Source organism: Mastigoproctus giganteus, chromosome 5 (assembly GCF_048544385.1).
Source record: "Mastigoproctus giganteus isolate SK-2022 chromosome 5, ASM4854438v1, whole genome shotgun sequence".
NCBI lineage: Eukaryota > Metazoa > Arthropoda > Arachnida > Uropygi > Thelyphonidae > Mastigoproctus > Mastigoproctus giganteus.
In genome coordinates this window covers 106,003,533-106,268,087 of record NC_143579.1, presented here as the reverse complement: position 1 = coordinate 106,268,087, position 264,555 = coordinate 106,003,533, and the positions used below count along the sequence as shown (strand labels likewise).

The window sequence follows — 264,555 nt, the reverse complement described above, 5'->3', positions numbered from 1 at the left end:
ACTAAGTTAGCAGATCTCACACAGAACTGAAGGGTCTGAATTTTAATCCTCCTGAAACAAGGGATATTGCCTGTGAATGTACACATGGTACGCACGTTATACGACGATCGGTAAAACCACCATGCGCATTACTCCACTATATGTTTGGCTGTATCTGTATTTGAATTCGGTCTTATAATTTAAGTAATTAGCAAATTTGTAATTATGACTATAATAATCATATTTTTAAAGGTATAAAGCTTGTAATTTGTTTAATGCAGCGATAAATTCATTACTGAAAGATAACCTTTTGTTATCATGAGATGATAACATCTCGTGATAATAAAAATAAGTAACGATCAGAGAAAAGGAGACGCGTAAATTTCATTAATTACTCTGCAAAACAGTCAATTAAAAATGCGCAAAACAAGGAAAACAACGCAAATACTAATTCCTATAGGAAATATCACTTCCCCTTGCAACGGAGTGCTATTGAATTCTAAATTTTCTAGTCTGAATTATTAAGATACATAACATGCAATTATTTACACCAACAGCGAGACGTCGACTATCCAACTTGGTTAAAATCAAATTAGTTTGGACAGTGCACGTCTCACAGAGAAATATAATTAATCAGCTTTTGAGAAATGGTTAATGCTGACAGGTGGGTAGATGAAAAGCGAATCAAGGGAATTTGTCGAAATTTCTGATTTTTTTTAAGTTTCACGTAGATGATAATGGTAGCTAAGTAATTTGATAATTAGAGTAATTATTAGATAAATTAAAAATTTATTGGCAGCCATTTTAACAGTATCTAACATAATGTGAATCTTGGTGGTATTTATACAAAAATTTGGGCAAATTATGCACCGTAACAAAATTACTTTCATCTACTGTTATTAACAACTGTATCTAGTTTAAAAAAAAATCAGAACAAATGCATCTCCCCGTGTGCCACTCCTACATACCTTCCTCATAATCTCTACATGGGGAGGACATAAGTTCTTAATTAGAACTACAGGAAATGCCATAATCCGTGTACAACAGGGGTTCTCAACCTTTGCGATAACCCCTACGACTCTCTAAAATGATAAACGAATCTGCGTGATCCCGCCCCACAGATAAAACGAATGAATTCGTTTGGGTTTGACAAGAAATAAATATACAGTTACTTTTAATAATTAAATTTTAATCTATATTTGACCAGCATCTAACGTAACCTGAGGCAAAATTTTAAAAAAATTGCAACACCCCTCTACGTTGCTCACCATCCCTCAGGGGATCGACTGACCTACAGTTTCAGAACCTTCGGTTGTACAGCATTTAACGTGCAAATAAGCTTTAAATTCGGATAAAACATACGCCAAAGTTACGCGTTTACCTACCTGTAACCGATTGTTCGATTCTATCAGAGCTCTTCCAGATCCGTTGGATTATCTTCATTACATTATCCGATCTTGGAACGAGCAGCATCCGAAGATTACGCAGGGGCGAGGGTGCATAAGTACACATGTTCTGAGTGACCGGGATTCAAGACTGTGACTGCTAAATACAGTGCTGTTTCTCGCATTCTCTGTATCTTGTGAACTGCTCTGACCGTGTGGTCGTTCCGAAGTATAAACAGAAAATTTATTTATTTATTATTCTACCTAGGCACCACAACAAGTTTAAACAATTATTACACCAGTGGACAAGAGCAAAGATAGCAGCTTCGAAAAAATTGTGATCAATTGGCCACACCTGTACATTTATAGGCCCTAATTGGGGGAATTAAAATAATTAAATCTAATTTCATACTAACTTTAGTGTCACAAGTAAGGGATGACCAATAATACCTTCACGAGTACCATATAAGCACACCAATATTGACATCATTTTCTTCATTAATTTTTTCCCTATCTCTTTTTCTTTTCCCTTCATATTTATTTCGTTCTCTGCATAAATTAATTTCAAACAAATGTTGGTGTAAAATTACTTTTAAAATATCGAAGTTACTTTTTTCTAACGTTAGAAATTTTTGGGAACTTGTTACTTAGTGCCAGAGAATTCTTCCTCTGGGATTCTACACGGGGAGGGCATCACAATTTCTGAAATTGTGATGCCCTCCCCGTTATAACCTATAACCTAAAACGATGCCACCTTAAAAATTTTCTGTTTATTCAGAAATGGCTGTGTATTATGATGCTAAGCACTTTATATACATAGTCTAAATTTGTTCGCAGCTTGAGGCTCTAGCCCTAAATGCGCCTTTCTGAAATTTTAATTAAAACTAAAGGAAATAACGATAATCTCTGTACGGCATTCAAAATACAAAAAATCTTGAAATTCATTTTAAAAATGGCACCTAAATTACGCGTTTACGCACCTGTAACTGATTTGCTTCGATTCTATCAGAGCTCTTCCAGTCAACCACATAAGAAAACTCGATCGATAAAACTGTCTTTAACTCGTCAATTTGCTGTCCCTGAACGAGCTTAGTAGGCACGTGAGCAGTAACTCAGCTCTTACGTGAATTCCACTGTTTTTAGAACGCAGATGCCCTTCGGACTGTCACACCTGGGGGAGTGGTCATTCTATAAACTTTCAGTGTACTAGCGCCGCCTCGAGACCTCTATGGAAGTGAGACCGGCGACTTAGCAGTGGGTGGGTGCAACGATTGAAAAATCTGATGTTGGGAATTACGCCCGTTGGTTTATATTTGTTATTTCATTAGAAAGGGCATTGCGTTTCAATTTTTTGGATGTTAATAATGATGGCAAAAAAGAAATGAAACGAATTTTAGAAAAATTAGTTGATATATGGCAGAACAGATGGAATAATAGTTCTACTGGCGTTACACTAGGATGTACATACTTGATGTCAGGTTTCAGTTTAAAAACAAAAAACGTAGTTGGTTTTTCCCTAGTATGTCACTGTCATATTTGCTTACTGGACATGGATCCCTAAATGCTAAACTTTACTATTTTGGGTTAAAACCTGATTCTTTTGTTTATGTAAAGCCGTTGAGACTTGGCAACACGTGTTGTACTACTGCCCATTGTATGTGGACTGTAGAAATAAACTTTCATTAATTATATCTAATTTGCATAGTGGTAATGAGGCAGACTATCTGGCGCAAAGTGCGCATTATCAAGCTCTGTATGAATTTGCAAGAGCAGTTTTCGCAATTAAGAAAAGGCTATCTCTGTGGATGGTAATAAGATTATTGGCACCCACCAGTCTTCCACCACTGCTGTTGGGTGTGAGATAGTACATAAGGTACTAACAGTTTTAGTTGATTTACTCGGCTCCATGTGTCAGGGACGGATACCAAGCATTGGTATGTGTACACAATGACCAAAATGAATTTGGTAGAGATACACTAATTGTCTCGGTGCCACCGTGCGTCAGGAATACACATACACGTTGACTTATATCAGCTTGAATCCTGTTGAATATCCTCTTGACATATCAGTCATTTTTTTTTTTTTAAGAACATGCATGCGGAAATTTTGGAGAATATCAACATATTGTTTTGCAATAATAGCACTGGTTTGTGCCAGTATTTTTTGATTTTTTTTTCTTCATATAATCACACACTCAAGCAAAGACAGAACGGATCTAAAATCACGGAAAGCCATAACGGATAGCTGCACACTGTTACTCAGGAAATAACCTAACTTTTATACTATGGTAATCAAGATCTCAATAATTTACTGCAGTACACTAGGACCCCGGTAGCCTAGTTAGCAAGAGCGCTAGGCTGTACTGAGTGGAGTGTGGGGGTCGAGACCAGCTGTCGGTAGACGTGTATTTCCTCCTCAGTATCTTGAGTTGGTCAGACTCAAGGCCAGGTGCTATTAGCAAGTCAAATCCAGTGATCCTGAATAGAAATGCATTCGAAATAAAAACTACAGTACACTAAAATCTCAATATTTCAAAATGATGGCGTAATCAAAAACAGCCGCCGAGCTGGACAAGTATTTTACAACTCACTTTCCTGCTGATCACATTAGTGCGAAGAGGAAATAGTGAAACGAAGTCGAACTGTTTTAAAATAAGTGAACATACGATATTAGAAAAATGTCTATCTGAAAATTTACTAAGGCTGAGAGCGTGTAAGGTAACGGGAGGCGGATGGTGCAAATCCAATTATTCTGTACTGGTAGTGACTAGCAACTAATACTCTTGGTGGGAGGGCGGATTTAATTTTAGTAATGTTAGGGAGATAGAAGTTCATGACAAATTCTTGTCATGAACTTCGGCATCTTAAGCTTTTGCTAACTCTTTTATAGTGATAATTGTTATTATTATTATTTATAAATTTGTATGGAAAACCGTTTTATGTGATGATTTATTACTTGTCAAGAAATTTAATTTTCTTAACAAGTTCATATATTGTAAACAAATTTTTGATGAATAAATTGTGTTGTGTTGTATTGTATTATTATTATTCATCCAAGATAGATGGAGTTTCCACCTCGTGACGGTTACTGCTACCAAGTGCACATGGTGGTTGTTATATCCGACTATTACTGTTGAACGAGGAACTCTCAGACTATCCTACAGGTGTTCATGATTGGACTTTCTGGAGTTCCTTGTAGGTGTTCTCTGGGAGCCATATTACTGCCAGGCTCTTGTGTAGGGTGTTTGGCATCATCGAGATGGTCGTTACTTGTTCCATATGCCACATTTCTTTGTCTTCCTGTCTTAGGTCTGTGTACTTTCTGATCATTTCCAATTATGGTTTTCTGGAGGTTGCTGGTGTTCAGCATCGCTATTTCGATGAGGTAGGTAGCCTTTTCTTTTCCTTATGGGGTATGTCTGGTGTATCCTGCAGGATCAGCTTGTCCGATATTATGGCACGATCCCAGTATAGTTTGTGAATAGAGATCTCCAGTACTGCCTAGGATTCGTAGTTGCAATATGGTACTCTTTCTTTGATCAACTGGTAGTTTTGCACTAGCTTCTGATATTATCCTGGCGACCTGGTCGTGTCTGTGAGTGTACTCCATCTGGGTGATAGCTCTGCATATCGCGGTGATGTGCTAGATTGTTTCTGGTGTCAGGTAGCATCGTCGACATGTGTCATCTGTCACTCCGGGGTCTTTGGCAATGTATTTCCTGTAGTTCCTAGTGTTGATTACCTTGTCTTGAATGAAGCACGAATCCCTCGGTCTTGGGGAAGAGTTTGGTATTCGTGAGGCATGCGTTGGAAGCCTTCTTATCTACGTATTCTTGATACAGGTCATCGTAGCGTCTGCCGTGAAGAATCTTCTTCGACTGGGGGGGGGGGTCACCTTATCAAGGATGAATGTTGTGTGCCGTTTGCCTATCTTTCTTATGGCTTGGTAAATTGGTGCTGTTTTTTTCCTGGAAGTAATCACGCACTATATATTTAACCAACACATTTACATAATTTACATATTGGTAACACATTTGCTTGACATTAATAAAAATTTAGGAGTTGGTGTGAAGTTCATTTTAACTTTGTCATCCGTATAAATGTGCTCATTTAGTAGTTTCTTGAGCCGGTTTAGTAAATTGCCATTTTTGATATTTACAGGGAGGTTTTTTCAGGTTTTTTGCTGCTCTGTACTTTATGTTTTTCTGTCTGATGCCATTTCTAAAAGCGAAATCTTTAGGTCTGCTTGCTTCCTTAAGTTGTAGGCTATTTCTTCTTTTGTTGTGAAAAAGGATCCGAAAAGAGGAGAGAAGTCTGTTGTTTTTAAAGCACACAGGCAAAGACAGCGTCAGCATTGCGCAGCAGTTTGTATATGTTGAGGGGTACCACTTCCTTGAAATGATTGGAAATTACAGATGTATTTTTAGCAACCTCAAAGAGCACATGGGGCTTTATCTTTGAGTCATTAGAATTTTGCAAGCAGAGAGAGAGAGAGAGAGAGAGAAAGGGCGGTCATTATCCCTTTCTATAAAAATGGTGCAACCACACATGAAATAATGTATCCAGGTTTGAAAGCCGCATCTAAAGAAAAATATAAAACTTCCGGAGAAGGTGCAAACAAGAGTGACTAGACTGATGAAGAGCGATAAGCATTATCCCTGCAAGGCGCCTCTTAGAAGATGTGATCTGTCAAGCTTAGCAACTAATACTCTTGGTGGGAGGGCGGATTTAATTTTGGTGCACAAGATCATAAAAGGGATTGGTAAAATGATTGAGAGAAGAATATTCTCACTTGTGAGACATGACCCAGAGAGCACAAATAATAGTAAACTTGCTCTTATGATGTTTACCTTCGGGCATTGTGTTTGGAACGTTGGTTTAAGTTGCCTGAAAAAGTGAAGAATTTAGCAAAATTCAGAGAAGAACTGGATAGGCACTTCTTGGCTATGGCAATAATATGACAGATTTTTTTGGTTTTTTTTAGCGGATACAGAATAAGTTTCCTTCTTTGCGTCATTATGTTAATACTGTCTGTTAATAGGAAAGCTCATTAAAATAGATAACAAATATGGAATAAAAGTTATTGCAATTAAAATAAATTACTCGAACGAGTTGCATTTTTTAAACAAATCCACGTTGTTCGTTTAAGCCATTTTTGAATCGCTCGCAATTTTTCGCAACAAACGCTCCACTTCGTGACGCTATTTTAAGGTTTTCTTTGATGCACTGGTACCATTCATTAAACCAAGGCATATATCAACTTATGAACAATGTCCTCGTCTTATCATTTCCTTCTCTTCTCCCTCTCTCTCCGAAATCTTTTCTTTTTCATTTTTATTAGTTCAATTGGTTCGAAATCACGTGCCCTTTCCTCATGGTATTTCTCAAGAACAGCACTTCTTAAATTATTCTTGCTTTTACTGCTGTGAAAAGCTCTTCACACATTTCATCATTCAGACATATCTAACTTTTCCCAAGGAATAACAGTACCGACTTGGAATATGGTTACCAATTACTGAACCAGCCGCTAGAGTGAGGTATTTACGCCTGGCAAAATCGTGAGTAATAGCTCTAAACTTATAGATCGATATCCCTAGGGACATATGAAAGAGACTGTCAATATGATTATTCCAAAACAAAATTATGGTACAAATTAAGGCATTAGATAAATTAGCATTGCTTCTAAACGTGCCCTCGTGCGTAGTACAGTTGGTAGAATCGCCGTCCTCCCCACACCACGTGGAAAAGACCTAACTCCGAGTCCCATCGTTCATGTGAGGAATTTTATAGGCCTTTTTCACAACGTGGCTCAGTTAGTCGGTCTCATGCGAGGACTGCATGGTTTTTCTCCCTAAAACTCAGGTTTTCCGTCCAGCAAACAGAAAATCAACCACAGAACACACCCAATTTACAGACAGTATACACGGAGCAATATGGCCTTAGCCTTTGATACTCTTAAAACCTACAATAACAACAGCAATGGACGAAATGAACTCATAAATAGTAGTGCAAGTCTGTGGACACCAACAATTCAAGAGTCCTAACATCAGACTTTAGTATTATCAGTTGGTCAAAATGGTATCATGTGGAGATATGTGGCATGTTCCTTACGTATGGTGGCTCCTGAACGTTAATTCAGCTCTACTTGTACACTGTGACAATACAGAACTTCGTAAAACGGCCAGAAATGGGTGTAGTGCTATGTTTGTTCAGTTTATTGTCTTGATTATTTGATCCTGGGGGTCAAAATTTACTGTATGGTGCTTACCCATGCATCTTTGAGACATTGAGTGAAGAGCTAGCCTAACTCCACCGACTGGTTCGCAATGATTGGATGATCTATTCCCGATTTAAAGCCAGCCGCAAAGGGAGGAAAATCGTTTCCTGATTTTAAACCAGCGCCAAGGTGGGGGGGAATAGTTACGGGGTTTCCTCCTTTGGCGCTGGTTTAAAATCGGGGAACAAAGTTGAGAACAGAAATAGATCGTCAAATCATTGCAAACCAGTGGCTGGAGCTAGGACAGCTCTTCACTCCTAAGTCTGCGCGGTAGCACAGTGGTGTCATCGTCCTCCCCACACCGGGTGGTAAATGCTCGGGTTCGAATCCTGTCGATGACGCAAGGAACTTTAGTGGGCTTTTTCACTCCGTGGCTGAGCTAGTCGATCTCAGACATAGATAGAAAGGTTTTTCCCCCAGAAACTGGGGTTTTTTCGTCCAGCAAAACAGGCAAATCGACCAGAGAACACACACAATTTACAGACACAAATACGGGTTCATGTAATCAATTACGGCTAACCCTAATATAATATTTTTTTTCTTCACTCCTAGTCGCAAAGATCCATTGGTAAGCACCGTAAAGTAAATGTTAACCTATTCTGGCCACTGCTATCAGGAAAGCAACTTCCTAGTATCCCTCTACGCCACGAGGAGACGGGCCATGACCCTACACACGTACCCTCCTCAATGGACTAAATCCGCTCCCATGAGTAGCAGTGCAAGTCCTATCCGTGCTATCAATTCCTTACCATAATAAAATCCGTCAATACCAAAAGAGAACGATATTCCGGTAGAGCCATGCTCAAAAATTTGAGCACGTATACAACTAGGAAAGTCCAGTACATAGTCAACATAGATTAAGTTTATATAAACTAGTCCTTATAAAGTTTTATTCACAAGTCAAATATAAATTATTATTCTAAAGTCCTGAAAAACACAAGTTATAAAAAGCATCAGGGGCACAAACACAATCAGGAGAGATAGGCTGTATAGAATGTATATCACACAAGGTGATCAGTTCCATTCTTCATGTATGTGTATGCCATTAAGGAAACGTGTAGAGAGGTTTGCTGAACTTGAGGTTCTCCTTCTGGAAAAACCCAACTGTTTAAAACATTGCAATTGTTGAAAAGTTATCGTTATTGTCCAAAAAACTGGTTTCTCGGCCAAGAGCTAAGGCGCCTTTAACATTAAAAAGTTGTTATCAAAGATAGTTATAATTTATGCAGCAATAAAGAATATAGATATAGAGAACCATTTTGAAGTAGATTTATTTAAAATTTTACATTGGGTATAAATGACTTAGTTGTAAGGCTATCTGGTTTGCCATCTACTAATTGGTATTTAAGTTAATCCTTGCCCTCCAAGCTTAGGGTCCAAATGGTATCAATGCAAAGAAAAGATTAATTAAGATGAGTCCGGTTCCCATGATGCGTGTGTAATGCGTTAATTCAAAATCCGATATGGTGCAGATACCATATGTGCAAAGAGTTTGCGGGGAACTTACATTAAGAGCATTGGACATTCAACAGCTAAAGCTTCGTGTATTAGCAAATTGTGACTTCATTTTAATTTTACCAGAATTTGAGCAGAATCAATGGAGAGGAAAGAAAAGGTTCAGTGCTGGAATAATTAGTATGTAATCTGACTGTGGTAATATGCTTCGGTGTTTGAAGTTGCAGTTGATCTATATTTTACATTAGTGATGCCCATATAACAAGCATCACAACTTAATTGACACTGGATTAAATAGACTATTTAATAATCATTAGTTTCTTTAATATTGTATCCAAAGGAATCTGTAATTATTAAACTATGAACGAAGATTATTATACGGGGAAAAATTATAATTATGTTTGTGCCAGAAAAAGCATGTTTAAGGCAGCGGCTAATAGGCTGTGACACCAAGACCGCAAGACCACTTTAATAGTCTTGCGGTGTTTTAATAAAAGATTACTTCGATGTAGGAGTGGGTATCAAACTTGTTTTTAATTTCTAATACAGTGTTGTCAATCAACACTGAAACAGATATTTCCTCTTAGAGAAGATATTAAATACCGTGATTCAGCTTCTAAATCAACTGCTTTAAAAGCGTTTATATCATTGTAAACTTGTATATGTAATACAGATGTTTTCTTTTTTGTGCTGTATGACAAAGGGTGGAGAAATTTACCTGTATGTGTGGTTTTCTGTAAATCTGTTTTAAGCTGATTATTAGATTAAAAATATTAAGATTTGAGAAGTTTATGTTGTTAATTGTAACGTATATTTTAATCGGTTATGAACTGATTTCATTTGTGAAAAGCTGTTTCACAAATGAAAAAGCCAAAAATAAAGTGTCAAGTGCTCTTTTCGAGAAAATAACCCTCAGGAAAGGCACGTTATTCTGAACCAACTGAACTAATAAAAATGAAAAATAAAAGAATTCAGAAAAAAAAGGAAATGATAAGAGAGGAAAACTGTACTCTTCATAAGTTGATATACGTCTTGGAGTAATGAATAGCGCCAGTGCATTAATGGAAATCTTAAAATAGAATCATTAAGTGGAGCGTTTTTTTTCGAGAAACTTCAAAAAGACTGAAATAACGCATATTTGTTTAAAATATGCAGTCCGTTTGATTGACTTCTTTCAAGTGCAATAAAATTTACTCCATACTGGTACTCGTTATAGTGAACTTTGCTGGCTATTAAATCTCATTATTAGTATTAGTATAAAAGTAGTATAATAATGCAAGGAAGCAAACTTATTCTTCATCTGCCAAAAAAAAAAGTGCCTAATCCAGTTCTTAACTGAATTTTGCCAAACTCTTCTCCTCTTCGGCCACCCTTTTTAGGCAAATTATTCCAACGTTCGACAACACACTATTTGAAAGTAAAATCTCATAACATCAAGTCTACTGTTACTCTCTAAGTTTTTAAATTTTTATTCCCTCTGGCTCTTGTCTCACACACACTAGTGAGAATATTCCCCCCTCATTCATTTTACTAATTCCTCTAAGCTCTTATACACCCTAAAAAGTCCCCCCCCCCCACGAGCTGTTTAGTTGCAAAGCTCAGCAGACCACATCTTAAACTTTCTGAAAGATCCCCAAGCCTTTCTCATTCTGAACATCCTTTAATTCAAATCTTCCTCATCTCCAACCCTTTCTCATCCTGAACATTCTTTAATTCCTCTCCGCCTAATCTATAAATTATTATTTTGTTTCTGTTCCCCAGGCGCATTTCATTTCATTTGTAAGCTGCCATTTGCCAGACCATACTGCAGTCGGTTCAAATCGTTTTCAAGTAGCATGGCATCTTATGCAGTGTACCATACCAACCAAATTTACAATTCTGGCATCACTTGCATCATGAAAACAAAACTCCTCTTACTAATGTTTCTTACACACCATTTGGATCAACTAATGACAGGTACAAAATTCCAATGTTAGGTCTCTTGGTTCCTTTACGCTCTCGTGTGTTTAAATAATTCTAATTTATTTTCACTCTGACGAATCGTCGGGAGAAAGGTGCACTTTTTACGGGGGGGGGGGGATTCGGAGTTTAAATTCTTTTAGTTCCTAAATGCACTTGGAATTTTTTTTTATGTCAATGTCCAACACATTAACTCATATAGTTAGGAGATAATTTTGGTAAACATTCTAAGAAGCGATGCTAATTTATGGAACATCATAAATTCTTCGAGACAAACAACCGTGCTGTAAAATTGCTTAGCTGCCAATTAAGTTTCTTGACCTATTTCTAAGAAGAAGGGGGTCGCAAAAGCATAGATAAGCCTCGAAAAGAGATGAGACAGTTATTACGGTACACAAAACGTCGTGAGCCACTGATCAAGTGTGCCGAAAAGTGGCTCATATCTAAGAAAACGAGCAGGTAGCACAAGAACTGTTGTTGGCAATCGACGCTCCAGGATACCACAGGCTGATCAGCATCGTACAGCCGGATAACTAGTACGCACTTACTAAATAAGTTCTCGGTGCAACTTAGAGCTATATAGACACTGTACAAATGCATAATTCATCACATTTGTCCAATTAAGACAAGCAGCAGCAGAAGAAGACGAAGAGACATGTTGTTAGCGCTACATGTAACCGAAAAAAACCTACAGTACGTCAAGGGGAAAAATTTTCAAACAAATATTAGATGAAGTTGAAAGGCACACCGTGACAGAAGAAGGGTGTATAGAAAACAACATGAATGGCAAATGATGCAAGAAAGCAAACTAATACAGCATTAGACAAAAAAAAATATATACCCTCCAAGAATTTGTCCAGTTCTTCTTTGAATTTATTCAACCCATCCACCTCAACAGACGGAAGCCTGCTCCAACGACCAACCACCCGCTGGCCAAAGGCAAACCCGTAACCATGAAACCGTTTCTGTTTGATACGCAAGAATTTTTCAGCCATCCTGCGCATTGTGTAAATTTGGGAGCAGTGAAGTATGGATGTACCGAGGGGGTGGGAGTTCAACCCTAGCAGAATTTTATTCACACAAACCAAACCTTTCTTACGAACTTTCCTTCTACATTAGAAACATAAAATATGTTTCGGATGCAGAAGGAAAGTCGTGAGAAATATTATTTTAGAAACCATTCGAGGGCTACAGAAGTAGACCAGACTCCCAAATGCACTTTTGATTTTCTATCGTTACTCAAAACGTACACGCATAGCTAGGTATGACGATGGGCGCTATGAGTAATGCTGAATATATTGAGTTTACAAGGGGAAGGGGACATAAAACAATTAAATTCTTTAAAAAATACTTTAATTGCTTTATATTTTATTGCTTTATTTAATTTTAAAAAAAGATTAAAAAAACCGTTTCCCTAAAAAAATTATCTATTGAATTCAAACCAAACTGAAAAACATTCACAACAGACGACTCTTCAAAGTGAAAAAGTCATGACATTCCTAGAAAGATATAATTTGCAATAATTCTCGAAATATATTATTCTTAAGAATTATTCAAAACGATAATTAAAAGTAATACTTGAAACACATTGTAATTGGTTTTACTGTTGTGTATGAAATAAAATAATCCGTAATTCAATTAAGCATAGTTAAAGCAAGGTTTCAGGGATTTTTCAAGATCTGCTGGAGCTCCTGGTAAAATAAATACATGGACTGCGTTAGGGTTACTAAGCGTAACAGTTGCAGGTATACTTGTATGTACATTAATGCTAGAAGCACAATAAATAAATTCGATGACGTAATGAATAAGTCATGAAATGCAGACATCGTAGGTATATCAGATACAGTGTCACTCAGACAAAAAGGATGTTCTACATCTATATTCACACATGAGGATTTTTGTAAGGATAGACCAAAGTGTAAGGATAGACTCACTTTTGGCTATCCTTAAAGCTGAATGACTTTGTGATAACTGAGAGGAAAGTAAAGAAGAAATTATTGAAATTAAATGTAAAATAGGCACCTGGGGTGGATGAGATCTATACAGCTATATTAAAGGAGGCAGCAAAAGGTGAGCAAACCATTAGCCGATTATGATGGATTTCCTGAATTTAGGGGAGATCCCTGTGGACTGGAGATATGTGAATGTATCCCCAGCTCAAAAACGGGCATCAAAGTGACACATGAGTAATCATAAACCTGTTAGCTTGACTTTTGTTCCAGGAAAAATAATGGAGTCGCTGGTCAAATAAATAATGCAGGACATCTAGATAGGAATGCAGTTATAATGCATTCACATCATGAATTTGTTAAAGGGTGATCTTGCCTGATCAATCTTATGGATACTATGATACAGTAACATATCAGATACTTGGATTTCAGAAAAGCTTTTAATACTGTTGCAGACAAAGACTGCAGAAGAAATTGGAGCAGTGTGGTATTAAAGACAATTTACGGCTATGGATAAAGGGATGGTTAGTTGGGAGGAGACAGAAAGTGGTTATTAATGGATACAGCTCTCCATGGACTAATGCTGTTAGTAGGTTCCCCCAGGATTTGGCGTTGGGCCCATTGTTGTTATATATATATATTTATTAATGATATTGATGAAGACCTATCAGGCTTAATGTCTAATTGTGCAGATGCTAAGAAGGTTGGCAGGGTAGTTAACCACAGTAATTAGGGTATGCAACTGGAAAAAGACCTAGTCAAATTAGGCATATGGGCTTAAAAGTGTCAATTGAAGTTTAATATTGACAAATGCAAGATACTTCATATGGGTAGCAGTATCCAGATACGTACCAACTGTGTGGCACCATATTTAGGGCAATGGAGAATTAAAAAGTCCTGGAGGTACTTGTGCAGTCAGGAATGCAAACAGGCAAAATGAGCAGTGCAAACAGGCTGCCAGGACAACCATGTCCTGGCAGCCTGTTATATTACTGACAAATCCATGTATGGTTTTGTCAGTAATATACAGGAACTTTGCTAGCAGGGATAAGTAGATGATTATCCCATTGTATAAGGCAATAATAATTAGGCTACATTTGAGTACTGCATACAGGTCTGGAAGTCTCTTAGGAAGACCATGGATCTGTTGGAACGGGTACAGAGAAGAACAGCAAAGCTTGTGAGGGGAGCAAAAGGGTACTCTTACCAGGAAATACTTCATTTTTGCAAATTCAGCGTCTGCAGACTAGATTAGCACCTGCAAAGTGATCTGATTGAGGTTTTAAGGCTTTGAATGGATTGAGCTCACTGCTGATGGGATTCTTCCTCTTGCTCAGACTACACACACATGAGGGGACTTAAATTCAAATGAGAAAGGATGGTTGCAGGATAGATGTGTAGACGTTTGACATCAGCCAGAGGGTGGTTGATTGTTGGAATTGGGTAGTTTGAAGAAATTCAAGGAAAAACTATATAAACTGTTAAAGGGAACGGCAGGTGAAATGGGAACTATTGGCTTATTTTTGGCTGATGCTGTATAAACTTTCTTTCTTGCATTTGCTACTACTACTAAAACAACTTTCAAAAGTTAGCTGCTGTAAAATATTCAAACTGTTTCCTAGTTGGATGAACATGATTGATCAGCTCAAGCAGCCAAAGTTTTGAAAATTTGCCCAACAAATGACACGATTCTTGGCTGTATTGTTTAATTACAGAACAGAAGACAACGTTAGTTGGCATTGAGAAACTAATCAAATAATTTCATAACTTTGTTGCCGTCGATGCCATCACTTTTCTGGCAGGAGCAGATTTGTAAACTGCCATCTTCCTCTGCCATAGTTATTCTCTGCTAAACTGCTGAAGTCTCACGTCACTTCGGTTACGTTTCCCATTACAGTTGACGTCGGTCATGTAAAAGATATAATTATTATTGCCGATGTGATACTTCCCTCGTTGCTCGTTCCTATAAGCAATTCTGTTTGCTGCGGCGTCTACAACACAGTTGCGTCCTCTTGCTTTACAGAAAGCACTATACCAGAAATGAACGCATTTGGCAGTGCACAATGGATTAACAGCACATATTTATTTATCTAAACTGTATAACTGGACATTAATTGAGCTGCTTCTTTATCCTTTACTTTCGAGTCGGGAAACCATTTCACTACTCCATCAGTAATCTTTAAAGTTACCACTAGTGGGTAATTAGCCAAGGTTTTAAAACGGTGATGAAGTAGCAGTGAGCATACCATTAGGATTTTATTTCTGAAGCTAAAGTACAAAGTGTTAGAAAATTCTTGCTGAAAATTTGGCAATTTTTTATATTTCTTCGAATAGTTTTTTACGGTTTTTTATTTGTTTTTGTTTTCAGGCATAAAAGACAAAACGGAATGCGTCAGAAGCACACACATTCAGTATATAATTCTTTGTGAATGTAAAAAAGAAAATAACACAGCCGAGACTATCGAAAACAGTCAAGAAATTAATGGTGACAAAGTTCTAAATGCACCTTATGGTCTATGCACGCCCCCTTTACTGGATTTGTTTGATTCACTGCTTAGAAATCGTAAACTACACTGCTCGACAAAATTAACAGAACACGTAGAAAAACGTGGTGTAACTCGTGCAGCTTGCGATGAAGTCAGACAAAACTGGTATGGCGATGCACCATAGAATAACGATGAAATGAGGAGACAGCGAGAAACTTCGGACAGCTATACGGTGCGTTTGTAGGGGTTGTATTAGAATCACCCAAAAGGACGCTTCTTAATTAGACCGGGGTTCGAGCCCGTCACCACCAAATACGGAGGATGCGGAAAGGTCAGGGAATTACCACCGCATATCGCGGAGCAATATGGCCTTAGTTGCTAATGCTCCTAAAAACCAGATAACAACAACAACAAACCCAAAAGGTCACATTACAGAAGTCTATTGAAGATGCGAGTAAATATGGTCACATGATATCACTACGGCGTATGACCCCATCCAAAGGCTAAACAGGCCAGACAGCCGTTATAAGGGCGTCAATAAGATTCTGTGGCAACAAATCCCATTGTTCCATCAGTTCAGACTTTAGCGCACCAAGTAACCGAAGAGTTGGCTGTTGGCGTGCAATGCGACGCCAAGCGTTCCACACAAGTTAGATCTGATTTAAGTCCGCTGATTGTGCTGGCCATGGCAGTCGTTGGATACCTTCAGTTTCAAGATACTGCTCCACTACTTGAGCTCTTTGTGCAGTGGCGTTCTCGTGAATGAAAATAAAATCTTGGCCCAACTGCATCCCTAAAAAGTCGCACATAGGATTCGAGGATCTGTTCTCGGTAACTCTTTGGCGTTACGGTGCCCCTATCAAATCATGAAGAGGAGTGCGGCCGTTGATCATTATTCTGCCCCACACAATAAAACCGCCTCCACCGTAAGTTTTCCTTTCTCTGATGTTGGAGGGATTGTACCGCGTTCCTCGTTGTTTCCAGATGAAATAACTTCTAGAATCTGTTTGTAGACTAAAACGGAACTCATCAGAGAAGAGAACTATACCCATTTGTCAGGATTCTGAGTCACATATTCATGGCACCACTTAAATTGAGCCTTCTTAACACAGTCCGATTGTAATGTTTTCACCTGTGGCCCAGCAACCTCAAGAGTCAGTTGATACAGGACATCGTAGGGTTCCGTCTTGCTGTTAGAGTCAGATAGCGTCTGTTCTGGTTGCCGTAGCTCTCAGGCGACCTTCGCCAGCTCTTCTTGTAATGGTTCCTGTCTTCTGAAAACTCAATTCAAAATATATATTAGGCCACCCGTAATTTCCTACATATACCCGTATATGTATTATGTCTGTAAATTGCGTGTGTTTCCTTGTCGATTTGCCTGTTTTGCTGGACGAAAAAACCCGGTTTCTGGGGGAAAGAAACCTTGCTATCTACGCCTCAGACCGACTAACTCAGCCACAGAGTGAAAAAAGTCCATTAAAGTTCCTCGCGTCATAGACGGGATTCGAACCCGAGCCTTTACCACCCGGTGTGGGGAGGACAGTGACGATACCACTGTGCTACCGGGCAGATCGTCTTCTGAAACTGCTTCCATAGTTCCGAGACGACACTGAGTAACATATTAAGCCAACGTGCCATCTCCGCCTGCGACTGCCGTTCTTCAAGTTGCCCGCCATCTAAACGACGGTTCCCTGCCATTCTGATTACTGGAGATGTAATCATACAAGCCAAAAAAGGGGAAAGAAGTGATTTGGTCGCAACCCGTATTTTTATAGTTATGAATAATTTGCATAATGTGCGGCTCTGTAAGGTGGTAGATCGATTTCTATTGGATACTCGGATTTTGTATGCCAGGATGCATATTATATCAAATATTCACCTTCAGTGACACTCTTCACAACAAAATATTAATGAAAAACATTTTGTGCTGTCAATTTTGTCGAGTAGTGCATGTAATAATTGGCAGTATTTCATCCACTCCTTTTACTGTTTTGCAAGGTGTTACACAACTGACAATGATGAACTGCAATCTTGTTTGATTCCCTCTCACTCCGGCTCAATAAAAACAATTTGTTTCTAAACCAATTAAAATGTAAATTATGTTGCTTTCGATCGAATCGTGCAATTAGACCCTCGGTCTCTAGCGATTATTATTTTGGAAACTTTCTAATTACCATTACTGACATATTCAAGGACTTAGATATTTTATTCTGATATGACCTTCATCCCACTTGACATATCGATAACATGACATCTCAGACTTCCAAATTTCTCGACTTAATTAAGCATTCTGCCTCGCTTTTTAAGAGTAACAAAGTAGAGAAGAAACAAACAATTCTCTACTCCCCACTTTCGATTAAAGTAATATGATTTGATCCACACAACCGGAATATCTTTCTCCCAGACTTAATTCTTATGCTTTGTGAATGGGCTTGCCTTTTACTATCGAAACTATGGAGCTCTTTGTCATCGCTTCGGAAAATAATTTCCGAATCTTGTAATTTGATCACCAACTGCATTATAAAGTGTATGGACCCAATTACTTTTGGTCGAACAAAAGAGAAACAGTAATATATTCTATAATATGTTAATATAACATATTCTTTAATTCTAACGTTGTTGCTGTTATTTACAGCAAGCGTAAACTTTGTAAATTCCAGTCATTAAAAGCACTGACGTAGCCGAATGGTCGGGAGCAAGAGTGCATAGCACGCGTTCCTTGAGTAGACCGGCGTTCAAGCTCGTGACTACTAAATACGATAATATTTGTATTGACGATTTATTGTAAATTCTGGTTGTCGTGCCGCAGTATAAACGAGAACATTTAATTTTCCCGGTCATTAACCATGAGGAGTGTGATGGCTTGCCTGCATTATTTTATGTTTATTTAAACATGTTAGGAAACTGTGAGCATCGAACTTCAGATCTTTACGAAACAACACGCTATCCTTCCTACCTTGGAGTCCGTCTGAAGTCCCTCCAAAAACTGTTCCACATAACATGCTCGAATCCTTCACGAACTCTGGCCAACTGTGAACAGATATGTGTGGAAAAGGCCTAACCGGACAATAATTTTCCATCAAGCCCACCTCCCAACATGACGTGAGTCGTCTACATACAAATGATGTACTTCAACTCCACATGAATGATGCTCAAGAACCTGCACTGTAGAGAAAATCCTTGAGCACTTTCCTGCGGAAATGAACATCATTCGTGCCGAAGTTCCCTCATACATATGTATTTGAATAAACTTTTTTTTTCATTCTGCCCTACTTAATAGAAGAAATTTGTTTTATAAAGATGGGATTCATTTGAACAGAGGAGGTACAAGAGTTTTGCTAGTCTCATTGAAGAAGCCTTAAAGGTTCAGAGAAACTGCTCATTCGAGAGAGGATGGGTAAGGTGCCATTGGAATGGCGCAGGTTTGTAACATATGCTAAAATCACACTTGAACCCTTCCCTGTGCGTATTTGTATGAGACCTGCAATTACTTTACCCACAGAAAGAAACATTGAAAAAAGTTCAAAAACCACCAGCAGTCACATAACACTGATAAATTCGTGTTTGAGCAACTATAATGGATGCTTCACGCTTGTAAAAGCTAAAACATAAAATTTGTCTATATAGTAATTCCAGGAATATTGTAAATAAATTAAACGAATTTGAGCATTTTATTAGGTAAATTAATGCTGATGGAGAGAGGACTAACGGAGAAATGGTACCACCCACAAACAGGGGATAAAGAATTTAATTATGGTATTCAAGAGAGATAGGGAGAGTCGAAGGGGGAGTTAGAAATCTTGAATTAATTTTTTTTTTTTATCAAAGGCTCTCTGATAGCGATCAGACTATACCCAGAGTCATGTCAAGTTAAAATGGATTGAGTCTAGTGCAAGATGACATGCTATAGAGGGAACATGATGGTCGCGGTATGTTACAAACCAAACGATCCTGAGGAGTAGGACAAAAACTCTACAGACAACTTTAATGGACAACCAAGTGTGATTGACTTATGATGGACTACCTCTTATAGACTGGAAATCATAGATGGGCAATATATCATGGAGAAACAGATTTTTGAGCAATTTGGACGATCGTTATTTATTCGAACATGTCAGAGAATGTAAAAGAACTCTAACTCAGTTATCACCAAGGGTCCAAACTGCATTCAAAATTTCACAGTGCAGGAACCAGTAGTGTGGAATTACCAATTTCATAAAATGGATAGTGTTCAAAAAGAATTCTGTGATCAAGGGAGAGGGAAGATTTCAGTTTCAAAAGATGGGGGAATGTCAGTTTCAAGAGAGGGAGAAATATAATGGATTGAAATACTTCTTGGGTTCTATTAACTGGAGAGACAACTACAAGCTGTTGGATACGAGTTCATTATGGGACGTATTCAAGGATTTATCCTGAAAATTTCGGCTACCAAGTGCAGAAATTTTCCAAAGAAAGATGCCCAAGTGGATGAACAGAGAGATAAAGGGTTTAACTAGCTAAAGAAAATAGCACGGAACAGTAACAAACTGTCGCAAGATACTGATTTATATGAATATTATAAGCGTATGTGTAAAGAAATCACTGATAAGATAAGACAGGGGAAGAATACAAAAAGCAAGAGAGTGAATCATAGATCGCTTATTTGTTAAAACTAGAAAATTTATAGAAAGTCCAGCAGAAGTGATACACGAGATGAATATAGATAATTTTTAACAATGTTTACAGTTGAAAGACAATTGAAATCACAAGGGAACAGTGAAAAGGTGGTATACGGCTGTAAATTAAGTAATATATCAATTTCGAAGAAGAGTATAATGGAGAACATTACTGAAGCTGGGGAAATCTCTCCAGGAGTGGACAATATAGATTCTGTGAGTACATCATTCCGTTGTCGATGTTATTACAATCATCATTTGTGTATAAAGGAGGCTAATTTCTCTCAATACACAAAGTTTGTGCAATAAACGTGATGGGCAAATACAGACCAGTGAGTTTGACCTCGATGGTGAAAAAGATCATGGAGTCTGTGGTTGAGGATACAATGCAAGACCACCTCGATAAGAATGGTATCTTTAATGGATCACAGCATGCATTCGTGAGGGAAAAGTGTTGTCTGACCAATCTAGTTAATTATTTTTACGAAGTCATAAAACAGTTGAATCCAAGAAACAATTTTGACATTATTTACCATGGTTTCCGTAAAGCTTTTTATAAGGTTTCCGTATTATATAAAGTTCCCATATTACATAAACTGGAGAAAATTGGGATTAATGGCAAGATCCTTTGCTGGGTCAAGGGCTGGCTAAAAGATAAGAGACAGAACAATCATAAATGGACATACCTCATTACGAACCAGTGTAACAAATCGAGTCCCTGAGAGATTTCACTTGCTGCACTAGTCCACCCTGACGTATCTCCCTTTATATCAGTATTGGGGCAACTTCTGTTTCTTATCTTCCATAATGGCATTGATATAGGGGAAGTTTTCACAGTTTACTGATGATTTAATGGCAGGAATGATTAACAACAAGAACTAGGACATTTTTCTTCAAAATGACTTAGATCGGTTAAACAAACGGTCTGAAAAATGCAAATGAAGTTAATGCTCTTAAATCTAAGGTTTTGCATCTAGGAAACAGAAATCCAGGAGTTACTTACAAACTAGGGGAGTGGAGTTAAAAGTGATCTAGAGTGAAGAGGATATTGGCGATGGCTTACAATTCAGTCGGACATGAAATTTTCCACGCAGTATAAACAGGCTGCTAGAATGCACATGGTGTCTTGTCTATGATATATAGGACCTTCGCAAATATGGAAAAGGATGTCATCACTTTGTATAGCAATAGTGAGACCGTGTTTAGAATATTGTCTGGAGGCCAGACTTGAAGAAAAATATAGAACTTCTATAAAAGGCTCAAAAGGTAACCAGATAAGGGGTGGTAATCGATGTCCATATGATGAACGGCTTAGAAAGTACACATTGCTAAACTTGGCAACTAGACATATTTGAAGGGGAGATACAATAATAGCAGTACGTGTACAGATAAGTTCCTGAAGAGAGTCAGTAAAACGAACAAAAGAGATACATTCTCACTGGCAAAAGAGAGAAAAACCAAAGGACACAAATAAAAAAATTTGGGCAGTAACAGAAGGCTGGATCTCATGAAGTTTGCTTTGTGAAATCGATCAGCGTTTATAGATCATTGCGTGATTGTGCTGTATTTTGTAAAGAAAACTGAAATGAATTGCTTGCAACAGTGGTTAAAGTTGAAAGTTTGGTAACGTTCTAAACAGAATTGGACAGGCACTTTTTTGGTGACGAGGAAGGTATGAATGATAGCTTTTTTTTTTTTTTTTTGCACATATAGAAAAAGCCCACTTCCTTGCATCATTTAGTTATTATAATACTAATGCTACTAAGTGATCATTATTTATTATTATTGCCATTACTAAATATTATTATCAGTAATTTATTATAAAAATATTCTTACTGCTATATAGGACTCGCCCTCTCGATGTACTTATAATTCTGGCGTCTCTCTATCACATCCTGCCATCTCGGTCTACGCTTCTACTTGATGTAAATAAATAAAAAGAAAACTTGAAAGAAGACCTGACACCATCCTCACGCATTTTCCAAAAACATTTGTACAGGGATTCTTCCCTTATCCCTGGTAGTTTAGATCGCAAAACGTTGAATTTCTTCAACGCTCCTTCTCCAAACTTTAAGGTCCTAGATATTTTTTTCCTTCTGGGATAACAATATAATTCATTCCGTTCGGTAAATATATGCTAAAATGCAAAATCTAACCACTCATTCTCAAACATTCCGTATTTTTTCAATTTGTTAAAATGTGTGATGTACTGTAATATTCTTCTATTCTAACGCTGAAAGTACCGCAAATAATAAATACACACCATGCTCAGGTAGGTTTTGTAAATAGTTATTTTGCTTCTTTTTTATTTCATTTTACGAGTGAGGCTTTTTAATTCGCGGAACAGCTTTTACAATTTACAAAAACTTTTTCTCAAATATTTCTCTATTCGTGTTGTGTCTTTATCCGAAACTATTTCTAGTTTGACTGAAGAGAGAGAGGGAGAATGTGAGAAAGAGAAAAAAATAATAATAATAAACAAGCTATAAAGATAATTCTTTCTGCGGTCATTTTGAAATTCACTATACATTTTACTATATTTCTTTCAAATATCCCGAAAATTGAACAGATCCCGTTCCAGGAAGAAGTAATGTCACCATATGTAAATAAAGTGAGCCTTTTGTAAATCTCGGCAGAAAGAGACTTTCATATTTGGCTGAATATGCTATTTTGCATCCCTTCAGGATGTTCAGTGTTTGGGAGAGAAACTGCTCTACGAGACTGTGTCCCCCTCATTTCAATTCGCCTTTTCACATTGGGTTTTATTTTTCTCAATACCAGCGGATTGTGGCAGAAAAGTGGACAGTTGAAATGAAAAATGAGAATCAAAACGGTACCTTCCGGCGATTGGACCAATACGATAAGAAAGGTGAAGGCAGTAAGACAAATTCTTTTTCTTTTTTCCGTTTTGGCTTAAGCAGAAAAAGCTTAGCTTCTTTGCTTCTTTAACCTTTACGAGCTTTACATCCTCGTATTAATACAATGTATTATGGTAATACAGTACTAATGTTATGCTACAATTCGAGAAAAGTTTTAAATTCTATTTTATAATTACCTCTGTATTTCGGTGTTGTGAAAAGTTTCCTTAACTTTATTTTCGCATTTTACCTTCGTTATACATTACTAACATTCGCAGCGGAACCACTGACAAAACAGGTTTTTTTCTTTTTTTCATTAGTGAGGTAGTTCTGCATTATTAATAATCTGAAAAACAATTGACAAAGCTCAAAGTTTGCTAAAGTTACGTAACGTGGTAAAGTAACTTTTGTTCATGGCTTGTTATTACCGCTCGGGGCTGATAGTCTTTTACCATCAGAGAGATAATCTTTGTACACTCAGTCCTCGGATTATTCTGCATAATTTAAGAATTCAGGCGCACGCAAACCCTTAAAACAAAAAACTGCGTTTCGTAACTTCAAAAGTCCAGGAGTTCATTACAAATGCTCTCATTATAGTTTAATAACATAAAAACCAGTTATAAACCTATTATAGTAATGGATAAAATAAGCAATGAGATCTTAGAATATTTCTTCAAAAATCTGCAAAGTGAAATTTAAATTTTAGCTTTCATAAATAATAAGTAACATCCAAATAAAATATTGAAAAGAAGAACACACATTTGCTGTTGCCGATACGCCATTTTGACTGATATAATTTAGTGACATCGGTGGTGAAAACTGAAGGGAACTTTATATGCAGAAACTATGTAAATACTGTACTTGAATGTCAAAATACATCTATTCATTTCTTAAAATATTCTTTCCAAAACTATGCTATTTGAATCTTCTAAATAGTAAACACAAAAACAGTAGTATTCAGCGTCGCTATTCAATGACCTTGATTCGTTCTCTATCAACAGGACAGAAGGCGCCTATATGAAATGATTAACTCGCTTTACAAAGTTATGTATCATCACAGCAGGCGTAGATAGCAAAGTTTTTCCCCCCAGAAATTGGGTTTTTTTTGCGTTGAGCAAAACAGGCAAATCGACCAGAAAACACACGCAATTTACAGTCATAATACATATATGGGTATATGTAAGAAATTACGGGTGGCCCTAATATAATAATTTGAATTTGAATTTTGTGTCATCACAATGCACAACGGCGGAATTAAACTAATATTTAGGTGCTGCCACGTAAGACACAACACATATTTATATGTTCGTCCCAAAACCAGATCAGTTGCTTTTGGGTGAGGACAAGGCTCTTCCCTCGGAAAGTCGGATTTTTTGTCCAGTCACAGGCAAACTGTAGAACACACAATCGTACGGAAAAAATAGCGATTTTGGAGTTGCAAAATGGGCCCAATTGTAATCTAGGTATATCCCCCACCATCACCAGATCCATCCATTTAAATTTTGCGTAATAGTTGATAAAATTGTAGATTACAAAATAAGCGTGCATTCTACCTACAAGATGTTGCTCTTAGAACATGGAAAAGCCATTATATCGAAGAACATTTGAGTGGTGAATACATAGTTTGCCTTTTATGTAGATCTCCATAAATATAGTGAGGAAATAATGAAGATAAATGATCATTTGATATGTCGTCCTTTTGATCAAAGGAATAAAAAAGGAATGGATAGAAGCAATAGAAATGGAAATCGATAAATTTCCTTGTCGAATACAAGGAAATCTATCCATTCAGAATTTGTAATACTTCTTAAGAATATTGTAAATTGAAAATAATCTTTTTTTTTCGGAATTATATTTTGCACTTAATAGACTCAGAGAAATAGTTATGTGAACAGCGCCTTTGGAAAAACTTGCAGTCTGCCGACTTACGAATGAGCGGCTGCAGGGAACTCAGTCCATAATACGATTATATTCGTATAAACTGTAAAGGCTTTGCTTTTTGGTGCAGTAATTCTCGTTCACTTTTATGGAAAGAAAAACGAAATTTGCAACCTTTAAAAATATGTCGCTTTGCGCTTCCTTGTTCAGTACTGCTTTATTGTCTTTTTGCGGTATATTTATAAGTCAGAACTTCTCGCTCTCTGATTTAAATGATTCGTTTTGTTTTCTTTTGCCAAAGCTCATTATAAGCATTCGTGGAGTTCTCCTCTCCTCATATTATATTTCACAGGAAAATGTGATAATAAACGCGAAACAAACAGGCTTGTCGTACCGAATTATCCGCTTTAGACTCATGGAGGCAAGATTTTTATTTTCTGACAGTTTTGAATTAACGGAATGCCTAATGAGAGACGTTGAAAAACATAGGTTTCCAAAACTGCGTATAAACAGTTACTTTTTTATAATTATATTTCACAGATTTACACGCAATATTTGTCCTGTATACTTCATTACCACTATGCAATACAACGTATAATTTAGTTGGCGCAATTATTTGAAGCCTTCTTCACTTTGGTGTCCGTGTGGAATCAACGTCCTTACGGATCAATTTTAGTCTTCTAAAAACGTAAAAATCCGAAATTAGCTGCATATAGCAGTATAAAATATGAAAACAGAAACATTTCTGTTTGCATATTTTTGTACCTTACCACTTCTGAAATAGAGATTTCCAATCATCAACCTACCTAATCCCTAACCTTCTCATACTATACAATAATCGTGATACAAGAGACGTTAGGTATCAATTTCATGCTGTAATAAGATAATAAAAGGCTGAGGAAATTTCTTTATAAATGAAATTTTAAATCGACGGTTCTTAAAATTTTATCAGCTTAATCATTTCTGAAAATTTCAAGCACTCTTAAATTAGCTCGCTTTATGCCCATCCTCCACTGACTGTCCAAAGCGACATCGAGACCCAGTACCTCTGAGCGGACAAGGATGGCGGCATAGCTCCGTAGTACGTAAAACCAACAGTCACTTAGTCGTAAATTCCATTAAAATGCCAGACTTGTTCATTACAAACTTCTTTTAGCTTCTTTTGGACTACTCATTTTCGAATGAGTAGTCCAATTCACCTCTCCATTCTTCTTTGAGAAAGCACGCGAATACTTTAAAAGTACTTCATATCCTGAACTTTCTTGTCATCTATCACCCGATGTGACTTTTATTAGTGAGCATTCCCACCCAGAACAAAAGTCGAAGGCAGCAATATTCTCTGAACGGCATATAAACAGTGTTAGAGAAGAATGCAGTTGTTTGTTTCAGTCCATCACGGCTCTACTATTTTAGAGAATTCATTGCCTGACTTCTGGCATGGCTAGGTAACTTAGGAAGACAAATGACATGTTCATAACTCCGCCAAGTAGGCACTAGTACGACCAGCAAACTTGGTTATTGCTCATTTACTAGTAGCTGGATAGAACCGAAAAGCCGACTACAAGCAACCTTGAGTCCAGGAAATTAGGAAGAAAAAATCAGAACAAATAAAAATAAAACAATTAAATAAATATAAGTTAGCAGAGAGGGAGAAGTTCAACTTCGGATTAGAAAGAGAGATTGTCATTTTTGTTGAAAAATCGATAAACTGCCATTTCTTCATTTGATCTATTTTCACCAGACATTTTCGTGGAGTTTTCAACTATTGATATATTGGAATCGCGAAGAAAAAATTCAAACAGAAAGTACTATTTATTGGACATCTGGTTAACCGTTTTTATATTTAGTTTTAAGAATGTTCAGAGATAAAGCAGTTAGTTTTTCTGATGTGACAATCACGAAGCCACAAGGTTACTAAGATTTCGAAACTGTTTTGAGAAAATTATGTCTATAAGCGGTTCGATGAATAGACTTTGAATATTGGACTAGGGAGAACTGATCTGAAAGGATAGAGCAGAAATTACAAGGCGGGTGACTGTATCATCATTGTCTTAAACATTATGGAAAAAACTAACGAAATTATTTAATTTTAAAATGATTAAAAATAAACTTTTCTATTTGAAATTAATGAAATGATTCAGGTGTGCAACTAACTTGGACACAGCAAAATTTTCTCTTTCATTTACACAAAATTGAATGTAGAGAAAATAAAACAAATGCAAATGTATCTGTAAAATGCAATCTAGCTAATCCATTAGAGATATTGCTTCTATTGGAACATGCAGCAGCCTGAAAAGCAAGGTGTCGAGGATTTCACGTGCTGCTATAGGTCATCATAGAACAAGTAAATACATGGGCTGTGTTAAGGTAACTAAGAGCACATGTACACTTGCATTTATACTAATGATAGGAGCATAGTAAAAAATTTAAAGAACTGAGTGAGTCATTAAATGCAGACATTGTGTGAATATCGGAGACGTGGTGTCACTTGTGTCATTCAGACACAAGTGATGCTGAATTTGAATATGGGGAGTGCAATGTGTACAGAGAAGATATAGTGTATAGTGTTGATTGTTAAGCGGCACCGGGAGTCCCCGAAAACTTCGCATTTGTATACTCTATGGCGCAGTACAAACTCTGTAAAGGCCAGAGATAATGTGAGTTTTAGGTTGCTTTGCTTAGTGTAGTGTTGGGTTGTGTTGGTCTGGCCAAGAAAAGGTAGACAAAACAGGAGGAGGAGAGAGTAGTTATGCTCTTAGAGAAGCATATTAAATGTAAGGCAGTGCCTCGCCTACATTGGACCTAGGTAGCCATTTCAAAGTTGAGTCAGTTTGGTGTGATATAAGCACTAGGAAAACGAAAACGAGAGTAGAAATGTGTTATTTGTCTAATGACTATGATGAGTACAACAAACAACTATGGAGAGAAATTGAATGGGTCAGTAAATCAGAATGTCTTGTAATGGGGAATTTTAGTTTTCCAGATATTGACTGGAAATTGTGGGTCGGTCACTCACACACTAGCAAGAATTTTGTGGATTAACTGGATGACTGTTTTCTACAGCAACATGTTACAGAGGCAACAAGAGGAAGCAGTACTCTTTGATCTGGTTATCAGCAGTGATTCTTCATGTAACATAAATATTCAGGTAAAATACCTGAATATCACTGGGTGGCAGTGATCACAGTGTACTGACGTGGATTTACCTAAAGACATAATTACTGTCAAGGGTAAAGGGAAAGGCTTTTTCTTTCTTAAGAGTGATTACAGTGGTCTCAAACAGTTTTTAAAAATTCTATGCAGTGGCTCGATCTGACGATGTTACCATCAGCAAATTTTAAATGTGAAGCATTCAAGGAAGTAGAGTAATCATAGAAGTTACTAGGCTTTCGCACCAACCAAAAATTACTCTTCAAGGTTTCCACCTACAAGGATGCCAGACGAACTAATGAGATTAGTGGCAGAGAAAAAAATGCATTGGATTATTATAAATTGGCAGCGGACATAGAAACCTACAGTAAGTACAAACTAGTCCGAAGTCAAGTTACTAGAAGAGTTAGGCAAGCTAAGACAGATTATGAGAAGTCTTTAGCTGTGAAGAAAAAAATAAAGTGGCATAGAATTTTGCTTATGTTAACATTAGAAGAAAAGGGATAACCCACTCTGGCCCATTAGATATGAATTGTAAAACTACTGATGATCCTGCTAAGGTTGCTGACAAAATGAATAGGTATTCCACATCTACATACACAGATGAGGAATTCTTTAGGAAAGGGGATGCCAGAAGTTTATCAAACTCTAACAGGTAGCAGAATTAATTTGTGATAACTGAGAGGAACGGGAAGAGGAACGAAATTCTTGAAACTAAACATATTAAAACCGCCTGGGGTGGACAGAATCTACCTAGTTATATTAAGAGAGGCAGCAAAGGGGTTAAGGAAACCAGTAGCCATAATTATGAGAGCATTTCTAGATTCAGAGGTCCCTCTGGACTGCAGATGTAGTCCAGATTCCCAATTCGCAAAGGAGGATCAAAAGACATGACATCCGTAATTACAAACCTATTAGTTTAACTACTGTTCCAAGGAAAATAATGGAGTCACTGGTTAAAAAATAATACAGGACCATCTAGGCAGGAATGCAATTATACTGCAGTCAAAGCATGGATTTGTTACGGGGCGATCTTGTCTGACCAATCTGATTGGAACAAAGGAATACTTTGCAAAAAAAAAACAATTCATATCCTATACTTTGATTTCAGGGAAGCTTTTGATACTCTTTCACATAAAAAACGTCTGTATAAATTGGGAGCAGTGTTGACATTAAGGGAAAGTTACTGCTATGGATAAAGGGATGGTTGAGTGGGAGAAGACAAAGAGTAGTTATTAATGGGCACTGCTCTTCGTGGACTAATATTATTAGTAGAGTCCCCAGGATTCAATGATGGCCCATTGTTGTTTTCCATATTTATTAATAATATTAATGAAGGCATATCAGGCTTAAGTCTAAGTTTACAGATGATAGAAGGTTGGCAGGGTAGTTAATCACAGTACTCAGGATAGGCTACTACAATAAGATCCAGACAAATTAGGCAAATGGATTCATAATTTAGAAAGGATGGTTGCAGGACAGATGTGCGTAAGTTTCTTTCAGCCAGTGAGTGGGAGTCTGTGAAATCAGTAGTGTGAATAACTTCAAGGAAGAACTAGACAAATTATTGAAGTGGGTGGATGATGTGGAAAGTTTTCTTTTTTTTTGTTTGCTGATACTTTATAAGATTGTTTTCTTGCATTATTTGCCACTACTAATATGAATGGCCTGTTTTATGGGTCAGTTTCCTGATCCATTAAGCAGAAATCCTTAACTTTTAAAACATATTCATTTTAGTGAAACATATACTAAAAGAGCATAATTCAGTTGCTAATTTGATATTATGGAACTAAGTATTCAGAGAATATTTTGAAATGAGCATTTAGTTTACAACGCTTCCTAATATCCTCTTTGTGAAATCACAATTTTTGAATAACACTTCATTATGATTTTTTCATCCGTATAGTGAATGTGCGCCGTCGTGGGGTAGCACAGTTGGAAGGATCACGGTCCTCCCTACACCGGGCAGAAAAGAGCTGAGTTGGAATCCCGTCGATGACGGAAGGAATTTTTATGGGTGTTTTTCATAATATGGCTGAGTTAGTTCTCAGGCGAGGGTAGCATGGTTTTTTCGGAAACTCGGGTTTTTCGTCCAGCAAACAGAAAATCAACATCAGAACATACGCGCAATTTACAAACAATATACATAGAGTAACATGGCCATAGTTGCCGATGCTCCTAAAACCCAATAACAACAACTGAATGTACAACGAAACATTTATCTTTTCTTCCTGTCCCTTGAAGGAAAATTGTTTTGAGTACTCTACACTTCTTGTTAATAACTGGCTCGTTGTATGGATATAAACACATAAAGCTGTTGACCGGGTCTAACTAGCAATGTCTGAACTAATCCAGTATCGAGCACCGTAGTAATTGCCAGCAGGATACACATTCGCTATCTCATTAAGAGCAACGAAAAGAAAACCTATATTTTGTTCAGTTTGTAAGGAAGGAAGAGAGACCCAACAGTTGAGAAATGGAAGTGAATGTTTCGCTAGGTAAACTTAAATCTATCCGAACTAAATCGATTCAAAGTATTTAGTGAGCTATTAAAGAAAAATTGGTAACAGAATATAAATATCAGAAACCACAGCAAAAGTCAACACTTATCAGAGAAAATCTGTACTAGGAAAGGGAAAGACTCTTGAGTTTTCAAACTTTTTCTGAGGAGAGAAGTGGGGGGGGATGAAGCAGGTTCACGCTTACGGCAAATCAAAACCAAAAGAATAGTCATTGCAAATCCATCAAGACTGGCTAGTTCGGATAAAGATTTAGCGAATGTTTTAGAATCATTAAACAAAGCCTTAACTGGTGATGGTAAAAAATCCTGATGAATGAATAATGTGAATCTAATTAATGAGATGGAATTCCGATTTAAAAAAAAAAAACGTTTTAACAAATGACGCTGTAAATGAAAAGTCCCTCTTGGCCAGTGTGAATTTCGGCTCCGCTTTGGACATACCAACAATCGGAAAAAGTTTTGAGTGATAAACTGAACTCACGTCTAAATTCAAGGAAGAGATAAAGTTTCCTAACGATGCCAGTACCGAGGCGCTTCCGTAGCCAGGTGGGCAGGAGCGGCAGTGCGCAGTACACGCTTCTTGATTAGACCGGCGTTCGAGCCCGTCACCACCAAATACGGAGGATGCGGAAAGGTCAGGGAGGGAATGACCACCGCATATTCCCGGAGCAATATGGCCTTAGTTGTTAATGCTCCTAAAAACCAAATAACAACAACCAATACCGAATTGTTAAAATTAACCACAGAACTGGATTATGTCTCTGACAAAAAAAAAGATTGATTTGTCTCTATACAGATAATAAGTTTGAATGTGGGTGATCTTCTCATAGTGAGATTGAACGTCTTTAGGAGGTGCGTACGAAACTTCAAAATGTTGAAATTTCCTGGTCTTCCAAACTGAATTGAACTTTGGGATTGAGCAAAACTTCATTTTATGACCCATCAGACATATAAAAAACAAATGCTCATATCGAAATGGAACTAATTCAAATTGTTATGGAACTAATAGTTTGAAATGAAATACGTTTTCATTTTTATTAATCATAATCATAAAAGTCATCTCTACCCAAAACTAAGAAGCCAAATAGAACGCGTCTGTCATTTGCCATAACTGATTGCTATCATCTGTTGTTGTTGTTGTTGTTTTTAGGAGCATTAGCAACTAAGGCCATATTGCTCCGGGATATGCGGTGGTCATTCCCTGACCTTTCCGCATCCTCCGTATTTGGTGGTGACGGGCTCGAACCCCGGTCTAATCAAGAAGCGTGTGCTACGCACTGCTGCTCCTTCCCACCTGGCTACGGAGGCGCCTGCTATCATCTGATAATACAAGTCTCACGAGAAGTTTCTCAAACTTAAGAACTGAGCACAGCTTCCGTTTCGAAATCCACTGGATCTAATATAAAACGATATTAAATTTAAGGTGTGCTTTCTTTTCTTTTATTCGATTTTTAGTTTAAGTTTATTTTTAATAATGGAATGCTTTTTTAAAAATTTATTTTATTCGAATAAAATTTGAATTAGTTCCATTTCGGCTAAAAAAATATACAAAATGAGGGCTCAAAATCGATTATCCGAACTAATTGGCGAACCTTCAATTAGTTTCGGATAATTATCATTCAAATATACAACTAATGACAAGACACAAAAGCAAAATCTCACCTCCATTTCCTACATGAAACAGTTAGTAAACAGGTACATACGTCTGCTTGATTGAAAAAGTTTATAAAGTTTGAATATCCCTAAACGAACTCGTAGAATCGTTTATTTTACAACACAACATTTCGAACAGATCATGGCAGAAATGCAGTAAAAAACAAAATAGCGAGCTAGCAGCACTCTATGAAACAGATTTGTTTACAGACCGCAACATTTATGTTGTTGTTTGTTTTAGGCGCATCGACCTTAGGCCATGTTGCACTATTGTTGTTATGTCTGAACAAGTGTGTTCACGGCCGATTTGCAAATTGTGCGGGATAAAAATCCCAGAATAACTCACCGAGAAACCTTACACCGTCCACCTGAGATCGGCTAACCACAACCCAGATTAAAGAGGCCATTTGAAATTCTATCGGTCTGTGACGGAATTGAGTTCCATCAATGTAAAGGTCATCGATTATTATATATATTGGTATCGTTTGTAAATATATTCACATTTATAGCTAATATTCAATAATTATTGCTGTGTCGGTACTTTCATTGTTTCTTCTTTATTTTCTTCATAAGCAGTAAATATGCAATTTTTTTTTGCACTATAAAATGTCCATAGTAAGTGAAAGTTCAGTTAAAGTGATATCATTTGCACGGTAAATACTTCCCAGAACAACAATGTAGAGGATCATTTTAAACATTGTAATTTTTTTAAATAAGAATTAACAGTCGAAATTTTTGCTGGAATGTACAGATCGAACACAATAGAAATGTAATTTTGTCATTTTTCAAGGTAATTGTATACTATTACTAGAGAAATATTTCCCTATTGCGTATTAATCTCTAAATAATCAAAGGGCGTGGCAGCGCCCCTACAGCAGTGCGTAGCACACGCTTCTTGATTAGACCGGGGTTCGAGCCCGTGACCACCAAATGTGGAGGATGATGAAAGGTCAGGGAATGACCACCGCATATCCCCGGAGCAATATGGCCTTAGTTGCTAATGCTCCTAAAAACCAAATAACAACAACAACAGCAGCGCACCTAGACAAGTTATTAACAAGCTGCCTGCACCTCGAACCAACAATACCTGTTTTCACACCTCTTATCTCTGAATGTGAAAAAGCCAGAAGATTAAAATCCTTGATTTCTGAAAGAATTTACCCTTGAGACGAAATACACCAAATTTTACTTCTCTGGGATGAACCACTCTTTCCATAGAGCCACAAAGGTGGTAGTTTTTGCTACCTGACTGACTCTCAATCATCAAAATTGTAACATATTTCTCATTAAGCAAAGGTTTGCTTTCACCCCTGTTACACAGCCACCGACTAGAAGGGTGTACCGAAAGGCAAAATAACAATTATTCACAATGCTTACAATAAATATTCAGAGAATGATTTACAAAATTTTACAAAAATAGTGATTAGACATTAATTTTATGTTTCTTGATTTTGATCAAGATTTGAATAGGCTGTTATTATATGTTGTTAAAATTCATGCTATACAGTATTCCATCTTCTGTCTTCTAATCCAAGGAATTGAGGTTGGGCAAAGATGAAAAAATACCAATTTTCCTTCGGGATGCTCAAGTTAGCTGTGGTAAGTTAGCTGAAATAAGCTGTGGGCTTCAGATCGGCTCTTCACTCTATATTGCTTACTCTGACAGTATTTCGCTGGATCAGTCTTCAGTGAATTGAATAGGTTTACTGTATTTCTTGGGAAAAAAATTCTTTAGGCAGGAGAGGTTGTATAGCACAGAAAGTAATGGAAGATATCGGCTGCCATGACTGTGTCCGGCACGTGAGGTAGCGTGAGACCTCGAAGTCTTGGGACATCAGTCACTCCGGTAAGCATTTGAGAAATTGAGAGGACGTTGTTCGATGCTATGCGAAGTCGCCAGGAGATGATATTTTGGTTGATATACATATAATACTACCTTGAAGATGGTGAATGGATTGCCGATTACCCTATTCATCCGTCTCATTATCCAGTACTCGATTGCGAGGAATCTGTTTATATACGGCAGCGGGGCAGAAGACTAGACTGGAGACGCATAAAGTGCAATTGATTCTACATCCGATAGGAGCAGGCCTGTCAGCTCCTATCGGTTGTATTTATTTTTGGATTTATCGGATAGATTTATTTACAAGCAACGTTATACAGTTCTGTTCGAAACACACCTAAGGTAATAATAATAACTCGAGTGAAATGTGATTCTTTTTACAGTGGTCAGTGAGTATTAAGTTTGTTTGTTTTTTAATTCTTAATTATCTCTTATTATTTTCTAACACAGTAATTTTTTTATATACATATTCTTAAATATTTCTTATTATTTTCTAATATAGTATCTCAGAAATTTGATGAGCCAAACAGTTGCTGTTTACTGATACTAGATGTCGCAACTATCCATATAGCAAAGTCAGCGCTAAATCGAGGCAAGAAAATCGATTGCTTTGTGATCAACCAACACCGGGATTTACTGCAAGCAGCCATCTCCTCCTCCGTCGAATAAACCTGTGAAGGAGAGTCGATCTTGCTCTCTCGTCTGTTTATTTGGCGTATATACCTGGGAGAGAATAGATACAACCTGACGCAATGGTAAGTCGAACATCAGGTTTCGTTGTAGTGTTCTATTCCAATATCACAAGTACTAAAGTAATTTTAATAGCCAGTTTCCATTTTCATCATCGCTCGGTGTATTGTGCATTGGGATGACAGGATAAAAGCAGGTTATCTCCGTTTTGTGCATTAGTAGCCCGAAATTTGTCAGTAATCGCATATTAAAGTTCGTAAGATTTCGGCACACACATATACTGTAGCATGTTGATGCTCATATATACAATAGATTAATAATGGAGAAAGAAAATTTGCAAATCTGCATCTGCAAGCTTATCGAGCTTGCAATTATTTATATGTCAAGAAAATGAAATGCTTTTATTCAGAGTTATTTATATGTCAAAAGATAAGGTGTTTTAATTTGCGATTCTAAGCCTTTAAATTTTAATTTCTGATTCCGTTAGATTATTATGTTTGAAAATAACGTAAATAAATAAATTAATTATTGTTTACTGGAGTAAAAATACAGTGGATGTTGTCCTAATTGCCCGTCAGCCAAATGTAATAACAACTGAAGAATATATATCGGTGTTTTGTGGCCAACGCTAACTAGTAATTGCCTCAGAATAGATAATTAATTCAATACATTCAGGGAATGTTCTAAAATACCTTGAATTAAACCAGAAGTAAACGTTACGAATCGTTAAAAAAAATAACGTTAAGCAAACAATTGCAAATATAAACATTGTATGTATTAGCATGTAAACAACTGTAAGTTCGACTAGCTTGAATTTAACCTATACAGATTACATAATCAATATTAAAAACAGCAAAATAAATAAATCATGCAGTAATCAGGACCCACCTAACTCTTTGCCACCCTCCGTATTGCAGACCTGTTATACAGTTTGCCAATGTAACAAGCCCATGCTTTAAAAAAAAAAGAAGAAAAAGAGAAGCAAGCTTCTAGAAGCTAACAAAAACCCAAATAAGAGATAAAATTGAAACTGTAAATGCTTTGTGGCTGGCGTCAGTTACAAAGCATTTATACTCGTATGTTCCAGTTAAATTACTTCATAAAGGACCCCGCTTCAAAAATTTACTAGAAATCCCAATGAAAATACTGTTCCAACAAACAGTTAGTGCCAACTGCAGTGTAAAATACAATTTGTAAATGAAACCATTTTTAGTAAGCACCAATGATATTAAGTTAGGGCTACAGCTTCAATTTGTATCTTGATCACGAAGAATAAGACCACAATAAGCAAACACACGAATTCTCCGATCCCAGAATCGTTCCTTTTTATAACGAACTCAAAAGCTAATTCGTTTATTGGGGTGAATAGCTTAGCCCCGTCGTGATTAAACTTTGAACTAACGTTTGTTGTTGTTGTTGTTTTGTTTTTATTGATTAAAGAAATTCTACATAATATAGTGATTACAATGAAAAAACTGTTTTTAATATAACCTACAGTTTCGAGTTATTAATTTTTAAAAGTGGAAAATGACTTTATAACAGACTTGTATATTTATTCAGAAAAATTAACAGCGTGCTGGTCTACCTTTGACCACAGAAACTTCAATGCGTCCTGAAAGACTTGCTGTTAATGTCTTATATAGTATTGTGTTCAATTCTTTTAAAGCATTCCATAAAATTTCTACAATGTAGGAACAGAATTGTCCAGAACATCAAGGTAGGAAGCATCAGATTACGCACATTGCGACCAGCATACCTAGTCTATATTAACTGTCCCTGACTATAGCATTTCCTCCTTCCAACTTCATAGTTGAGACAACACGCCCAACTAGCAAGCGTTTTACAGGAGTTCTCCATACCTGAATAGGTCCATCAGACAGAAAGAAGCATATCGTAACTCATTGTTCCAGACGACCAATTTCCGCTAGTTCCACAATCATCGTGGGCATTTTTTTTTTTTGTTTGTTTGTTATCAGAATGGCAGCTTGTGTATTGCAGCTCTTCAATGAAAATTAATGGCATGCAGATCTTTAATAGTTGTGGAAACACATACAGGTTTGCTTGTGGCGGCTCCAAATTCAGGTTCTCTAGGGGCCTGAAGGTGTGAAGATAACCAGTCGTCTTAAGGCGCCGGTTACTTCGTCTATTTCGATTGTTTGGGAGTTTCCGATTGTCGATTTGGAAATGTTTAATTCCTGAACAGAATCGCGTAGAGACATTTTTCCCACATGATGACATCTCGCAGTCATTCTCCTCTGAAATTGTTTTCTATCCATGTGCTCATCATTCAGCGTATACACGTCTGAAATGAATTCCAAGCTAACTGGAGACCACTTTTATAGGAATTATTTGCATATTTCATAGCCACATCAGCGGAATGCTCCTAAATTTTGAAAGGATAGTGTATATGCCAGTGTTATACGAGTATATATATATATAACCATACAAATAAATTAGAAAGAGAGTTAAAAATAAAAAATAAAATGCCAGCAGTATGGCAAGACAAGAGCGAAAATTTTTGCTCTTGTTACCCCTCTCTTCCCTCCCTGTTTGGTTTGATTCTTAAGTTTAATTTCGACTATTTTCGCTCTTGTCTTGCCATACTGCTGGCATTTTATTTTTTACTCTCATTCTAATTTATTTGTATGGTTATATTTTAAGCATCATGTAGAGGAATATGCTTTTTGCTGCCTTTGATGTTTGCTGTACCTTTTTATTTTATTTTTATCATGAAAGATTCAGTTTCCAACTATTTTAAACGTTATTCAAATATATATATATATAAAGAGTAGAGTAAGGATTTTTGGCCAAACGTTTTTAACATAACTGATATAGATCTGTCGCAGACAGCATTGGACGACCCGATTGTTGCTAATGGTCACCAGGTTACAAACCCTTCTCGCAAAGACAACTTTGTATGGTCCTCTATTCTCCTGTCTAGTTGGGAATCACTTCAGTATGTCAAGTTAAATACAGTAGTCGCAAAAGCCATGTACTGTTATTGACACTACAGAAACAGTTGAACCAATAAACTAAGCTAAAAAAAAAAAAAAAACTCAACTATTATATTAAGGTCACCTGGAAATTAACTTTCTACTACCCATGTATACTGTGTCTGCAAACTGTGTGTGTTTTCTGGTCGATCTGTCTGCTTTGCTGGACGAAAAACCCCAGTTTCTCGGTAAAAAAAAACATTGCTATCTACGCTTGAGAATAACCAACTCAGCCACGGAGTGAAAAAAGCCCATAGAAGTTCCTCGCGTCATCGACGGGATTCGAATCCGGCCCTTTTCTGCCAGTGTGAGGAGGACAGCGACGACACCACTGTGCTACGTGCGCAGACCCAATAGCAAGTGGTGCTTAGTTCAGCACAAAAAAAAAACAAAAAAACATTATAATAATAACAATTATAGGCAGGTGGTACGCGGGCCTAAACCAGGAGATCGAAGAAATGTGGCATATCCAACAAGTAACTACCATCCCAACCATCGTGTCAACCTCCGGTATGATATTATGCCAAAGACCCTGCATAACAGTCTAGCAGCAATAGACTTCCAAGAGAACACACACAAGGAACCCAGAAAGTCGCAATCCTGAACATCTGTAGTCAGAAGTGTCAGAGATAGTCAGAGACTTCCTCATCGAAAAGTAACACCAGACATAACAGCCACCCTGTGCACTTGGTACCAGTACCCGTCACGGGGTATAACCCCTCCCCTTCAGGGAGAAATAATATAACAACAAATAATAACAATAATAATTACCGTATCACAAGTACGAGCCCCAGGCTATACTAGGGACCTTTACTATACTGGGACCATGCCATAATGATGGAGAAGATGATCCGGCACAAAGACCAGGCATAACCCTCATCGACAAGAAGGAAATGGCTACCTACCTGATCGGCATAGCGGTGCCCAACACCAGCAACCTCCAGAAAAAATACCAGGAAAAGATCAGGATGTCAAAGATACGTGACATATGTAACAAGTAATGACCATGCCGATGATTTTCACCACCGGCATGGTGCCAAAGAGCCTCCATAAGAACCTAGCAACAATAGGCCTCCCAGCGAACACTTACATGGAACTCCAGAAAGCTCCAATCCTGAACACCTATCGGATAGTAAGAGAGTTTCTCGACCAACAGTAACAATAATAATAGTAATCAGACACAACCAATCACCCATGCACTGGTACCAGAACCTAGCAACAATAGGTCGTCCAGAGAACTTACATGGAACTCCAGAAAGCCTCAATCCTGAACACCTATAAGATAGTAAGAGAGTTTCTCGACCAACAGTAACAATAATAATAGTTATCGGACACAACCAGTCACCCATGCATTTGGTGCTAGTACCCATCATCGGGAGGAAAAAAATGTCATAAAAGGTGAAAGGTTTTATAATAATAATAAATATATTGTAAATCTGTGATAAACTAAATGAACTGCCAGTGTAAGAAGATTTAGATGATTCCCATAATTTTGAAGAAATTTTAATATGTTCTTATTTATATTTAATATGTTTTTATATACATTTCGTATGGTTTGTTTTATTATATTTAGTATGTTTTATTTAATATGTTCTATTTATATTCTAAGTAATTGACACCTTAATGAATGTACTTATCACACCCTTCTAAAAATTTTTTCTGAAAAAGTCAGCGAAGGTTTCCAAAGAGATGATGTTCAGTTCGGTGGTTACGTTTTTCTGTCTTCAACATCCTGAAATCTTTCCCCTTTGAGGGAAGTTTTCACTCTGGGAAAGAGGAAGAAGTCCACTGGCGCAAGATTAGCATCTGCGCAGGTAGCACAATGGTATCGTCTTGTTTTTTTTTTTTTTTTTTTTGCCTTTGGTAGTTATTGGCGCATCGGCTTCTGTGGCCATATTGCACCTCCCAAGGTTTTTGCAGTACTTTGATCCAAGCCCGAGGCGGGAATCGAACCCGCGACCTTTGGGTTGCCAGGCAGGCACTTTACCCACCAGGCTAGCAATGGTATCGTCACCGTCCTCCCCACACCGAGGGGAAAAGGCCCGGACTCGAATCCCGTCGATGACGCGAGGAGCTTTAATGGGCTTTTTCGCTCCGTGGCTGAGTTAGTCGGTCTCAGGTGTAGATAGCAAGGTTTTGTTTCCCAGAAACTGGGGTTTTTCGTCCAGCAAAACAAGCAAATCGACCAGAGAACACGCGCAATTTACAAACATAATACATACACGGGTATATGTAAGAAATTACGGATGGCCCTAATATAATAATTTGATTGATTTTTTTTTTTTTTTTTTTGGTGCTAGATTAGCAGAGTACGGTGGATGGTTTTACTATAGAATGCCACGTTTCGTCAGAAATGTCTTCACAACTGCAGAATGGTCGAGGCATTGTCATACAGCAAAAACCAGCTACCTCTCGAAATTGTGGCCTCACCCAGGAAATGCGCTTCAATAGTATTTTAATCTCTTGTACGTAGAACGCAGCATTAACTGTCTTCTCTTAAAGTACAAATTCCTTGTGAATCACACCGTTTGTCGACTAACACGATCGGCATCGTCTTGATCCAGGACTCCTATAAACGAAACGTTTTGGGCCATGCTAATTATTTCGAAGTCCACTACATGCTCTCGTGCTTCGTTTCTGAGTCGTACTGAGACACTCAACACTCATCTCCAGTAACAAAACAGTCGAGGAAATTAGGACAAGTCTGAATGAACTATTCGCATGATGACACTCTTCGTTGCTCCTGCTCATCCATTAGGCTATGCAGCACAAATTTTGTACAGACTTCCTTTTCCCTACATCTTCAAGCAGAATTTGACGACTGGTTCTCCTTGTTCATATCCAATCATCAGGCCATCATTTTGAGAGTCAAAAGTTGATCTCTTGCCACAATTTCCCGAACTTTGCAACTCTATTCTCAGTCGAGAGGTTGACGGTTGTTGTTGTAGCGTTTTAGGAGCATCAGCGACTAAAGCTATATTGTTCCGTGTATACTGTCTGTAAATTGCATATGTTCTGTGGTCGATTTTCTGTTTGCTGTACGAAAAACCAGAGTTTCCGGGAGAAAACCATGCTGCCCTCGCCTGAGACCGACTAACTCGGCCACGTGGTGAAAAAGTCCCATAAAAATTCCTCCCATCGTCGACGGGACTCTAACTCAGGTCTTTTCCACCCCGTGTGGGGAGGACGTTTATTCTACCAACTGTGCTACCCACGAGGGCAGAGGTTGACGGACGCCCATTTTTGAGTAATTGCAACCATCCTTACATCCATCTTTGAATGGTTTATACCATTCCAACACACTGGGACAACTTAACGTTTTATCGTCATAATCAGTTTTCATAAATTTCTGTCATAGATTTTCCCAGTTTAAAACAAAATTTGATATTCGTTCGTTGCTCCATTGCAAAATCGTGACACGAAACGCTACTAACGAAATTGGTTGTTTCTTACAACCTGTCAGCCTACTGGACAATCTCTGTACCACCATTTGTTGGAGGAAGTTTGAACTAAAACACACCACTTCCTTTTATTTTCAAACTCATCAAACTTTACTGCAACAGCACTAGTCCAGGAACTTTATTGCCGTATATACATAATCTATTTACAATCATTAATTCCCCTATCATCAAACGGCTCATGTCGCTCCCTTTCCAAAATTTTTCGAAGATCCTGGTGGCGGATACAATTGTACATAATATGCTCGGAATTTTCAATTGCTCCATCAGTAAAATTTGCAGCCTGAATAATTCCTAAAGTACACAGTCTTTTTCGCAATCCATCTCTAGTAACCACCATAGTGCCATACAGCCTTAAATCTCTTATCCTAGATAGCACTCCAACATCAGGTATAAAACTATAGGTGCTTGGCCCAACTCAGACCTGCTCCAAAGTGCTAAATGAAACCGCTTTCTTTTATGTTTTAAGTTCTTCTTTCCATAGATTTTATTATTTTTTTTCGGACAACCCTCACTCCATAAATCTCCAACGCCTCTCATTGTGCTTATTTGCAAACTCTAACGTTTTCTCTATTATTATCAAATACACTCAGTGATCACTGAATTATGAATACCTACCTAATACCGTGTTGCCCACCGTTCGCACGGATAACAGTTGCTATTCGTCTAGGTATTGCCTGCACTAGATGTCTGAAGACATCTAGTGCAGGCAATACCTAGAGATCAGCAGTCATGCTGCCGCTACCTGCAAGGCTTTCCACCGTGTAGGAATAGATGACGGTTGCGTCTCCATACGCCCCACTTCCCCTTACAAAACATACCACAGGTGTTCAATTGGATTGAGGTTAAAAATTTAAAAATAAATTTTCTGTTTATACTCCGGGACGACCAAAAACGGCCAGAGGAGTTTACAAGATACACAGAATACAAGAAACAGCACCGTATTCAGCAGTCACGGGCTTGAACCCCGGTCACTCAAGGCACGTGTACTTATGCACCCGCGCGCCTGACAACTAGGCTAGTTGGGAGGTCTGTTGTGTCCTGGCATTTGGCCGTGGGGCCCCTAGTTAGGACTCCATGTTACTGCACACACAACTGGGAAGTAGTCCGTTATTACGACGATAATCAGAGGTGAGGAGAGGGTGCCTCTTGGGTCATCTGTTGTGGAAGTCCATATGCCCGAGTGTGCAGCGCTTCGTCATTTGGGACATTGTTCTTGCATTCCCCGTATTGTACTGCAATTTCAGCTGTCACACAGTGACCTGCCGTCGAACCCGCAGAACGCACTGCACCCTTCGCCCACCACGAACATCTACTTTGCGTAATCCTTTACAGTTCTGTCGGCGGGAGGTTGTGTGACCCGTTCGACACCATTCTTTGTACACCACCACATTGGGTCATGAACAACCGACAAGACGTGCCGTTTGCGACATGAAAGCACCCGACGCATGAGCTCTCACATTCATACCCTTTTGAAACTCCGTGATATCTTTACTATGTACCATAGCTGCTACTTTATTACTTTTAGTTAAAAATAGTAAAGATATCACCAGATGCAAATTACCACTGCTGTAGCGTACTAAGTTGGTTGGCTTTTTATACTGCGAGCTATGCGGCGTAGTCCATTACAGACGAGGTGGTCACAATTCAGTGATCACTGAGTGTATACAGGTGTCCTGCAACAAACTTGCATGGCATCATTGGAGACCGTGCTGTAGGACGGTCTCCTGCTATTCTTCGAGGGACTCGTGCCTACACGCAAGAGTCACTCCAAGCAAGGCAAATCTCTGTGCACAGATTAGACATTTCTTCACCATCACATTCTGTATCCTAAAACTCCATGCACTACGTGAATATAAACGGCCACTTGTAAATGAGATCCAAAGATATACAGTATAGTACCTTTAATTTTCCACTGTACTAATACAATCTTTCTTATCTTAGAATATACCGTTTTCACCTTCTCTCTTATGTACTAAAGCTCGGAATCATGGAATAGGGAGCCATCAGAAAGTTACAATAGCCTTTAAAATCGGGCCGTTATTGATAGCATGTTGACAAGATATTATGTTGAAACCCTTCTAAGATCAGTACTTCTTCCCCTTCTACGCTCTATCTCAAACGCTTTGGAGGAAAGACGCCTGCCCACATACGGCGCTCATATTCCGACACTGCCGAAGTGATGGGAGTACGTAGTCACTGTTGTAATATGTTCGAATATAAAATTTTATCTTCCCCTCTAAAATGAACGCGTGGGCCAAAGCCGACTTTGCATTACTCTTAAGGCTGCACTGCATCCTGTAATTAGCTTATCGAACAATAATCGACTGTAATTTCCAAAGTGAGCAGAGCTTTCATTTTAAAAACTTCATTCTAGTTTTATAAGCCATGCCCAGTTACTGTGAAGTAACTGGGCATGGCTTATAAAATTGACACATTTTCTTTCGGAGACCATTTCATTTAATTTATGAAATACTCGGTAAAATATTCCATTTCCCAGATTTATATTTCTTTTAAGTGATCCTTTTCCTATTCTTCCAGTACGGCTTCGTAAACTATGCTTTGGAGCTTCTTGTACTTCGAAACTTTGGAGATGAAACCTGGGAAAAGATTAAGTGAGTATAAGATTTGTAGTTATAACATCCTTTTATCTTAAAGACTTCATTTATTTTGATAGGTCTACATTAAAGATTTTTCTAAAATGTTTCTAATGTGAATTCTAAACACGTCTGCTTTCCATGTGACAAAGGAGAGACAAATAATGAGTTACACTTTCCATTATTATTGCAATCCAGGAATTCCCACAAAGTTACCAGACTTGCATTTGAAAACTAACAAATCTAAATTACGTATTCGAAATGGCCACAGTCAGCATTCATGCGTAATCTACAATGTGGCAAAAACGGGAAGTGCATACTTATATGGAAATTATTCTACATGCGTCAACATCTGTCAGTTCCTCAATACGTAGTGTAAACGCCCTTGATGGTAGCATTGGTTATAATCACCGTCCACCAGCGCCAGGACCAAGTTATTTCGGCCTCCTGGGCAGAGAGATTTTTTGGCGCCCATTTATTAAGAATATATATATTTTTTTTTTCCCTCACTATTCTGCTGTTTTTGGCGCCCCTTAAAGAACTGCGCCTCCCGGCAAGGATCCTGCTAGCCCGTAATCCGGCACTAGCAGGATCCTGCTAGCCCGGTCCACCTCACGCCGGCCAGAAAAGAACTGAGTTCGAATCCCGTCAGTAACACGATTAGTTGATCTTAAGCGAGGGTTGCATGCTCATGCTCTCTCTCTCTCACTCTTCCAGCAAGCAGCAAATCGACCAAAAAATGCATGCAGTTTCAGAGACAAATATATATTTTCGCCTCATACCCTCAGTTACTTTGGTGCTTAACACGCACTTAACCTAACATCGTGTAGAAAAAAAAATTTTTAAATCTAATATATCCGCATTTTTAACTCCATAAAATCTAAATTTCAAAGTATTTTATTTTCTTCTCATCTTTGTTTTTACGTTCATTACATGAATAGAAATTTCAATCATTCGTCTATTAGGAAAATAATAGAAAGACAGAGGGAAGTGAACAGTATTTCTTTTACAACTGCGATATGTGGTGGGCAAATAGAAAGTGTGTCTGTGATTAACTTGTCAACTAAGGATGTCCACTTTGTTATATTTAATCTACAAGAGGAACTGTGGTTTCCAGAATACAGAATGCATCAAAAATAGACAAAATATGCAATAAAATGTACGAAAATATGCATGAAAATGCACCAAAATACTAATTGTTGTAATGACATTTTTTCATTTATTAATAGTTTATCACAATTAATTAAATTAAAATTTCTTTGTATTTAATAATTAAAAGTAACAAAATCTTTAATGAAAGGTTTCAGAATAACGATCATTTTGCAACTCACGTGGACTCTCATATGTCTCCAAGGATAGTTGAAATTTCTAACTGAACTTTCTCTACCTCTTTAATTTCACTGCTCCCCATGTTTCAAGCTCTGTTATAGAATCACGCAATCAAGCAAAATGAGTCTCAATGAACAGCAATACATACATATATACACAGTAGTGCTCAAAAAATTGTATCACTTGCAAAATTCACCGAATTTCTGTGAAACATATATGATATATTATGTATATATTACATATATATATGCAAAACAAATATGATATATATGTGGCGATAGTAGTAGTAGCAATGGAGGCAATGATGCAGGAAAGCAAGCGTAGTAGAATCAGCCAAAAAAAAAAAAACAATTTAGCACATCCATTCCATATATGATATCGATATATCATATATGTTTTGTATTGCATCATCCATCTGTAGCAAACTCTCTTAGATGATGTTACTTGCCATACGTGATTGCATCATCCTAGGGGACAGTATAAATACAGTGCAAATGCCACGAGCCCATTATTCTGCGCTATTGCAATGGCTACGTTTCCTCAATTAACACCACGTAGGAAAGTGTTGCTGCTGCGTTGAATGCATGAAATAACTAAAAGGATTCACTTTAATCAGTCAACAGCGGCACTTTATTACGAAAAATATCAGAAACTGGCAGTCTAAACAGAAAGAAAGGAAGTGCACGTCCACGAATATCTTCTGCAGCGTAGGACAGATTTCTGGGCCGTCTGTGCATGCTAAACAGAAGCTCCTCATTGACACAGTTCAAAACAGCATGGGAGGAGGATACAGGTGTAATGTCAAATACTGCTACTGTATGCAGACGTCTTTTCTCGTTGGGATCAGAGCACGTTGCCTAAGAAAAAAGCCACTTTTGACTCAAAAAATGAAAGCCCGGCAGCTAAAGTGGGAAAAAGAACATGCCAGTTGGTCTGAGGATCAATGGAAATGGGTTATTTTCTGTGATGAATAAAAATTCAAGTTGCATGGTTCGAACTGCCAGCAGACCGTTAGACGAAGGTGTGGAAAAGAATTTCATCCTGAGGTCTCCAAAGGAAATATTCTCAAATGATATGGGGCTGTATTTCACATAAATTAGTTGGTCGTCTTGAGTTTGTGAAGGGTACAGTGAATGCTGAGGTATAAAAGAACATTCTCGAGACAAAATTACTTCCCACAAGTAAAAATCACTATGGAGGCATTGCTAATTGCATTGTTCAGGACAACTTTGCTCCATGTCATAGAGCCAAAACTGCAAGTACAACTTCATAAAATTATCAAAAGTTTTATATTTATGAAACGTCGCACCATTGCTTAAATAAATATAATTTATTTCGCTGTCTTTACTGTCCGCTGGTGCAAATAATGTTGAAGGAGAAACCAATTCGTATAATAACATGGCCGAGGAACAGTCCAGACCTCAATCCAATTGAAAACTTTTGGAACAAAATGGGCGTTTCAGTAATGCAAAAGAACATTACTGAAACACCCATAAAAAACACTTAGAGAGATGCAGGAGATATTAACCCGTTGGTACCATAAGACTTCCCAGGAATATTCAGAACCTTACCCAGTCGATGGCACGACAATGTGCAGCATTTTCATAGCATCAAAGCAAGGGGTTGGCCAATGAAATAGTAGTGTGCATTCTGTTGTGTTTTTTTGGTTATATAACTGCCTGTCACCCTAGTATGCGCAAAGTAATGAAAGAAATCACTGCTTTCATAGAATTTTTATTAACATATGAACCATAAGGAACATGCTGTTATTTTGGAATAAAGTACTTATTTTTTTAATTTTTTTTTATTAAATCTGTTTATTTCATTGTATATTTAATATTATATAATATTACCCATAAGCATTGGTGTATTCGGGCCGGAACGGCGTTCCGGCCCGAATACACCAATTAATAGATTTCTTTAAAAACAAAAATATAAATTTCGCACGTTTCTTACTAAAGTACAATGTGTTAAGAGATCCAAAGAATGAGATATACTGTGATGCGTGCGAACGCTGCATTTTGATTCGCCATAAGCTCAACGCTAGAACTGGTTGTTCTATGAACCGTGAGTCTCAAATCTGATTCAGTTACTGTACAGTCGATGTGGCGTTATCATATAATCTTCTGGAGAACGCGCGTCCCGGTACTATTTTTTTTTTTTTTTTTACAACGAGCGTTCCGGTACTATTTTTTTTTTTTTTTAGCAATAACACCTCTGCCCATAAGGCATAAAAGTAATTTTTTTTGCAATTAATAGTTTCATGTATATATTTACTCATGTTCTTTCAACGAAAAACTCGAGTTTCCGGGAGAAAAAAATCATGCTACTTGAGATCGACTAACTCAGCCACGTTGTGAAAAGGGCGCATAAAAATTTTCTCCCATCATCGACGGGACTCGAACTCAGATCTTTTCCACCCGATATGGGCTCTACCAGCTGTGCTACCGTGAGGCTTGGGGATGGCTGTGTACTGAAGTCAATGAAAGGGATGCAATTTCTGTCTCCGAAGAATGTGCGCCAAAAACGTGTGGGAAACTCTTGGAACTGCTGCTCTACGAGTTTTCGGGATAGCTTGTCGGATACTGGTCTCTGGATCTCCTTGCACTACTTGAAGAATTTCGTTTTCAGCTTCTTGATGGTAGGGCTGCGGTTGCTTTGGCAGTTTGCAGTTCGACGAAATGTACCGCTTTCCCTCAAACTTATCACGACGGCCACATGTGTTCCACAATCTGACAACATTCCATTAAGAAATGTTTAATGGTATAATCATATCACTTCATGTGAATTACCTACAGCTCAAATTTTCATATTCAGTATTATAAAATGAAGTCACTATCGTGAAATAAACACTGTCACTAAAATAATTCCAGAAAACAACTAATGCACGATGCAGAGGAATCTGTTTGGAGGAACGTGTGATTTCGTTTGCTGGGGTAAGAATGCGTTGGAAATCAGTTGGCTCGTTTTGGTTGATTTTCAAATGGTTCTGAAGGGAGGTTGAGTCACGCCTCCTAAAAACAAACGTTTTTTTGTCCTTTTCCAGGAAATAATAAACAATGGAAGCAATCAGATACCATAATGCAGTGGTTTTTGACCTTTTTTTAATAACGGTACTCCCTAAGTAATTTATTTTATTTTGCGGCATCCCTACTCAATTTTCTGCCTGTTAGGTCCGATTCTCTCTCTGTATACTAATATTACTATGTCTAATATGAAAAAAAAAAAAATGTTATATGATAGTTATTACAATAATATAATTATAAACAAAATTACAATTCATAATACAAATTATATATATATATATATATATCCGACAATTCAAAAAAAAAAACATAAGCCAGTAGTATGGCAAAAAATGTAGAGCGAAAAATTAACATAAAATAACGTAAAAATAAACAAACAGGAAGGGGGAAGTAAAGGTAAGATATAAACAGTAGCCGATAGTACCCTATATAATTTAGCACTTTAATTCCAATTAATAAAACCGATATAAAATTTAAAATAATGCCAATTATAATATGATTTAGCGGTACCCCCCCCCCCCACCCAGAAGGTACCAGTTCCGAAAAACGTGAAATATCACCAAAAAAGGGTTAAAAGAACTACTGAAAGAAAAACAAAATATCAAAATAATAGACTGACCAATATGCCCCATATCGACAGAGGACCATGAGGCCAATAATGGTCATGGAATCGCTGCATTTCAATCGCTATACAAATCATCGCAAAGGCGAAAAGACCGAAGAACCAAACCACCCATTCCTCCCCCGATCGATCCACCAATGCAGAGGATCTGCACGGCGGTGGTCCTTATGCAACGAGAAATAATTTATAGAACAGACAGCACTCAAGATCAGAGCCACACCACTGACATAATGTAAGCTTAGCCAGCTTATATAAAAGAAAAGAAAGGGAATAGATGGCGGCACAGTGCTGCTTATTTAGCATATCAACCCACTACTACCACTGATTTATATTTAAATAATGGCTTAAAAGTTTATCATAAAATAAGAAAATAAATACGGTATTAAGCTATCATTAGAGGCAGAAAAATGCACCTCCTCCATTTTGCCATACTACTGGCTTATGTTTTATGTTGTTTTATTTTGAATTATCGGATATATCTGGGCTTCATGTGGAGGAGGTGCATTTTGCTGCCTCTAATGATAGCTTAATATTTATTTATTTATTTTCTTATTTTATGTTAAACTTTTAAGCCATTATTTAAATATATATATATATATATATATAATAATTTTCTTCTTTATATAGAGGTACTAAGTAAACATCAATTATACATCACCACAAAATTATAAAGATACCGTACACCTTTTTATAATGAAATAAATATATAAATTTTTAAAAAATATAAGTTTAAGTAACTTAAACCCAAATTGCGTGGCACCCCTGGAATGTTGTTGCGGCAACCCGGTTGAAAACCACTGCCATAATGTCTACTAAACCTTTGTTATATTATTATACATTCTTCTTCAGTGGAAGCAGAGAAATGAATATGTGATCTTATTATATATTCTCCTTCAGTGGAAGCACAGAAATGGATATGACGGTTGTGAAATCTGTATATATGAGTACAGTATATGCAGATTGGTGTGCATCATGATAAAAATATAAGAATCTTTTCTTGTCTACAAGTAATTATTAAAGAATAGCAAAATCACCACAACATACTATAAAAAGGAAATGACAGTAGTATTCGGTACAATATGAAGAAATATCTGAAACTGGTTTTGTTCATAGCATTGTAGTTTATTACCAATTATGAGCATAGTACTGTACACTACATTAAATGTCTTAGGTGATAATCGATACTTCTGTGATTTATTTCATTGTGATTCATTCCAGACACGAGGCTGAGATAGAAATGGAAGGCCAATTCTTGGTAAGGTTAATTTATGATGATGAAATTACCTATAATATTGTTGGAGCTGCCGAAAAGGTGTTGCGTAAGTACTTTTCTTGTTTGTTTGTTTTTTCTCCCAAAATTCACCTTAAACTAAACGTGGTATAATCAAATGATGATTTACTAAATTTTTATTATACTGTTAAAGAAATCGTTGCCAACTGCAATAAGCAGTGTTGAAGAGTCTTGGGCTTAAATATGGTGCAACCGTTGCCGCGAACAAATTAGGAAACCCTAATTTGTTATATATATATATATCCTTAGTAAAGGGGCGCCGAAAAATCTTTCTGCCCGTGGAGTGAAAGTACCTTAGTTCGGCCCTGAGCTGTTTAATATTCCCTTATGGATACATCTGCTACGTCATCGAATTTTCAGTGCCAAGTCAGGCCACGTTGATCTGCATGTAGTATTTGAAATCGTCCTCATTTTTGAGCGTTAGTATATATGCATAAAGTGCCTATTGTCTTCATCGTATCCGTACGTCTGTCTTCATGTAATAACTCGACTCCCAGTGGGGGGATTTTTATGAAATTTTATATCTGATTCGATTAAAACGATTTGTCAAGACATCCAAATTTTAGTAATATAAATCCAACAGATATCCGATAATTATTATTCATTTATTTTTTTTTTTTTTTAACAGTATAAACCAGAGCTATGATACTCGATACGTTCTACGTTGATTTCAATATTTGTAGAATAAGAGAAATTTACCTCAATATGATACGTAGAACTTTTCTGTATGCTACTCTCCAGAAATTAAAACGAATGTAACATTAACGGAAAATGATTACAGTAAAAAATAATAAATTGAAAATAATTTTAAAAATTTAAAAAATAAATTGAACACAATTAAAAAATTAATTTAAAATTTTAATTAAAAAATTAAAAGAAGTTTAACGCAAATTTGGAAAAATAATACAATTTGGGATTAAAAAAAACTACGATACAGTATTTAATAACCTTAATATCGAAGATCTATCTCTCAACGATTGGGCGTATATATTTGACGCCTTTTTTACTCCGTATTACATAGTGTGGACGTTTAGACGATATTCTTGTTATTACTGATGGTAGTACTATTCAAGACATTTTACATTCGTGTAATAATATTCATCCTAGACTCAATTCTACACTCAAAAGGGAAAATACACATACATTACTAAGTCATTAAATTTTCTAAATTTCACGCTTACTCGGGACGCGAATAAAATCCAATTTAACAGCTGTCGTAAACCCACAAACACCGGGATGCTTCTGCATTATAACTGCTATCACCCATTCACCTACAAAAAGTCTATCTTTAATCAACTTTTCAATGCCTATAAATATTCAACGACGGAATCTGCTTTAGACTCAGAAATACAGATATTAACCAACAAGTCTTAAACAGGGATTATCCCTTGCTACAATAAACCGAATTAGGGTACAAGCTAAGGATAGGATACAAAACACCACACCAACCAACAATAGTAACATGAAAAAATATTTTATTTCTATCCCATACGTTGAATAGTGGCACACACAGCTTAACAGATTGTTTAAAGATACCGAATTTAAGATTGTGGCCAGACCAATACGGAAATTATACGCTATACTGAACAATCGCTGTCCTTTCATCTTTCGAAACCCAAATAAATGACCTGATATACAACATTTCTTGCGGCGATTGCAACTCGTCTTATCAAGGATCGACGCGATTTCCTCTGAATTTTAGAGTTAAACAGCACGGGTTCTCAGTTAGTGCTTCTCATTCAGCAGGGTAAGAATTAGCTTTTCATTCCGTTAATGAAACACACACGTTTTTATTCAACGAGGACAAAATACTTATTGTCTATAATTATACGAGACTATTAATTGTAGAAACCGTCGAAATAAAATTACGTGAGAATTCTATTAACATTCGCCGTCCATATCTAATCTCCGATTCGCGGTCTTTTATGTGCATGCGCGAAGACAAATAATCTATTTAAGATTCATGCTTACACATACTCAATAATTTCCATTCTTGTGATCACGACATACGGTCGAAAAGCTGTCAGCTTCAGGAAGGAAAGTCTTTTTCAAAATTTCCGTTAAACTTCTTTTAATTAATATTTTTAATTATTTTCAATTTATTTTTTTTTACTATAATCATTTTGCGTTAATGTTATATTCGTTTTAATTTCTGGTGAGTAGCATACGGAAGTGTTCTACGTATCATATTGAGGTAAATTTTTCTTATTCTTCTACAAATTATTTTTGTAACATAGTTTATCAATATGCCGTTCATCATAGCAGAAACATTGGATATTATGTTTATTGAAGGAATGAATGGACAATATGATGGACGTGCAGAAACGAAATTTTCTCGGTTCGCGCATAAAAGTCGATCAAGGAAGAAATACGTAAATGCATTACGAAAGCATTAACAGAATACTACTGCTGTTTCATTTATTAAATCACAGCTTCTGATATAAACGTTTCATTTTGCACACTGTTGATTACAACACATTAAAAAACGCGGAGCGAATATTAAATTGTGCAGTGAAGTAAACAGGTACGTTTATAAATTATTAGTTAATCAGTTAATTGTTTTGTTTTCTTTGCACTTCCATTAATCACAAAGAAAAAAAAATTCAATTATTATAAGTAATAAAAATCTAACATGCGTGAAATGATATGCATACATTAACTGACTTGTGTATGTATTTAATGGCCATTAATTCCATCTTTATAATATATGTAACAAAAAACAAAAAAAATGTATTGCTTTAAGTTTAAGCATTTCAAATGAAAGACTGCAGTTCTTTATTTCCTATTCATTTTTTTTTTATATTCATTATGATTATTATTATTAATAATACTATATTATTATATTATTTATTTATTTTTTTATTATTATTTTTTTTATTTTTTTTTCAGAAATCCCTGCTGCAGAAATTCTAGAATTGTTTGGCAGAATGTTCTTTGATTTCTGTCAGGAATCAGGATATGATAAAATTTTGCAGGTACTAGGAGCTACACCAAGAGACTTTCTGCAGAACTTGGATGCATTACATGACCACTTAGCTACTATCTATCCAGGCATGAGAGCGCCTTCATTCAGATGTACAGAGCGACCAGAAGATGGCGCTCTTATCCTGCATTACTATTCTGAAAGGGAGGGTCTAGAGCCAATTGTCATCGGGATTGTAAAGGTAAGTATTTATTAAATGATTTTATTTTCAGAATTTCTTAAGGAAAATTGACTCTCCAGTTGTTTAACATTTATGAAACATGAAGCAGTCATTATACAGTTGGAGTTCCAAAACAGCAAGCATAACACAGCTAAGAATAGTATGCCTCTCGGGAAAATTGCCTTTGGTGAATCACCTGTGAGTTACGGGCTGTTTTCTTCCATAAACTGTACTGTTGCTAGCTGACAGTGATAGATTTCTGTGCTCCAAATGTAGGGAATGGGACGATCTTAAGTCAAAACTTGACTTACGGATGTACGAGAATGAATTTCCTGAGACAGCGAGTGGTTGCCCAGGAAAGTAACGCATCTCAGGGATCGGCAGTTACTCAAGTGTCCAGTACTAATCCAAAGGTGCTCTCCAGAGAGATCGGGCTAGGAATGGATCATCAGACAGAAAGTACTCTGATTCCAAGTGAAGTAATGTTAGTAGATTATTCAATTGTTAGAGAAACTGGGAATGTAAAATATAATCTAGACCAGGGGTTCTTAACCTGATGCTCGCGAGCACCATTGTGCTCTTTAAAAAATAAAATTTCCTTCACTTAAGCTAAAAAATTAAAAAAAGTGCTTTCTATTTCTCAGCTTTCTGTGATATTCTACAAAATTGACAATCTTCGCTAGAAAATCCTTTTTTTTTTGTTAGTAATTGGAGGAAAATTATATATTTCGTGACGTTTTAATCTCAAAAACGGTCAAAGTTTGACACGTTGACGGTATTCTCAAATTTTTTCTTATTAATTATTGTTAATTTGACATTTATTTAGTAAGAAATTTTTTTACAAAATACTTTGTTGAGAGTACGATCATTGTTGCCACAGATCGAGGATACTGCCTCATGCAATTCTCAGTTTCTGATTTTAACAGGTTTTTTTCCGGGTTTCACACAGTTGTGCTGTTGCAATAGGTACCGTATATATGTATAGTGCTGACTTTAAAGGTAATGAAAGTGTTATAGTAAGAAATCATTTGATTTTGTGTGCAGCTTAAATGTATTTTTTAACGGATTTAACTAAAGTTACTAAATCCTTTCAAAATGGATAAGTTTTTAAAAAGAAACCGAAACGACCATGATGAGGAAAAAAATTATGCATTAATATTACCTTCACAGTCGTCTGATTTAAACCTACACATTTCAATTGCAAAGAAACGAAAAATTAAAACGTATGCGTTTCAGTCCTCTTGGGAATATGATTATTTGGTAATAGATAATAGTAGTGGAACTGGTGTAATTTGCTTATTATGTAGTAGTAGTAGTAGCAGTGGCATGTGATGCAAGAAAGCAAGTGTATGAGCTTATGCAGCATCAGCCAAAAAAAAAAAAAAAAAAAATCACACCATTCCCTCCAAATGCCTGTCCAGTTCCTCCTTAAATTTATTCAACCTATCAACTTCCACAACGAAAGATGGAAGTTTGTTCCAGCAATTAACCACCCGCTGGCTAAAGGCAAATTTCCGCACATCTATTCTACATCTGTCTTTTCTTAATTTGAATTTATGTCCCCTTAGGCTCGTAATCTGAACAAGTGGAAGGATCCCATTAGAATTCAGCGTGCTCAACCCATTCAAGGCCTTATATACCTCAATCAGATCACCGCGCAGGTGCCTAGTCTCCAGCCACTGCAATTTGCAGAACTTAAGCCTCTCTTGGTAAGAGGATCCCTTCATTCCCCTCACCAATCTTGTTGCCCTTCTCTGTACACGCTCAAGTAAATCTACATCCTTACTAAAATGAGGCCTCCAGACCTGTACGCAGTACTCAAGGCGTGGCCTGACCATTGCCTTATACAGAGGGATAATCACCTCCTTTTCCCTGCTAGCAAAATTCCTAATTGCTAGCAAATGTCAGGCGTGTTTGGCTGGCTTTCGGAAGTCGAATTGTGAAAGACATTACTAAACATGCCACAGGAATTTTCACGAAGCTTTTCCCAAATTTAGCGATATTAGGAAAGCTAAACTTCAAGAAGAAAAAAGAAACTTGAAAGACAGAAAAATATGTTTTAAATTTAGGTCAAACTAATAGTAGTAAAGTGTTAGGGCACAGGTGTTCAAACCATGTCCCGCGGGGCACTTGTGGCCGGCCGGAACCTTAATTGTGGCCTGTGAACACGACAAAGTTTCCAAAAAATATTAGCATTAGCATTAGCATTAGAAGAGGCATTTGATGCAACAAAGCAAGCTTATGCAGCATCAGCCAAAAAAAAATAAATAAATAAATAACCACTTCCACTTCACCCTTCTGTTCGTTCGAAATACCTGTCCAGCTGAGCCTTAAACTTATTTAGGCTATCAACTTCCACAACAAGGGATGGAAGTCTGTTCCACCAACCAACCACCCGCTGGCTAAAGGCAAATTTCCGCACGTCTATCCTACATCTGTCTTTCTTCAGTTTGAATTTATGCCCTCTCAGGTGATTATTCTGAGCAAGAGGAAGAATCCCATTAGCATTGAGCATGCTCAAACTATTCAAGGCTGTATACACCTCTATCAGATCCCCTCGCTGGTGCCTAGTCTCCAGACACTGTAATTTGCAAAACTTAAGCCTTTCTTTGTAAGAGCACCCCTTTGTTCCATTCACTAATCTTGTTGCCCTTCTCTGTACTCGTTCCAGCAGCTCTACATCCTTCCTGAAATGAGGCCTCCAGACCTGTATACAGTACTCTAGGTGTGGCCTGACCATTGCCTTATACAAGGGAATAATCACCTCCTTATCCCTGCTAGAAAAATTCCTATATATCATTTACAATACACCATGAGCTACTCTTGCAGCCCATCTGCACTGCTCAGAGAACTTCATATCTGCCTGTACAACCACCCCAAGTCCCTTTAATTCACTACCACTGTCAGTGTAGTACCACAGAGTTGATACGTTGCTCTGAGGTTGCTGTTTCCCATAAGTAGTACTTTACATTTGTCAATGTTAAACTTCATTTGCCACCTCTCAGTCCATCTGCTCAACCTTTCCAGATCCTGTTGCAGCAGCATAGTGTCAGTAGTGTCCTTGACAACCCTGCCAACCTTCGTATCGTCTGCAAACTTCGACATTAAGCTTGATATACCATCATCAATATCATTTATGAATACAGAAAACAATAATGGACCCAAGACTGAGCCCTGAGGGACTCCAGTAATAACATTAGTCCACGATGAGCAGTGTCCATTGATTACCACTCTCTGTCTTCTCCCCCTCAGCCACCCCTTTATCCACAGCAGCAATTTGCCTCCAATGTCACACTGCTCCAATTTGTGTAGCAGTCTTCCATGTGCAACAGTATCAAAAGCCTTTCTAAGATCCAAGTATATAATATCAAAGTTATTCCCTGCATCCAGTTCCTTTGTGACTGCATCATAGTATCCAATCAAATTGGTCAGGCAAGACTTCCCCTTAACAAAACCATGCTGTGTCTGAGCTATAACTGAAGTCTTGTCTACATGATCCTGCAGTGCTTCTTTAACCAGTGCCTCCATTAATTTTCCGGGAACAGAAGTTAAACTAACAGGTCTATAATTACTTGTGTCGCCCTTTGATCCTCCTTTGTGAATTGGGGTCACATTTGCACATTTCTAGTCCATGGGTACCTAACCTCAGTCCAAGAAAGCTCTCATAATTATGGCTAAGGGTTTGCTTACTTCCTCTGCTGCCTCCTTTAATATAACTGGATAGATCCCATCCACCCCGGGTGCCTTTCTTGTGTTTATCTTCAACAGTTTCTCCTCCACTTTACCCTCAGTTATTACAAGATTCTCTAGCTTACTGCTAGAGTTGAATACACCTGGCTTTCCCCTCGCTAAATAACTCCTCATGTGTGAATGTCGATGCAAAATATTCATTTAGTTTGTTAGCTACCTGAGCAGGATCATCAACAATTCACCCATCGATATCAAGTGGACCAATCTGATTAATCCCCTTCCTTCTAGAGTTTACATAAGTAAAGAACTCTTTGCTGTTTTTCTTTGCATCCCTTGCCAAAGATTTCTCGTACTCTGCCTTCGCCTGCCTAACCTCCTTTGTAACTTGGTTACAGATCAACTTGTATCTATCATAGGCTTCTGTGTCATGTGTTAATTTGTATGTATCCCATGCATGTTTCTTGTCTTCCATATGCCTCATCAGTTCATCTGACATCCATTTAGGCCTAAACCTTGAACAATATTTCTTAGTTGGTACGTAAACCCTAGTAGCTTCCAAGATAAGTTCTTTGAATGCTTCCCATTTTGCATTTGCTGTTGGTAACATCATCAGTTGGTCCCACTGTATAGAATTTAAATACTGTCTCAGTCCATCGTAGTCGCCTTTACGAAAGCAATAACCCTTCCCTTTACCCCTAATGGTAGTTACCTCTTTGAGTAAATCCCACTTCAGCACATTGTGATCACTGCCACCTAGTGGTTCATTTATCTGCAGATTCTTAATGCATGAAGAATCACTGCTGATGATCAAATCAAGAGTATTCCTGCCTCTAGTTGCCTCCCGAACATGCTAATGTAGAAAACAATCGTCCAATAAATCCGCAAAAGCTTTGCTAGTGTGTGAGTGACCAGCCCCCAAACTCCAGTCAATATCTGGGAAATTAAAATCTCCCATTATAAGACTCTCTGATTTACTGGCCCACTCTATTTCCCTGTACAGTTTCTTATTATACTCATCAGAGTCATTAGGCCTATAGCACACTCCTACTCTCAATTTTGATCTCCCAATGCTTATGTCACACCAAACTGACTCGACACTGCACTGTCCAGCGATGTCCACTAGCTTCACTTCCTTGGATTTTATGTATTTCTTAACTAATAGCATAACCCCTCCTCCCTTCCTATCCAGTCTATCCTTTCTGTAGACGTTGTACTCCCCAAATTCCAGTTCTGCATTCCTTATATCTGTGTGACACCAAGTCTCTGATATCCCAACAATATCTGCCTTTGATGTTTTGAGCAATACCTCAAATTCATCAAATTTATTTACTAAACTCCTAGCATTGGTGTACACGCAAGTATACATGCACCTATTTCTATTCTTAGCTACCCTAATACAACCCATGTGTTTACTTGTACCGCAATGACTCCCAGCATCCTGAATCTTGTTTTTCAGGCTTCTGCTCATTCCAATAGAAGCAGTGCAAGAATCTCTTTCACCTATGCTGTTAATCTATTCGTCTTTGTATCCCCCCCAAGCTAGCAGTTTTCCGACCCACCTAACACTGCCTCGATAGCATCAGCAAATATTCTTGCACTCTTTCTATTTAAGTGTATCCCATCCCTGTAGAAGCAATATTTAAATATATATATATATATATATAATAGCGCAAAATGGGGTGTAGCAACTCCTGCGCCACCTATCGGTTAAGCTGGAAAGTTCAACGAGCGCGCACAGTAGCGCTGCTACATTTTTGCGTACTTTCTAGTTCTAGTGTTTACCAGAAAAGTATTCTCGAGTCTCTGGACGTTTCTAGTACTAATGTACAAGTTATATACTTATGTATAAGTTAGGGCAATTGCATCATTTCTGTACATAGCCAACTACTTTAGTAGTTATAAATTGGCATCATTAAGTATATTTCTCATGGCTATGTACAGAAATGATGCAATTGCCCTAAGTTGTACATTAGTTAAACTCTTTAAGTAACCTGAGGCTTTAGCCCTAAACTATATCATAACGGTATATATATACTACTGAATACGGTGCTGTTTCTTGTATTCTGAATACTGAATACTTGTACCGCAATGACTCCCAGCATCCTGAATCTTGTTTTTCAGGCTTTCCGTGACTACTGAATACGGTGCTGTTTCTTGTATTCTGTCTATCTTGTGAACTCCTCTGACCGTTTGGTCGTCCCGGAGTATAAACAGAAAATTTATTTATTTATTTATATACCTGCGCTTACGTGGATTTTAGTCATTCAGTGAGTTAGAATTCGATCTCGTGAGGCGCTCTTTCTGAACCTTCATTTATTAACGACTAATATTAATAATTCTTTAGTTTTTATTATGTTGTTTGAGTGTTGTAAAAATAAAGCTAAATAATTTAATCATTTAGTGAACAACGGTAATAAGAAGCCCTGGTAAATTCAAAATGGCTGGTACCAGCAAAAAAACGTGTTTACAGTGAAGTTGTTCTTATCTTCAACGAAAAATGGACTGATTTATACTTCTTTATAGAAACTGATGGAAAGCCAGTTTGCTTAATGTCAGGAATCAATATCCGCTGTCAAGGAATACAATTTGAAAAAGCATTATGACACGAAACATGCAACCAAGTTTGTCAGTCTCCAGGATCAGGTATGCACAGACAAACTGAACCGTCTCAAAAAATCATTAAAATCGCAACAATCAGTTTTTAAGGAAGTATCGGAGGATGCCGAGAATTTTGTCAAAGCTAGTTATATCATTACTCAAAAAATTTCCAAAAGGTCGAAACCATTTTCTGATGGAGAATTTGTAGAGTGCCTTGTAGCAGCAGCTGAAGTTGTGTGACCAAACAAAGCTGATGCCTTCAAAAAGATAAGCTTGTCTCGAATGACTGTTACTAGGAGAGTAGAAGAACTGGCATTGAATGTTGAGGAGACATTGAAAACAAAGTTGCTGGCATGCATATTTTACTCATTGGCATTGGATGAAAGCAGGGATTTAACCGATACAGCTCAGTGGCTATTTTTAAACGTGGGATTTTTCCTAGATTTACAAAAAAAGTTATTACATGGAGTCAAATTCAGAAACAACTTTCAAGGGCAATATTTTCAAGTCAAAAAATTAAAAGAATCATATTATAGTAAAGTGCATGGAACAACACTGAAATTGGTTTTAAGTGTTTTTACTCAAAAATTTTCCCCTTAGGTGTTGCTTCTGAATTCGGGCCTAAAAGCGGTATACTGTATAAGATTTGTCTACTGTATGGCCCGCGACGTGTACCAAATTTTAAAATTGGCCTACGACTTCCAAAAGGTTGAGCACCCATGTGTTAGGGAATGAAGTTTCATTTATTTTATCAAATATAATTACAAAGAATTCATTGCATTGCCTTACACTAATAATTATTATTATTTTATTATTATTTTTTTTTATTATAAGGTGAAAAAAAATTGTTCTGTTTAATCATTAGAAGTGCTTGCTAACGTCTTACCAGAAAAACAGAAAGCTACCTTGATTAGCTCGGCCAAAAATATTCCTTTGAGTAATGATAGTTTCAAATCGAGTTCATAAAATGGCAGATGTAATATTCAATGAATGTTAAGTAGAATGGAAAGTTGTGTATTCTTTTTTACTGGCACTTGTTGAGTCGACCGATGTTTCGGGCATATCACAACACACGTGCTTTGTTCGTTTGATTCAACATGATGGTAGCTGTGATGATTTTTTTGGCTTTTTTTCCGCTTACTGGTCGTACAACTGGGAAAGATGTATATTACGCACTTATGAAATTCGCCACAGGGCACAAAATTGATCTGAGTAAACTTGTATCAATTGTTACCGATGGTGCCATTTTATCGCTAAAATCCTAAATATATTTTTAAAATATAAAATATTTTTGGAAGATCTTCAAGCACCGCATTCTGATCTTATTACCCATACAGTGGTTCGTTGGCTCAGTCGTGGTAAGGCGCTCTCCAGATTTGGGAGGTGTTTGAAGAAGTAAAAGCTTTTCTAATAGAAAGCAATAAAGAAAACTTTTTTAATGAAATTTTTACTGAACATTTCAAGATTACACTTTCATTCAGGTTTGATATCTTCAGCCATTTAAATAAATTAAATTTGAGGCCACAGGGAAAAGATAAATTTGTGGTAGTCTTATACGAGGAGATTACTGCATTTGAGGAGAAAAACTTCAAGTGTTTCAGAATCAAGTTTTAAAAGGAAATTTGCCTCATTTTCCTACAAATGTATTTCCTAAAAATGTCTGCAGGAAACTGCTGGGAGTGCCGAACGTTTGTAATGAATATAATCAAAGACCTTGGTGCCCAATTCCAAGGAAGATTTGAATACTTGAAAGAGCACCTCTCAAAATTTGAATTAATGATAAATTATAAAAATTTTGAAATCAGTAACTTGGAACAAGTGTTCAATTAAAATTAAGTAGCAGCTGCCGAGTTAGAACTTGTTGATATGCAGTCGTTTTTAGCTCTGAATTGTCTTTTCCAACACAAATCTATTTTAAAATTCTGGGATTCTTCCAACTGCAAAAATTTCCTTAATTAGAAAGAGAAGCGTTCAAAGTACTTTCTGTGTTTGGATCAACATATACGTGTGAAAGTGCTTTTTCATTAATGAGCAATATCAAAAACAAAAAAATGGATAAGATTTTTGACATCACATTTGGAAGAAAATTTGCGATTATCCCTTCATAATGGAGAAATTAATTTCAAAGGTTTGGTATCATCTCTTCCAAGTCAAGGTTCACACTGATAGGGTAATAAATATTAGGGTCCAAAATGTTTAATTAAAAAATACAATTCCTGTATGTGTAGTATGGCTAAAAAATTACTTAAAAAACGCATTTTTAATCTTTAAGCAAAAAAATTATAAATTTTAATATTGTGCTTGCACGTATTGTAAGCTGCAAAATCTTGCTCGTTTAAAGCAAAAGGTTAAGAACTTCTGATCTAGACAGGTGATACAGAACAAGGATACACTACCAGGTGCTAAAAACTGATAGTGTCGCTAACCAGTTATCCGTTCTTAAGCAAACTAAAGGGTGCATGTTTGTACACGTGGGAAGTAATGATTTTAACAAGACAAACAGACGACCTGATCAAGAAATATATGCTGGGAAAAATGCCTCAAGATAGGTCAATATGTTACTGTATCTGCAATTCTACCCAGACACGATAGGAAGTACTATATGATAAAAGCCTTGTGGATCGCAGAATGCAGTGGATGTAGGTTACAAAGGTCAAAGATGAGATTCCAGTATAACGTTCGATGGTTATTTAATTTAATCAATAAATTCCCTTCCCAGTGCATGTTTTTTCTTTTATTTATATCTCTAATTTGCATGTCACTTCGCTCTATTTTTCTATCACAAGAAGCAAGGAATCGTTATATAAAGATCATATGTGTGAATTTCATTACGTATACCAGAAGTAATAAAAACACAAGCGAAACTCTTTTATCTCTTACACTGGTTCAACTCTTATCGTTGTCTATTGCTAGTATAGAATCAGTATGATGTAAGTTAGTTGGAAGCAAAGGTATAATGAGAGTGGGAGAATCTCATTGGGAATGGGCCAGGTCAGTGGTGTATTCGGGCCGGAACGCGCCGGAACGACGTTCCGGTACTTTTTTCTAAATGTCATAATAGAAAATCATCAAATTTATACACCTAATATTATGAAACAATGGCATAATCAAAGGGGAGGGAGAAATATATATTTTACCCATTGCTACTAAAAATATATATTAATAGTAATCTTTAAAATTAATAGATTTCTTTAAAAATTTATTTAAAAACAAAAATATAAATTTCGCAATGAAACTTGAACGTTTCTTACTAAAGTACAATGTGTTAGAGATCCAAAGAATGAGATATACTGTGATGCGTGCGAACGCTGCATTTTGATTCGCCATGAGCTGAACGCTAGAACTGATTGTTCTATGAACCGTGAGTCTCAAATCTGATTCAGTTACTGTACAGTCGATGTGGCGTTATCATATAATCTTCTGGAGAACGAGCGTCCGGGTACTATTTTTTTTTTTACAACGAGCGTTCAGGTACTATTTTTTTTTTTTTTTTTTTTTTGCAATACACCTCTGAGCCAGGTGATTGTGAAGATTATGACGAGAGCCTCTACATGCAAATGGAATGGGAAAGTAAGCATCAATGTCTTGTTATGGGTGAATTTAATTTGCCCCTAATTGATTGGAGCAAATGGGAAGGAAAGTCCTCATGGGGACAAAATTTTAAAATCAACTACATGATTGTTATTTGTATCAACATGACAGGGAAAGTACTAGACTTCATCATCACCCATGAACCAGATCACATAATAGGGCTGACAGTATAGGAATCAGGAGGTGATCACGGAGTTCTATGGTGGAAGATGAAGAGAGAGGTAGCAGTAGTTAAAGGCAAAGGAATGGGTTATAATTTCAGAAAAGGAAATTATGACAGCTTAAGATGCTACATGGCCTCTATTAACTAGGTAGATATCACACAGAGCACGAATACAATTGAATATACCTTTAAAACATTAATCCCAGAAGCCCAAATGCATATACTGTATACCATTAAAAAAAAATACTATATGAGGAAGATTCGAAGTTGGATGAATAACGAAATTGCCATATTACTTGGGCAGAAAAAAAACGGCACAGACAAATTACAGAGCAATAAAAAGTACCGAAATATATAATAGCTACAAATTGATGTGTAATAGTGCCACAGAAAAGGTTAGGCTGGCAAAGAGTGGGGATAAGAAATTCTTCAGATACACTGGTGCTGCCACTTTATTAGGTACACCCCTGCTGTGCACACAAATGGTTTGTCCCACAATGCAAGTCACATGACCACAGTTGTGGATATAAACAGCAGAACCTTTCTAGTATGTTAAGCGTACAAATCTTACCAAGAATGGGGAAAAGGAGGCATGGTAGTAGGTGCAGGACGTGCTGGACTAAGCATCTCTGAAATGGCAGTTCTCCTGAACTTTTCACGCACCACAGCTTCAAGGGTGTATCGAGAATGGTGCAATGAACAGAAAATATCCTCTCAACGGCACTCCCATGGAAGAAAATTGCTGCTTGTTGATAAGAGGTCAGGGGAGGATTGCTAGAATTGTGCAAGCAAACAGACATGGCAGAATGTTGCATATCATCACAGAATACTTTGGTGCGCAGAACAAAATATCACACCAGACCACTAGTCGCACTTTGTCGTGAATGAGCTACAACAGCCGACGGCCACATCGCATACCTTTGCTATCAATGAAGAACAAGAAAGCATGCCTCCTGTGGGCACAGCAACACCAGCACTGGACTATTGAGGATTGGAAAACAGTTGCTTGTTCAGACGAGTCGACGTTCCTGGTGCATGTTGATGGAAGGCTCAGAATTTGGCAAAAACAACATGAATCTGTGGACCCATCATGTCTGATAACTATTGTGCAAGGTGGTGGGGGCAGTGTTATGGTGTGAGGAATGTTTTCTTGGCACACGTTGGGTCCATTGATACCCATAGATTCACGTCTGAATGCCACATTGTACCTAAACATCGTTGCTGACCAAGTGCATCCGTTCATATTGACAGTTTATCCTCAGTCAGATGGTTACTTCCAGCAGGATAATCCGCCAGTACACAAAGCCTGAATCACTATGGAATGGTTCCAGGAACATGATAATGACTTTTCTTTGCTGCAGTGGCCTGCTCAATCCTATTGAACATCTTTGGGATGAGCTCGAAAGGGCTGTTCGCTGCAGGCCTACACCTCCACCGAATCTCAAGGAACTGCGTGACACCCTCATGTCTGCATGGTACTCCATTCCTGCACGTTTTCAGCATCTTGTTCAATCCATGCCTAGACAAATTCAGGCTGTTTTGAAGGCTAAAGGGGGCTTAACACGCTACTAGGTAGGTATACCTAAAAAAGTGGCAGCACAGTGTATATAAATGCAACGAAGAGAAGGACAAACCTCTGCCCTCTCACAAATATGAGATTCGTGCTTTGGGCCAGTAAGAATATTATAATAACAAATCAATTGTGCTAGTAGGCAAACAAAGCGTAACCTACCGGACAAGAGGTAGTACTACTGACCAGTTCCCTTCCTTCTGGTCAGTGGTTCTGAATTATAAACCAAAAAACCAAATCCGAACTTTCAAGATCCGCATCCAATCCTTTGCTCACCATGAAATGTCGTTCATATAATCCAACAGAGATTTAAAAAAGTAAAAATAGGATGAAAAAAATTAATCCAGAAATATAAGGTTATGCTGGGAAAAATTCCACCAAATAGGTTCAACAGTGCAATTCTGCCCAGACGTCCACTACGTAATGGAGGTACTACATAATAAAAGCCTTGAGGATTAACTCAAGATTTTATGGACTCTGAAAGGCTTATGGGAAAAGCTTTATTCAACTTGACCTACCCTAGTTAAAAGAACAGAATTCAATTCACTTGAACAAGAGAAGTTAATGAGTCTTTGCTGAAGTCACAGGAAAGGCCTTAAAGTTTCAGAGAACCCAGTGGCAAAACTACCACACAGCAAGGTCCACCACCAGGGGGACTCTGGGAAGTCAGGGGGGCCAGACGATCGGTTTGGTTGTTACAGATCACGTGAGTCCCCTCAGTCATCTGGTAGGGGAAGCTCGAAATTTAGTTTTGCCACCGAAAGAAACTACTACTTGGGGAATAGCAGTCTCTCGTAAGTCTTGGATTCAGGACATGAAGTTACACTGTCACTCTCTTCGAGAGTACATACTTGCTGGATACTTTGAAATTCTATATACAGGAAAAGAACCAATGAATTAAACAAGAATCTTCAGCAATTACACATCACAATGAAAGACTTGTATAATGTAGTAAAAAAGGTAAAAAAAATACAAAACTTAAAAACCCTCTGTATAGTAATGTTAAGAGAGTTCTCAATAAGATCATATTGTCGCTGATATTGCGGGGTTAACTGAAACAAGATGCCGTCCCAAGACGGAATAACGAATGAACAATGCATAGAGTGTATTCAAAAGAGAAAGGGGAGCAAAGGGGTGGAGAGTTCTGCTACTTGAAAGCAAGACGGTTCCCAGAACCTTATCGACCAGGCAGATGTTCAGTCGTGTTATAACACTAGTAGTAGTAAAGGAAAGATGATAGTAGGGATCTGGGTAACATAATCCCTTTGAGAAACTTCAGTGGACAAGTAAGTGGATTATTGGCAACTATTCAGTTTTTCCGTTATAGATTGGATATCATGAACGTTCAGTACACATAGCAGGAGTAATTTCTTTAAACAACTAAATACTGCAATTTATTTCGCACATTAGAATAAGCATGGAGGGTCAAATATCCTTGACCTAGTTCTCACCGAAGGTCCAAACATTATTAGACACAAGACGGTTCAGAAACCAACAGCAGGACGTCATCATAACGTTTTAAAATTGATGGCATCCAAAGAAATTTTGATGGTCAAAGGGAAAGGTCAGCGGAGGGTCTTTAATTATAGAATGGTGACATATGGTAGACTCAGATATTATCAGAGCTCTATTAAATGTAGTTATTACATTATGCTATTTGATAATAATGCACGTTCGGAAGTGTTTTAGGGATTTATCCTGGAGACCACAAACACATTTATTTGACTTGAGAAGTATTGCAATAGAAAGATACCAAAATAGATGACCACTGAGCCGAAAGACTTAATTGAGCAAATGAAAATAGCATGAGATGGGACAGTTACAGGCTAATAGTGTGACACAGCTTAACATGATAACTATATGCAGATATGTAATATCATTAATGTGGGAAGGCTCACAAAACTGAGTATGAAAAATCTTTCTGAATACAGCTACAAACAGGAAAATAAAGTTCTCACATATGTACGCAAAAAAAAAAAAAAAAAAAAAAAAAAGGAAGTAATTTCGTTAGATTCATAGATTCTTCAAAAGATAAAGTAATGGTATAATTGACAACCCAGCCGACACTGATTGTCAAAATGGAGGCCAAGCTGAACGCTGTCATTTACTACTGAAACCACATTACTGCCGAATAGAACCGTTGTAAAACTAGTGACATCGTGATATCAGAGAAGCCGATCTAAAAAGCTACGGAAGCTGAGAGAGTATAAAACTCAGGGGTATGAATCGTGTATATCCAATTATAATGAAAAAGATGGGAAGTGCGTGCATCCATTAGTAATATTAATAAGATCATAATTAGATCCAACAGTTATGATCATGGACTGAAGAAATGCCAGTCTCCTCACAACAGAAGGGAGAAGCCAAAGAAATTGACCAATCAGACCAGCATGACTTATGCATTAGCATCATTAGCATTAGTAGAGGCATTTGATGCAAGAAAGCAAGCTTATGCAGCATCAGCCAAAAAATAAAAAAATAAAAATAAATAAATAAATAAAAAATAACCACTTCCACTTCACCCCTCTGTTCGTTCGAAATACCTGTCCAGCTGAGCTTTAAACTTATTTAGGCTATCAACTTCCACGACAAGGGATGGAAGTCTGTTCCACCAACAAACCACCCGCTGGCTAAAGGCAAATTTCCTCACGTCTATCCTACATCTGTCCTTCCTCAATTTGAATTTATGCCCTCTCAGGTGATTATTCTGAACAAGAGGAAGAATCCCATCAGCATTGAGCATGCTCAAACCATTCAAGGCTTTATACACCTCAATCAGATCACCTCACAGGTGCCTAGTTACTAAACACTGTAGTTTGCAAAACTTAAGCCTTTCTTTGTAAGAGCACCCCTTTGTTCCATTCACTAATCTTGTTGCCCTTCTCTGTACTCGTTCCAGCATCTCTACATCCTTCTTGAAATGAGGGCTCCAGACCTGTATACAGTACTCTAGGTGTGGCCTGACCATTGCCTTATACAAGGGAATAATCACCTCCTTATCCCTGCTAGAAAAATTCCTATATATCATCGACAATACACCATGAACTACTCTTGCAGCCCTTCTGCACAACCACCCCCAGGTCCCTTTCATTCTCTACCACTGTCAGTGTAGTACCACAGAGTCGATACGTTGCTCTGGGGTTGCTGTTTCCCATATGTAGTACTTTACATTTGTCAATGTTAAACTTCATTTGCCACCTCTCAGCCCATCTGCTCAACCTTTCCAGATCCTGTTGCAGTAGCATAGTGTCAGTAGTGTCCTTGACAACCCTGCCAACCTTCGTATCGTCTGCAAACTTGGACATTAAGCTTGATATACCATCATCAATATCATTTATTAATACAGAAAACAATAATGGACCCAATACTGAACCCTGAGGGACTCCACTAATAACATTAGTCCACGATGAGCAGTGTCCATTGATTACCACTCTCTGTCTTCTCCCCCTCAACTACCCCTTTATCCATAGCAGCAATTTGCCTCCAATGCCACACTGCTCCAATTTGTGCAGCAGTCTTCTATGTGCAACAGTATCAAAAGCCTTTCTAAGATCCAAGTATATAATATCAAAGTTATTCCCTGCATCCAGTTCCTTTGTGACTGCATCATAGTATCCAATCAAATTGGTCAGGCAAGACTTCCCCTTAACAAAACCATGCTGTGTCCGAGCTATAACTGAAGTCTTGTCTAAATGATCCTGCAGTGCTTCTTTAACTAGTGCCTCCATTAATTTTCCGGGAACAGAAGTTAAACTAACAGGTCTATAATTACTTGTGTCGCCCTTTGATCCTCCTTTGTGAATTGGGGTCACATTTGCACATTTCTAGTCCATGGGTACCTAACCTCAGTCCAAGAAAGCTCTCATAATTATGGCTAAGGGTTTGCTTACTTCCTTTGCTGCCTCCTTTAATATAACTGGATAGATCCCATCCACCCAGGCGCCTTTCTTATGTTTATCTTCAACAATTTCTCTTCCACTTTGCTCTCAGTTATTACAAAATCATCTAGCTCACTGTCAGAGTTTAATTCACCTCTGGCATTCCCCTCCCTGAATAACTCATGTGTGAGTTATTCAGGTAAATGCAGATGCAAAATACTTATTTAGGTTGTTAGTTACCTGAGCAGGATCATCAACAGTTGAACCATCAATATCCAGTGGACCAATCTGATTCATCCCCTTCCTTCTAGAGTTTACATCAGTAAAGAACTCTTTGCTGATGTAAACTGATTTGCTGATTTAAAGGAGGCAGCAAAGGAGGTAAGCAAACCCTTAGCCATAATTATGAGAGCTTCCTTGGACTCAGGGGAGGTACCCATTGACTGGAGATGTGCAAATGTGACCCCAATTCACAAAGGGGGATCAAAGGCTGACACAAGTAATTATAGACCTGTGAGTTTAACTTCTGTTCCCGGAAAATTAATGGAGGCACTGGTGAAAGAAGCACTGCAGGATCATCTAGACAAGACTTCAGTTATAGCTAGGACACAGCATGGTTTTGTTAAGGGGAAGTCTTGCCTGACCAATTTGATTGGATACTATGATGCAGTCACAAAAGAACTGGATGCAGGGAATAACTTTGATATTATATACTTGGATCTTAGAAAGGCTTTTGATACTGTTGCACATGGAAGACTGCTGCACAAATTGGAGCAGTGTGGCATTGGAGGCAAGTTGCTGCTATGGATAAAGGGGTGGTTGAGGGGGAGAAGACAGAGAGTGGTAATCGATGGACACTGCGCATCGTGGACTAATGTCCACGATGCGCAGTGTCGCGTGCACGATGCGCATATTAGTGGAGTCCCTCAGGGTTCAGTATTGGGGCCTTTATTGTTTTCTGTATTTATAAATGATATTGATGATGGTATATCAGGCTTAATGTCCAAGTTTGCAGACGATACGAAGGTTGGCAGGGTTGTCAAGGACACTACTGACACTATGCTGCTGCAACAGGATTTGGAAAGGTTGAGCAGATGGGCTTCGAGGTGGCAAATGAAGTTTAACATTGACAAATGTAAAGTACTACATATGGGAAACAGCAACCCCAGAGCAACGTATCAACTCTGTGGTACTACACTGACAGTGGTAGAGAATGAAAGGGACCTGGGGGTGGTGGTGCAGGCAGATATGAAGTTCTCTGAGCAGTGCAGACGAGCTGCAAGAGTAGCTCATGGTGTATTGTCAATGATATATAGGAATTTTTCTAGCAGGGATAAGGAGGTGATTATTCCCTTGTATAAGGCAATGGTCAGGCCACACCTAGAGTACTGTATACAGGCCTGGAGGCCTCATTTCAGGAAGGATGTAGAGCTGCTGGAACGAGTACAGAGAAGGGCAACTAGATTGGTGAATGGGACAAAGGGGTTCTCTTACGAAGAAAGGCTTAAGTTTTGCAAATTACAGTGTCTGGAAACTAGGCACCAGCGGGGTGATCTGATAGAGGTGTACAAAGCCTTGAATGGTTTGAGCATGCTCAATGCTGATGGGATTCTTCCTCTAGCTCAGAAAAATCACCTGAGAGGGCATAAATTCAAATTGAGGAAAGACAGATGTAGGATAGATGTGCGGAAATTTGCCTTTAGCCAGCGGGTGGTTGGTGGGTGGAACAGACTTCCATCCCTTGTCGTGGAAGTTGATAGCCTAAATAAGTTTAAGGCTCAGCTGGACAGGTATTTCGAACGATCAGAGGGGTGAAGTGGAAGTGGTTATTTTTATTTATTTATGTTACTTTTTTTTTTTTTTTTTTTTTTTTTTTGGCTGATGCTGCATAAGCTTGCTTTCTTGCATCAAATGCCTCTACTAATGCTAATGCTAATGCTAATGCTGTTTTTCTTTGCATCATTTGCCAAAGATTTCTCGTAATCTGCCTTTGCCTGCCTTTTTGACTTGGTTACAGGCCAGCTTATATCTGGCATAGGCTTCTGTATCACCCATTAATTTATATGTATCCCATGCATTTTTCTTCTCTGCCACATGTCTCATTAGTCCATCTGACATCCATTTAGGCCTAAACTTTGAACAATATTTTTAGTTGGTATGAAAAGCATAGTAGCTTCAAAGATTATTTCTTTTAATGCTTCCCATTTAGAATTTGATGTTCATAACATCACCAGTTGGTCCCACCATATAGAATTTAAATACTGTCTCAGACCTCCATAGTCTCCTTTACAAAAGCAAACCCCCCTTCCCTTTACCCCTGATGGTAGTTACCTCTGTGTAAATCCCACTTCAGCACACTGTGATCACTGCCACCTATTGGTTCCTTTATCTGCAAATTCTTAATGCACGAAGAATCACTACTGATAATCAGATCAAGAGTATTACTCCCTCTAGTTGCCTCCCAAACATGCTGCTGTAGAAAACAATCATCCAATAAATCTGCAAAAGCCTTGCTAGTGTGTGAGTGACCAAACCACAAATTCCAGTCAATATCCTGGAAATTAAAACCCCCCATTATAAGACTCTCTATTTACTGGCCCCCTCTATTTCCCTGTACAGTTGTTTATTATACTCATCAGATTCATTATAGGCCTATTACACACACCTACTCTCGTTTTTTCTTTCCCAATGCTTATATCACAAACTGACTCGACACTGCACTCTCCAGTCATATCGACTGGCTGTACTTCCTTGGATTTTATGTGTTTCTTAACTAATAGCATAACCCCTCCTCCCTTCCTATCCTGTCTATTTTTCCTGTACACACTGTACTCCCCAAATTCCAGTTCTGCATTCCTTATATCTGTGTGACACCACGTCTCTGATATCCCAACAATATCCGCCTTTGATATTTTGACTAACACCTCAAATTCATCAAATTTATTTACCAAACTCCTAGCATTGGTGTACACACAAGTATACATGCACTTGTTCCTATTCTTACCTACCCTAACACAGCCCATGTGTCTCTTGTACCGCAATGACCCCCAGAAGTCTCAGAAATCCCCTGCATCTTGTTTTCCAGGCTGCTGCTCATTCCAATAGAAGCAGTGCAAGAATCAGTTTCACCTCTGCCAGCAGCTACTGTTAATCTATTAGTCCACGTATCCTCCCAAGCTATCAGTTTTCTGACCCACCTACACTGCCTCGATAGCATCAGCAAATATTCTTGCACCCTTTCTATTTAAGTGTATTCCCTCCCTGTAGAAGCAGCTCTCCTGTTAACAAGCACAGACCAGGCTGAGAAAAATTCTACACCTTGAGCCTTGCACAATCTATCCAGGGCTAAATTGATCAACAAGGCTCTCATCATATACTCCCTCCTATCATATCTGGATAGAATTGCAGACACTTTCACATTCAACCCTAACTCGTGACTTTTTTTCAATATTGACCTGTACTTGTTGAGTAAATCTGCAGATCTCTTACTCTTAATGTCATTAGTTCCAATATGTACAACAATATCACCTTTTGTGCCCTTAAAAGATGATATCTGCTCTACAATGTCATCAACATTGTAGAGCAGACATAACCTGGTCCTGTTCCACCTATCTTTTTTGCACAACACGTTCCCCATTTCTCTGACAATAGAGTCACCAACAACTACTAGTTCCTGTGGGACCAGCGCATTCTGCCTTTGGGGTTGCCGCTGTGTTGCATGATGTTCAAGTGCAAGCTCTGGTGTTGATGTGGGCAGCTAAGAGCTTGATGGGCTCCTCCTCAATTTAGAGGACATTCACCGTGTCCTTCAAGCTCTCATATAGGTCCATAACAACGCTGAGTTGTCGCCTGATTTCCTCACACTCCTATCGTGCAAACACAAAGATTTTCCCCTTGGCAATATCATGTCCCATCCCTGATTGCTCCGCAACCATCAAACAAGCAGTACATTTTAAAAGGCTGTGATTTAGAGGGCAACTGCCCCCATCAGTTCTCCCATGAGCCACAGCACTCCCATTTATCCCCAGGGGCTCACATCTGGTGAGTATGGGCTTGGCACACCCAGGGTCCCCAGCTGGATATCACCATTCTTCTCTTTCTTGGTGATTCCCTTCTCTCTCTCTCTCTCTCTCTCTCTCTCTCTCTCTCTCTCTCTATCAGGGTAATTCAGAAATTTTTTTTTTTTTTTTGGCTGGTGCTGCATAAGCCTCAGGCTTCCTTGCACCATATGGCTAATAATAATAATAATAATTAGCTTGAGCCCTTTTGCTTTGCTGCTCTGGTCTGAGTCATGATTTCGATTCAATTTCAATACAAAATTATAACCCTAAACTTATATCCCAATGCAGTTATAACACTATATATATAATTTTTTTTTTCAGTATCGAGTATTATCTCCAAGTTTCATTATATAACTTCCATATCTCCTATCAAGTTATATGTATTAATTAATAATGTTATGTTTGTAAAGTCTAAGTCATTATATGTATTTAGTTAAAAAAGTACAATTTAACTAACAATGAAGTTTAACAAGATTAATAAATTTTACTGATTAATTGATAATACTATACTATACTAAGCTAAGAGATTTTTAATACCGTGCTACATGTACAACTGAGGCTTTTTATGAGGCGTTTAGCTGAGGATACAACAGAACCATCAAGATGTAACAGAGAGGGGCACAGATACACTGCCACTGCAGCCAATAGCTGTGTCAAGAGACCAGAATGCTACTTGATTCCCATTTGGACAAGAAGCAAGTTTTTTTGCTCTTACCTTGCTCAAACCTCAGTTTGGATTAATTAATAACTTTTTATATGGTTGTGAGCTTTTGCATAAGCTGAAAATGAAGTCAGAGATTTTGATACACGCCAATTGCAAAAAGATACATTTTTTATCTCGAATAGTCTTTATCATTCTCGTGGGTAGCACAGTCGGTATAATCACCATCCTCCCTACACCAGGTGGAAAAGAACTGAGTCTGAATACTGCAATAATGTGAGGAATTATGGGCTTTTTTTTTTAGACAGTTTAGGCATGGGTAGCCTCCCAGAAACTCTGACTTTTCCTCCAAAAAACAGCAATTGACCAGAACACACACACAACTTAGACATATTATATGCAGCACAATATGGCCTAAGTTGCTGATGTTCCTAAAACTGTATAAAAAAATAGCCTTTAGCATATTTACTGGGAAACCAAGGTTTATAAAGGATGATATTTTGGGATAGAATTTTTTTTTTTATGAAAACCCTAAGCATGAAAGGTATTAAAACCTACAGCACTTAGAACCATGCATGAGTTGAAGGTTGAGATGATGAAAGAAGACATCTGTTAACATTATACTTGAATATCTAATGTTATGAATGAAAGGAAGTTATTCCAGAAAACAGAAGTTGAAGGAATAAATGAGAAAGAAGAAAAGGTGGTTTTGTGAGTCTGAAGTTGGACAGTAAAAGGATTCTGACTAGTTGCATCAGTGAATGAAAGGAAGTTATTCCAGAAAACAGAAGTTGAAGAAATAAATGAGGAAGAAGAAACAGTGGTTTTATTTGTCTGAAGTTGGCAGTAAAAGGATTCTGACTAGTTGCAGCAAGTGTTCAGAGTGCAGAATAAAATATTTCATCCTTACAAGAATAAATTCTCCAAAAGATTCTGAGCAAACATTTGGATCAGATTTAAAATAGTAATCCAACTAAGGAAATGCATAAAAATGATGTAGATTATTCTCATTTTGCATTCCTGTAGTACCAAATGAACAAGGCTAAGAATGGCCATGAGATGCTCCAGTGGAGTAGAGTCCACTGGAACCTCTCATGGCTTCAGTGGACTCAACTGGAGTCATATGATCTGAGAAAATGTGATCTGAGGTCCCTCTGATTACAATAGACACATACTTTGAAGGAGAGTATTGGTAAGAAAAAGATCAAGAATGTTGTTTGTGTGGTTAAGATTGTCTGGTATTCTCGTAGTTAAATGAACACACTGTGTGAATTCATTAGTAATTTCAAAAGCTTCAGCATCTTGACCTGCTGGATGTGAGTAACTAAAAAATCAAAGCCAGTTGGAGTTGTGAATGTTAAAATCACCAAGTAAAATTAATTCACTGTTAGGAAAGTTAGATTGTATAAATTTAATTTCCAAAATAAAGGAAGTCAAAAATATTCTGAGTGATTAGTGGAGTAGGGAGAATAGAACATGTAAATTTGACAGGATAGAGTAGGGAGATCAGAGATGAGATTCCAAATTAGGAAGTCTCTGAAAAGAGATAATATCAGAGTCCACAAGTAATCATAGAACAAATAATTAAGCCAGAAACCAATAACTGGGATTCTGTCAGAAAAGTAACAACTTTACAGATTTTAAATGGAACTGGTACCATGTACAAATTTGTATATTTGTTAAATGGGCTTTGGGGAGGTTCAGATCTTTTCACAAATAGGTTTTTTTATTGATATGACTCAGATATATGAATAGTCAAATTCATAGTGTATTCAGTAGCTAAAGTGATGGGAAAAACATATATACACTGGACAAAAAAATATGAACCTTTGTATTATCACGAATTTAAAGTACCGGTCAAGTCACCAAATGCAGACATTGTGGGGATATCAGAGACATGGTGTCACTCAGATATACGGGATGCAGAATTTAAATATGGGTAGTAAAATGTATACAGAAAGGGATGGGGGGGGTTATGCCCACAGTTAAGAAGCACAAAATCTGAGGCAGTGCATCTAGTCAACATGGGTGGTCAGTGCAATGTTGAGTTAGTTTGGTGTGTCATAAGCACCGGAAAAGCAAAAATGAGAGTAGGTGTGTGTTATAAGTCTAATGACTCTGATGAGTACAACAAAAAACTGCATAGAAAAATAAAATAAGAGTGGGCCAGTAAATCGAAATACCTTATAATGGATGATTTTAACTTTCGAGATATTGACTGGAAATAAGTTCTAGACACACACACACTAGCAAGACTTGTAGATTTACTGGATGAGTGTTCTCTACTGCAGCACGTTAGAAAGGTAACATGAGACAGTAACACTCTTGATCTGATTATTAGCAGTGATGATTCATGCATTAAGAATGTGCAGACAAAAGAACAAACAAGGATAACAGATAACAGTGTATTGGGCAGCATTCCTCTGTGAGATGAGGATACTACACCTTGACTTCTACTTTGTTGCTTTACACCTGCATAGTCACCTCCAGTATACTAGATAAAGTGTTGTATTGTAGGCTTTGCACATGGGGTATACACAAAGCTAACAATCCTATCATCATGACAGCACAAGCGGAGGGTTTGGTCATCGTAGAATGACTGGACTTCAGTGAAATTCAGTGCACTTATCTCACAAATGAGACCTGAATATCAGTTCCATCAGAGTTTGAAACTCTAAGATAGCAAGCCCCTAGCCCTTCATAGCTGAATGTCAACACAAACAGAATTTCTTGGAAGTTCATCATTCTGAAAAAATAATCTGCCATTATGGAAACTGTTAACCATAATTTTGGATGTTCTTGGCCTAAATGGCATTGTTAGTGGGCAAACAGGCCCTTCAGCCTCCCCCTACCACAACTCCACTATTAAGAATGGCATTCATCCATTTCACCTGCCTCAATATGTTTTGTAAAAACTAGTTAAAATGAGTTTGAAATATATCCCCAGGGGCTCACATCTAGTGAGTATGGGCTTGACACACCCAGGGGCCTGAGCTGGATATCATCATTCTTATCATTCCTGGTGATTCCTTTCTACTTTTCTCTCTCTCTCTCTCTGTCTCAGGGTAACTTGGAAATTTATATTAGCTAGTGAAGCAGAAGCCTCAGCTTTCTTGCACTATATGGCTAGTAATAATAAGAATAAGATCTTGACCTTGAATATATCCTCTCTTCTAATAATGCCACTGATAGCATCTACAAATACTCAATCACTACAAAGAAGAAACAGAAGCATTTAAAACAATCTCAGCTGATAAATATCTCTTTATCCTAGAAGCCAAGATATTCATGCTACATTTGAATTGGCAATAACTGTTGTTAGTTTTACAGTGCACCAGCATCTCAAGTTATACTGCACTAGCATATCACAAACTAATATGCATGTCATAAAGTCTGAAACACCTGGAAAAATTTCCTACAACTAAGATTAGCTAAATACAGACCTGACTGAAGATGCCTCTAAAAAAAATTTATCTAGTCTCCATACACAATTTGAAGTTAGAAATCTTCAAATGACAGCGTGAAACCACTACAGTGTCATGGATGGCACAAAAGGACAGGAAAATAAACGATATGTAACCAATCTAATAAAACAGATTAATTTAAAAACAGTGGATAAAAAAAAAATTCTAAAGAATATGTCTTCAGCATTAGTAGAGGCATACAATGCAAAGAAAGCAAGCTTATGCAGCATCAACCAAAAAAAAAACCCTCTCATTTCAACCCTCCCATTCATTCCAAATTCCTGTCCAGCTCAACCTGAAATTTATTTAGGCTATCAACTTCCACAACGAAAGATGGAAGTCTGTTCCACCAATCAACCACCCTCTGGCTAAAGGCAAATTTCCGCACATCTGTTCTACAACTGACCTTCCTCAATTTGAATCTATGCCCCCTCAGGTTCTTAATCTGAGCAAGAGGAAGAATCCCATCAGCATTCAGCTTGCTCAACCCATTCAAGGCCTCATACACCTCAATCAGATCACCTCGCAGGTGCCTACTTTCTCTCAAGGCGCTGCAATTTGCAGAACTTAAGCCTTTCTTGGTATGAGAATCCCTTTGTTCCCCTCACCAATCCTGCTGACCTTCTTTGTACTCGTTCTAGCAACTCTACATCCTTCCTAAAATGAGGCCTCCAGACCTGTACACAGTATTCCAGGTGATGCCTGACCATTGCCTTGTACAATGGGATAATGACCTCCCTGTCCCTGCTAGCAAAATTCCTATATATCATTGACAAGACTCCATGACCTGCATTGGCAGCCCATTTGCACTGCTCAGTGAACTTCATATTTCACTGTAGAATTACCCCAAGTCTTTTCACTTTTCACTTCCTTGAGTGTAGTACCACACAGTTGGTACATTTCTCTTGGGTTATTACTACCTATATGCAGTACTTTGCATTTGTCAATGTTAAACTTCAGTTGCCACTTCTCAGCCCATTTGCCCAACTTATCTAGATCCAGTTGGAGTAGCATACTGTCTTTACTGTCGTTAACAACCCTGCCAACCTTTACATTAGCATTAGTAGAGGCATTTGATGCAAGAAAGCAATCTTATGCAGCATCAGCCAAAAAAAAAAAAATAATAATAAATAAATAAATAAAAAATAACCACTTCCACTTCACCCCTCTGTTCGTTCGAAATACCTGTCCAGCTGAGCCTTAAACGTATTTAGACTATCAACTTCCACAACAAGGGATGGAAGTCTATTCCACCAACCAACCACCCGCTGGCTAAAGGTAAATTTCCTCACGTCTATCCTACATCTGTCTTTTCTCAATTTGAATTTATGCCCTCTCAGGTGATTATTCTGAGCAAGAGGAAGAATCCCATCAGCATTGAGCATGCTCAAACCATTCAAGGCTTTATACACCTCTATCAGATCACCTCGCTGGTGCCTAGTTACCAGACACTGTAATTTGCAAAACTTAAGCCTTTCTTCGTAAGAGCGCCCCTTTGTTCCATTCACTAATCTTGTTGCCCTTCTCTGTACTCGTTTCAGCATCTCTACATCCTTCTTGAAATGAGGCCTCCAGACCTGTATACAGTACTCTAGGTGTGGCCTGACCATTGCCTTATACAAGGGAATAATCACCTCCTTATCCCTGCTAGAAAAATTCCTATATATCATCGACAATACACCATGAGCTACTCTTGCAGCCCATCTGCACTGCTCAGAAAACTTCATATCTGCCTACACAACCACCCCCAGGTCCCTTTCATTCTCTACCACTGTCAGCGTAGTACCACAGAGTTGATACGTTGCTCTGGGGTTGCTGTTTCCCATATGTAGTACTTTACATTTGTCAATGCTAAACTTCATTTGCCACCTCTCAGCCCATCTGCTCAACCTGTCCAGATCCTGTTGCAGTAGCATAGTGTCAGTAGTGTCCTTGACAACCCTGCCAACCTTCGTATCGTCTGCAAACTTGGACATTAAGCTTGATATACCATCATCAATATCATTTATAAATACAGAAAACAATAATGGACCCAATACTGAACCCTGAGGGACTCCAGTAATAACATTAGTCCACGATGAGCAGTGTCCATTGATTACCACTATCTGTCTTCTCCCCCTCAACCACCCCTTTATCCATAGCAGCAATTTGCCTCCAATGCCACACTGCTCCAATTTGTGCAGCAGACTTCCATGTGCAACAGTATCAAAAGCCTTTCTAAGATCCAAGTATATAATATCAAAGTTATTCCCTGCATCCAGTTCTTTTGTGACTGCATCATAGTATCCAATCAAATTGGGCAGGCATGACTTCCCCTTAACAAAACCATGCTGTGTCTGAGCTATAACATAACCATGATGTGTCTGAGCTATAATACATCATCTGCAAACTTGGACATTAATCCTGATATACCTTCATCAATATCATTGATGAATACACAAAACAACAATGGGCCCAGCACCAAACCCTGGGGAACTCCACTAATGACATTCGTCCACGAAGAGCAGTGTCCATTGATTACCACTGTCTGTTGCCTCCCACTCAACCAACCCGTTATCCATTGTAGCAACATACACTTAATGCCATACTTCTCCAATTTGTACAGCAGTCTTCCATGTGCAACAGTATCACACGCTTTCCTGAAATCCAAGTATATGATATCAAAATTATTTTTGACATTCGGTTCCTTTGGGACCACATCATAATATCCAATCAAATTGGTCAAATAAGACCCTCCCCCCCTTTAACAAACCCATGCTCTGTCTTAACTATTACTGCAGTCTTGTCTAGATGATTCTGCAATGCTTCTTTAACCAGTGACTCCATTATTTTCCTCGGAACACAAGTTAAACTAACAGGTCTATAGTTACTTGTGTCACCTTTATAACCCCCTTATAGATCTCGTCCACCCCAAGTGCCTTCCTTATGTTTAACTTCAACAATTTTTCCTTCACTTTGCTCTCAGTTATTACAAAATCACTTAGCTCCCTGTTGGAGTTTGATAAACCTCTGGCATTCCCCTCATTGAATAACTCCTCATGTGTGAATGTAGATGCAAAATACTCGTTCAATTTATCAACTACCTGAGCATGATCATCAATAGTCAACCCATCTATATTAAGTGGTCTAATCTGATTCATCCCTTTCCTTCTAGAGTTTACGTACATAAAGAACTCTTTGCTGTTTGTCTTTGCATCCTTTGCCAAAGATTTCTTGTAATCTGCCTTTGCCTGCCTAACCTCCTTTGTGACTTGGTTACAGACAAGCTTATATCCGCCATAGGTTTCTGTGTCACCTGATAATTTATAAGCATCCTATACATTTTTCTTCTCTGCCACAAGCCTTATTAATTCATCTGACATCCATTTAGGCCTCAACCTTGAACAGTATTTCTTAGTTGGAATGAAAACCCTAGTAGCCTCCAAGGTTAAGTACCCGAAGGCTTTCCATTTAGAATTCAACTTTGGTAACATCATCAGTTGATCCCACTGTACAGAATTTAAAAACTGTCTGAGACTCCTGTAGTCACCTTTAAGAAAGCAAAAGCCCTTCCCTTTAGCCTTGATGATAGTTACATCTTTAAGTAATTCCCATATCCCTACATTGTGATCACTGTCACCCAGTGGTTCCTTTATTTGCAAATTCTTAATGCATGAATAATCACTGCTGATAATCAGACCAAGAGTATTACTCCCTCTGGTTGACTCTCAAACATGCTGCTGTAGAAAACAGTCATCCAATAAATCCAAAAAAGTCTTGCTAGTGTGCAAGTGACCAACCCACAAGTTGCAGTCAATATCTGGAAAGTTAAAATCCCCCATTACAAGACATTCTGATTAATGGCACACTATTTCTCTGCACAACTGTTCATTGTCCTCATCAGAGACATTAGGCTTAGCACACACTCCTCTCATTTTCCCTTTCCCAGTGTTTATGTCACACCAAACAGACTCAACATTGTGCACTGTCCACCCAAGTCAACTGGATGCACTTCTTTAGATTTTATGTGTTTCTTAACTAACAGCATAAAATCTAAGGAAGCACATTCAATTCTGCACTGTTTATATCTGTGTGACACCATGTCTCTGATATCCCAACAACATTTGCCTTTGATTCCTTGATCAGCACTTCAAATTCATCAAATTTTTTTACTATACTTCTAGCATTGGTGTACATGCAAGTATTCATGTACCTGTTCTTACTCTTCATTACCCTAACATAGCCCATGTATTTACTTGTTCCATGATGCCTCCCAGCAGCTCTTGAAATCCCCAGCAACTTGCTCTCTAGGCTGCTGCTCATTACAATAGAAGCAGTGCAAGAATCACTTTCGCCTCTGCCTGCGGCTACTGTTAATCTTTTAGTTCTGTGAATCCCACCCAAAGCTAGTAGTCCCACCTAACAATGCCTTGATAGCATCAATAAATATTCTTGCACCCTTTCTATTTAAGTGTATCCCATCCCTGTAGAAGCAGTCTCTTCTGTTATGTAGCACAAACCACGCTGAAAAGATATCTACCTCGTAAGCCTTGTACAATCTCTTCAGGGCCGAATTGATTGACAAGGCTTCTTGTCAATCAATTCAGTTAAATTGATTGACATGGCAAATTTAACCCTAACTGGTGACTTTTTTCAGTATTGACCTGTACTTGTTAAGTAAATCTGCAGATCTGTTACTCTTAAGAATATTAATATTAATTTGTGTTTTACAAATAGATTAAATAGGCTTAGTAGTGTTCGTTAGCTTATTTTTTAAATCTAGCTAGTGATTTTGTAAGTTAGGACTCGTTACTTGTACTGCTATTCTTTCGGAGTGTTGGGCGTGAATATCATAGCACATAACAGTAGTGCAGAAAAATAGTAGGGTTTTAATTGTAATAAATATGCAGTTTGAAGGTTTTAATCACTTTTTGGGCATATATTTTTTTATTTTTTTTATTTTATTTAGCTAAGGATATAACAAATTTAACATTGTGATTGTTACAGTATAGCATAACTCGATAGCATACATCTCAAACTTGACAGCATAAGGTATAACATAAAAAGGAGATAGTGTAATACATATCAGCGTAGTATAGTATTATATAGTCAAGTTTAGTATAGTCTAGTCTATTAATCGATTAAATTTTATTAACCATATTTTCATTGTTAATTAATTAAATCATATTTAAACGAAAATCATTCCCTAGACTAGAGCAACAAAGCAACGTGCAGAAAGTAGCGGGAGTGTTGTGGCTTGGGGGAGAGCCAAAGGGGGCGATTCTCCGGTGCATCACAGCCTAAAAAAATGTGCAACTTGTGAAATATTTGCAGAACTTTCTGGAACAGGTAATGATCTAGCCAAGGAGAATGTCTTTGTTTATGCTAGGTGCAGAGAGGTTTGGTTTGGTTTAGATTTTATTGGCGCATTAGCAACTAAGGCTATAATGTGCCAAGAGGTGCAGAGAGTGTCAAGAAATTAAGCAGCAACTCAGTGTTCTGATGGTATCTGTGAGAGTTTGAAGAGTAGGATAGATGCCCTTGAAGGAATTAAAATGGGGTACCCATTAAGCTCTCAGCTGCCCAACTGAACACCAGAGCTCACTTTTGTGCATCAGGCAACACAGTGACAATCATCAGGGCAGAATGCACTGGTCTCACAGCAGCTAGTTATTGTTGGTGACTCTATCGTCAGAGAGACAGGAAATATATTGTGCAAAAAGGATAGGTGAAACAAGACCAGGGTATGTCTGCCAGGGGCAAAAGTAGATGACATTGTAGAGCAGATATCATCTTTTAAGGGTACAAAGGGTGATATTGTTGTACATGTTGGCACTAATTACATTAAGAGTGGGAGATCTGAAGACTTAGCAAGTACAGGTCAATGTTGAAAAAAAGTTGCGAGCTAGGGTTAAATTTAAAAGTGTCTACAATTCTGCCCAGACATGATAGGAGGAAATATGACAAGAGCCTTGACAATCAATACAGCCCTGGAGAAACTGTGAAAGGCTCATGGGGTAGAATTTTTCTCAGCCCAGTCTGTGCTTGTTAACAGGAAGGATTGTTTCTACAGAAATGGGTTACACTTAAATAGAAAGGGTGCAAGAATATTTGCTAATGCTATCGAGGCAGTGTTAGGTGGGTCGGAAAACTGCTAGCTTGGAGGGATTCACAGACTAATAGATTAATAGTAGCCACAGGCAGAGGTGAAAGTGATTCTTGCACAGCTTCTATTGGAATGAGCAGCAGCCTGAAAAGCAAGGTGCTCGGGATTTCCAGGACTGCTGGGAGTTATCATGGAACAAGTAAATACATGGGATGTGTTAGGATAACTAAGAGTAAGAATAGGTGCATGTATACTTGCATGTACACCAATGCTAGGAGTATATTAAATAAATTTTGATGAATTTGAGGTGCGGCTGAAGACATCGAAGTTATTGTTGGGATATCAGAGATGTGGTGTCACACACAGATAAAATATGCAGAATCGGAATTTAGCGAGTACAGTGTGTACAGAAAGGATAGAAAGGGAGGAGTGGTGATGCTGTTAATTAATAAACACAAAATCTAAGGAAGTGCATCCAGCTGACATGGGCGTAGAGTGCAATGTTGAGTCAGTTTGGTGTGACATAAGCACTGGGAAAGAAAAATTGAGAGTAGGCGTGTGTTATAGGTCTAATGACACTGATGAGTACAATGAACAACTATACAGAGAAAGAATCAGCTACTAAATCAGACTATCTTATAATGGGTGATTTCAACTTCCCAGATATTGACTGGAACTTGTGGGTTGGTCACTCGCACACTAGCAAGGCTTTTGTGGATTAATTGGATGATTGTTTCCTACAGCAGCATGTTCAAGAGGCAACTACAGGATGTAATACTCTTGATCTGATTATCAGCAGTGATTCTTCATGCATTAAGAATTATTATTAGTATTAGTAATGGCCTCATGGTGCAAGGAAGCCTATGGCTTATGCTGCACCAGCCAGAATCTGCAGATAAAGGTACAACAAAGTGTCAGTGACCACAGTGTGCCGATGTGGGATTTACTTAAAGATGTAACTATGGTCAGTGGTAAAGGGAAGGGTTCTTGCTTTCGTAATTGTAACTACAGTGGTCTGAGACAGTTTTTAAATTCTGTACAGTAGGACCAACTGATGATGTTACCCACAGCAAATTCTAAGTGGGAAGCATTCAAGGAAGTAATCATGGAAGCTACTAGGCTTTTTGGCCTAAACCTTGAACAGAAATACTGTTCAAGCTTTAGGCCTAAATGGATGAATTAATGAAACCAGTAGCAGAGAAAAAAAATGCATGGGAAACATATAAATTATCTGGTGACATAGAAGACTATGGTAGACATAAGCTAGTCTTTAATCAAGTCACAAAGGAAGTTATCAAAGAGAAGGCAGATTATGAGAAATCTTTGTCAAAGGATGTAAAGAAAAACAGCAAAGACTGTAAAAGGAGGGGGATGAATCAGATTGGTCCCCTTGATATCGACGGTTCAATTAATGATGAACCTGCTGAGGTATCTGACAAACTGAATGAGTATTTTGCATCTACATTCACAGTAGGAAGTCTTTATGGAAGTGGAGGCCAGAAGCTTATCAAACTCTAGCAGAGAGCTAAATGATTTTGTAATAACTAAGAGCAAAGTGGAAGAGAAATTGTTGAAATTGAACATAAAAAAGGCACCTGGGGTGCATGGAATCTATCCAGTTATTTTACAGGAGGCAACAAAGGAAGTAGTATAAACCTTTAACCATAATTATGAAAGCTTCCTTGGACTCAGGGGAGGTTCCCATTGACTGGAGATGTGCAAATGTGTTCCCAATCCAGAAAGGAGAATCAAAGGGTGACATGAGTAATTACAGACAGTTTAACTTCTGTTCCAGGGAAAATAATAGTCACTTAAAGAAGCACTGCAGAATCATCTAAACAAGACTGCAGTTATAGTTCAGACACAACATGGTTTTGTTAAGGGGAAGTCTTGTCTGACAAATCTGATTGGATACTATGAAGTGGTGACCAAGGAACTGGATGCAAAAAATAAATTTGATATCATATACTTGAATTTTAGGAAAGCTTTTGATACTGCTGCACATGGAAGACTACTGTACAAATTGGAGCAGTGTGGCATTAAGGGCAAGTTGCTGCAATGGATAAAAGGATGGTTGAATGGGAGAAGACAGAAAGTGTTAATCAATGCACACTGCTTTTCATGGACTAATGCTATTAGTGGAGTCCCCGAAGGTTCAGTTTTGGGCCCAGTGTTGTTTTCTGTACTTATCAATGATATTGATGAAGTATATCAGGGTTAATGTCTAAGTTTGCAGACTATATGAAGGTTGGCAGGGTTGTTAATGACAGTACACTTCTGCAACAAGATCGACAAGATCGCTGCAACAAAAGCTGAGCAAATGGGCTGAGAGGTGGCAACTGAAGTTTAACATTGAGTAGTTCATGGTGTCTTGTCAATGAAATACATAAATTTTGCTAGCAGGGATAAGGAGGTGATTGTCCCCTTGTACAAGGCAATGGTCAAGCCACACCTTGAGTATTGCATACAGGTCTGGAGGCCTCATTTTAGGAAGGATGTAAAGCTGTTGTTGTTGTTATTTGGTTTTCAGGAGCATTAGCAACTAAGGCCATATTGCTCCGGGATATGCGGTGGTCATTCCCTGACCTTTCCGCAACCTCCGTATTTTGTGGTGACGGGCTCGAACCCCAGTCTAATCAAGAAGCGTGTGCTACGCACTGCTGCTTCTTCCCACCTGGCTACGGAGGCGCCTGATGTAAAGCTGCTGGAACGAGTACAGAGAAGGGCAACAAGATTGGTGAGGGGAACAAAGGGTTGCTCTTACCAAAAAAGACTTAAGTTCTGCAAATTGCAGGGTCTGGAGACACGGCACCTGCAAGGTGATCTAATCAATGTGTATAAGGTTATGAATGGTTTGAGCAAGCTCAATGCTGATGGGATTCTCCTCTTTACTCACCTGAGGGGAAATAAATTCAAATTGAGGAAAGACAATTGTAGAATAGATGTGTGGAAATTTGCCTTTACCCAGCAGGTGGTTAATAGTTGGAACAAACTTCCATCTGTCATAGTGGAGGTCATCAAAAACTTAAATAAGTTCAAGGCAGAACTAAACAAGCATTTCGAGTGAATGGATGGGTGAAATGGGAAAGTTTTTTTTTTTTTTTTTTTTTGTTGGCTGATGCTATATAAGCTTGCTTTCTTGCTTCATATGCCTCTACTAATGCTAACAACCTACAGTCATCATAAATTTTCTAAAATAAAAAAAAAATGGCTTTAAATTATGAACAATATGAAGAATATTCTTGAATTAATGTTTCTAGTACCATGATCTGAAATTTGTTTTCCCCAAGGATTCTTCTCTAGTGCCCTGTATACATTGATTCTGTCTAGACCCCACAGATTTATAAGTGTGCTCCTAAAAATGCTTATTCACTGTAAAGACTGAGGGTTCACTAGTCACTCTTATAATGCATTGGCTGAATGTGCATGCTATGTATTTATGGCATAATACAAGTGGTGCACCCATAAATTTAGTTTTAGTGCGTGCACATTCCACATTGATAGCTTTTACAAGCATCAGCACACAGCAGTATACTGTAGTTATATAAATATTTAAAAAATTAATAGCACATTTTAGATTGACCGTTATCAATACCTTAGCTAACTTACTCTTATTCATCTTTCTGTATAATATAAAACAAAATGTTCTGGGAGCAGGGCCCATGGGAGTGTCTATGCATAATGTGGTAAATAATTTATTTCAATTAAAACCATAAGTAAATATTTAGAAAACTAACTCAGATTCTTCCAGAACCAAAGTTCATTCTTCCAAACACTGATTATAACCACTATGCTACCTGCAAGATGGTGGGTTTGAGCAACCATGTGGAAAATACCTTGTTTAAAATCCTATGATGACACAAAGAACTTTTATGGCCTTTTTTCCACACTGTGGTCAAATTGACTATGTGCTTTGGTCAGTCTCTGGCAAGAGCAGCATGGTTTCCCCTTCCTGGAAACCAAGGCTTTTTCGTTTAGTAAACAGGCAAACTGATCAGAGAACACAATTTTCAACAATAATATACATAGGTGTACAAGCGTTGGTTTGGGAAAACATAAAATTGAAAACTTATGTATTCCTTAAAAATCAGTGATTATAAGATCTATGTTGTTTGTATTGTCGTAGGCAGCAATGTATATGTACACTACACCCTATCGAAAGTATTCAAACAACCCCATCCTCCCCAAAGTGAATGGTGCAAATGATATATAAAGAAAACATGAAGAGGTTTAAAAGTGGCTAAAATAGCACTGATATCACAAGTATGCAGAATAATTGCCGCAAGGTGCTTAAAATGTTTAAAATCATGGATGCCATATTAATGCTTGCAACAGCACATATCTGAACCTTAAAAGTTAACCATCACCACACAGTGAAAAGATGGAAAGAATGAGGGTAAAATAGATATACTCAAATGGTCAAGTAGGGCCAAGAAACAAAGATAATAATCACCAGTCTATCCACGCATACTGCTAACAGGTCATATGGAGAGATGAGTGTCCAGATACTTCTGGCACGGTAGTTTATATCTCATCTTCAAGCTTTCGACCTGAACCAAATAATGCCACTTCTTACCCCCCACCATCCGGGGGGAAAAGGATATAGAGTATGCATTTCTATATTATACTAGAGATTTTATTTAATAAACAAAGTTCTTAAATTATGATTTCTTGTATAAGAAAGGATAACAAGTGTAGTACATCAAGTTAACATATATCTTTACAGGCTGTAGCTAGTAAATTACACAACACAGAAGTAGAAATGAAGTTGGTGAAAGCAAAAGATGACGAATGTGACCACGTACAGTTCATCATTACAGAAAAGGAAGACCACCAGCGTACTCCCGAACCTGAATTAGAAGAATTCGAGACCCTGTCCATGGAAAACAAGATTAGTCCTGCTACATTTTGCCGGGCTTTTCCTTTCCACGTGATGTTTGATCGCCAGTTGATCGTCAAACAGGCTGGTACATCAGTGGCACGTGTACTACCAGCATTAACTCAGAGTGACTGCAAAATTACTGACCTCTTTGATATGGTACGTCCTCACATGGACTTCACATTTGAGACAATCTTATCACACATCAATACTGTTTTTGTCCTCCGAACCAAAGCTCCAAACGGGAGTAATGAATCCAGGGAACATTCCAGGTAAGCAGTTGGAAGATCAATAGCTTTGAATTTATTTTATTTCATATCTATCAGGTATGTGCTCTCCGCCAACATGTATTGGGAGACCCCACCCTTGGGAAGTAATAGTTAATTTCAGAGGTGACATGATGGGTAGGAACAAAATGAATCAGAAAAGGACCTTGATCCCTTCACAAGAGGACAGTAAATGACAGTAAGAACAGTAAATTTTTCCATAGTGGGTATACCAATTTGCCCGATAGCAGAAAGAGTGAGACATCCAAAATCAGCTGTAGGAACGTAATGCAACATTCATCCTATGCCAGTTAGACCACTATTAATGAGTGCCAGAGTATGCTGGCAATTGAACTAACTGTGAGAAGAAATTGCAGAGGCAAGTTTGGGTGAGTGACTCCAGACAGTTGATGGAAATGGGATAAATGTAGAACCAACTGCTGGAAAAACACTTCATAAAATGGGTTAACATGGTTATGTAGCTACTTTAAGCTGACGCTGTCTCCCTCTTCTTTGCATATCATTGCCTATTCTGATGTCGAGAATGTAAACATTGGACATTACAGGAGTCACACAATATGGAGTGATGACACTCACTATAGTCCAGGCATCAGATGGATGTACCTGATATGGCATATGCCCAAAGAACAGCTTCTTCCACATTGTACTGTGCCATCAATGAAGTGGTATGATCAATGACAGATTTAGGTAGTCTGAGGTCCTGATGCACATATTTTTAGAAGCCACACAATAAGTTTGCAAGCTCCTTGTACCAATGATAATATCAATGGTCTGGGTCCCTAGCAACCTTAGGACCCCACAACAATTGCATGACTACACCTTCATAAATCACCTGGAGCATGATAGTAGTAGTGTTATTGCATTGGATTCAATTTTTTTTTTTTTTTTCATGTACTTTGGATTTGGTCCTCCCATTGTCATAAATGAAACCATAAATGCTGCTGTTTATTGTGACATTATGAATTAAATTCTGCATTACACTTGCACTATGGCAATTCTATGATGAAGGGGTAATCTTTGTAATACTGTACAATACTCATTTTTTTTTTTTTTTTTTACATGAAGCATGACAGTACAACAATGGTTCAAGGAGAATAATGCAATGAACTTGCAGTTTTCATCCTAGATCTGAATCCAACTGAACAACTTGAGATGTTCTGGATCCACAACTGGGAGCAAGATTTCAGTCTCGTACCAAAAACTTGCACAAAGCATCTTCCAGAGGGTTACTGATGTCATAAAACATATGGGGGATTGTACACTCCATATTGAAAGTTCTTTTTTCTAACCAAATATTTTTTCATATGCTGACCCAATACATGTTGGACTATGGTATATTATTATAGCGTTCATTGAAATTATAATTGTAAAAACCAATTTCACATAATAAATAAAATTAAATTTTATTTCCTACATATAGTGCTATGATTACAAAATAAATTATAAATAGCAACACTTGCAGTAATTTAATGTTTCAGACCCTTTTTGGCTGTATCATTAAGTCTACAGAAAGCATAAAACTTCTCAGAAGATCTAAAAAGGCTGGATTGACATCTCTAAAAAAATATTTGTTTTTTTTTACTATAATTGAATTTTAAGAACTGTTCGTAGAAAATTGATTCATAATATCTATTTCCCTGTTTTTTTCAGCCTTAATAATGTAGTCCAAAAAGACTTTAAAATGATTAGATTATGGAAAGATTATCTGAAACTTATTTTGTAATCATTATGCTATACTTAGCAACCAATAAACTCTATTCATGTGTATATTTATCACCTGAAGTTTACTTTATGATAAATCTGTAATATGCAATTGTCTAAAAACAGTAAATTTTCATGAAATGAATAAGTTAAGATTTACCCAAGCAAACATACAAGCTTGAGGGGATTAAAATGTCTAAATGTAATATAAAACAGTTTTGCATTAGGAATGTGACAAGATCATCTGATAATGCTATTCACAGAGCAAAATTTTATGCTAGGGAATCTAGGGAGAGAAGCACATCTTTTGAAGCATGATTTAGGTCTGAAAGTCAGAGAAGATATCTGTGGTTCATTTTTTGGAAAAGAAGTTTCCAATAACCTTGTCAGTACACAGACACTTGCAGTTGATGCTTTAGTTATTTCGGACTATAACTGTATTTGCTCAAAACACCCTGTTCAGGGGCAGTCAAGCTTAACTTTGAATTTTAAGAGACCTTGCAGGCCCCACCCTTAACTCCTTGTGCACAGATATGCAACCAATGCTAGTTATGTTTAGCATGTTTTATCTAATCATGAGCAGGGACATTAAAATCCACCATAGGCCCCCCTGGAGAAAACAGCCTCACTAGACCAGCTCACCTTTCCCATATCAGCCTGGCCCCCAATTTTGTTCCCCCATCTAAAATGTCTGGACCTGGGACAACTGACCAACCTCCCACTCCCTCATTTCTCCTGACCACAAGTAGTTTTGCTAAAGTGATTATGTTTGTCTCTGTTATGGTTATGTCCACGGCTTCCAGTCAAGATTTTAGTATAAGATGCTCCTAGAGATTATTAGGAATTTTTTAAAAGTTTTTTTGAGCCATCTTAGTAGCCAATATTTCCACTAGGAGAATTCTATTATAAGAATTTTATGAAGGGTCCTTCTAGAAGAATTCTTTTATCTCTCTTTTGAGATCATATTCACACTGATTGATGAGGCTACAGACCAGCTCAGAGAAGAGGAGAGTACAATTGTGGTGATGCCTTTAGACATAATTCTTTACAAGTTGTGCCACGAACTCCCACTATTTCTGTTTCACAATCCACAAATCAATGAGTGTCTTTCTCTTTGCAAAAGAGAAGTGCCAAAGTTTTCCATCTCATACAACTCTGAGATCTCTGTGGTGCACCTTAGTTATGAGAGATCCATACAGATCAGAATTTCCCAAACTTTTATACCATGTATTCCCTTAAATGGTATAAAAGTATAAAAGTATAAAATGGTATAAATTTCATGCACCCTTCACTATCCTCCAGAACAAGTGCAAATAAACAGGTTGGGCGTAAAATTTAGCTATGAGTATACAATACTTTTTAAAATTAATATATACCGTATTTCCCCATGTATAAGACGCACCTTAATTTTGGGGCCCAAATTTGAAAAAAAAATGTAATACATAAAGTTATTGAACTCAAGTTTTATTCATCATAAAATTCATACAACTCCTCATCAATGTCAAAACTCCCATCCATTAGCTTGTCCTCATCTGTGTCTGATGACGAATTACTGTCTTCATATATTGCCTCATCCTAAGTTCCATCTATGGCATTTGAAATGCCACACTTCTTAAATGACTTGACAACGACCTCAATCTTGATATTATCCCAGGATCTTTTCACCCAGGTACAAACTTCTCCTATAGTTGGTTTCTTCACTCTTCCTGCTGGTGTCAAATTGTCCCCAGAAGACTTCATCCATTGGTTCCATTTGTTTCTCATGGCAGCTTTGAAGAATTTGTTAATGCTGACATCAAGTGGTTGGAGCTGTGATGTCAAGCTTCCAGGTATGACGGCAAGTTTTGTTTTTTGCTCTGCAGCAATCTTCTTTGTGTTTTTTGTTATGTGTGCCCTGAACTGATCAAGCACCAATGGGGCAGGTTTGCGTAAGAACCCACCTGGTTTCCTGCTCCAAACTTTCTCAAACCAGATCCATCCAATCCTTGTCATGAGCGTGGACAATCACTCCTCGAGGAATGTCTTCTTTTGGCATTGTTTTGTGTTTGAAAATCAGCAGAGCAGGCAGCTTGGTTCCGTCGGCACAACAAGCTAGAACAACTATATAATGGCTCTTTTCATGTCCACTTGTCTTCACAGTTACAGTTTTCACCCCCTTCTTATCAACAGTTCTGTTACTTGGGACATCAAATTGAAGGGAGACTTTGTCCATATTTGCAATCTGTCCCAACTCAAACTGGTGCGTCTTCCGACATTGAATGACAAAACGATGAAATTCAAGGACCTTTTGCTCATAGCTTTCAGGCATCTTTTGGGCAAGTCTGGTGCGTGTATGCATGCTTAGTCCATTCCGTTTCATGAACCTCAAGCACCAATTGTGTCCTCGTTTGAAATCAGTAACTTCTTTTTCATCAGCAATTCTTCTTGCTTCATGCTGAACCATCTTTGTGGACACAGGAATTCCAATTTCCCTTGCTCTTCAATCCATATCTTCAATTCTCTCACTAAATCAGGCTATTTTAAGCATTTAGAAAAATTCCGACTTACATAGCATTCCATGGAATGCAACCCTTATGTAAGTCAGGGAGCAGCTTTGCATATGATATCATAATTATTTTTTGTGTCTAGTTCCTTTGTGACCACATCATAGTATCAAATGAAACTGGCCAGACAAGATTTCTCCTTAATAAACCCATGCTGTGTCTGAAGTATAACTGCAGCCTTGTCTAGATAATCATGCATTACTTCTTTTACCAGTGACTCCAATATTTTTGATGGAACATAAGTTAAACTAAGAGGTCTGTAATTAATTGTGCCACCCTTTGATCCGCCTCTGTGAATTAGAGATACAGTCATGCATCTTCAGTCCAGGGGGGCTCCCCAGAATCCAAGTACACTCTCATGATTATGGCTGAGGGTTAGGTTATTTCCTCCACTGCCTCTCTTAGTATAATTGGATAGATCCCATCCACCACAGGTGCCTTTTTATGTTTAACTTCAACAGTTTCTCTTCCACTTTTCTCCCAGTTATTAAATAATTCATTTAGCTCTGTTAGTCAGATAAACTTCTGGCATCCCCTTTCCTAAAGAATTCCTCATGTGTGAATGTAGATGCAAAATACTCAATCTATTTGTCAGCAACCTGAGCAAGATCATCAACAATCCACTTGAAGAAACACATAAAAACAAAGGAAGTGAAGCCAGTCAATATCGCTGGACAGTGCAGTGTTGAGTCAGTTTGGTGTGACATAAGCATTGGGAGATCAAAATTGAGAGTAGGAGTGTGCTATAGGACTAATGACTCTGATGAGTATAATAAGAAACTGTACAGGGAAATAGAGTGGACCAGTAAATCAGAGAGTCTTATAATGGGAAATTTTAATTTCCCAGATATTGACTGGAATTTGGGGGCTGGTCACTCACACACTAGCAGGGCTTTTGTGGATTTATTGGATGATTGTTTTCTACATCAGCATGTTCGGGAGGCAACTAGATGGAGTAATACTCTTGATTTGATTATCAGCAGTGATTCTTCATGCATTAAGAATCTGCAGATAAATGAACCACTAGGTGGCAGTGATCACAGTGTGCTGAAGTGGGAATTACTCAAAGAGGTAACTACCATTAGGGGTAAAGGGAAGGGTTATTGCTTCCGTAAAGGCGACTACGATGGACTGAGACAGTATTTAAATTCTATACAGTGGGACCAACTGATGATGTTACCAACAGCAAATTCAAAATGGGAAGCATTCAAAGAACTTATCTTGGAAGCTACTAGGCTTTACATACCAACTAAGAAATATTGTTCAAGGTTTAGGCCAAAATGGATGTCAGATGAACTAATGAGGCATATGGCAGAGAAGTAAAATGCATGGGATACTTACAAATTAACACATGACACAGAAGCCTATGATAGATACAAGTTGATATGCAACCAAGTTACAAAGGAGGTTAGGCAGGCGAAGGCAGATTACGAGAAATCCTTGGCAAGGGATGCAAAGAAAAACAGCAAAGAGTTCTTTACTTATGTAAACTCTAGAAGGAAGAGGATGAATCAGATTGGTCCACTTGATATTGATGGGTCAACTGTTGATGATCCTGCTCAGGTAGCTAACAAACTAAATGAATATTTTGCATCGACATTCACACATGAGGAGTTATTCAGCGAGGGGAATGCCAGAGGTGTATTCAACTCTAGCAGTAAGCTACAGAATCTTGAAATAACTGGGAGTAAAGTGGAGGAGAAACTGTTGAAGATAAACACAAGAAAGGCACCCGGGGTGGATGGGATCTATCCAGTTATATTAAAGGAGGCAGTAAAGGAAGTAAGCAAACCCTTAGCCATAATTATGAGAGTTTCCTTGGACTCAGGGGGGGTACCCATAGACTGGAAATGTGCAAATGTGACCCCAATTCACAAAGGAGGATCAAAGGCTGACACAAGTAATTATAGACCTGTGAGCTTAACTTCTGTTCCAGGAAAATTAATGGAGGCACTGGTTAAAGAAGCACTGCAGGATCATTTAGACAAGACTTCAGTTATAGCTCGGACACAGCATGGTTTTGTTAAGGGGAAGTCTTGCCTGACCAATTTGATTGGATACTATGATGCAGTCACAAAAGAACTGGATGCAGGGAATAGCTTTGATATTATATACTTAGATCTTAGAAAGGCTTTTGATACTGTTGCACATGGAAGACTGCTACACAAATTGGAGCAGTGTGACATTGGAGGCAAATTGCTGCTATGGATAAAGGGGTGGTTGAGGGGGAGAAGACAGAGAGTTGTAATCAATGGACACTGCTCATCGTGGACTAATGTTATTAGTGGAGTCCCTCAGGGCTCAGTGTTGGGTCCATTATTGTTTTCTGTATTTATAAATGATATTGATGATGGTATATCAAGCTTAATGTCCAAGTTTGCAGACGATACAAAGGTTGGCAGGGTTGTCAAGGACACTACTGACACTATGCTGCTGCAACAGGATCTGGAAAGGTTGAGCAGATGGGCTGAGAGGTGGCAAATGAAGTTTAAACAGCAACCCCAGAGCAACGTATCAACTCTGTGGTACTACACTGACAGTGGTAGAGAATGAAAGGGACTTGGGGGTGGTTGTGCAGGCAGATATGAAGTTCCCTGAGCAGTGCAGATGGGCTGCAAGAGTAGCTCATGGAGTATTGTCAATGATATACAGGAATTTTTCCAACAGGGATAAGGCGGTGATTATTCCCTTGTATAAGGCTATGGTCAGGCCACACCTAGAGTACTGTATACAGGTCTGGAGGCCTCATTTCAAGAAGGATGTAGAGCTGCTGGAACAAGTACAGAGAAGGGCAACAAGATTAGTGAATGGAACAAAGGGGTGCTCTTACGAAGAAAGGCTTAAGTTTTGCAAATTACAGTGTCTGGAGACTAGGCACCAGCGAGGTGATCTGATAGAGGTGTATAAAGCCTTGAATGGTGTGAGCATGCTCAATGCTGATGGGATTCTTCCTCTAGCTCAGAATAATCACCTGAGAGGGCATAAATTCAAATTGAGGAAAGACAGATGTAGGATAGACGTGCGGAAATTTGCCTTTAGTTGTGGAACAGACTTCCATCCCTTGTAGTGGAGGTTGATAGCCTAAATAAGTTTAAGGCTCAGCTGGACAGGTATTTTGAACGAACAGAGGGGTGAAGTGGGGTTTTTTTTTTTTTTTTTCTTTTTTTTTTTGGCTGATGCTGCATAAGCTTGCTTTCTTGCATCAAATGCCTCTACTAATGCTAATGCTAATACCTTGTGACTTGATTACAGACTAGTTTATATCTACCATAGGCTTTTGTGTCGCCTTATAATTTATATGCATCCCATGCTTTTTTCTTTTCTGCCACGAGTCTCATCAGTTCATCTAACATCACATCCATTTAGGCATATATATTGAAGAGTATTTCTTAGTTGGTATGAAAAGCATAGTATATTCTATGATTAATTCCTTTAATGCTTCCCTTTTTTTTTTTTTTTAAACTTAAGGGAATTGTGGGTGGGGTATCAGAGTAGGATGAAGTGTTCACAAAATCATTCCTGCACATGTTTGAGAATCTTCAAACTGTTCTGGGCAGAATGTTCAAACTCTTTATGGGTCATCACATTAAGATCGTATGAAATGTCCATAATTCACCTGAGTAAGCTTAATATGACATTTCAGGCTATCACATTAGCCACACTGAATGGTAACACATGTGAGCAAACAATTGCATGTATGCTCACATTTTAAATAAGTTTTTCGTGTAATTTTAAGGCATAACCTTTCTTGAAAAATTGAAAATTATATCCTCTCCCAATACTGGACCTTGTCCAAAATTTCTGAAAAAGTTGCATTCTGCCACTGTTAGGGAAGTCTATTGTTGTAAACAGAATGGTGAAGAGGCACTGCCAAGTGGGACCCAATCCCCTCTCCTTTGTTCAGAGTATATTTACTATTATGATAGACTTTTCATATGATCTTAAATTTATGACCCATAAGGAAGTCCAAAAACAGTTTGAGGATTCTCAAACATGTGCAGGAATGATTTTCTGAACACTTCATCCTACTTCAGTAGCCTTCTCCCAAAGGGAAAAAAAATCAAAAAGAACTGTGGAATGAGGAAAATAGGCTGTCTGATATGTGATCTGCCAACCTCCAATGTGTGACAATTACCAAATACTGCACAGATAGCATGACAATCCAATCTTCAGAAGTGATCAAGCATATTATAACATCAAAGAATGGTTGTTTGTGTAACACACGCAACCCATTCTGCAGACCGAAGGAAACTTTCGTTTGGTTTGATTTTATTTTTAACGGTGAAGTGGAAACTCAGGCCATAATGTGCCAAGCCAAACCAAAAGATTGGCTTGGCACATTATGCCCAACTTATTATAATGTCCCATTTGACTTCAGTGATAGGAAAAATCTTAGTCCAGGGATATTTAGATGGATATGGCATTCTGAAGGACACACAACATTGTTTTGTTAATGGAAAAATCATGTTTAACTAACTTAGTAGGCTATTTTGACACAGTTACTCATGAGCTGGATGTAGGGAGCAATTTCGACATAGTTTATTTGGATTTTACCAAAGCATTTGATTCAGTTCCTCATGCGAGGTTACTGTATAAGCTTGAACAGGTTGGGATTACTGGTAAGATTCTAAGATGGACTGCTAGGTAGGGTAGAAGCAGAGGTTTGTGATTAATGGATATTCTTCAGATTATTGTAATGTCAGGAGTGGGGTAACAATGATCCAAGAACCGATCCTTGAGGGATAGGTTCTTGGACCACTGTTGTTTCTAATTTTCATAAATGACATTGATGAAGGGATAGAAGGCATGATGTCAAAATTTGCAGACAACATAAAGATAGGTAGGGTTGTTAATGATCAGTGCCAACCACTGCTCCTTCAGGATAACTTGAACAGGCATCAGGAAATGTCAGAAAAGTGGCATCTAAGTTTTAATGCAGCAAAATGCAAAGTCTTATATTTGGAGAAGAGCAACTCCAAAATAAATTACACACTCGGTGGAGTTGAATTAAAAACAGTAGAGGAAGAAAAGGAGCTCGGAATAAGTTATGATATGGGCAGATATGAAGTTTTCTGAACAGCGTAAACAAGCAGCCAGGAAAGCCCATAGTGTCCTATCAATGAGTTATCAAATGTTATCCTGTAGAGATAAGTAGGTCATAATATCACCGTATAAAGCAATTGTAAGACCATATTTGGAATACTGTGCTCAAGTATGGAGATTTCATCTGAAAAAAAGACATTGAGCTTCTTGAAAAGGTCCAAAGATGGGCAATTTGGATGGTGAGATCGGCAGAAGATTTCTAATTTTCATAAATGACATTGATGAAGGGATAGAAGGCATGATGTCAAAATTTGCAGGCAACATAAATATAGTGAGGTCACCTGTGAGGTGCCTGTAGCAACCACACACCTCACACTGAGGTGTGTGGTTGTGTGGGCTACAGAGCTTGGCAACCAGGCACCTCACAGAGGTTTATAAGGCTCTGAGAGGGATTAGTAAAATGAACAAACTAAGATGAAATTCTCACTAAAGAATGTTTAAAGAATTCAAGAACTCGGGGCCATAAATTTAAATTACAGGGGTTGAGGTTTACATTAGATTGTAGGAAGTTTTCTTTTGGCCAACAAGTCACTGATTGCTGGAACAAGTTGCCCTTGCAGGTAGTTAAGGCTGACAGTTTGAATAAATTCAAAGGTCAACTGGATAGTTACCTGTATGAGGATAGAAATATATAATTTGTATTTTCTTTTCTACTTGGTGTTATTTTTTGTTTTTTTTTGCCAGTGCAGCAAAAACCTGTGGCTTCCTTGTACCATATGGCAAATACTATTACTATTTCAAAGACTTTTCACAGTGTACATACAGAGCCATAACATAACCATAAATATATGAGATAAAAAAAAATCACTTGGTTTGCAAAGTTTAAAAATAAATTTGCAAACCAAGTGATTTTTTGAACCAAGTGAAACACTGCCATTATGAATATGCCATTATATTTTCAGAATGCTGATTATAATTATAGATGATAATTAGCAGCCCAATTGGCTGTTAGTTATTGTGTCGTGCTGATTTAATATTAATATAGCAAGAGTCTCTCTTTAAAACACTTTATAGCCAAGGCAACTTATGTACTATTAACCCACACACACACACACACACACACAACAGCTGCTTTTTAAGCAGTTCGCTTCACTATCTGTTTAGTTAAATGATCATAAAAAAAAAAAGATAAAAGACAGAATTTATAACTCGTGAGTTATAAATTTGTTTAAACAAGTTAGTTAATGTTAGTTAAAATTTATTTAAACAAGTTAGTTAATGTTAGTTAAAATTTATTTAAACAAGTTAATTAGTTAATAGCAAATAGTAATAATTCATGATTTATAACAAAATAAGTCAACCCATCCACATGAAAATGTGTTACAATGATTCCTAAAAGCTCCTGTTCCAAATTTATAGTAAAATTTCTGTAGGAGAAACTAGGGAGGGAATGCTATGAAATCAGAACTGAACCATCCCAGGGGCCAACAGAATATATTTTGAAAATTTGGTATTAATCCACATTTTTCTTGTTGATTAATGGAAATTCACACACTATCATTTATGCCACTTTTTTTTATAAAGAGGAGGGAATGAAGGCTGAAAAATCAAAACTCAACCTGAAATTTTCCCAAGGACCAACAGAACATGGGTAAAAATTTGGCTTCATTCCAACTTTTCATTCTAGTGTAATATACAAAATATGCTCTCAATTATATGAATAAATTTCTGTGGTTGGGGGAGGGGAGGCTATGATTGATGTTAATAGCTTTCCAGAAACAAGGAAACATATATTAAAAGTGTGATATTGATTGAACTTTTTCTCATTAAGTAATGTCTAAACCAGTGGTCTCCAAACGTTTTTTGGTCACGCACCCTCATTTTACTTAAAAGGACTAGCACGCACCCCAGAATAAAAAAAATAAAAAAATTAAATATATAAGTTTAATATACATAATTTTTTATTTATAAATCATTTACATGGAAGGCAGTATATCTAAAATCACATTTATAAAATCACAAATAAAAAAATACAAAACAAAATGCATGTACTTGAATGTGCATGATCAAATAAAGCTGCACAAACAAATGCACATATTGAAGTATTAAAAAAACATTTATTTATAATTTTTATTTTCAATTACGTTTCAAAAAACTAGTTTTCATAATTAATAAATATTGATTTATTACTGATCATCTCACGCACCACATGGATCATCTTGCGCACCCCACTTTGGAGACCACTGGTCTAAACAACTGATGATAATATGCTTCCTTTACAAGTTAGGTAATGTACACAGTACATTAGATTTCTGGTGCATTCTATTTTTTAATTAAAATTAATTTTAACTGGTTTTTTTTCTTTTTCTGTGATTAACTAAAATGAGAAGTAAATATAGTTATCTTCTTATCAAGTAATTACTAATATATAGAACTTTATCTATATACTAAGATATAGACTTTACAAAACACTCAATGAAACTACATTTTAAGTTCTTGAAACTTAACCATTCAGTTTAATTACAACTGAATAATATTTATTTCTCTCCTCTTGCTCATTTTTTCAAGTCTTTTCTCTCTCTCTCTCTCTCTCTCTCTCTCTATACAGGGCGTCTCAAAAATATTGGTACAAACGTTTAGGGGGCGTAGGTAACATCTAAAGGAATGTGAATCGCATAGGAACCCATAACCAGAAACGTCACCGTAAGTCGGTACACGGCGCTGTTCATCAGTTCGTGAGAGGGAAAATTTCTGGTTTACTCATTCAAGCAGTAGTCGCCACACAAAGAGCATGCATCGATATACAAACTGTGAGCTGGCAGACATGCACCTAGTGTATGGATTAGCAGAGGGCCCACACAGTGTGTGCCCCCATGCGGCACAACATCGCTTCGCAATAAATGTGTGGGCAGGTATGGTCGGTGACTGCTTAGTCGGCCCATACCTGTTACCATCCTGCATGAACTCCGCTAAATATCGGATCTTTCTTGAACAAGTTCTACCAGGGTTACTTGACGATGTTCCAGCAAATGTGAGATGCAACATTTGGTTTCAATATGACGGGGCGCCTGCCCATTATGGAAGGTGTGTTCGTGACCATTTGAACAGGCAGTTTGGGCATCGATGGATTGGCCGTGGTGGACCCGTTGCCTGGCCCCCACGCTCACCTGATTTATCGAGCCTTGATTTCTTTCTGTGTGGGGGCCCCTCAAATCTATCGTGTATGAATCGCCTGTGGAGACGGAAATGGATCTCGTGGCGAGACTCGTCTGCGCTGCTGCTACTGTCAAAGAAACTCCAGGTGTGTTCGACCGTGTCCGCCAATCCATGCTGTGTCGGTGTCACGCATTCATCGCGTCTCATGGTAGAACCTTCGGGCATCTGTTGTAACATCATGAAATGCATCCATCTCGTACTTCATTGTTAATATTATGTCAAATAAATGTTTGCCACTGATTACTGTCTTGTGTCATTTCTTCTTCTTGTGCCTCTGCTACTACTTTCCCATGACGTTTCCGGTTATGGGTTCCTATGCGATTCACATTCCTTTAGACGTTACCTACCTTCCCTAAATGTTTGTACCAATATTTTTGAGACACCCTGTATATATGTGTATATATATATTTATATATCTTCCCAGCAACACCACAATCACAAGTCTTACATAACAATACATATGAATCGACTGCTGTCTAAAACTAACAATACTGCATTAAAACTACATTTAATGTATGAATTTCTTTTTTCTCTAAATTGTGTTAACTATATAATATCGGGTGTAGATACACCATAATTTACCCATAAATTTGAACTACGTATGTAGTGTAAAGGCATCGTTTTAATTGTATCTCATATTGTGGATGCCCTCACAACGAGATAGCTGGTATTGTGCTACTTCGAATAAATAACACTTCTCTAGTAGAGGAGACTACTTATTTATTTTCAGTGGATACTGCCACCCAGACAATCGTTTTGAAGCTCGTTGGCTTTATCAGCAGTGGATGGGCAGGTACCCTGGTAATGCAACATGCCATCACAGTTGTGAAGTTATTTCCACAATATGAGAGATGCTAAATGGTGAATAAATAACTGTGATGGCATGTTGCATTACCAGGGTACCTGCCCACCCACCAATGATGAAGCCAACTAGCTTTGAAACAATCGTCTGGGTGGTGGTACTCACTGAAAATAAATAACAGTAGTCTTCTCTACTAGAGAAGCGTTATTTATTCGAAGTAGTGCAATACCAGCTATCTCATTGGGAAGGCATCCACAATATGAGATACAATTAAAACGATGCCTTTACACTACATACATAGTTCAAATTAATGGGTAAACTATGGTGTATCTACACTGATATTATATAGTTAATTACCTAAACCCATAAGAAATTATGCCTTATGCATTTCGTCTTCTAATAAAAATTGTATGGAAAGCTGAAATAGTAATTGCTGGATTTCTATTTGTCTAATTTCAATAAAATTTGGGATGGCTTGAAAAATCTTTCTATATGAACCAAATATCAAATTTCATGAAAATCACAGGGAGTCAAGTTTTTACATGCAGATGGACATAGTGAAGACAACAGGTGCTTATGCATTTAGGCACCCAAAAACTGACCTTATGCATTCTAAAATACAGTCCAGCTGAAGCATGCCTGGTTTTTTTTTTTGAAACCTAGATAAACTGATTAAAAACTATACTTAATTAACTTAACAATGAACTCCGGAAGGTGTACTTTAGTGAAGATCATTAATCTTGTTAAAATAAGAAAATCACTTCTTTTTGAAAGCATTATTTGTTTTCAGTTGCTGTTTATATGTTATGGTGCAGTCACTTTTTTTTTTTTTTTTTTTTTTTATGATGCTATTCAACTAACTCTGCAGTGGTGAAGCCCCCATTTACTCATTTCTTTTTCATTTTTGGATAACTTTTTGGGTTTTTGGAATTCTTCTTGACTAGCACCAATATTTCTGTTAACCCTTTGACTCTTCTGTATCACTACCTTGATAGGTGTAGAAAAGTGGCAGCTAGGAAATGATTTTTACTAAGAATCAAGACAGACCTGAGAACATAGACAACTTATAAGAAATTATGAAGCATAAGGATAAGTAGGCTTGCACATTTTCATAGTACGTGTAATCAAATTTCTTACACCAATTCATTGTAAAAGATTAATTTTTCCTTGTTTTCTCAATTCTTTTAAAAAATTATTTAACTGTTATGTTAAAAGTTATCTATTTGGTACATGTCCATATCCTGTAGTCTTTAATCCAATTTATTATTGCATGATGTCTTATCAAACATAGCTATTTTATTTCCTTTACTTCCTCTTCCCATTCTCCACTTTCCTTCACTTAAGTGGATAATATTAATAATAATAAATTATTGTGTCACAGGGCAAAAACGGAAAGAAAATGACAGATTGTAGTAAAAAATACGCTTAATGTTACATAAAAATATGCATATGCTGATGTTCACACAAACAAAAACAAATCACAAGTAAAAATAATACAGGAAAGTAATACATAGCTTTCGGACTGGAAGGCATACTTCATGAGATGTGACCGTTAATCTAAAATATAGAAATCTATGTGCATGCCATGGAAGTCCTGTATGGTGAACTGCATGTATGTAACAATTAGCTGTTAGAAGGGAAAGCTTGTAGTTGTAGCTGTAATGCCTGGGAACGTTGCAAATGCCAATGTTTGTCAGCCAAGAGGATGGTTGTCTCAGTAATGGGATGGACACAACATCCTCTGTTCCGGTTAAAGGAATCGTTACAGCGTGAGATGTGCAGTGATCCCAGCCAGGCGTGGCAACGGCAGGACCGATCAATAATCATGACATTGCAGCAACGGTTAATGTCATGCTGGGTTGATCAGAAGTGCTCAGCAATGGCTGAATACACCATGTCCGCTAAACGGATAGCTTTTTTGTGTTTGGAAACACGACTATTGAGCCTCCTGCCAGTTTCCCCAACATAGCAGCCACAGCAGGGAATACAGTAATCCACTCTGCAGCAGGAGGGAACCGATGTTTTAAATCTTGAAACAAGAGATCGCAACTTCCTGCTCGGGAGTTGTAAGCACTTTATCCCATGAGTCTTTAGGACTAGAAATTTGTTGTGACGGGTTCGGGTAGAACGGGATAAAGGCGGAGTCATTACTGCGCATGGTCCTGTGGGACCATGGATAATATCGTGTGAAAAAACATGTAACTGCTCCATAACCTATAAACCACCATTCTATTGTTCTCTCATAAGCTCAAACTTGTTCTTAAGTTCCAGTACATACTGCTTTTTCACAGCTTCTGTTATCTCAAAAATCTTTGTATTGTTTATTAGAGTCAGTTTTTTCCTTTCTTTTCTTACATCTGTATGAACTGTGCATCTTACCAGTGATTACTTCCAACATTTACCTTGTTCAGGATGGTAACATTGTTCACAATATATCTTCTGTTAGTGAGGATGAAGTCTATTTCATTAGTTTTTAATCCATATGGGCTCTCCATGTCCACTTTCTGTCCACCCTTTTCTTGAAAAAGGGTGAAATTTACTGAAATGGGTGTTCATTACTGACATTCCTCAAGATTCTGCAGATTCCACAAGTTTTTCACCTCTTTCATTTCTTTTACCAATTCCAAAATTTCCTACAGTTTCCCTTTCTGTGCTGTTTTGTCTCTTTCTAATCTGAGCATTGAAGTCCCCCATAATAATGGTGTATTGAGTTTTCTGTTCATCTAGACGCCTCTCAATTTTGGTGTGCATTTCTTCAACCCCTGCATCATCATGGCTCGACGTTGGTGCATATATCATTATAACCTTTAGTTTGTACCTCTTAAAAATCCTGAGTAGTAGTCTTGAAACCCTTGGTGATGTCCTTTTGAATTCCAAAATGTTGTTTTTTATATCTTTATGGACCAGAAAGCCAATTCCACCTTCGCTCTTTTGACTGTTTCCATTGGTGTACAACAGGTTAAACACCAATGAAACAGCAGGGTTCCACTGGTTTACTTAAGGATTAAACAACAACAAAAATTTAAAAAAATAAAAAAACTTGCAGAGAACAGAATAGCCCTCTGTTTAAAGAGGGCTGTTCTGCAAGAGCATTATTCATACTCAGTAAATATCTGAACATTTTTTCTGTTTTGTTTAATGCAAATAAAAACCAGTTAATAAGTAAATAAGCATATTCATACTTCTTTTTCAAGGTGAAACTATAACCACACTCCTATTTGAATTAAACTGCCCATGTGTGCTAAAAGGTGGGGAACCACTGCACCAAAACATAGCCAACTTTGCAAAAGAACGCTGAAATATACTGATTAGATGTAGTACGAAACTAATCAAGTTTGAACAATTTTCACTCAATACTTCCTATGTTGAGAAATTTATAGAACATAATGCCAGTACAAATTTTATTACATGTGGCATTCAAGAAATAAATTTGAATGTTCCAAAAAGTTAAAACATTTTCATCTTTTTTCAGGATGCGACTGAAAGGTCAAATGCTGTATGTGGCTGAGACAGACCTCATGTTATTTCTCTGTTCACCAAGTGTTCTCAACCTAGATGATCTAAACAGGCGAGGTCTCTACCTTAGTGATATCCCATTACATGACGCAACAAGAGACTTAGTTCTCTTGTCTGAACAGTTTGAAGCCGAATACAAGTTGACTAAAAATCTTGAGATACTTACTGATAAACTACAGCAAACATACAGAGAACTGGAAGATGAGAAAAGGAAAACTGACAGGTATTATAGTATTTTGCTCAAATTCAATAATTTAAATTTGTAAAGAATAAGATATCAAATGCTTATCCCTACAGATAAAACAGTGACTATGAAAAATTAATGATTATTCAATAAATGCATAAGTCAATTCTGTAAATTTAACTACATCTCCTTACTCCATATAAATACAGAAAAAAAACAGTAAATCTAAGAAATTTACTGCTTCTCAGGTTCGGCTGCCACAAAATATTAATAATACATTACTCTTTATCAAAAAAAAAAAGAAAAAAGAAAAAGAAAAAAAAAACTAGGTGAGAGTACATTATACTTCTGCATGTTTCTTCCTATTTTACTTTCTTTTTTATTTTCAAAGGTATATACCATTTGTATGGTACCAAATTCAAGGGGAGGAGCATGAAAATGACATAGAAGTAAAGGCACTCTGAAATGAAATTCTCTGACAGTGAAAACAACCTGTTAGAACAGCTCATGGGGATTCTGTCACTAAAATATAAAATTTTTTCGGCTGCAGTAAAGAGTTAGTCATACTGTTGTATAAGGCAGTGGATAGGAAATGTCTGGAAACTGAATTACTGATAAACTACAGTAATTCAGTATTCCAGACATTTGAAGTCTGGAAACCTCATTTTAAGAAGAATATAGATCTGTTGTAAATGGTGCAGAGAAGAACAACAAGATTAGTTAGGGGCAGGCAAAAGGGGATATTCTTACCAAGGAAGGTTGTGGTTCTGTAAACTAGGCCTCTGCATGGAGACCTAATTGAAGTGTATAAGGCTTTAAAAGGTATAAGTGTGAAAGTAAACAAAATGCTGATGGCATTTTTGCTCTTACTCAGATGAAACACACAAGAGGAGCATAGATTTAAACTGAAAATGGAGGCTGCAGAATAGATGTGCAGAAATTTGCAATCAACCAAAGGATAGTCAACTCTTGGAATAAACTTTAACTTAGTTAACTTATAGAGGTGAGTAGTTTGAATAAATTTAAGGAATAGTTGGAAAAATTATTGAAAGGAAAGAAAAATTAATTAATTTTTTTTTTTTTTTTTTTTTGCTGGTGCTGTATAAGCCTTGCTTCCTTGTAATCATATTGCCAATACTAACATTCATAATAATACTAATATACATTGAGTAACCGCTTTATTAGTTATACTTACTCAATAATGAGCAAGTTTCCCTTTAGCCTTCAACAACAGCCTGGATTCATCCTGGCAGTTGGGAAACACTCAATAAGGTGTTGAACATGTGCCACAGGGATTCATCCATATTGGCTCAACTGGCTCCCACAGTTGTATGGATGGTTGTGAATCTCTACCCCGAAGAGCTCATTCCACATGCTCAATTGGATCGAGATTGTTGATGATGAACAAGTGATGATTGCACTACATCCACTGGAGGTAGTGCAATACCAGTGGATGCCCGCAATCCTGTACTTGGGATGCCCAGTTCTGAGTACCAGCAGAAAGAAAAAAATAATAATAAAATAAATAAATAAAATAAATTAATTAATAATAATAAACAAATAAAATAATAATAATAAAAAAAAACAGTGGTTGACATCTCTGAACAACCTCAGAGATCAAAAGAATTCAAGTCCAGGATGACTGGTAGGTGACACAGGGAACAGCTCAGCAAGAGCTTGTTGAATTATCCAGTGTAGTGAAGCATCTGTATTCTTCTGCTGAAGACATCGTTGGTGAAGATTTGAAGGGCTTGAAAGTTACTCTCATTTTCAAATAAGGCTTTAAGATTGACTTCCTGAGATGTTCTGAACCTTATTTTTAAGTGCTGTCCATTGTGCTTCGTAGATGGGCAGGACAATAGAATGTGATTCCAGGATTCCTCTTGCCCACCGGGGCAATGAGGATTTGTCACCAGTCCGAATTGGAACAGTTTTGCTTTAAGAGCACCATGTCCTGTTAAGATGTAGGATGTGCTCATGGATAAGTAGAACCAATTACAATGCGGCTTATTCATGGCAAATATGACATCCGGGATAAAAAGTCTGGTGACCTCTGCAGTGGGACTTTCATCCCATCTAACCTGCCAACAGGAAAGGAGTTTATTCCATAGGTTTATTTTTTCCTGTTTGATATTTGTAGCAGAATTGCAGTCTATTCCAAGGAGTAAGGTTGGTAGGCCTTTTTTGTGCTTGCAGATGCAGCCTCTATAAGCTATATATAGGTCCGGGGGAAGGGCCCCCCCCCTGATAGAACCTGCAGTGCATTAGTTGAAGTTGTTCTTGGTACTCCCTATTTCACAAGCAGCATGGTTCTTTGCTGCAGTAACAGATTTTACTGTTAGTGACCCTAAGGAACCAGACCACAGCAGCACAGGAGGCAATTGGCAAGAACACAGCTTTATTTTGGTGAGTCCTCAGTCTGAACGGGAGATCCTGATGATGGCTGCAGTGAAGTCTTTGGTTTTGTTTGCTAAACTGTTCACATGTGGTTGGAAACCGAGCCTGTCATCCAATATGATGCCAAGGTGTTTAGTTTGTGCCACATATGGAATTTGCTTCCTGTGAATAAGCACTTTAGGCAGTAATCCAACCTGTTTTTGAAGATCATTGGCTTTGTTTTTGTTTGATATTTTTAATTTATTTTTGAGGGTCCACCTTACCAGGTCATCCAGGACAATCTTTGCTCGGTCCTCAAGGGTTCTCCTGGATCTTCCTGCAATGCAAATAATCACGTCATCTGAATAGGCAAAATTGATGCAGTTGTCAAAGCTTCTGGTGAGCCACTGGTCAAGTACAGAGTTCCAAAGGAGTGGTCCTAGCACTGACCCCTGTGGGCAACCTCTGTTTATAAATTTTGAATATGACAGGTGTTGGGCAGTGACCTCAATTGATCTGTTACTGAAGTAGGATCTTATGACTTTGTAAAGATATTAATTGCAGTTTGCCAGTCTAAGGGATCTGAGGGAACTCTCCCATCAAAGGCACCCTCAAAATCCACAAAGATGGCCATCTCATAGACTGCTGTGGAATGTGTGCAGTTTTACAAGGGCTGCAATGGCATCTTCTGCAGAGGATCCTTTCTTGAAGCCATACTGCAAGTTGGATGAAAGGTTTTGTGAGTTTAGAATAGTTTGGATTCTGGGACCAATCATTCTTACAAACAGCTTTCCCAGGTCAGCTAACAGAGAGATTGGGTGGTATGCTCTTGGGTCAGTATTAGGTTTTTCTGGTTTTTGAATAATTTTAAGCAGTGCCTGCTTCCAGAAATTGGGGAATGTGCCTTCCAAGAGGCACTTGTTGGAAAGATTTAACAAAATATTAGGGTAGATCTCACGAAAGTATCAACGTCCAAGGTACCTTCGTAAGTGGCACTGTCTGCTTGAATCTGAATTTGATGCATATTGTCAAGATTGGGATCATCTTCAGGAAAGGTGTGTTCAATGATTTTCTCAACTGTTGAGTGCCAGTCATATGTTTCACTGTTTTGATATTGCATTGTGTTGTATATATTTGGGCAGATAATTTCGTTCCTACAGATCTTGTATATGAGCCCTCAGGGGTCAGTGTTCTCTGCTTGGGAAACCAATTCTCTCCAAGACCTTAATTTGTTCTCCGCGATGGCTTTATGGTAGATTTTTTGCTTCTCCTTATACTCTTGCTTAAGAACATTAACTTCAGGATTAGGCCAGTGCCTGCGTCATTGAAAGGCTCTCTGTGCCACATGTGTTTGTTTTCTGAGATCGGTAAGTTTCTGTGTCCACCAAAGAGTATGAGAAGTCTGCACTTTCTTTCATTTGGCAGCATATTCAGTGGCTCTGAAGAGGGATGACTGTACATAACAAGCATATTCAGTTGCAGAGAGGTTGTTAAGGTTTGGAGCTGTCGCTTTGAAGTCAAGGTTCAGAGATGCTCTAAATTTAGCCGAAATGTCAAGAGCGGCCGCTCTTGACATTTCTAAGATTTTGCAATTGGGTAGTAACCTGCTTCTCTGACTGCTCATGATGGTAGATAGCTCGCTATCTTGTAACTTCAACAAATGCTAGAGTGTGACAAGTTCTGTTCTTTCATCCACTCATTTCCTCCTATATATTAACAAGTTTCTTCCATTAGCTAGAAATACTGTTCATAGTTTTGCTTATAACAGTACTATCTTGTGATCCATTACTTTCCACTTTGATGAACTCTACTCTTTATAAACAACTAGTTTTGCCTGATTTCTCCCAAAAAAAAAAAAAAAGAAAAGAAAAATGCATTATTTCCATGCTACCTGCAACAATGTCATAAATATTCTTTCCCTTGATCTTTAAAAAAGAAAAAAAATTCTTTCTCTCTAGTTACTTTTCTTCTAAAGAACTAACTCTATACAAATCAAAATACTATACCATAGAAAACTGTTCCAGATGCATTCACAATGGGAACACTGTGAGTAGCATTCACGATTTTAATGTACATGCCAGCCATGTTTACTCCCACTTTCACTTTACAAGTGGAACCCATCCTCACAATGCAAAAATTGGGAGCATACATACCATCTTTGTGAGATTTAATGATGACAATTTTCAGAACTTTTTCAAAACATCAACCTAAATAGGGAAAGGTTGAACATCTCTCGTACTTTCCCCCTGTGTCCCTTTCAAGCAGTCTATCAGCAGCTTCCCCACTGACAGAATACAAGAATCATGGGAGCAACAAACAATATATTTCCGTAAAAAAAAAAAAATGTTCTTGTTTATACTCCAGCACGACCACCAGGTCAGTGGAGTTACAATATATCATCAATACAAATGTTAATCGTATTCAGCAGTCACAGGCTTGAACCCCAGTCCACTCAAACAGCATGTGCTACTACACTTCTGACCACTGCATGCTCCTGACACACTAAATAGGTTAGGCCTATTTAACTTCAAAAGGGGGAAGAGGTCACTCAAACAGCAGCCAACACTGGACTTGAATGCTGCCAATAGTACAATACTACTCGATGTCAACCAGTGCCAGCTAAACTTGGCACACCAACAGACAACAGTACAGAATCAATAAAACCCTAGAATTCCAAAAAAATATAAAAAAACACATTTCTCCTAATAGGTGACTCTCCAAAACCAAACAGGGGATCACTACAACTTTCCATTACATTCAGAAAAATTTACAGCTAATCTGATGACAGCCACATGCCACTTAGTGTTGTGACTTAGAAAACATCTAGTTCTTTGCCAGCAGAATACGACAGGTTCCAAAAGCTAACCATTAGCACCAGCATTATGAAAGTTATTTTAATGCATATTTTGTTAATTTAAAAAAAATTAGTTAACAGAGCATCAGTGCAGAATAGCTGGAAGTACAAACTGAAACATGTAGCTATATTTTATTTTTAATTTTGAATTTAAATTGAAGATAAGAGGAAAAAGAGAAATCCTTTCTATAAAAAGAGCAGAATACTTTTGAATGATTAATAAACTGAATTATAATTTTCCAAATATTTTTGCATTTTAAATAGTGCCAAACAAAGAAATTAAATTATTTCAGGTTGTTTCATTTCCAGATTATTGTACTCCATACTACCACCTTCGGTAGCAAATGAACTTCGTCATCACAGGCCTGTACCAGCAAAGAAATATGAATCCGTAACCATCTTATTCAGTGGAATTGTTGGTTTTAGTCAATACTGCTCCAAAAACTCAGATTCAAAAGGAGCCATGAAAATTGTCAAGTTATTGAATGATATATACACCACTTTTGACGTTCTCACAGATCCCAAGAAAAATCCAAATGTTTATAAAGTAAGTTGAGATTAACAGCTGATTTTATTACTGTATATTGATTAACTGAAATACTGTTTGGTTTGAGGAAATAATATAATAGGTATATTAAAATAGCTACTGGCTACAAATTAACCAAGTAAGGTGACATGATGTATATGAATATCTAATGACACAATTAACCACCTTAGTTTAAGTCACTTTGTTAATTTTTTATTTCTTCCATATTGTTTTCAGCCGTTTCATTTTGGCTATAAAATCATGACCAAAGTTATTGATAATCAGGCCATCTCAAAGGTTAGTTTCCAGGGTAATTCACCAAGTGGGGTGGGCATTTAAAGTAAACTGCAGTGTGAAGCATCTTTAAACTTATAATTTTTTTTTTATTGACCATAATTACATCTACATACTTTAAAGGCTTTAACACATTTTGATCCATTGTATTTTTGTAACGTAACAGTACAGTAGTTAGTTCGGTATTGGCTATACTTAAGTTCAAGTTGTTGGTTACTTTCTCTGATCATGATCAGTACATACCTTTGTTTTTTCAAAGTGATGTAGTTATTAAAAGAGAAAAAAACTTTTACAACCCCTAAGGTTGTAAAAGTTTTTTTCTTTTTTAATAACTACATTGTCATCACAGGCCTGTACCTGTGATGACGATTAGGGGAAATTTTTATACTGAAACTTGTGATGCTGGCTCAGCATGGGAGGAAACCTACTGAGAATAACTCTGTGCATTATAGTAATACAATTGGTTACCAAATGTTCCAGAAAAACAAAATGCAACTTCATAAACAATAAATAAACAGTTTTCAAGTCAGTAATACAGGCCATAAATCAAATGAAAACCAGTACAGCAGAAAGGAGACTTTACTTTTTTTTTTTTTTTTTTTTATCTTTTCTTCTGACAATAGCAATAGTCACTTAGTTTGGTTGCCTGTTTGCTCCACTTTTGATAAAATTCAATTACAGTGAAAAAATTTTTCAATAGAAATATGGACAGCATATTTTTTAATTGTCAATTTTGGATGTTTTTCATTGCAACCTCAGTTTGCAAGATATTTCATATTTTAGTTTTCACGTACTTAGATTTTGAGAGATTTGAGTCATGAATTTTCTAGATCTTTCTGAAGTGGTCAGTTTCTAAATGACTCTACCCCATTTGTTCCCTGCATGTCAGATATTTATAGGTAAAGTGTATTTGGATCAAACGGCACCAGGGGTTTCCCCCATCTCCGCGTAGTATACATTGTCGTGTGATACAGTACACTGTAAAGGCCAGAGATTTATAAATGTGTGGATATAGCAAACCTTCCAGAGAGGTCAATCAGCCAGAATTATAAGTGAGTGATTCATGTTCTTTTTTTAGTTTTTGGCATGAACTGGAATTAAACATACTTTTAAAATGTCAGTCATATCAGCACATTAATTCACCAGATAGCTTTTGTTATGTGTGCAGTGATTATACAATTAAATCTTGCAGACAACCTACAACACCCCTATTAAAGAAAGCAAGTGAAATTTATTTTAGCTGCAAATTAGGTGATTAGGCAACAAAGTGGGCTACCAATATATGGCAAATTTATTGTACTGCACATCTCAGAAACTGATTAAAAAATAAAAGTAACAAACCACTGCCATTCACTGTTCTCATAGTGTGTTGGGAGTCAAGCAATCATCTCAATGATTGCTATTTTTGCACAACTCAAAATGAAACCAAAATCTCAGTTGCAATAGGTCTTTAAAAGTACACTATCTACATTCCCATTTTTCCAACATTTCTCCATAGTGGCAAGAAGTAAGATCTTGCCACCATGGAGAAATGTTATCAAGAAAGGTGGAAACCCAGTATGCTGATAAACTATTGCTGGATTGGATTTTGATCAAAGCGGTTCCTGATAATTACAAAACAACAAGCAATTGAGGGGAGAAAAACTATTTTTTTTTGTAATAATTGTAATACTTAATACTTACTTGTAATATTTCATTAATGAATTATTGTAATATTTCATTAAAATTTCATTAACAATTCCTGTAAATGTAACCTGTATTCCACTCTAAATCCATGAGTGATAGACTATATCTGACTTCAAAATTTGGATTGTTAGTTTCACATGAATGCATCACATTTTTAAGGGTTGAAAGATGAAGAATTTAAAATAAATTATTAATTTTCTGTACATATTTTGGGGACAGCCATGCAAGAATTTACAAGACAGAAACCATAATAATATTGTTTTCTTATTTTGATTTGCTTTAATGTTCATGTGTTCTACATTTTCCACTGATTAATTAAAAAACCAATGTTCAAACTGGAACATATTAACATCTGGAACACTAATATATATATATAAAAAAAATAAACATTTTTTGTAAAAGCTTTATCCAATTGGCAAATAACAATAACTGTCTTAATTCAAAAAAAGAAATAAATTATTTGAACACTTCATACATAATAATGTTAAATATTTTAATAAATGAGCATCACAATTGAATGTTTACCAGGTTCTCATTCACATGCACAAGTAAAAGGAAGGAGGCAGCAAAGGAAGTAAGCAAACCCTAAGCCATAATTATGAGAGCTTCCTTGGATTCAGGGATGGGTCCAAGAACTGGAGATGTGCAAATGTGATCCCAATTCACAAAGGAAGATCAAACAGTGACACAAGTAATTACAGACCTGTTAGTTTAACTTCTGTTCCAGGGAAATTAATGGAGGCACTGGTTAAAGCAGTTAAAGCACTGCAGAATCATCTAGACAACACTTCGGTTATAGTTCGGACACAGCATAGGTTTGTTAAGGGGAAGTATTGTCTGACCAATTTGATTGGATACTGTGATGTGGTCACAAAGGAAATGGATGCAAAAAATAATTATATCATATACTTGGATCTTAGGAAAGCTTTTGATACTGTTGCATATGGAAGACTAGGGTACAAACTGGAACAGTATGGCATTAAGGGCAAAATGCTGCTATGGATAAAGGGATGGTTGAGTGGGAGAAGACAGAGAGTGGTAATCAGTGGACACTGCTCTTTGTGGATTCCCCCAGTGTTCAGTGTTGGGTCCATTGTTGTTTTCTGTATTTATTAATGATACTGATGAAGGTATATCAGGCTTAATGTCTAAGTTTGCAGACAATACGAAGGTTGGCAGGGTTGTTAATGATACTAATGACAGTATGCTACTCCAAGATGATCTAGAAACGTTCAGCAGATGGGCTGAGAGGTGGTAACTGAAGTTTAGACATATGTAGTACTTTACAAATGTAAAGTACTACATATGGATAGCAGTAACCCCAGAGTAACGTATCAACTGTGTGTTACTACACTCAAGGTGGTAGAGAATGAAAAGGACCTGGAAGGTAATTGTGCAGTCAGATATGAAGTTTTCTGAGCAGTGCAGGCGGTCTGCAAAAGTAGCTCATGATGTCTTGTCGATGATATAGAGGTATTTTTCTAGCAGGGATAAGGAGGTGATTATCCCCTTGTATAAGGCAATAGTCAGGCCACACCTTGAGTACTGAATACAGGTCTGGAGGCCTCAATTTAGGAAGGATGTAGAGCTGCTGGAATGAGTATAGAGAAGGGCAACAAGGTTAGTGAATGGAACAAAGGGTTGCTCTTACGAAGAAAGGCTTAAGGTTTGAAAATTACAATATCTGGTGACTAGGTACCTGCGAGATGATCTGATTGAGGTGTATAATACTTTGAGCAAGCTGAATGCTGATGGGATTCTTCCTCTTGCCCAGATTAATTGCCTGAAGGGACATAAATTCAAATTGAGGAAAAACAGTTGTAGAATAGATGTGCGGAAATTTGCCTTTAGTCAGTATGTGGTTGATTGCTGGAACAAACTTCCATCTGTTGTTGTAAAAGTTGACAGCTTAAATAAATAAATTCAAGGCAGAACTAGATAAAAATTTGGAGTGAATGGATAGGTGAAATGGGAAGGTTTTTTTTTTTTTGGCTGATGCTGTATAAGCTTGCTTTTTTTGATTACAAATTTGTCTCTCACAAACTGCTGACAATATGTCATTAGAGGCATCTCTAAACCAGTGTCTAGCATTCTTATGGTCTATTATTCTCTTATACCCTTCCCATTCCCATGCTCCATTTATCCTTAATTAATTTAATCTTTGAAAAGCCCATTTCACAGTTTCTTTATGTTTCTTCCCTTATTCTGTTTGAAAGCAACTTGGCTAAATTTCTTGGTGCAAAAAGAATCTTTTATTATTCTTTTTTCAAAGTCCTTTTCTTCCCTTATTACCACAAACTTCCTTTGTGCAAGCACATGTTCTACTAATTCAGATTCTTTGATATTCCCTTTAGCGATGCGTTTGTTATGTTCATCTACACTGCTTGACAAAATTAACAGAACAAAGTGTTTTTGTGAATATTTGATTGTGAACAGTGTTGCCGAAGGCAAATATTTGATATAACAGGCATCCTGGCATGCAAATTCCAAATATTATGCAAATTATTCATGCCTATAAAAACACGGGTTGCAACCACATCACTTCATTCCTGTTTTTTGGCTTGCTCAGTGGAAAAGCCACATCTCCACCAGCACTCAGGATGGCAAGTCATTGTCATTTAGATAATTCTTTGAGACGGTGAGCTATTGGACAACATGAAGCTGGGCAGTCACAGGTAGAGGTGGCACGTTGGCTTAATGTGTCATGCAGTGTCATTTCAGCACTAGGGAAATAGTTTCAGGAGACAGGAACAATTACAAGAAGAGCTGGCCAAGGTTGCCCGAGCGCTATGTAAACGAGAACAAACCGCTGTCTTGAGGTGAAAACATTTCCAACCAAACTGTGTTAAGAAAGCTCAATTCAAGTGGATTCTATGCAAAGAATCCAGTAGTTTGTATCCCATTAATGCCAAAATGACACTGCTCATCCAAACTGGTGCCATAAATGAGTAACTTGGAGCCCTGATAAATGGGGTACAGTTCTGTTCTCTGATGAGTTCCTATAATTTTAAAGATACTGATATTAACTAAATAAATTTTCTTTACATATGCTTATATATCCTACAAACCATGTATGATCAAACATGTATCAACAAACCATGATAATCTTATTAAACATTTGGGAAATGCTTTGTTCTAGTTGCATTGCTGTCTCATTACAAGTCAGTTAAGTGCTAATATTAATGTGTAAAATAATAGACTGTGAAAAGGCATTCTGCTGCATTACCTGAAGACTAAAAAAAGTGATATTTATCTCATAATCATAACTCCTACAAACTTTTCCATTTATCTTGAGACAAAATGATATGTCATTTTACAGAAAATTGTGTAGTACAATAATTATTTTTATACTTTATACTGATTTAAGAGTTACAAATGGTTTCCCATGGGTTCCTGGAATTTGTGCAATTGTATAAATATATTTGAACTTTATTTTCAAAATGGCTCCACAGTTCAGGGGCACAAACTTTCAGAGATAATTTTAATGAAGAAATGCTCCAAGTAAACATATGTTAAATTTGTGATTGTCATAAAGAACATAATTATGAAAACACACTTTTTGCGATGCTGGAATCAGCATCGCAAAAAAGTGGTTTTTCAGGCCACACCAGTGCAACTCCATCTCTACACCACATTTCAATAATGACTTAAAGTACAAAGCCTTAAGGGTGAACAGAATTGTTAATAAATCTTCATGTCCATTGCAAAAGTGCCATTTACACTAACAATCTTGTCATAAATGATAAAGCACACTTCTGTTTAAGAGGATCTGGAAATTAATGAAGTTACTACTACAGGGCACTTAAAAATTTCTTCAGAAATTAATGGGGGAGGGACACTGTGTTATTGTCCTCTATAATAGTATTGTATTTTGCCATTGCAATTGTTTAATGACTGGAGAAATTTTTTAGATGACTTTCATTTTGGATTTTTCATTCTGCTAAAAAAACACCAAACATAAACAGGATACCACAGTGCTATACATTTCTCCCCTAATCCTGCCATACCAGTTAAGCTCCATTTAAAATCACTTTTATTATTACTATGTTATTGGTTTATGAGAAGCACATGCCCTGGTACTTTCAAACCATAAGCACATGCTAGGAACCTTCACTGTTCATGAATTAAAGTTGGCATTTCCATCGATTTCTATGGCTTCAGCATTCCCAGGTAACACTTTCCAAATAAGATAACTTCTCCATAAGATGACATTTCATGATTGTTACGTTAAGCTGATCTAGCAGCCTCTGATTTCCTCCTGAAATAACTGGATCCTTCCAATTCAGGAGGAAAGGATCCTGAAAATATGGACCATCTGAAAAACAACAAAATTCACTGCATTATAAGATTCCAGAGAATACTAATCAGATTCAAAGAAATGTGTGCAAAGAAGCACAAGGCATAATGAAAAACAAAGTTTTTCTGAATGAATCTACATAAACTGATAAATAAAATAAAAAATTCTTGCAATTAATCCATATTTACATGGCCTCAAAATAAAAGAACCACCTTATGGTTATCAAATAACTGATATAAAATCTGTTTCTTGTTCTAATATTTTATATTATTCTAATTTATTATAATCAGAGCTTCAGTTTTTGTTATCGGTTTTTTTTTGGCATATCACGGTTTACATCATATGTGGTGAAAATGATTATGTAACATCCCGATATGTTCTATTTTGGTTACTATTTTGGCTTTGTCCAAAATAGTAATATTGCCCATTTTTGTTCGCTTTTAACAAAAGTATTGAAGCCACTGCTATTTAATTCTGTTACACAAAAATAAGATATGTAATATCATTATATTAAATAAATTGTTTTATTTAATTAACATACACTAACTTATCATTTAATCCATGCGACAAATCTGGCCATCAAAATACTCTACCTCCATAAACTGAGGCCATGCTGTGGTTTCTTAAAAAGATATGTGCTTTGGTTTATGATTTTTATTTTATTTCATTCTATTTTAGTAGTATTGCATTATTAATTTATTTTATTTTATTTTTTATTCCATATCAGTACAATCTATATAAAAATACATATTTGTCACCCCTCTTGGCTACAGCTGCTTAGCACCGAACATAGCATGGAGTACTTATACATTCCACGTATAAGTGGAATGTATAAGTACTTCCATATAATAAGATAATAGTTGAACTCTATAAATACCCATCCAAAGTTATTGGTAATACCCATCCAGAGTTACTGGCGATTTCCATCCTATGATTTCTTACACTGAGGTAGGTGCACTGGTGTCTCAATGTACCTTTACCCACCAAAACCATAATAATCAATAGAAACTACAGAAAAGCCCTCATTAATTTTATTACAATGTTATTATGATTACTACCTTAATATATTCTCACTTATTTTCCTAATATCTGCAATAGGATTGCTTATTTGTATAAATAGCAACTTGTGTTTTTACCTGTTCTGAGGGTCCTACTTTAATTTTTTTTTATGTAATTATTTTGGAAAACAATTCCATTTCCATTATATAATATCTAGCTCTTTAGGTATTTTTAATTTTTTCCTCTGAAAAGCCTTTGAAAATGCTCGTATATCATAATAAATTCACAGTCATTTACTAATTGTGCTATGATTTATGATGTTATGTAAAAATTTATGAATATATCCATTATGAATATCTAATATTAAATATAAATATATTTATCTTTGTTATTACACTGGTATTTATAAGAGGCACTTTAAAAGTTCATGACCTGGGTATGAAGGGTTTATTTGAGGAGTCTGGTAATGTGTTACTTTTCAACGTAGTCCGCTTTAAAGTAAATACACTTTTGCCACTGATGCTGCAATGTACTGATTCCAGCTGCAAAGAAAGCTCCCTTGGACCTCCAGGAATGCATCCCTGTTGGTGGGAAAATGGATGTCAGTCAGGCATCCATTTTCCCACCTGCTACTAGTCCTCACCTAACACATACTCGCACATAAGCCTCCCCAGATTCACTACACTCTCTCTCACACAGCGATCAACGACTACAAACCTCCTCGCAACCACAAAATGCTATACTAGCAGTGTTCGAGAGCAATTGCGATCTTTCTGTAACTTACACAGATATTGAGGCTGCGCGTGATGTGGTGAATGTCCCTTCTCTTTTGTGGCTTTTAAAATTATACTATAACATCAAGGGAGACATGCTTTGCTTTCTATCTGCTCTCCTTAGCAAGAGGTTGTTGCAACTTAAGGTTGCAACAACCTTAAGTTGCAACAATCCAGAGAGGATACCCCTTGTGGTACTCCGCTGGAGTACCACAAGGGGTATCCTCTCTGGATTGTTGTTCACAGCAATTATTGCCCACTGGTGTGGAATAACCAAAAAATCAGCTCCTGTGCAGGTGACCTTAAGATTGTTACCCAAATCGGGGCCCAGTCCCAACCTCATTATGACCACTAACCACATTAATAATAGTCTTTTGGAAATTGCATCCTTTCTACAGCACTTTGGCCTGACAATCAATCCCAGGAAGACCAAGACAATGATGTTCTCTCTGAAGACCAATCCTTCTGTGATTGCTCCCACTTTTGGAAACAACCAAATCCCTGTTGTTACTTCACATTCTGACTTAGGTGTAATCTTTGACCCTAAACTCCGTTTCAATACGCAGCGAGATAAACTCGCCTCATGGGCTTTGAGTCTTCGTTGAATAACAAAACAAAATCTGTTGCACATTAAAGATCCCAAAATAATCAGGAAATACATCAGAACAATGATCTACCCACCATTACTGTACGCATCGGAAGTCTGGGCCTCAGCCACCCAAATGACTAAAAAACTTCTCATTGCATCTCAATATTGGCTACTCAAATGGGCCAATTGGAAATCCAATCTGCCGCCACAAGCTAGAACTACAACATTAGCAAATGCAATGGGGATTCCCCATCCCTCCGAGCTTATTGATTCCCAGAGGTTGGTCATCACAGTGAAAATGGTTGCAGGACTTATCCGAGCCATCCATTTGGGATACATGCTGCTGGAGAATCCCCATCTCTGCCTTTCGGACTACTCCTAGACTGGCCACCCGAAATTTGAGACTCTTCCTGACAGATCAATTCCTCCCTTTTCAGATGCTCTCCAAGGTCTACAAATTTGATGCTGATCTCAACAAATTCGCATGTGATAAAAGACATAGAAAGAAGGTGCTTTCTGTGCAACAACATCAGTTGGACTGAGTTTTTTTTTTTTTTTTACTTCACTTTGTATGTCTTGGCATTGTTAACCCCTAGTCTGCATGCCATGACGGGTCGACTGCAACATTAAGTTCTCTGTAACCATCTTTTCTTTTTTTTCTTTTCTTAAGTTGCAATAAAATAAAGATTTTCTGTCTCTGTATAAGAAAAGATAAATATATAATTTGTATTTTCTTATCTAGTTTTCTTTTCTTTTTTTTGCTGTTGGAGTAAAAGCCTGTGGCTTTCTTGCACTATATGGCTAATACTAATAGGTGAAAGTCCGATGGTGCTAGATTACCAATCCTGTATTTTTTTTTTTTTTTTTTTTTTGGTAGTTGTTGGCGCATAGGCTTCTGTGGTCATAATGCACCTCACAAGGTTTTTGCAGTACTCTGATCCAAGCCCGAGGCGGGAATCGAACCCGCGACCTTTGGGTTGCCAGAATCCTGTATCACTTGCATTCCAAATGGCAGGAAGATTCAAATGGAGACACCAACTCTTGTGAGAAATGAAGAGCTTGGTCTGCCTAACACAGTCCAAAGCGATGAATATGGGGATGGTCCAAGACTTCAAAGCTGTGCTCATACAGTCATGGCAGACTTGTGCACAAGCAGATTGTCTTGATGGAACAAAATTCCTTTGCTGAGTTTTCCTCAGAATTTGTCTTTGATGTTTTCAAGCAAATGCCTCAAAGTCTGGATAATGTAGACACATATAGTATCTTATATAGGGTGCCACCTGAATTCAGCTCCATCTTGGAAACTGTGATGAATACAGAACTCTGTAAAAAGCAAAAATATGTGTAATGTTATATTTGTACAGTGTATGTTGTTGTTATTCAGTTATTTCTGTCTACTTTTCCACCAAGATCACCTGGAATGCCTGCCCAGTGCCTATCTACACCACGAGTAAGTGACCCACAACTACGCACGTACCATGGGTGACCACAAAAACCTCTGTTCCAAAACTCTTACTGCCCTAAAAACAGGACAACAATCCCGTATCCACTGGAGTAAGTGATAGACCAGTGTGTACCAGCAAATTATTCTATACCCTGGGTGGCCCAAACCCAAGGTATCAGCAAAAAAAAAAAGGAAGAGGTCTGCGTAATATGCCCCTGTGTCTGTCTGGCCATTTTGAAAGTAATTCACTAGCAACACTTCATCAGCATCTCAAAAAACTGTTGTTATCACCTTGCCAGCAGAAGGAATCAACTTGGCTTTCTTCAGAGGGAAGAAGAGCTGTTTCCACTGTTTCAACTGCTCCTTTGTCTATGGCTGAACGTGATGGACCCACATCTCATCCACAATCACAAACCTTGCAAGGAAATTTGCTGGATCTGCTTGAAAACAATGCAAATGTTCACTTAATAATTCCTGTGCATTTTTAATCTGCAACTTTGGGACCCATCAAGCTGACACCTTTTTCACAGTGAGAACCTCTGTTATTATATGGTACACACATTCAGGTGGGATGCCAAAAATGCTGGCAATGTTTTAAACTGTCACTCATCACCAGATCATGCACACTGTCAACAACTTCTGGAGTGATGAATGTTGCATGTCACAGCATGGATTATCTTCCAGGCTCTCCCTCCCTCACTTAAATTTTGGTGCTCACTTCTTAACCATGTAATTTAAAGAGGCATTGTTCCCCAATGTTGTAACCATATCCTCGTGAACTACCTCTGCCATGAGTCCCATGTTTTTTCAATATTGGATGACTGTACAGTGACTGATTTCATCTCTCCTCAGTCACACAACTTTGCTTTCCTCGGTCACACAACTTTGTTGACTTCAAGACCTGTAATTAAAAAAAATGACATTACTGAAACTGCATGTAACTTGGTGGGTTGCTGTTTGAAGCATTATACATTAATACATAAATTTTTAATGCTACACCACTACCCTTCCATCCTTGAGAGCACAACTTTTCAAACCCCCTTGTATTCTTTTGCACAGGTAGAGACTGTTGGAGACAAATATATGGCAGTTAGTGGACTACCTGAACCATGTGAAAGTCATGCAAGATGTATTGCTCGCCTAGCTCTAGACATTATGGATCTCTCTAAGCAAGTGAAGACAGAGGAAAAAGAGAATGTGGTAAGTTTAGTTTTATTAATATATTTAAATCAGAAAGTACTTGAAAACAGCCTGTAATACTACTATTATATGTAACAAAAATTTTTGTCCAGATTTATCTACTGATTGCACAGTCCACTAGTAAATAGTGTATACTGAAGCAACTATAGCAACACATTTTCACCAAACAGGTAGTGTGACTGACTGTAGAGATAACTGCAAGTCAGCAGTCTGAAGAGAAGATAAACAGCAAGGAAGCTGAAGAAGGGCTCTGAAAACATCTCTATTGAAGCCTGCTTCATTCTTCTCCATGTGCACTCTTATGTGCCAACACAAGAGTGCCTGAGGAGCCATGAAAAAATTTATGTATGTACATTCAAGTTCAACAAGACAAATAAAGCATCTAGAATACTGTAACTGGTTCAGCAATTTGTATGATTAGGGATACATATTCTGGAAAATCTATTTTTCTCAGATGAAATTTTTTAATAAGATTTTGTTGTATTGGGATAAATTATCTTTCAGTCATGTAAAAAAAAAAAATAATAATAATAATAATAAAATTTAAAACAATGAAGGTTATAGCAGTAAGAATTTTACTATTTTCCAGATGTGCCTGAAAAATATTTCAATATTAAAAAATATTGAAAGGGCTATAACCTTGCAGAAAACAGTTTAAATTTTAGACAGAACTCTAATTTCTGTTGTTTTTTTTCTAGCAAGTTACTATAGGCATTCACTCAGGAGAAGTGGTGACTGGAGTTATTGGCAAGAGAATGCCACGATATTGTTTGTTTGGAAACACTGTCAACCTGACTAGCAGAACAGAAACAACAGGAGAAAAAGGTTGTATTAATGTGTCTGAAGATGCTTACAGGTTAGTTTTTAACAGTAAAATATCTGTAGTGCTACTATTAACCCAGTATTAAGTGCACTGGAATAAATTACATCCATGGGACAAAAGTAAAAATAGATATTGTGATTCTGTGGTTTTCAGAACTTTAAGGACATTCTGAAAGACAGGTAAGAAACAATCAACCTCATTTAAATTGAACAATTGTACACAGAACCACAGTCAAACTGTTCTTTGGGTCAGTTTTCTATCTCACTTTATTGGAACAAAATAGGTATGCATACAAGGTTATTCTGCGACAGACATTAGTTAACTTGTTTATAAATTCAAGACCTTAAGCTTTTGTTGTGATAATTTGGAGGGCTTTTATTTAAACATCGTCATTTGTAGTAAAAGAATAGTTTTAAATACCTCACCTGCACAGATTTCTTTATTTTTGCATTTATCTAAATATTTAGGAAGTTAAACATAAAAGTAAAGTTGGCTGTTGCCAATGTGAATATTGCAGTATTAGAGTAGTAGGAAGCTTGTAAACAGAACCAGAGTATAAATATAATTCTTGAATATTTTCTTTCTTAATACTATAGTGTTTTATAAATTTATAAATTTTATGTAATACAGTAAAAGCCCTCTTAACTGATCTTCACTTGACTGATTGCCAGATTCACCAACTCTCCCCACTTTCACTTTTAAAAAAATGCTATCTGATGCCTATGATACACTGAAAAATGCTATGGGCACTGGTCCATTATGCTTGCAGCTAATGTAGTACACCACGCCACCTGCTGAAACTAAAATTACAGACAATGGATTATGGCTGTGGTTTATGAAAGAAAGACACAGAACTCCAATCAACAGATCTGTAAGCACAGCATCAAAGAAAAGGCCTTGGTCTTCTATCAAAGACTGCTGTCGCAAAAAAGTTTTATAGCAAGATGGCTTGGAAATTAGAAAAAATATCATGGTATTCATGAGTACTAGGGGGAGATTATTCACTGATCAGCCTGCAGTTTAAAAATTTATCCAAGATTTAAAGTCATTTATCAAGGGAGAAAAATGTGATTGAAGAGCAACTCTACAATGTGGAAAAAATGCATCTAAATTATAAGCTGTTATACAAAAATGACAACCAAAAAAAAATCAGAGCCTGCCAAACCAAGATACAAAAATTTCAGAGAGAATCATGGTAACCACCTACATTAATGCAACTGGACCAAATTGGTGCTTTTTTGTCGTTGGCAAATCAGCTAATCCTAGAGCTTTAAAAAAAATAAATAAATTGTTCATTCTGATCAGTTTATTACAACCACCCACAAAAATCAGAATGGATAGACCTGCATTATTAAAAGAATAGCTTTTTCATGAATTTGTACTTTCTATAAATGAACACTTGTAGAAAATAAAATTAGATGAAAAGGCTATTTGCTTTCCGGATAACACTACATTCCTCATATCCCAGTTGTAAGGAATGTAGAGAAGGGAATATAAAGCCATGTTTTTACCACTGAATGTAATATCCTTGATCTAACCTACAAATGAAGGGGTTTTAGAATGTCTAAAGAGACAACATAGTCAAAAGTTTTTCAGTTGAATTTTGTAAAAAAAAAAAAAAAAAAAAAAAATATATAAGCACAAATATGTCAAAGATGCATTTACAATATAGCACTAGCATGAACAAAATTTCAAGTTCAATATTTTTATTAAATCTGAAAAAAAACTCTGGCCCAAAGTTGACAACATTAATGATAAACAATGATTCATTGGAAAATAAAATTATAGATGACAAAGGAATCACACACACTGAGACAAAAGATGGTGCAATCATGTCTGACCAATTTGATTAGAAATTTGATTTAAAAGTTTTGGCTTCATGAAGTTTCCCCACCAACTTGCTTCAATCAAAAAGGAGCAAAATAAAATCACAAGCAATAAAGCCTTCACACTTGCTCACCCATTCAATCAGCATATAGAAGCTCTTTTTATGCTCTCACAATCTTCTGATCTATAGAATGCCCCCTGTTTTCTCTTTGCTTCCAACTACCTCAAACCACAGATTCTATGCTGGTATGCATAAGTTCCAAATCTAGGAATGCTTTTGTTACACTCAAAGCTGCATTTGATAAGAAGCATAACTCCCTTCACCCTTTCTATCCTTCCTAAATACATTATGTAATGCCATAGTGAAATTCATCATTCTCTATTTCTGTCTGACACCATATTTCTATTAGCAATATTATGTCATCATTAGCTGTCCTAATCAGGAATTTCGGGTCTCATTTCATTGACAACACTCCTTATATTATTATAGACACACTTCAAACTCTAGTACTATTTACTACCTTGGCAAATCCTTAAAGATCACTGCCAACACACATCTTTCTGATATCAGACGGTCCCACTGGCTTTTGAAGCCTCATATAAGAACTCTTCAGTTCAGATATATTATTATTATTATTGGTTTAGGTACATTAGCAACTTAGGCCACACTGAACCGCTGTGTGTTATGTCAGGCCAATTTACATGTTTTTTGTGTCCAAAAACAGAATAACTCAAGGAGGGAACCTACTCCCCCTGCCTGAGATCTGCTAATTACAGCCCCAACTGAAGAGGCCTTTAAGAATTTCTCTACTCTGTGACAGGACTTGAACCCAAACCTCTTCAAATAAGTCACAAGTGGTAAAACCACTAATCTTTCACAGAGAACTTCATGTATGTGTGGTGCCTTCGTAGCCAGGTGGGCAAGAGCAACAGTGCGTAGCACATGCTTCTTGATTAGACCGGGGTTCGAGCCCATGAGCCACCAAATATGGAGGATGTGGAAAGGTCAGGGAATGACCACAGCATATCCACGGAGCAATATGGCCTTAGTTGCTAATGCTCCTAAAAACCAAAATAACAACAACATAACAACATCATGTATGTGTAATCATTACTCTGAATCATATAATCAGATAAATGTATATCTATACTATTCCTGTTCCTCCTAACTGGCAGTTTCTCTGAGCCCTTGTTGGCGCCTCCGTAGCCAGGTGGGCAGGAGCAGCAGTGCGTAGCACACACTTCTTGATTAGACTGGGGTTCGAGCCCGTGACCACCAAATACGGAGGATGCAGAAAGGTCAGAGAATGACCACTGCATATCCCTGGAGCAATATGGCCTTAGTTGCTAATGCTCCTAATAATAAGCAACGCTATACAATCTGAGCCCTTGCAAGTCTCTTCAATGATATTAGCAAAGATCTCTGCACTACCTTTGTTCAAAACAGAGTCTATGTCTACTAAATAGATTCCATCTATTCAGCACGGTAAGCCAAACTGATAAAAAATAATTTCTCTTCAAAGCCACAAGCAAGCCTTGAATTAATCCACAAAGCTTTTAGCATATTACAGTACCTACTATCATGTCTGACCAGTTTCGTACACAAATACAATCTGACTTAAGATTAAGCATTTTTTAAGCATGCTCTTATATTTAACCAAAAAATAATCAGTTCATAAGCATCTATTATACATTTTGGAAACTGTTCTTGAACATATGTTTCATGATACTAGATCAAGTTTTGCATCTATTAAGATATATCATATCACTGAAAAGTCTTGACCAGGAATTAAGTTATGATATTAAATATTGATTAATTACAATGTCAGTTAGTTATCTGCACAAATGACTACCTCAAATTGTAAATCAGAATATTATAAGCACAATGACAAGAGTTAAACCAGTAGTGTAATGGATGAGAACATTTCATTTTCTTTTCTTTTTTGTTTTACTTTGGATATACAGTATGTGAATCAAATTCATATGTAGGGAGGGAAGATATGTATTCATATCTCCCCCCCCCCCGTAACTATTGCTCAATTATTTTGAAAGGAAAATTGGAACAAAATGATAGTCCCGAATCTTATTTTTTACCTTTATATCATTCATAGTTGATAGTAAAATATTTTTTGAAAACTTGCTTAATTGAAAAGTATTTGAGAATGTGTGACTGGTAAATGTCAGGAGGTAGTACTATAGGTAAGAGTTTAGTATTCTTTATTTAAAAAAAAATAAAAATCCACATGCAAAACTGTATTTTAAATCTTAGCCAGTGGTATACTAAGCTAAGTCTACTTGTATACATGCATTATACAATATTACCCTATTGCAGCCACAGAGCAACTGGTCCCTCGGGGGAGCCTGTAACCCCTAGAGGGCGCGTCCCCAGGTGGCGGATCGGGGAATGCCTCCCATTGGGTGGTAGAAGGGAAATCAAATACCTTCCGCGGACCAACAGGTAGAAGTCCAACCTCTCTACGGCAATGGCAACCCTTTTTCCATGAGGTACACAGTTACTGGACAAACTATGCTTAAATGAGCCTCGAACTGAATGTCTTGAAGAAAAGACTTCAAACCTTACAAAGAACATCACAATTGCGGCCAAGAGGTTCATACCCAGAGGTAAAAGGAAAAAACAGTGGGTCCCTTATTGGAAAGATCTCAACATTGATTCTTTGATTAAAGAAAGGGACCATTTAAACGAACTAGTAAAGACCAACAACACAAGCCTAAACAGAAACAGGCTTGCCGAAGCTACAAGAAAGGTAGAGGAAGAGATAGCAAAGGGTAAGAGTAAAAAATGGGCAGAATTTTGCAACAGCTTAGACCCAAGGAAAGATGCAAAGTATTGGAAAGTCGTCGGAGCCCTAAATAAATGCTCTTCTAGTACAACAGATCAGAATTCAAACATCATCAACTCTTCTGGTTCTGATGCAGATACAAACAAAGCGGCAGCAAATATGCTAGCAACACACTACTCCAACATCAGTAAATTATCCTTCAATAGGGAAGACAAGAAATTGAATAGAAGAGTTAGAAGACTTCTGACAGAGGCAAGAGGATACAAAAATGATGATATCTTTACTCAGGCTATAACTTGCCAAGAGCTTAAGACAGCGATCAGGAACATTGATGCAAGAAAATCTCCAGGCAGTGATCTAATTTTTGGAGAGATGGTCAAGCACTTTGGAGAAACCGCTACAAAATGCTTACTGGAAATAATAAACATAACTTGGCAAAAGGGAAAACTCCCCAAGGCATGGAAAACCTCAATCATTGTCCCCTTACTTAAGCCGGGGAAATCGCCCACCGAGTGTAAACATTACAGACCCATTGCACTCACTAGTATTCTCTGCAAAATCACGGAACGTATAATACATTCTAGAATTATGAATGAACTCACAAAAACGAAAATATTAAATTTCTACCAAACAGCTTACAAGAAACAACATGCCACAGAAGATCAACTCTTTTATCTATGTCAGTCAATCATAGACGGCTTGCAAGAAAACCCTTCAAAAAAGACTATTGCTGTCTTCCTCGACATGACATCGGCCTTTGACACAGTCTGGAGAAAGAAATTAATTGAAATAGCATACAAACATGGTATAAAGGGTAACGCCCTAATATGGATTGCAGACTTTCTAAGAGACAGAAAGATCAGAGTAAGATATAATGAGGCCTACTCCAGGGACAGAAGAACATGGCAGGGAGTCCCGCAAGGCTCTGTTCTCAGTCCCCTGCTCTTCCTGCTATACACTAATAACGTCCAACAACATATAGACGAAGACACCAAGATTGCATGCTATGCAGATGACATAGCAATATGGCATATCAGCAGAGACATGGCAAAATCAGAAATATCCATAAACAGATCACTAAAAGGAATTGTGGACTGGGCAAGAGAACTGAAATTACAGATAAATCCCCATAAAACTAACCACACAGTTTTTACCACAGACAGAAGCCGCAGAAAGAACTTTAACCCAGCTATCGCTATAGACGGCGTGCCCACTTCAAAAATGGATAACCCAAAATATCTGGGTATAACCCTCGACACAGAACTACGCTTCACCAAACACATTGAAAATAGCTCCAACAGAGCACTGAAGAAGTTAAACATCCTAAAAAGCTTATGTGGTACGAACTGGGGAGCAAATCCGAAAACACTTAAAACAACTTATACCTCACTTATCAGGGCTAATTTGGAATATGCAGCACCAATATGGGCGCATGCTTCTGAGTCTGCACTTGGAAAACTGGACAGGATCCAAGCAAGAGCAGCCAAAATAATCATCGGGGCTGTTTCGTCTACAAACAACACCAAAGGAGCGGGAATGCGGCCTTCAGACACTAAATCAAAGAAGAAGATATCACACAATTAAATTCACTAATAAGGCTAACAGCAGAGACATTGATCATATCTCCCGTAGGACCTTTATAAATTGGAACTGCAGGTCAAGACTCAAAAGGTCATCTACCATGAAATACGATAAGGAAATCAGAGAAAGTCTTGATCTTGAACTCACAAAATATGACATACTTCAAGAGCCTACCTTACCATCTTGCATCCCCCAAAATACCACAATAAACTTGGATCTCGTGGAACACTGCACAAAAAAAGAAACCGAGACCATTGTCAAAGCTATAGAAATCAAAACAATTGAGACTTATTCGGGGCGTGACTTAGTACAGATGTATACCGATGGATCCTCTGACGAGACGATCCTCAAGGGCGGAGCAGGCATACACACCACCCTGACAAATACTACAAAAATGCAACAAAGCATAGGTGCAGGCAGCATCGCCTCTAACTTTACATGTGAGCTAAGGGCAATCCTTGAGGCCCTAAATAGTTATATTTCACTAAGAGACATAGACAGAGCCAGAGGGCTTGTAATCTTCTGCGACTCAAGAGCGGCCCTGCTGGCAATAAAACATGGACGCACAGGACTCACACAGGACATTCACCGACATTTGGAGACAGTTCATCAATTGGGAAAGAGCTGCACACTACAGTGGATGCCTGCGCATGTGGGTATAGAAGGAAATGAGGCGGCCGATCAACTGGCAAAAGAGGCAAGAAACTTAAATCACAACACCTCAAAAACCATAACTCTAGATGATGCTAATGCCATCGCCAGACACAGACTCACACAGAAACATATAGAAACTGATCACCAAATCTGCGAGATTAATGCAAATAGGAACATCACTAAGACCATTGCCAGACTGAGAACTCGACACATGGCAGGTATGAAAATTAGTGCGGATGGTACCAGAACTTATAAACTTTGCAGAAACTGTCCGAAAGAACAGCTTACTCCGGAACACATCTTCAGCTGTCCTGCAATTCAGGCGACTTCGCAAAGCATGGACGAATCCCCTTTTCAGGGAGAACTTTATAACGAAAAGATCGTGGACTTAGCTAAAGCAGTGATATCAGCGCATGGTTCAATTTGACTTCAAATGGACACGACACCAACCAACCAACCAGAGCAACTGGTAAAGAATTAGTGAAATGAGTTAAAATGCATAGCACTGATGCAGAGATAAATCATAAGAGGTCAGTATAACTAATACAGTAATAATAAAATACAGTGGGAATATTGCAATATCTGACAGTCTCTGAAACCAAAAGCTGAATTCAGATTAGTCAACCAGGTAATGTCATCTGTTTTCTCATAAGAATAATAATGTTTCCTTTAGTCTCCTTAAAAGCTGACAACCTGTTTGTTATAGCATAAATTTTCATCCCCAGCAGATAGCCTCATATGTCTGCTGGGAATAAAAATTCCACCATCCCTATTTATTGTACCTATCCCTATTTATTGCAAAAAATGTTACCTGTTTTCCTAACAACAGTCCCTTCAATAAAACTATGACCTTTTGAACCATAGCAGTCTTACATGACTACTGCCTACTGAGGCTTGTATTGGGAATGCATCACCTAGAAGGTAACTGGCTACCTGAGTTGCTGAATCTACAGTTTTGTCTCTAGAATAGGAACTCACTTCTTCAGTGATTTAATTTCATCTAGCAATGCATGAAGTTTTAGATCAATATTCTACTTGCATATAGCACACAGAAGACAATCATTAGTTGATCTAGGATTTATGACCTTTTAATTTGTACATTCCACAGACTGTACCAGTAATGAACACAACTCAGAGGAATTGCAAACAGCTATTCCAATCTGAGTTATGATATAATCCTAATGAAGCATTTGAAGTGGATCTTGTAGCAAACATTATTAAACACAATACTACAGTAATTAAATTATTAAAATATAACAGAAATTAAGCAGATAACAAAAATTAAGCTGCTATTTAAACTCTTAAGAAGTTAAACTTAAATATGAAAAGAAAAATATCTTACAAGAATTAACTTTACAAAAAGGAATTAAGTTTACAAAATATTACAGAAAATAACTTAAAATTACATGATTTGGATTTTTAAAAATTACAGAAATTAAGTTTATAAGACATTACATAAATTAAGTGAATAACAAAAATTAAATGACTACTTTAACAAAACCTAAAATGTTATAATACAAAAGAATTAGGAAGTGCATACAAGCCTGTTTCTTCACTGTGATCCAACTGTATCATTGCATGACACCTGATGATAATAGCAAATGTACACATAATGAAACTTTTTTTCCTCCAAATTACAATTTTGTAAACTATTTAATTTAACATGAAACTTGTAGTAATAAGGTTTTAGGAGCATCAGTGACTAAGGCCATATTGCTCTGTGTGTACTGTCTGTAAATTGTGCGTATTCTGTGGTTAATTTTCTGTTCTCTGGATGGTAAACCAGAATTTCCATGAGAAAACACCATGCTACCCTCACTTGAGACCAACTAACTCAGCCACATTATGAAAAAGGCTCATAAAAATTCCTCGCATCATTGACAGGACTCAAGTCTCAGGTCTTTTCCACCCAGTGTCAGGAGGGCAGCGATTCTACCAACTGTGCTATGCATGAGGGCCTTTTTTGCATGAAAAGATTACAATTTTGCCCAAGCAATCAAACATGGTTTAACTAACTTCTGTCACTGTTTCTGTTCATTCTTCCTTTTAATATTTAGGTACCAACTGCCACACATGCAGTCTCTAACTTTTTTTTCTACAAACCCGAAAACCCTGAACATTTTCTCAAAAAAAAAGTGAGGAAAGATGAAAAATTGGACTTGAAGCTGGGTGTATTTCTTTTAAGCTTGTTATGCTAATAAAAAAAATAATAAAAAACACATTTTCTTAAGTATAGGAAACAAAATTTTGTCTACCACAGACAAAGTTTAATTAAAATTTATTGCAAAGTTTTTTAATAATACATGAAATGCATAAAAACTATGACCAGTCCCTAGATAATTATATACAAATTATATAATTATAACAGTATAACACTTCAAATTCTCTCTGCAGATGTCTCATGGAGCCTGAGAATTATGATCCTGAGTTCCAGTTTGAATATCGTGGTCCTGTTCACATGAAAGGAAAAAAGGAACCAATGAAAGTTTGGTTCTTATCCAGAGTTGAAACACCAAAAAAAATTGAAGTACAATAAAATTGCATTCCTCTATTTAATAGTTATTGTTTGAAATATTTTATTTGTGAAGATGGTCTTTTAAATATGTAGAAATATTAAATAAAAAAAAATTCTTATTTAAGATAATCTGCTATATTTATTTAATTTAACATTCAAATTATATAATTTAAAATATGTTAGAAGCATATTACTATTCTGCAGAGTTACTTTGCTATGCTTTTTTTTTTTTTTTATTTAAAACAAAACGTTACACTGCTTTTAAAGAACCAGTACTTTATGTAACAAATATATTGTTCATTCATTTCTTTATATACGGTATTTAATTATGTTTACGAAACTAAAAAACAAAAAAGACATTACATTTAAACTAAATGCATAAATATCAAAGCATTATAGAAACAGCTAATAATGATAATACTACTAATAAAGGAGAAACAATTTTAAATCATGTGCATGATGACTTTGGAGACAATATTTAGCCTATATAAAAGTGCTTCTTTATGTGAACTGTGATAATGCAAAGCATACCAACCTAACATGCAGCAGCTGACTCCTAATAATTATTCATATGGCCTAACTTAATGCAAGTTTATACATTAACTCTCCAGCAAGGTACTACACACATATATGCAGTTTTTATTTACACTAAAAAATAATGAACCATAAAGGAAATGATCGTTTTGTTCTTAGAGAAAAATTATTTTAACAGAAAAATCTGAAAGATGAACTAACCTTTTTTGTGAACATACAAATTTTCCTGCAATCTGTGCATAAAGTGTAAACAGTATAAACATTGCACAACTGCAATGTGAGGTAAACATCTTCCAATTGCACTCATATCTGAGGCTGGACAAGATATGATTCTTTGAGAAAGCATGCAAACTAAACAGGCCTGTCAGCAAAACTACAGGCTCTAATTTTTACTTCAAGTAAAACTAGTTCACTTCTTTTGCCATTCCTTCTTTGAAACAGTGTAGTCATTCCATTTTTTTTTCTTTTTTTATGAAAACAAACATGAAAGGTATTAGAATAAATTAGCGTCATGCGTGGAGTAAGAATTTGTAAGAATTTGTATCAACAACAAAAAGCTAAAGTTAAAGGGATAAATGATGAAGAAAAAAATATGGTTCTGTGAGTTTGAAATTAGACAGTAAATGGATGTTCATTGGTTGTAGCATGTATTTGGACTGGTTTGAAAGAATTCAGAGGAACAGTGCCATGACAGTATCTACAGAAAAGTCATGCAGCAGAAACAGAACATCTGTGAGATAGAGAGTGTAGAGACTTTGTAAGAGACAAGTAAGAGTAAAAGATGACTGCTCTCCTTTGAATTGAGTTTAGAAGCCCAAGAGAGATTTTGGCCATACCACACAAAATGTGGGAACAATATTCCATGGTAGGTTGGATTTGAGATTTGTACATAGCGAGCAGTTTGTTTAGAAGAAAAGTAAAGCTGAGAGCAAACCAGAAAACTCAGTGTTTTAGATGCAGAGGAAGCAATATTTATATTATGCCAAGAGAAATCAGAAGTCGGGGTCTTCTAATCATTCTAGAAATTCGAGTGCTATCGAAGGCAAGTAGCCTTAGGAGCTGTAGCCTTTTTTTGCAAGATATAAAACAGGACTGAGTCTCAGAAAGATTGAAATTAACTAAGTTATCATTGCTACATTGGAGAATTACCTGGAGATCACAATTTAATGAATTTATGGTGGATATTCAAGAAGTTGAAGCTGTTTGTGTGGGCAAGGTTTCTCAAACTGGAAAGTGGAATGCAGTGTGCTATTACTAAATTATCAATAGGATTTCCAGCCAATGGAAGAAGGTCTTAAATATACAAGAAGAAAAGAGTGAGAGAAAGAACTAAACTGCAGGGAACACCAGCATTAGTGGAGAAGTTAGAAGATAGAGAGCCATCTAACATCACTCACAGAGAATGCTCAGAGAAAAAACTGAATGCACGATAGCAAAAACCAGTCAGAAATCCATTATATGTAAGCTTGTTATGAAGACATTTATACCAAATGCAATTTAATTTCAAAAGCTTTAGAAATGTCAAAAGCAACTGCTTGAGTTTCACCAAACTTTTCGATTGGATTTGTCCATAGATAGGTAACATAAGCCAGTATATCACTAGTGGATCGACACTGACTGAACCCATATTAGCAATCATTGATCAGATGGGAGGTTTCAAGATAATTTAGGAGATGGCAGTTAATCGATTTCTCCATTACTTTAGAAAGAGTAGAAGTACAGCGGGATGATAAATGGGAGGGATTTGTCACTCTTTTTAGGAACTGGCTTGATATGAGCAAATTTCCAAGCAGAAATAAAAAACACCAGCGGAAAAAGGTGACACAGAGCAGGAACAAGCTCAGGAGCACAGGTTTTGTGAACAAGTGGAGAAATACCATCAGAACCTGGCACTTTCTTGGCATCAAAATTGTTCAGAATTTTTCTAATATTGCTTTGATGGAAGACCACAGGAGGAATTGAGTGCAGTTTACTGGGAATGGTAGGCAGTGATTTATCATGATCATTAATACAAGAGCTATAAAAAAAGTATGATGCTAGTAAGTCGGCTTTATCTTTAGCTGAAGAAGAATTAAACTATCAGGTTTTAACAGAGGCAGGAATATGGGTGGACAAGAAGCAAGTTTTCCATTCTTAGCCTGTTCAAAATCTAATTTGGACTGACCAATAACTGCTTTACAATTGTTGCAAGCTTTAGTGTAGTCAGAAAGTAAAACTGGAGATTTGTATGAAAGCGAATTGCGATATGCAACATTCTTGTATAGGCGCCTTCGTAGCCAGGTGGGCAGGAGCAGCAGTGCGTAGCACACGCTTCTTGGTCAGACCAGGATTCGAGCCCGTGACCACCAAATACAGAGGATGCAGAAAGGTCAGGGAATGACCATCGCATATCCCCGGAGCAATATGGCCTTAGTTGCTAATGCTCCTAAAAATCAAATAACAAACAAACGTTCTGATCTTTAGCAGACTTGGCACATTTATTGGAAACCAAGATTTAAGATAAGGGATTAGATTTTAAGGTGCAGTGAGGAATAAAGGATTTCATCCCTAAAAGAATAATTTCACTGACACAATCCAAGTAAACACTGACACATCAGAATTAACTGTCACACAAAATTCAAATTTTGTTTTGTTACCTTTCCTCTTGTGTGAATGCCCTGCTGATCTCTGTTCTGTGACCTTACAAGTTGATCTCAACTTAGGATTGTTAAAGATCATTATCCTTCTAACATGGATATAAGATAACATCAAGGATACATTGTCTTTAGCTGAGAAAGCAACAGAACCATCTAGATGTAATAGAAGTGAGGGTATTGTGGACAGAAGTTGCACCAGAATGCCCAACAACCCGTTAGACAAGAAGCAAGTTTTTTTTTTACTCTTAGCTTGTTCAAAATCAAGTTCGGGCTGATTAATAATTGTTCTACAATTGTTGCAAGCTTCAGTATAAATAAAAAAATGAAACTGGAGATTTCAACAAAAGCCAATTGTTATAAACTACATTCTTACCTTACACACATTTGTTGCAAAACCAAGAGTTAGATAAGGGATACACTTTTAGAGTGGAATGCAGAATAAAGGATTTCATCCCTATAGGAATGATTTCACTGACATGATTTAAGAAATCATTAGGATCGGAAGATCAAAACAGTAATCCAACCAAAGAACAGAAGAATATAAATCTTGCAGAAATCTCTATTCTTCTGTGAGAAGCAGAAGAATAGAAATCCCATTTTGCATTCCTGTAATGCCCAAACAACACAAGCCTAAGAACAGCCATGAGAGGAAGGCTCCACTGGAGAAGAAACTATCATCAAGTTGTAACTGCAATGCCTAGAGGACCAATGTACTTTGAAGTGTTGTTCATGAAAAAAAAAAGATGAAGAAATGTTGGATATGTTAGAACTGATTGGTATTCTGGCAGTAAATGAACAATCTGTGTGAAGAGAAGACTGAAAAGAGGAGATTCCAAATTAATAAGTCTCTGACAGGGAATATCAGGGTGGACATATGCACAAGTGCCACCTTTGAAGCAAAAGAAACTGTACAGTGAATAATTAGGACAACTGAGGTGAGCAGTAGTTGAGGCATCCAATAATTGGGATTCTGTCAGAAATATAAGTGGCGCTTGGCTGACAGCAAGTGGAAATGCACATCACTGAGATTGGAACTGAGAAGATGCATACTTGTGAAATGAATGAGGAAGTTTTTGGGAGGTTTAGATCTTTTCACAATTAAGTTTGTTCTATTAGTTTGACAAATCATGATGTATTCAGTTGTAAAGTAAAAGTAGACGAGGGACAACATGTATGAAGTAATGAAAATTTTGGATATAGCATACACACAAGAATATACCCAGTTCCTTGACATAATGCAGCCTTAACAATGCCTCCCCTGCACATAAACTACTCATACTCCCTACAGTCACTGTCTGGCACAGTAGGAACAACAAAGATTATACAATAACTGATTCAGATGCTTCCTACAGAGTTACCAATAAGTTCACTCCAGTGGACTACTTAGCAACTGGCATATGAACACCATTTTAAAGATAAACCCAACAAAAAACCAGTTAGCATTAGAAGAGGCATACGATGCAAGAAAGCAAGCTTATGCAGCATCAGCCAAAAAAAAAAAAAAACCTCCCATTTCACCCCTCCATTCGTTCCAAATGCCTATCCAGCTCAGCCTTAAATTTATTTAGGCAATCAACTTCCAAAACAAAAGATGGAAGTCTGTTCCACCAATCAACTACCTGCTGGCTAAAGGCAAATTTCCACACATCTATTCTACAACTGTCTTTCCTCAATTTAAATCTGTGTCCCCCGCAGGTTCTTAATCTGAGCAAGAGGAAGAATCCCATCAGCATTCAGCTTGCTCAACCCATTCAAGGCCTTATACACTTCAATCAGATCACCTCGCAGGTGCCTACTCTCCAGGTGCTACAATTTGCAGAACTTAAGCCTTTCTTGGTAAGAGCACCCTTTGTTCCCCCTCACCAATCTTGCTGCCCTTCTTTGTACTTGTTCTAGCAACCCTACATCCTTCCTAAAATGAGACCTCCAGATCTGTACACAGTACTCTAGGTGTGGCCTGACATTGCCTTGAATAATGGGTTAATCACCTCCCTGTCCCTGCTAGCAAAATTCCTATATATCATCGACAAGACTCCATAACCTACCCTGGCCGCCCCTCTGCACTGCTCAGTGAACTTCATATTTGACTGCACAATTATCCCAGAATTATCCCATTGTGTGGTACTACACTCCACTCAAGGAAGTGGAGTGTAGTACCACACATTTCTCTTGGGTTATTGCTACCCATATGCAGTAGTTTGCATTTGTCAATGTTAAACTTCAGTTGCCACTTTTCAGCCCATTTGCCCAACTTATCTAGATCCAGTTGGAGTTTTTTTTTTTTTAGTTGTTGGCGCATCAGCTTCTGTGGCCATAATACACCTCCCAAAAGGTTTTGCATTTTTACTCTGATCCAAACCCAAGGCGGGATTCGAACCTGCGACCTTTGGGTTGCCAGGCAGACACTTTACCCACCTGGCTAGCCTGGTTGGCCCAGTTGGAGTAGCATACTGTCTTTACAGTCGTTAACAACACTGCCAACCTTTGTATCATCTGCAAACTTCGACATTAAACCTGATATACTTTCATCAATATCATTGATAAATATACAACAACAATGGGCTCAACACCGAACCCTGGTGAACTCCACTAATAACATTCATCCACGAAGAGCAGTGTCCGTTGATTACCACTCTCTGTTGTCTCCCACTCAACCATCCCTTTATCCATTGTAGCAACTTACCATTAATGCCATACCTCTCCAATTTGTCATATACTTGGATTTCTCCTGAAATCCAAGTATATGATATCAAAATTATTTTTGGCATTTAGTTCCTTTGTGACCACATCATATTATCCAATCAAATTGGTCATACAAGACCTCCCTTTAACAAACCCACGCTGTGTCTTAACTATTACTGCAGTCTTGTCTTTATGATCCTGCAATGCTTCTTTAACCAGTGATTCCATTATTTTCCCCAGAACACAAATTAAACTAACAGGTCTATAGTTACCTGTGTCACCTTTTGAATCCCCTTTGTGAATTGGTGATACTTTTGCACACCTCCAGTCCATGGGGCCTCCCTTGAATCTAAGGAACCTCTCATAATTATGGCTAAGGGTTTGCTTGCTTACTTTGCTGCCTCCTTTAGTATAACTGGATAGATCCCATCCACCCAGGTGCCTTTTTTATGTTTAACTTCAACTTAGTTAAGTGTTTCAAAGCTTGATTTATGTATAGCTATAATAAATTGTACTTTAACTATATTAAATGCCTTCCAAAAAGTCAAAGGTAGGAATGTGATAAATCACATTCCTACCTTTGACTTTTTGAAAGAAAGGAGATTATCACTTTTAATAGAAAAAGCAGGGAAAAAGTAGGAGATTTATCGAAAAAGTGGGTGAAAATCAATAGATTTTTAACCATTATAGCAGGTTAAAAATTATCAATACTGCATGCCTGAAAGTTTTCACACTGAAATTGATAAAAGTCATAGTGAAAAACATTTTTTTATTTTCAATAATACTGATAAAACTATAAGCTGTTGGACCTAAACTGATTAAGTGGCAGAGACTGTGGCAATGCCATTCTTGTGACCTACCATAGCAGCAGCAGCAGCCTCTGCATCATTATTGCCATCATTTGAAACATAAACATGGTCCATTTTGCAACTCTAGCAGTTAAATCTAATACCGTTTCATTTAAAATATGTTTCTTTGTCCTGCCCAAATCATACTTTTTTAATGATTTCCAATTTAGAAACATTTTTTTGGAATAATACACCAGCATGATCTGCTACAGTCATGAAAAATTATATTCTACCAAAAATGCAGTAAAAGACCCTCTGCTATACAACATCGGAATCAACATTTATCCTTTTTACGAAAAAAAAAAAAAAAAACCAAAAACCTCTTTGATTTGTTTGTGTTTGTTTGTTATTTGGTTTTTAGGAGCATTAGCAACTAAGGCCATATTGCTCCGGGATATGCGGTGATCATTCCCTGACCTTTCCGCATCCTCCGTATTTGGTGGTGATGGGCTCAACCCCCGGTCTAATCAAGAAGCATGTGCCATGCACTGCTGCTCCTTCTCACCTGGCTACGGAGGCGCCTCCCCTTTGATTTAAAGGAAATTAAAAACAATTTTATACCACATGTAGTTTTAAATGTTTATTGAAGTGAATCACATCAATTTACGCTGAATACACAATACTTGAGTGATCCAAAAAAAAAGGTAAACTACAGCCATTATCAACCCACTGCAGGATGGAAGCCTCCTCAACAATTCAGGTTGAGGGAAAATAGACCATAATCTGCCATGATGGTCCAGTGCGGGTTGGCAGATCGACCATATTTAGCAGTCAGGAGCTTGAACCCCGGTCTACTCAAGGAGCGTGTGCTACTGCACTCCCGCTCCTGACCACTCGGCTACGGAGGCCTGGTGAGTGACCTATCAAGGTTTAACTGAACCACATCATCAGGCCTACAGGGGAAGTTAAAACATAAAAGAAATCAAATTAGCAATTTGCAGCAGGGTTACAACAGGATGCATTATGAAGTTACATTAATGAATTTTATTACAATATTGGCATCAAGTTAGGTTAAATTCTTTATGTTGTTGTTTGTTATTTGGTTTTTAGGAGCATTAGCAACTAAGGCCATATTGCTCTGGGGATATGCGGTGGTCATTCCCTGACCTTCCCACATTCTCTGTATTTGGTGGTCATGGGTTCGAACCCCGGTCTAATCAAGAAGCGTGTGCTACGCACTGCTGCTCCTGCCCACCTGGCTACGGAGGCGCCAAATTCTTTATGTTAAATTCTTTACAAAATTACAAAGAATATTTTACAAGAAATTGTACATGAGAAATATTGAGAATATTTGAATTTAAATTTGGAAACCACAATGTTATAGAAAGGAGGTGCACAAAAAAATATACAGAAAATTATGTTAACCGTGAAAGTGGGGGGGGGGGGTTATAAAAGTAACATCTAAAGAAGGATTATCAAATAAGTAAGGTCCTGGAAATGCTTACCCGAATACCAGAGGGAGGAAAGAAAGGATGGAGGGGGAGAGAGAGATAGTGAAGACGAAGTAGACTGCTAGACTGGGATAGCTTAACTCTGGTGGGGCACAACCATTTTCATAGTACAAGAAAGAATGTGATCAATCAGGATTAAGAATTATACTACCCTCTAATAGGGTTGACTTCAACCAAAGGTAAAAGGTACTGGCTAGATCATGAAGGTTCTCCTCAAGTATGACTTTGTGAAAAAATTAAAAAAGTTTTGGTACTTCTGCATGCCTCTACAAGAGCAAGCGATAGAGAAAGAGAGACATGAGCTGCTGTTTCAGATTTGTTAGTTCTATCATACATTGTGTCCTTCCTGTGTTCTTCCATTCTCTTATATAACCTTTTGTACGAATCACTTATATAGGTAGAGTTGCATGAACACTGTAAGAAGTATATGGGGCTTCTTGAGTTGCATGGATTTTTTTTTTTTTGTCAGATTCCATTTTAAAGATGTCAATGGTGTGTAGAAGAATTGGATATCGTAAGTTATCTGTTTTTAAGATGGCTATGCTGATTCCAAGACATATGGTATGATTATCTTTCCTGGAAGATTCCTGAATTCCTTATCAGGGTTGTTGAAATCTTAAATTGTACTAGTTATGATCTTCTTCATGATTCTTGATGGGTAACTGTGTAAGTTTTGTGACGAATCTGATGTTATTCAATTCTTGTGGGAGGTGCTCCTTATCCCTCTCCTAACATAAGATGAAGATGCCTATTTTTGATGCAAATGGGGGAAAAGATGTAAAGTGGAAGATTCTTTCTGTATCAGTGGACTTTCTGTAAACATATCTTGAGATTCCATTTCAAGTTCTTGTCAACAAAACATCTAGATACGGTTGCTTATTTTCTTCAATTTCAAGTTTGTGCAAATTTTGTTGTGGTAATCATTCAGGTTAGTATAGAATTCCATGAGAGCTTCCTTGCTTGGTTCCAGACTAAGAGAATGCTGTCGGCATACCTTATCCATAGTTTTTGCTCAAGTGTTTGTAAGACGAGAAAGGAATCTCCCAAGTTACTAATGGATATTGCTGAGAGAAGAGGAGATAGAGAATTAGAGAATTATCATGTTGATACCTAGGACTTGTTTGAAGTAGGAACCATTAAAACAAAAGTAGAATTGTCCTAGTAACAAGTCTATGAGCTCCATGTCTCTTGAAGAGACAGAGGCTTCGGATATCTGATAGGGACCTGGTGGTCAAGGTTGCTTGCAATTATTGATTCTGTTTCATTATGAATATAACCATAGTAGTGTAGGTGAATTCAATGTCAAAAGAAACTAGGTGGTCTTCTGGTTGATGGTTCAGGTTCTTAATATTTTGTATGGCTTCTACCGAGTTTTTGATAGAGTGAGGTCTTCTGCATATTAAGTATGTAAGGAGTTTATTCAGCCACACTGGAATCCATCTACTTGGGTGGAAATGCCCGCTGACTACAGGCCTTATTGGAAAACCAGTTTTATGGACTTTGGTGTTAGCCAAAATGGTTGGAGCTTTGGAACCACTGGGGTTGAGTTTCTTAAATAGATTTTCTCTATTTTTCTTCTATTCTAGGAGAGATTTGAGTTTCTCTTTTACTTTGTTTTTAAGAGAATTTGAAGGATCCCTTCTTCTACACATTGGCACTAATGCCATTAAGTGTAGGAGATCTGCAGATTTACTAAGCAAGTACAGGTCAGTGCTAAAAAAAAGTCGCGAGTTAGGGTTAAATTGGAAAGTGTCTGCAATCCTGCCCAGACACAATAGAAGGAAGTATTTGATGAGAGCCTTGACAATCACTTTGGCCTGGAGAGATTGTGCAGGGCTCACGGGATAGAATTTTTCTCAGTGTGGTCTGTGCTTGTTAACAGAAGAGATTGCTTCTACAGGGATGGGATACACTTAAATAGAAGGGGTGCAAGAATATTTGCTGATGCTATCGAGGCAATGTTAGGTGGGTTGGAAAACTGCTAGCTTGAGGGGGATTCCCAGATTATTAGATTAACAGTAGCCGCAGGCAGAGGTGGAAATAAATCTTGCACTGCTTCTATTGGAATGAGCAGCAGTCCAGAAATCCAGTTGCTGGGAGTCATGAAACAAGTAAATACATGGGCTGTGTTAGAGTAACTAATAGTAAGAATAGGTGCATGTATACTTCCATGTACACCAATGCTAGAAATAGAGTAAATAAATTTGATGAATTTGAAGTGCTGGTTAAGACATCCAAGATTGTTGGGATATCAGAGAAATGGTACCACTCGGAGGGATGCAGAATTGGAATTTGGGGAGTACAATGTGTACAGAAAGGATAGAGAGAATAGAAAGGAAGGAGGGATTATGCTATTAGTTAAGAAACACATAAAATCTAAGGAAGCGCAATGGGAAAGCAAATATGAGGGTAGGAGTTGGTTATAGGCCTAATGACTCTGATGAGTACAATGAACAATTATACAGAGAAATAAAGTGGGACAGTAAATCAGAGTGTCTGATTTTAAATTCCCATATATAGACTGGAACTTGTGGGTTGATCACTCGCACACTAACAAGGCTTTTGTGGATTTACTGGATGATTGTTTTCTACAGCAGCATGTTAGAGAGGCAACAAGAGGGAGTAGAGCTCTTAATCTGATTATCAGCAGTGTGCGAGTGACCAATCCATAGTGATCAGTAAAGGCAACTCCAGTGGTCTCAGAGTTTATTTAGGTTCTATACAGTGGGACCAACTGATGATGTTACCAACAGCAAATTCTAAATGGGAAGCATTCAAGAAAGTAATTTTGGACGCTAATAGGCTTTTTGTTCCAACTAAGAAATAGTGCTCTAGGTTTAGGCCCAAATAGATGCCAGATGAACTAATGAGACTCGTGGCAGAGAAGAAAAATGCATGGGATGCACATAAATTATCAGGCGACACAGGACCCTATGGTAGATACAAGATAATCTGTAGGCAAGGGAAGGCAGATTATGAAAAATCTTGGGCAAAGGATGCAAAGAAAAACAGCAAAGACTTCTTCACTTATATAAATTCTAAAAGGAAGGGGATGAATCAGATTGGTTCACTTGATATCAATGGTTTGACTGTAGATGATCATTCTGAGATAGCTGCCAAACTAAATGAGTATTTTGCATCTACATTCACACATGAGTTATTCAAGGAGGAGAGGGCCAGATGTTTATCAAACTCTAACAGGGAGTTAAATGATTTTGTAATAACTGAGAGCAAAGTGGAGGAGAAATTGTTGAAGTTGAATATAAGAAAGGCACCTGGGGTAGATGGTTGTTGTTGTTGTTGTTTGGTTTTTAGGAGCATTAGCAACTAAGGCCATATTGCTCCGGATATATGCGGTGGTCATTCCCTGACCTTTCCGCATCCTCTGTATTTGGTGGTCACGGGCTTGAACCCTGGTCTAATCAAGAAGTGTGTGCTATGCACTGCTGCTCCTGCCCACCTGGCTACGGAGGCACCGGGGCGGGGGGGGGGGGGGGTTAGATGCAATCTATCTGTTATATTAAATGAGGTGGTAAAGGAAGTAAGCAAACCCTTAGCCATAATTACGAGAGCATCCTTGGACTCGGGGGATCCGCACGGACTGGAGATGTGCAAATGTATCTCCAATTCATCAGGGGGGAGGGATCAAAGGGTGACATGAGTAATTACAGACCTGTTAGTTTGACTTCTGTTCCAGGGAAAATAATGGAGTCACTGGTTAAAGAAGCATTGCAGGATCATCTAGACAAGACAGCAGTAATAATTCAGACACAGCATGGGTTGTCAAGGGGAAGTCTTGTCTGACCAATTTGACTGGATTACAAATTGACTGGATTACGATGTGGTTACAAAGAAGCTGGATGCAAAAAATAATTTTGATATCATGTACAGGTAACCCTCGTATAACACGGTAGTTTGGTTCCTACAAAATCTCATGTAATGCAAAACCATGTTATATGGGACTAACAACCAGTACAAAAAGGCAGGTTACGCTCCAAAAGCTAACAAAAATACACCATTTTTTTTATTTTTATTTAATTTTTATAATAGTATTTTTATAAACGGAAAAAACTTAATTTTTATAATAGTAATAACTAAATATTTTAACTTGATTTTTATAATAGTAGTAACTTAAATAGTAATAACTGAACAAACATCTTACCTTACAAACTGTGATACATATATGTCAGATAATGTACGTTAATTTAATTTTCTTCCTCTTAATCACTGCTAAGCACAATCAAAAGAGAATGTTTTGTCTGTTGCAGAATATCACCTTCTGAATTTTCTTCTGCAGCATCTAGATTTCATGTATCTTTGGCTTTCTTTAAAAAATCAGTAATCTGGGTTTGTTTGCTTTTGCTTGATAGATCTTTGTAAATTTCGTAGTATGGAGCTAAACATTTCTGCAGTTCCCTTTTGAAATTTGTGCTCCTTTCAGTAGAAGGATCTGCATTCAAAAAATAAGATTCTGATTGCTTGGCTAACTTTATGCCTTCCCGTATGCTTTTTAGTGTAAAATTTGGAAGTTTAGAATTTCATCTGTGCTATCATCCACTGAATTGATTTGGTTTACCTCCAATGCGATTTCCACCAAATCCACTTTGCCAGCCTCTTTTTCTATCAATAATTGGTGAACGTCTTCAGTAGTCATATCATCAAAACCTCCTACTGACTTAGCCAGTTCTACTATCGCACCGATTCCGTTTTTCTGCCAGTTCCACCATATTTCCTGAATGAACTGACTCTGGCAATACATTTTTCCAACACTCAGTTGACGGTTGGTTCTACTTTGAGCGATAAAGCTATGATTCTGATACAGTTCACAATTAAAATGTTTCCGTGCCATCACTTCAATAGATTCAGAATCATTTTTTTCCGAATTCCATTGTAACGATCTTCTGATGTAATGAGTTTCAAAGGTTTTGTCTGTTGCAGAGAACACGGCATGCACAAGTTGCAACAAACACGATATGCGCAAGTGAGACACAGAGTAATGAATTTCTGAAAATTTATGTTTTTTATATGATTGAATATTTCATGTAAGGGGAAACACATTTCACCATAATAACGTGAAAACCCACAGAATTCCAGCTATAAATATATATAATGCGTTGATCTAATGGCTGAAGTTCTATTAAGTGATAGAAACATTACTTCAACGTTTAGATGGCTTAAACCTTTTGGATGGCCTGGTGCGTTATCCAATGCTAATAAAACTTTGAAATCTAGATTTTTAAATAAAGAACATAGCATGCACAAGTTGCAACAGACACGACATGTGCAAGTGAGACACGGAGTAATGAGTTTCTGAAATTTATGTTTTTTATATGATTGAATATTTCATGGAAGGAGAAACACATTTCACCATAATAACGTGAAACCCACAGAATTTCGAGAAGATCGAGTTTACTACCCATTTATAATTGATTGCACTAACAGAAAAGACCAATAAACTGGAAACTGCAAATTGTTTTTATTGTTTTATGGTAGTGACCTCGAGAAATGTGCTTTAGAAAAATATCATGAAGTGATAACGACTAGCGAGTCAAGAGCAGGGATTCACAAAAAAGAATGGAAACGTTGAAAAATTACATCTAACATAATAGCAGGGTTTTCCCAGCACAAAAGCTCAAAAATACTGTGTTATGCGAGGTTTCTCGCAATTCTCTAACCATGTTAGAGCAAAACCGTGTTATATAAGTACCGTGCTGTGCAAGGATTGCCACAATTTATCAATTGTGTTAGAGCGAAATCATGTTGTAGAAATACCGTGTTACACGGGGGTTGACTGTACTTGGATTTCAGGAAAGTTTTTGATACTGTTGCACATGGAAGACTACTGTACAAATTGGAGCAGTATGGCATTAAGGGCAAGTTGCTACAATGGATAAAAAGATGGTTGAGTGGAAGAAGACAGAGAGTGGTAATCAATGGGTACTGCTCTACGTGGACTAATGTTATTAGTGGTGTCCCTCAGGGTTCGGTGTTGAGCCCATTGTTGTTTTGTATATTTATTGATGAAGGAATATCAAGCTCAATGTCAAAGTTTGCAGATGATACAAAGGTTGGCAGGGTTGTTAATAACAGTAATGACAGTATGCTGCTGCAACAGGATCTGGAGAACTTGGGTAGATGGGCTGAGAAATGGCAACTGAAGTTTAACATTGACAAATGCAGAGTACTGTATATGGGTAGCAGTAACCCCAGAGAAATGTACCAACTGGGTGGTGTTACACTCAGGGTAGTGGAGAATGAAAGAGACCTGGGGGGTAATTGTGCAGTCAGATATGAAATTTTCTGAGAGTGCAGACAGGCTGCCAGATTAGGTCATGGGGTCTTGTCAATGATATACAGGAATTTTACGAGCAGGGATAAGGAGGTGATTATCCCCTTGTATAAGGCAATGGTCAGGCCACACCTTGAGTACTGCGTACAAGTCTAAAAGTCTCATTTTAGGAAGGATGTAGAGTTGCTAGAAAAAGTACAGAGAAGGGCAACAAGACTGGTGAAGGGAACAAAGGGGTGCTCTTATGAAGAAAGGCTTAAGTTCTGCAAACTGCAGCTTGTGGAGGCTAGGCACCTGCGAGGCAATCTGATTGAAGTGTATAAAACCTTGAATGGATTGAGCAGGCACAATGCTGATGGGATTCTTCCTCTTGCTCAGATTACAAAGCTGAGGGGACACAGATTCAAACTGAGGAAAGACAGTTGTAGAATATTTAATCAGGTCCAGGATATCCGATTTTTTTTTTTTTTTTTATCTGCAACTTGTATCTTCTCGGTGTATGCTGATTTCATTTTGACAGTTTTACCCTGCAACAACTGAAGTCTCTTGTTAGTCACAATGATTTTTTTTTCGGTCCTCTTGTTCAAACAATGTTTTTATGAAGAATGTGCTGGGACTAATTTTTCAACCTTCAGTGTCTTGATTTCACCTAACTTTACATTTTCACTGTCTTCGATCTTTGAGTTTTCCCATAATGCTGACAAATGTTTTTGAAATCAATATGGGTTATTTCAGTTACTCTATACGAATTTACTGCCAAGGAAAATAAAATGGTCCCAATTTCATTGCTTACTTTATGGATTTTTCTATCACAGAATGCATGTTATGCCTTTCATTTTGCATATGTCCTGTTATTAGGAACTTTTGAGTGATGGACTCAGCTTGAATACTCAATGTAGATACAGCATGCATGTACATGGCAACAGTGAATTTATTCTTCTGTTGTTCACTGCAGTTGTTTAAGTAGAAGGTAATCTCAAGATCAGTACTGTTCACGGATCTGGCAGTCTCTAAATATTTGTAAACGCAAGTGTCTATATCTATGGTCCCTCGGTTACCTTCACCCTCATGCCAGCAGAAACACTGTACTTTATCACTTTTAAGTTCTGAAATTGTAAAGTTATAGCAGTTTAATTTAGATTTGTAATAGAATAAGAAAATATCACCCCTATCACCCAGTCACAATTATAAAAATGTGTCGTTTAACCAGCTCAACAAAGATAATCTTGACTGATACAACTCTGATGTGTCACTTTTCTACTTTGACCAGTGGCAATACTTACTTAGTGGAAAAGCAACACAACTGCACTCTAATGGCTGAAAATTGGAGTTATAAATATGTAGTTTTTTCCCAGGATGTAGAGCTTGTGCATCCTCCTATTATATTAACTCAAATTTGACAATTTTTGAGTTGTGTCACTTTTCCATATGATGTGCGACATTAGTATCAAAACTGGACAGCTTTTGTGATTGCCGATTCATGGATCATTCATAATTTGTGAATGGTCCTTCATGTAGACTAATGAAAACTGAAATAATAAATTTACCTACTTCTTCAGCCTTTCTAACACAAGTCAGAAAGGAATAGTGGTAATGGGTAAATTTTGTTTGTCCTCTGAGAAACTGTAGAATCAGTACACTTGAAAATTTAGAATCACAGAATAGCACATGATTCTGTATAATAACTGGAGAACTTTTTTCTCTGCCAATAAAGCAAATGAAAATCTTTGTGGTTGGCTCATATATATATATATATAAATATATATATATATTTTTTTTTTGTTTTACCAAGTTACTTCTTCAAGTAACTTTGCAACAAATTTTCACACCACAAACGAAAACAGAACCGATCGTTATAAAAGGATTTTAAAATGTATTATTCATGGCCAGTGACCAAGTCCACTTCCTGTTGGCTGTATAGAAACAAAGCAATAGACAAGGGTAGAATGTTGTTGTGAAAATGACAAATGAATCTTAAAACCACAAATTTAACAAAACTGTATGCTTTGCAGTGACTGAAGTAGATGCTTTACTCTGCCTGGTCATTGTTTATTCCACGCTGTGAACACCACAGGGAAAAATGCTAATTACAAGAAGGGTTCCTTCCCTCCAATGCGCAGTTTCCATTTCAGAACGTGAGATGCCAGGATCAAATGATCCACAATTTAGATGCATCTTTCATTAGCATATAAGTAAACAATCTCCGATTTTACACTTACTATTAGCACATCTGTCGTTGTGGAAGTTGATAGGTTAAATTTAAGGAGGAACTGGACAGGCATTTGGAGGGAAAGGTGTGATTTTTTTTGGCTGATGCTGCATAAGCTCATACACTTGCTTTCTTGCATCACATGCCACTACTACTACATTCGTAATTTACTGATTCGAAAAATAGGCGCGCATTGTAAACACAACCAAAAGTATATTGCAATAAATAGTTTTTCACGACAAGTAAAAGGAGAAAAGCAAAAAGTATATAATAACAACGATAATTTTCATTTTTTTGTATATAAATGTTCATTATTTATAAATTATTTATTTTTTTTATACTGATGTGATGCTCTGTCTAGCTTATGCGTAAATCCAACCCTGGCTGGACCCATCTTTGTTTTCAATATTTATTAATGATATTGATCAGGCTTAACATCTAAGTTTGCAGATAATGTTTGGCAGTGTGGTTAATGACAGTAATGAAGTTATGCTACTACAAAGATCTAGAAAAATTATGCAGATGGGCCAAGAAGAGAAAAATTAACTTTAACATTGACAAATGCAAAGTACTACATATGAGTAACAGTAATCCCAAAATAATATACCAACTGTGTGATATAACACTCGAGGTAGTAGAGAACAGAAAAGACTTGGAGGTTACTGTATAGTCTGAAGAAGGATGTAGATCTGTTGGGTTGGATGCGGAGAAAAGCAATGAGATCAGTGAGGGCAAGAAAGGGTACTCTTACCAGGAATGACTTCGGTTTTACTGCAGTGCATGTGTGGAAAAGAGGCACCTGCCAGATATAATTGAGGTGTTTAAGGCTTTGAATGGACTTAAATAAGCTTAATGTTGATGGTATTTCTTCTCTTGATTAAGTAACACATATAAAGGGGCATAAATTCAAATTGAGGAAGTTACTCAGTTTTGGAAGTTGATGAGGAAGGAATGTATAAAAATTTGCTTTCAGCCAGACAATAACTGATTATTAGAACAAAGTTCCATCTGGTGTTGTGGAGGGGACAAATTATTAAAGTGGACAGGCAGGTGATATATATATATATATATATATATATATATATATATATATATTTTTTTTTTTTTTTTTTGGCTGATGATGTATTAGTTTGTTTCCTTATATCATCTCCCAGTACTAATACTAATATTGAACTGATGGTTAATGTTTGCCAGACATTTTTCTCAGATGTCTGTTAAACAAGATGCCACTGCTAACAGAAGATTAAAGTCAGATAGTGTATTAATACTGTAGAGAATTTCTAGAATTCTCTCATTTAAATGTTAAATTAAATGCTAATTTACACACATCTGTGAATTAGCATTTAATTTTGCAGATTATTAACATATTAATTTATCCACTACAAGAAAGATAAATACATTCTTTAATAGGAATACTTGAACTTTCTTTATCTTCCAATGTGAAAGTATTTTTGCTCTTTAGCATATTCACTGTATCATTCTCTCTCACAGTTAGTGCATACATGCCGTGATATAAAGGAAAGATGTGTAGCATCTGCATTGAGAAATCATGCATTTTAAAAGACTTTTGTAGTTTCGATATTGGAAGAGTCTTTAGACTATAAGGTGCAGGATAATTTTAAGCAATTCTTTCCACTCACAAAAAATTCCTTTTGTGTCAAGACAATGTGGTAATTTTGCTTATAAATAATTATTTGTACATGTAAATTTAAATTTAGAACTGGGTATTAGAGTATAATGGTTTAATTATCCTGCTTTTAAATATTTTGATGATTAATAAATAAACTTCATCAATAAAATAATAAATTGGACCAATTACTCTAGCCTGCAATAAACAAATAGATAAATACAAGTAAAAATAATAAATTCTTACCTCATATGTAAATTTGTATATCTTTCTGTGCATATTAAAATCATTAGACTGGCTGATGAAGTTTAATTTTGTTCTTTAATCTGCCATATAAACTGCCTAATCTTTGTCTATTTTTTTTATCATCGAAAAGTTTTATCAAGGAAGTAACAATTCACAGTATATAAAATCTGTTTTCAATTAAAACATGCTCCACTGTATAAACCAGTGGTTCTTAAACTGTGGGTTGCAATCCCAAGAAGGATGTGAAAAAGATTCTAGGGTCGCAACAAACATTGATAAACATGAGTAAATTAAATATTTATTATAAAACTATTGAAATTATTATACACTACAACCTTTCATTCTATATTTGTTTAGTTTATTGTAGAAATAAACATCGTGAAACATGATTACATGAACACAATTTCAATAATCATTTATATAATTAACTAAGATCTGACACTAGACTCTAGTGTTAGGTTTTTTATACTCTAGTGACTAGAGTATAAAAAACCTAACTTAACTTAACCAGTACTGCCAGGGGTTGCTAATAACTTTATTTTATAAAAAGGGATCGCGAATAAAAAAAAAGTTTAAGAGCCTGAGGTATAAACCATTATTTTCTGCAAATCCCATGAAAATGGAATTTTACATATGCCTTACAGTTTAATTTATAAATAAAAAACTTTTTACTGTGACCCTATCACCAGTACATATATTTCAAAACAATTCCGATTGAACCAACAGTCATAATGAAATAAAAATAGGCTCAGACTATGTCCATTGGCAAGACCTACCTACCTTCAAATCATGAAAAGATTTTAATCATCAAAATCAGTATAGAAAATATGCATCTAAAGCTTATCATACTTAACACCATTAATGATACTATAAACTAAAATTAATAAAATTCTCCCAAAATAGAGAGTTACACCTATTACATCTTTAGTAAGTAGTGCATCAACTATATAAGAATTTAAAAAAAAAAAATTGTAACTTGTTTTACTTACAATTCACAGTACTCATTTATGATTTGAATTTTCAATGCTTCCTCCTTAGAAATATCTACTTTGGTGTTGCCTCTTTAGAAGAAAAATTAATCCAGTAAGAAATATCAGAAGGTAGCAGTGGCTGAGCATTTATAACCAATTCTTCAAATGTCAGGATGCTAAAAGTTTCTTCCATATTTGAAGTTCTCTTTATGTTCTGTAACAAAATTAGTGAATGAGTCAATTAAGAAAATTAAAATGCATTTATTGAAGTCGCAAATAAATTTAAAAACCCAAGTTTCTGTTCATTGTAATAAGTTGCCTCCATAGACCTTGAGGTTGTCACAGACGTTCTCTCAGATATGCCAGTTAAGCTGCACTTGCTACCTGGGAGTCTAAAACGCTGATGGAACTGATATTCGGGTGACACTCGAGTCAAGTGGACCCAATTTTGGCGAAGTCCAGATGGTCTGTGACAGCCAAATCCTCTGCTTGCACCTTCACAATGGTGGGACTGTTAGTAATCCTGGGTATAACCTCCATGCACAAGTACATGGTGGATGACCACCCAGGTGTGAACCAACGTAAGCAGGGGTCGAGGTGTGACACCCACACCACATGGAGGAATGCCGCCCCTCTATGTTACCAGGCAGTACTAGGTGGTAGATGACTCTCATCAACTGGTGAAATACCACCACTTTGCTTATTGGAGGCTTGAAGTGGTGGAACCCATGTTTAGTCTCTAGAGCTAAGTTCCGGTCAACCCTTCCCCATCTCTTCCATCATGCAGTATGATTGATGACTTTTGAGGTTATGATGAACGTCGTGGCAAGATCCAATATTCCTTACATTTCGAGGGTACAGTTCTAAAACGGTGTTCGAAGGCCAGCCGCTAGTTAGTACACTGGACCGAACCTATTGGTAACTCCCTAGGAGGCTTCCGGATCAGCTAGTGTATAATCTTGCTACCTCTACTCTGCCAGACAGTGACTGGAGGGAGTCCGAGTAGTGTGTATGCGGGGAGCATTGTCGAGGCCACGTTATGTCAAGGATCTGGGTATATTTTTACCACGTGTACACCATATCCAAAAATTTTATTACTTCATACAGCATGTCCCACCCACTTTTTCTTACTATTGAATACACCATGAATTGTCAAACTAATAGAGCAAGCTTATCTGTGAAAAGATCTAAACCTCCCAAGCACTTCCTAATTCATTTCACAAATATACGTGGTCTCAATTCTAATCTCAACGATGTCCATTTCCACTTGCAGTCTGCCAAACCACATGTACTTTTTCTGACAGAATCTCAATTATCGGTTGATTCAACTACTGCTCATCTCAGGTGCCCAAATTATTCGCTGTATGATTCCTTTCGCCTCAAAGGTGCAAATGTCCGTTCTGATATTCCCTGTCAGAGACTTGGCAATTCGGAATCTCCTCTCTTTGATCTTCTCTGGCTCAAAATCTCTCTACCTCATTGTGTCAAATTCATCTGTTGTGTCTACCGTTCTCCCAACTCCACTAATCACTTGGAGCTCTTTGACTTCCTCTCCTTGCAACTTGACTTTCTCCAGTCCAACTTTCCTAACAGTGAGGTAATTTTCCTTGGTGATTTTAATGTTCACAACTCCAGCTGGCTTCCGTTTTCTAGTCACACCGACCCAGCCGGTCGAGATGCTGAGGCTTTTGCAGTTACTAATGACCTAGCACAGATTGTTCATTTACCTACAAGAATACAGGACAATCCTAATCATACAGCCAATACACTTGATCTTTTTCTCACAAACAACCCTTCTAAGTACACGGTCGAAGTGAGAGGTCCTTTAGGCACTTCAGATCACAACTTGGTAATTGTCTCTTCTCCAATGGAACCTTTATCTCATGGCTATTCCCAACCTTGTGTTGTTTGGCATTACAAGAATGCAAAATGGGATGATGACCTGCGAGACTTCTTTTCTTCTTTTCCTTGGTCGGATTACTGTTTCAAAACTTCTGATGTCAACGTTTGCTCAGATCGTGTCAGTGAAATTATTCTTGCAGGAATGGAATCCTTTATCCCACACTCCACTTTAAAATCTCATCCTTTATCTAAACCTTGGTTTTCCAATAAATGTGCTAAGGCTGTTCAAGAGAAGAATGTTGCATATCGTAATTGGCTTGTTTCTAATTCTTCACTTTCATTTTCTGCCTACACCAAAGCTCGTAACATTTGTAAAGCAGTTATTAATCAGTCCAAACTAGAGTTTGAAAAGGCTAAGAGTAGAAAACTTGCTTCTTGCCCTAATGGTAGCCGAGCATTCTGGTCTCTTGGCAAAGCTATTGGCCGCAACATTTGCCCATCTCTGCTCCCACCTCTGTCCAAACCAGATGGTTCTGTTGTCACTTCAGCCAAGGATAAAGCTGACCTGCTAGCATCCCATTTTCCTTCCAACTCATGTATTGATGATCTTGGTAAAACACCTCTCACCATTCCCAACACACTCCATTCAATGCCTCCTATGGTTTTCCGTCAAAAGGATATCAGAAGGATTTTGATGAATATTGATGCTAAGAAAGCTCCAGGTCCTGATGGTATTTCTCCACTTGTTCTCAAAACCTGTGCTTCTGAACTTACTCCTATTCTTTGCCACCTTTTTTCACTTTCTTATTCCAAAGGTGTTTTTCCTTCTGCTTGGAAATTTTCTCATATCCAGCCAGTTCCTAAAAAGGGTGACAAATCCCTCCCATCCAATTATCGTCCCATTGCAATTACTTCTACTCTTTCTAAAGTAATGGAGAAATCAATTAACCACCAACTCTTAAACTACCTAGAAACCTTCCGTCTGATCAACGATCGCCAGTATGGATTCCGACAGTATCGATCCACTTGTAACATTCTGGCTTATGTTACCCATTTATGGACTAATTCAATGGAAAGGTTCGGTGAAACACAAGTAGTTGCTCTTGACATCTCAAAGGCTTTTGATAGTGTTTGGCATAAAGGTCTTCTAAACAAGCTTCCATCTTTTGGTTTGCCAACTGTTTTTAGTAATTGGTTATCCAGTTTTCTCTCTGATCGCTCACTGAGGGTGATGGTAGATGGCTCTCTGTCTTCTAACTTCTTCACTAATGCCGGTGTCCCCCAAGGTTCAGTTCTTTCCCCCCACTCTTTTCCTCTTGTATATTAATGACCTTCTTCCAATGACTGGAAATCCTATCCATAGTTTTGCCGATGATAGCACAATTGCATTCCACTTTCCATTTTGAGAAACCTTGTCCTGCTCAATCAGCTTCAACTTCTCGAAAATCTGCTACTAATTCCTTAAATGCCGATCTTCAGGTAATTCTCCTGTGGGGCAAAGACAACTTAGTTGATTTCAACCCTTCTAAAACTCAGTCTTGTCTTATATCTTGCAAAAAGGATTCTTCTGCTCCTATGCTTATCTTTAGTGACACTCCAATTTCTAGACAAAATGATATATCTCTTTTTGGGATTACCCTGACTTCTAATCTCTCTTGGCACAAGCACATTACAAATATTGCTTCCTCTGCATCTAAAAAACTTGGTTTTCTCTTTCGCTCTTGGCGTTACTTTTCTTCCAAACAGCTGCTCACTCTGTATAAATTGCAAATCCGCCCTGCCATGGAATATTGTTCCCACATCTGGGGTGGTGCCCCCAAACCTCTCTCAGGCTTCTTGATTCCATTCAGAAGAGGGCAGTTAGGTTAATTAATGATTCATCTCTAACAGAGTCTCTCCACTCGCTTTCTCATAGACGTACTGTTTCTGCTGCATGCCTCTTCTACAGATACTTCCATGGGCACTGTTCTTCTGAATTGGCTTCTATAATTCCCGCACTCTCTTTCAAAACAGTCCGAACACGTGCCGCCACCAGCCAACGTCCATTTACTGTCCAACTTCAAACCCACAGAACCAACTTTTCATCTTCCTCATTTATTCATTCAACTGCCGTTTTCTGGAACAACCTACCTTCATACGTATTTCCTGAAAATTACAATCTACAGAAGTTCAAGTCCAATGTCAACAAATATCTTCTTTCGTCTTCTCAACCTCCACCCAATACAGGTTCTAATACCTCTTGTGTTTGGGGTTCACATAAAAAAAAAAAAAAAAGAGACAGTTGAGGTGGAGAAATAACTTGGGGAAAATTCAAAGGCCAAATGGTGTGTGGGCACATGTGTGTGTTTGTGCATGCATTGCAAAAGTCTATATTCTTTGTACTATTTGCCCAATATACTGGTTAGTAACATTATCAATAATTTTACCACCAAACAGACATATTCTGGTTCTATTCCATCTGTCTTTAATATTAAGTACAGCCCCATTATTTATAAAATTCAGTCTCTCATGAAAATTACCTCATTTGGAACCACCAAAACAGTTTGAAACTATGATTCACCCTCATCAGTTTCAAACTGTGAGTGCATTAAAGTGGCATAGTAATGGACACCTGGGTAGCTGAGAACCCTCCCCACCCAGATTTATTACTCACCAGGCATCTACAGGGTATACCATTTACTTGGAACTATGGGGAAATATGTTGTTTAACAAGGTATGTTCCATATGGCCACCATTTCCTTGGATACACTTTCATAAGCACTTGACCCAATGCAGCCTCACTCTCAAGAACATGTCATTGTCATTTTCCATATCCATGCAGGCCTCTATGATCTGGACTTTCAGGTGGTCCAGGTCATGTTATCTTCTCTAAGTATAACTTGTTTTTCGAATGATCACACAGAAAAAGTTCAAGGAGGACAAGTTGGGGGATCTTGTGGCCATTCCTGTGATCCTGTTCGACCTCTCCAGTAACCCTGGAAACTGTTAATATAACTATTCAAGAACAGTCGCAGCATAATGGGCAAGTGCCCAGTCTTGCTGGTACCATTCTGGAAATGTACCGTGTTCATTCAAAATGTTGAATGTGATTTCCTCCAGCACTCACAGATAATTTTCACTGTTTGTTGTCTCTTCAGAGAAGTGAGGTCACACAATTGAATCATTCTATATTACCACCATATTCAAGGACATCCTTATTCCTTACAGGGGTCAATCCATTAGGATTATCTGATGACTGATGATGGAAATTTTGTTTGTTTACTTCACCGGAGATATAAAAATTAGCCTCCTTGTCAGAAAACAAAATCTAGTCTGGAAAGTCTAGGTCTTTCTTAACCTTAATGGCCCATTCACAGAAATCAACCCTCTTATCAGGATAAACTTCATTCAGTTCTGCAGCAACCATCTTATACAGATGCCACTTGATTTTCAGCAGAATTCTGCTGATGCTTTTTGTCAAAACCCCCAGTCTCACTTGACATGCAAAGTAGTGACACTGGGACTCATCACACACTTTCCCAAAATGAAGATGCTCATCTCCTCATTGTCACATGGCACTTTCATGGGTTTTATCCAACACAGATTCCCTATCTCTTTGAATTTCTGTAGTAACTTTATGATATGACAATGAGTTATGGGTTCACAATGCCTAGCATTAAATTCCTCTGCAGTCTCCCTTGATGATCTTGAACCAATCAATAATATGATCTCCATTCTATCTTCTTTTATCAAATGCATCTTTGGTTCACATTACACTGGCAACATAAAGAAATCCACATCACCCTAAGGTTCCAAGTAAATGGTACACCCCATATTTGATTTCTCAGATATTCAATTTCATCCACTAATATGACAACTTTTGCCTAATTGAAGATTGATCCTCTTATTTTAAGAGGATCAATCTCTTCATTTTCTTGTATAATTATTCAAACATCCTGATATAGTGTTCATGGCAAAATTAGATATATAAAACTTAAATCTAAAGAAACTAACTGAAAAGATTTAGCAGCTCATACCTGATTCTCTTCTTTTATAGCTACAGCAACAACATGATCACTGTCAAGCAGCGTCTCCTGAAACTTCCATCTGTCAGCTAATTTCCCATTAACAAAGAGATATGAGTCTGTTGTTATAATTCCCATTTGCAGACACTGAGTTGAACAATGGAAGCTAATGCGCTGAAGATCAACTGTTATTCCAGTTCCTTCAGCTTTTACATAACTTTCTTTTAGAGTCTAAATATAATTAAGAATGGAAGTTATTCAATAACTTCAAATAATTAAGTTGATGTATAGCTTTTTATTGGAGACTTATTTTGTAAATAACTGAAAAAACTGATGACAAATGGAATTATTATTAAAAGTAATAAAAATCAAAAATTTTCTGAAATTAAGACTCAAAGTGAAATGCATAAATCACAATTTACATTCAAGACTACATTTGGTCACCCCTAATCTGGACTCACTCCTGTTATCTAATCACTCCCATAATCCAGCATTTTTCTGGTTCATTCCACCCTCAATAAACACCATCATATAGTATATATTTTAAGAGGATTCATAGATATTATCAAAGTTTATTTTAACCTTTTCTGTTATTTACTAATTGTTCTTAATGTAACTTATTATGATAATTTCACTGTCCACATCATGCAACTTAAATTGTAAATGGTAGACTAAAGGTCTCAAAACTCAGCAAAACATTTATTTTTTATGTTTCTGTCAGTTATGCTACCATTTTAACTATATATTCAAAATTCTCTTCCATAGCTGTCCATCCAATGTATGTAACTGTAATAAACAAAAAAATTACACATTTTGTGCTCATTTCATTAACTGTTATCATTAACTTTCCCTATTTCTGTACTGGTAATTTTTTAATATCACATTTCCATTAACTGTACAGTATGTAATTTTTACAGTATCTGTAGAAATTTTTACAGATACTGATACAGATTCTTCTAGAGAAATACCCTGAGCCCACTGTGGTTCTGTCTAGGACTCAAACCACTGTACACCATGCTCAACAACGGCAAGTATGGATATACCCTAAAAGAAGGGAGGAAGAACCTATACACCTCCTATACATCACTTTCTCCTGAATATAACTATACACACCCCTCTCTCACCCTGAAAGGTGAGAGAGGGGGTGTATGGTTATATTCAGAGTGTATAGGTTATATGTAGTATATTCAGAGAATTTGATGACATCAAATTCTTTGCAGCAACCAAGAATAAACTCCAACAGCTACTCCAGATCACCAAGTTAACCCAGATGACAGGTTTCAGCACTGACATCAGGATGCAATTTGGTCAAGACAAATGCAACACCCATGCATTACATCATGAAAATTCATTAGGCCAAAACTACCAGCTGAAGACTGGTGAAGAGAAAGAATCCATGACAGAAGGAGAGACCAATAAATATTTGGGGATGATACAGGCTTAACAACCAAAACACGAGAAGATCAAGGCCTGCCTTACTGAGAAACACCACCAGAGACTGAGAAGCTTGCTAAAATCAAAGCAGAATGGTGGAACCATGATCAGGGCCATAAACACCTATGCAGTCACAGTACTAACATACTATTTTGGGATCACAGATTGGTCCAAAACTGGGCTGGAGGTAATTATGAGTTCAACCAGGATAATGATGATCAAGAACTGCCAATACCACATGAAGTCGGCCACTGAGAGAGACTGACTACAGCACAGAAAGGAGGGAGGGGTTTGGCAGACCTCACTGAATAAGAGAAGATTACTTCCAGAAAAACAGCGCCAATCTATCAAGCCACTCAACCTCAACAAGGAGACTCCACTGACACAGGCAGAAGAAACAAACACTTAAGCCTTAAGCCAAACACTAATCTTGTTGCCCTTCTCTGTACTCGTTCCAACAGCTCTACATCCTTCTTGAAATGAGGCCTCCAGACCTGTATACAGTACTCAAGGTGTGGCCTGACCATTGCCTTATACAAGGGGATATCACCTCCTTATCCCTTCTAGAAAAATTCCTGTATATCACTGACAAGATACCATGAGCTACTCTTGCAGACCGTCTGCAGTGCTAAGAAAACTTCATATCTGCTTGCACAATTACCCCCAGGTCCTTTTCGTTCTCTACCACTATCAGTGTAGTACCACAGAGGTGATACGTTACTCTGGAGTTATTGCTTCCTGCATGTAGTACTTTATATTTGTCAATGTTAAACTTCATTTGCCACCCATCTGCTCAACTTTTCTAGATCCTGTTGCAGCAGCATACTGTCATTAGTGTCCTTAACAACCCTACCAACCTTTGTATCATCTGCAAACTTGGACATTAAGCTTGATATAACATCATCAATATCATTTATAAATACAGAAAACAACAATGGACCGAACACTGAACCCTGAGGCACTCCACCAATAACATTAGTGGAGTCCCTCACTGTTCGTTAGTCCACGATGAACAGTGTCCATTGATTACCACTCTGTCTTCTCCCACTCAACCATTCCTTTATCCATAGCAGCAATTTGAATCCAATGCTCCAATTTGTTCAGTAGTCTTCCATGTGCAACAGTATCAAAAGCCTTTCTAAGATCCAAATATATGATATCAGAGTTATTCCCGTCTAGTTCCTTTGTGACCACATCATAGTATCCAATCAAATTAGTCAGGCAAGACTTTAACAAAATCAAACAGTGCTTCTTTAACCAGTGCCTCCATTAATTTTCCTGGAACAGAAGTCTATTTATGTGCTAACAGACTTGCGCAAATGGACGTCTAGTGTCATTAGTAAATAGACGTGTGCACGCGCGCACACGTAAATAAACATGTGGTGCGCATACGAAAATAAACATGCGCACGTGCATACGAAAATAAACATACCGAAATGGGCGTGCGCACGCACATACGTAAATGGACATGAGCATACGTAAATGACCTAAATAAGCGTGCGCAAGCGCATACCTAAATAAACGTGCGCACGCTAATACGTAAATAAACATGCGCACGCGCATACCGAAATGGACATACGCGTGCGCATACGTAAATAAACATACGCGTGTGCATACGTAATTGGACGTGCACGTGCGCATGCATACTTACATACTTATGTATGTAAGTATGCATGTGTAAGTATGGACGTGCGCACGCGCATACATAAATAGAAATGCGCATTTATAAATGCGCAAAAAGGGCTCACCTTATTTAAGGCAAAGTTAAAGTCACAGAGGCAGGTGTGCAATTGGCGTATGATCTTGGCGCATCTGACGATCTTTGTATGAGTGAATCGTGCGATTGGTCTTGTGCTCTGAAGGGATATCCCACACTCAGCAGAGTGCCAGCAGCATAGAAGGAATTGTTAGATGAATTGGATGCAGAAGCAATTATTGACAGATTCGCATAATCATCTAGTGAATTCAAACGATTGCTCTTAATATAGTGGACTGCATGAAATATGCTTTTGAACTACCTGTTAATGTGTAAAATGTACAAGCAAACTACAGTAGACTCTCGATTTTCCGGGATAGATGGTAAAAAAGAAATCCCGGATAATCGATCTCCTGGTTAATCCAAAAATTCAAAAGTCGCCAACGTACGTAAGAGATACTTTCCAGGACTTCTTACTTCGTCGAGTTTTATGTAACTCAGGAATGACTAATAACATATTCAGGCCGCTATAGCCTAGTGGTCAGGCGCGTGGGTGCATAAGTACACGTTCCTTGAGTAACCGAGGTTCAAGCCTGTGACTGCTGAATACGGTGCTGTTTCTTGTATTGTCTATCTTGTGAACTCCTCTGGTCGTCCCGGAGTATAAACAAAAAATTTATTTATTTATTTACTATATTATTATTGACAAATCTGAATTCAGCACGATACTTGTTAATGTTTGGCCATTTTGATACATCCTTATTATAATGATTCCTTAGAGATGCACCGTTTTCAAACTTTTGAATAATTTCAAGTTTTTGTTTAATTGAAAACGCAACTCTTTTGCGTTTACCCATCATTTTTGCGATTTCTAAAAAAAAAAAAAAAAAAAATCCGACATCCCTGACATAAATAACAAAACAAAATGTCCTTTTGGGCTGCAACAATCAACGCGACGCACTAAAACAAACTAAACATTTGGTCTCTCTCTTTTTTTTTTTTTTTTCTTTTTTTTGAGCGACAGGTGTGAAGACAGCGGGGATTGCAAGTTAACAGGTACACTAATCTCCCAGTGATGACTTATAAAGCCGTTACGACTTGCAAAATATCTGTTTATACCTATTCTAGTTATTACTTGAATTTTTTGATTTCTGGTTGTTTTTTTTTTTATTTTTTTTATTTGGAGTCTTGAAGTGTCACGGTTAATCCGATCCCGGTTAATCAAGAGTCTGCTGTATTTAAAATTTAAAAAAATAATAATAATTTAAAATTTCAATGTTATAATTGAATTTTTAGGTATGTTTACTGCATGTAGTTTAGTAGATTCACCTACAACAAAGTGAAGGAACAGACAAGAGCATTTGATAACGTTCACAGCAAGAACGTTATAATACAATAACAAATACAGATTGTTATAAATTATAACAATCTGTATTTACATTTAGTATCTACTGTATACTGCCAGTAACATGTACAATATATGTACACTGTAATTACCAAAAAATATACATCTATTTCGCAAAAATTTTAATTTTACCTTTCTTCCAGTTATGTATTTTTTGAAAATTTTATTTATTTCTTATAAAAATTAAATGATAGCCTTATAGTTGTGGGTGGGCCCCCTTTGTCTCCTGGCAACCAATATTTTTAGACCCAGTCTGCCACTGTCTGCCCTACAACATAACCAACTTTTGCCCCTGGCAGACATACCCTAGTCCTGTTCTACCTTTTTGCATAATATATATTTTCCGAGTTTAAGAATCTGCTGGTTAATATTTCTGTATTTCTGAGTCTAAAGTGGATTTAGTCATTGAATATTTATAGGCATTAAGAAATTGATTAAAGATAATAGACCTTTTGTATAATGGAGAAGCATAACAGTGTTTGTTGGTTTACAATATGTGTTAAATTGGATTTTATTTGCATCCCGAGTAAGCGTGAAATTCAGAAAATTTAATAACTTAGTATGTGTATTTTCTGTTTCGAGTGTAAAATTGAATCTAGGATGAATATTATTACAAGAATGTAAAATGTCTTGAATAGTGCTACCATCAGTAATAACAAGAACATCGTCTAAATACCTCCCATAGTATATAATGTGAGGTAAAAAAGGTGTCAAATGTATACGCTCAACCGTTGAGAGATAGACCTCCGACATTAAGCCGCTTAGACTCAATCCCATTGGCAAACCAAAAATTTGTTTGTATACTTTGTCCCGAAACGTAATATAGTTGGCTTCAACTAACAGTTTAAGTGAAAAATTTCATTAATAGGAAGCTTCGTATAATTAATCAGTAGAGAGTTATTTAACATATCCCAAAGATATCTAATGTGTATTTAACGTTTACATTCGTATATAATGAATCCAATGAGAATAAATTATCATTATCGCCAAGTCTACAGTCCTTAAGGTTATTAAATAATATATCATAGATTTTATCCCAAATTGTATCACCTATCCAAAGAGTTTTATAACACTATAAACATGTGTGGCTAAGGATGAAAATGATGAGTTTCTGTAAGAAACAATGGGCTGAATAGGAAATCCATTTTTATGCAAGTTTACCTGACCAAAAAGTGCAGGTATGTTGTATGTTCTGGCCTTCAATTCCTTTAACTGAGACATGGTAACATAGTCATTTTTTGATACATGGTTAATGTTTTATTGTACTGAAATAAGTGCACAATTTATTGTTGTCAACAATGTTACATATCATGGTTCACATTGTGCACCATGATGTTCATTTCTCCTTAGTTTCTGAAAATCATGACTGATAGCTTCTTTTAGTAAAACTCTCATTACTGACAGTTACTGTGACTCTAAAGCTTTATATGAGAAACTTTTTTTTTTGTTTAATTTTTTTTAAAACAAATTTTAGATAAGCCAGTGTTACTTAATAACTTCAGGTTTCCTAAATGCTTAATTTATGAATAATTAATTAGGTAACATTACCTTATTTAGCGGTTTTTTTTTTTTTTTTTTGTAAACAGGTTATGCTGATTTTCTTGAAACAAATTTAAAAGCTTTAATTTTTGTTCCTAAATATGGGATATTCCTTTTGAGAATAATGCCTTACACTTGTAATCTAAGTAAAATCTGAATCCAGATATAAAACTTTGAATAAAACTTCCTAAGAATTAAAATATGCTGTACCTATCACTTTAACACCTATCTCTGATAGTGTAAAACCACCTGTCACAGGGTTATCATCCCCTCCATTAGGAAGCAAGCTATACTGTTTCTTATAATATGCACATATCTATAATGTAAAAATAATACACATCACAATTTACAGAAACTGAAATAAACATAAAGCAAACTATCAAAATATACAACTCTCAACACGCAACCCAAAATCTAAATAATCATTTGTTATATAGAAATATATTTGCAATATTCCTATCATGGCAATGGGGACTCAAGGGGATTACAATTCTAAATAACAAAGAAGTGGGTACAAATATTAAGAACAGAAGAGTAACTAGGGAATATAGCTGGACATTACACAACATCTCGAGATCTACTGCTGATATCATGCTGAGATAGAAAATTCAACAGCTGGTTTGCCTTGCTTTTCCCTTGATGAGATCATGCAGGGGGATCATCATCCAAAGCATTTACAATGGGCAGAATCTCCTTAGGCTATGCAGTGGTTCTCGATCAGTGTGCCATGATCCTTTACAAGTGTGCCATGAGGTTTGGAAAAACTCCAAGTTCAATGCCAATCACTAGTATGACTCGAGTGATAAAAGTTAGGAAACCACTTGTCTGTTGTGTGGAGGCCAGGTTGTGACTGCCACTTTTCTGGAGGGATCCTCAAGGCACATATCCTAAATGTTTATATCTGAGATGCATCTCACCATCTGCAGCACAAAAGGGAAAAACACCAGTCCAGAATGAGAGGAGCTCCAGCTATGGAATCTTTAGGGCAGCTGCCGGATTGCTGGTAAGAGGTGTAGTTTGTGAGTTGGCCATTTCAGGTACCAGATTATTCAGGGTGGGTTTATGTTTGTTGGGGCTGATGATACCCAGACTTTGCTCTATAAAGGATGATGGGATAGATGCACAATGTTACATATCTGATTCGATTTCACTTGAGACTGTTGTGACTCTGTCTGCAGATGAAATCTGTATTAATATCTAGATAATATCATTGCTGTAAATTAGGTAGTTGTTTTTACTTATCATAGAAGAGGGCCGTGTCAGCTGTAACAAGTGCCGAGGAGAGAACTCCTATTTTGGGTACATCGACAGAAATATCACATGATAGGAAATGGTTGTCACACTTAAACAGGGTACATTGCAAAAGAAAAGTTATAAGAAGCCAGTGCATCCCTCTGAAAATGCAGTTCAGTCATTTGATGCAAAATCAGTCTCTCTATCCCAGGGTCTTTTCCATTGTCCACTACCCTCAGTGAAGTAGTGAAGAATGGAAAAGACCTATGATAATTAGTATGTATGTTATTCTGGGATTACTGCTGCCCATAAGCAACTTCATTTGCCACTACTTTGCAGGGCAGTTAATTGGTCATTAACTGCCCTGCCAACCTCATATCATCTCCAAACTTAGACATTAAGCCTGATATGCCTTCATCAGTATCATTAATAAATATAGAAAACAACGGTGGTCCCAGCACTGAACCCTGGGGAACTCCAGGGCAGTAGTTCCTATTGAGCAGTGGTAACCACTCTTTGTCTTCTTTCACCCAACCAATCCTTTGTCCATTGTGTTAACCTGTCCCTAATGCCACACTAATTCAATTTGTAGAGCAGTTTTTTATGTGGTACAGTATCAAAAGCTTTCCTGAAATCTAAGTAAATGATGTTAAAATTATTCTTTGCATCCAATTCCTTTGTTACTGCATCACAGAATTTGATCAGATTGGTCAGACAGGATCGCCCCTTAACAAATCCATGCTGTGATTTTGGTATGACTGCATTCCTGTCTGGATAGTCCTATGTTCTTTAACTAGTGACTTCAAAATTGTTTTCCTGGAACAGAAGTCAAGGTAAGAGGTCCCTAATTAATCAATATACCCTTTGATCGCTTTTGTTAATTTGGGATGCTTTTGCTCATCACCAGTCCACAGGGATCATCCCTGTGGACTGGATCCAAGGATGCTCTCCTAATCATGACTGAAGGTTTGCATACCTCGTTTGCTGCCTCCCTTAATATAATTGGATAGATCCATCCACTCCAGGTGCCACTTTTATATTTAGATTGAACAGTATTCGGTTATCACGTTTAGCACCCTGGATAAAATTGGATACACTTCTGGTGTCCATAAAAAGTTCCTCATGTATGAATGTAGATGCAGAATATCTGTTCAGTTTGTCAGCAACCTGAGAAGGATCATCCACAGTTTAACCATGCATATCTAGTGGACCAATGTGACCCTTCCCCCTTTTTTCTAGTATTTACATAAGTAAAAGAAATCTTGGTTATTTTTCTTTTCATTTTTTACCAGAGACTTTGTAATCTGCTTTAGCTTGCCTAACCTTCTTTGTCACTTGATTGCAGACTAGTTTATGTGCCGACCGGGCTAGCCGGGTGGGTAAAGTGCCTACCCAGCAACCCAAAGGTTGCGGGTTCGAATCCCGCTTCGGGCTTGGATCAAAGTACTGCAAAAAAAAAAAAAAAACGTTGGGAGGTGCATTATGGCCACAGAAGCCGATGCGCCAACAACTACCAAAAAAAAAAAAAAAAAAAAAAAAAAAAGTTTATATGTGCTGTAGGCTTTTGAATCACCTCATAATACTGAAAACACATTTAAAAAATAAGAAATATCTTGAAATGTTTATTCCACTTCCAAAAATGCAAAAAAAGAATACCCACCCAAACCCTGTAGAACCTTTCAAGCTGTTCCTTCTCTTCACTAGGTAATAAAATGTAACACCATTCTGAAGGGGAAAATTGCCTCCTCATTAATTTAAAGAAATCTGGGACATCTCGTCCACCTATAAGGAATTAAGACATCAACAATAAGTCTGGAACAGAAACCACATGCACATACACTAAGTTTTCTTTTCACCTTAAATAGTTAAAAAAAAAAAATTAAGTTAAACTGATTGTATAGGTATATTTATATGATTATATGAGAAGGTATAGCACATAACAAAATCCTTTATTTCATAAATCATATACTGTTAAACATGATTACTTAACATGAGCAACTCTCACATGCAAAAGCTGGTTCCCGGCATTTAATACCAATATCATCATCACCCACTAAAATCAAATAAACAAGCTCGAACATAACTTAAAAAAAAAAAAAGAAAATTAAGCTCACAGAACTCAGCTTAATTATAACAAAAGCTTTTACAAAATTACAGAAATGCAGTTTAATTTCTTTTCAATTTTTTAAGAATTATTATAAATAATTCTTAAGTGCTTATCAACCCCAATCTTCATTAAAAACCCAACATATCCATTATGGAATAAGAATGCTGTCTACCATAATGTGTTTAGATGCTTTAGTACTCAACATTATGAACACACACTGTTGGAATCAGGATATAATATACATGTTATTACCACTGCCACATTTGCCTTGGTTTACATTAATCCTTTTCTAATCTTTTCAAAGACTGTTATCCTTCATTAAGCTTATTCCACCAAAAAAGAATACTGCATTTTAATGATCAATTGTAATCTAAAGACAGAAGGATTCCCAATTTTTTTTTTTTTTTTAACTACCTTGTTCTTTGCTGAATTTTTTATCTCCATCTTTGTAAAACCATGGATTTCTCTCACAAGATGAGATGCCCTCTCTTTCCACTTGGGCTATTTTCAAATTTCTGTTATATTCTTTAGGAAAATTTCTGTTATTTAGGCTAAAAAAGGCAAGATAATTATCTTATCTTCTTTAACCTAAAACCAAAGTTCGCTAAGGGCTAGTATATAAATTTCTGACTAACACAGAGACCTCCTCTGCCAATTCTCATTCAAGGCCAGCTTGTAAGTTTAGTTCTGGTATTTAAATCTCTTGGTATCTTTTTTAGAGACTTGAAACTTGCCTTCAAAATCAAGATAAAAATTCTAAAGAACTTCTAGCTTGTGAAGTGAGGCTTAGTAAAATTTTAAATTATGAAGTTTAAAAACACATACATACGCAATATGAACAAAAATATTTGGACATCCCTCCATAAATACATATTTTGTACTGGTGTTAGAAGTTCTCTGCACATGCATATCGGTTCAGATGTACCAATATAAATTTTGTGGGCATACTGATACTAATCAGTATGCCAGAAACAACATGGATCAAAGATCAGAACTTACAGATTTTCAATGTGGGATGATTGCTGCCACATTAGTAATCTTTCTGTGTGCTAATTGCAACTCATATAAACCTCCCAAACTGCACTGTGATAGATATTATTCAAAAATGGAATGCCTTAGGTGATACTTCAATAAAAAATAAATAAATGGGGTTTGGATGGTCTAAGACACACAGAACATGTTCAACAAACCATAAAGAGCTCATCTCACTCATCATCTACAGGAAACATCATAGTACGTTCAAGAGGACACAAGAACATCTATCAGTATTAACCATCTATAGGGAGCTCGTAGCTTGAGTTCAATGGCAAGGATTCTGTGCATAAGCCCCATATCACAGTCATCAGTGCAAAACACTGAATCCAGAACAGTGACAAAAGGTGCTATGGAATGACAAATCTCACTATACAATGTTTCATTCAGTTGGGTAAATGAGTGTCGGATCACCTGGAGAGTCATTCCTGATGGAATGTATCATTCTCAATCAAGAAATTTTGTGGAAGCAGTTTCAGGTAGTTAAGACTTGGTCTGTTGATGGACAGTACAAGAAACCATGAAATCCGTTACCCACTGATGTTTTGACACTTATACATTACCTATTCTGTGCAATACCAAGGAAATATCGCCAGTCGGTGTTCATACTTTTCCAAATATTGCAATTTTTTACGAATTCTTTTAACTTTTCCTTCAACTATTTCCACTGGAGAACATTCTTCTATTACATTAAAATTAACAAAAATTTGATCTTTAATGTCTTGAAACATTTTATAAAATTTAACAATAATATTTATAAAAAATGTGATAACTTAATCTGCTCCGAATTAAACAATTTTCATTAACTATTCCTTAAATTTACTTAAAACAATGTTGCTTTTATAAATTTGATTTACTTATATTTTTATATCCAAATATTTATATAATTAATAAAAATTTGTTTTTTATTATTATTATGTATATTTTGGTATGTGTACATATAATATGTGAGGTATGGCAATAAAGTTCCCAGACTGGTGCTGTTGTGTTCACATTTGATAAGTTTGAAAATAAACAGTAGTTCAAACTTCCACCAACGAACAGGTGGTACAAGATTGTCCAGTAGGTTGACAAGTTTCAAGGAAAAGCCAGTTTTATGAGTAGCATTAATGTTCCATGTCATGATTTTGCAATGGAGCAATGAAAGAATATCTAATTTTGCTTTATACTGGGAAAATCTGTAACAGAAATGTATGAAATGAGTCATACCAGTGTGTTAATAGTAGAAGCAAAGTGATATAGACTATAAAGTATTTAAGGGCAAAGGCCTCATGCTACGAGGTAGAATGGCTAATATGTAGGTTAGTGCAAATGCATCATTTTAACATAGCTATCTACCAAAGTAGTTAAATTAATTAAATTAATTAATTAAACAGTTTAATTAATTAAATTGGCATCACTTTGGTTATATCTCATATTGTGACTGCCTTCACAATGGGTTGCCATGGTATTGTACTACCTCAAATAAATAACACTTCACCAGTGGAGAAGACTATTGTTATTTATTCTCAGCAGATACCACCACCCAGACGGCACCGTTTCAAAGCTAATTGGCTTCTCTTCGGTGGGTGGGCTTAAATACTCTATAGTCTATATCACTATGCACCATCAGGCATCTCTCATATTGCGAAGTTATACTTCATAACTGGGTTGTCACTATTGCAACACCAGGGTACCTGCCCACCCATCGAAGAGAAGCCAACTAGCTTTGAAACGGTGCCATCTGGGTGGTGGTATCCGCTGAGAATAAATAACAATAGTCTTCTCCACTGGTGAAGTGTTATTTATTCGAGGTAGTACAATATCATGGCAACTCATTGTGAAGGCAGTCACAATATGAGATATAACCAAAATGATGCCAATTTAATTAATTAATTTAATTAATTTAACTACTTTGGTAGATCGCTATGTTAAAATGACACATTTGCACTAACCTACATATTGGTACAAGCAATTGAAAAATGGACACAACATTTGCAATGACCTAAGAAGTGGGCATCCATCAACTTCCCGAAATGAGGAGAGTTACAAAAGTTTAGAAAATTTTTGCAAGAGATCATTGTTTCACCCTCAGATTAATGGCTAATGAGCTAAATATGAATAAGGAGAAGATGCATCAAATTCTGCATAACGATTTAGGGAAAAGAAAGGTCTGTACAAAATTTGTGCCGCACAGCCTCACGGATGTTTGTTTGTTTGTTAGTTATTTGGAGCATTAGCAACTAAGACCATATTGCTCCGGGATATGCGGTGGTCATTCCCTGACCTTTCCGCATCCTCGTATTTGGTGGTCACGGGCTAGAACCCTGGTCTAATCAAGAAGCGTGTGCTACGCACTGTTGCTCCTGCCCATCTGACTACGGAGGCGCCCAGCCTCATGGATGAGCAGAAGCAACAAACAGTGTCAGCATGCAAAGACTTCATCCAGACTTGTCAAGACAATCCTAATTTCCTCAACTGTACTGTCACTGGAGATAATTGTTGGGCGTTGTGTTTCAGTATGACCTAGAGACGAAGCATCAGAACATGCAGTGGAATTTGAAATCATCACCAAGGCCCAAAACGTTTCATTTACCGAAGCCTAGGATCAAGACTGTACTGATAATGTTTTTTGACAATATGGTGTGATTCACAAAGAATTTGTACCTGAAAGGGTGAGAGTCAATCAAAGCTGCATCCTACACAGAGGATGCTTCAAAGACTATCAAAGCTCATTTCCCAGGGGAGGCCACAATTTCGAGAGAAAAGGCAGCTGGTTCTGGTTGCACAACAATGCCCCTATCCATTCTGCACTTTTCGTGAAGAGACATTTCTGAGAAAACATGGCATCGTACAGATCAACCATCCAACCAGCCCTGCCAATCTACCACCAGCAGACTTCTTCCTCTTCCCCAAGGTGAAAACTGCCCTCAAAGGAAAGAGATTTCAGGATCTTAAGAACATAAAACAAAATGTAACCACTGAACTGAAAATAATCTCTTTGGATGCCTTTACTGACTCTTTTCAGAAACTTCTAGAATGGTGTAATAAGTGCATTCAATCAGGTGGTGATTACTTTGAATAAAAATAAAACCATTTTTGAGCTCCTTCATTTTGTGTTCTTTCTACTGCACCAGTTCAGGAATTTTATTGCAACTTAATATTCCTAGATCTTGTTGCAGTTGCTCACCTTGATACTGTCATTAACCATCATGCCAAAATTCATATCATTCAGCTGCTTCATTTTGTGTTCTTTTTACTGCACCAGTTAGCATTAGCAAGGGTACATGATGCGAGAAAGCAAGCTTATATAGCATCAGCCAAAAAAAAAACAAACACACACTCCCCCCCTCTCATTTCACCCATCCCATCCACTCGCTCCAAATGTTTGTCTAGTTCTGCCTTGAATCTATTTAAGCTATCATCTTCTACAACAACAAATGGAAGTTTGTTCCAGCAATCAACCACCAGGTGGCTAAAGGCAAACTTCCACACATCTATCCTACAACTGTCTTTCCTCAATTTGAATTTATGCCCTCTCAGGCAATTATTCTGAGCAAGAGGAAGCATCCCATCAGCATTGAGCATGCTCAAACCATTCAAGGATATATACACCTCAATCAGATCAACTCGCAGGTGCCTAGTCTCCAGACACTGTAATTTACAAAACTTAAGCCTTTCTTCGTAAGAGCAACCCTTTGTTCCATTCATTAATCTTGTTGCTCTTCTCTGTATTTGTTCCAACAGCTCTACATCCGTCTTAAAATGAGGACTCCAGACCTGTATACAGTACTCAAGGTGTGCCCTGACCATTGCCTTATACAAGGGGATAATCACCTCCTTATCCCTGCTAGAAAAATTCCTGTATATCATTGACAAGACACCAAGAGCAACTCTTGCAGTCCAGCTGCACTGCTCAGAAAACTTCATATCTGCCTGCACAATTACCCCCAGGTTCTTTTCACTCTCTATCACTGTCGATGTAGTACCACACAGTTGATATGTTACTCTGGGGTTACAGCTTCCCATATGCAGTACTTTACATTTGTCATTGTTAAACTTCAGTTGCCACCTCAGCCCATCTGCTCAACTTTTCTAGATCCTGTTGCAGCAGCGTACTGTCATTAGTGTCATTAACAACTCTGCCGACTTTTGTATCATCTGCAAACTTGGACATTAAGCCTGATATACCATCATCAATGTCATTAATGTATACAGAAAACAACAATGGACCCAACACTGAATCCTGTGGGGCTCCACTAATAATATTAGTCCCCGAAGAGCAGTGTCTATTGATTACCACTCTCTGTCTTCTCCCTCTCAACCAACCCTTTATCCATAGTAGCAATTTGCCTCCAATGCCACACTGCTCTAATTTGTGCAGCAGTCTTACATGTGGAACAGTATCAAAAGCCTTTGTAAGATCCAAATATATGATATCAAAATTATTCTTTGCATCCAGTTCCTTTGTGACTACATCATAGTATCCAATCAAATTGGTCAGACAAAACTTCCCCTTAATAAACCCATGCTGTGTCTGAGCTATAACTGAAGTCTTGTCTAGATGATCCTGCAATGCTTCTTTAACCAGCGCTTCCATTAATTTCCCTGAAACAGAAGTTAAACTAACAGGTCTGTAATTACTTGTGTCACTGTTTAACTAACAGGTCTGTAATTACTTGTGTCACTGTTTGACCCTACTTTGTGGATTGGGGTCACTTTGCACATTTCCAGTCCATAGGTACCTTCCCTGAGTCCAAAGAAGCTCTCATAATTATGGCTAAGGGCTTGCTTACTTCTTCTGCTGCCTCCTTTAATATAACTGGATAGATTCCATCCACCCAGGTGACTTTCTTATGTATATCTTCAACAATTTCTTCTCCACTTTACTCTCAGTTATTACAAGATTATCTAGCTTACTGCCAGAATTTAATACACCTCTGGCATTCTCCTCCCTGAATAACTCCTCATGTGTGAATGTAGATGCAAAATATTCATTTAGTTTGTTAGCTACCTGAGCAGGATCATCAACAGTTGAACCATCGATATCAAGTGAACCAATCTGATTCATCTCCTTCATTCTAGAGTTTACATAAGTAAAGAACTCTTTGCTGTTTTTCTTTGCATCCTTTGCCAAAGATTTCTCGTAATCTGTCTTTGCCTGCCTAACCTCCTTTGCGACTTGGTTACAGACCAGCTTATATCTATCAGAGGGGTTTGTGTCACCTGTTAATTTATATGTATCCCATGCATTTTTCTTCTCTGCCACATGTCCAATTAGTTCATCTGACATCCATTTAGGCCTAAATCTTGAACAATATTTCTTAATTGATATGAAAAGCCTAGTAACTTCCAAGGTTATTTCTTTGAATGCCTCCCATTTTGAATTTTCTGTTGGTAACATCATCAGTTGGTCCCACCGTATAGAATTTAAACACTGTCTCAGACCACCACAGTCACCTTTACGAAAGCAAAAACCCTTCCCTTTAACCCTGATGGTAGTTAACTCTTTCAGTAAATCCCACTTCGGCACACTGTGATCACTGCCACCTAGTGGTTCCTTTATCTGCAGATTCTTAATGAATGAAGAATCACTACTGATAACCCGATCAAGAGTATTACTTCCTCTAGTTGCCTCCCGAACATGCTGCTATAGAAAACAATCATCCAATAAATCCACAAAAGCCTTGCTTGTATGTGAGTGACCAACCCACAAATTCCAGACAATATCTGGGAAATTAAAAATTCCCCATTATAAGACTCTCTGATTTACTGACCCACTCTATTTCTCTGCACAATTGCTCATTATACTCATCAGTTTCATTATAGGCCTATAACACACACCTACTCTCATTTTTTCTTTCCCAATACTTATGTCAAGCCAAACAGACTCAACATTGCATTGTCCACCAACATCAATTGGATGCACTTCCTTAGATTTTATGTGTTTTTTAACTAACAGCATAACCTCTCCTCCCTTCCTGTCCTGTCTATCCTTTCTGTGCGCATTGTACTCCCCAAATTCCAATTCTGCACAGCTCATGTCTGTGTGACACCACATCTCTGATATCCCAACAGTATCTCCCTTTGATGTCTTGACTAGCACTTCCAGCTCATCAAATGTATTAACTATACTCCTAGCACTGGTGTACATGCAAGTATACATGCACCTGTTTCTACTCTTAGTTACCCTAACACAGCCCCATGTATTTACTTGTTCCACTATGACTCCCAGCAGTCCTGGAAATCCCCATTGGTTGCTATCCAGGCAGCTGCTCAATTGCAGTTCAATAGAAGCAGTGCAAGAATCCCTTTTACCTCAGCCAGCGGCTACTATTAATCTATTAGTCCATATATCCCTCCAAGCTAGTAGTTTTCCGACCCGCCTAACTCTGCATCGATAGCATCAGCAAACACATTTGCACCCTTTCTATTTAAGTGTATCCCATCCCTGAAAAACAGTCTCTCCTGTCAACAAGCACAGACCAGGCTGAAAAAAATTCTACCCCTTGAACCTTGCACAATCTCTCCAGGGCTGGCTCTCATCATATACTCCCTCCTATCGTGTCTGGGCAGAATAGCAGACACTTTCACATTCAACCCTAACTCACGGCTTCTTTTCAACACTGACCTGTACTTGTTAAGTAATTCTGCCAGTCTCCTACTCTTAATATCATTAGTGCCAACTTGTACAATAATATCACCTTTGTGCCCTTAAAAGATGATATCTGCTCTACAACGTCATCAACCTTTGCCCCTGGCAGACATACCCCTGGTGCTGTTCCACCTAGTTGCAATAAAGTTCAGGAACTTTATTGCAACCTAATTTTCCTAGATCTTGTTGCAGTTGCTCACCCTGATACTGTCATTAACCACCCTGCCAACCTTAGTACAGAATAGATTATATCTACCATAGCCTTCTGCATCACTTGATAACATATACAAGTCCTGTGCATTTTCCTCCGAAGGCACCTGATTAGTTCACCTGACATCCATTTAGGTTTAAGCCTTGAATAGTATTTCTTGGTATGAAAAGCCTAGTAGCTTCTGTGATTATTTCCTTGAATGCTCCCCATTTAGAATTTGCTGATGGTAACATCATCAGTTGGCTCCACTGCAAAGAATTTAAAAACCGTCTGACACCACTGTAAGCACCTTTATGAAAGCAAAAACCCTTCCCATTACCTTGCTGGTAATTACATCATTAAGCTAATCCTGCATCAATATGCTGTGATCAACACATTCTGGTGGATCTTTCATCTGCTGATTCGTAATACATGAATAATCACTGCTGATAATCAGATCAAGAGTATTACTCTCTCTCTCTCTTACTTGTGTGCGAGTGATCAACCCACCAATTTCAGTAAATATCAGGAAAGTGTCTGCAATTCTGCCCAGATACGATAGGAGGGAGTATATGATGAGAGCCCTGTCGATCAATTCGACCCTGGAAAGATTGTGCAGGGCTCAAGGGGTAGAATTTTTTTTCAGCCTGGTCTGTACTTGTTAACAGGAGAGACTGCTTCTACAGGGATGGGATACACTTAAATAGAAAGGGTGCAAGAATGTTTGCTGATGCTATCGAGGCAGTGTTAGGTGGATTCGGAAAACTGCTAGATTGGGGGGGAGATACAAGGACTAATAGATTAACAGTAGCCACTGGCAGAGGAGAAAGTGATTCTTGCACTGGTTCTATTGGAATGAGCAGCAGCCTGGAAAATAAGATGCAGGATATTTCAGAGACTGCTGGGAATCATGGGGGTACAAGTAAACACATGGGTTGTGTTAGGGTGGCTAAGAGGAAGAGCAGGTGCATGTATACTTGCGTGTACACCAATGCTAACAGTTTAGTAAATAAATTTGATGAATTTGAGGTATTGCTCAAAACATCAAAGGCAGATATTGTTGGGATTTCAGAGACGTGGTGTCACACAGATATAGGGAATGCATAACTGGAATTTGGGGAGTACAATGTCTACAGAAAGGATAGACAGGATAGGAAGGGAGGAGGGGTTATGCTATTAGTTAAGAAAACACATAAAAACACATAAAATCCAAGGAAGTGAAGCCAGTCGACATCACCGGACAGTGCAGTGTCGAGTCAGTTTGGTGTGACATAAGCATTGGGAGATCAAAATTGAGAGTAGGAGTGTGCTATAGGCCTAATGACTCTGATGAGTATAATAAGAAACTGTACACAGAAATAGAGTGGGCCAGTAAATCAGAGAGTCTTATAATGGGGGATTTTAATTTCCCAGATACTGACTGGAATTTGGGGGCTGGTCACTCACACACTAGCAAGGCTTTTGTGGATTTATTGGATGATTGTTTTCTACATCAACATGTTCGGGAGGCAACTAGAGGGAGTAATACTCTTGATTTGATGTTATCAGTAGTGATTCTTCATGCATTAAGAATCTGCAGATAAATGAACCACTGGGTGGCAGTGATCACAGTGTGCTGAAGTGGGATTTACTCAAAGAGGTAACTACCATTAGGGGTAAAGGGAAGGGGTATTGCTTTCGTAAAGGCGACTACGATGGACTGAGACAGTATTTAAATTCTATACAGTGGGATCAACTGATGATGTTACCAACAGCAAATTCAAAATGGGAAGCATTCAAAGAACTTATCTTGGAAGCTACTAGGCTTTACATACCAACTAAGAAATATTGTTCAAGGTGCCTAAATGGATGTCAGATGAACTAATGAGACATATGGCAGAGAAGAAAAATGCATGGGATACATACAAATTAACACGTGACACAGAAGCCTATGATAGATACAAGTTGATCTGTAACCAAGTTACAAAGGAGGTTAGGCAGGCGAAGGCAGATTAAGAGAAATCCTTGGCAAGGGATGCGAAGAAAAACAGCAAAGAGTTCTTTACTTATGTAAACTCTAGAAGGAAGGAGATGAATCAGATTGGTCCACTTAATATCGATGGGTCAACTGTTGATGATCCTGCTCAGGTAGCTAACAAACTAAATGAATATTTTGCATCGACATTCACACATGAGGAGTTATTCAGCGAGGGGAATGCCAGAGGTGTATTCAACTCTGGCAGTAAGCTAGAGAATCTTGTAATAACTGAGAGTAAAGTGGAGGAGAAATTGTTGAAGATAAACACAAGAAAGGCACCTGGGGTGGATGGGATCTATCCAGTTATATTAAAGGAGGCAGCAAAGGAAGTAAGCAAACCCTTAGCCATAATTATGAGAGCTTCCTTGGACTCAGGGGAGGTACCCATGGACTGGAGATGTGCAAATGTGACCCCAATTCACAAAGGAGGATCAAAGGCTGACACAAGTAATTATAGACCTGTGAGTTTAACTTCTGTTCCCGGAAAATTAATGGAGGCACTGGTTAAAGAAGCACTGCAGGATCATCTAGACAAGACTTCAGTTATAGCTCGGACACAACATGGTTTTGTTAAGGGGAAGTCTTGCCTGACCAATTTGATTGGATACTATGATGCAGTCACAAAAGAACTGGATGCAGGGAATAACTTTGATATTATATACTTGGATCTCAGAAAGGCTTTTGATACTGTTGCACATGGAAGACTGCTGCACAAATTGGAGCAGTGTGGCATTGGAGGCAAATTGCTGCTATGGATAAAGGGGTGGTTGAGGGGGAGAAGACAGAGAGTGGTAATCAATGGACACTGCTCATCGTGGACTAATGTTCTTCTTTCAGAAACATGAAAAAACTTTGTTTGTTTCTTCAGCTTCCAAACTGGTTCCAAATTATTCAAATTAATTATAAAACCACATACAGAGATATTCACAACATGCAACACTCTTTACTTTTGGTAATAACATTCATTTCTGTATAATCAAAAAAAAAAAAAAAAAGTTACTAAAGATACAATTACCCGTACAATAACTTCTGTCATCCAACCAAAAAAGCAGCAGATGATACAGTAGTAAATATTTTACGATAAAAATCATTGTGATATGAAAATAAAACTCTGCATCACTTACAAAACAAAATTATGCATAAAATAGTAACCTTAAATAGTAACAAAATAGTAACCTTACCTTTATATTCTATCTTCATAATATCAACACCAACCGTTGCATTTGGTTCAGCTGCTAAAACACAGAAACATCCTTGATGTGACACATTAAAGTCATATTTGGAGACAGTATCTGGAATATTATTTAATAAATATGGCTTTCCTTGCTCTGAACGACCAAGTTTTACATCTTGGTAAGGAATGTGAAAGGATTCGGAAACTAATTTTCTTAATAATAATCTTCCAATCTAAACACGTGAAACAATAGCAAACTATTAGGTAAGAAATATTTAGAATTATGCTTTACAATTACATAATTTCTGAAGTAGTAATAAAAGTTTATTTGTTATCACTTCATGCTTTCAAACTTTCTAAAAAAAAAAAAAAAAAAAAAACTATAAAACTTTGTTCTATATGTACAAAACTCACTTTATATGTATAAAGTGAGTTTTGGGGAAACTCACTTTAATACTTACATATACATTAAAAAAATAATTATACACTTAGTCCCCAACTTATATAAGTGCAAGTTACATAACTTCGGACTCAAGTAAATTTTTTTGGTAAAATCATAAAGATACTTTCTGTATAATTTTTAAGAGTGAAGTCGAATAAAAGAATAAGTGTAAGTGTTTATTTTTGTTCCCATACAAACTATGTTGTATAATAACCTGTGGAGTAACGATTTGATTTGATTTTGTTTTTTTGGCGCAAAAACAGCAGGGTTATAGTGCGCCAGGAAAAAGTTAAAATATAAAAAGGTAGGACTGGTAATTTGTAAAAACGTTATTTCGTCTAAAGGTGCATACAGTCATAAAATCAGTTCAATGACAAAAGCAAATTGTATATTTCATATGAGTGTATACAAATTGATCGACTTTAAAAATTTAAAAACTGCTGACACATTGTCGTTGTCATTTAAAATCTGACTGAGTGTATACAGCTCAGTCAGATGGGTAAAAGCAGTAAAACGAGCATTTATAAAACTGGAACAATCACATAAAATGTGTTCGACGGTTAAAACGGTGTCGCATTGCTCACACATAGGAGGGTCATCAGCCCTCAGCAAAAAGGAGTGTGTCAAATGACAGTGTCCTATGGGGAGCCGAGCAAGAACAACTTCCTCTTTGCGATCCCTGCGTAAGCTGGACCGCCAAGGATGGATCACAGGCTTAATTCGACATAGTTTGTTTGTAGTAACCAGGCGATGCCACGAATCTTGCCACTGAGATTGCAGGTTACTACGAATCACTTGCCTGTAGTCTGTATAGGGGACTAACAGGTCAAGATTATCCGTCAGGGCTGTCGATTTGGCTGCAGTGTCAGCCAAATCATTTCCTCTAATCCCGATGTGACTGGGGATCCAACAGAAGCGGATATCAAAGCCACTTGCATCGAGGCTGTATATTATCTGCTGGATTCGGGACAGGGTTGGATGATTGGTGTGTGACATCGCAGATAAAGCCTGTAGTGCACTCATTGAGTCGGCATATATAATACACAGTTGGTAACGGTGTTTTCTTATGTGATCTAGAGCTAACTCTATGGCATGCAGCTCTGCAGTGTAAATGCTGCAGTCAAGGGGTATCTGCTCTGATATGGTATTATTTGGAAAGACAGCAGCAGATCCCACATACGATTCTGACTTCGAGCCGTCTGTGAAAACTGGCAAGAAGTCAGAATGTTCTGCACGGTGTTGTGAATAGAGCTGAAGGTAGACAGAAGCCGGAGTATTAGACTTCGTCGCAAGTTTGAGCGAGAAGTCACATGCTGGTGTTTGTGCATGCTAGGGTGGAAGGGGCTCCTTTGGTGATCAAGCAACCCTGTCTACCGAGATGTTAAGCTCATTGAGTAGCTCTTGAACACGAATGCCGAATGGCCGATTGGCAGTGCGTCGTGTGTTATAAAGATTTTGCCATCGTGGCTCGAAAACGGATGTCCACGTGGGATGGTCCGGCAGGGACTTCAGCTTGAAGGCATATTGCAGAGACAACTGCATTCGCCGAAGTGACAAAGATGGTTCATTTGCTTCGGCATACAGACTTTGGGCAGGCGAAGTTCTAAAAGCACCGGTAGCAATGCGGATGGCTTGATGATGGACGGGTTCAAACCAACGAACAGCGCTATTTCTGGCAGATGCATATACCTGAGACCCATAGTCTAGTTTTGAGCGTACAAGTGCACGGTACAGACGTAGGAGAGTGCATCGGTCTGCACCCCAAGAGGTAGAAGAGAGAGAGCGGAGGATGTTAAGCCCTCTCGTGCACTTTGTGCGAAGCTGACGAATGTGTTGGACAAATGTCAGCTTTTTGTCAAAAATGAGTCCCAGGAATTTCACCTCTGATACAACTGGAATGGTGCTTTGTCCAAGTCGTAATTCAGGTTCGGGGTGGAGGTTACGTTTGCGACAAAAATGTACGCAAACGGTCTTCTCCGGCGAGAACCTGAATCCATTGGCCGTGGCCCAGGAGTTAAGACGGTCAATAGCTTGTTGCAGTTGTCTCTCAATAACCCTCATATTGCATGATTGAGAGAATATGCTGAAGTCATCGACGTAGAGTGCACTGTTTATAGTTGGAGGAAGTTGTTCAGAAATAGAATTTATTTTAATGGCAAAAAGCGTGACACTTAAGACAGATCCTTGTGGTACCCCCTCCTCTTGGCAGAATGGCCGCGAAAGGGAGGATCCTACACGAACTTGGAAATAACGGCAGGATAAAAAATTTTTAATAAAAATTGGAAGGTGGCCTCTTAGACCGAGGTTGTAAAGGTCTTTTAAAATACCAAATCTCCAAGTTGTGTCGTACGCTTTTTCCAAGTCAAAGAAGATGGACACCAAGTGTTCTCTTTTTAGGAAAGCATCTCGGATAGATGTTTCCAGTCTAATTAAGTGGTCCAGTGTGGTCCTGTTTCTTCGGAAGCCGCACTGAAAGCGGGAGAGAAGGTCGTTCGATTCTAAATACTATAAGAGATGGGCATTGACCATTCTCTCCAATATTTTGCACAGACAGCTGGTCAGAGCAATGGGACGATAGTTTTTTGGACATATAGGATCCTTTCCTGGCTTAGCAAAAGCAAGAATAGTTGCCTTGCGCCAGGTATCCGGAAAATGCTCTTCAAGGAAGATTCTGTTGTATAGGAAGAGCACATGGTCCATGGATTCTGGTGAAAGATGTTTGATCATTTCATAATGGATGTTGTTTGGTCCAGCAGCCGTAGCCTTTGTACGGGCGAGTGCTGTTTTCAGCTCATTGATATTAAATGGCCCATTGTATGGGTGGGAACCCTTCGATGTGAATTTAAGGGCATGATTTTCAATGCTGTGCTTTAGGACCAGAAACTCTGGGGAGTAAGATGACGTTGCAGAGATGTTAGAAAAAGTTTCCCCAAGAGCATTGGCTATTGCAGTAGAGTCTGCAATAGTACATCCATTATATTCAAGGACCGATGAGGGGTGTGCTGTGTATTTTCCCTTCATTTTCCGGATTTTTTCCCAGACCACCTTAGTACTGGTCGTCTGGGTAATGGATGATGTGAAACGGATCCACGATTCCCTTTGACTCTGACGGCGGATGTAGCGTGCTTTGGCTCGGGCACGTTTAAAGGCTAATAGGTTGACTGAGGTAGGATATCTTCGAAATATCCCCCAAGCCTTGTTTTGAGCCTTTTTAGCTGCTGTGCATTCTGAATTCCACCATGGCTTTGGAAAGGGAGGAAACCGGGTGGATGTTTTTGGAATTGCAGCTGCATGGACAATATTTTCTGTTATGTACGTAACTGCATCATTGATAGGCTCCTGACTGACTGCAGAGTTGTCAAATTTTGCCAGGTGTTGAAAGGCACTCCAGTCAGCTTGATCAAACTTCCACCGCGGTAACCTGACAGGAAGACAAGGTCTCCCAGTAATTAAGGTGGTTATCACGGGGAAGTGATCACTTCCATACAGGTTCCCTTCTACCTCCCAGGTAAGTGACGAGAGAAGAGAAGGCGAGCCGATAGAAAGATCAATGGCAGAAAACGTACGGGTAGGCATGTGGAAAACGGTGTTTGTTCCCACATTAAGAAGGCAGAGGTCATTGTCAATAAGCATACGCTCTATGACTCGTCCCCTTCTATTAATGCTAGCACTACCCCACAGGGTGTTATGTCCATTAAAGTCCCCAAGAAGTAAGAAAGGGGAAGGCAACTGCATTACGAGATCATCAAGGTCTTTCTGGCAGATGTCAGTACCAGGTGGCAGATATATAGAGCAAACGGTTAGTAAAAACCCCACTGTTATTTGAATTGCTACTGCCTCTATGTTGGTAGTAAGTTGCAGATGCTGAAAAGGGGTATGGTTGCCCACAAGGATTGCGACTCCTCCATGAGCGGGGCCATCCCCAGTTCTATCCTTGCGAATGATAGTAACGTTGTGCATCCTGGGGTCATCATTTGCCCTTAGGTAAGTCTCCTGTATACAAAAGCAAGATGGTATGTGCTTTTGCAGGAGTGCCTTGATGTCTTCTGCATTTCTCCGGAATCCACGACAATTCCATTGTAGGAATTTAGCCATTATTTTGACTTGGTGTTTCCTTCAGGCGGCTTCCGAGGTGCTGAGGGCTTATTTTTGTCAGTCCTAGATTTATCCTTCCTGGGGAAGTATGGACGCTGCCCCGTGTCCATATCCTCCCCAGTAAAGAGTTCCAAGACTGCTTCGTCCTGTACCTCCTTCTCCTCAACATCCATTTTTTCCTGAGAACTAGGATGTACGTCAGATTTCTTATTCTTTTCTCCAGAAACTGATTTTCTAATTGGTGGGGCACTAGGAGGTACAGATATTGGAGTGGCAGCTGATTGGTCTTTTTGTGCAGGTTTTATTGAACTTAACAGGTAGCGAGCAATAGGAGTGAATGACTCCTTTGGTGGTATGGTCATTTCGGTCTGAGTTCCGATGGAACAACTCCCAGCTACCTTCTGAGCGTAGGTTGGTTTATTTATATTTATAGGTTTCACCGTTTTCCTTGCCTCTTGATAAGATATGTTCAACTCTGCCTTAAGTCGCTGAATTTCTTTTTCTTGTTTCCACCTCTGGCATGCCCTTGAGTAGGCCGGGTGTTCTTGTTGGCAGTTAATGCAGGTTGGTTTTGCAGCTGAGCATGAAGTTGTTTCATGGTCCTTTGCGCCACACCGAGCGCATACAAGGGTTCCACGACAAGCCATCTGTGAATGTCCGTATTTCTGGCACTTAAAGCACCGTAACGGATTTGGGATATACGGACGCACTGGGCAGTTAATATAGCCAGCTTTAATTTCATGAGGAATAGTTGGTGAATTGAATGTTAAGATGATATTTCTAGTGGAAACTAATTTTCCATCCCTACGCATGGATATACGTTTAGCAGCTGTCACTCCCTGGGGTTCTAACTCTGAACAGATTTCCTCTTCAGTTACATCCATCAGATCCCATTCCGCGATAACACCACGGGATGAGTTCAGTGTCTTGTGGGGGGGGGTTATGGTGACAGGCATTCCCCCGATAGATGTAGCACGGAGGAGCTGTTCTGAGTGTATATCACTTCTGGTTTCTACAAGTATGTCACCAGAACGAAGCCGTTTGACAGACTTAGGAGAGCCTGCCAACCCTTCCAAACCCTTCTGGATAAAGAAGGGTGACATTTTTCCTATAGGCTTCTCACTAGTTGAGTGAATTATCAGGAACCGAGGTGTAGGACCTGATATAACCTCCTTTTTCTGTCTTTTTGCAGAAGTGACGTTCTCTTGGTCTACGGTAAAGTTTTCAGTTAGGGACCGGGTTGGGGCCCCAGAAGAAATATGTTTATCAGGATTCATGAGTTTTTTTAAGTGGTTCAGTGCCCGGGCTCCCCACCCACCACGGAGCCCAAAGGGACGCCCACTACCCGGCATGCAATAAATGCGCTCGGAAGTGGGACGCCAAGGCTACCCAGACACCATACCCGCACCGCCGCCAGCCTGAATCCTGTCCCTCGGACCATGAGGGTAGGGGCGTGGCATTGACACGGTTGACCCTCGCAGGCGAACCTACTAGCCGACTGATCCTAGCCGGGCCTTCCAGGACCACCCGTCTTGTCGAAGCAGGGGCCAAAGTGGTGTATTGAAGCTGGGCCCCTCAACAACCAGGATCCCCCTTTCCGAATTTCCACGGGTCGCAGCGCACGGCAAACACGCCGGATTCCATTGATGTAAGCCCGGAACCTAGGCTGTGGGCGTTGGATCCCAGTGATGCTAGTCTGGAAGTCCAGCAGCGTCACTGGGAGGTCCCCTCACCACGTACAGGTGCCCATGTCGAGGGGTGTGGAGTAACGAGAATATAGGTAAATAACTGGAGTTAACATTTCATTTTCTGTTTTAAAAATTCTAAAGGAATATTCAATAACCTGTTGGAGACAGGTGAACTACTACATCGAAACACTTCAGAGAAACCCCAGAACATTCAAGTCACGTGGACTGTGTCCCATCGGCTATTTCTTTGGAGAATTACACTCTAATCCTTCATCTCTACATCCTTTCTTTCCTTTCCTTTTGGATTGTAGAGTCAGCTCAGTTTTGTTTGAGAGTGAAATGAGAGCTTTTGTTTGCATTTTGTATGCAATATTTGTTACAAGCATGGTTCCCTCTAAGCTACGCACGTGCACAACTGTGCACTGATTTCTATGAAGTTGCACAAGTGCTTTTACTTCCCGTGCACACAGCCGACATACTAGATGGCGATAGGAGTGTATTATTGGAAGAATGGATATAGAAAGAGGGATAGCTTATGCCATAAGATTCACTATTGCATGATATGTTCCCACATCTTTTATTTACAAATACATAGTGCATAGTGAAAAGTGATATGCGTTGATTTTTATTTATATGAAAAAAATTATTACATTACGAATATATAAAGGACTGCAGCAGTTGTAGTTTATATTGTATGTTTGTTTTTAAGGTGAGTTTATTGTTATAAAAATAATATAAATACCATATAATAGGGAAGGTCAGCAATTTTATATTCTGTCCATCAACCACACACATACACACTATGTGTGGGGGTAGAGTGTATAAGGAATGTATTGTGATCGTGAAAATTTTCAAAGTTGAGTTTTTTACGTATTAATTTTTACTAATTAATACATAAAAATATGTGGGCAGAATGTTGGTGGATCTACTGATCTGGATTTTTTTTTATGTATAACCAAAAACATTTAGTATTACTTAATATTTTATTAAAGAAGGTAAAATACAAAAAATTAAACTTTTTTAAAATATTTATAAACTATTTTAATAATGCATTAAAAATTTGTGATTTTTCCTAATATTTTATAATAACTTCATTTACAAAATACAGAGAATTAATAAAATTCTTTAATTTTAAAATTTTTCAGATAAAAAGTGTCCAAAAGAAAAACTGAAGACATAAATACTATTAATAAAAAAACTTGCAAAACATTTAAAAACAATTGGCTTTTAAAACAAATTGATGCTGAAATTCCATCATCAAACAAAAAGAAAAGCCTAAAACTAGGGGATATTTTTCAATACAATGAAGAAAATGGTGTCGTCTTGTGTATTTTTTGTGCTGAAGCAAATGTTGCAGGAGAATTTAGTATAGGAAGAAATGGGAAGAATGGAAACTAGATTATTTAAAACGGCATCTAAGTCAGAAGATACATATAAATGCATTCCTGTCTAGATGGTTCAACATTACTTCTTTAACCAGCCAGTGACTCTATTATTTTCCCTGAAATAGAAGCCAAGCTAACTGGTCGGTAATTACCTGTGTCACTATTTGATTTCTATTTGTGAAGTGGAGATACATTTGCACATCTCCAGTCCCTAGGGACCACCCCTAAATCCAAAGATGCTCTCATAATTATGGCTAAGGGTTTCTTACCCACTTTGCCTCTCTTAACATGTTAGCTGCCACTTATATTTAAGAGGGTCCTTTCTATGCATCTTTAGTGTAACTTATTTTTTCTAGATTTAAATTCAATATCATTCTTCAGTATTTATAGGAATCAAGGGATTTTTTCCACACAAAAGAAACTGTAACATATTTGCGTCACCAAAATGAACTTTGTTGAATGCATGTTCAATAACATGCATTCAGCAAAGTAACCATTATTTATAGTTTTTGTATTTGCACTCTGTGTGATAAAGGCCTGGACTCAAATCTCGGCAAGATGGTTTATGTTTTGTGGACCTTTTTTTTTAACACCATGGCTGAATTATGCTAACAAAAACCATGCTACCCTTGGTCATTGGCTGCATGTTTTTCACCTTGCAGAAACTCTGATTTTTCATCTGGCATAAAAGCAGTTGAAAAAAATCACTGGCTTTTCTGGACACTTCTTGTGATACCGTGTTGTATCCTTTTGCTAGGCTGACAACATGGATGATACTTTTCCGTATTGCGCATCCCTTTGTACCAAGAGGGAATTTCACAAGTGCATGTGGAATGCTCTTCAGCATTATAGTGATAGTAACCTAAGTAGTAGAGTATCTCTGACCATGTGAGACAAGCTCTCTTATTTCAGCAAGGCAAAATCATAAATTCATTTTTATTCTTGAGTATTTATTGAAAAGATGAAAGGCTTTAAGAAGCATAATTTTAAAAATATGAATTGCCGTTTTTTGTACAAATAGACCATATTTCTTTCACATGGATAGTAAGGCATCATTTGGTCTTTACAACCTACTTCAGACATATTTGTTATAGTCATTAACAGCTCTGAGCTTCATTTTTGTTTGTCCTTTCTTGTTTCCGACTTCTATCATTTCACACTTGAACTCGGTAAAAATTATTAGAACATTTCTCTTGTGTCTCCATTTTGAAACAGCCACACTGTTGGCATACTTACATATTCTTTCACCTATTTTTAGATTTGTTGTTGAGACACTGTCAACACAATGTACTAGTGCAGCATATGTCGACCTAGGGTAATTGTACTGCAAGAGCAAAGTGCTGGGCCCACTATTGTTTTCAATATTTATCAATAATATTGATAAAGGTATATCAGGCTTAATCTTCAAGTTTGCAGATAATACAAAGGCTGGCAGGGTGGTTAATGACAGTCATCAGAGTGAGCTACTGCAACAAGATCTAGGAAAATTGGGTCGATGGACTGAGAAATGGAGTAATTTATCAACTGTGTGGAACTTGGGGTAGTGGAGAATGACCTGGGGTAATTGTGCAGTCAGACATGGAATTCTATGAGCAGTGCAGACACGCTGCCAGGACAGGTCATGGAGTTTTGCCAATGATATACAAAAACTTTGCTAGCCATGGTTAGACCACATCTTGAGTACTGCATACAGGTCTAGAGGCCTTACTTTAGGAAGGATGTAGATCTGCTGGAACAGGTGCAGAGAAGAGCAACCAGACTGGTAAAGAAAATAAAAGAGTGCTCTTACCTAGGAAAGCTCCAGTTCTACAAATTGCAGCATCTTGAGACTAGGCATCTGCAGGGAAATCTAATTGAGGTTTTAAAGTCTTGAATGGATTGAGTAAGCTGAATGTTAATGGCATTCTTCCACTTGCGGAGACTACACACATAAAGGGACAAAAATTCAAGTTGAGGAAGGATGGTTGCAGGATAGATGTGCGGAAGTTTGCCTTCAACCAGAGGGTTTGATTGGTGGAACAGGCTTCCAACCGTTGTTGTGGAAGTGGATGGGTTGAATAAATTCAAAGAAGAATCAGACAATTTCTTGAAGGGTACAGATGGGTGAACTGCATAGGGCTTTTTTTCCTTTTTTTGCTGATGCTATATCAGCTTGCTTTCTTGCACCATTTGCCACTACTATTAGAAAAGGGAGTTAAATAATTTATGATATATAGTTATAATGAAGATATAATTTCATCTATTCACCTTTGGGCCAGTAGCACAACAAGAAAAATCAGCTCCAATGAAAACACAGATCAAGGGCCGCTTATGACAATGTGTAGACTCTCTCTTTCACATTTTTTTATATGGAGAGGGCGGCAGTTATTGCAAACAATAAACAGGCAACCATGGCAATTTACTAGCTGTTTTAGGATATTAGTTTTAATATTGGAAAATGATGTAAGAAAGCAAGCTTATACAGTATCAGCCGAATAAATAAATAAAAACAAAACCTCCCATATCACCTATCCATCTCAACTCTTCTAATAATTCATCTAGTTCTTCCATGAATTTATTTAAACTACCCATTCCACAATACCAGATGGATGTTTGTTCCAGCAATCAACTATATGGTGGCTAAAGGCAAATTTCTAATCATCAATCCTTTCAACTATCTTTCCTCTAGTTGAATTTATGCCCCTTTGTGGGTGTAGTCTGAGCAAGGATGATATCAACATTGAACTTACTCAATCCAGTTAAAGCCTTAAACCCTTGAATCAGATCACCTAGAAGGTGCCTAGTCTCCAGATGCTGCAATTTGCAGTACTAAAGCCTTCCCCTGGAAAGAACACACCTCTGTTCCCCTCACTAATCTCACTGCTCTTCTCTGCACTCATTCTAACAGATTAAAGTCCTTCCTAATATGAGGCTTCTAGACCTGTATGCAGTACTCAAGATGTGGCCTAACCACTTCTTTTTACAATGGGATAATCACCTCCTTATCCCTGCTAGCAAAATTCCTGTATATCATTGGCAAAACCCCATGAACTAACCTGGCAGCTTGTAGTAGTAATGTAGGCATGTGATACAAGAAAGCAAGCATATTAGCTTATGTAGCATCAGCCAAAAAAAAAAAAAAAAAACGATTTCACACATCCATTCCCTCTAAAGGTTTGTCCAGTTCCTCCTTGAATTTATTTAAGCTATCAACTTCCACAACAATACATGAAGTTTGTTACAACAATTAATCCCCAATTTAACCAATTTAATCTGGTTAAAGGTAAATTTCTGCACATCTATTCTACAACTCTCTTTCCTCAATTTGAATTTATGCCCCCTCAAGTTCGTAATCTGAGCAAGCGGGAGAATCCCATTAGAATTCAGATTGCTCAACCCATTCAAGGCCTTATACACCTCAATCAGATCACCGTGCAGGTGCTTAGTCTCCAGCCACTGCAATTTGCGAAACTTAAGCCTTTCTTGATAAGAGGACCCCTTCGTTCCCCTCACCAATCTTGTTGAACTTCTCTATACACTCAAGCAACTCTACATCCTAAAATGAGGCCTACAAACCTGTACGCAGTACTCATGGCATGGCCTGACCATTGCCTTATACAAAGGGATAATCACCCTACTAGCATACTCTTCTCAGTCCATCCACTCAAATTTTCTAGATCCTGTTGCATTAGCACACTGCCATTACTGTTATTAACAACCCTGTCAGCCTTTGTATCATCTGCAAACTTCGACATTAAGCCTGATATACCTTCATCAATATCACTGATAAATATACAAAACAACAGTGGGCCCAACATTGAACCCTGGAGGCCTCCACTAATAACATTAGTGCACGAAGACCAGCGTCCACTGATTACCACTCTGTCTTCTCCAACTCAACCACCCTTTTATCCACTGTACCAACTTACCCTTAATACCATACTGCTCCAGTATGTCCAGTGGTCTTCCAAGTATATGATATCAAAATTATTTTTTGCATCCAATCAAATTTGTCAGACAAGACTTTTCCTTAACAAACTCATGCCATATCCGAATTATTACTGCAGTCTTGTCTCGGTGATCCTGAAATGCATCTTTAACCAGTGACTCCATTATTTTCCCCTGGAACAGAAGTTAAACTGGTCTGTACTTATGTCACCTTTTGATCTCCCTTTGTGAATTGGGGATACATTTGCACATCTCCAGTCCGTGGGAACTTCCCATGGGCCCAAGGATGCTCTCATAATTATGGCTCGGGGTTTGCTTACTTCCTTTGCCATCTCCTTTAATATAGCTGGATAGATCCCATCCACCTCAAGTGCCTTTCTTATGTTTAACTTCAACAATTTCTCCTCCACTTTGCTCTCAGTTATTAAAAAATCCTTAGCTCCCTGTTACAGTTTGATAAACTGTCTGGCATTCTCCTCGCTTAATAACTCCTCATGTGTGAATGTAGATGCAAAATTCTCATTCAGATCAGATTGTCAGCTATCTGAGCAGGATCATCAACAGTTGAACCATCAATATCAAGTGGACAAATCAAATTCATCCCCTTCCTTCTAGTTTATATAAATAAATAAGTCTTTGCTGTTTTTCTTAGCATCCTTTGCCAACGATTTCTTGTAATCTGCCTTCGCTTGCCTAATCTCCTTTGTGACTTGATCACGGACTAGCTTATATCTGCCATAGGTTTCTGAGTCACCTGATAATTTATATGCATCCCATGCATTTTTCTTCTCTGCCACAAGTCTCAGTAGTTCATCTGACATCCATTTAGGATGTCAGATGAACTACTGACATCCTAATATTTCTTAATTGGTATAAAAAGCCTAGTAGCTGCCACGATTAGTTCCTTGAATGCTTCCCACTTAGAATTTGCTGTTGGTAACATCATCAGTCAGTCCCACTGTACAGAATTTAAAAACTGTGTGAGACCACTGTAGTCACCTTTAAGAAAGCAAAAATCCAAATCCTTCCCTTTACCCTGATGGTAATTATCTTTAAGTAAATCCCACATCAGTACACTGTGATCACTGCCACCTAGTGGTTCCTTTAACCGCAAATTCTTAATTTGCAGATAAAGTCTGACTGTTCAGAGAACTTCATGACTGACTGCACAATTACTGCAGTTCCTTTTAATTCTCCTGAGTGTGATACCACACAGTTGATACGTTATTCTGGGGTTACTGCTACACATAAGTGTAGCAGCAACACCAGATTAACGTATGTCAACAAATGCAAGGTATATATGTACAAGTACCTTGCATTTGTCAACATACTGTAAATCAGTAACATGCAAACTATGTTCTGTAGACACCAGAATTCTGTGGGCAAGTTCATAATAGTTTAAAAGAATGTATTCTGCTCATTATGTGTGCCACCAGAATTACATAGCAAAATGATACAAGCTTAAGCATCACACTAATTCTGATAAGTAAGTTTTTTGTTTGTGTTTTTTTTTTCCTGTAGCATTTCTGGAAACTGAGAATTAAGCGATTGTTTATCAAGCAGAATACATACAGGAAGAGAGGCAGAAAGATTTGCAATTTGATTTTTTTTTAATATTTATATTTGAAATGTGAAAAGGGCAAATTTTGATGATGGGTTAGAATGTTTGTTTACTCACAATGTTTTATTATCAGGAAAAACAGAACAAACACTTTATTCTGGAGGCTAGCCAGTAACACTAGGAACCACAAGGGAACCACCACAAGCGGGTCAGAGCAGTCTAGCCTTCAACAGCCTTCACTGTGACAGAAATAAATAATAGTAACAAGAAGGTTTAGATATGGTGAGCCACCATAACATGGATATATACACCTTTATAAGTATTGTTACTGCTTTGTTCATTGCATTACATTTTTTATCAAGAACTAAAATTAAAATATTACATGTAGTGAGAACTTGGACCACCTCTTTAAAGAAATATAGCAATTGAATATTTCAATTATATTAATTGTTACAGCTTGCATACAGAATAAAGTAAAAATAATTTGCAAACTGATACTTTTTTTGGCCACTGTTGGTTTTCAACTGTGTATTCTTTGAACAATGTTATTATTATTATTAGCTATATGATGTAAGGAAGCCTGAGGCTTATGCTGCACCAGCCAAAAAAAATTTCCGAGTTACCCTGAGAGAGAGAGAAGTAGAAAGGAATCGCCAAGAAAGAGAAGAATGATGATATCCAACTCAGGACCCTGGGTGTGCCAAGCCCATACTCACCAGATGTGTTTCATTCTTTTTTGGCCACCGTTGGTTTTCAACTTTGTATTCTTTGAACAATGTGTTTCATTCAATTGGCCTAGTCATGATCCTGTATACGTATTCCATATCACTTTTACACTTCTTTTAGGAGTGTACAATGATATCTAATGGCCTAGGCACGTGGTTGGTTTGGGCCCTCCTCCTTTTGTTATGTTGAACTATATAGCCAGTGCAGCAGTCATAAAATTAGCAGAAGGTATACTATATGAGCGTTACAAAAAAGCAGGGCATATACTGTGCATATCAGGCTTATTAATCGAATTCGAGAGGGTATATGTAGTATACCCATATATATATATGTGTGTGTATGTGTGTGTGTAAAACTATAAGTATTGCCTAAGAATCAAATTCTAATAATATATATTTTTTAATTTTCAGTAAATATTTTAATATTTGTTTTTTCAAGTCTTTCAAAAACCCAAAGGTATATGCTATTTGCCTAGACAAATCCCGAGGGTATAGGGTGTATATCCTCCACCACAGCCCTGACTATAACCATTTAAGAAGAGTTTATGGAACCCCCCCCCCCATCTGTATTAATTCTGGGCACATTGCATTTAATGCATTCAATGCTGAGCTGCAGAGATTTGAGAGGATTTGGTAAAACCTGCTGAAAACAAATCCTGGGTTAAGCAAATCCACTGATCCAATGCTGGTAATTTTTGTTGGAAGGAGAAATTTTAAAAAAAATACCATTTATTTGTTTATTTCATATACATATATTGCTTTTTTTCTTTTTTCTTTTTGCTTGCCTCAAAATTCACAAACTCATTGATCAAAATATATCAGAATACAACTAAATACAACCCTTCCCTTTTCCATGGCCCTGCCTTCTTTGATGCAGATATCATAATCAGTATTCAAAACCACAATACACAATCTTTATAGAAGCAAATAACAATGTCAAGGAAAAGAAAAGAAAATTCTAAATTAACTAAATTAAGGGATTTAGTGGTTAACTAACACATATTCATCTGAACTTAACTATAAAAATTAATGACCAAGTTTGCAGATAATACAAAGATTGGCAGGGTTCTCAATGACAGTAAAGACAGTATAATACTGCAACAGGATCAAGAAAAGTTAGGCAGATGGGCTGAGAAGTGGCAACTGAAGTATAACATTGACAAATGCAAAGTACTGCATATAGGTAGAAGTAATCCCAGAGAAACATAAGTGTGTGGTACTACACTCAGAGAAGTGGAGAATGAAAAACACCTGGAGGTAATTGTGCAGTCAGATATGAAGTTCTCTGAGCAGTGCAGACGGGTTGTCAGAGCAGATCATGGAGTCTTGTCAATGATATATATAGGAATTTTGCTAGCAGGGATAAGGAGTCGATTATCCCTTTTTTTTTATCTCCTTTTATAAGGCAATGGTCAGGCCACACCTAGAGTACAGTGTATAGGTCTGGAGGCCTCATTTTTGGAAGGATGTAGAGTTGCTAGAACGAGTACAGAGAAGGGCAACAAGATTGGTGAGAGGAAGGCACAAGTTCTGCAAATTGCAGCATTTGGAGACTAGGCACCTGCAAGATGATCTGATTGAGGTGTATAAGGCACTGAATTGTTTGAGAAGCACAATGCTGATGGGATTTTTCTGCTTGCGCAGATTAAGAACCTGAGGGGACATAGATTCAAATTAAGGAAAGACAGTTGTAGAATATATGTACAGAAGTTTGCCTTTAGCCAGCAAGTAGTTGATTGCTGGAACAGACTTCTATCTGTTGTTGTAATAGTTGATAGCTTAAATAAATAAGGCTGAACTAGACAAACATTTGGAGTGACCAAATGGGTGAAATGGAGTGGGGTTTTTTGGCTGATGCTGTATAAGCTTGCTTTCTTGCTTCATATGCCTCAACTAATGCTAATGCTAAAATTTAACTAAATTAACATAACAAACACTGATCAACTTGGTTAAAAAAAAAAATGCATCCCCCCCCCCTTCCATGACAGTCACCATGTCCTGCATCGCACAGTTACGCCACTCCTTGGGGCTACATCAGTGGTACAAGGGTGGTGGAAAGATGTAGATAAGGTGACTGAACAATTGTTACTAGACTTTTCATACTGATTAAGAAATATTGTTCAAGGTTTAGGTCTAAATGGTTGTCAAATAAACAAATGAGACTCATAGCAGAGAAGAAAAATGCATGGGATGTGTATAAATTATCAGGCGACACAGAAGCCTATGGCAGATATAAGCTAGTCTGTAATCAAGTCACCAAGGAGATTAGGCAAGTGAAGGCAGATTATGAGAAATCTTTGGCAAAGGATGCTAAGAAAAACAGCAAGGACTTCTTTACTTACATAAACTCTAAAAGGAAGGCGATGAATCAGATTGGTCCACTTAACATAGAGGGTTCCACTGTTGATGATCCTGCTCAGATAGCTAACAAACTGAATGAGTATTTTGCATCTACATTCACACATGAGGAGTTATTAAGGGAGGAAAATGCCAGAAGTTTATCAAACTGTAACAGGATGCTTAATGATTTTGTAATAACTGAGAGCAAAGTGCAGGAGAAATTGTTGAAGTTAAACATAAGAAAGGCTCCTTGGGGAGAATGGGATCTATCCAGTCATATTAAAGGAGGCGGCAAAGGAACTAAGCAAACCCTTAGCCATAACTGTGAGTGCATCCTTGGACTCAAGGGAAGTCTCTGCAGACTGGAGATGTGCAATTGTATCCCCAATTCACAAAGGGGGATCGAAGGGTGACACGAGTAATTACAGACCAGTTAGTTTAATTTCTGTTCCGGGTAAAATAATGGAGTCACTGGTTAAAGATGCATTGCAGAATCATCTAGACAAGACTGTAGCAACAATTCAGACATAGTATGGATTTGTTTCGGGAAAGTCTTGTTGGACAAATTTGATTGGATACTATGTTGTGGTTACAAAAGAACTGATGCAAAAAATTATTTTGATATCATATACACTTGAATTTCAGGAAAGCTTTTGACACTGTTGTACATGGAAGACTACTGTACAAATTGGAGCAGAATGGTATTAAGTTGCTACAATGGATAAAAGGGTGGTTGAGTGGGAGAAGAGAGAGAGTGATAATCAATGGATGCTGCTCTTCGTGGATTAATGTTATTAGTGGAGTCCCACACGGTTCGGTGTTGGACCCAGTGTTGTTGTGTATATTTTTCAATGATATTAATGAAGGTGTATCAGGCTTAGTGTCAAAGTTTGCAGATGATACAAAGGTTGGCAGGGTTGTTAATGACAGTGTGCTACTGCAACAGGATCTAGAAAATTTGGGCAGATGGGCCGAGAAGTGGCAACTGAAGTTTAACATTGACAAATGCAAAGTAATACATATGGGTAGAAGTAACCTCAGAGAAACGTACCAACTGTTTGGTACTACACTTACTGTGGTAGAAAATGAAAAAGGCCTGGAAGTAATTGTACTGGCAGATATGAAGTTTTCTGAGCAATGCAGACTGCCAGAGCAGGTCATGAGGTTTTGTCAATGACATACAGAAATTTTGCTAGTAAGGAAAAAGGAGGTGTTTATGGCTTTGTATAAGGCAATGGTCTGGCCACACCTTGAGTACTGCATACAGGTCTGGATGCCTCATTTTAGGAAGGATGCAGATTTGCTTGAGCCTGTACAGAGAAGGGCAACAAGGTTTGTGAGGGGAATGAAGGGATCCTTTTACCAAGAGAGGCTTAAGTTCTGCAAATTGCAGTGGCTAGAGACTAGACACCTGCAAGGTGATCTGATTGAGGTGTACAAGGCCTTGAATGGGTTGAGCATGCTGAATTCTGATGGGATTCTTCTGCTTGCTCAGATTATGAACCTAAGGGGGCATAAATTCAAATTGAGGAAAGATGGATGTAGAAGAGATGTGCAGAAATGTGCCTTTAGACAGTGGTTAATTGCTGAAATAAACTTCCATTTGTCATTGTGGAAGTAGATAGTTTAAATAAATCAAGGAGGAACTGGACAAACTTTTGGAGGGAATGGTTGTGTGAATTTTTTTTTTTTTTTTTTTTGGCTGATGCTACATAAACTCATACGCTTGCTTTCTTGCATCACATGCCTTTATTACTATTACTGCCACAGAAATGCCTCATCCCGACTGTGCTACATTTAAACGTTAACTTCAATCACTAAGCCACATTAAATCCATTTACCATAGACGCTTTTGCATCCCTTCTAAAAACGAACTGCCCGATTCTTTCCTTTTCTTCAACCTGGATACACCGTGCGGAAAATATCCATTCCTCCGAGGTTGGCTTCCATTCAAGGAAATTAAACGCCCAACGAATACCACGTCTGGAAGGAGCTGAAATTGACATTTTGTCACTAACTCATTATTTTAATTCAATATATATATATACATTTCTTTTTAGTTATCATATAATCTATTTTTTTGTTATCTCAACGAACGTACCAAAATACCCACTAACAACGTGCATAACAGCAAACGCGTTCAAATATTACGCCACCCCATGGCACATATAAATACCTAAAATACCCTACCGGCAAGTATATTACGAAATCTAATTCCGCAAAAATTTGCTCCGTTTGTTTATCAGAGGATGACAACATCAACGTTAAATTTATTTGTAATTTAGGTATTACACTAAATTTAACAAAACGTTTTATTTTTAAATCTTCAATATTTTTTGAAGGGAAAACATTTTATAAAATTCCACATAAGGTGGACGGCCCCAATTTTTCCACGGCATTCTTTAGCAAATGGTGGAAGTCGTGGACGTGAAATGCTGGCGAACAGAAGAATAGTATGAACCTCCCTTTCCCAGGCTTCTTTGACCACATTATAAGACTTGTCGATGCAGCATGACGGACATTGAACATTTGCAATTGGCCCTTTCATCGAACTTCACAAAAATATTTTATGTGAGCGTCACCTGGTCAAGTTTCTCACACCACACATGTACAGTAATATATTAGGACTGCATGCTGTGTATGTTGTCTGATCGATTTGCTAGTCTCAAAACTGAGGTTTCAAGGAGAAAAAAGCATACTACCTACTCCCGAGACCAACTAACTCAGCTATGATGTAAAAAAAAGCTCATAAAAATTCCTCGCATCACTGACGGGATTTATAAAAGGTATGATTCGTATGTTTCAGCTGCGAAAAGAATTTCAAGTATTTTTGGATGAAACCTCTAACCTACACGACATAACACATGATTGAACGGATATTTAAATTAGCACATATTGGGTATTATTCATATTACCGTTCAAGACAAAGTAAGTACGATTATTGCAAAATACTATAAGTGAGGAGTAAATGCTTTAGCATTGGGAAACTGGATTCTTTTCATCCTTTATGACATCGTAGTCAAGACGGACGAAGAATTCAATGCTATTGTATTGCAAACTATGAGCTCTTGAAGAGGGGCCTTTAGAAGTACTCTCCAGAACTACATGACAATTTTTAGTGGACAAAAAAATCTTTCCTTGCCAATATCCTCTCAACTTCAGGAAAAAGACCAGCTCTTGGAAATAGCTTACGATAGCGTTCAGAAAACAGTTTCAACTGAAGAGATTGGCATCATTTTGGATGAACCTTCGTACCGAGTATTAGCATTAGTAGAGGCATTTGATGCAAGAAAGCAAGCTTATGCAGCATCAGCCAAAAAAAAAAAAAAAAAACCCACTTCCACTTCACCCCTCTGTTCGTTCGAAATACCTGTCCAGCTGAGCCTTAAACTTATTTAGGCTATCAACCTCCACCACAAGGGATGGCAGTCTGTTCCACCAACCAACCACCCGCTGGCTAAAGGCAAATTTCCGCACGTCTATCCTACATCTGTCTTTCCTCAATTTGAATTTATGCCCTCTCAGGTGATTTTTCTGAGCTAGAGGAAGAATCCCATCAGCATTGAGCATGCTTAAACCATTCAAGGCTTTATACACCTCTATCAGATCACCTCGCTGGTGCCTAGTCTCCAGACACTGTAATTTGCAAAACTTAAGCCTTTCTTCGTAAGAGCACCCCTTTGTTCCATTCACTAATCTTGTTGCCCTTCTCTGTACTCGTTCCAGCAGCTCTACATCCTTCTTGAAATGAGGCCTCCAGACTTGTATACAGTACTCTAGGTGTGGCTTGACCATTGCCTTATACAATGGAATAATCACCTCCTTATCCCTGCTGGAAAAATTCCTGTATATCATTGACAATACTCCATGAGCTAATCTTGCAGCCCGTCTGCACTGCTCAGAGAACTTCATATCTGCCTGCACAACCACCCCCAGGTCCCTTTCATTCTCTACCACTGTCAGTGTCATTCTCTACCACTGTCAGTATTCTACTATATCAGACTCGCACTGAACACTTCACTTATTATTATTATTTTTTTTTTTTTTAGTAAGCATGTCCTTTTAGAGCTTTCCCTTTTATAGTATGCATGTCTACTGTATTAGTGCTCCTAGAGTAAATTGGAAATCTTTGCAATTTGTAAGTTGTTAAATTCTTTATTTTGTTGTTTATTTGGTGCAAGTGCATTATCTGAAACGTCTTGTGTTAAAACTAACTCTACTCCAAAGATTTGCAAATATGAGTCAAAATATATTCAAAAAGTGTAAACTACCACTGCACGTGCTAGAGGTGGTATGTCATGGCTGCAACAATGGGCATCATTATCGATGCTCATTGAAAGAAGCAACCTATAAAGGGATGGCAAAAGAAACAGCAGTGAGGTGTATGCTGTGCAGAAAAGAAGAGAAGGAAGAAAAAAGTGATATTTCCTACTCGGCAGAAAAATATCACAATTTGCTGCATTCATCAACTGTAGTAAACGAAGACTTAAAGAGGTTACACTAAAGCAGGCGAACACCCTAAATATAGAGGACATACTAAGGAAGCTATCCAGTAAAATCCATTTGCTGGATTTACTAATAGAAATTGTACCAATAAAGAAGCAAATGGAAGACAGAAGCAGAAGATATCAAGAAATCGATTTCATTTGTCTCAGATTCCTTTGACAAAATACAAAAAATCATAAGTAAACTGCATGACTCCAACGCTGCAAAAGAATTGCAGATCTGGAAGCTTCATTCAAGCAAAATGAGGAAAATTCCAACTTACTTAACTTAAGGATTGACTCAATAGAACAATGATTGTTAGAAAATAATGCAGAAATAGTAGGTTTAACTGGATTAGCAGGCCAAGATCTAGAGCTTGTTATACAGCAGCTAGGGCTTGCATTGAAGCTACAGCACAATAAAGAAATATTACACTATTATATACCTAACAATAAGAAAAAAAATGACAAGCCTACACTAATTGTGAAATTTTCAAATCATGTGGTAAAGGAAAAATGGATTAGAAAGGCAAAGGAGATCTGTCTGACAGCAAATGATATCTATCAGAACAATAGCAATATTCCAATCTACATAAATGACAACTTAACAACCCACCTCAAGCAGTTGTTTTGGGAAACAAAACAATTATTAAAAACTCAGTTACAAATTTTTATGGTTGAAACATCAAGAGCCATAAGAATTTTGAGCTCAAAAGATCTGCAGTTTATAAAATAGACTCTTTTATTGTGCATAATTGAAATTTCTTGAAATCTAGAGCTAAGGTAAAATTAAGACATCAGGTATGCTTTTTGAGGAATCACAGGTTTTTAATTCACCATTACATTTTTTAAATAATCCGAATATTCAAGCTCTTATAATTGATAAAAATCAGTTCTTTCTGGTAGCTCTAAATATCAGGTCATTAAGAAAAAATTGGTTTAACTTCTTGCAATATATAAATGCAATGAAATAATTTATTTCATGTATAGTTTTAACAGAGGTTTACATAAAAAGTGGTGAAATTTCTAATTATAACATACAAGGTTATGACAAGGTCTGTATGTTGAGAGATTTGAGAAGGGGTGGAGGGATAATAATATACTATAGAATATGCTTTAAGGCAGTTCAGGTTTACCACTTAACTCAGTCTTGTGAAAACTGTTGTGTCAAATTATTTGGAGAAGATCCAGAAAACACATTCATGATTTGTGCTTTTTATAGGCCACCATCAAATTCTATAAACAGTTTCCTAATTGAATTAGAAAACACAATTCTGCTATAGGATGACATACAGGCTGATAAGAGCTTACTGTTCTATCACCCTCCATCCTTTGTTGCCTAGTTATTCCAAATAAAGTATGTTCAAATCCATAATTGTTTAAGATTTCGGAGTATCTGAGTAACACATTATCAGTTTCATCGGTTAGTAAATTAATATTAAAATCTCCTACTAGTATGGTCTTATCAGCCTGTATGTCATCCTAAAAATTATCTATCAACAGAACATAGATAATATGTTAATACAAGGACAAGTATCTTACACAACAAATGTAAATGTATTTTCAAATAAGATAATACAAATGATAAACAATTCGAGGTTTAATACAGAGAGAAAAGTAAATCACTCAGCTTGCAACATAAATTCTAGGAGTAGAAGGATTAAGCTTAAGAGACCTTGGATGACTAATGAAATAGAAGAATTAATGGTACAAACGGATAAACACTTCAGGCAGTATAGAAATTGTTCATCAAAGATAGAACGTTATCACAATTATAAAACACTCAGAAATAAATTGACAGGTATGATTAGAAAACAAAAATACACTTATTACAATCAACTTTTTATGGATAAGCAGATAACTCAAAAGGATAAATGGAACATTATAAATAACCTGTTAAGTACAAGGAAGAAATTATCAAGGGGAAATCAAATTAAAACACTATTAGAACAGATTTCTGGTACAAACAAACAATAAGAAGCTGCAAATAGGTTTGCTAAAGCTGTATTAGATCTCAACAGATATTATATTCATTATTGCCAAAATTCCTTTAATCAACAAGATAGTCTTCCTCAGATAGTGAACTCTTGTGTAGTCTTAACTCCACAATATACTGAGATTCTTAAGATTATAGAACAGTTAAAGAACAAGAAATCTTACAGACTGGACTGTATTACAGTAACCAAAGTAAAGAGAAATAAAGAACTGTTCTCTTGGTGGAGCGTATAGTACGGATGTTAGAGTCGGGAAGCTATCCTACAAATTTACTTTCATTTAAGGTAATTCCTATATATAAAAAGGATCACCAGATGACATTTGAAATTATAGACCAATACAGTCACTTATAAATAAGATAATAGAAAATTATATTTTTTTCCATATAAGCAAATATTTACATCAATATGGACTGTTAAACAACTCTCTTTTCTCATATCAGAAGGGCAAGAGCACACAGACATTATTAGAGAATTTAGTAAACTCTTTTAACTTACATTTAAACAACAATAACTTCATTATGATTTTATTTATAGATCCCAATATTGTAACAAAAATTACTGAAATATGGTATAAGGGGAAGAATCAATCAATTCTTAGCATGTTATTTAACCAAAATAAAAATAACAGTTGAAGTAGAAAATACAAAGGGAAAATCGTATAATGTAAAGAGTACCTCAGGGCACTCATGCAGGGCCAATCATGTTAAACATCTATGTAAATGACATATTCGAAGTAATAAAGAACTCCCTTATAAAAATTAATACAGATGATATAATCTTATATACAATTGGAAAGAACCTGACAAAAATGGGTAAAGATTTACAGCAGGATAATACATTTACAAACTTGGTTGCATGATAATAAATTAGCACTCAGCTTTGAAAAAACAAATTTTTTGGTAATTAGACCTCCTCATCAAACCTTGGACATTCATCCCTCTATTAAATTACATAAACATGAATGCCTACATGATCAGAATTTCCAGAACTGCAAATGTCTAACTGTGGAAGAAGTTTCAAATCATTGTTAATGATTTGAAATCATTGTTAATGATCATTACTTGAGTTATGGATTGACTACAGTCTAAGTTGGGCAATGCATATAACAAATTTGTACAAAAGAATCAGATTTTATGTGTACTTTTTTTACTACATTAAGAATAAGTTAAATCTTAGAACAAATGTTACCTTATATTATGCATTAGTGGACTCCCAACTCAATTATTTAGTAAATGTATGGGCACAAGCAAATATAACTGAAATAAGGGTAATAAACAACTTACCTTATTTCCCCATGTATAAGACACACCTTAATTTTGGGGCCCGAAATTTGAAAAAAAATGTATTACATGAAGTTATTGAACTCAAGTTTTATTCATCATAAAATTCATACAACTCCTCATCACTGTCAAAACTCCCATCCATTAGCTTGTCCTCATCTGTGTCTGATGACGAATCACTGTCATCATATATTGCCTTGTCCTCAGTTCCATCTATGGCATTTGAAATGCCACACTTCTTAAATGACTTGACAACGATCTCAATCTTGATATTATCCCAGGATCTTTTCACCCAGGTACAAACTTCTCCTATAGTTGGTTTCTTCACTCTTCCTGCTGGTGTCGAATTGTCCCCAGAAGACTTCGTCCATTAGTTCCATTCATCTCTCATGGCAGCTTTGAAGGGTTTGTTAATGCTGACATCAAGTGGTTGGAGCTGGGATGTCAAGCCTCCAGGTATGATGGCAAGTTTTGTTTTTTGCTCTGCAGCAATCTTCTTTGTATTTTTTGTTATGTGTGCCCTGAACTGATCAAGCACCAATAGGGCAGGTTTGCATAAGAGCCCACCTGATCTCCTGCTCCAAACTTTCTCAAACCAGATCTTCATCCCATCCTGATCCATCCAACCCTTGTCATGAACGTGGACAATCACTCCTAGAGGAATGTCTTCTTTTGGAATTGTTTTGTGTTTGAAAATCAGCATAGGAGGCAGCTTGGTTCCGTCAGCACAACAAGCTAGAACAACTGTATAATGGCTCTTTTCATGTCCATTGTCATGAAAAGAGCCATTACACAGAGAGCCATTATAATTGTCATAATGTCTTTTCATGTCCTTATCAACAGTTCTGTTACTTGGGACATTAGATTGAAGGGGGACTTCGTCCATATTTGCAATCTGTCCCAACTCAAACTGATGTGTCTTCCGACATTGAATGACAAAACAATGAAATTCAAGGACCTTTTGCTCATAGCTTTCAGGCATCTTTTGGGCAAGTCTGGTGCATGTATGCATGCTTAGTCCATTCCGTTTCATGAACCTGAAGCACCAATTGTGTCCTCCTTTGAATTCAGTAACTTCTTTTTCATCAGCAATTCTTCTTGCCTCATGCTGAACCATCTTTGTGGACACAGGAATTCCAATTGCCCTTTGCTCTTCAATCCATATCTTCAATTCCCTCTTTAAATCAGGCCATTTTGCTGACTTGCCTCTCATGGCCTTCTTCTACCGTGGCGTTTTCAGTAGGGTTTCTTTTTCCCATAGCCAGTCTCGGATTGTTTCCTCGGTTGGAGGAGGACCAAACTTAAGTTCAGCAGCACGATTTCCATTCACTTTTGCAAATTGGATCACTTTTAACTTGAATTCAGCACTGTACGAAAATCTTTTCTGAGCTATTTCTGGGCAGAACGTGGCAAAATGTAACCTAATATACCGGTAACAAGTGCGAAACAATGAGCGCAAAGACAACAAGCGCGAAAAAGCGGGAAATGCAAGTTAAAAAAAAAAATTTACAACCACTATATAAGACGCAATTTTTCGAAAAAAGGTGCGTCTTATACATGGGGAAATACGGTAATTAACAGGATTTTGAGACTTTTAATGAGGACAAACTTTTGGAATGACTTGAACAGGAGAGGGCAATTTTTGTTGAAATATAAAATACTTTATCCAGTTCAAAAACTGAAGTTAAATTTAATCTTGAAAAATGTTAACACTATTTTTGAAGAGTCGAATCTGCAAAGAAATGTCTCATAATTTAAGGAACCCAAAAGCAATTGTTTTCACTCACCCTAGAGTACTAAATATATTTGGAGATAGGCATACAATGAATATAATAAACAACTTGTTGGCTGGTGTGGATTTCAGGCTCAGGAGAAGTTATTCTAGCTCCAAATTAAAATTCTTAATAAGAAAATTTTTGATACTCAATGATACAGTAGATTAGAATTACTATGCAGATAAATTGCTATCTCTGTTTGCAGTGCGGAATGTGTGTTGTGATTTCATTATCTTTTCTGTTAGATAACAAATTTGTAAATGAAGAATTACAACTTGTCAAGAAATTCACTTTTCCTAACAAGTTCATTTATTGTAAACAAATTCTCTTGATAAAAATAAAAATAAAAAAATTGTATTATTATTATTATTATTAGCCATATGGTGCAAGGAAGCCCAAGGCTTATGCTGCACCAGGCAAAAAAAAAATTTCTGAACTACCCCGAGAGAGAGAGAGAGAAATAAAAGGGAATCACCAAGGAAGATATTTCCCAATATGTATATAAATATTAATTTAATGATCATTACTTTACATTTATCTAACAATATTGAAATGTACAGAAACCCGTAAGTTTCTCTACATTTGTCTTATTTTATTGTAGCCGTTTTTAATCATAATGTATTTGATCACTTACGAGTTAATTAATTCTTCCACAACTGGGAGATGAGAGTACGTCCATAAACCGAAAACCGATACGCAAATTTTAAGTCCGAGAAGCACTGCTCTGTTTCAAGTGATTGTACCTTTTCTACATAGCATGGACTTAATTTTGATGCATGCGTTATTGAAAACGAGATTGTCACTTCCTCCCATTTTTATTGCAATCTGACAAAGATAATAGATGATGAAACGGTCGATGGTTCCATTATTCAGTGCTGCTCGTCCTGTTTCTAAATTTCCCATGTTTCTGCTCTCGAATGAGTCCTATAATTGTCAAATTTGCTGCTTAGGAACCCAAATTCCCTGGGACTGTGGTGAAAGGATAATAAACACATACATTGGTTGATGTTGAAGCTGTGGAAATCCATGGCAATACTAGATCTTGCAGAAGTTGCATGTCCTTGGCATAAGCTTGTTCACTGTTATGCACAAAGTGCATAACAGTTCAAACTGATATGAACATTCTGGGTTCCATAAGTTGTCGTACCTGTTTTGATATATGGCATCGAGGTGTCCGCGGTTCTTTTACTGTTAACAATCCATAACAGAAATGCGAGTGTGGGGGAATTTCTACAGGGCCGATGCTTCATTGAACTAAACTTGGAGATATAAACAAGTCATGAACTCTACACAAAATCAGCAGTGTTTCTAACAGGGTTAAGTGGCAAAGCAATTAAACCTATGAAACAGTGTTTTATCTTTGTAACCGCCTGTATCCTTTGGTTGGCTTGCTATTTGCTGGAGAAAAAACTAGTGTTACTGAGAGAGAAAGCCATACAACCCTCACCTGAAACAGACTACACCTCAACTATGTTTTGAAAAATAAATAAATAAATAAATAAGCCTATAAAAATTGTTTGCGTCCTTTGCAGGATTCTAACTCAGGCATTTTCCGTCCGACTCCCCAAAAACAAGGGAGAACAGGATGGAATCGGTGATTATAATCACTGCGACTGGTGTGGGAGGACTACAAATATAACTGCTATGTAACACGCTAGCTTTAAATAAAGGCGAAAAATATTCTGTAACACAATTACTGATGCATATGAACTCGCTCTCTTTCTCTCTTTGTAGAATTGGTTGTGTATACGAGGTGTGGAAATAAAGTTCCCGGAATGGGAAAATAAAAAGAACACACATAGTGAAGGAGATCAAAAATTGTTTGCTTTATTCAAAGTAATTAAAACCTGATTGAATGCAATTATTACACGTTCTAAAAAATTTTAAAGAGTCAGCAAAGGCGTCCAAGGAGATGGTGTTCAATTCGGAAATTTCGTTTTTCTTTGGCTTCAACATACTCCTATTCCTTTGAGGGCAGTTTTCATCTTGGGAAAGAGGAAGAAGTCCGCTGGTGATAGATTGGGTGGGTAGGTTGGATGGTTAATCTATACGATGACATATTTCCTCAGAAATGTCTCTTCAACAAGTGCAGAATGGACAGAGGCATTTTTGTGCAACAAGAACCACCTGCCTTTTCTCTCGAAATTGCGGCCCCACCCACCCGGGAAATGATGTTTGATAGTATTTGAAGCACCTGTGTGTAGAACGCAGCATTGATTCTCTTCCATTCAGGTGCACATTCTTGTGAATCACACCCTGTTATCAAAAAACATGATCAGCATTGCCTCGATTTTGGACTTCTATAAACAAAACGTTTTGGGCTTGGTAATTATTTTGAATTCCGCTGCATGCTCTGACGCTTCGTTTCTGGATCGTACTGAAGCACAACACTCAACTCTCATGTCCAGTAACAATACAGCCTGGGAAATTAGAACTGCCTTGACAAGGATGGATGAAGCCTTCGCTTGATAACACTCTTCGTTGTCTCTGTTCATCCGTGAGGCTGTGCGGCACAAGTTTTGCACAGACCTTTGTTTTTCCTAAATCTTCATGCAGAATTTGACGAATCTTCTCCTTATTCATATCCAAGTCATCAGCCATCATTCTGAGAGTAAACGGACGATAGCTTGCCACAGTTTATCGAGCTTTAGCAACTCTGTCCTCATTTCTAGAGGTCGACTGGTGCCCACCTCTGGGGTCATCGTGAACATCCTTAGGTCCGTCTTTGAATCGCTTATACCATTTAAACACACTCGGATTATGTAATGTTTCATCATCATAAACAGTTTTCAATTTTTCATACGTTTCTGTTGAGATTTTTCCAGTTTAAAACAAAATTTGATATTCGTTCTTTGCTCTGTTTTTTTTTTTATTATCGTATGATGTGAGCAATACACGAAGGAACCCATTATTTCCTGCTTCCTTTTGCTCCATTGCGAAATCGGAATGCTAACACTACTATGAAACTGGTTTTTACTTGTAACTTGTCAGCCTACTGTACGATCTCCGTATCACCATCTGTTGGAGGAAGACTGAACTACAACATACTGTAACCACTTCCGTTTATTTTCAAACTCAACGAACGTGACCGCAACAGCACCAGTCCGGGATTTTTTTATTGTCACACCTCGTGTATCCGCTTCTTCTTAAAGTAATGTGATTTTGTCATTGCGCAATCGTAATGAACGATAGAGGCAGTAATACTTCTGTTTGCTTTTTATGGATTTCCTCCCCCACTTGTGTGAATAGTAACTTTTCTAAATACCCGTTTATGTGCCCACTTTTTATTATTATTAGCTATATGGCGCAAGGAAGCCCAGGCTTATGCTGCACCAGCTGAAAAAAAAAAAAAAAAAAAAAATTCCCGAGTTACCTCGAGAGAGAGAGTGAAGTAGAAAGGAATCACCAAGAAAGAGAAGAATGATGATATCCAGCTCAGGACCTGGGTGTGCCAAGCCAAGCTCATACTCACCAGATATGAGCCCTTGGGGTTGTTAATCCTCATATAGAAAGAAGCTTATTGCATGTATTCCTCTACTGCAAGTACAAGGAACGATAGATTCCTTTAGGACAATAAAGATTTATATTTAATTTTATTTCTTAAAGTAGATTTATTTTAAATATGAGTTTGAGTGAATTGTGGTTCAAGTACGCTTGATTGCTAAATACGATTCACGATTGTATTCAGTGTCGAAGTGATTAATTGTAAACTCCTTTGGTACAGTAGTCTTGGCGGAGTATTAGACAGATTTTTTTTTTTTTTTTTTTTTTAATTATTATTACTGTCTTCAAATTCTTGAGGACAATAAAGAAGATTAATTTATTTGAAAACTATTTAGGTTGCCTAGGAACAAAGTCGGAACCTGCCATCATATTTTGGGGAAGGGTTTCAGCATGTGAGTTAATTTATGGAAGCATACCATACAAGAACATGGTTTTGGAATAATTTGTTAGGAGAAGAGGGTAATTAGCCTAAATTCCTTTTCCCATACACACTGAATTGCCTTGTTCATGAACCGAATGCAACTAGTGAACTGCTATTAGTCTCCTGAATAGAAGCCTTAAAAAACTGTCGGTTACTTTTCAAATTCTCTCTCCTCTCCCGCCTTTTTTTTTTCTACTTATGTTGTTAGTTTATCCAGAAATTCAATCTACCGATAAATAAATTTAAAAAAGTTTGAACAATTTATTTAAATATCATAAATAACATCAATTAAATTTATATCAACATTAATAAAGTAATTGGGCATTCAATTGCCTTCAAGAGGTGTATTGGACATATTCGCTGTAATGCCGAGTGGGCGAAAGCTAGGGTATAGTGCACACGTTTAAGTTTTCCCCAATTACAAATCCCGTAACTACTAAATAATACTGTGATGCTCTTGTATTCTCTATATCTTGTAAATTCTCTGTCGCACAATATAAACATAAAGTAGATTCGTTTTATTTAGTTTCCAGTAAAGTGACATATGGTTTCTCTGTACTTACTATTTCCTCCCTCTTCCCCCCCATTATTATAAAAGATGGCGCAATGTTAATTTTTCATTCTCTTTTATAATAATTTAATTCTAAGTATTTAATATTTTAGACCAAGAGTTTTAAAGATTTTAAACCGTAAAAAAAATAATAAATAAATAAATAATAAAAATTGGCTCAAACAAAACTTGAGATTTTACCTTGAATGAGGGTTGTTAAAATCGTCTATACCGTGGCGCCATCTGTTGCACTTAGAATAAATGACAAATAACGACTGTACATGTAGGTGAATTTTGTGTTCCAACTATGGCATAGCATGTACAGCAGCGCACCGAAACACTTTTCCGCTTCATCATACGCATCAGAAATGTTCAAGAGATAGCTCGTCTAAACTGACAACTTGGCCATCGCCTAGGATGCCAAGTTAGAGGGGTCACCAGCCATATAGTTAAATTAGGCAATCGCCTAGGGATCCAACTTCGAGGAAATACATCAAGTTTAAAAATATAGCTATAAAATAAAAAAAGGACAAAAATACAAATATAATAAAAATGTTATCATTTAAATTCCCATGCAGGTGCAGAGGAAATAACACTTTCTGTGCATTTCTAAGATTTCGTCAATTGTCCAAATCTTTTATTTAGTGCAAAAATAAATGCAATATTAAACGAAGTTCTTTTTTAACTTTCAACGTGGAATCAAGGCGACCCACTCCGCAATTTTGAAAAGCAATAATTCGGCCACTCAGAAAAATATTACGCGCGTCCTAAAAATCTCCTTGTGCATTTGACCTTAGGGTTTAAAAAGTACCGGTTCTATAGTTTGCCAAGAATAGTTATTGATGGCCATTGCTCTCCATGGACTAACGATACTGATGTATGCCTGTCAACTTTAATGTCTAAGCTTGCTGATGATGCAATGGTAAATAGGGTTTATAAAGAAAAGAAATCAGGATATGCTACTACCAAAAAAAACTGGATAAATAATGTAGAATAACAGAAATGGTAATTGAGATTTCAACATTAATAACGTTCATGAAGCAGTGCAAACAAGCTACTCGAACAGCCAATGGATGGGCAGTGATTGCATAAAGTGGAACTAACTGTACCATAAGCAATGGAACTAACTGTACCTTGAAATGAAATGAAAGTCAGGTGTGCTTGTCTTCCTCATCATTGGATGGGACAGGAGGACATGGTCTGATAGTGAAAGCAGCTCAAGGATCAAGATTGAAAAATAGTGATGAGGTGCGTTTAGCAGTAACTAAAGAGCTTAAAAGCAGCTTAAAGAAAATTAGGATAAGGAGGTTTCGGAAGATTAGGGATAATGGTGTGGTATTGGAAATGCAAACAGAAAAGGAGCTACAAGAGGTAAAGGAATGCGAGAGCATTAAACGATTGGGCGTGATTCTCTCGAATCCAAAAGAGCCAGGGCCAAAAATAATATTGTATGATGTGGAGAAAACGATCAACAAGGATGACCTGTTAGAAGACTTATACAACAAAAATTTACTAAATATGAATATCTCTAGGGAGGAAGTGAAGATGGAGATTTTTGTCCGTTTTTGTAGTATTAATAAAGCAAAAACAGGAAATAATTGGGTCCTCCAGGTGTCAAGGCGTATTAGAAGTCATTTGTTACTGTATGGTAGGATTTTCATTGGCTTCATGTCGTATAAGTTCAATGACTTTCATTTAGTTACTTTGTGCTACAATTGTCAGGGATTTGGTCATACAGCCAGAACATGTTATCGCACAGACCCTGTCTGCAGTCACTGTGCAGGTTTAGGACACTCCTACACATTCTGTACTCATCAGCGAGAACAACCGATCTGTTCCAATTGTAAGGCAACAAATCGAGCTGCAAATAATTCTGTAAGGAGTAAACAGTGTCCAGAATACTTGAATGCACTTAAGCTGGTCAAAGAAAGAGCACGGAAATTTGATAACGTTAATGGCAGATGATAATCACTTAATTCTTAATCAGTACAATACAAAATCTAATGGTAACCTACGTATATTACAGATTAATGCTCAGAGATCAAAATCGGTGGCTGATGAAGTTAGACTAGTGTGCAGCAGAGAGAATATTGATATAGCCTGCATACAGGAACCATACTTAGTGAAAGGTCGGCCTACAGGATATCCACTTTCAGCACGTGTACTCTGTGTAGATGAACCAGACTTAAGAGCTGCAATTGTAGTGTTTAATAAGGACATAGTTATTACTGTTATAAATTCGTTGTGCTCTTCACAGATGGTGTGCATAGGGGTAGAGTTAGATCTTGCATCATTCTATCTATGTTGTATGTATTGTCATCCTTCAACAAACATTAATTTCTACTCAGGTACATGGAACTGGTTCAAAATCGCTTGGGTAGTAATTCAGTAATATTTGCGATGGATTCTAATGCAAGATCAGCATCGCGGTTTGGTAGTATTACAAATGATCTTGGTCATCAACTAGATTAAATCTTGGCTTGTTGTGGATTGTTTATACAAAATCTACCAAGTTCAGATAGTACTTTCTTCACTGTTAATGGAGAATCAAATATTGACTTGACAATCTGTAATGTAAGGGCAACTGGTATCGTGGACGATTGGCGATTAAGAGCAGACTGGGTCTGCTCTGATCATCGGGCCATTGTATTTTCTGTCAGGGACATAACAGCTCCGTCTCAGGAACAGTTACGACGATTTGCTATCGAAAATGCAAAGTGGAATAGGTTTGACGAATATATTCATGTCGACTTGAGAATCTGGGTATTTGGACATTCAGTCAGATGTCTGGAGAGAATACAGTGGAGTTACTTCAGCGCTCTCTCTTTGAGGCTTCCAGCACATCTATGAAGCAAAAGAACTGTAATAGGATTCCAGTTAAATGGTGGTCTGGTGAGTTAAGCCAACTTCGGAAGCAAATTCATAAAGCGCGGAAAAGGTACCAAAGAAGTAAGCGTAACAATGGGGAGGAGGGAGTATCAGAGGATACGGAGTGCATACGTGCGTATGATATCTAAATCAAAATTAACTGCCTGGAGAACGTTGGTTAGAACAGTGGGCAATGAGAACCCATGGGGAATTGTATATAAGCTATGTATTGGCTAAAATATATAATGGAGATACAGCATACTCTATTGGAGGTGTTGACCAGGAAAGTACGAATTGGGGAGAAAGTATGTCTGCGATTTTGGATCATCTGATTGGAGATACTATCTCTGAGCAAGACGATGAGGAACAGATGTTGATGAAAAGGCTTAACATGCTTACTCTGGGGTACATGATGAGGATCCCTTTAGCCTGATTAAACTCTGTGATGCAGTACAACGCATAAGGAACAATAAATGCCCAGGGATGGACCTCATTGTAGGAGAGGTCATTAAACGGACTCATCGACTGATACCAGGGATCCTTCTTGAAGCTTTTAATAGCTGCCTGCGTGACGGGCCTTTCCATCACCATGGAAGGATGCCCTATTAAAGCTGATACTGAAGGGACCATCTAGGCCAAAGAATGATCCACGATCTTATCGACCTATTGCCCTCCTCCCTGGATTAGGAAAGGTGTTTGACAGAAGGCTGGCGAGACGGATTACTGAATACTGAAAACAACTTAGGCTGGTCTGGAAGACAATATGGTTTTACTCCAGGTCGTGGAACAGAAGATGCGCTTCAGGCATTGCGAAACTGTATATTAGACTCGAACAATAAGTATGTCCTTGGAATCTTTATTGATTTTGAGGGAGCTTTTGACTCTATTCAGTGGAGCAGCGTTCTTATGATGTTGAGACTTGTAGGCTGCTCAACTAAGATCTTTAGGGTGGTAAAGGACTACTTCACGCACCGTACAGTGACTGTTAAGTCGTCGGTTGATTCTATTGTACGAGAGGTGACCAGGGAATGCCCACAAGAATCGGTTTTTGGGCCACTAATGTGGAACCTAGTTTTGGAGGACTGGTTGCGTAAGGACTTCGAGCATACAGAGATGGTCGCATATGCCGATAATCTTGTGTTGCTTATTGAAGGAAATACACGGATGCAACTAGAAACCAGGTCACAGCAGATTTTGTTTGAACTTAATAACTGGTGTAGGTTACATAAACTGACTGTATCAGGAACCAAAACAAGGACAATGATTCTTTAAGGATCAATTTTCGAGTAGAAGATCCCCGGTTGTTAGAATGAATGGGTCGAGCCTAAAATCGGCAAGGCAATTAAAATATCTAGGCATTATGTTTGACGGATCTTTGACTTTCAACTCACATGTTACTTATCTATCAGAAAAGGTGAGGAAATTTATTGGGATGATTACTCGAATCACTAGAGTTGGCTGGGGAATAAAAGGTAAGGCACTGAACTTGCTATATGAATGTGTATTTATTCCCATGGTAACGTATGGTGCACCAATTTGGTTTGAACGTGTAGGTGGAAAAGTATTTACTAGAAAGCTCAGTTCGATTAAAAGAGTAATGCTCCTTAGGATGTGCATGGCATACAGAACTGTGTCGACCCCAGCTTTGCAGATTGTGACTGGAAAATTGCCTATTAATCTGCATTTATTGTATTGTGCAGTGGCTTACTTCATCCACCGTGGCATTCCCTGTTCTTTTCTGAATATACAGGTGGATATTTTGGCAGATCCCAGGAAGGAAAGGACAAGAGTCTGGGATGCTTTGGTAAAAGTCTGGCAAGAGCGTTGGAGTGTTTGTGATAAAGGGCAGATTACACAAAAAATTTTCCCAGATTTAAAAAATGCAGCCTCGATAAAATTCAAATGGTTTGCCCCAAACTTACAAGTTATGTTCTTATTAACTGGTCATGGTTCGATTAATGCAAAGTTGCATGATTTAGGAATTAATGAAAGATATAGTTGCCATTGTGGCAAAAGAGAATCACGGGAACATATTATATACAACTGTTGGGAGTACTCCGATCTATGAATTGAATTGGTATCTTGGGTTAGTAATCTCAATCTTATGGCAGAAGGCTGCGAGACAATTCTAGTTGATAAACAGGAGAACTTCTTGGCTTTCCAAGCCTTTGCAACTGCAATATTTCTTAGGCGGAAGACTCTTCTGCATCTGGAAGCCTTGGATTTGTAATGCGGTATGGTGTATGCCGAATTACCTAGAATTCTATGAAATCGTGGAGGCTTGAGTCTGCTATATCCACTGCAACTCCAGCTCCTTGTGCTCAATTACCTAAAGTTCTGTGAACTCGTGGAGGCGTGAGTCTGCTATATCCACTGCAACTCCAGCTCCTGGCGCTGGTATTTCTCTTCTCGGCAGCTCCTAGCGCTGCTGGCTTTCCAACAGACTGTGAACAGATGCAGATTTTTCCAATGAAGTTTGGACTTTGTCTGAAATTTAATTATATGTATATTTTATTTTTTATGTAATTTGATTATTTTTCAATTTGTTCATATCAATCTTTTTTGGTCATGGCAAGTTTTTCCCTTTCTTGTACTTGGGCAAACAGGAGAGGGAGTATATAAGAGTACTGCTAAATTATGTGTAACTGACAGCGGGGTTGCCATTGGTTGGCTGGGACCGCTTTAAGTAATAAATATCAATGTACCTTGAGTACAGTTAGTTCTGCGATAAACCACATTTTTGCAACCCGAATTTGCTCCAACGCGACTGATATACAGTATTAGGAAACAATGCGAGTATAACGCGATTTTCGCGTTGGCTCATGCGCGATTCCATCTGCGAGTAACACCAGATGAACACAAAACCCGGCACCAAGCTGAACGTAGCGTCCTACGCAGCAATTTATACAAGTTTACGAAGCTTAAAAAATGTCAAATATGCGTGAGAGCTATATTTCCTATTCACTGTAGTTGTATTGGTCGGAGACACACGTCTTTGGCTGTATTCCCAAGATAACAGGTGATATTGTAGACAGGCTCACATTTTTCTGTTCGAACAGAAATTTCGTGAAGTGGGATAGCATGAGCGGAGGAGCGCATTTCTGGAGGTCCCTACCACAAAACAATAAAAACACTTTGCAATTCCCGGTTTATTAGGCTTTTCTATTAGTGCAATCTAATTATAAAACGGGTATCAAACTCGATCTTTTTGCATTTGCGATAATACCAATAACTGGAATTCCTTGAGTTTTTACGTTATTATAGTGAAATGTGTTTTCCCCTTGAACGAAATCTTCAGTCATGTAAAAGACATAAATAAATTTTCAGAATCTTCTCTTCATTCCTATTTTTTTAAGTTTCGTGAACTTGTTACTCCGTATCTCACTTGTGAAATTCGTGTGTGCCGTGTTCGTCTTTATTGATTCGTCTTATCTTTTTTACTATTTTAAATTTTACAATAAAAAAATGTCAATGAACAGAAATATCAATTAGTCTGTATATACAGTATTACAGTGCTACATTAACTGTAATACAGTAGACTCTCGATTTTCCGGGATAGATGGTAAAAAATAAATCCCGGATAATCGATTTCCCGGTTAATCCAAAAATACGAAAGTCCCCGACATACGTTCCACGACTTCTTACTTCGTCGAGTTTTACGTAACTCGGGAATGACTAATAACATATTACTGCTATATTATTATTGACAAATCTGAATTCTGCGCGATACTTGTTAATGTTTGGCCATTTTGATATATCCTTATTATAATGATTCCTTAGAGATTTAACAGATGCACCGTTTTCAAACTTTTGAATAATTTCAAGTTTTTGTTTAACTGAAAATGCAACTCTTTTGCGTTTACCCATCATTTTCGCGATTCTAAACAAAAAAAAAAAAAAAATTTACTATAAAAAAAATTCCGACATCCCTAACATACATAACGAAGCAAAATTTATCCTTTTGCGCTACAAAGGAACATACCAATCGACGCGACGCACTAAAACAAACTAAACCTTTGGCCTCTTTTTTTTTTTTTTTTTTTTGAGCTGCGGGTATGAAGACAGCGGGGATTGATTGCAAGATAATAGGCACACTAATCTCCCAATGACGACTTATAAAGCCGCTTGTCGCTTATTTACAACTTGCAAAATATCTGTTTAGAAGAATTCCTCGCCATGGATCTGAGTGGTGAGGAGGCCCAGGCCTATGCAGATGACTTGGTCTTGACATCGAGGCTGACAGCAGATTCTCCCTAGAAATGCAAGAAAATGATGCCCTGCAAAAGTTGCTAGATTGGACGAAGCTACACTTGCTCAAACTAGCACCCGACAAGACAAAATCGGTGCTGCTAAAAGGTACGCTAGACTTAAGGAGACCACCACAAATAAAGGTTGAGAACAAAACAGTTAAACTGTGCGAACAGATTAAATACCTAGGAATAATCCTGGACAGAAAATTAAATTTCAAGCCACACCTAAAATATATTAAACAAAAGATAAGAAGGTACGCGGCCCTCGTCGCTAGAGTCACTCGCAGGGACTGGGGACTCAGACGTACTACCCTGTCTCTGTACTACAAAGCTCTCTTCATCCATGCCATCACATATGGCTCCCCTGTCTGGTACGCGAGGGCGGGACTAGAAGTGAATAAACGGATCCACCAAACCATTCAGAGGACCATCCTCCTTACCATGTCGAGAGCCACTAGAACGACTAGCACGGCTGCCCTCCAAGTCCTGGTAGGAGTTCTGCCCCTGGATCTCAAAGCTACCCGCTGTGGTCTGCTCTACCATCTTGCCAGAAACACATCGGCTACAATGTATAACCTCACCACTGACATCACTAATGACCACAACTATGAGAAGAGAAGAATCACCGACCACCTCGTCCAGATTTGGCAGAGGAGATGGAGCAACACCTTTTTCTGTGTTGCTCCATCTCCTCTGCCAAATCAATGCAGTGACCAGAAGATTCCTCCCCACTGTCACCAAGCTGAACCCTAAGTCGCCAGCGTGGTTTCTCCCTGGTCGAAATACCACCTTCCTCCTTACAGGACATGGCCCGTTTAAAGCTAAACTTCACCAACTTGGCATCATAAATAACGCGGACTGTCCCTGTGGCAACCCGGAGTCCTGGAGACACTTAATGTTTGAGTGCGATTTGTATGACGACCTCCGACTACGCCTAATAACGGCAATCCAATATATCCCAGACAACCAAGAACCCAGACTGTTAGACACTCAAGAGGACTACAAGGCAATCAGTCAATATGCCCGGGATCTATATTCTAAAAGGAAAACAATGATAGAAATACACCAAAGGCAACCCGACTAGAAAGAATGCAGGAGGTCAAACAAGTAAGAAAAAAAAAAAAAAAAAAACTCACCATACCACAGAAAGACAAGACTTTAGGATGATTTGGATGGCCTACCGGCGACCCAAAACTGCAGGCAAATTAAAGGTATGTGATTCCTTGATGGGCACCTGGAAATATCGGCAGACATCAGAGTGCTTCAGACACCAGTTTGAGAATCACTACGTCAGGACGTATGTAGTATGAGAAAAAATGAGAATAAATTAGACGTAGATTTGGATGAACTCAGAACTGGATGGCTGGATAGATTTGAGTTACTATTCTACGTGCTACAATGTCAACTTATATCTTAATTTCAGCTAACATTAAATTCCTAAAATTCGGTGCAATCCAACACACTCGTATTATTCAATTGAACCTGCACTGTAAAGCCCCTGGTGGATGTGCCAGGGGCTTTACAGTGCATTGATTGCAGTGATAGATTGTTGTATACTCTTTAGTAATACAAAGATCATTAATTTATGAATTGATGTATTCAATGGTATATATATATATATATATATATATGCATCGATAGCTTCTGTGACTGCGACTTTCAAATTATTCCATAATTCTCCAATATTCATCTCCGCGTTGTATTCCTAATTAACAGAGACCATATAGTGTTTCAGGCTTTCACAGTCTCCTTTCCTGAAACTGAAACCTCCTGTCCTTACCTTCACTGTACTTAATGTTCCTGTAGTGTCGCCCTGTAATACTATGCGGGATATCGAGTGATGATCAGATCCAAAATATTCTTGCTCCTAGTACTTTCCCCCTTGACATGCTAATACAGATAACAATTATCTGGTGGATTTAAAAATTATGTTGTCCATGGCAAAATTTCCTTCCCAATTGCTTCAATCAATAAGCGGCAGATTGAAATCTTTCATAACAAGGCACCCGCAACTAAAATAATTATAATTAGATTACTATTCAAAAGCCTGTAACTTTTCCATAGAAGCTGCAGGCTTTTATAGTTAATCGACATAGATAACAAACATTATAGTCATGTTTTTTAAATGAATATAAATTTAGTTATTCTGATGTTTTACTTTAACTGCATTCTGTGTTTGTGGCTAAGGTCACAATTGTCATATCTCATGGACGCCATTGGTAACAGCATTTGGACACTTTTCTAAATGATAGAAGTCAGACAATGAGTAGAGAGAGATAAAAAGAATTTAACAATATCCTCCGCGAATATTAACCAGTGAATATTAAATTGTTTAAACAGGGTGAACGTCATTGAAATGCATAACTAATAAAGAGTAATGGTCCCATGGCTGATCCCGGAGGAATTCCTGAGTGGTGTTTACAATGAGCCTTCTACAATTACTATTTCTGGAGTGGGTTCTTAGAATAAGCACACTAGGAACTGATTAGACCAGAGAAACGCCAATGAATTTCCTGTTGGAGTCCTTCTCCGTGAAACCCAAGCTTCGTATTTTTGAATTTATGAAGAAATCCTGATAAAAAGGTATAAATTTATTACGGCATTTAGGAATTTTTCAAGAATCGACTGTTTTCGGTATAGTGTACTGCTTCCCATGGTTTATTGTGTATTATATGAACACACATTACAAATATGCGTTCACAGGCCGATTTTCATACTGTGGAGATTGAAAAACCCAACGCCGATGTATTAGCTTATAAAGGATTCTATGAATAAATTAAAAATAAAAACTAGAAGATCTCGATCACACAGTTCTTGAAGCCAATTTCTTCCCCTACTGCATCAAGCTCCATTTTGTGTACTTTTTCTCTATCTAACTGAGTCCTTCCATAAATTATTCAACAAATCCTTCCCCCATTCATCTCCCAGAGTGTCGAGCCTCATACGGTCTCTCACTCGGACTATTAATAGTTTAAACACTTGCATATATTTTAATACGTATAATTTAAATTACTAATTTTTCCTGTTTTTATCGTTTAAAAATAGTTTCTGTATTTTCTAACTTGCTTGTAACCCAATCCATCCTCCCCCCCTCCCTTTTCATTATTTTAAGTTTCTGTAATTTCCTATTTTGGCGATCTTGAGGATTTATCGGCCCCTAACTTCTCACCATCGGTAAGAGACACTTAGTTTAAAAATAAATAAATAAATAAAATAAATTGAGGGCTTCAAAAACATTTGTTCTCTCTTGCAACTACCAAACCGTTTCTAATAAGTACACGAGGCAACTAAGGCGACAGTAATCGTGTCTGTAAACTGAGTGTATTTCATAGTTATTTGATAGTATTGCAGGGTGAAAAACTCCAGTTTCCGAGAAAACAAAAGGATGTAGGCCTTGCTCCAGTACGACTAACTCTGCCACGGTGTCAAAAAGCCAATAAAAGTTTCTCCCGTCCTGACAGGAAATATTTCTCATCTTCAATCAGCAATTAGAATGGAAACCAGACCCGTTCCATACGGTATGAGGGAGACCAGCGACGCTATCTATTCGATACTGAGAGAGCATTAGAGGACTGAATCAGCAAGTATCGGCTTACAAAGTATTATCGAAACCCAAATATTTGTAGTACGTTACATACAGTTAAACTTGTATTACGTTTGAATGGCATGTTGCACAAGTTATCTTTATTATCTTAAACTAGGTTAAGCAGCGTTTCAGAGAAAAATAAAACGTTTGATTCGCTAGGTTACTGGATTTTCAAGGAAATAAAATCATATCCTCAGATTATTTTAGGAAGGATGACCTCCCTCCTCAAAAATAAGCGTTCTCTGTTTTCAGGATCTGTTCTTAATTCCCTAGCTATCAAGAACCGGATAAAGTGGTAAATAATAGAATGTGCAGAACACAAAGAAGTACATCGAATGGTGAGAGCGACGATTTGTGGCTAGAGTAAAACAAAGTACAAATACTTAAAATATTATACATTTTTATTATAAAATGAAGACACGTATATCCCATTTAAATTATTGTTAGCAAAAACTGTCATTACCGTGGTGTCATGATTTCTAAGGTCCTCTCATAACATTTGCTGCACTCCAGACAGTTCATTATTTAAGAAACGTTTTGACTAACAGTGCACCCAGAATTTGCTTTGCTGTCCTGCGATTGTAAACACATCAGCCAGACGTCCAGTTCTGTCGTTGTGGCGCCCCATCCGACTTCCGCGGCACGAGACATGGACTAAAGTCATGAGAAAGGGCTCCATTGTTTAGAGGGCGCTGTCAGCGGGTGATCGTGTCACTCGGCACCTTTGGTGTCTCAAGTTACTCCCCTGAACCACCGGTGGAGGTAGAACGGCCAAATCAGTTGTCCCTATTCCCCACTTTACTGTTACAGCGACAGGTTGGCGCCTCAACACGAAAAGCAAAAGTCTGTTAACCGAACACCCTTACACAAATGTCACCAGTGTGGAGCAACATTTAATTAGAAAAAGTCGTGGTTCGGCGAGAATTTTTAAGGCAGTAAATCCGGATAACGGTCTAGGGATCGAGAACTCTATACTCATCTTAAGATAAACATTTCGCTCATTATGATGGGGGTTAAGTGTCCATTTTTGTAAACAAAATCGTGTTTTTATTTGAACGCGACACTTATTGCACGATAAGTCAGTTAGTTGACAGAACAGATTTGTTGATAAAAGTAGGCGGTTAAAGCCCGTTCTCGATAACGATGGTCGCATTGTTGAAAGTCGATATGGTAGTTTCGAGATTCCAAACAGAAACAAATGTGTGGGGTGGGGGAGATCCAGAAGGGTATTAAGCAAATTCTCGACAGCAACTTTTACAAGGCTTCCATTGAAAAATATTTACAAAACAGAACACGCTCGTCAGGATAACAGAACAATAGGCAGTTGACGATGTGGGTGGAGATGAAGTTATCTGAGTGGTATAGACAAGAAGCAAGAAAACCCCTTGGTATCCTATCTATAATTCATCCAGCGTTTGTTTGTAGAGATAGGGAAGTCACAATCCCAATGTATAATGTAATTATAAAGTAAAACTTGGGAAACTGTGTCCTAATATGGAGACAGCAGCTAAAAGGCACAGAGTTTCTCGAAAAGGTTCAAAGATGGGCAACCCGCTTGGTGAGATTTGCATAAAGAGTCTCTCATGTGAAGAAATACTGTACTTCAAATGTGTGGACTGCAGAGCTCGGCAACTAGGCACTTTAGAGGGAACCTGATGGAGGTCTATAAGGTTCTGACTGGAGATAGTAAATGAATGAAGGCGAATTTTCAATGTCCAGCACTAGAGACCTCGAGTACGTAGTTCTGGAATCATGAGGAGGGAATCACATTTTGCTTTTTAAATTACATTTTATTTATATTTTATTTATTATTATAATTCTTTGTTTCTTGTTTATTATTATTATTCTTTATTTTTTATTTATTTTTATTTTATTTTGCTTATTTTTTTGGCTGGTGTAGAAAAATTTGCCTGTAGCTTTCTTGCGTTATGCTTCTAATGCTAATACTAACTGAAGTATCAACAGGAATATATCATCATTATTTATAAAATAAAATAATTTTTTTGGACTTTCAGTACATTTTAATATATGAGTCCCACCTGCATTTGAAAGCTTTCAGAACGGATGTTACACCATTCTTGTTGCAATGCCGTTGTGAATTCTGTGAATATAATATATAATAATATTATATATTATATAATATTAAAAATATAAATTTACATGATATTTATTACAGTAATATAATTCTAAAAATTACATTTCATAATACAAATTATATATATAATAATTTTATTCTTTATATAGAGGTACTGTACTAAGTAAACATCAATTATAGATGACCACAAAATTAAAAAGATACTGTACACCGTTTTATAATGAAATAAACATATAAATTAAAAAAATAATAATAAGTAACTTAAACCCAAATTACGTGGCACCCCTGGAATGTTGTCGCGGCACTCTAAGGTGTCGCGGCACCCCAGTTGAAAACCACTGGCCTACAGCATCCTGCTGGCATCCCCGCACTCTTCTTGGACAGACGCTGAATGTATATTGAGCATTTATGTCGAACATAATCTGTCTTCGCCTTTGTATCTTTGTATTTGTATCTTTTATATTACTCAATACAGTATAAATATTATATTGTTATGGTTATGTTTAGTCTCCTAGCGTTTGATTGCTGTCCAAGGGTGAATGTAACTTTTACTTTACCTGAATTAAATAAAATAAAAGAAATAAATGCGATTCTTCAACAGCCATGTGAATCTGAAGCTGAAAATAGTTGCGGATCTTCACAACAGAACTGGATTTACCCCTCTACGTCTGCTTCCCTAATTCTGACACTAATAAAAGAGACATCATTACTACATATGCCAATTTATGAAACATTAACACAAGAAATAGACAATATCTGAGGTGAGCTCAGATATTGATATCCTCTCCCAAAAAAAAATAAAAAGGTCTAAACCAGGTGTGTCAAACTCATTTCTGTCGCGGGCCAATTTGTGTGATGGTATGATTTTCGCGGGCGGCATAAAATTTTCTTAAATATTATATATTGATTCAGGATTCAGTAGCATAATCAGGATAATTAAAACTCATATGCAATTAACATTTAAATTTTTATTCAGATCTACAGAATACAAGTAATTTAGAATTTAGTATGTATAGTGAATAAATGGGAGTAAAGTGGCTGTTGATGAACTGGTAACCAAAGGAGCGAAAGGCAGCCAAAGTAACACACCTCTATTAGTTACAATTTATTAGGAAACGTTTCGGAAATTGCTACAAAGACTGATGATGGATTTTGTAACAATAACAATTTCCGAAACGTTTCCTAATAAATTAACTAATAGAGGTATGTTACTTTGGCTGCCTTGCGCTCCTTTGGTTTTAGTATATATAACTGTTATATTATTATTTTTATTTAAAAATTAAATATTCAAATATATTTATGAAAATAATTAATTTGTTTTCCCGGAAACCTGCCAGCGTTTACCCCCTACTAGTTTTTCAACATCAGGAGTCAAAGACTGGGAATATACAATTTTCAGTATGTCGGAAAGATCTGTCAATCTCGATCTATACGCCGTTTTATTTAATTTCATACGTGAAAATAATTGCTCGCATAAGTGTGTACTCCCAAAGTAGCGCGTAATTTGCACAGCAAACTTTTTAATTACCGGGTATTTATCACCTAAGTAAGAATAGACTTTTGGAATTCCTACTTCTCGACAATTGTCCTTCAAAAATGAATCATTTTGGAAATCAATCAATTCCAGTTGAATCAAAGTGGGAGCTTTTTCGATTTCAAATGAAAAAGGTCCAACAAAAAGAGAAAACATATCTTCTAACTCTTTAAAATCATTAAAACACTTATCGAATTCGTTTTTGATTTCCTCAATTTTGTCACAATATTGTGAGAAAGAGCAATTTTGATTTTGTGTTTTTAACTGCTCACAAGTAGGGAAATGGGTCAAAACGTCTTTTTTTAAATGATTTTTAAACAACGTTAGTTTTTGTACAAAACTTGCTATTGCGTCGTACATGTTCGTTATTAACTTATTTTTACCTTGCAATGAAATGTTAAGATTATTGAGGTGGCTTGTAATATCAATTAAAAATGCCAAATCCTTAATCCACAAAGGATTTTTTATAACTGATACATTTTCATTTTTCATTTCAAGAAAAACTGTTATTTCCTCCAAAAGCATATAAAATCTCTTTAAAACTTTGTGGCATGATAACCATCGAACTTCTGTATAATAAGGAAGATCGTCGAACTCAAATTCAATATCTTTAAGAAGAGGTTGAGTGCTCTCGCTCGAATAAAGTTGATTGTTTTTGTTACTGTTTTCAATACATCGTCCATTTTTAATATTTTTAAACACAGAACTTGTTGATGAATAAGGCAGTGGACAGCCATGGTTTTCGGTTTATCTGGGTACTCAGCTTGTAATTTTCTAATCAATTTTTACACCAATCCTCGATTTTCACCTGTCATTGATTTAGCACCGTCGGTTGTTACAGACACAAGTCTGTCAAGTGGAAGCTCACACTTTTCTAAAATGCTCCACACAGCCGCGCAAATATCTTCGCCAGTCGTAGTTCCAAGAAGAGGGATGACTTCCAACAATTCTTCGGTTATCCTCACGTTATTATCGCAACCACGAAAAAATACAGCAACTTGAGCAACATCTTGTATATCTGTACTTTCATCAATCGCAATTGAAAAGAACAAGACTTCTGTAGATATATCCTGTAGTTGTGAACTGATGTTATCTGCCATTTCGCTAATTCTCTCTACCACTATATCTTGATAATGAAATATCGCGAAATGATTGCACTTTTTTCAGGATAGACGGTTTCAGCTGCTTTTATTATACATTCTTTAATTAACGAACCATCCGTGAACGATTTTGAACGTTTTGATAACAAATAGCTTAGTAAAGAAATAAACTAAAAAGTTATTTAAAGATAATAATTTCAATTTTCATTCATTTGAAATTACTATTTATATTTTTAGTTCTTTCTAATCAAGGCTCCACCGATCCAGTCTTTTTTTTAAATTATTATCAATTAAAATGATTATTTTTATATTTATTACAGAGGTTTTTTAATCCTTATATTCTAGAATTATAAATACAGTAGGTACTTTTTAATTGTTTACTTTAACATTTTATTTTTGGGCATCGCGGGCCATAAAAATTTTGTCGCGGGCCGCCAGTTTGACACCCTTGGTCTAAACTAATATAAAAGTTGAAAGCCATACAATCAAAAACTGATGATAAAAAAAGAAAGTGGTTGAAAAAAAAAAAAAAAATACCGCCACTCAACCACAAATAATGCATGGTTTTGTATTTATTGTAATGAACTATACTAAAATCCTCCCTCACAGCCTTTGATTCAATTTTTCAAATACCTAGAATGGTGCCATGATCATGTTCCAGTGTCCAATCTACCAGCAGATGCTACCTTTGCGATTTTTGATAGATATAATCTACACATAGGTATAAATTTAACAAAATGGTAATATTTTTCATATACTGTATTTAAGAAACCGTCCAAACCTACTCGACCAGAGGGCAAAGTGTGGCCAGATGTATACCCTGTTCTTATATACAGTATATATATTTTTTATTTTATTTTTGCTGTTCTTATGACGCAATTGTTTTTCTTATTTTTATGTAAACCATAATAAACTACACTTTCAAATGACATGGATTTTGTTCACTAGTTGCTTTAATATTTATAACATTGCACAATTATTTAAAAACCGCCCATACTTATCCCACTTTATCCTACATTATTATCAAAATAATAATGCACATCAATAATTATAACAGCAAGCTACGCTATATGATCATTAAATACCATATTTAAAATTATAGTAACTAAGGGTTCAGTATACTTTGTAAATCGCATAAATTTTCTGGTGGGTTTGTCTGAGGATCAACCATCACCTGGGAAACTCTTGGTCACAGTTAAAAAAAAGTCTGTGAACATTCCTCACGTCGACGACGAGATTCCAAGGTGGGGAAGAACACAAATCCGAAGTTTTAACCATCTTTCTTGCCACGAGACAACAAGAACAGTGAAAGCTGTTCTTGTTGCATGTGAGAATTTTAGCCCATGCTGAAACAAATCATTATGCATCGTATTACTATCGATTGCAATTAATATATGAGAAAATTTGTTTTCGCAAAAGAATGTTATATTATATTTGACGTATGAGTTATTGCCACTACATCATTTTAATACGCAGCAACCTACAGTATCGTAATTGGCAATATTTAAGTATATCTCATATTGTGAATACCTTCGCAACGAGTTGCCATGATATTGCACTACCTCGAATAAGTAAACGCTTCTCCAATGGAGAAGATTATTATTATATATTCCGGACGGCACCGTTTCGAAACTTGTTGGCTTCTCCTCGGTGGGTGGGTACCCTGGTATTACAATGATGATAACCCAGTTGTGAAGTATAACTCCACAATATGAGAGATGCCTGATGGTGTACACTGGTTTTTGATTAATTTGATTAATTATATGGTTGTCAAATGGGTTTTTAGAGTATCTGGGGTAGCTTTTATCAATCTTTGGCAGATAAAAATTTGATGCATTTGTTTTTCTTTATTCATTTCATGTAAAACACTAGACTAAAGTTAATATTCAATTAAAGAAATGTAATAAAAAAACCCTTAAATCTTAAAAAGTGCTAGAAATTTAGGGCCACTTGATCAAAATTGAGATCTGAGACAATGGCGAAGAGCCTTCTAAAATATCTCTTATTTAGACATCTTCCACGAGCCATCCTTTAATACTTTAGATGTGGAGTGGACAAATAAATGTAAGTTCAATATTTTTTTATATTCATCATAATGCCGTTCTGTATCAAATCATTCATGATGGCGCACAATTGCAGGCAAGAACACCGCGTGCGTATGTGGCGCCTTTGTGAAAAGTCTTGTATGCCCCTCTCCTGCAGAAAAGAATAATAAATAATTATAGACTGTTACTTTAATATATTTCGTAATGACGAATGAACACGTAAAAAATGTTTTTTTTTGGAAATGAAAAAAAAACTACAATTACATTCTAACACTTTGCAACCAAAAGAATGCCATTTATCAGAATGTTCATAAATTCTGCTTCTTATAATTTATGGCTGAAAGCAAATTTTATATGATAATGTAATGGGCTAATAACGATTCGGTAATGTTTACAGTAAAGTATAAACAAAAACAAGAAAAAACATTGTTATTTTTAATTTTTCTTTATTATAATTTTTAAATTTTGAAAATTATTAATTTCTTAATGGCGCTCGCCTTAATTAGGCTCCTTTGTGAGGTGCAAATCAGCAAGCAGCTAGCCTGATCGCAGAATGCGAAACACTTAGCACTGCAAATCACTTAGCTTTTGACGGGTATTTCTGAAAACGTTATGAGCAGGACTAATTAGATGAATAATGTATATGCAAGCTTTCTAGCATAAATATCAACCTTTTAGTACTTCTAGAACCCACCGGGCTAGCCGGGTGGGTAAAGTGCCTTCCTGGCAACCCAAATGTCGCGGGTTCGAATCCCGCCTCGGGCTTGGATCAGAGTAGAAAATGCAAAAACACTTGGGAAGTGCAATATGGCCACAGAAGCCGATGCGCCAACAACTAACAAAAAAGTACTTCTAGACGTTCAATAAAGGTTTTGCGTATGATATTCATATCACTACACAAAATTATTACAGAATACAAATACTGGCCAAATTTTAACGTTTCGAAATTGATTGGTTTTCACTATTTGCTTTGCCATAATCAAACCAATATGGAGATCACTCCTGGCTAATATGCAAAATCAGTGGTGTGCTGCCAATGCATTAACAAAGGGCTCGCCATATGACAATCATTCTTGTAATATAGCTTATTGTCTTTAAACCTTTAACATGGATGTAAAGTTCCTATTTTCACAAACTTCGAATTGCATCTGTCCTCCTTTATGAACCGAGCTCTGGCTGCAGAAGATACTTAAGGAACAAAAGCTATAATTTTCCACTGCTTTTATATTTACATGATGTACCAATGTGCTAATATCAGAAAGAAGCTTTCTAAAATAACGTGTATAAAAGCAGAAAACAAATTTATGTATTCATATTTCGGATATGCGTGATTAATCGAAAAGGACTACGTTGAAAGTATATGTTGCGAATAATTGGAAAATATTTTTCGGTAGAACTAGATTTGGATTTCGTTTGCATTTTGTATGCCAGATTTTGCGTACGCTCTTTTTTTTTCTTTTTTTCTTTTTACATCACTGGAATGAGGATTCCGTAATCGACAAAAGAAAACAATGTTGCTCCAGTAGCTTTCGCTTCTTACAAAAAAACTAACAACGACAACAAAAAAGGCAATTTCAGAAATGTACTGAACCTGCAGTTACCCATTACTTTAACAAGAAATTCATCTTTTCTTTGTGACTACTTCCTGAATCACCTCATTGGATACCTGGACGAAAATAGCCAATAAGAAACAACCGCCAGGTGGTAAAGCAGTGAGTCCCCTCACTCCTGACTAATCGCATCGCTTGTTTGGTATACTTGAGGAGCGAATATAGTCGAAGAACATAAACATCAAGTTCATCTCTTACTGTGGCAAATGACAGTCCGAAAAACAGCTCGCTGTTCTTTTAAAAATTACCTCAATGACCTTCCCTGACAAAATCGCGGCAGGTGTATTATTTATATGACGTCAATAAGCGAGTTTGTGCAGCATTTTTTATTTATTTTTTAATTTTTTTTTTATCGGAGGTGGAAAGAACAATTGTCTTTGTTCAAATAATGGCCTTTTTTCTTCCTTTTTTTCTTTTTAATGCTTTCTTTCAGTGTTGTAACACCTCAATAGTCATCATACAATAGAACTTGATTTACTGGTTGGCACCACACGTTTTCTTGCACGCCGCAAGAAACATTAAAGGAGACGTACAACAAACACAGTCTTTTACTGTGCATTTGTGTGATTAATGCAAGATATATTGAGAAATTTTTGCACGAACGTTGTTAATATGCGAAGGACACCGGACTTAAGCATTCCCATTCCTCACGATTATTAGTTTTTGTTTTTTATTCATTTCAATATTGCCAAGAAATTCCACTAAAGCGAAATCCCCTGCATTAAAATAACCACGGAGTGCAATTTGCGATAGTGAATATCGTCAAACATAATAAAATAATAATAAGCTTATTATCTATCTTTCTACTAGTTTATAATCATTTCCATATTTTTTATTTCGGCTGAAAATTTCTAATGATTTCACTCGTATGCAGTAGATTTTCGATATTACATTCAGTTCTGTATTAGCTGTCATTCTCTGTATTATACGTACAGTATTTTTAATTTATTTTTTCTAATTTAGTTGTTGTTTTTTTTACCACGTATTAGTTATTTTAATAAATATCCACATACTTGTAATTAAATTAAATAACCACGTATTTATATGGATCCTATTCAATGATTAATATGTTTCTTTCGAATTCAATTTAGACATACCTGGAAGTTTATATCGCTACATATTGTAGAGCGGTTATGATTGGCTCGAATTGCATTTATTTTTGAATATTGTATTTAAACGCACGCTTTTCCTCTTATTCAGGGCAGTTGTTTCAGGCCAATGATATTATGGAACAGGATACGCCTGTAATATATATCAGCTCTAAGTAATGAAGTTTTTTTTTTTGGAAGATCCAGAAAAAGTCCACTTCTTTGCATCATTTGCATGCTGTAATTTTAGTGAGACAAAACAGCTCCAACAACTCGGAGAAAAAAGTAACAGTTATCAAGACAAATAATTGGCATTATTATTGGTAAATATAAATGAACCATATGTAAATAAAGAAAACAAAGAAACTGTGTTCTTTATTTATAGTGAATACTATAAATAAAGAACTTTATTTACACTGTATTCAGTGTAAATAAAGACGGCTTCCCAACGTCCGGGTAATTTTCGAATACCGTTTAACTGCCTGCTGAAGTTAAGCTATCTAATGCGTGGGTAATGGCTGCATTCAACGCTTCGGACAAAAATCTTTGTCCACGCAACGGTTCCTTGAGCTTGGGGAAGATCGTAATCGCAAAGGCTCATATGAGAACTATAAGGGGGCGAGCCAGTGCTTCCCATTTGTAATCTGTGTAAACAAGCTATGCAGACTGATATGTTGCGTTGTCATGGAGTAGAAGTACACCAGCTTCCAAAATCTGTGGCTGCTTCTGGCGTAATTTCTGATGTGTTGCATGTTCAGTTACTGATCTTCCGAGTGGCACACAATCAGCGTCAGTGGATGCTTCCACTGAGTGACTGTGACTTCGGATTCAAAGTCGCGTGTCCATGTGGCGACAGTGCGTTTTAAAAACTCTTCACCTTCTTGTCGGTAACGTGCGAGTAACTGCGTTGCAATTGCTTTACACTTTGCTCGTTGTTCATCCGACAGCAAATGTGGGACTCATCGGACGGGGGACCTTTCGTTTTTGTAACACCTCAGTTAAAATTCGGTGAACAGATGATTTCGACATTACAAATTCGTTTTCTATTTCTTCATGGGTAATAAGTCATTTTTTTACCTCCAAAATGGTGGTAATAATGACTGCCAACGTTGTCTGTAAAATGTTCTCGGTCTACCTAAGCGTTGCCTGTCTTCAACCCCGGTCTGACGTTGACGAAATCTCTGATAACAACGTGAAATCGTGCTGCGATCTGGGGTTGTCTCATCACACGCTTCCCGCAACAACTCATAAATTTTTGTCGGCGTCGAACCACGTAAGGTTTCAATTTTGATAAGAGATCCTATCTGAAACTGTAATCTCACCTGAAGTAATATCACCATCAATTTTTAAACGCATCCACACAAACTTCAATGCAGGAACTCTGTTTCACCACACCGATGTTGAGGTTAAACTTCAAATTGTTATCCTGATAAATCTGTCTCCCAGGAGTATGGAATGAGGAGCACGTGCGCAATATGCGTTATTTTTGGACTAATCCTTGTGTTATAAGCACAAAAAAAAAGGAAAAAGTAATACGAATAATATAGAATTTTTTTTTAAGAATAGCAAGCGTTATATGCGGATACACATTATATACATAATATGCGGATACACAATTTCTGTTTGGACTTCTTCTTTTTCTTTTTTTTTTTACCGTTTACTATTAATCTGCAATTCTAAGTAACTAATGTTTATATCTGCAGCTGCGATGTCAGGGTGGGCTACTGCCCGGTGTGCTAAACCTTATGGTGATCAGTAAAGATAAACATTGCCAATGTGCGGCCATTGCGAGATTTTGCTTTTCTCAATTCATTGAGATTAAAAATGTACTGTAACAAATGCCACGATGAAGAGCTAAACATAAGAAATTTTTATATTTACCAAACAATCTTGATAAATATGAAAATATCCTTTAGAGTATTTTGTATTGACAGATACATTTATTTGTTTATTTATTCATTATCCGATCTAGTACCAATCTAGTAGAAAGCTAAATATAAGTGTAGAAATATTTATTAAAAAATTCCACGATGTAACATCAATACTGTACTGGTCTTCTATCCAGAAAACAACTTGCGCTTAAAAGAAAAAAGCTGTTTCTGGTAGCAGATAAGAACAGTAAGTATTGCGCATGTTGAGGGAAAGACTTAGTTTTAAGGAACCGTCTTAATTTCTGGGAAATAGCCTCGTCGTGGAGAACAGTTCTGATGCAAAACCCTGTAAGTACTCTAGAACTTAAGAGCCGATCCCTGGTGGAGTCTGAAACTGGCATTGGACTCTTACTCCTCATGACCACAGAACGAAAGCAATAAATCTTTGCAGTTGCCACTTTCTCTCCTCTCTCTCCTCCTACCTTGCTACAGTTCTGGTGTCCCGTGGATAACCGCACTTAAGAGACATCGGAAAGCTGTAGTTGATAGATATATGGGGCGCCTGGCTCCTTACTCTGTGGAGGGTCCGGAGGTCTTCAGGCGCGGTGGGTATGCGGTACCAAATAAATATTTTAGAGAGCAAAGTGGTGAGTGTGACCCTATTAATGAACTCGACGCCCTTATCGTCATCCTTAAGTCCGGAAGTAACGGTCATATAACTAAATCTGAATACACGAGTATTTATTGCTCACAACACAAGCTATAAGCCAGAAGCATACTCCTTAAGTAAATACTACTTCTATTTATCCATTTATAATAAAGTAGCCTTTCTTTCTCTATGTTTTACATGTCAATGTTGTTTATAGCTTTTTTTTTGTTTTGAGACAACTCAGGCTATATTCGCTGTCGTGTATTATTAACTTATGTCTGTAACAAGCTTATTTATGTTCAGGAGTCAGTTTATATGTCTCCTGGCTGAAAAACCTGAAATCGGCAACTACAGATACGATTGAAGAGGACGTCAGAAATTCCTGCAGTCTATGGTGGGACTCGATCACAGACCTCTCCAAACAACTGACAAATAGCGAAACTACTATACTTCACGAAGGACACATCTCTCTCTTTCTCTGTTCATTATTATCATTTATTTATTTTTATATATATATATATTTATTTTTTTCGAACTTAATTTGACAAATCAATTTTGAAAATTTTGATAGAAATCATTTGAAGATAAAAGATTACAATTCGTTCCTTAACTAAAAGCATGAAAGTTTTATGAACTCCTGGCGCTGTGGGGAAGATATGCTATCTCGCTCGGATATCTCAGGTTGGTTGGTTCTTGGGTTTTATTGACGCATTAGCAACTAAGGCTATAATGCAAAGTACTACAAATGTAAAGTACTACACATGGGAAACAGCAACCCCAGAGCAACGTATCAACTCTGTGGTACTACACTGACAGTGGTAGAGAATGAAAGGGACTTGGGGGTGGTTGTGCAGGCAGATATGAAGTTCTCTGAGCAGTGCAGACGGGCTGCAAGAGTAGCTCATGGAGTATTGTCAATGATATACAGGAATTTTTCCAGCAGGGATAAGGAGGTGATTATTCCATTGTATAAGGCGATGGTCAGGCCACACCTAGAGTACTGTATACAGGTCTGGAGGCCTCATTTCAAAAAGGATGTAGAGCTGCTGGAACGAGTACAGAGAAGGGCAACAAGATTAGTGAATGGAACAAAGGGGTGATCTTACGAAGAAAGGCTTAAGTTTTGCAAATTACAGTGTCTGGAGACTAGGCACCAGCGAGGTGATTTGATAGAGGTGTATAAAGCCTTGAATGGTTTAAGCATGCTCAATGCTGATGGGATTCTTCCTCTAGCTCAGAAAAATCACCTGAGAGGGCATAAATTCAAATTGAGGAAAGACAGATGTAGGATAGACGTGCGGAAATTTGCCTTTAGCCAGCGGGTGGTTGGTTGGAACAGACTTCCATCCCTTGTGGTGGAGGTTGATAGCCTAAATAAGTTTAAGGCTCAGCTGGATAGGTATTTTGAACGAACAGAGGGGTGAAGTGGAAGTGGGGTTTTTTTTTTTTTTTTGGCTGATGCTGCATACGCTTGCTTTCTTGCATCAAATGCCTCTACTAATGCTAATGCGCCCAGATACCTCAGATTAGCACGATTATGAACACATCGTGAAATACAGTACACAATTATGTAACGACCATTGTAACTTAAATATGAGTATTCAGCTATTGGATATTGTGAGAGAGATTTCGTTCAGCTATTGCACTCAATACTCCAACGAAATCAACTGAAATTTTGGCAGATATTAACAATACTGATATGTAATACCTGATTTACCTTAATACTAAGTTTCCTGTTGACTATGCTTTGTCCTTCGTTTACTCGTGCTCCTGTAGATGTTTGCCATTTTCTGAGATGTACACGCTGATTTGCGGTCTCTGCAGAAGAGAACAATATCTCATCAGCTGCCAGATGCTTAACATTCCAAAGTCTTTCCTATATAACCCCAACCTGGTCACTTAACGAAATTACCCAAGCCACCAAATATAGAGCGACAGCCTCGTACCATAATCTTATTACGGTGGCAAACACAATAATGCTTTCCAGCCAATTGTATTAACTGCAGCAGGGCACGCGTTCTGCAACTGTCCTCCCAGAGCTACTTTCCTGCAGTCTTTCAGCGGTGCTAATTAATATAGATGACTTTTATCGTTCACTTTATCTGTGTTGGAATGACGCGAGAAACGAGCGCCAGAGTTCTGCGTCCATTGCTCAACACGTGGGAGAGTAGACGCAGATACAGATGATCATGTCAATGTCTCGCTCACACTATCTGATAACACGCACCCGGCCTGTCCGGCTGCTACGCTGCAGTGTCTGGATTTAATACCCTACCCAGTTTTGTTAGAGAGGTGTCGGTTAGACCTGAGTCTGAGCATCGCGTCATGGGCTTCGGTGTCCATGCTCTGGTGAACAGACTTCGACGGGTTTTACAATGCTAAGAAAGGTTACGGCGCTGTCAAATGCGCTTCTTATTCCCTTGGTTGCCATTTATCACGGGCATTGACTTACTTGATAAAAAAAAAAAAAAATTAGGTGGTTACCAAGTTAAAAACGGACAGTTCTGCGTGAAAAGAGAAAGCGATACGGCTCAGCTCAGTTCATCTAAATTGCATTACGTCAGGAATTGCAGAATAGAGATCAGAATAGGAGTCATGCAATTATCTAAAGCTGTAAAAGCGCTTCTAATCAAACGTTTTTAAAGTGCTAGTATTGTAATGATTTTGTAGCATATATATGTAAAAATTTCATTAGATGTTAATTCGACACTGATTATTAAACACAGGATTTTTATAAGAATTTCCAAAAGTTAACGTCTTCCCCATTTAGAAACTTCGAAATATTCATTAACATTTAAATGAAATCACATGAGTTGAGTCTTTGTCGCAGATTATCGTAAAGCCAATCCTCCAATCCATCGGTATAGTGTTCGTAAAATTGTTCAACTGTGTAGTGAAAGGGTGGGTTGTTTTAAGGGATAAAAAAACTTCAGTTTCCAATAGGAACAATCACATCTTTCATGCTCAAAATCACGAGGAAATACAAAAAAAAAAAAAAAAAAATTCCAACAATCATCGATGTCCACCATAAGTCCAATTTTGTTGGAATGACTGCTTCGGGCAGGGGAAGCAATGAATACGTCGGAAATTAATTATATTCTTTAATAAAAATTTTAATTATTATTTTTAATGGTTTGATACATAAAAAGCGTACTGGAGATTGGCATCTAACGTGCGTGGTAGTTCGTGCATTCTTTCTGAAATCAGGAGCTTAAATAAAATTGGGATATTGTAAACGATGGAAATTTTTAATTCTTGTATTCTTTTAATGGAATTATTTTAGTAATTTGAAGCCCATGTTAAGACAGAGACTTCTTTATTCTGCTGCGGAATTTTGAAACTTCTTGAAAAAGTAATGTTATGTGCCACAGGCCAAGGATTAAATTTACGTGGAAAACAAGACTTTCATCCAGGGGTTGAATCGAAAAGAAAGCGAGTATGACAACTGGAATTCAAATTACGAGGGCTGAATAAATTAGAGGACAGATGTGAGAAGTTTTAAATGCTTAACAATTTCTTTCTCATTTTGCAGTCTTCGCAAGAGGAACAGAAACTAGACGTAAATGATATCCCTGGGTCCAGGTGCACAATTGGTTTTGTGAAGTCCCTACCATTTGTTATAATTACGTTATGACTATTTAACAAATGTTTGGGTGTGCCTTTCACGTTGGAGTCAGGGTGCTTCTCATCCAGTGCATGGCTCTGATAAGAAGTCACCTGGAAGGCCTGTAAAAGCTAACCGAGATTGTATTGATTGTTGAAATGATTAATTATAAACTCCTCTGATCTAGGGTGGTCGTGTCGGAATATAAACAAAAGATTATTATAGCGTGGGGGGCTAAAAACAAAAAGGTTAAAAAAGCAACGACATAAGTGTTAGCTCTTATTTAACTTCTACATTTTACTTTTGTTTTTACATTTAGAGTAATATTTAACTCGAATGTTCCTTATTAAAGGGCTTTTTTTTGTGTTTTTCCGCATTGCCGTCTCAGAAATATCCACTTTACGTGCTCCAGTTTAGTCTTAATGAAGGTAGTTATTACAGGAAAACTTCGCGGCGTGAACATTTCCTTATAATATGACCGCATTACAAACAGGTGTCCTACACTGGAATCCAGAAGATATGGTGACTTTCTCATTACAGAGGTGCATATAGTACGATATGTCAATTTATTTTACGCCAGTTAAATAAAGTAACCACCAAACTACCTTAAATTTTAATCTTATTTTTGATTTTTATTATCAACTTCCAAGTCATCCATACTTGGATCACAAATATTGGGCAAGACAATACTCAGATCTCTATTCAAAGGAAAGGATGCACTGAAAATATTCTGTCAAGAGTCTTTATAAATTAGTGTATTCGACCAAAACATTCAGGCAATTGTACATAAGGTATTGCTAATTTTTATTTTGAAACACCGCAACTGTTTGTTTTCTTCTGTCGATTAACAATAATTACTCATAATCGGTAATAAAATAATTTTGAAAATTTTACTTCATAAAGAGATATTTGAGAATGTGTGTGTTGGTAAATGGCAGAAGTTAGTCCTATAGTTATAAGTTTATTATTCTTTCTAAGTAAATCGCTTGACGGTATGCCGGTTTACTCTTCAACTTGTTACTTTTGTCATGTTTTTTTTTTTTAGCTCGTGTTTTTGCGTTCACGTGTGATCGGTTACATCTGATCTCACACGATGCAAATCATGTAGGATGAGAATTAACTGGAAATATCAGCAGCTCACAAAAGCAATTAAGTCAATTCGTAAATTAGAAAACAAAATCAGCTAACGTAGCCAGAGAATACTAACACGTCCAGAAAAGAACATTGTGAAAACCGGAGATCATTTGCTGTGGAAACTCATTCTGAAAACTAGGAAGGCATAAATTTATCAGCGAGTAGCAAGAATCGTGGCTTGTTTTAAGCATTAAGCGAATCTAAGAAACATAATACAGTATGACAGTATTAGAAAATTCTTGTGTGGAACTGTATTTCAGTACTGCATTTTCAGAAACGTCAAGTTTCGTAATGATAAGCTGGACAGAGACAGGACAGGTTCCACGAATTTTCTTGTACAGAACTACTATCGAAAGCAGCATTTGCATATGTGCCGCTTGCATTGACCATGATATTGAATAAAGCGTTAGGAAGATATAAGGGTTTATATTCTTTGTAATTGAATGAAAATGAATTACTTTCTGCTTACCTATGTCGTCAACATACTTGATGGAAAGTGGCATTATTGTATCCCAATATGGTTACGAAAACACTATTTGATACTTCACGACGTTTTATTTTATTTATATTTTGCTCATTTTAGCAAGGAGAAAGAGAGAGCATAATAACACCCAAGGACTATTAAAAATATGTATTAAGATTTTTTAAAACGTCTTCGTCTCCTTGGAAATATCGATTACATTAGAGTCATTATTGGGTTCCTTTTATTTTATGACAAAAGCCAACTGTGAAGAGTCTTATTCTCTTTAATCTGCGTAATGTACAGCACTTTGAAAGTGCAAATGATGTTCAATATTTATCTGCTACTACAGTACCTTACAAGCTATGGCCATTCGTTCTTGTCGAGTCTGTCTTATTTTGTTCAGTTCTACATTTCCTCTACGACCAGTGCAAATCACATCGTCAGCCTGATTCAAAATCAGACCGAATCTTGTAGCTTCCTCCTTATTTACGTATAGCACAAGTAGACGTCGGCACCTTCCTGATAATCCTTTTAAAACAAAAAGTATTTACTGTAGAATCGTCAGGATAAATTTAATTGGTGTTAATATAGGAGAGGACTATTTTGCAAAGTGTCTATTTTCCAGACAGCAGTTATTAGTCTTTTAATTGACTTGTTCAAAATATGTTGTTTAAGATTAGACGAAATCCCAGAAGGTCAAATATTTCTGAATGCTCGTAAAAAACATAAAATAATAATAGGATCCTCAACAGGGCTTATTGCTTCACTGCTGAAAACCAAGTTATTAATCTTTCCCCCCTCCCCCGTTTATCAAGGTCAAAAATAAAACATTTCATCGGAGTTAATAGGTTTCTCCCAGTCCCAAAGCAATACACAGTCCTACTTGTGTATTTTGCCCTTACACTGCAAATATAAAACGTTTACTCAACAGTTTATAAACAATTTGAGCTGAAATACCACGAATTACGCGATTTCTGAGTGTGTTTAATAAATCCATTTAAAATATGGCCCTTTTCCTTTTCAGAATGATTTTATTAAAAATTACTTGATAAAATCTTTCCAAAAAAAGGACAATTCAATTGGGCTAAACATTCAGAAAACATTTTCCATTGAGAGAGAGATGGTTTATGCCCATTTTGACCAGATCCACACTTTTCTTCTCTCTGATATTCGAAAACAGAAATCTGCCGAATGTTTCTTCAAACAATAATTTCCGTCCACATAGACCTATGAACTTCAGGCATATTCTCTCTCTCTCTCTCTCTCATACTGGGATAAAAATCCCACCGCGCTGTATCTACTTCCTTACTAAAATTGCTGTTTCCATAGTATTTAATAATCTCCAAACATGATATGTCAGCAGATATGTTGTGCCTGATGGAATACGTTTACTCCACTGGAAAAACAATCATTTTTATTTATTTTTATATGAAAAAAGGCCATACTAACGTGCATTGTAACATATTAACATTTTGGGCAAATTTAATATAGAAACATAATATTGCGCACATTCCAAACATTTCGAAGCGCTATGATTTTCCCATTACTACACAGAATTTAAAAATTTAATATAAAATAATAAAAAAATAGTAAAATTAAAAAGTGTTTTTAAGTTCAACCAGCATCAGTATTAACGTACGTATTTCCAGCATTTTTACTGCTACATGATGATTAAAGCTTAGTGATTTCTTAAAAATCATTTAAGCCTTAGAAAACTGCTTTAGTCCTCCCTTTAGACAATTCTGGGACCGCCACTGTACTGAGGTGAAACCACATGGATCTTCGCGGGCAGCACTTTCTTCCTTGAGTTCGAATTCCGTCAATGACACGAAGAATTTTTATGGCTTTTTACACAAACAGCTCAGTTCAAATGAAAAAAACACACGGACCTCTCAGCAAGGATCGCGCGATTTTTCACTCCCGGAAACGACTTTTTCATAGAGAAAACAGCAAACTGACTGAAGAATACACGCAATTACAGACACAATATATGGATGCCTCATAGTCTTAGTTTCTTTGGCGCACACCTAATCAATTCCTAACGTAGGTCAGAGGAATTAAATAAATATAAAAGTGATTGTTCTAGCTGAAGTCCTTAAGACAAAGGAGTAATCATGTACTTGATCCTTTTATTCAACTCTGTGGGAATGGCGCATTGTTGCCTCAGTTTGTTCAAAATGTTTATGTGTATATTTTTGTTCAATTGCGAGTGCATTCACGGGTTCATGTGATATTTATGTGCAGGCTAAAGACCGAAATAACTCACAGAAGTGAGTTATTATTTCCGAGGCCTGGGATCGGCTAACTACAACCCTGACTGAAAAGACTACCGACAATTTCTCCAGTCTCTGACGGGATTGGAACCGAGGCCTATCGAAACTAGCATCCTCGCACGATTGACTTTGGTATACCCTAGTGTACTGTTGATACAAAAGCGAAAACAAAATATCTCCAACCAACTGCTTTAATTATTAAATATAGCATTCTTTAATTATTAAATGTATCATTAACGTTTTACATTAAAATTTAAGAACAAGGTCGTTTTTGTTCAAAATTACCAAAACTTATATATGTGTGTGTGCATATATATATATATTGGAACAATACTTATTTGAAACATTTCCGCTTAAATTTTATTAGGCCACCCGTTTGAAAACTGAGTACATAAAAAAATGTAATTTTGGAATTCTCTGTGCTAACTATTACATGACGGAAGTATTTCTTTCTGTATAATTATTTAAATTATACATTTAATATAATTTTTTAAAGGATTACGGTATTTCCTATAATGTATAATATTTAAAAATATATATGTTCAAGATGGATATGTATACACTAGATCATGGGAGTATATTATAAGAAACTGTATGGAAGACTCTCTCTGTCTCTCTCTTTCCAATTTTCGCTCTAACCAGGATTGCAAAACGTTAAAGCTTCCGCAAAACATAGCCCATCTGCTACAGAGGGAAGGCCCGTTATTCGCAGTTTCTCTGTGAACTTGTCTATCGGTACGACGGATCTCGGTTAGAAATGGCGAACGACAACGATACGCGCACAGTAACCATAGTTTACGGCGGCAGTGTTCGGGGTAAAATGTATATAATCGAATTAAACAGTAGAGACCAAAGGCGCATGGAGAACGAAAGAGCGCAGCCTCTGAGGGAGAAAAGAAAGGCTGTGCGCGCGTGTGTGTGGAGAGAGAGAGAGATTCTTATCTTGTTGAGCCAGAGAGTTCCCCGGACTAACTTAGCCCCCATTGAGTGAGACAATACGTCATAAATTTTGAAAATGCAGAGGAAGTCATGTCGGTTATTTATTTCAAGTGCCTCATTATGTAGCGTATGCAGTTCTTAAGTTCAATACTCATTTAAAATATTAATCAACTGGAACGTCATTATTAGGAGTGCAAGGCTTGTAAGAACCGTGTATCAAATATAGGGAATAATCACCACTTGGGAACTGCTGACCTGCACTTCACAAATACATATTTGGCTGCATTCCACTCAAAGCATTCTCTTTGCCTTGATCCTTTATCGAATTTAATTAAATGAGCGGGAACAAAATTGGCCGACTGAACTGAAATAGGCTTATTGTTTGAGTTCGTCTAGATTTAAGACTGGCGCTATCTTTTAGACCAGCGATTCCTAAACTGAAGTCTGCGTACCCTGGGGGTCCGTAGACCAGTTCCAGGGGGTCCGCGAAACGACCCTCTGGAACTAGTCAAATTATTCGTTCTATGTATAGCAAATTGATGATAAATAAAGTTATTATTATATATTTATGTAAAAATAAGAATAAAGTTGAGTTGTTTTAAACATAAAACTTTGAATTTTCTTTACAGAAAATCCAGTGTTCATACATACATGTATATATACGTACACAGAAACATATATATACACTGCCCTACCATTAATATCCGGACATCCCTCCATGGATGAGGAAAGAGGTCCTATGCAAGCAACACGTCACAGAACCTGCTATAAATATGCACACTGGGCTTCGAACAGACAATTGAAAGAGTGGGCATGCAAGCTGACACGTTCAACAGAATTACCTCAACAGTTCAACAGAATTGATCACCTCAACAAATGCTACACTCTGATTAACATGGTGTAACGAGCGCGAATCCTGCACTGTAGAGCAGTGGAAAACAGTTCTATGGACAGATGAGTTGAGGTTTGCACTCTACCAGTCTGATGGCTGTTCCTGGGTGTGGCGAATGCCAGGGGAACAGTTCCTTCCTGATTGTATCCTCCCAACAATGAAGTTTGGTGGAGGCAGTGTTGTGGTATGGGGCTCCTTTCATGGTTTGGCTTGGGCCCATTAGTCATTATCGACAAAACCATGAATGCTGTGCAATACCAGGACATTCTGGACAATTATGCACTTCCAACATTATGTTAATACTTCGGGGAAGATCCATACTTGTCTTTCCCGAAGTACTGCGGGTTATTGCTCGGGTCGTAACAGAGTGGTTTGAGGACATGAGTGTGGAAAAGTTGGATTGGCCAGCCCAGAGTGCTGATCTGAACTCTATAGAGCATCTTTGGGATGTATTGGATCGTCGGGTACATGCACGCCGAGATCGCCCAAAGGACAAGTTAGAACTGGTGGCTGCGATAAAGGCTGAGTGGAGGAACATATCACCTGACATTTACAAAAAGCTTGTTGAGAGTATGTCGCGAAGATTGAAGGCCGTCATAAAAGCAAAAGGTTTCAGCACAAAACATTAAATAACACAATAAAAGCTCATTTTTTTTTTTTTTTTGTCTAAAGGCAGGTGTCCTGATATTAATGGTAGGGAAGTGTATATGCAGGGGGTCCGCGAACTTTTTTTCATTTTTGAAGGGATCCGTAGATCTCAGTAGTTTTGGAACCACTGTTGTAGACTAATAAGAACTGCCGGTAAAAATAAGTGTAGCGCTGTTATATCTTATATAATAGTGGCACACTTAGTGCCTAAGATAAAATAGGACCTAAGATATGACAGGAACTGCCTTATCCTGTAGTTTGTTCCTACTGCAGGTTAAAGAAGTCTCAAGTTTTGAATACAACATTCTCCGAAACCACGGTGCCGTTTTTAAAATAGGCATGTTTCTCATTGTATAAACATTTTTTTCATTTTTTAATAAATCAATAACTGTACATGCGCTTTTTATTCCGTGCTTCTCCTTCCCCTCTCCCGCTGTATATAATGAATTCTCCATGCACATTCCGATTAATTTACTTCAGTATTATCATCATTATCATGATTAATTATGATATGTTAATATATATATATATTATAGATTTGCAAATTTCAATTTAATTAAAATAAATAACCAAATTTTCGTGGAAGAAACGGTGCCTAATAATTTAGTGGCTATGGGGGAAGTCCCAAACCTTAAATTCGCCTCTGTGTTTAGCAAATCATTTCTTTCCGCGAAATGTACGGATATTTGAGTTTTATTTTTATAATTCGAGCACATTTTTGAAGAATTCGACCTTTCTAAAAACTATAAATTGCAGGTCAGCAACTTCAAAATTTAAGTGAATATTCTCGGGTGCGTAGAATTGTAATTATAAGTGATAACACCACTTATGAATAATTTTATCATAGCTATCACTACCATAATTGCATAAAATTCCGAATCAACTTCCTCCGCCTGGACAGATGGCTAATCCTATTAAGAGAATTCTCCAGGTCCAAATGCTCTTAAACAGCTTGGCTTCCTGCCTTAAAATTTGAAGGCGTGTCAGATCACAAGTTAGCAAGTCTGCTGCGCTAACTAAAATGTAATTTGTGGAAAGGACTTGAAGGGAGTTTAGACCTGCGGAAGGGAACTTAGTAAAGCGAGCATTAAGTTAATATTAACTCTACGGTTGCAGAAGCGCTAGATAAGACATCAGTAGATAACAAGAATGTGGCATTACACTCTCCATCTGTCTAGTGAGTCCCCTAATGAATGAATGCAACACAACAGAAACAGTTGGTAATCCACGTTAGTTTATCTTAAACATGTATTTCGTAGATTCATAGACCACGGAAGGAATGGGTCCTCTTCCGTCATGGATCTGAGCATTAGCAAAATAAAATTACTCATAAAAAGTACTACTTAACTGGTTAACATTAACAAGCCGAAAACTTTTAAGTTCATGTTATATCAAAGCAGTTCTTGTTGCCACACATCACCGAGAGGAATTATATTGTGGAAATGGAAATGAGAAAAACGTAGTTTTAGAATTTAAAGATAAGAAATAGACAGTTTAGCTTGTAGTTCACCTCACTGTCACGATGAGATGGAATCGTTGATAACGAACACGAATCATTCTTGTGTAACCTGAGTAATCATCAGACTTACCGCTATTAGTTGTAAGAATAATCATCATAGCAATATTCTTATTTAATAATCGTTCTGATTTGATCATTCAAGAAGCATCGGAAGTTAAATATGAATTTCTGCCCGTTCCTCTCCCCACCCACCCCCTTTGTTCTTTGATGAACCGATCTTAATATTCTGGAGGGAATATAATGGATTGAACTCAGTATTCTGCGGTCTTAAGTACTGGTATTAAAATTTATCAGTTTCATTCCTAAAATTTTAGATGAGGAACAATTTTCAATGAGGTTTTCTATACAGAGCGATTCTGCATCGACAAGAGTGACAGAAAACTCGTATCCTCTAGAACGGAGTTGGCCAACAAGACGATCGCGGCTTTAATTTCGGTCGATCACGACGAATTTTAAATACTGTATATATAAAAAGTAGATTAGTCAAAATCTAAATGTTATTATTGTTATACGCCCCACTGCATTTGCTTATTACAAGTCCGTTGAACCACGTGACTACTCTTCTCACTGCGCAACCGCTAGGCTTGTCTAGTGAAAATCCACGCAGTTGCATTGTGGAGAGCATAGTGTGTCGCATTCTTATTTAGCTTACTTAATATTAATAAAACTAGACAGTACTTATACGTTAATTTAATACCCTTTGATTTAAAATTAATACTGCACTACGAAAAAGAGCAAAACGTATCATTTTCATCAAGAGTGGGAACTAGAACACACTTTTTTGTAATGATAAAAGAAAAATGTTATTTGATTTGCAATGCTTCCGTGGCTATACCCAAAAAAGGATATTTAGAAAGGCACTTCAACGCATACCAATCGGATTTTCCGCCTAATAGTGACCTTAGAAAAAATAAATTAAAAGAATTTAAATCCAGATTATTTGCATAACAAAATTTCTTCATGACACCTAATTTACAATCTAAGGCAGTAACTGTACCATCATTTAAAGTGAGCCATCTTCTTGCAAAACTGTACCATCATCTTCTTGTAAAAAAATGCAAACCATTTTCTGATGGTCACTTCATCAAAGAGGCATTTTCAGAAATAACAGATTCTTTTTGAAAATTTTAAGAACAAAATTGAAATTAAAAGTGTTCTTCAAGATCTACAATTATTTCGAAATATTGTGATGGGACGCATCGAAAAAAAAAAATATTAAAAATGTGAGCGAACAAATGCGTGCTCATATTGCTAATTGTTCTTTTCTTTACAACTGGATGAATCTACAGATGTCAGTGATACCGCTCAGTTGCTTATTTTTATTCGTATTGTTTTTGCTGATTCTGCCACTAGAGAAGAACTGCTGGATATAGTTTCGTTAAAGGAAAGAACTAGAGGTCTTGATATAGTTCACGCATTCAAAAATTTTATTGAAAAAATTAAATTACCACTATTTAAGCTCGTATCAGTAACACCAGATGAAGCTAAAGCAATGACAGGGCATCTTAACGGATTCATCGCATTGTACCAAAAGGATGATGAATTCCCAGATTTTTTGAGTTACCACTGTATCATCCACCAACAAGTGTAGTATTAGCCAGCAAAAGATTAAAAAAACTAAAAGTGTTATGGACATAGCTTTCAAAATCGTGAATTCCATCAGAGAACAATCTCTTCAAAGGAGACTTTTCAAAATGAAACTGGATGAAAAAGAACCAGATCTGATATTACACACAGATGTGGGTGGCTGAGTCGGAGTAAGTTTCTACAGAGATTTCGAAATTTTCTGAATGAAATTTAAAAAATTTGTTGATCAAAGGGGAGATGATTATCAGCAGCTACAAGATACGGAGTGGTCGTGTGATCTGGCTTTTTTGGCAGATTTTACCAGTACATTAAGGGATCTGAATTTGGAATTACAAAGAAAAATAAAAATGTGGGTGACATGATTAGTAATATTTCTGCATATAAATATCCATTTTTGGCAATGGCTAAGGATCTCAAAGAAAAAAAAATTCTATCATTTTGCAGATATGCAAGATCATTTGCAAAAATATCCTGTTTTTGAATTTAATAGTGAGAAATATGTTTCTGAAATTGAGAAAGTTGCGGACGATTTTGAAACCAGATTCAGTTATTTTAAAACAATCGAAGACATTGTTCAATATATTTCTTATCCATTTAATGTCGACTTGGATACGAAACAAACTGCAGAAAAAATCGTTGAGATTTTTCACATGGAGAAAATATTACTTGAAAATGAAATTATTACATTGCGAAACGATATCTTCCTAAAAGCCAGGTCATCAGAAAAAGACTTTTGGAAATACGTTTGCCGAGAAAAGTACCTAAATATAAAAAAAATGCAGTGAACTTTTAAATTCCTGTTTTTGTTCCACATATCTATGTGAATCGGCTTTTTCGTATTTGAAACAAACAAAGACGAAGAATCACTCTACTCTTACCTTACGGACCACGGACTTGCATACAGAAGATTCTTTACGGTTGGCCTTATCACAGTATATCCTCGATTTTGAAAGTTTGGCAGATGACATGAAGACGCAAACTTCACATAAATTAAAAATTGAAATACGTATGAATTTAAAATAATAATTCTGAATTGTATTTAATTTTAAAATTTATAAACAACGTTTTTCAGTATGTGTTGATTAACTTTTTTAACCATGTGCAATGAAATTCTTGAGATGGCAGATCGCGGCACATTTTGAGGAATAAAAAGTAGATCGCATCATAAATTAAGTTGGCCACCCCTGCTCTAGAATAAAAAACCGAATATTCCTTCTGACTTTTGGACCTAAAGAATACGTCAAAAGAAATGCTTCTCTCCACAAATTCCTTAACAGCAGTTCCCATAAAGAATCTTATCAGACCACCTTGTTCAAAACCCTAATGTAAATTTGCTCACATTATACAGGGTACTGTGAAATAGAGTTTTAATTTTGCAATATCAGCTGAACAAATTGACATAACTTTGTGGAAGAAAAAAAAACTTGTTTAAGCGTAAAAGTAATGCAGTTTTAGTTCTTCTACACTGAGTCGATAAGTGTGCTTCCCCGTTGTTCATGTAGCCTTCCAGTCAGTCTGTTCTGAAAAGGTTTCATAAATCGCTCTGATTTCTTCCTTAATCTTTTTGTTTATTTCATCGATTCTAAGAGTAATCACAAAAAAACTTTCCTTCAAATGACTTTACCATTCAACCAATATCAAAGAAATCCTAGCTAACTGCACGAAAAACCGTTCATTCCGAAAGTTGCAGTACGAAGCACTGCAACTTCATTGTTATAACATTCGAATCTTTTTTTTTTTTTTTTTGAGAAGGCGATGAAATGATAACAGTGGATGCAGAAAGTATAGATTCATTTATTGCATGCAATTTTTCAAAATGAGCTTAAAAACTGACCAGAACAGTGTTTATTTCCTACAGAACGGCATAGCATCCCAAACTTTCTTACCCACTATTTATGTAAGATGTTTCTCAATCATGCGTTTTCAAGATTTGAAAATGTTGAGTAGCCTCTGAGATCCCACAATCTCAGTATAAAGAAAATGAGTTTTTCCGTGATTATTCTTCGATTATTGCTGAAGTAAGAACATATTGGACAAGAAATAAGATGATTGATGAAAACCTGTTACATCGTGTCATGGAAGATTTTCATGGAGGAAGCCTATTTACTCAGCTTAGTTCTTAAGGACTGAAAACTGCATTATCCGGAGACGGCACTAATATTTGGAAAATGAACTTTACCAGCTTTTCGGATGGATCTTTTTAGAAGTGATCTCCTTAAAAAAATAAAATAAAATAACTTTATACATCGATTCCAATGCTTCAGCAACTTCTGAAAGTATTCCTGATAGGCGGAATTTCAAATAATTCCTGTCGTATTCTGAATAATTTCCTCAGTCACTGCGAATCTGTGAATTTTCCAGGGGGCTAGGCTTGGGAACAAAAAAATTACAGGGAGCTAAATCTGATTAATATGGCAGAGGGGGAACAACAGTGATGGGGTGCTTGGCCAATTAATTCTTGACTGGAAAGTGCCCAGTTTTCAGGAGCGTTGTCATGATGCAAGCGCCGATTCCTAAAGTCGACTTTTTCGGCCGTTTTTCTCCAAACAGCATTACGCAATCGCCGCGACAGAACTGTTTTTTGATATTCCTGGTTCACTATTTCACTATGCGGGACAAATTCAAAATGATCAATTCTCTTGGAACATTAGCAATTCGCGGACAGTGAAACATCCATTATCTTTGTTCAAATCAAGAACACGAGCGACGCATGGCATCTTCTTCGAAAGCTACTTTTAACATTTCGTAGGTTTCTGTTGCACTTTCCCCTAATTTGAAACAAAATTTGATGCAGATTCGCTGCTCAGTAAACTCATTCATTTTAAAACATTAAAAGAAACAAGAAACATAAAAAGCACGCATTTAGTCACCGAAGGTTTGCGAAAAGTCGCAAGTTGCAACAAAGTCAGTCCTCGAACTTTCTGATCGCATCTCATTTTTCATTATACGAGATGTATATTGTATGCATACTATAATATGTATAGGATTCAAATAGTGAAGGACCTTATCAGCATGGCGTATATCATGATAACAAGGAGGTTATTTTATTCTTTCTGAATAAGAATCATCATCGCTTATCATAGAAAACAATGTCATTTTGGTTAGCAGGAGGTTGAACCGTATCGTATTCCTAACTACTCGTATATTATAGGTACGGTCTCCTCTCATTAATTATGAGAACGTGCTTGTATGAGCTTGTGTACTAAATGCCTCTCTCTCTCTCTCTCTCTCTCTCTCTCTCTCTCTGAGTAAGGCAGTCTACTACTTGAGGCGTTTATTCTAATAACAAGCTTTTCTTAAGGGCAATACTTAAGATCTTTCATGGAGATTAGCAGTAATATTAGTATTAAGAATGACCACATGGAGCAAGGAAGCCTATGACTTATGCTGCACCAGCCAAAAAAATAAAACAACAAATAAAATAATAATAAGAAGAAAATTAAAAAAAATAAATAATTAATAAGAGAAAAGGAAATAGACAACCTATGCGGTTCCCTCCTTCCGTAGGTAATTATCCAGCTGACCTTTGAAGTTTCCCAAACTGTCAGCCTCTGCTACCCATGTAGGTAACTTATTCCAGTAATTTATAACTCGCTGGCTAAAATAAAACTTCCTGCGATCCAGTCTAAACATCTCTCCACGTAACTTAAATTTATGGCCCCTAATTCTAGAATCATTTATAACCGTGAAAATTTCGTTCTCATTCATTTTACTTTTTCCCCTCAGAGCCTTAAACACCTCAGTCAAGTCTCCTCTAAGGTGCCTAGTTTCCAAGCTGCGCAATCCACATATTCGAAGTCTTTCCTCATATGGACGCCCTTTTGCCTATCTCACCAGGCGAGTTACCCTTCTTTGGACCATTTTCAAGAAGCTCGATATCTTTCTTTAGGTGCGGTCTCCATTCTTGAACACAGTATTATTCCAAGTGGGGTCTAACAATAGCCTTATATAACAGGATTATGATGTCTTTATCTCTACTAGCAATTGTTCGATAAATCATCGATAGGACACCACGGGTCTTCCTTGCAACCTGTCAACAATGCTCGGAGAACTTCATGTCTGACCGTATCGTAACACTGAAGACCCTTTCCTCCACTACTGACTTTTGTTCAACTCCACCAAGTGTATAAGTTATTTTGGGGTTACTGTTCCCTAGGTGTAATACCTTACACTTTACTGGATTAAAGCATAGCTGCCATTTTTCTGACCATCCCTGAAGTCTACTAAGTCACTCTGAATAAGCTCTGCTTGGCGGAGATAACACTGCTGAAGCTGATTATTACAGTGGTTATTGTCGCCTAAATAAAGTTCTGTTAAATTTTCTAACCTGTGTCTTTTGTAATCCTACAACAGCAGGTCCTTTCATAATCTGCATTTACTTCACGCATAGTTAAGACCATGAAACCAAAACCGTCCACCGAGACCCGGTGGAAAAGGCCTGCGTTCCAATCCCATAATGATGCGAGCAATTTTTATGGACTTGTTCGCAACACGGCTGTGTTAGTCGGTCTCAGGCGAGAGTTGCATAGGTTTATCTTCACGAAACTCGGATTTTTCTATAGGCTACGCCACAATTGCAAACACAAATACTGACACCTTAGCTGTTTTGGCGCTTACCACCCTACCTAACCTAATTTTTATTGAGCTTATGCTACCTCTGAAACAAGGCAAACAATAGATATAAGAGAAGAATGTTCCGATACTTAGAATTACATGCGTCTGAAGTAAAATAATCACAATTGGTGAAGCTGGAAAAAGGTTAAGAGTCGTGATACCGTTATGTATAAAACTTTAAACCAGTTAGTTTAACTTCTGTTCCGGGTAAAATAATGGAGTCACTGGTTAAAGATGCATTGCAGGATCATCTAGACAAGACTGCAGCAATAATTCAAACACAGCATGGGTTTGTTAAGGGAAAGTCTTGTCTGACAAATTTGATTGGTTATTATGATGTGGTCACAAAGGAACTGGATGCAAAAAATAATTTTGATATCATATACTTGGATTTCAGGAAAGCTTTTGACACTGTTGCGCATGGAAGACTACTGTACAAATTGGAGCAGAATGGTATTAAGGGTAAGTTGCTACAATGGATAAAAGGATGGTTAAGTGGGAGAAGACAGAGGGTGGTAATCAATGTGTGCTGCTCTTCGTGGACTAATGTTATTAGTGGAGTCCCACAGGGTTCGGTGTTGGGTCCACTGTTGTTTTGTGTATTTATCAATGATATTGATGAAGGTATATCAGGCTTAATGTCGAAGTTTGCAGATGACATAAAGGTTGGCAGGGTTGTTAATGACAGTAATGGCAGTGTGCTACTGCAACAGGATCTAGATAATTTGGGCAGATGGGCTAAGAAGTGGCAACTGAAGTTCAACTTTGACAAATGCAAAGTACTGCATATGGGTAGAAGTAACCCCAGAGAAACGTACCAACTGTGTGGTACTACACTTAAGGTGGTAGAAAATGAAAAAGACCTGGGAGTAATTGTGCAGTCAGATATGAAGTTTTCTGAGCAGTGCAGACAGGCTGCTAGGGCGGGTCATGGGGTTTTGTCAATGATATATAGGAATTTTGCTAGCAGGGAAAAGGAGGTGATTGTCCCTCTGTATAAGGCAATGGTCAGGCCACGCCTTGAGTACTGCGTACAGGTCTGGAGGCCTCATTTTAGGAAGGATGTAGATTTGCTTGAGCGTGTACAGAGAAGAGCAACACGATTGGTGAGGGGAATGAAGGGATTCTCTTACCAAGAGAGGCTTAAGTTCTGCAAATTGCAGTGGCTGGAAACTAGGCACCTGCGCGGTGATCTGATTGAGGTCTATAAGGCCTTGAATGGGTTGAGCACGCTGAATTCTGATGGGATCCTTCCACTTGTTCAGATTACGAACCTACGGGGACATAAGTTCAAATTAAGAAAGGACAGATGTAGAATAGATGTGCGGAAATTTGCCTTTAGCCAGCGGGTGGTTAATTGCTGGAACAAACTTCCATCTGTCGTTGTGGAAGTTGATAGGTTAAATAAATTTAAGGAGGAACTGGACAGGCATTTGGAGGGAATGGTGTGATTTTTTTTTTTTTTTTTTTTTTGGCTGATGCTGCATAAGCTCCTACACTTGCTTTCTTGCATCATGTGCGACTACTACTACTACTACTACTACTACTTTGAAAATATAATATTTATAGCTCAAAGCTTAGGGCTCTGAATGTACCGAAGTGCACCGGAACATTGAAAATGAATATTCTGTTTTTTTTTTTTTTAAATGAATAAATAAATGAATCTTTATTGTCCAAGATATACATATACTATTGTTAAGTACATATAAGTTGGCAAAGCTTCCTCCACGGCCAAGAATATGGCTAAGGATTAACATAATAGATAAATTACTGGCAAGGTGACACGACATCGAGGTATCTAGTATTCGCCTTGTCAGAGACTATTTAGAGTTAATATATTTTATATTACAGAATGTGTTAGTTATGAGTAAGGAAAATTAAAACAGTAATGACAAACTGACATGAATACACAATACTTCTTCTACACGTATTTACATCTGCAGAAACCAATTAAATTTCCTTCCAGTTTGTCTAGTAGTACTCGGGAAGTTCGTAGTATTCGGATTTTCAAATTTAATTCAAATTAAACTAAATTTAAGATGTGCTATTATAAACTAGTCTTATCCACGCCCAGATGAAAATTTAGTTATCATGTTGGTCGTATTCAATTTGCATGCAATTTGTCATATTTCTGAATAGTAAAATTTAAAAAATAATAATAATAAATAAGCTGTTTATTTTCCGTTTATAAAAATATATAGGTTGATTCTGGTGTTCCAAATCTGTGTTATTGTTCGTATAAAATGGATGCGGTGCTTCTCATGATGAAAAATATATTCTGTTTGTTGATTTCAAATTAAGAATCCTGGAAACATGCCTCTCTCCTCTTTTTTGTATAACTTGATAAGGGTCCTCTGTGACAGTATAGTAGCTTCGCCACTTTTCACTCCTTTGAAAAGCTGTAGCTTCGAATTACTACATAGACTAGAGGAATTTCTAAAAGTTCTCACCCTAACATGGTTGCAGTTATCCCATCTCATGAGGAGGGAAGAGGATTCTTCTTCAGTTATTTTGGGTTTTTCAGCCCGCACAACAAGCAAATCGTCGTGAACACACTTTTACAGACATAATACACAATGGCATAAATTGCTAATGTTGCCTAAAAACCAACAACTTGAAAAGAGAGGCGAGTGACAAGGAATCTCTAATACACTGAGTTGTAAATAAAGCAGCACTTCGACAGAAACGTTAGTCCAAAATTAATTTAAATGAATTTTATTTTACTCTTTGGACCAACGACTAATAAAACAAACTGATTTATCATATTAATGTTACTGTTTTTTTATTAGTATTTTTTTTTTTTTTTCATATTGCTTCCTATTGTTCACTCATCCATCTTACTAGCTGTAGTATAAAACTCATAGGTGTATAAAAATACATTTCTTTCTTCTTTGTTTTTCCGCTTTTCCAAAAAGGGGAGAAACAAACTCCGAAGAGCATCGCAATGAAGAAAATTATGTAGTGACACGCATGCCCGAGAAATTGTATACAGAGACCTCCCAGACAATCAGATTAGTGAGTGACCTGTGTCTAGCGAGTATCCAATTAGTGTTGTGTAGGGTTGGCTGAAGGAAATGACTGTCTTAAAGGGGGAGGTGTCAGTTAAAGCAGATTATCACGAAAACAATTGAGTGGCTCATTGCTTTGCGTGAATGAGTGGTTAACTTGAGCATAAATGAGAAGAGAGGCTTCACAGCTGATAGTTATAAAATAGGCGGAGAGGCTTGGAAAAAAGGGGATATCTAAATATTTGAGGCACAACATCTATTAGGTCAATAAGAGTGTGTTTTCTAGCATTTTTTTTTCATTATTAACTTATTATATTTTTCAATATAATAAGTAAATTTTCAATATATTAATTAATAATATATTGAAAATTTACCAAATGTGATCCATTTCGTAACTTTTCAGAATAACGAAATGCATCAAATCTGAACACTCGTTTCTACCTAGACTACTTTTTTTCTCAAAGCATTGCAAAGAATAAATTATCTTGCCCAGAAGAATCGAAATAAAATTCTCAGTGTGCATAAAGAATTTTGGAGAAGATATAATACAGTTTTTGTTGTTATACAATCTATTTCATAAACAATGCAAAATGCGTATGGGTGCACAATACATTAATGTGATATTTGTGAGTGTCGCGTAAACTTAAATCCAGACTTCGTAAGAACACTGTTCTTGCGAAGTCTGGATTTGTTCGTTTTTACAGTTTGCGCATTTCATTGGTATTACAGCCTTAATACATATTCGCAGAAGACATTTTAACTTAGATGGAAACTACTGGACATATTGAGGCGGTCATTAGGGCCAGGCATCTCTCCGTCACTCATAAAAAAATCTTCAAGGATCATACACCATTGGTAGAGGATACCTCAGGAAGAGGGTCCTGTTCGCGATCCTATTTGCACCTGCTCTGGAACTTTTTTTTTTGTCCCTGGTTCCAGACTTCTTGGTTATGCAGAACCTAAACCTCTTCATAATAAATAAATAAACAAACATATATTCTGTTTGTACTCCTGGACAACCACACAAGGTCAAAGGAGTTCACAAATAGAGAGAATACAAGAACAGCACCGCATTTAATAGTCATGCGAGCTTGAACCATGGTCGCTCAAGCGCGTATACTTAACGCAGTCTTCACGCTTGACCACTCGGCTACAGTGGCCTTTTTGAATCTTGAAAGATGCTAAGCAGATTTCCTAATTATAGAAAAGGGCAAATTGCCAAATACAGATGCTCAAAAATTTCTTAATCTTAATATCAATAAGCCAATAAGCCGTAGTAAATACAACTTAAACCAGTCAAATTAGTCCAACTAGTAATGACAAAAAAAAAAAAAAAACGAAGGCCTGATTATGTGGGTGATTAGGCAGAAGTTAGTGGGGTAGGCAATACCAGATTAATGACACAATACACCTAAAGATGCCTCTTTCGATCCCGCTCTATACTTCTATTATTTGATACTCGGCTCCACAAAGTCCAGCTTAGCAGATACTACGAGCTGAATACTGGATCCTGTGGCGGATCACCTAGTTTACTGGACAACCGTTCGCAATCTCAAGATCGATTCTGCACTTCGGTCTCGGCCTAACCCTGTGGAAAATACAAGTTACAGCCGCAAATATCCACCTGTTAGCAAATCTCATCACAGATTGACAGACGCCTCCTCGATTTCTAGTATCATTAGATGCCCAAACTTGGCAGGCCGAGAACAAGGTCGCACGAGATTTCCACTCCCGACTATCGTCAACAATTTAGTGTCTCGAGAACATATTTCCATCCAACACAATTAGTCTCTGCAATGCTCTCGCCAAAATTCCCTACAAATTTTGCAATGACAACTACAGAAATCACGCACTCGAGAATAATACCAATTCATTGATATCCAATTCATTGATGGTATAGCATAACAACCAATTCCAATTCCAATGCCAGGCAGGAGCGAAGTAACTCTGGTGAACAGTTTATCATAAAAATTTAGAACCTTCCTGGCAAACTTTCGCTGTTATAGGCATGAGAAAGTGCTCATTGCTTGTTCAGAAGAAATGAAAATATGCGTCATTTACTTCCTGTAAAACTTTGTGTAATCCTAACGTGAATTTCTAAATATATAAACAGTAAATAAGTATAGATGTTATCCTGTTGATAATCATAAATATTGATTAATCTGTAAATAAATGCGCATGTTTTGGTCGATAACCATTTATAAACACAATCTGTAAATAAGTATAAATGTTATTATGATCCTATGTTGATTCAAAATTGAATGCATACGTGAATCTCTCAAAGATGAATGGATGCATTATAATTTTATAATGCCCGCCTTGCTTTCAGGCTGCGTAGGAGCAAAATCTTATGTTTAAATAAAATAATAATTAATTATTATCCATTTATTTACACTTAAGATTTATTATTAATAATAATAAATCTTATTTTTAAATAAACTGATGATCCCTTTATAGGAAAATAATCTAACATCCAACCAAATTTTATGTTATTTTCCATATTTTATTATATTTTGTTCAAAGCCATAAAGAGTAGCAGATAACTAATGACTATTGTTATGTTGAATACCTATTTTTTGTAGCATTTCTGCATTCCAATAAATTATTATTTATCACTGTAATGCATGCATATAACAAATGAAGATATCAATAATCTGACAGAAGTTTATGAAAACGATATAGTGGGCTGCTATTGACGCAACACGAATATGCGATGTTGGACCACAATTAAACTTCTTGTACATTGTACAAATCAATGTCACCTTCAGGAATCAAAAGTATTAGTGATGATGTATCAGTGGAACGACAGTTACTGAAAGAGTACTTCAAAGAACAGAGGGGGGTCACTATAAAACTACAAAGCTGGACCATTTCCGCTGCGAGATTTTTGAACTGTCCTCCTCCTCCTACTCTTTAATAACCATAGCAAATTATGTCACTGGATCCTTTGATTGTTTCTCTCTACCCTCCTTCCCCTCCTCCGAGGTGTATTAGCTTACTAACATTGGGGGCATCACGTTGTAAAATTATAACGCCAGCCGCAAGACCATTGCTGCAATTTTGCTGCAATTTAACTTGAATGCATGGATAACTATGCCCTCCGGTGATAGTAGTGAATTTTTGAAATTAAAAATAAATTTTCTATTTATACTACGGGACGGCCACACGGTCAGAGGAGTTCACAAGGTAGAGAGAATAAAAGAAACACAACCGTATTTAGCAGTCACGGGCTTGAACACCAGTCACTCCAAGGCACGTGTACTCATGCACCCTCACGCTTGACCAATCGGCTACGGCAGCCTTCATGTGTAAGATTACTGCCTGCTCTTTGTTTTTTTCTTTCAAAAATGTGTGCACAGGAACACATTCTTGAATTTTCGAAACACACGAATCCTCCATCTCTGTAGTGACTTAGTAGCAGTGCCTCATTGGGACACATATTTTGTAATCGTTGAGGCAGGGGGTTTGGGTAACTACGAAATACGCAATATTTTGGCATATTTATATGCCAAAATATTGCGTATTTCGTAGTGACCCACTGGGCTACGACCATTTTCCAGAATACGTGGTTGGGAGGTAATGATATCGGAACATTGCAGTTGCCAGGACAGATATTTCGACCTCAACCCATTAGGTACCTTTCGGGATGAACTGCAACACAGAATTACCGAAGGTGGTTCTTCTTGTGGACTTCATGAATGCTTTAGAGCAGGAGTGGGCAACCTCGGGCTCGCTTGCCCACTTCAGCCCGAGAGAGTGCATAACCAGCCCGCGGTCGTTTTCAAAATATATATTAATAAACGGCCCGTCGAAGAATATATATCATGAAATTATGTTTATTGTAATTTTTATTATATTTGCTGTTATTAAATTGTTTTTAACATTTTGATTGCGCGAAATCTAATGAGTCATTTGAATTTGTGCTATATATCACGACTCGAGTATGCAGCAGTGTTGCCAAACAGTGCGGAGCAATATGGCCTTAGTTGCTAATGCTCCTAAAAACCAAAATAACAACATAACAACAACAATCAACGGTAAGCAAGCATTTTGGCAATACTGGTAAGCAGTCATAGACTTGCACGCAGTCAGTAGTGATTACTTGACTCTCGGCTCTGCAGAATGTGATTGCAGTGAAAATGTATCCTGCGGTTTCAACAGCAATGTCAGTGAATAATCGACGGATAAAAAAGTAAATAATTTAGAGAGGATTTACCGTTTTATTTTTATGAAGGTATTTATTGAAACTTATCGCAATGCATAATTGAAAATCTAAGATTATTCAGGTTTTATAAAATCTTTGAAATTATAATAATTTTCGATTCAATTTTTTCATAATTGTATACTATAATTATATTTTTATCTTGAATTTGTATTTCGTTTTTCTTATTAATAAAATTAATTATATGTACGAGTATGTATAAATATACTCGTACATATAATAAACAACAAAAATAACATAAAATTGTTTATGACAATTTTTTCGTTACACGAAGTGGAAGTCGCCACGAGTTGCTTCAGTAAAAAGGCTGCTCCATAAAAAGCATACTGTCATTTCTTTAAATGCTTGTCATTATCCAATTCGGCTGTTTCTCTGCTTATTATCCTCATCGGTGAGTAACTTATTAACGAAAGAATAGATAATCCTGGGTTGCCTTGTCTCGTCGGCAGATTTGCTTCTACAAATATATTCTTGTAGATGTCTGGATTTGTTTACTCTATCTTGAATATTTGCTGTGTTTGGTATGAAAAATCTTAAAAAATTACTTTGAGCGTTATTAAATTACTATCAGTGCATTTTGTTTATGTGGTCTGTTCGCCAGTTTTTCCTTGTTGAAAATCCCAAGTATCCTGCGGGGAGGAGAGGCGTGCTATTCTCACCCGAGACCGACTAACAAGACAGCGGGTGAAAGAAGGCCTACAAAATTTTCTCTCATTTTGACGGAGTTCGAACCCAGACCTTTTACACAGTATTGTGGAAGGACAGGAATCGCATTCACTTTGCTATCCATGCGGTAATGGTAGCACCAATCAGAGGGAGAAAAATATTGCAAAGTTTTACTCCTCCAGAATTCGTTCATTTGTATAATCTGGGTCTCTTTGTGCAGGAGTTTGCTCCTTCTTTGTATGGTGCATTTACATTTTATATTTATTTTGGACAACAAACACAATGAAAAAATAATAATAAATAATAATAATAAGACAAATGAGAGACGATGTGACTAGTGTCGACACTGCAAAAAATTGTTTATCAATTCTTCTGGAGTTTTATGAGGTGAGAGGAGAAGTAATCGATTTTTGAACAGTAACAAAATTGGTTAGTTAGTGTGCTAGATAAGACCCCTCTTCTGTACCATGATTATTCAGGAAAGATTAATAAACTGCGCAAAAAAAAAAAAAAAGTAATTTGTCGCCATAGCCATTCTGGAAATTGCTTACCTGTTCATTTATTCTGTCTCTCTCTCTCTCCTGTGTAACACAAAAAGCCATCGAAATGTCGCAAATTATAAGTAGGCAATTTCATAAGAAGTCATTAATTACTATTTTTAATCCGACACTGCTTTAGTTGTTGCAAATCTCGAGTGCCGAATATTCATAAACTAATGAAAACTTGAATAACCCAACTGTAGAAGCACTCACCCTTTACTGCTTCATTAACGATGCTCATTTAAAAAAAAAAGTATATTATGAACTTCCTTCTGGGACGTCCTAAATCAAAAACTGAAAGGCACAAACGACGTTAATAACTGAAGCCAATAGTTTTCAGGCCAATGTATGAAAAATTCGTCACTTCGAGCGAACACGTGATACTCAAGTAAGGAAAATGAACTCGAACAGGACCCCGCACTGGAAATTTTCTGCTCGACGCCAGCAATAAACAAAGAGAAGCTATAACATTAGTGTTCTAATAGCGAGGGATTCGTAGGGTTTTGAGTTTTTATTATTTTTTTTTCTCGAGGAAAGTTTTAAAACGAGGTACGCTTCATCTACTGCCCTTCCCCCTTTCTCATTACCTCTTCCCCTCTATTTCTCACTTTAAAACTTTCTTTGTAAATTCCCTTTGCTTAAAATGCTCCCGTCCCGATGAAAATTTTCAATATCTGATTAGATCGTTCTACAACAATGTGTGTACATTTTTCGGCGAATTTTCCTTAAGCTTAATTTATTTGCTTCGCCTTCACATATTTTTTTATAAACATCTTCATTAATACCGAATTAAATGAGAGTACTGTAAAAAAAATAGCTTTATTCTATTACATTGCTTTAACTTAACAACGGAACTCGTAGTGTTAGACATAGATACTCACCCTGTCAGGATATATATACTGTATATATATACTCACCCTGTCAGCCAAAACAAATGTCTTGCACAACGAAAGTGAAGAAATAGACAGTTTAACACTTTTTGGAATGGTTTTTTTTTTTTTTTTTTTTTTTTGTGGAATAAGATGAATATAAAGCAACTGATAATTCAACACATGTGAATTTAACTTTTAAACTGATGTCTAAAATTTTCTGTATCGACAGTACCTTATACTGGTGTGATTTATTTATTTTATCCCTACCCTTCCAGAAGGGGATAGCATGTTATGACTTATCTACGACCGTTATGTCGACCATTACAGGCACTCTGGTCGCTCATAAATTTCAGAACAAAGACTAAGTGTACCACAGAGACATCTGCTGGCTACTTCAACATGACGTATTCATGACATTTTCCAGATTACTGTAACGTCAAAATATTTGGGACGCCTTGTCACGTGCGTTACATCGGCCTGGAACAAATATGATAGTTTCTCTTTTCGGGGGATGGCCGTAATGATATCAACTGACGGTCATAATAATCTTACAATCATATACACATAAACACAACGAAATGTATATGTACGATTACATGCCTTTGTGCACGAGAAAGACATTACTTAAATAAATACACAGGAGACAAAGGTAAGAAAGACTAACATAAAATTTAAAGAAAACAGTAAACAAAATAACTGATTGCATTGTTTTAACAGTACTTCTTTCTTTAATGTTGTATTGTATTGTACAACTTCTTCAGATCTGGCCGAGAGCCCGTAACCTGCTGTTCCTCCATATAAATTGATGAATCCTGAAGCACTGTGAAGGAAACTAACATCATTCTTCTTGGAAAAGAACTGACAGGAAATAACAGATCCATCGCCGTAATCATCAAAACGTTTTCGACAACTTATAAGTTCTACTTAATTTTTTAACCAGATTTTCTGCTAGAAGTTATATACAGTATATATATATCCATATTTGCTTGATTGAATGCAAAATCAATCAAGCAAATAGGCAGTTATGACGAAGATCATTCTAGAAAGGCACTTTCGTCATTCAACAAGTCAAGTCTCCAATACCTATAATCTTACTCCTTCTGTCCCATTTTCACGAACGACTCTCCTCTTTGCATGCGTTGAACATTAAAAATTTTCAACGCATGCTATTTGTCAACGCTAGAAAGACCTTTGTCATCACCAGTAAACTGAAAGTTCGCCAAGCCATAGATCAGCGGTAAAATATCTCGGATATTGCAAGCCAGTTGCAGTGCCCTGTGTGTGTGTGTGGAGAGCGACATCATGACAAAGTCTGTATTTGCTAGCATGCGCTTTCAGCACAGTATTTATTTATGAAGAATAAGGATAGAAAAAGTCACATAATCATAATTATATATTTTGTTCACATAACCATGAATATATAATTTGCTGAAATCCTCCATGTCAACTTACTTCGCAAGATACATGCTTTCTGCCACTCCTATGGAAAGGTCTAAGTTCCAGTTTTGTCGACGACTGAAGGAATTTCCACTGTCCTCTTCAGCAGAGGCTGTAGTTAGTCCGTCTCTGGAGGAGAGAGTAGGATTTTCCTTGAGAGTTGTTCCAGTTTCTTAAATCCGTGTAATATGAAATTGCTCCTGAACACTCTCGTACACGAAAGACAAGTTCTGTTGCCTTTAAAATAACAATTATTATTCTTTTTTTAGTTTTTCAAAATGTGTATACAGTATGTCATTTGTCAAATCGGTATGTCAGTATACTATTCCAACAATTCTTAAACTGTGCTATGATAGAATAAGACTGCTGTAATGCTTACCACCTTCTTGATGGTAAACACTACAGATGTCTTATTTTAAAGAATTTTAAAATAATAATTGAAAATGAAATTCTTAACTTCAACTGATTTTAAACCATATTGTCCAGGGAATGCAACTAAGGACATAAAAAAATCGCTAAACACATTATGAGGCTACTAGAAGGATTAAAAAATATCCTTCATACTATTCTTGTATGCTTTGTGTCATGTTAGCATTTATACTTAATTTAAACCAGAAGACATTGCAGAGTTTTGCGTTCTCCACATTTCAACTTTTATTCTAGATTTCAGCAAAACAGGCTATTAGTTTGCTGGGAGTTTTTGCATTGAACATGATAATGAACAGGTCTAATGATAATAAGCAGCACAGAAAATATTCCTACACTTCGATGGTAAAAAAAGTTCTAAAATAGCTATATTATTCCATTGGATGATAGATACTATTTCTCTCAGAAATTTTGCGTAGTGGATAACGAAGCTGTCCTCTCATGTCGTGTGGAAAAGTCCTGGTTCAATTTTCCAGCCGAAGTTAAGAAATACTTTCTATTTAGAAAAAAAGGAACATTCATGGATTTTTTTCCTTCCACAGAGTGACCGAGTTATTCCATCTCGGAAGAGTGTAGCTTAGTGCTTTATTTCTTGAAAATTCAGTTTTTCATCTATCAAAAAGGGGAAAAACCGACATGCGATGCACCAATTTACAAACCATATACTCACGCCTCATAGCTTTTGTTGTCTCTGCAAAAATTCTAAAACAACACAAACAATTCCATTCACCTAGTGAAGCATTTTTATCATAGTGGTAAAGTGAGTCAAGCATTAAAACAGCGAAGGCTGTGAATTGTAAATACATTGTGTTCGTTGCAGTATATAGTCTGTGGTCGGTTTGTCTGTTTTCTTGGGGAAAATCTCGAGTTTCCGGAATTAAGACCATGCAATCCTTGCTGAACTGACTTGTCGGCCAATTTTAGAGTAAAAAAAGCAAAGTAATGTTTCTTCCATTGAGACGGAATGAGAACCCATGGAATATTCCCCACGGTGCGGAAAGGCGACGATTATAACCAATACTTTCTTTCTTTTTTTTTTTTTTTTTTTTCTATTTCAGAGAATTCTTGAGAATATATATCCAACACCAGTACCCAAACACATCCTGATATATGTTTAGTCTATTTTCTACAGTCACCCGCCAAAAAGTTGGAAACCTTTATTCAATATCTAGTAGAGCTACCTTTTGCCCGAAATACAGCCATATAGAATCCATAAGCTGTATTTTTGGACAAAAGGTGAGCTAGACTCCCTCCAGGGGCGAGCTTCCCCGAAGGCGCACTGCACCTGGATGCCAACGTTCGAGAGGCACCTGAAACTTACATATGCATATGAAGAAAATTTTAAAGGGGGCGCCAAATTTCAGTTGTCACACCAGGGCAAAATTACGATTGGAACCAGGGCGAAATATACCCTAGGGACTCCCATGACTCCCTTAGATACTTAATGGAATTCATGTGTCGCTGCATGAATTCCATTAAGTGTCTGACGGAGTCTGGATCCAGATTCGACCATTCTTCCATCAGGATATTTGTTCCGCTTCACAGTATGTCGGTAACATACTGAGAAGCGGAATTGCCCTTTCCAACATATTCCAAACATTCTCAATTGGGTTCAGGTCTGGAGAATTTAGGCGGCCAGAGTATATGTTGGAAATCTTGGGAATGTTCCTCGAAAAATTCAGATACAAGTTTTGCACGGTGGATAGTTGCGTTTTCGTCTTAAAAGAATCCATCGTAATCCTGGTAAAAATTAAGTATTCCAGGGTTAAGTTGGTCCGATACGACAGAAGAATATACTCTGGAGGTATTACGACCTTGTAACGGTATGAGAGGACCCAGTCCGCACTAGCAGAACATATCTCATACAGTACCATGTATGAGATATGTTCTGTACTGTCTCAAGCCACTTTAGTGGTAGACACGAGACAATCTAGATGCATAACTTTATGAAGTTCATACCACACTTTCACCATACAACTGGTACCAAAATGTGTAAATCTAGACTTGTCAGACCACACAATCTTTTTCACTGTTCCGCAGTCCAGTCTTTGCATTGGTGGTGGTGCCACTCCAGTCGAATATTTCAATTTTTTACAAAAAAAGTGGTTTTGGTATTTTGGTATAGTCACATGACTACTAAATCCAAAATTATTCAATGTCCACAGACAGTTCGGTTGGAAACGGGTCTTTCTTTATCTAATTGAATTTTTCGTCATTTGTTGCACATTGGACATTCTATTCTGACGTACAATTGCTTTAAATTTATTGCTAAAGTCTGGTCATTGGAGTAGCGACTTTCTGCCGCATTTCTTCCTTTCATCGAACTGTGCTGTGGACATGTAGACATATCTACATGTCTACACATCCACAGCACAGTTCGGTTGGAACCGTATCTTTCTTTATCTAATTGAATTTTTCAGTCATTTGTTGCACATTGGACATTCTATTCTGACTTACAATTGCTTTAAATTTATTGATAACACTCTCGTCCTTGGAGTACCGACTTTCCGCCGCATTTCTTCCTTTTAGAGCCGCATTCTTCTTTCGTCTTCCATTTATTGTATACTTTTGAGATGGTTGCTTTCGACAGACCAGTGATATCTTCTGTTTTCTCAATTGTGGCTCCTGCAAAATATGCTCCAACAATAACACCTTTCTGAAATTTGGAAACATCAACTCTCCCCATGACCAGACAACTAAGAAGTTGCAGGAAAGTGTATTTATTTTTTTATTTTTGTGTTTTTGTATGGGCGGCTCCTAGAACAGAAGTTCATCTCCGCCTCGTTGCTCTGTTCAGTTTTTATAGACTCTGTAAGGGTAAGGCCGGTGTGTGTCTTATAAAAATAAATAATATTTTTTTTTTTTTTTTCCAAACCGAATCCACACAGGAATATCCCAGATTGGATGAAGATAGATGAAAAGGAAGGGGAGAGAGGGAAAAAGAAAAAAAAAAAAAAAAAAAGCTTTTCATCCCGCACGGGAGAAAGTGATAGGAAAGAAAAACTGTGTTTGTGAGCTTATGTGTGTGTGTTCTGTAGCGTGATGTTGTGTTTTGGCCTATTGGCTACCTGGAAGGAGTGAGCACCTGGACGATTCCTCCAGGTACTCGTCCCTAGCAGAAGAAGGGCAAGGCCTCCCCTACTATCTGCACGCCCTCCTCCCTGGGGAAGAGTTCCCAGGGAAGAAAGAAAAACTTGTATAAGATGAAGAGAGGGAAGGAGTAAAGAGGAGAAGGACTGTTCCGGCCCAGGAAAGTCCCAGTCCAGGATGGATAGCTAGAACAACAACGCAAACAAATAAATAAATAAATAAATAATAATAATAAAAAAAAAAAAAAAAAAATTAGTGTGAGAGAGGAGCTTTCCTGGTCTGGGGAGCCCCAGCCCAGGTCAGAACGCGAAAAAAAAAAAAAAAAAAAAAAAAGATTTAAATCCCACAACCTGGTCAAGGAAAGGAATAGAGCCAGGATGTCAGCAAGCAGAATGATGTTAAAAGAAGAAAGAAAAACTTGTATAAGATGAAGAGAGGGAAGGAGTAAAGAGGAGAAGGACTGTTCCGGCCCAGGAAAGTCCCAGTCCAGGATGGATAGCTAGAACAACAACGCAAACAAATAAATAAATAAATAATAATAATAATAAAAAAAAAAAAAAAAAAAATAGTGTGAGAGAGGAGCTTTCCTGGTCTGGGGAGCCCCAGCCCAGGTCAGAACGCGAAAAAAAAAAAAAAAAAAAAAAAAGAAAGATTTAAATCCCACAACCTGGTCAAGGAAAGGAATAGAGCCAGGATGTCAGCAAGCAGAATGATGTTAAAGGGGAAAAAAATAACAAATAAATAAGAAAGAAAAGAAAGAGGGTTTTTTTTTTTTTTTTTTTTCAAATTATCCCACACGGGGTGGATAGGAAAAGGCTATCAGGAGAGTGCTAGGGCTACTAGTGCTAGCTGATTATGAGAAGAAGAGAGAGAGAGTAAAAAAAAAAATAATAAAAATAAATAACTAGTTACTGAATTGCAGAAGCTTCTAGGATGATCCTCCTCCTACGCTTGAATACGTCTGCCGCAAAGTGCTGTAGTGCACCTAAGTTCCTTTTGGAATGGACAAGGAGTTCTACTTGGTCAGGAGAAAATCCCAAAATTGCTGCCTGGAGTTGTTGTCTATGGTCCTCGTAGATAGTGCATTCAAATAGTAGATGTTCCCAACTCTCGACAGACCCACAGAAACAGAGGTCAGTATTTAGCAGACCTAGTTGGTGGAGTTTCTGGTTGAGAGATCCATGTCCAGTGACCAGAAAGGATGTTTCCATGCTGATTGAGAACCACTTGTTGACCGCTTTGCTGGTTGCGAATGTGACATCCGGTATAAATTTTTTCGTAACAATGCCTTTTGTGGTCGTGTCCCACCTTGTCTGCCAGTAATTGATTAGCTCGTTATAGCAACGAGCTCTTTCCTGTTTGGTATCACTGTCCAGGTTGAGTTCAATATCCAGTATTTCAGTTGGGATTCTTTTCTTCAGACGGTAGCCAAGTCCTCTATAGATAAGGAATAGATCCAGGGGGATGTTTCCAGATATTACTTGCAATGCTGCAGTTGACACAGTTCTACAAGCACGATGGGTAGCAAGAATAATGCTTCTCTGGATGGAGTTAAGCTTCTGTTTGATTTTGCAATTGGTCGCTC

At 37.3% G+C, this 264,555-nt stretch overlaps 2 protein-coding genes across 2 annotated transcripts; one reads left to right on the top strand and one right to left on the bottom strand.

The window, feature by feature from the left end:
• Nucleotides 1–34,673: 34,673 nt before the first annotated feature.
• Nucleotides 34,674–157,933, top strand: Gycbeta100B (guanylate cyclase soluble subunit beta-1-like). The gene is made up of 11 exons (XM_090373395.1): nucleotides 34,674–34,802; nucleotides 43,730–43,803; nucleotides 49,981–50,081; nucleotides 52,943–53,217; nucleotides 87,684–88,108; nucleotides 104,901–105,167; nucleotides 110,668–110,905; nucleotides 122,026–122,166; nucleotides 122,865–123,022; nucleotides 132,247–132,379; nucleotides 157,739–157,933. The coding sequence occupies exons 1-11, from the start codon at nucleotides 34,800–34,802 to the stop codon at nucleotides 157,808–157,810; spliced, it is 1,887 nt and encodes a 628-aa protein (XP_090229521.1). The 5' UTR covers nucleotides 34,674–34,799; the 3' UTR covers nucleotides 157,811–157,933.
• Nucleotides 157,934–223,459: 65,526 nt separating this feature from the next.
• Nucleotides 223,460–223,774, bottom strand: LOC150085615 (general transcription factor II-I repeat domain-containing protein 2B-like). The gene has a single exon (XM_090374618.1). The coding sequence runs from the start codon at nucleotides 223,772–223,774 to the stop codon at nucleotides 223,460–223,462; it is 315 nt and encodes a 104-aa protein (XP_090230744.1).
• Between the last annotated feature and the right edge of the window lie 40,781 nt (nucleotides 223,775–264,555).

Bases quoted from the DNA above. Each gene is read 5' to 3' on its own strand.
- Gycbeta100B (XM_090373395.1), top strand. The intron at 88,109-104,900 runs GTAAGCAGTTGG...ATCTTTTTTCAG, and splicing joins GAATCCAGGGAACATTCCAG to GATGCGACTGAAAGGTCAAA. The intron at 123,023-132,246 runs GTTAGTTTTTAA...TTCTCTCTGCAG, and splicing joins GTGTCTGAAGATGCTTACAG to ATGTCTCATGGAGCCTGAGA.
- LOC150085615 (XM_090374618.1), bottom strand. From the start codon at position 223,774: ATGGCAGATAACATCAGTTCACAACTACAGGATATATCTACAGAAGTC.